Source organism: Nycticebus coucang, chromosome 20 (assembly GCF_027406575.1).
Source record: "Nycticebus coucang isolate mNycCou1 chromosome 20, mNycCou1.pri, whole genome shotgun sequence".
NCBI classification, from domain to species: Eukaryota; Metazoa; Chordata; class Mammalia; order Primates; family Lorisidae; genus Nycticebus; species Nycticebus coucang.
This window is the reverse complement of record NC_069799.1, coordinates 46613253-46901610: the sequence shown is the minus strand read 5'-3', so window position 1 is coordinate 46901610 and position 288358 is coordinate 46613253. Positions and strand designations below refer to the sequence as shown.

The 288358-nt window shown below is 40.8% G+C and overlaps 1 protein-coding gene, 1 long non-coding RNA gene and 2 pseudogenes across 10 annotated transcripts; 3 read left to right on the top strand and 1 right to left on the bottom strand.

The window, feature by feature from the left end:
• The window catches only part of LOC128572623 (RWD domain-containing protein 1-like), a 1173-nt pseudogene extending 77 nt beyond the window's left edge, over nucleotides 1-1096 (top strand).
• Nucleotides 1097-52078: 50982 nt separating this feature from the next.
• Nucleotides 52079-54373, top strand: LOC128572831 (heat shock protein HSP 90-beta-like; annotated as a pseudogene). Its single transcript, XR_008376259.1, has one exon. The product of XR_008376259.1 is annotated as a heat shock protein HSP 90-beta-like (transcript).
• An 81628-nt stretch (nucleotides 54374-136001) lies between these two features.
• Nucleotides 136002-155396, bottom strand: LOC128572346 (uncharacterized). The gene is made up of 3 exons (XR_008376181.1): nucleotides 155304-155396; nucleotides 137696-137808; nucleotides 136002-136879 (listed from the first exon to the last, which is right to left on the bottom strand). It is a non-coding gene; the product is annotated as an uncharacterized LOC128572346 (long non-coding RNA).
• Nucleotides 154943-260635, top strand: WAC (WW domain containing adaptor with coiled-coil). 8 transcript variants are annotated; one of them, XM_053572192.1, is made up of 14 exons: nucleotides 154943-155851; nucleotides 156866-156903; nucleotides 158383-158595; nucleotides 218362-218468; nucleotides 226180-226295; nucleotides 226827-226939; nucleotides 231209-231517; nucleotides 249968-250213; nucleotides 250901-251023; nucleotides 251994-252142; nucleotides 254675-254793; nucleotides 256335-256518; nucleotides 257557-257684; nucleotides 259179-260635. In XM_053572192.1, the coding sequence occupies exons 1-14, from the start codon at nucleotides 155313-155315 to the stop codon at nucleotides 259246-259248; spliced, it is 2454 nt and encodes an 817-aa protein (XP_053428167.1). In that variant the 5' UTR covers nucleotides 154943-155312; the 3' UTR covers nucleotides 259249-260635. The 8 variants fall into 8 exon arrangements, with proteins under 8 accessions (XP_053428167.1, XP_053428170.1, XP_053428166.1 ...); XM_053572191.1 differs by having other exon boundaries at nucleotides 154946-155851; nucleotides 256332-256518; XM_053572193.1 differs by having other exon boundaries at nucleotides 154947-155851; nucleotides 156866-156902; nucleotides 158400-158595; nucleotides 256332-256518.
• The last annotated feature ends 27723 nt before the right edge of the window (nucleotides 260636-288358 follow it).

Here is a 288358-nt window from a genome sequence, read left to right as displayed (position 1 = left end):
ACCCAGCTTCACTATTACTATGACATCTGAGGCTGGAGAAAAGGATGAAACTGTCTAGGTGACCCTTGAGTTTGCATACAGTGAAATAAAGCTCCCCTTTCTGAGATAACCTCCCAGGAAAATCTAGAAGAGAACGATATCTCAGACATTTTAAATTGATTATCGTTACGGGTTGAAGAAAGATCTTGGTGGGGTGATGATCTTTACTTTGGAGACAAACGAAAGGAAAGAAATGTAAGAAAAATGAAATGAAATAGTAGGTCAGATAAAAACTAGACGAGAGGAAGAAAAGAAACAAAGAGGAGAAGCAGCAGAAGAAGCTGAAAAGCAATTATCCCATGGCACTCCCATTACAATTGGGAATTTCTTAAACTGGAAGGCCAAGTTTGACGCAGAACTTTTGGAAACTAAAAAGAAACATGAAAGAAAAAGAACAAGTAGGGAAAAATAAATTAAGTGGGAAACAGGTACTTGAAATAGATCATAATCTTTTTTTCTTTTTTTATTAAATCGTAGCTGTCTACATTAATGCAATCATGGGGCACCATGCACTGGTTTTATATACAATTTGAAATATTTTCATCAGACTGGTTAACATAGGCTTCATGGCATTTTCCCAGTTAGTGTGTTAAGACATTTATATTCTACATATAGTAAGTTTCACATGTACCCTTGTAAGATGCACTGTAGGTGTGGTCCCACCAATCACCCTCCCTCCACCCATCCTCTCCCTCCCTCTCCCCTTTCTCCATATTCTTAGGTTATAATAGGTCTTAGTTTCATAGTAGGGCTGAGTACATTGGATACTTTTCCTTCCATTTTTGAGATACTTTGCTAAGAAGACTATGTTCCAACTCCATCCATGTAAACATGAAAGAGGTAAAGTCTCCATTTTTCTTTAAGGCTTCATAATATTCCATGATCTTGATCTGATATACAGTTCTTGGAGGATGCTGGAAACAATGTGGAAATAGACAAGTCTTTGTTCCAGGAAATGGATGACTTGGAGCTGGAAGATGATGAACTGATGGACTGTCCCCATCTGCAGAGAGATTTGACTGCCACAGCCTCTGTGGCCATGCTCAGGGGGGTTTGATTTTCCTTCCCTTTTTTCCTAAGCAAAAATAATTTTCAGGAGAATATCTTCTGATAGCTTTCATCATCAAACTCAATAATTTCCTTAAATTAATAATTTCCTTAATAATGACCTTAAAATTTCAAGAAAAAAAAATCAGAAAAGTTATCTGGGTGTTGGTAATACATACCTGTAGACAAAGAGGCAGACAGAAAATATCTGAAGAACAAAAACAAAAAAAGAGGAGTTGGGAAGAAAGATTCAGGATGGTGAAGAGAGAAGATTAGCTGAATAGATTTTGAGGACTCCATCCAAACACAGGATGTCATCAATTTGGTTGAGTTTCTAGACTCCACAGTTGGTAAACTATCTCTTATGGTTCCAATCAGCTCAATTAAAACGCCATCCAAAACTCTTTGCTTCCAGATTAGCAGCTTAATTTAGCCAATTACTCCACATCTTCCCAAGCCTACAGATGACAGCATTATCTTTGCTGATCCAACTGAAACTATCAGAAATGAAGGGAAACGTGCCCAGAAGCATGTATAATTTCTTTCAGATGTAGCCTGCTGGTTTTATCCATGAAACTACTCTTCTACTTCCCCAGTAAGGTAGTGTACTCTATAAAAAAAATGTGGCAAATTTATGAATGCATAGTTTGAAGGAAAAAGAACAAGGGAAATTGGGATGGCTCTGAGAGAGTAGCTCATGTCATTGACCACAGATTCAAGCCAGCTAGATCAAGTCTGATGAACTAAGCAAAAAAAAAAGAGGGGGAGGCTTAAAAAGTGGAGGTTCTTTCCAAAAGGCCAAAGAATAGATATAGTTGGAATAGGAAGTAAAGGGACTGGAGGGAGAAAGGCTTTGCTCAAAGAATACAAGATGTGAGAGGCAAAATACTTCCAGGGGGTGACAGGATGTCACGCTGGTCTAGCCCGTCTTCGTTCCTTCAAACAAGAGTAGCACACTCATACGAGTGTCTAGTGGTGCATAAAACCAGCTGCAGTGTTGGTCCTTCACTTTTTCCAAAACTGAACTCTTGATTCCCTCTCCAAGCCCACTCCTCCCCATCCCAGCACATGGTACCTCCATCTGCCTTGCCAGGTCATATCAGAAACCTAGTGGTCATCCTTCATTCCTCCCTCACCTCCCCATATTCAACCCATCAAGAACTGTTGATTCTTCTATCTCCACACCCATCACCCGACTCAGACGGCCACTGATCCCTCTGTTTCTCACTGTTGGCCACCTTCATCTGCTCTCTACATATCATCCAGAAAGATCGTTGAAGAATATAAATCACATCTCTGCATTTCCCTTCTTAATTCAATACCTTCCATGACACCTTATATAAAATTCATGCTTTTTAACTGCAATCAACAGAAACTTTCATACATGAAGGGAAAAGTGCCTGGAAGCATTTATAACTTCAGAGGTAGCCTGCTGGTTTTAGCCATGTCTATTTCCCCCATCTCAGCTCTCACAAGCATTTACCTTGTTGATCATGTTCTGCCTGCACCAAAATTCTGTGTACTGACACTAAGAAGGCAAGTTTTTTCTCCTCTAGCTGGGTAGCTTCATGGAAGATGCTGTGTCTTCTTGCTGTGATCTTCCCTACCCTCATCAAATGGCTAACCTGTTGTACTTCAGTTCTTAGCCTAAAACTCTGGTTCCTAGGAAGTACCTTTCCCAACCTCCTGTCTGAAGTTGATCCCTCTTGCCATTCTTCAACACAGAGCCCTGTTTATTAGGACAATCTGAAATTATGTATGTTGTACTTCTTTCAGGCTGGGCATGGTGGCTCACACCTGTAATCCCAGTACGTTGGGTGGCCTAGGTGGAAAGATCACTTGAGTCCAGGAGCTTATGACCAGGCTAAGCAACATAGGGAGATTTCATCTGTATAAAAAAAGGGGTGGGGGATTTAACCAGGCAGTGTGGCACATGCCTGTAGTCTCAGCTACCAAGGAAGCTGAGGCAGGAGTGCTTGAGCCCACAAGTTGGAGTCTGCAGTGAGATATGATTTTGCCTGCTGCACTCTATCCTGGCGGACAGTATGTGACCTTATCTAAAAAAAAGGAAAAAATCAAGGGCAGCAGAGTCATATCTACTTTGTCACTTTTTTCTTAGCTCACAGCATGTGCTCAACAAACATTTGATAAATGAATGAGTAAAGGGAAATGTCTTTAGATTCAGGGTCCATTAGGCTTTTGCCCACTTACCAGCTCAGTGATCCTTCATTGATTTTCCTCTTTTCTTTCTCCCAACTCTAATTTCACTGAGGGGAGGGGCCTCAGGCGAGGATAGTTAAAAGGGTAAATTCCTAGTGTAAAATGTAGGGGAAGGTCTTTAGGAACTATTTGAAATAACGTTAATACAAATCATGATATGGATTGTAAGGCAAGAAACCACATACCCAATATCTTAGCGCAATATTTAACCCCCCAATTATTGGCTCACCCATATGTTAGCCAGTCAGCCTGCAATGGAAATTATAAGACAAGCTAAAGATGGTACCCAGGAAAAGTAATTTTCAGTTTTTAGGGCTTTAAAAAATAATATCTTTAGATAGAAAATTAGAACAAATTTTATCCTCACATTCCACCTCTTGGCGTTGCTGAGGTCACAGGCACTAATTCCAGGTTTTAGACATTTAGAAATTATATGTTCTACCCTATATAAGGGAATATGTTGCCTTGACTCACTGTTAATTAAACAAGCATTTGCTTTGTTTATTCAGCTGTGGCCCTTGTGCAGGTTAGTCCATCAGTCCTCACCTTGCGTTCCCTTTCCAACCACCAGAAGACTTTAGGGAAGTTTTATTCTGGTAGAAATCCACACATCTTTGTTACATTAGCACCCCGTTTTAAGCAACTTAGATTGTACTTGAGATATATAGGTTGCCAAGTTTGTCAAATCTATGTGTGTTGTAAATTGCAAATGGCTTATCTTGAATACGATACTTCTATTTCCCTAAGGGCTGTCCCTACAATATTCCCCCCTTACTTCATGTAAGTGATTTAGGATACAACTGAATGTTGTATCACTTACGATTTTTTGAAGCATGGGAGTTTTAAAAGTTACTATTTTATATTTTAAAGATCATTAATTAAATTATTTTTAAAAGAAGTACAAAGCACAGTAAGTATACATATATATTTTTTTCTTTTTCTTTTGTTAAGACAGAGTCTCACTCTGTTACCCTCAGTGCCATAGTGTGATAGCTCACAGCAACCTCAAACTCCTAGGTTCAAGCGATCCTCCTGCCTCAGCCTCCCAAGTAGCTGGGACTACAGGCAGCCACCACCATGCTTGCTGGTTTTTCTATTTTTAGTAGAGACAGGGTCTTGCTTTTGCTCAGGCTGGTCTCAAACTCTTGAGCTCAAGCAATCTACCTGCCTCAGCCTCCCAAGTAGCTGGGACTACAGGTCCCCATCGTGATGCTGGGTTAGTTTTCCTGTTTTTAGTAGAGATGGGCCTAGAACACCTGGGCTCATGCAATCCACACCCCTCAGCCTCTAAGAGTGCCAGGATTACAGGCGTCAGCCACTGAGCCCAGCCTAGTATATTCCTTTTTCTACTTTTTTTATCAACATAATTTAAGTGTGCTGCAGAAGTTTAAGTATAGGTCCAAGTGTGCCGTGAGATAAAAAAGATCTAAATACTAATTTAGAATATTAATAGCATAAGTCTTTTAGAAATTATAGTTAGAAAACTTCAGGATAATATTGTTTGCATGTGTGGGTCAAATCAACATTTTTTGAGCACTTAAACTGTGTTGCATATTTTGCAATATTTTTCCATATTGAACCCTCAAACAGCTCTGCAAGGCAGGTACTATTTGCTTTTTTACAGAGGAAGAAACTAGGAAATAGAGACATTAAATACCAGGTCACATGTCCAACAGTTGACACGTACATCCAAGATTTGAACCCATTTGTGTTGGCTCCCAAACACAAAGTTTTTTTTTTTTTTGTCCCCAAAAAAAAAAAGAAGAAAGGAAGGAAGGAAAGAAAGAAAAAAAAGAAAAGAAAAGAAATAATTGACATAAGAATAAATTGATCTCGAAAAAAACAGAAGAGAACGTAATACTTGACCCCACCACTGCCTCTACACGCTCATCTGTCCACCACCACAACTGAATCCAGGATGGGATGATGGTGACGGTGTCTGTGGGAAGCTACTGTTTGGTCTCTTCTTTCTTTAGTTGCTAAGCAACATGTTGACCTCCTGGGTCCTCCCCATTAGCTTCAGTGTTTATACTCAGGTCTGTGGGATTGACATTTATTTGTTCTAACACAAACAGTTTTGTACCTTAGTAGATATACAAATGTACAAGGGTTAGAATGTGTCATGGAATTTTAATACTAATATTTTTCCTTTTGTGACCATCTATTCCTCCCGATCATTTCCCCTTTATGAATATAAATATTTTGTCTAAAATGTTAGAACCCTGGTGAAGAGGAAATATTTTAAAGGGAGAGAGAGTTTGGTTCAAGACTGAGTCCATATCTTTCCCTTCTCTCCCTTCCAAAATCCTATTGAAATGACATAGAATATATTGTAAAATTATATTAGTTACATTGTATACCTGTATCAAAACATCACATGCACCCTATAAAATTATGCAACTATTATATACTCCATAATTAAAAATTTTAAACATAAAAAAATGATATTAGTTACCTATTGTTGTATAGCAAATTATCCCCAAACCTGGGAGCTTAATTGAGCAAACATTTTTTTAAAATCTTATCATTTGTGTAAGTCAGAAATTAAGAAGTAGATTAGCTGAAAGTTTTCAGTTTAAGATCACTTATGAGGCCGAGTGAAATGGCTCATGCCTATAATCCTGGCGCTCTGGAGTGAGGCAGGTTGATTGCCTGAGCTCACATATTTGAGACCAGCCTGAGCCAGAGTGAGACCTGTCTCTAAAAATAGATGGGCATTATGGTGGGTGCCTGTAGTTCCAGCTACTTGGGAGGCTGAGGTGAGAGAATCACTTGAGCCCAAGAGTTTGAGGTGCTGTGAGCTATGACACCTCGGCATTCTACCGAGGGTGACAAAATGAGACTCTGTCTCAAAAAAAAAAAAAAAAATCACTTAAGTCATAATCAAGATGTAGGCAATCAACTGAAAATCAGACTAGGCCCTGAGAATTCACTGTCAAGTGCACCCCATGGCTGTTTTTAGGGGGCCTCATGAGGTTCCTGATTGTGTAGAACTTTCCTTAGGCTGCTTGAGTGTCCCCTTGCTATGGCACTTGTCTTCCCTTAGAGTGAGTGACCCCAGGGACAAAGGGCAAAGCAGTAGGCACACAGGTTTAGGCACACAGGTTTTTTTTTTTTTTTTTTTGTGGTTTTTTCTTTTTTTGGCCGGGGCTGGGTTTGAACCCGCCACCTCCGGCATATGGGACCGGCGCCCTACCTGCTGAGCCACAGGAGCCGCCCAGGCACACAGGTTTTTACTGACTAGCCTCAGAAATCCAATGCCATCATTTCGCCATCTTGCATTAATCACACAGACGACCTTGGGTACAGTGTGGAAGAGGACCCCAGAAGGATGTGTATACCAGGACAAGGAGAGTGTGGGGGGCGGGGTGCTGCCCTTGAGCCTGGCTACCCCAAAACACAAATCCCAAACAATATAGTAAAAGGGGGGAAAAAGTCATCAGAAGGTCAGAGATTTTGAAGACTTTTTGAATGGTAGAAAGCAAATAGAATTAAATCAAAATGAGAATCCTGTATATAAAACTGATGGATGTAGTCAGTTTAGCACTGAGAGGAAAACTTACCTTAATGTATTATCAGAAAGCCTAGAAGATAGCAAAAGATACGAACTAAATATTCAACCCTCAAATAATTATAAAGGCTACTACTAATTTCTGCTTCAATTTGAAGTCAGAGTTTTATTTTTTTATTCTTTTTTTTAGGTGCCACAAAATCCTTGTTATTTTATTGAAGATCACTTTAAATAGGGTAAAGTTAAGCACCGTGTTCACCTGTTGATTGCCTATGCATATTTCTTTTTCTGTTGTCAGTTTGCAAAATTTGTCCTTTTTTATTTATTTTTTTCTTCTTTTTTTATTTTTATTAAATCATAGCTGTGTACATTTGAAGTCAGAGTTTTAAAAAATACTCTTGAGCAATAAAACCAAAATCTGTATCTTTGTATGTTTTTTGAGGCAGAGACTCACTCTGCAGCCCCAGGCTTGAGTGCCATGCTGATTATGTTAGTTCACAGCATCTTCAAACTCTTGGGCTCGAGTGATCCTCTTGCCCCAGCCTCTGAGTAGCTGGGACTACAGGCGCCCGCCACAACGCCTGGCTAGTTTTTCCATTTTTAGTAGAGTTGGGGGTCTCCCTCTTGCTCAGGCTGATCTCAGAACTCCTGAGCTCAGGTAATCCATCCACCTGGGGCTCCCAGAGTGCTAGGGTTATAGGCATGAGCCACCACACTGGGCCCAAAATCTGTTTCTCTTAAAAGACCAGTAGAATTAGCAAACTTGTGAAAGTCTTATCAAAAACAAAAGAAAGGCCAGGTGGGAGGGCAGGAGTTCAAGACCAGCCTGAGCAAGAGTGAGAGCCCCCCTCCCCCCAGTAAAAATCGAAAAACTAGATAGGTGTGGTGGCACCCACCTGTGGTCCCAGCTACTCAGGAGCCTGAAGCAGGAAGATTGCTTGAGCCTAGGAATTTGAGGTTGCTGTGACCTGGGCTCAGCCCATGGTACTCTAGTCCAGGAGACAGAGCAAAATTCTGTCTCAAAATAAATGAATATAGAGAAAAAAGAGTTAGAACTAGGCAGGGGAAAGATATTTTAAAGTGATAAGAAGAACAATGTGTACTATTAAGCTGATGAATTTGAAAGTCTAGATGAAATGAATTACTTTTTAGAAAAATATGGCTAACCAAATTTATTTTAAAAGAAACAGAAACTCATTAACAAAATAAAACTAATAATCTCAGAAGTAATTGGGTAAATGGTAAAACAGAAAAATGCCTATAGGAAATAAGCACCACATTTAGGTCTGATAAAATTTACCAATACTTTCAGGAAGACTCATTCAGTTATTCAATAACTATTTATTGAACTCCTATTATGTTTTAGGTGCTGGGGATACAGCAGTCTGAAAAAAAGAGTCCCTGTTTGCAGAGATTCTTTATTTTACTTCAGTGAGCATAGTAACAGAGCTTCCTGATTTATTTTGCAAAGCAACCTAATCCTGATACCAAAACAAGAGAAGAATAATCTCATACAAAAAATGAGGGAGGGCAAGGCATGGTGGCTCACACCTGCAATCCCAAGTGGGAGGCTGAGGTGGGAGCATTGCTTGAGGCCACGTAGAAGACCTCATCTTTACAAAAATAAAAATAAATAGCCAGATTAGTGGTCCATGCCTATAGTTCTGGCTAAGGCTGAAGTGGGAGAATTGGCTGAGTCTAGATGTTTGAGGTTATAGTGAGCTATGTATGATCTTACCACTGCACTCTAGCCTGGCTACAGAGTGAGACTCTGCTTAAAAAAACATGCAGGAAAAAGGAAAGAAGTGAGACTCTGCTTTTTAAAACATGAAGGAAAAAGGAAGGAAGAGAGAGGGAAGGGAAGAGAAAAGAAATATATAATGGAATAATAACTAACCTCATTTATGATCTTAAATTCAAATGTCTTAAATAAATCATTAGGAAATTGAATCCTACAGTAAAATAATACCTTGTGATTGGAGGGTTGTTGCCTGTTTTTGTAAATAAAGTTTTATTGGAAAACACCACACAATTCATTTATGCTTTGTCTACATAGCTTTTTGCCCATTATTCACTCACTCTTCTGTTAGGTGCTTAGGGAAACTGTATTTGGAGGATCCATGAACGATGAGTCCCATACTCACATTTGTATCTTTCTCTTTCACAATGACTGAAAACATAGTCATGTGATTAAGTTGCTGTTGGTTCTCTAGGAAGGCTACTTCTTGAAACCTAGCTGACATGCTGTGAGGAAGTCCAAGCAGCCATGTGGAGAAATCTACACGAAAGAAAAGTCAGGGTTCTAGATGATAACCTCTTCTACACCCCAGCTGAAGACTAACTGTCAGCCGCAGGAGTGAAGACATTCTGGACCTTCCACCATCCATCCTAGTTCTTTATCCAACACTGTGTGAGCTAGAATTTCCTCCCCCTCCCATTGATCCATAAATCTTGAGCAATCATCAATGATTGTTTTAAGCCACAAAATTTGGTGATTGTTTGATATATAGCAATAGATAACTAAAACACTCCTAGTGTAACGTTTTTGATCCAGCAGGGTAGGTTGGGTCAGTGGGATCTTGGCCAATTAAAAGGAGAGTTTGTGAACACACATTTTCTATAGCGGACATCAGATAATAAACACAGTAGAGCCTCTGTAATTGACCACCCAAGGGACCGTAACAAACTGGTCAACATACAGAGGTGGTCAACATAATGAACTAGGCCTGCTATACTGATATGTACATGTGGTGCATGTCCGGTCTATGAAAATTAGGTCAACATAAGGAGGTAGCCAGTGTAGGGAAGTGGTCAACTAATGGAGGTTCTACTGTAGTTTAAGCTTTATTTTATTTATTTATTTATTTATTTTGAGACAGGGTCTCATTTTCTCAAGAAGCTGGGATGATAGGGACTTGCCACAACACCCAGCTATTTTTTTTTGGCCAGGACAGATTTGAACCCACCACCTCCGGTATATGGGGCCAGAGCCCTACTCCTTTGAACCACAGGTGTTGCCCATGCCCAGCTATTTTTTAGAGCCCGGATCTCGTTCTTACTCAGGCTGGTCTCGAACTTGTGAGCTCAAGCAATCCACCCACCTCAGCCTTCCAGAGTGCTAGAAGTACAGATAGGAGCCACTGCGCACGGCCAGCAGTGGCTGTTTGGATAAAATGGGCAGGAGACACCTCTCCAAGGAGAGGCCAGAGTGATGGGGAGGACACAGTCTCCATGAAACATCTCCAGGAAAAGTGTTCCATGCAGAGAAACCAGCAAGGATCAAACCTGGAAGAAGGAGGGAGCTGGCATGTCTAAAGAGCAGGACAGCAAGTGTAGCTGAGACAGGATGGGTGGAGCAGAGGATGGTGTGAGATGAAATTGGAGGGGAAGATGGGGTCTCAGCAGGCCCTTAGAGGCATTTTCCCCATTAAGTATAATGGAAGGCTGTTAGAGGATTTAGGGGTTTTTTTGTGCAAGGAATGACATAAACTTTATGTATATACATCATTTCTACGGTTACTAGGGAAAGAGAAAGAATGAATTTGGATGGCTTGGTGCTTGTGGCTCAAGCGGCTAAGGCACCAGCCACATACACCAGAGATGGTGGGTTTGAGTCCAGCCCGGGCCTGCCAAACAACAATGACAACTACAACCAAAAAATAGCCAGGCATTGTGGTGAGCACCTGTAGTCCCAGCTACGTGGGAGGCTGAGGCAAGAGAATCGCTTAAGCCCAGGAGCTGGAGGTTGCTGTGAGCTGTGACGCCATAGCACTCTGCCCAGGGTGACAGCTTGAGGCTCTGTCTCAAATAAAAAAAAGAAATTGGAAACAACTCAGAGGCTACTGTAGTGGTCCAGGTGAGAGGTGAAAGTGAGGTTTAGGGTAGGATAGGAAGTTATGTTAATGCTCAGCTGTGGTTGGATTGTGTGTGGGGGGGTGTTTTAAAAGGAGGGGGAAAAAGTGACTACTGATGGATTATGTTATGTAGGTGAGAGGAAAAAAATAATCCAATATGAGTTATAGGTTGTAGCACAAGGAACTAACAGTGCCATTAGCTAAGAAAGGAGTACTTGCAAAAACAGTGGACTTGGGGGAAGTGAGAATTGAAAGTGATATTGGTTTGTTTTTGTTTTTCTTGAGACTGGGTCTTGCTCTGTTGCCCAAGCTGGAGTGCAGTGGCATCATAGCTCACCACAGCCTCAAACTCCTGGGCTCAAGTAATCTTAATGCCTCAGTCACCTAAGTAGCTAGTACTACAGGTGGGCATCACCACATTCAGCTAATTTTAGCATTTTTTGTAGAAAAGGGGTCTCACTATGTTGCCCAGGCTGATCTTGAACTCCTGCCCTCAAGCGCTCCTCCTGCCTTAGCCTTCCAAAGTGCTGGGAATACAGGTGTGAGCCACTGTGCCCAGCTAACTTTGACTTTGTTAGGGTTGAGATGTTCAAGAGGTATCTAAGGGTATATAGGAGTACACATCTGAATACTCTAGACAGGAATTCTGAAATTGGAGAAGTCATCAGCAAATCAATTACACTCAAAGGCGCAGAAGTGGGTAGAGAAGACTGAGGACTGACCTCTAGGCGTGCCAGGACCTTCCACACATAGTGGCCAAAAGGAGCAAGTTTAGAAAACTAAAGAGAAACGGCCAGTAAGGTGGGAATGAGACCAGAAGATCATGAGACCCAGATGCCAGGAAGAGAAATGGAATGAAGGAGACATAGTTAATTCTGTAACAATAACGTACTGAAATGAGGGCAGAGAATTGCCAGGTAGATTTGGCACAAGGGAGGAAGGTCTCTGGTGCCTTGGGCAGTAATGGTCTCGGTGGTGTGGGATGGGGTGGGGACAAAAGCATTTATGGAATGGACTACACTAGGAATATAGACAAGTTTTTTAAGAAGTTTTGTTTAAGTGTGAGATTGTGCCAAGTGTTGCAAGGACTTTGGAATCCATATGTTCATAAATTTTTGGAAGGAAAACAGAGAATTGTAGAAAATGGAAGAACGGCTGTAGAAGTTTCCTACTAGTATGTAGGAAGGAAAGTATTCAAATGAAATTCCAGAACTCTAAGTAGTATCTACCAGAAACCCAGAGCCAACATCCTTTTTAATAATAAAATAGAAACATTAAAATAAGGATCAAATAGAGAATGTCAAGTATCACCACTGTTATTCCATGTTGTATTCGAACCCTAGCCAATGCAGTAGAGGCAAAAAATAAAGTTAGGTATAATATTTTATTATTTACATGTAAAATCAGTGAGTGGTATGATGATAAACCAGTTCTCTGAATGTGGTTCCCAGCATGAATGTTGGTTGCTGTTTTTGTTTACATATAAGTAAGATGAAAGTGAAACTACTTGTCCAAACTTCTTTTGTTGGTCAATGATGTGAGTGACTTCTTGGTTAAATGGAAAAATAGTTTTCAAATATTGCAAGAGTATTTCCTCAATTTTCTGTGTTAGTCACAAGATAATGACTCCAGATATGATATACACTAAAGTTTAATCTCTATTTTAGTCTGAAAAAATCCCTGAGGCTGCATATAAGAGGCTTTTTAGCTCATGGTTCTAAAGGCTGGGAAGTTCAAGGGCATGGCTGTGGCTTCTGGAGACGGCTTTTGTGCAGCATCACAGGGTGGTGGAAGAAGTCAGAGCAAAGGTTCTCAACCCGTGGATCTCAACCCACAGGAACTGTATTAAAGGATTGCGGCACTAGGGAGGTTCCACTGAGTCAGAGGGAAAGTGAACGTGTGTGGAAAGAGAGACACACCTGAAGGGTTTCCAGACTTTGTTTAATAACCCACTCTCTGGAGATCTAATCCATTCCCTAGAGAACTGACTTAGTGTGAGAACTCACTCATGACCCCAAGAATGGCACCAAGACACCCAAGAAGGACATCCAGCCCTATGATGGAGACACTCCCACTGAGTCCCACCCTCCAACACTGCTGCACTGGGGATCAAATCTCAACATGAGTTTTGGGGAGGACAAACTCAAATCATATCCAAACCATGGCAGTTTCCATTATTAGCCTTTTGTCAATGACTTTATTAAGTCTAGACAATTAACAAAACAATAAATCAAGACCTGATATGCAACATTTGTTGCTTTTCATAATGTAAATATAGTGCTCCTGTTGTGGAGGCTGTCAAGGCATTGAATGTGGAATCAGAAGAGACACACAGTAAAAAAATGTATAAAGAATTTCCAGGGAGGCTGAGGCAGGAGGACTGCTTGAGGCCAGGAATCCAAAACAAGTCTGAGTAACATACTAAGACCCTTCTCACAAGTCTACCAAAAATAAACAAACAAATCAATCAATAAATAAATAAATAAAAATAATTTCCAATCCCCAAAAACAATGGGGACAAATAACCTTGAGAACATAGATAATAGTAAAATGTAATAAAATAATTAGCATTTGATGAACTTTGAGCATATATCACCTTTATTTTTATGTAATCTATTTGATTGTAAGTTTACATAATGTAATTTTTAATAATGGCTATGTTTGACAACCATCCTATAAGATTCCTGAAAACAATTGAATGTTGTGAATTGGTGTAAGCCAGCTGTAAGGCATCATATAATCGTGTATCTAGAAAACCAAGGAGGATCAAGTGAAAAACTAACAGAAGCAAAAGAACATTCAGTTGACTCGGTTGGATATACAAAAAAATATAGAGTAAAAAACATAGATTCACAATAGCAACAAGAACAAGAAAATAATTCAGAAAAGCCTAATGCATAATATACGTATTAAGAGAAGCATCAAATTTTATTGATTCACTTTTTAAAAGACATGAATAAATGAAGAGATATATTATGTTCCTGCATAGAAGTAGCTAATGTTGTAAAGATATAAATTCTCTCCCAAAGTAATTCATATGTCAATCTCAATCAAAATTCTAATAGAATTCGATGTGGACATTGGCAAACTGATTGTGAAGTTTGCCAGGGAAGAACATGCCCATGGATAAATTTTGAAAAGACTTGCTCTCCTAAAAACAAAAACATTCTCAAAAACATTGATAATTACAATAGTGAGAGTCTGTCAGGCATGGTGGTTCACACTTTGGGAGGCTGAGCAGAAGGAACACTTGAAGCCAGGAGTTCAAGATTAGCCTGGGCAACAAAGCCAGACTCTGTATCTACAGAAAAAAAAAAAAAAAAGCAAAATTAACTAGACCTGGTGGCATGCATCTGTAGTCCCAGCTACTTGGGAGGCTGAGGAAGGAGGATGGCTCGAGCCCAGGAGTCTGAGGTTGCTGTAAACTATGATCATGCCACTGTACTCCAACCTGGGCAACAGAGTAAGACCCTGTCTCAAAAAAAGGGGTTGGGAGAGGAGAGGAAGAGAAAGATAGAGTAAGATAAAATAGTGAGTTTCTGCTGCAGGAACAATCAAATCTGTTGATGAGACAGAGGGAGCATTCACTTGTTACAGAAACGTTATAATAGATGTTAAAGGAGGCAATTCCTATCAGTGGGGAAAAATAAGGACAGCTCAAAGAATGAGTGTTAGGAGAATTGGTTTTCATTTGGAAAAAGCAATCAAACAATCATCCCTCATTAAAAATACATCCAACTATACACATCTGATTTGTGTTCTTTTGCCTACTTTCTAACAAAAATATTAAAACTTCCATTACCTCATGTCAAACAAAAAAAAAAAAAATTAATTCCAGATGCCTAACAACAATAAACATTCAAGGAAGAAATGATTTTAAGAAAGCACAGGAAGCTGTTTTGTAATCTGAGCATGGTGAAAGATTTCCTTATTAAGACACAAAACCCAGAAGCAATGAAGGAAGTAATCGATTCTTAAAAACAACTTTTGCATATGGCAAAAGAATCAATACTTCCGGGTAAAAAATGTTATAGATTAGGAAATATTTGCTGAAAATATTACAGTCAAGGGATATGTATTAACAATATATTGGGCGGCGCCTGTGGCTCAGTGAGTAGGGCGCCAGCCTCATATGCCGAGGGTGGCGGGTTCAAACCCAGCCCCGGCCAAACTGCAACCAAAAAATAGCCGGGTGTTGTGGCGGGTGCCGGTAGTCCCAGCTACTCGGGAGGCTGAGGCAAGAGAATCGCTGAAGCCCAGGAATTGGAGGTTGCTATGAGCTGTGTGAGGCCACGGCACTCTACCGAGGGCCATAAAGTGAGACTCTGTCTCTACAAAAGAACAAAAAAACAATATATTAAGAGATCTTAAAAATCAACAAGAAAAAAAATTGACCCCAATTATAAGAAAAATCTAAGCCATCTTTGTCCAATGAAAATATCATGTGAATCACATGTATAATTTAAACTTTTTTAGTAGCCATGTCAAAATCCTTTAAAGCAGTACTATCTTTTATTATTAAGACATGTAACTGATATAAAAATCTGAACAAAATATTTTACATTCTTTTTTTAGAATAAGTTGTGTGTGTGTGTGTGTGTGTGTTTAGAGAGGGTCTCACTACATTGCCCAGGTTGTTTCACACTCCTGGCGTCAAGCCATCCTCACTTCTTCACCTCCCAAAGTGCTGAAGTTATAGGCATGAGCCTGAATTTTCTATGTATTTTATACTAACAGCACAAGTGAATCTAGGCTACCTATATTTCAAGTGCTCACTTGCCATATTTGGGTAGTGGCTATCTTTGGTTTTTGTTGTTTGTTTTTTTTTGTTTGTTTTTTTTTTTAGACAGAGTCTCACTTTGTCACCCTTGGTAGGAGTGCCATAGCATCACAACTCACAGCAACCTCCAACTCTTGGGCTTAAGCAATTCTCTTGCCTCAGCCTCCCAAGTAGCTGGGACTACAGGCGCCTGCCACAACACTTGGCTATTTTTTTGTTGTTGCGGTTGTCATTGTTGTTGTAGCTGACCTGGGCCGGGTTTGAACCCGCCAGCCTGGGTGTATGTGGCTGGTGCCCTACTCACTGAGCTACAGGCACCACCCCTTTTACCTTTTGAGTTGTCTCCCCAAAAGGGCAGAGTCTTGGCAGGATAACTACACCAAGACTCACCATCTGTCATCAACTTGTGACTTCTGAACTAGCCCTTCCTGCACATGTTGCTCTGAACACAACCTACCCCACTACATGGAGCCACCTTCCTGAACCCCTTATAAAAACTCCTAAGCTGGGCGGTGCCTGTGACTCAAGGAGTAGGACACCGGCCCCATATACCAGAGGTGGCAGGTTCAAACCCAGTCCTGGCCAAAAACAAAAACAAACAAACAAAAAAAAAACTCTTAAGTTCAGTTGGTCAGGGAGACAGATTTGAGGCACTTCTCCCAGCTCCTGGGTAACATCATCTGCAATAAATTTCCTTTCTTCCTTGGCAATCTTCATTGTCTCAGTGGCTGGCTTTCTGTGGACCAAGGGCAGAATCCCCTGCGGGTTCAGTAACTGTAGCTTAAAGTGATCTTTTGAGAACCAAATTTTAGTCCCATTTCACTCACGGCAACAATTGAGATCAGCCAAGTTCATGCCATCACAGTTTAGGATAGGTACACAGGGCCAGGTGAGGGTCTTGAAGTGAGTCTTGGCAAACAAACTGTTGTGTAAAACGAGCTGTTTATCCAGGTGAACAGGTTACTGCCTCAGTTGTATTCAAGTGCAGAAATTTCCTGAAGCAACAGTGAAGTTACCAATTGGTTACAATCTTCTGGGGCATAGTCTTCCTGAATCCAACAAAAAAAAGATGCTGAATGGGGCATTTCCTTACTGGGTCTTTGAACTCAAATTCTGTCTCTCTCTCCTCCTAATAGTTGACACAGATGTTCTCAGTTCTAGACTGTTACTATAGCAGGTTGCAGTTCTTAGTAGTGAGCAGGAGACTGGAAGGTCTGCAGCCATTAAGACTTTCTTAACAGTGCAGCACTGAACTGCCCACTTCCAGATTTCTTGTTAAGTGGGGGGAAAAAAAAATGGTTAAGCCTGTGTAATTAGGTTTGTATTGCAGACAACAAAATCCTTTTCCCAATTCACATACTCTGTAAAGGACTAATTATTATATGTGAAGGAGCCTTAAGCTCAGAAAGGATTTTCTGAAAAGAGAGAAGTGAACACAGGCCAGGGCTGAAAGTTCTTCTAAACCAGGCATCCTCAAACTTTTTAAACAGGGAGCCAATTCACTGTCCCTCAGACTATTGGAGGGCCAGACTATAGTTTAAAAAAAAAAAAACTATGAACAAATTCCTATGCACACTGCACATATCTTATTTTGAAGTAAAAAACAAAACGGGAACAAATACAATTCACACCTCCGCATGTGGCCCGTGGGCTGTAGTTTGAGGACCCCTGTTCTAAACCATGCTAAGGACATTGGATTTTCTCTGGGGTGCAAGAGAGAGCCTCTTAAAAATTAGTCAAATAAAAAAAAAAGACATGATGGCTAGGCACTCATAGTTCAGTGGTTAGGGCACCGGCCACCTGCTAAACCCGCCAGGCCTGCTAAACAACAATGACGACAACAACAATAACAGCAAAATAGCCAGGCCTTGCAGCAGGCACCTGTAGTCCCAGCTACTTGGGAGGCTGAAGCAAGAGAATCTTTTAAGCCTAAGAGTTTGAGGTTGCTGCGAGCTGTGATGCCACAGCATTCTACCCAGGGCAACATAGTGAGACTCTGTCTGAAACAAACAAACAAAACAAAAAAAATGATATGATCAGATTTGTGTTTTGAACAATTCTGTTAGCATTTTAGAAAATAGATTCAAGGAAAGCTAGATCAGAATCAAGATGACCTACAGAGAGAACATTGCAAGGACCTGAAATAAATGCTGAGGGTCTGAACTGTAGTGATGGCTGTAAGGAGTCATTCATTCATTCCTCCATTCCATAAATATTTATTAAATTTCTACTATTAGGCACTGTGCTGGGCATTGGGGAGTCAGTAATAAATAAGCAAAATAGTCCCTGTGTGTTTATCATTCAGTGCATGTTGAAGCCCCAGTATATGCCAAAGGCTTCATGTGGCTCTGCGATCCTACAGGTCTTATATTTTCCTCTCCTCTATTTGCTGCTTTATATTGGATTGTGAATTGACTGGCCTCTTCTTAGAAACAGCTTTTTTCTTTTTTGGAAACAAAGTCCTGCTCTGTCTCTCAGACTGGAGCACAGGAGTGAGATCACAGCTCACTACAGTCTCAAACTTCCTGCCTCAGAGATGCTCCCACTTCAGCCTCCTGAGCAGCGGGAACCACAGGCGTGCACCACCACGCCCAGCTGATTTTTTTAATTTTTGGCAGAAATGAGGTCTTGTTCTGTTGCCCAGGCTGGTCATGAACTCTTGGCCTCAAGCGATCCTCCCACCACAGCCTCCCAAAACACTGGGATTATAGGCACGAACCACTGCTCATGGCCTTCTGCCCATTTTTCTAGCCTCAATGTAAACCTTTCCATTAATTTTGTGAGCAACCCATGACCTTCCAGTAAAGCCCCTTTCTGCTTAACTTAGTCAGAAATGGTTTCAGTAGCAGGCAAACAAGCACTGTCACAGCCATCTGTCTAATACTGAGTCCATCTCCGAAATACAACTCTGGTGTGTCCTCAGCTCCACCACCACCAAGACTGAGTTCACACTCCCCGCCCTGCCTCTCCCAGGAACCTCCCGAGCCATCACCCTCGTGTTATACCCCAGCCTTCACAAGAGCAAACTCGTTTTGCCACCTTCCTTGCTTTACCCTGGAAACTCCTCCTTGCTGCAGGATAAAATCCAAAACCTCTTTGGCATGGAGGTACGTGTTCTTGCGTAATCTGACATTATTCTAGCTCTCCAGTCTCCTTTCCCCCACTTACCTCATGAACTTCAATGTACGCTGAAATGCGTGGTCTCTGTCTGGCGCACACCCATCCCACCATCAGCTCCACCGCTCACCAGCACCATGACCTAGGAAAAGCTATTCGTCCTCTCTGAACCTCCGTTTTCCCCATGAAACGTGCGATAGCACTGATGTGGTGAGTCACTGGGTAGACTCAGATGTTAGATAATAATAGGCCCGAAATAGCACCTGGCACAAAGCAACAGGTGCAACTATCAGCCCCCTCTCTTTCTCTGTGGACACAAATGGGATCAAGTTTCACAGGGACCAATGAGGGGGCAGCTCATGTGACAGCCCTGAGGCCATGCCGGATGGAGGTCAAATACAGGGCAGTACACACATGGACCCCTGTCTGTGCCCTGGGCGTGTTCTACTTGTTTTGCCTGTGTTGTCTATTTGTTCTTTCAGACAACTAGGATCTTTGTTGACTTCTGAGATTAGTGTAGGGGAAGACTCTCTCGAGACTCCGCTGAAGGGGAAAACGCTGAATGATTTCAGAACACGAACAGGACTACAGAATAAAGAGATGTTCTTCCCTAGATCAGTGGAGTCCTTCATTACAGCTTTTGAATAAAATGACCCTTCGTAATTCTCTAGCTTTAGCTACAAAATTATTATATTCATGGCCTTGCTACCTGACTCCTTGCATTAAGGGTTTTTTTGTTCTGTTTTTTTATTGTTTGAGTCTCCACCCTGGAAACAGTTTTGTATGAGGTTAATTAGTACTTGATGTTCTAAGATGGACATTTAGGGAGATATATACTATGTGTATTTTTTTTAATATATTCATAGGCTCTCTGTACTCCAGGCAAAGCAAACCAGAAGAATGACATATTCTCATCCCACAGTTCTTCAAATTTGCCTTCCCTTCCTTTACCACGCATTGTTCATTCTCTTACTCAGTTGAGGTAACCCTGCAGTGTCATTTTTTTCTTTTCAGACAGAGTCTCACTCAGTCACCCTGGGTAGAGTGCTATGGCATGGTAACTCACAGCAACCTTAAACTTTTGGGCTCAAGAGATCCTCTTGCCTTGGCCTCCCAGGTAGCTGGGCCTGCAGCCTGCCACAATGCCTGCCTATTTGTTTTAGAGACAAAATCTCACTCTTGCTCAGGCTGATCTCAAACTCCTGAGCTCAAGTAATCCACCAGCCTCAGCCTCCCAGGGTGCTGGGATTACAGGCGTGAGCCACCACGCTGGGCCCATTCTGCAGTGTCATTTTACCTGCACAACTATGTAATTGCTAAACCACTTCACATCCCAGTAATAATAAAGAAACAGCCTTTGTCCTTGGCTTGCCCGCTGGTGCTGTGACCGAGTTCCACCGACAGTCTCCCTCTTTTCTTTCGGGAATTTTTTAGGTAGTACATTGCAATTGACTGACTCCTTAAGTTCTTCTTTAGTGCCTGACTCTCAGGGCCGTGTGAAATTGCCTGTTAGAATCATGCCCTATATTTTGTGGTTAAGATTTCTACAACTTATCTCATGGGAGTTTATTAGTAACAACAAGTTGTCCTTTGACAAGACCCATGATCTGTCCCATTTTTTAATTTTTTTCCCCTTGACATCTGTTGAATTCCTTTATCCGTGGGGAACCTTCCTGGAAGCGGCAGACTGCAGCGCAGTACTGTTTCCGTTGACCTTGGCCACTGCCTGTGAAGGTGCTCTCTTCCCCCATCCCTTCTCTTCCTCAGCATCTTTCCTCACCTCCTCACTCAGCCTGCACCTAATTCCCTACAGTCCACACACTGGACCCTCCCCAAGTTTCCAGATCTTTCTCCCTCTCCAGTCTCATCTCAATTCCTTTGCGTGTGGTCCTCTGGGAACAGATGGGAGCTCTTGTTCACACCACCCCATCTCTTGCCCAAATAGGCAGTGTATTTTCATTTTATAAAAATAGAATTTAAAAGAATGTGCTCAATACTGTTCTAACATGATACCACATTCCCTTTTTCTTTTTCTTTCTTTCTTTTTTTTTTTTTGAGTCAGGGTCTTGTTCTGTTGCCCCAGCTAGAGTACAGTGGGGTCTTCATAGCTCACAGCAAACTTGAACTCCTGGGCTCAAGCAATCCTCTTGCCTCAGCCTCCTAAGTAGCTGAGACTGTACACTCATGCCACCAAATTGGCTAATTTTTCCATTTCTTTAGAAAATAGAAACTCCTAAACTCAAGCAATCCTCCCACCTTGGCCTCCCAGAGGGCTAGGATTATAGGCATGAGCCACCATGCCCAGCAGGTGCCTTTATTCCTTTTAAATAAATACTTTAAATAATGTTCCTGCCATTATTTATGAGCCTGCAGGCTCTAACATAGGAAAATACTCAAAGGGTGTATGTCCTATATTGTTTTAACAAATTAGAGTATATCATCAGGGCACTTATTTTTCATCCTTTATTTTTATTATTCTAATCTTTCTCTTGCCTTTAAAAGTCATGAGCTAGAGATACTGAGCTCCGTCTGCCCATCTCATTGGAGACTGGGAGATTCCAAGAGAGAAAATGATGAAACACACCCAAACTCCACAGAAATGTGGTGTAGTACTACATAACTGCTCTCTCCTGTCACATGACAGGCCTTGTATTTTCAGGAGAGCTCTGCATTATTCCCATTTTATGGATAAGAAAACAGGGAGGGATTGTCCATAATTATCTAACTGGAAAAAGTAATCCTATATCTAGTCATCCTTGCATGATAAACTTCCCACTTGGAAACATGTGAAACTATAGTGAAAATATACTTAGAATGGGAAAAGATATTTGCATATTACACAATGGGAAAGGATATTTGCATATTTTGAATCAGACAAAAGCTTGATAATTAGGATCTACAGAGAACTCAAATTAATCAACATTAAAAAAGTCAACAATCCCTTATATGGATGGGCAAGAGAAATGAACAGAACTTTCTCGGATGAAGACACATGAATGTCTAACAGACATACGAAAAAATGTTCATCATCCCTAATCATCAACCCCCGCCCCCTCCCCCCCGAGATATCACCTAACCCCAGTGAGAATGGCCCACATCACAAAGTGCAGATGCTGGCATGGATGTGGAGAGAAGGGAACACTTTTACCCTGCTGGTGGGACTGCAAACTAATACAACCCTTTTGGAAGAAAGTATGGAGAATCCTCAAAGAACTCAAACCAGACCTCCCATTTGATCCTGCAATCCCATTACTGGGCATCTACCCAGAAGAAAAACAAATCCTTTTATCATAAGGACACTTGTACTAGACTGTTTACTGCAGCTCAATTTACAATTGCCAAAATGTGGAAACAGCCTAAATGCCCACCAACCTAGGAATGGATTAACAAGCTGTGGTATATGTATACCATGGAATACTATTCAGCCACTAAAAAAGATGGAGACTTTACATCTTTTGTGTTAACCTGGATGGAGTTGAAACACATTCTTGTTAGTGAAGCATCATAAGAATGGAGAAGCAAGAATACAATGTCTCAATTCTGATATGAGGACAATTGATCACCTAGTACGTGGTGGGGGATGGGGAAATGGGAGAGTGTAAACAAGGAAGGAGGGAGGGGTGTGGGGGGTCATGATATATGACACACCTCTTGGAGGCGGGACACAATTATAAGAGGGACTTTACCTAACAAATTTATCAGTGTAACCTGGTTCTCAACAATAATAAAAAAATAATAATATGAAATTTTAATTGCCCACGAACTTTATGCCAAAAAATAAATAAATAAATAAAAACAAGAAAAAAATAAAAGGAAAATGCATGTGGTCTAATTTTTCTCCAGTGTAAGCATTCCAATGCTACTTTTTAAGCTATTGGCAGTGGGACAGAATATCTGTTTATGCAGAAATGAAATAGTGTAAACTTCTAACCAAATATAAGGAAGACTTTGTGGTATATTCTTTAACTGTTGGACCTAAATATACTCAATTCCCACTTTTTTCTGAGTAGAAAAGGGAATCCCACTACAAGACATCCATTCCTACAAAACAGAAAGTCCCTAGTTAAATTATTAACATTAATAATGTGATGGGGCCGCACCTGTGGCTCAGTGAGTAGGGCGCTGGCCCCATATACCGAGGGTGGTGGGTTCAAACCCGCCCTGGCCAAACAGCTACCAAAAAATAGCCGAGTGTTGTGGCGGGCACCTGTAGTCCCGGCTACTCCCTCAGGAGGCTGAGACAAGAGAGTTGTCTAAGCCCAAGAGTTGGAGGTTGCTGTGAGCTGTGACACCACGGCACTCTACCGAGGGCAATAAAGTGAGACTCTGTCTCTACAAAAAAAAAAAAAAAAAAAAAAAATCATAATAAGGTGTTAATATTATACACTTAAGCATTTATTAGGTAATGAGTGGAATGACATGCTTTGCAGAACACACACATTAAAAATGGAAGGAAAATGAAGCGCAGGCTAGAAAAGGCTTCATTGATAAAATCAGTCACCAATGTTTTATTGAACCAATACTAGAAAAATCATTTCCACTGGTTAAAAAAAGCAGGGTCAGCTAGGCATGGTGGCTCAGGCCTATAATCTCAGCACTTTGGAAGGCCAAAGCAGGAGGATCTCTTAAGGCCAGGAGTTCAAAACAACCCTGAGTAACATAGAGAGACCCTGTCTATATAAAAAAAAATTTAAAAGATCACCAGAGTTACTATTCATACTAGTGTGTATTACACAGTATTTTCCTTTTCAGAATTACAAATGTTGCTTTGCCCTTCTCCCCCCAAAGTCCCATTAACATGGTTAATATCTTTTGTAAAAAGATATTTAATGTTCATTGGTTTATTACAAAATAATTCTCAATAAAACCAAAACTTAATCTGTATTAACAAAAATTTCTCCAACAATAACCATCACTATAGTTTGATTTATTATATATTCTTTTAAAATCTTCTATTTTGTTACTGAAGTAAAAAAAACCTGATAAATTTAAAAACGAAAACAAAGCACAATCTGAAAAAAGGATTAGTAGAATCGAATAGAATGAAAAAATAAACCCATATACACAGGGTCAATTGATTTTCTTTTCTTTTTTTTTTTTAGAGACAGAGTCTTACTTTGTCACCCTCGGTAGAGTGCTATGACATCACAGCTCACAGCAACCTCCAGCTCTTGAGCTTAGACGATTCTCCTGCCTCAGCCTCCCAAGTAGGTGGGACTACAGACACCCGCCACAACACTTGGCTGTTCTTTGTTGCAGTTTGGCTGGGGCCGTGTTGGAACCCGCCACCCTCAGTATATGGGGCTGTCACCCTACTCACTGAGCCACAGGCACTGCCTGTGGGGTCAATTGATTTTCAATAAAATACAATAGTAATTTAGCACAGAAAAGATAAGGTTTTGTTTTTTTCAACAAACGTGCAGAAATACTTGGATAGCCATATGCAAAATAAATAAATAAACTTTAACTTATACCTCATGCCATATGCAAAAAGTTCTTCAAAATGCATTATAGTCCTAAAACATAAAACTGTAAAACTTCTTTTTTTTTTTTTTGGCCAGGGCTGGGTTTGAACCCGCCACCTCTGGCATATGGGACCGGCACCCTACTCCTTGAGCCACCAGCGCCGCCCAAAACTGTAAAACTTCTAAAAGAAAAGTAGGAGAGGTGGCACCCGTGGCTCAAGGAGTAGGGCACCGGTCCCATACGCCAGAGGTGGCGGGTTCAAACCCAGCCCCAGCCAAAAAAAAAAAAGTAGGAGAAAATCTTTGTGACTTCAGTTTGCACAAAGATTTCTTACATATGATCCACAAAAGAAAAAACTGGTAAGTCGGACTTCATGAAGATTAAGAATTTATGGGCCGGGCGAGGTGACTCATGCCTGTAACCCCAGCACTCTGGCAGGCCAAGATGGGTGGATTGCCTGAGCCCACAGGTTCGAGACCAGCCTGAGCTAGAGTGAGACCTCATCTCAAAAAATGGCCAGGCGTTGTGGCAGACGCCTATAGTCCCAGCTACTCAGGAGGCTGAGGCAAGACAATCACTAGAGCCCAAGAGTTTGAGATTGCTGTGATCTACAACACCACAGCACTCTAGCATGGGTGACCAAGTGAGACTGTCTCCAAAAAAACAAACAAACAAAACAAGATCAAGAATTTATGCTCTTTGAAAGATACTCTTATGATAATAAAAAGACAAACCAGGCAGCGCCTGTGGCTCAGTGGGCAGGGTGCCGGCCCCATATACTGAGGGTGGCGGGTTCAAACCCAGCCCCGGCCAAACTGCAACAAAAAAATAGCCGGGCGTTGTGGCAGGTGTCTGTAGTCCCCGCTATTCAGGAGGCTGAGGCAAGGGAATCGCTTAAGCCCAGGAGTTGGAGGTTGCTGTGAGCTCTGTGACGCCATGGCCCTCTACCATGGGCGATAAAGTGAAACTCTGTCTCTACAAAAAAAAAAAGACAAACCATGAACTAGGAAAAAAATGTTTTCAAGTCACATATCTGACAAAGGGCTTATACCTAAAATATATGAGGAACTCTTAAAACGTAACCATAAGAAGATAAACAATCCAATTTTCCTTTTTCTTTTTCAAAAGGTCATGTTGATTTCAGAAACAATCTAATTTTAAAAAGAGGCAAAGGAGTTGGACAGACAGTTCACCAATGAAGATGCAGAATAGCAAGCAAGCACATGAAAAGATACTCAGCATCACTGATCACGGGTAAGATGCAAATTAAAACCACAACGTGATTCTACTACAAGCCCACTGGAAAGGCTGAAATTGAAGATGCCAATCATCCCAAGATGGAGGGGTTGGGGAGGGAGTAGAACGCCCTCATGTGCTGCCAGTAAGAACATAAAACATACAACTACGAGATACTCATACATAAATAAACGATACCATTTTTAAGATCCTAATGTAAAGAGGACAATGTGGAGACAATAAGAGAGGTTTTATCCTTAGTCCTTCCTTGGGTCCCTGTAAATGTTTTGGAAGACTCGATTGTTGCTATTACATGAATCAAACTGGCTTCATGTCTTTTCCCAATCTTGGGCTGTGGGACCTGAAACCCAGGGCTCTCCTACTGCTAACCATGGAAGACAGAAATTATGGAAGAAGAGTCTCAAGGAGAAAATAAGGAAAAAGAATAAAGAAGAGAGAAAAAAGACCAGAAAAGTGCTGAAGGAGAAAAAAATGAAACAAGTTGAGAAAAAATAGAAAAAAAAAAAAATGAAGAGGAAGGTAAAAGAGAGTAACAAAAGAATGTAAGAGAAATGGAAAGAAACTGCTTAGACGATTTAGGGGCCAAGAGAAAGCTTCCCTTCCACCCTCTGAAAGTTGGCTGGAAAATTAATTGACAATGGGCAGGTTAATAGGAGGAAAAAAACGCATGAATTTACTAACTTGTATAAGCCCTGGGCACTTGGAGGGGGCATGATTACCCAGTAACCAAATAAGATCCAAATACTTAGATGCCTTCTTCACAGCGAAGGTTAAGATTAGGGGAATTGTGACCATTCTGAGGGCTGGTAAATGATTTTTAGGAGGAATGAATGGGCCCAACTCTTGGACAATGATAAGCAAATTATTCTCTTTGGAAATTAAATGGGGCCAGAGAACAGACAATAGTTTGGGACAAAGTTCATCTGGGCTGCAGATGTGGTGTTTAATTTGTGGTGTCTTTCCTCTTGGCCAGGTAAGGTGGGTCACGCCTGTAATCCCAGCACTCAGGGAGGAGGAGGCAAGAAGATTCCTTGAGCTCAGGAATTCAAGAGCAGCCTGAGTAAGAGTGAGACCCCGCCACAACTAAAACAGAAAAAATTAGCGAGGCGTGGCAGATTCCTGCAGCCCCAGTTACTCAGGAGGCTGAGGCTGGAGGATGACTTGAGCCTCGGAGTTTGAGGTTGCAGTGAGCTATGATGACACCACTGCACTCTAGCTGGGGTGATGGAGTGAGATTCTGTCTCCAAACAAACGGTTTTATTCTTCTCTAGTCAATGAAATTTCAGGGAGGAGATCAAAGACAATGGTTTCCCTTTTGGGTGGCTCCAATTCTTAGATGGATTAGGGAATTTCAGAGAACAGCCTCATTCCATACCCTGGAGAGGTAAAGGACCAGACCAAGGTGAAGGGGTGTGAGGTTACCAGATAATGGGGTTTTGATGTGAGGAATGAAGAGGCTTGACACAGAGTCTGTGCTGGGGGATGGAGGAACTCTGGGAGAAGCCCTCACGAGCAAACCTCGGGTCCGTATTTATTATCATAAAACAGGAGAAGTAGACAAAACCTGCTTGTCCAATGTTAGCCCTGATTAGGGAGGACACAGGGGTCAGATAGAACATCTCCACCTTTGTTTTTGCAAAACCTCAGACCTTGAGCACAACCTCCCTTCCTACAGCATCTAGAGACCTTTCTGGAGAATCTTTACCATAACCATCAGGCTTGGTATTTCCCCAGCTGGCATGTACTTTCTCTTTGGAGGCCAGTTTTCTCATCTCCTGCACGTATACAAGTCACATGCCATTCTCGTGATTCTCCACATCTCTCAAGCTGGAAGCAAGTCTTATGCTAAAGATCAAGGCACAATTTTCCCTACACCTGGGGGAGTTGGAGGTCCTGGCGAGGTCACAGAAAGCTTGAGGCTGTCACGTTTTGGGGGTATTGTTTTCTGAGCCCCAGCACAGATAGAGTTGTTTACATGTAATTTGCCTCTATCTTTACAGCCTGGGGCATATATGATACAGTGGTTTTATTACTACAATTGTAAAAGTTAGAAATTGTTATGCAATTTTTGACACCAGCCTGGGTGGAGCAGTTGCTAATGGCTCCTGAGTTGTGGAGGGCACTGTCTGGTCCACCTTACAGAAACCCTCTGTAGAAGGACCATTTGTCAAGTTCAAAATTGCGTGAGGATTGGATGAGGCAGACGTGTGCCCTCCTGCCCTCGTCTCCGTTCCCCAGAGGCTTTTCCTTTCTGGAGGTCATGACCTATCTGTTCTCCGCAGAGATTTCCCTTTGGAGAGTCAAGCTTCTTGCCAAGTTATCTTTCAGCCAGAATCCACTTTCCTCTCATTTACAGGGAAAAGAGGAAGACAAAATCCCACCCGTCCTTTTCTGAGCTCATTATTTTCCATTTGACATTAACAAGCTTCCCACAATGAGGCCAAGTTGATTCCTGCAGATAATGAAATCCTTCTTTTGCTTCTCACGCTGCAATCCAAACTTCGTGGACTTCAGCCATGTAGGGTCAAGGGCCTTAGCATGGCTAAAAAGAAGGGATGCCACTGTGTTACTGAGATAAAGCAAATTTAAGCTCCTCTCCAAATTGATCTGCCCATCATAGACAGAGGAATTCATAGTGAAAAAAAATTTTTTTTTAGGGCAGAGTCTTATTTTGTCACGCTGTATAGAGAGTGTCCTGGCATCATCATAGCTCACAGCAACCTCAGGCTCTTGGGCTCAAAAGATCCTCTTGCCTCACGCTCTTGAGTAGTGAGGCACCCACCACAACCCTTGGCTAGTTGTTTTAGTTTTTAGTAGAGACAGGGTCTTGCTCTTGCTCAGGCTGGTCTCAAACTCCTGAGCTCAAGCAATCCACCTGCCTCAGCCTCCCAGAGTGCTGGGATCACAGGTGTGAGCCAACGCACCCGGCCTCACAGTGAAACTTTTAATATGCCCCCGGGGTATTTCTATAAGAATTTGTACTTTAAGTGTCTTCAAGTGGCTGACCAGCGTTTCAGAAGACGCACGGAAAATGTTCAGGAAATGTTTGGTGGCTCTGGATAAGGTGTCTGTCACCATCCTCTATTACACAGAGTGCTAAGCTCACAGGAAAAGGCACGCTGCTCTGAGATGTCAGTAGCCAGGAACACACACTGAATGGAGGCCCAGACCATATGGGTCTGTGCATGTGGTAATCATTAAAGTCTGCAGCTTACAAGGAGTGACTGACAGAGGAAATACACACAGTGAGAGTCTCAGTGGTACAAATTCCTCTGTAGACCTCCCGCCAGATGGGGATCTTTAAGTCAGAGGAACTAAGAAGCAGAGCTTCCTGGGCACATGTAGAAATGACTTTCAGTTAGGACAGTCAGGGGATGGGATGATTTGTCTACTCAGACACGTACTTAATGTCTGTACCTGTGCTACGGGAACTAGAATGACTTCTGCTTCTTTGGAAAAAAAGGGAGGTGGTGAGAGAGCTTTTGCATTCTGCACCACCCACTCAAGGGACTCCCAAGGAGGGGAGGAGATTGCAACAGAGAGTTCAGAGAGACAGGTCTGGGGCCAGCAAAGGAAAAAATCTTTGAGGGGTCCAGAGCAGCCATGAAAGCAGATTATTTTTTCAAGTATTGACTTGGGATCTTGAATGAAAAGTAAGAGATGAGTTTTCACATGATTGATGTAAACCATAAGCATTTTTCATTGATAAACGTAAGTTTGTACTTTAAGGAATTTATGGATTTGCAGGTGAAGGTGAACAGAGCCAAGAGTAAATATTTGATCTTGTCCAAGTTGATTTTAAGAAAAACGTTTCTTTTTGCTATATATACTTTGGACACGTCCCAAATGAGAGTGACGCTGGTAAGAAAGGGCCAAGACCAGCAGCAGTGGCTCATATCTGTAATCCTAGCTCTTTGGGAGGCCAAGGTGGGAGGACTGCTTGAGCCTAGGGGTTCAAGACAAGCCAGGGCAACACAGTGAGACCCAATCTCTACCAAAAAGGAGGAAAATTAGCAGCACATGGTGGTAGCTCATGCTGATAGTCCCACCGACTTGGGAGGCTGAAGCAGGAGGATCGCTTGAGCCCAGGAGTTTGAGGCTGCAGTGAGCTATGACTGTGTAACTGCCCTCCAGCCTAGGAGACAGAGCAAGACTCTATCTCTAAAAAGAAAAAAAATTAAAATATAAATAAATAAAAGAAAGTGGCCAGAACAAATCCTGAAGCAATATGCTGTTTATCCTCACCTTTGCCTACAGGCATGTCTGGGAAGTAAAACCACACTCCCCCGCCACACACACATATACACACCCAGGAAACACTCGAGTATCTTGATCACCCTTTTGTGGAAAGAAGAAAAGTCCATGCATTCAAGACACATTGAGTACCTACCCTTGTGTGTAGGCAATGGGCACTGGGAGTGCAGCAGCAAACGGAATGATGTTCTTTTTTTTTTTTTTTTTTTTGTAGAGACAGAGTCTCACTTTATGGCCCTCGGTAGAGTGCCGTGGCATCACACAGCTCACAGCAACCTCCAACTCCTGGGCTTAAGCGATTCTCTTGCCTCAGCCTCCCGAGCAGCTGGGACTACAGGCGCCCGCCATAACACCCGGCTATTTTTTTGTTGCAGTTTGGCCGGGGCTGGGTTTGAACCCACCACCCTCGGTATATGGGGCCGGCGCCTTACCGACTGAGCCACAGGCGCCGCCCACGAAATGATGTTCTTGGACTTATGGAGCTCTTATTCTGGTAGGGGAGATGAATAGTAAACAAATATATGCTCCGATGTTAGACAGTGAAAGAAATACAGTAAAATCTCTGTAAGTTCACCACTGAAGGGACTGTAACAAACAGGTCAGCATATGGAGGTGGTCAATAGAAGGAACTAGGCCTACTGTACTGATATGCACATATGGTGCAGGTCTAGTGTATGCAAATTAGGTCAGTTTAAGGAGGTGATCAGTGTAGGGCAGTGGTCAACTATGGTGGTTCTATTTTATAAGGAAAATTAAGCAAGAAAAGTAAGAGATTCAAGGATGGGGGTGATGCTGCTAATAGGATGATAAAGGAAAAGCCTTTCTCTTTGCATGGAAGGAAGAAAGGAAGGAAGGGAGGGAGGGGAAAAAAGAAGGAAGGAAGGAAAGAAGGAAGGGAGGGAAGAAGGGAAGGAGGGAAAGAAAAAGGGAGGAAGGGAGGGAGGAAGCCATATGCTGGGTAGAGGAAATAGGAAGTGCAAAGGCCCTGGGGTAGGAGCTAAATGCTTGAAGGACAGCAAGAAGGCAGGCAGGGCTGGAGTAGAGTTAGCAACCACGAGTTCATCTCATCTATATTCTTCCTTTCAAGCAAAGGAATTAAATGCCAAAGAAGTTAATTACCTAATTAATTGTAGCTTCTACCCAAAATGATAAATGGTAACAAACCTGAGTTCTCACCGTTGGTTCTTGGCAGAACCATCTTAAGTCTTCTAGGACTGCTGCTAGTCCATATGGTGCCTTTGGGCAAATTAGGAAAAAGTGTCCCTTTCTTCAGGCAAATGCTGCTCCCTGCCTCGGGAGCCCTGCTTGGCAGATGGTGCTTGGCCTGGATTTCAGCTCTTACTTGCCCCCTCAGCCAAGTACCCTTGGGAGGGGCCCAGCCTGCACAGGAAAACACAATGACCCACAACCAACAGGGTCTTCCCTATACCATAATATCCCCTCTGCTAATCACATAGCTATAGTTTCCCAGCCCAATGGTTTCAAGCTTGAACTCCAGGTTAATTCTGATCATATAGCTCATTTTGCACAGTTGTGCCCCACCATGGCCGCTGGACCCCTTCGGTCTATGTTGGAAGTGGTGGCCATGGGAAAGGAGAGTCTGCCTGATCACGTGTGAGGTGGGAGAGATGCCTTGGTTTCCCAATGCTGCCGTAAGAAATTACCACACACTTAGTGGCTTAAAACAACACAGGTTTATCGTCTTACAGTTTTGGGGGACAGAAGTCCCAAATTCCAGGTGTCAGTAGAGTTGCATTGTTGCCATTCTTCTGGAAGCGCTCTGGGAAAATTCATCCCCTCATCTTTTCCAGCTTCTAGAGGCCACCTGCATTCCTTCATTTGTAGCCACTTCCCCTGTGTTCTAAGGCAGCCGTGTCTCATCCTGAGATCTCTCTTTCTCAGGCCTCACACATACACAGACACCCCTCTGCCTCCATTGTGTCATCTCCTCTCTGACCTTGACTCTCTGTTTCCTTTTTGTAAGAGCCTATATGATGACATTGAGCATGCCCGGATAACCCAGAATAATCTCTCCTGAAGATCCTATGTTTCATCACATCTACAAAGCCCCTTTGTCATGGTAAGTGCCACGGCAGCTTCTGGGGACATCTTTGGAGTCATTGTTCTGGCCTACCACAAGATGGAATAAGAGGCTGGGTACAGGGGCTCACACCTGTAATCCCAGAGGCAGGAGGATTGCTTGAGGCTAGGAGTTTAAGAAGCCTAGGCAACATATGGAGATCCTATTGCTGTAAACAAATTTAAAAATTAGCTGGGCATGGTGGTGCACACCAGTACCCCCAGCTACTCAGGAGGCTGAGGCAGGAGGATCACCTGAACCCAGGAGTTCAAGGTTGCAACGAGCTGTGATTATGCCACTGCACTCTAGCCTGGGCAACAGAGTGAGACCCTGCCTCCAGAAAAAAAAAAAAAAATCTGATAAAGAACTGTACTCACTGAGAAGGCCCCCTGCTCAACACTCTTCCTGGCCTCAGAACTTTCTTAGAGATTCATTCCTGACCTCTTAAGGGCTTTCTGATTTTTGAAGAATTCAGTAATAAAATACTAATGCCGCTGGGAGGAATACCTGTGTTATGGCTAAAGATTTTAATGGGAGGAAAAAGATCCTGGAAAAATAATTAGAGAATGTAAGCAGGGATTTTGTGCACTACAGGCAAAAAGAAAAAAGAAAAAAGATCACTATTTCCCATTTTTTTCTAAGAGCTAACCTACCCCCTTAGAAAGTACACAGGGCTGGGAATGAAGAATCTTAAATTCTAGCCACTAACTAGTTGCCAACCCCAGAAATTGCATTTACTATCTTTGTGTGTCCTTTTCTTCACTGTGAACAGAATAATAACTGAACAGTAGGGTAATATATGGATGATATTTTAAAAACATGTGGACAAAAGCCCCTTAAAAAGTATAACAACTAGGTTAGCCGTATTCCTTTCATGAAGGTCTTTGATCACAGGGACTTTTTGAGGCAGGTGCCATCATTCCCTCCATTTAACAGGTGGGAAGACTTGTTCAGCTTGGAGGTAAAAGATCTTGTAGGTAAACCCAGAATCACAATGAAAGACTTGGGGCAGGACCCCCCCACTCTGCCCTGAGCAAAGACGACCCCAATCAACCGCAAGAGACAGCGCTTGATGCAAACAGCAAGAGGATTTTTATTCCAGCATGCATTCCAGTTGCGCAACTCGCAACTCTTTTAGGAGCCAAGGAGTCAAGCCCTGAACAGCAGGTTTTACAAGCTTATAAAGGCAAAAACCATAAAGTAGGGAGGGGCAGCAGACATAGCAGGGGCTATAGGGAGGGGTAGCAGACATAGCAGGGGCTTTAGGGAGGGGTAGCAGATATAGGGGCTTTTCCAGATAAGAAGAACTCTGGTTCATTACTCATCTGTCTTAAGACAAGATCAGCAGTTAAACATTTGCTTAGCTTTTTTCTTTCAGAACCAGTTACCGGTTATCTGCTTCAGCTCGGGGCTATTTCCTAGGACAGTTACAAAAGGTCACATTCTTATGGTAGGGGGCGAGGGGTGCTGCTACATATCTGGTCCCCCCCCTTTTTGGATTTGGTAGTACTTTCCTTCAACATAAATCCAGACTGCCTCTATTCCTATACAGTATTCCACCTGCAAAACCTGGTGGGAAAACTGCAAAGCAGCCCAAGATACAATACTGTGTATTGAGAACAGCATTTGGGTGAGGTCAGACCAAAACAGCAGAGAAAATAAAGCCAGGCTGGCCATATTTAACATTACAAAACAAGGCAATTACAAAGCAATTGAAGTCTGCAAAAGAAATAATTGTAGTTTAGGATTTGACATTATTAGCCATTTTTTTTTTTATCAGGCAACTCCGGATGTAAATTAGCAGAGCCCTCTCTTCCCTGGGTCCCCTGTCTCCGCTTGGGGCTCAGGGAAGACCCCTCCCCAAAGAGGCCACTTTCCTGGACACACAGTTCTTTTGTCTGTTACATTATTAAACATTCAACACAAGCCTCTAGAAAAAGAAGGAAAAAATACAATCTTGAAGACATCAGAAAGGAGTTAATATGATTTATGAATGAACAAATTAAAAACCAAGAAGGACCTCATTTAAATGAACAAATGAATTCAAACAGGGTTCTTTGAATAAGAAGATTTCCCCATTAAATAGACAAATCCCTGAGATTTAACCTCCCCCCAAAAAAGAAAGAAGAAAAATAGTAAGAAAAAGAAAAACCACAGAAAAGATTGGACAAATAAGAGATGGTTATAAACAATGTGATCTATATTTAAAAGTAGACAAATTAAATAAATAAATTAAAATAAATAAAAAGAACCACAGAAGAGATATGAAATTGGAACAGACGAAACAGGAATGTATTTCCCTGGCTTGGGTCCCATTCAATCCTCCTGTGATCATTCCAAAGAGAACACAGCTTCCATCTCTGCGCTTTGAACTGCTACCCTCAGCTTCCTCCCTTCCTCCATCCACCCTCTTCCCCAGCAGAGACCCCACCTTTCCCACTGCCCTTCCTGTAGGACCTCCCCGTTCCATGTGCCCCTCCCAAGCTGCCCTGGTTTCGGGTGGAACTCAGGCTCAATTCTAAACAAACGTCTCTACAAGTTCAAGTATTTTTAAAAGACAGTGTTAATCATGAACAAAACAGACCAAAGTCCCTGTTCTTTGATAATTTACATTTTTAGTGGTGGAAGGCTAATATTTATAAAGACAATAGAAACATATATGCATACATAAATATATAAAATACATAAATATATAATACAGAGGGTGCCCCCCAAATGTATACTCACTTTAAGACATTTTTAAACATTTTAAAATGGTAATACTCTGTATACACTGATAACACTTACTATCCTGTATGTATGGCACGTATCTCTCGTAATTGCAGAGTCAAACGTGACTTGAATGTGACAATTTGAATACAGTTTTTTTCCTTTCTTAAAATGTGCATGCATTTGGGGGGCACCCTCTGTCTATAATCCATAAATGCATAACCAGGTGGTGATAAGGCAGATGAAGAAAAGAAAAGCAGGCATTGGGCGGTGCCTGTGGCTCAGTCGGTAAGGCGCCGGCCCCATATACCGAGGGTGGCGGGTTCAAACCCGGCCCCGGCCAAACTGCAACCAAAAAATAGCCGGGCGTTGTGGTGGGTGCCTGTAGTCCCAGCTACTCGGGAGGCTGAGGCAAGAGAATCGCTTAAGCCCAGGAATTGGGGGTTGCTGTGAGCTGTGTGAGGCCACGGCACCCTACGGAGGGCCATAAAGTGACACTCTGTCTCTACAAAAAAAAAAAAAAAAAAAAAGCAGGCATTGTCCCTGCTACTGAATGGATGTCTGGCTGCCTGAATTGCTGTCAACAATTGCTAGATGGATTTTTGTCTGCATCTGGATTTTCCCAAGATCATCTGTCACACCTTGTTCTAATTATCTAGACTAAAAATAGTTAAAATGTAGGTGTAGTCATACACTGAATCCTCATAACCAGTGCATGAGGTAGATTTGTTGTTGTTGTTGTTGCACTTTTTGGCTGGGGCTGGGCTCAAACCCGCCACCCTGGGCATATGGGGCTGGCGCCCTACTCCTTGAGGCACAGGCGCCGCCCGGATATTAATATCATTGTCACATTTTGTTTTACAGCTGCAGAAGCTGAGACCTAGAAAGGAAAGAAATTTCTTAAGGTCTCACAGCTAGAAAGTGGCTGACGTGGGATTTGAACCCAGAGTGTCTGTCTCCAAAATTTATGCACTTTACCCACTACAGGTCTGTCTACATGCCTGCCCTAAATCATATTCTCATACATGGACCCCAACCAGCCTTCTCCCCAACTTCAAAATCAGTCTTCTCTAAAGTTGTTTAGAAGTGGTCATTCGATTTTTCCAAGCTCCACCTTCTCTCTCTGCCTGTATCCTATTCTTGGATCTTGTTAAGTCCTTTTACACTTCCAACTATGTAACCTTCTTTTACCTTTTAAAATAAGAAACAGGGTGCTATTGTGAAAATTAATATGCTTCCTTTTTTACCCTGCTTAGTACACGGATCTTTGCCCTACTTGTCCTTCTGGTGTCTGTAAATCTGGAAAGAGATCAGGATTGTTACCAAAGGAATGACAACATTTCCTAAAGGAGATTCATGATCATCCTCTGACATGAAAAGTAGGATTGCAAGCAAGCCCACCTCCATCCCTGCACTTAACCAAGGAGGCTCTGACGGATTAGCTCTCAAGGTTCTGCTGCTGTGCCGGGAAAACCTTCATCAACATAATATTTATCAGAGTTCCAGGGACAGAGCCAGGGAGGAGACTCTGGCAGTAGGGGACTGTGAGAAAAGGAGAGATGAGGGAGATAGAGCTGGAAGAATCTGGGTCCTCATGTTCCCTTCCCAAGATCTGTCCAGGGAGAGGTTAGGAGACCCTCCTGCCCACTGCCCACCTAGCACTCCAGGAGGCCATCACTCTGGTTACGCTGCACAGAGTGGGGCTCAGCCGCATCAACTGGTCTCATGACCAAACCCATCTTCCACTGCCTAAATTCTTCTTTCTTATTTCCTCTTCTGATTTTTTTTGCCTTTTCTTCCATCTTTTTTAGTCCTACTTCCTTCTTTCATTCTTCAAATGTGAGCTTTCTTCAAAGCTTTGAACACAACACTTCTCTTTCCTTTCGTGATCTCGTTTTTTCCTTATGATATTAACTGTTACGTTGAGGCAGACGTTCCCTAAATCCCGTGTATGTGGTATAACTTCTCTTCAGAACTTCCATATTGTATCTCCAAGCCCTGCTAGATAGTTCCACCCATTCTTTTGGCCTGTACCTTCAACTTGATACAATTAGACCTACATAAATGACTTGCCACTTCTCAAGCCATACTTGCTGCTGTCCAGTAAGTGTTAATAACATCACCATTCTTTGTGAATTTCCCTCCTTTCCATTTTCAGCAAAAATCTCCCAAATATCTCCCACACGATTATAATAACTTAGTATCCAGTTAAGTGTGAAAAGCCTGATTTCCTTAAGTACAAAGTTTGATAGTTGATATCGCTGACGTTTCACCTTGACTCTTCGTGTTTTATTTTTACTGTGAAGGTACATCTTTGTTCTTCAAAATGCACGTTTTGGCTTGGGATTATCTTTCAAAATTTTTTCAGAGCAATTTTTGTGAAACCACGGATAAGTCCAAAATTCATGATATTTTCAAATATGAGTTCTACTGTGGAACCAGAGCAGTACAGATAGCTGAAAATATCGATGAAGTGTTTGGGAAGAATGTGGCTAATGAACACCCAACACATAAAATAACTAAATGTATATGTGCCAGATGCCACAAACTTTCTATATTTTAACTCAGTTAATTCTCACCATAACCCTAGGAGATCATTACTATTATTACCACCGTTTTGTAGCTAAGGAAACTGAGGCATCGAAAGATTCCACTTCATCCACCTAGTAAATAAATGGTAGATGTAGCGATTTGAACTTGGGACACCCAGCTCCATGGTCTGTACTCTTAACCACAATACTCCACAGCTTTCCACTAGATCATAAAAGTACATTAAATGAAAAACTGATATAAAATCATATATATAACAATCACAAGTATGTAAAACACACAAGCAAAAAACAATCTAAATCACTGAGTATAGAAAAAAGACAGGAAGGAAATCAATGTGATTATACTGGTATAAGAATTGAGAGCAATTTTATTTCCTACCCTCAATGTTTTTTATTTTCTAAATTTCCTATTGGGAATATCATCTTTACAATGAAAAATAAACTAAAACGTTTTTACATTTCCTAAATGACTGCAATAAATTGCAACATGGAAAATGCAATTGGAAGACTACTTTTCTCTCTCCAACAACAACAAAATAATACCATACATATGTATCAAACATATGGGAATCCTTCATTCCATTTCACTTGCTTAGTTCTTGGCCACTGTGGTCTCCAGCGGCATACAGGCTCTTGTAAGTATAACCATTCTACATGCCAGATTAATCTATTAAAGGTCATGTTTTCTTTACATTACTTTTGTATTCAAGAGTGTTTTTGTCTTCCTGTTACTTATGTAATTTGATTCAAATTCTTTAGCCTGGCATTAAATTTGTCCACAGTCTGGCCCTAACCATCCTTGCAACCTTTTCTTCCATTTTTACACCATGTTTTTCCTATGATCCTATGAGCCTCAGGTCCTTTCCTCTGCCCTGCTCTTTCCTAGGTCTGGTAGAAATGCTGACCTGGCATTTTGCACAAGTCTGGCCTGATGTAAGCTGCACCCTACCCAGCCCTATTGACTTCTGCACTGAACTAACAACTTGATTTCGCAGTATAGCACTCTGTTTGTGGAAAAGGACCTCCTTGGGTTAATCTGACCCATACCTGAGGATGCTGGATTCTGGAGCTCATATGACTTGAACTTGCTAAGTGTCCACACTGACCCCAGACTCTACTACCTTGCACATTCTCTTCCAGACCTTGGGTCTTCCTGAGATTGGAAAATTTCTGCCAAACTATATCCTCCTCCATCTTTCCTGCCCCTTGAGTTTTTCATTAAGTTGTTCCTTTTGCTCAGGACGCTCCTGAGTATCCTATGAATACTTATAATGTTTCTGCCTCTTCCGAAAACTTTTTTTTTAGTGTAATAAAATATACAGGATGGACATAAAGTTTGTGTGCAATTTAAAATAGTTCAACATACTAAATTATACAGGAACTTTATGTCCACCCTATATATACCATAAAATTTACCATCACAATTTTTAAGTGTACAATTTCACAGCATTTAGTACATTCACAGTGTTGTACAACCATTGGAGTATTTATCTTCAGAACTTTTTCATCACCCCAAACAAAAACTCTATCCATTAAAAAATAACTCTCACTAGCCGGGCGTTGTGGCGGGCGCCTGTAGTCCCAGCTACTCGGGAGGCTGAGGCAAGAGAATCACTTAAGCCCAGGAGTTGGAGGTTGCTGTGAGCTGTGTGAGGCCACGGCACTCAACCGAGGGCCATAAAGTGAGACTCTGTCTCTACCAAAAAAAAAATTAAAAATAAATAAAAATAACTCTCGCCAGGTGCAGTGGCTCATGCCTGTAATCCTAGCACTCTGGGAGGCCAAGGTGGGTGGATCAGGTGAGCTCAAGAGTTCAAGACCAGCCTGAGCAAGAGTGAGCCCCCATCTGTACTAAAAACAGAAAAACTAGCTAGGCTCTATGGTGGTGGTGGGGCACCTGTAGTCCCAGCTACTCCAGAGGCTGAGGCAAGAGGATTGCTTGAGCCCAAGAGTTGTGGTTGTTGTGAGCTATGATGCCATAGCAGTCTACCTAGGACAACAGAGCGAGACTGTCTCAAAAAAGTAAAATAAAATAAAATATAAATAAATAAATAAAAATAAAAAACAACTCTCCCTTTCTCCCAGTCTCTGGTAACCTTCAATCTACTCTTGGTTTCTATAAATTTCGTATTTTAGGTATTTCAGATAAGTGACATCATATAATATTTGTCTTTTTGTGTCTGGCTATATTAGTCAGGATCTTCCAGAGAAACAGAATGTGTGTGTGTGTGTATACGGGAGATTTATTTTATTTATTTTTTTTTTGTAGAGACAGAGTCTCACTTTATGGCCCTCGGTTGAGTGCCGTGGCCTCACACAGCTCACAGCAACCTCCAACTCCTGGGCTCAAGCGATTCTCCTGCCTCAGCCTCCGAGTAGCTGGGACTACAGGCGCCCGCCACAACGCCCGGCTATTTTTTGGTTGCAGTTCGGCTGGGGCCGGGCTTGAACCTGTCACCCTCGGTATATGAGGCCGGCGCCTTACCGACTGAGCCACAGGCGCCGCCCTATACAGGAGATTTATTATGAGAAATTGGCTCAAGTGATCATCGAGCTGAGAAGTCAGTCATCTGTGAAGAGAACCAGGAAAAACAATCTGTAATTTCGATCCAAGTCTGAAAGCCCAAAAACCAAAGGAGCTGATAATACAAATCCCAGTGCAAGGACAAGCGAAGACCAAGGTCCCCTGGTGGCCTGAACAGTGCTTTTCACAGACTAGATGCCCAGCAAATAATTTATTAAACACATGATGAAGTTAATGAGTGAATATAAGAAACACAATCAGAATCCTTCTCACTTTTCTATCTTTTTATTGAAAGTAACTAATTTTTACTTGCTAATTTGCATAATTTTATTATTCAAAACACCCTCTCAGGAAGCTGTCAGCATGCCAAAAAAGAATGATACATTGTAATCAGCTAAATATTATCTAATTACTCTACTAGGTTGAAATAAGCCAATGTCTTTTGTCAAGAGGAAAAGCTACCCCCACATAAGTGTTTATTTCAAGGTTCTTAACTATGTAATCAGATATCTGATTTTTGGCATCCGTTGGTTTTAATTCTCATGCATCCTTCTGACAAGCCATCTCCACAAAGTTACTGAATTATGGAAAATGAAGACACCAGGGATTTATAGCATGGGATTCTAAACCTTGCCCAATCTCACTGTTGCTCAACAGAGTTTCGGATTTTGCAAAACAAGCGTTTCTCAGTAACACTTGACCACATAAGTTAAACATTTTTTAAAAGTTTGCCAGATAGCTAAGGGTGTGGAAGAAAGAGGAGACAAATCAATGGGTATTTATAACCAGACATGGACATTAGTCCCCATACACTTGAATTCTGTGATTCAGATTACGTATAATATAGTCTTTTGAGCTGTAAAAGTAACTGTGAACCCAAAAAGCAGTTCCAAAGATTTGAAAAGTGAAGGCAGAGATTTCTACTGGCATATCCAGCGCAGCCTTCACCAGACCGTCTTTACTGCAATGCTGTAATCATGTCATAAACACTGGGCCAAGACCAAACATTGACCACTGCCTTTCTCAACCAGCATATGGGACTGATACAGGACCACTTTTCTCTGGTGTCCAATGGCAGAGATACACCATATAAATTTGTGGTCCCCAACTCCCAGGCAGCAGACCGGTCCTGATTGGTGTCCTGTTGGGAACAAGGCTGCTCAGCAGGAGGTGAGTGGCAGAGGAGGGATCAAAGCTTCATCTGTCACTGTCGCCATCACCCCCAGATGGGACCATCTATCTGCAGGAAAACAAGTTCTTGGCTTCCACTGATTCCTCATCATGAGTCGTATAATTATTGCATTGTATATTACAATGTAATAAGAATAGAAAGGACGTGCAAGATAAATGTAATGCACTTGACTCGTCCCATCCTCCTACCCTCCCTTCGGTGGAAAAACTGTCTTCCCTGAAACCTGTGCCTAGTGCCAAAAAGGTGGGGGGACCGCTGAGATAAAGTGTTAGCCTGCCACCTGCCGGTTCCAGTTGATATTCATGGGAGAGAGAGGGTACAACAATACACAGGAACGTTTTTTCTCTCCCACGGATAATGTCCCAGAGGGGAAGACAGTAAAGTTGGGGAAGGGAGTAGATGGTCTCTAGAAGGACCATCTCTTGCTCTTGGCTGTATAATTCAGCCTCTGCATTCTAGAAAGATTCTTAAGTAAGCATTCTAATACTATTGAGGGGTTAACACATTCCTTAGAGAACTCAGAAAACAAACAATCCCGTGCTAGTTTCACAACGTGGTCAGAGTTTCCAGAGGAGGGGCTGTTGGGACTCAGAGGGTGTGAGTCGAACTATTGAAAATTACTTTGCCCTTTGGTTCAACCATGTTTTCATCTGATGCTCTTTTGTAAAACAGGATTAGCCGCAGGGGCACAAAGAGCTTTTCCAGCTGGAGTCCATTTGTGTGGCTGCCAAAAAGGAGGTTTGGGCAGTGAGGAGTCATTCTGTAGGACTCAGGGACAGATGTGCAGCCTGCGCTGTGCAGTGCAGTAGCCACCAGCCACAGGTGGCCGTCCCACATTTGAACAGTGGCCAGTCTGAATTGTCGTGTGCTGGAAGTGTAAAATACTCACTGGATTTCAAAGATTCAGTATAAAAAACTGAGTAAAACATCTTGCTAATTATTGATACTGATTATATATTAAAGTGATGATATTTTTGATGTATTGAATTAGATGAAATGTATTATTAAAAAATTTAGGCTCAGTGCTTATAGCACAGTGGTTACGGCGCCAGCCACATACACCCGGCCTGGGCCTGCTGAACAACCACAACTGCAACAAAAAAATAAAGAATAGCGGGGCGTTGTGGCGGGCCCCTATAGTCCCAGCTACTTGGGGGGCTGAGGCAAGAGAATCACTTGAGTCCAACAGTTTGAGGTTGCTATGAGCTGTGACACCATGGCACTCTACTGAGGTGACATAGTGAGACTGTCTCAAAAAAAAAAAAAATTATTCTGTCTTTTTAATTTTTGGTGTTTTTTTTTTTTGAGACAGGGTCTTGCTCTGTTGCCCAGGCTGGAGTGCAGTGTTATGACCCTAGCTCACTGCAAACTTGAAGTCCTAGACTCAAGTGATCCTCCTGCCGCAGCCTCCAGAGTAGTTAGGACTACGAGGGTGCACCACAACACCCAGCTAATTGTTTTTATTCTTTGTAGAGATGGGGTCTTGCTATGCTGCCCAGCCTGGTCTTAAACTTCTGGCTTCAAAAGATCCTCCCATCTTGTTCTTCAAAATACTAATATTACAGGCATGAGCCACTGTGCATAGCCTGTTTAAATTTTTTGGTGTAGCTACTAGAAAAATTTTAAATTGTATATGTGGTTTACATTTTTCTATTGCCCAATGCTGAGTTTGACAATGATGGCTAATGTTTACTAAGTGCTTACTGTGTACTAAAGGTTACCTAAGAGATGTACTATGCTAAAAGTTTTATGCACACTGGTTTTTCCTTTAATCTTTGTAATAGCATTATTAAAAATAGGTATTATTGGCCAGGTGTGGTGACTCATGCCTGTAATCCTAACACTCTGGAGGCCAAGAAAGGAGGATCCCTGAGGCCAGGAGTTGGAGACAAGCCTATGCAAGAGGGAGACTCCATTTCTACTAAAAATAGAAAAATTAGCCAGGTATGATGGTAGATGCTTGTAATTCTAGCTACTCAGGAGGCTGAAACAGGAAGATCGCTTGAGCCCAGGAGTTTGAGGTTGCTGTGAGCTAGGCTGACCACATGGCATTCTACCCAGGGCAATAGAGTGAGACTATGTCTCAAAAAATATATATATATATATGTATATAGTAATAATATAATTATTATTATTCCATTTTACAGGTCAGGAAACTGAGACTCAGAGAGAATGAGGAACAAGGCTGTGTAGTTAATGAGTGACTATGCCTGAACTTGAACCCAGATGCTTACAAGTACAAAATCAAGGCTCTCATCCACAAGGCAGACAATCTTCTAGCAGGGCTTTCTTTAGTCCTGCCTCTCTTGTCCCTTCCCTGTTCTGTTCTCTGGGTTTGCCATAAACCTTTTTTCTCTCTCTATGGGACCACCAGGCTGTAAATTGTATAGTCAGGTAAAAAGAGGCTTCTCTCCCTTACATATTTTCCTATGTCCATATTAAATAACAAATTTAGAGGTGGAATGGTATATAAAGGTAGAATTCTTTCCAACTACTTCTTCTAATTCTTGTCCATCTTGGCTTTCAGTGTCTTGAAGTATAAAATTTCTCAGACATCGTAAATCCTTAAGAAAGTACCCTAGGAGGTTTTAGACAGAAACAGATTTTCTAGATTTGCCCGTAATTTTTTTTTCAGCTTTTTGCAAAGAGGGAAATTTCTGTTTATACAAAAGCACTAAGTAAAATTTCAGTGAGCCTCAAATCCTTCTGTTATTTGTGTACTTGAAAGCCACACGTGCTCACAAACATATACACTGCATACACACACAAGCTCCTGTGCACACACACAAAGTCACTTGTAATCTTTTGTGCAAGGAAATGCATCTTTTTTATTTTTGTGAGGCACATCTTAAATTCTAAAACAAATAAGATCTGCGATTTCTGGAGTACTTATTCGAGAATAAATAAATGTGACCTCTCTTCCTTGTCTAATAACTTCCTGTTTTGTCTCATATTGTTTTGGTTCTCTCCAGTTGTGAAGTGCCCAGAAAGTTTCAGTAGTGTCTAGCAGAGAAAAATCTAAATAATTCATGACTATGAGAAAAAGCAAGACTTGTTGAATCACTTGTCTATGATTCAACACATCCATCTATCTATCCATCCATCCATCTCTCCATCCATCTATCTGTACATCCATTCACCTACCTATCCTTCCATCCATCCATCCCTCAATCCATCGATTCATCCATTCATACACCTCTATATCATCTATCCATCCATCCACCCACCACCTATCAATTTATCCATCCATTCATCCATCTATCCATCCATCCCTCAAGCCATTGATTCATCCATCCATAATTTATCTATCCATCCATCCACCACCTATTCCATTTATCCATCCATTCATCCATCTATCCATCCATCCCTCAAGCCATTGATTCATCCATCCATACACTTATCTATCCATCCATCCATCCACCCACCTATCCATTTATCCATCCATCCATCTGTTCATCCATCCATCCACCTATCCATCCAGCCACCTATCCATCCATCTATCCACCCACCTATCCATTTATCCATCCATCCATCTGTTCATCCATCCATCCACCTAGCCAGCCAGCCACCTGCCCATCCATCCATCCATCCATCCATCCATCCATCCATCCATCCCCTAATCCAGCCAGCCAGCCATCAAGTCAGCCACCTATCCGTGCATCCACCTCCCTCTCCTTCCCTCCCTCCACACCTCCCTCCCTCCCTTTCTCCATCCATCCATCCAGCCATCTACCCATACCAAGCACGGGGCATACAGATTCAACAGTAAACAAGCAGAACTCAACCCTGGCCTTCTGAAGCTCATGTTCTTGTGAAAAAAGCAAACAATACAAGAAGCAAATAAGCAACTAATGAATTGAAATGAGTCCCATGAACAAATGGAGTGCAGAGATAGAGGGTGACCTGCTTTAGATAAAGTCAGGAAAGGCTCCAGCTCTGTGGGGACTGGTGAGGGACATGGTCCAACAGTCCAGGCAGAAACAACCACAAGAGCAGCCATCCTGAGCTGTCAAGAGCATGTAGTTTTAGGAAACAGATAGTGGATATTGATGAAATACGGTGAGCAAAGGCAAGCATACAAGAGGCGTATGGTCTCGTGAGATCATCCAGGATTCCAGGCAGAGTAAGGAGTTTGGATTTTGCTCCATACTCAGTGGAAAGCTATTGAGAGATTCTAAATGGATGAGTGACACATTCAAATTTATTTGTAATATTCTTGAAAGACTACTCTCACTGCTGGGTGCAAAGTAGAGAAGAGGCGGGAGGCAAAATTAGAAGTGTGTCTTGTCACTGAGGATAACGTCACTGCTTGACATCACCGTTCTCCAGGTTGGTGCTGCTAACAGTTGTGAGTTTCACTTAGAATCCCCAAATGCCCTATTCTTTTTACAGGTTAAAACTTTTTTTTTTTTTTTTTTTTTGCTGTTTTGTTTTCTTTCTTGTTCTTTTTCCTTTTTCCTTTATGTCTGCATTTCTAAAAAAAATTTTTTTTTATTGTTGGGGCATTTCTAAAATTTTTAAGCTCCTTAAAATAATGTTCCTTTCCCCAGGGCATTCTAAACATCTGGGTATCATGTGTTACCCAAGCATAGCCCTGGTCCCAGGTGTGCCCAAAGCACCAAAGACCCCTAAAGTCTTAGGCCTCCATTCTGCTTGGAAACCTACAAAACACTCTCCATGGAACATTTCCAAGCTTCTTTACTTGTAAATGTTCTAGCTGGTCTGCACAGTTCTTTTCATAACAGTGAAATACCGTCTGTAGCTCTCCAACAAAAGACTCAGCCTACAGGAACGGGCCGGCTTCCCTGGACACTCCCTTGAGCACAGCCAGCTCACACAAGCCCTGACAATGGTTCTTTTTCTGCCCTGCTCAGCGTGATGACCTGGTCTACTGAGCTGCCTGCCGCTGGGGCTGGTTATCCTTGGATTAACGCTCCTCCACCACCTCTTAGGATGCACTAGTTCACTTGGCATCGGGCAGGGACACCGTTCTCAAGGAGTGAAAATCCCTCTTGTTCTGGAGATCCAGAACCACCCTTCCCAGCCCTAAGCCCTGCTCTGAGGCTGACTCGCGGCCACCGCGCACACATCATCGGCCTTCTGCCGAGTTTGGCCAATGAGGACCTCAACAGGTCAGCGGGAGGAGACTGAGCTCAGAGTTTTCATTCCCTGCACTTCCTCTCTGGAGGTCGCCCTGAGGGCTATAGCCCCTCCTGCCCCACGGCCCCTGTGTAAGACACCCCTCTAGTGGCCATCTCTGCCTCTGCACCCTCTTCCCCTTCAGGCTGAAGGGCAGTGGTGGGGCCCCTGCTGTTAACAGGTCCCAAGACCCCTCACTCCTCACCATCTTTGTCTCCTTAAAAAATGCTCCTTAAATCAGACCACTTTGAATGTGTCTCTTTTCTGCTAGGACCTTGACAGTTAAAATAGTCTCCTGGAGGGTCCTTCTGGCTCTGTCACTGTCAGCATACATAATGACATCTGACCTTAAGTAGAGAGTGACTAATGTCTCACCCCACCCCATTTTTTCCAGCTGCAGAGTCCTTCCCTTCCAGGCCACACCCCATAACTCCTAAGTCTTCAAGGCTGCTTAATTCATTTCCACTGAGTATTCTGCTATGCTACACAGACAGAGCCCCACCAAAAGGAAAATGAAGGAACCCCACCAACAACCAGAAGCCACACATGCTATTTATTATCTCTCCTTGACTATTAATGAGGACAAAAATTGGGGGGTGTATGCTAATCCCTAAAGCACAAGATATTTCTCTTTGAATGGTCATTCAAAGAGATGGAAATATGGTGAACATGTTGCCATTCAAGAATAATAATGGTAGTGAGTATTTATTGAGCGTGTACCATGAAGAAGGTGCTAATCTAAGAAGTTCCTGTGTATTAACTTCTTTACTCCTCACAACAACTTTGACGGGAACTATCATCATCCTCCTTTAATAGGCAAGAAAACCTAGATGTAGAGAGCTTACATAATTTATCCAAGGTTATACAGCTAGTAAGTGGCAGATCTGGCATTTGAACCAAGGCAACTTGGCTATAAAGTTGATTCTCTTAACTACAGTATTGCAAATAATTAAAGTCTGTTGTGAAATCTTAGTAAGAATCCTCCCTTCAGTGCTCACAACTGGCTTGTTTGGATAACCCTTATCAGGAAAATATTAGTAAGGAAAAAAATAAGATAAACACAGAAGCCTCTAGTAAGAGGGAAAAAGTGGACTACTTATGATGTTGACAACAAAATAAGAAATTTTAAAATACTTCAAATAATGTGGCATTAGAACATCAGATTTGGGCAAAAGACATACTTTAAATTATTCTGATAATTAATCTTAATAGAACAAATCTAGATTTGCAACGGGTTGTTGAGGAGGTTATTAAATATCTTTACAGTAATGGTTCTCAAACATTAGTATGACTATTGGGGGTTTTGAAAATCCCACATCAAACTTCTGAAAAGAAATGGGGCGTTATAGCAGGTAGAGTAATGGTCCCTTAAAGAAGTCCATGTCCTAATCCCCCAAACCTGTGAATATATTTTCTTATATGGCAAAAGGGACTTTATAGATGTAATTAAGTTAAAGATCTTGAGATGAAAAGATTGCCCTGCATTAATCTGAGTGGGCTCAAGGTAATTACAAGAGTCCTTATAGGTGAAAATGGGGGGACAGGAGGTCAGAGTCAGAGAGAAATGTGAGTGTGAAAACAGAAGCAGGGGTCGGAATGATGTAACCCCCAGCCATGGAATGCTGGAAGCTTCTAGAAGCTGGAAAAGGCAAGGAAATGGATTCTCTGGACTCTCAGGAAATCAGCCCTCCTCAACCCATGTTAGACTTCTGACCTCCAGAACTGCAATGTAATAAATTTGTGTTATGCCACTAAGTCTTATTTGTTATGGCAGCAATAGGAAACTAACACAGGGGTCAGTTCACAAGTCTGCATTTGTAACATATCCCCTGGGTGATTTTGTGGAGTTGGTCCTTGAGGAACATTGTCTTATAACAATTGTCTAGGTACAGGCCTCTAGTAACAGGATAAAAGAAGTGATTGGTGTTTCACCTAGTGTTTCCTCCTTAAAGTGAGTGATTTTAAAAATAGCTTATTTAAAGACACCTGCATTTGAACATTCATTGCAGCACAATTCACAATTACAAAAATGTTGAATCAACCTGAATGTCCATCAATTTATGAGTGGATTAACAAAATGTTGTATATGTATACCATGACAAAATACTCAGCCATGAGGAAGGATGAATTAATGCCTTTTGGAGCAGTATGGATATAACTGGAGGCCATTATCCTAAGTATCTAAAAACTGGCAAAACAAACACCACATGTACTCACTGTCAAGATGGAACTAACCCATGTACAGAGAGGGAAATAAAATTCAATGGAAATCAACCAGAGAGGAGGGGAGACAAAGGGCTGGGTGAAAATCTACCTAACAGGTACAATGAACATCTGGGAGATGACTCAAGCATTACAAAAGCAATCCATATAACTAAAAACATTTATACCCCCATAATAAAAATAAAAAAACAGGAGTTCTGACAATGAAGTTCAAGAACTTGCCACCATGTGCTTACCTTGGTAGCACTGTACAAACAACTTGGTAAGGTTTTATAACCTTGGTATGTCAGTGTCTCAGCTGTGTTCGTGTCTGTGTGTGGTGGTGTTTGGTGAGTGGTGTTCATTATTTCTGTTGCATATTTATTTATTTTTTTTTAAGTTTTTTGGCCAGGCCTGGGTTTGAACCCGCCACCTCTGGCATATGGGCCTGATGCCCTACTCCTTTGAGCCACAGGTGCCACCCTGCTGCATGTTTTTGTGTACTCTACAACAACAGCTCTGATGGTCATTGCAGAAAAAGAGCTCCAAAATTGCTTTGAAGGGTGGACTAGGTGCTGATGTCGGTTTTTAGCTTACCAAGGGAGTACCTTGGGGGTGACCACAGTGATATACAGTAATGAGATGTGCAGCACTTTTTCTAGGATGAGTTTGCAAACTTGATTGTCAGACCTTAATTACACACCTATATACATACACAATTTTTTTAATTTTTTGAATACTTGGTGTATTGTTTTATTTATTTTTAAAATATAACCCATTTATTTAGTATGTAGATCAGTCATTTACCATAATATTGTCATGAAAGTAAGTATAGTTATAGTAGAAAAGATATGGTGTAAGAGTCAGCCTGAACTAGGACTTCTGAGACGTGTAATCTTCTACAAGTTCCTTCACTTTTATGTACTTCAGTTATCCCACTTGTAAACTCTAGGATAATATCACCTCAAATATGTATATTTCAAAGAGTCTGGCATAGTGGCTGTCATTCTTTAATATAATTCATCTTATTAATAGATTAGGAACAAAGTTGCGCAATAATCTCTGTTCACACAGAAAGGGCATCTGAGAAAATACATCTGTTGTCTTTTTTTGTTTTTAATAAAAAGGTTAAGTTAGAAATTGATGGATAGTTTCTTAATAACAGCTGCTCAGGAAAATTGAAATTTCCTTCCATTGTCCATCTCTCCTTTCCTTTCTTCTTTCCAGTAATATAATGACAAAAACACTGATGATTCCATGTACGTCAGCCTTCAATATAATACCCTGTTTCCCCGAAAATAAGACAGTGTCTTATTTTAAGGTGTGCTCCCAAAGATGCGCTAGGTCTTATTTTCAGGGGACACCTTATCTTTCCTGTAAGTAGGTCTTATTTTTGGAGGATGTCTTATTTTCGGGGAAACAGGGTAGTACATTAAGACGAGATCTTTCCATTTTTGTTTCTACAGAGCCCCCAAGACAGTGATGATAACTACTTCCCCTTCCCAAAGTGAGGTGCCAGCCCATGAAGTCACAGCTTGCAAAGCAAATGTTTTAAAACCAGTTTTTCTACCCTTACCCCAGATCCCACCTCGAGGGTGTAACATATTTGCAGTTGGAGATTAAACAATATTTCCCTGGAGGGCGTGACTGATGTGTTATGAATGTACCTTCACCAGACGGGAAGCTTGATAACAGTCCCCTGCAGCTGCCGTCGGAAGTGTACTTCAAAAATAAATCTTGTACTGCGGACAGCTGGTTGAAAGCGCGGTGCAGGCTGGAGGAGGTGCTTTTGGGAAGTGATTGTGCTCCCTCTAGTGGGAGATCTAAGGAGAGCGTTTCCTATGGGCCAGACGCGGGCCTGGTCAGTACCGTAGGCGAGGACGTGTCCTGCAGGGGCCAGGATATCTCACTCAGCAAGAGGAGGCTGGAACTGTCCTCCCAGAAATCAGAAGCCTGGGAGGTGGTTTTGCTTGAATCTAGAAAACGGTTGGTAAGAGACGCCTGTTTAGGTGGGAAGGGCTCTTAAGGATCCAGGAATAAACTCACAGAATGGGTGTGAACAGGTGGTGTGGGGGAGGGGAATGGGGAGACTAAAATTGTTTTCAGATCCCATCCCTTGAGTCCTGCTTGTTCAACAGAATGACTTTTTTTTTTACTCAATGTAAGAGGAAATTTATATAACATCATTAACATTTTTCATAAAAATGTTGTATTTTGATAAGCCTGTTTTAAATTTCTGAAAAAATGAAGACTTTAATTCACCCCGTGAACCCTACTAAAATTATTTGTTCACATATATATGTAGATGTCTGTGTACATCTACATTTTATTTTATTTATTTATTTATTTTAAGACAGAGTCTTGCCGTCTTCCTGACCCAGGCTAGAGTGCAGTGGCATCATCATAGCTCATTGCAAGGCTCAACTGATCCTCCTGCCTTAGCACCCTGAGGGGCCAGGACTACAGGCATGTGCCACCATACCCGGAGAATGTTTTACTTTTTCTAGAGACTATGTCTTGCATAGGGTGGTCTTGAGATTCACATTTTTTTTTGTATACACATTCATAGATCCTTTTCCTTTTCTCAGAAGTAAACTGAGTGTTTTTTCTTCTAATTGTAAAAAAAAATTCACTAAGTGCAGAAAAAAGTCTGCACTGTATATAACATCATAAGAAAATAAGAAATAAGAAAATAAAAGATACCCTATCACCCCAACTCTCAGTGGTAAATACTGGTAACATCTTGCAACAGGTTCTTTTGGACTTTCAGATTCTAAATTTCTCTAACTTAGAAGAACGTGCTTGGAGATATTGCACATGGGTGTCCCTCTGAAAGAAGAACAATACATCTTGCAGGGGTGTCCACCATGCAAATTATTTGAGGATTTCTTTGCTTAACTTGGGCATCGGATTTCGTGAAAAATATGCACGGTCCTTTTTGTGTGCTCGTCAGCTTTTGTTAGTGTTTTGTGTATTGAATTTGTGGCCCCAAGACAACCCTTCTTCTTCCAATGGGCCACAGAAAAGAAAAAAGGTTGGACACCCCTGTAAGCACCCAGGATTTTAGTGCTCTCTGGCTGCCTCTGGGTGTTTCCCACAGTTGCAGGTTCATTATCTCACAAGTCTCTACACAGAGGCAGGTGGACTTTGGGCTCAAGCTATTTCCATTCAAATTGTGGCTCTTCCCTTCACTGCTTGTGTGAGTGTGGATAATAGCTATTTAACTTCTCATCTGCAAAATGAAAGTTATAATTACAACTATTTTATCGGGTTTGGGGAGCATACAATGAGATATGATAAATAATACAATTAACATGGTGTTTGGCATATAGTAAAGTCTTAATGAATGTTGGCTTTTATGACACCTGTCTTGACCTGTTGTCCCCTGCCTGCCTTATGAACTTCTGCAGGATAAATTTAATCCCTCTTCCGCATGAGGCTTTCAAGTATTTGTGCATTCTCTGGATGTGTTCAGATTTGTCAGTGTTCTTAAAATACAGCCACCCTAGTGGGACACAGTACTCAAGATGTGCTGAATGCTGAAAATCCCCGTAAACAGTTATTTACTCCCATGTGGAATCAGACAGACCTGGGATTAATACCAGGGTTCCTTTTAAATTTTCTCAGGCAAGTTAATTGCTATGGTCTGAATATTTGTGTCCTCCTGAAATTCATATACTTAATTATTACCCTCTCCCCACCAAGAGAATGCTGTTAGGAAGTGGGGTCTTTGGGAAGTGATTAGGTCATGAGGGTGGAACCTTCATGATTGGGATTAGTGCCCTTTTATAAGCTAGCACACCCCTTATGCCTGAGAAGGTACATTAGGGAGATTGCCCTCTATAAGGAGGAGGGGGTCCTCAAAAAATGTTGAATCTGCTGGCATCTTGGATTTGATCTTGGACTCCTCAGCTTCCAAGATAAGTTGTCTGAGCAATGAATTTCTATTGTTTATAAGCCACCATCTACTATGCTATTTTTTTGTAGTGTCCAAAATGGACAGAGACGTGCAATTTCTCCCTGGAGACTCAAAATATTGATTTTCGGAGTCATCCCTGCGTAGCTGTGGTGCTGTGTGCGAGTCTGATAGCCCCGACCCACCTGATTACTAGTACTTAATAGCTCTATTTCTTCAAGATCCTGAAGAAGTGCACCATGGAGAGGAGAAGGTGGAGACTTTTGCCTTTCAGGCAGAAATTGCCCAGTTTATGTCGCTCATCATCAATACTTTCTATTCCAACAAGGAAATCTTCCTTCGAGAGTTGATCTCTAATGCTTCTGATGCCTTGGACAAGATTCGTTACGAGAGCCTGACAGATCCTTCCAAGTTAGACAGTGGTAAAGAGTTAAAAATTGACATCATCCCTAACCCTCAGGAACGAACTCTGACCTTGGTGGACACAGGCATTGGTATGACCAAGGCTGATCTCATAAATAATTTGGGAACCATTGCCAAGTCTGGTACTAAAGCATTTATGGAGGCTCTTCAGGCTGGTGCAGATATCTCCATGATTGGGCTTTTATTCTGCCTACCTGGTGGCAGAGAAAGTGGTTGTGATCACAAAACACAACGATGATGAACAGTATGCCGGGGAATCTTCTGCTGGGGGTTCCTTCACTATGCGTGCTGATCATGGTGAGCCCATTGGCAGGGGCACCAAAGTGATCCTCCACCTTAAAGAAGACCAGACAGAGTATTTAGAAGAGAGGCGGGTCAAAGAAGTAGTGAAGAAGCACTCCCAGTTCATAGGCTATCCCATCACCCTTTATTTGGAGAAGGAACGAGAGAAGGAAATCAGCGACGATGAGGCAGAAGAAGAGAAAGGTGAGAAAGAAGAAGATAAAGATGATGAAGAGAAACCCAAGATCGAAGATGTGGGCTCAGATGAGGAGGATGACAGCAGTAAGGATAAGAAAAAGAAAACCAAGAAGATTAAGGAAAAATACATTGATGGGGAAGAATTAAACAAAACCAAGCCCATTTGGACCAGAAACCCTGATGACATCACCCAGGAGGAGTATGGAGAATTCTACAAGAGCCTCACCAATGACTGGGAAGACCACTTGGCAGTCAAGCACTTTTCTGTAGAAGGTCAGTTGGAATTCAGGGCATTGCTTTTCATCCCTCGTCGGGCTCCCTTTGACCTCTTTGAGAACAAAAAGAAAAAGAACAACATTAAACTATATGTCCGTCGTGTGTTCATCAGGGACAGCTGTGATGAGTTGATACCAGAGTATCTCAACTTCATCCGTGGTGTGGTTGACTCTGAGGATCTGCCCCTGAACATCTCCCGAGAAATGCTTCAGCAGAGCAAGCTTTTGAAAGTGATTCGTAAAAACATTGTTAAGAAGTGCCTTGAGCTCTTTTCTGAGTTGGCAGAAGACAAGGAGAACTATAAAAAATTCTATGAGGCATTCTCTAAAAATTTGAAGCTTGGAATACATGAGGACTCCACTAACCGGCGACGCCTGTCTGAGCTGCTGCGCTATCATACCTCCCAGTCTGGAGATGAGATGACTTCTCTGTCAGAGTATGTCTCTCGCATGAAGGAAACACAGAAGTCCATCTATTACATCACTGGTGAGAGCAAAGAGCAGGTGGCCAACTCTGCATTTGTGGAGCGAGTGCGGAAGCGGGGCTTTGAGGTGGTATATATGACTGAGCCCATTGATGAGTACTGCGTGCAGCAGCTCAAGGAGTTTGATGGGAAGACCCTGGTCTCAGTTACCAAGGAGGGCCTAGAGCTACCCGAGGATGAGGAAGAGAAGAAGAAAATGGAAGAGAGCAAGGCAAAGTTTGAGAACCTCTGCAAGCTCATGAAAGAAATCTTGGATAAGAAAGTTGAGAAGGTGACAATCTCCAATAGGCTTGTGTCTTCACCCTGCTGCATCGTGACCAGTACCTATGGCTGGACAGCCAACATGGAGCGGATCATGAAAGCCCAGGCGCTTCGGGACAACTCCACAATGGGCTCTATGATGGCCAAAAAACACCTGGAGATAAACCCTGACCACCCCATTGTGGAGATGCTGTGGCAGAAGGCTGAGGCGGACAAAAATGACAAGGCTGTCAAGGACCTGGTGGTGCTGCTGTTTGAAACTGCACTGCTCTCCTCTGGCTTCTCCCTTGAGGATCCCCAGACCCACTCCAACCGCATCTATGGCATGATCAAGCTAGGCCTAGGCATTGATGACGATGCAGTGACAGCAGAGGAACCCAGTACTGCTGTTCCCGATGAAATCCCACCCCTTGAAGGTGATGAGGATGCATCTCGATGGAAGAAGTAGATTAGGAGTTTATACTTAGAAACCTTTTGCCTCTGTATAGTGTTACCCATGATCCCCACAGCCTTTGAGTGGCCATGTCCCACTTGGCTTCCTCTGCTGATGTCTAGTTTTTTCTTTAATTGACTGTCCTTGGGTGTAAGGCAGGAAACTGGGGTCTCAAGCCCTATTCCCGCCCGAGTTTGACCAAGTGGATGTTGTGTATTGTTTTTTTATTTTGGAATTAAAGTATGCAGAATAAAGAAGATGCAGTTTTACAAAAAAAAAAAATGTTGTTTTTCTTTTTTTTCTGGGAACTGATACCATCTATCTCTCTCTCTCTTTGCAATTGGTTTGAAATCACATGAAACACTTTCCATCTATCTCTATTATTATTTTTTCTTTCCTTCCTTCTATTTTTTTTTAGACAGAGTCTCACTCTGTAGCCCTGGATAGAGTGCTCAGGTGTCATAGCTCAAATTCCTCAAATTCCTGGGTTCCTCTTGCTTCAACCTACTGAGTAGCTGGGACTACAGGTGCCCACCACAATGCCCAGCTACTTTTTCTATTTTTAGTACAGATGGGGCTCGCTGTTACTCAGGCTGGTCTCCAACTCATGAGCTCAAGCAATCCACCCACCTCGGCCTAGTATTACAAGCATGAGCCACGGCGCCTGGCCGAGGTAACATTTTTAAAATGTGTTCTATCAGGAATCTTAAATCTGAGTGGATGATAAAATTATATCAGGGCAATAATTCAAAACCACTCTCTTGGATATGCATGTCTTATCCAAGCCTAAGTAAAATGTTCTTCTTTAAGATAAGCTAATAACATTTTATAATATTTATATTTATAATTTTATATAATATTCAAAAAATGCATAGAGAATTTCCCTTTTGATTTTTTTCTATAAAATTTTCTTTAGGTGGCTCAGCACCTGTAGCTCAGCGACTAGGGTGCCAGCCACATACACCAGGGCTGGCAGGTTCGAGCCTGGGCCTGCCAAACAACAATGACAACTACAACAAAAAAATAGCTGGATGTTATGGCCAGCGGCTTGTGAGTCCCAGCTACTTGTAAGGTTGAGGAAAGAGAATCGCTTAAGCCCAAGAGTTTGAGGTTGCTGTGAGCTATGATGCTACGGCACTCTACCAAAGATTACAAAGTGAGACTCTGTCTCAAAAAAAAAAAAAAAAATTTCTTTAGGGGCTGCCCACCTGGGCCCCCTTCCTGTTGCTGGAGGTACTGTTCCCCTTCTTTCATTTTTCTATTTCTTTCTTTTTTTTTTTTTTTTGTAGAGACAGAGTCTCACTTTATTGCCCTTGGTAGAGTGCCATGGCATCACACAGCTCACAGCAACCTCCAACTCCTGGGCTTAAGTGATTCTCTTGCCTCAGCCTCCCGACTAGCTGGGACTACAGGCGCCCGCCACAACGCCCAGCTATTTTTTTGTTGCAGTTCAGCCGGGGCCGGGTTTGAACCCGCCACCCTCGGTATATGGGGCCGGCGCCTCACCGACTGAGCCACAGGCGCCGCCCTCATTTTTCTATTTCTTTATCTTTGTCCTTTCGCTTATAAATAAATAAATTAATTAATTTTCTTTAACTTTAGAGTATCTGCTGTCACTAAACCAGATCTAATATGAAATGTTACCTCTCGTACCCTGTTCCCCCGAAAATCAGACAGTGTCTTATTTTAAGGTGTGCTCCCAAAGATGCGCTAGGTCTTATTTTCAGGGGACGTCTTATCTTTCCTGTAAGTAGGTCTTATTTTTGGAGGATGTCTTATTTTCAGGGAAACAGGGTAGTACAGACTTATTAAAGTGAAAATAATCATGAAAAATTCAAATTCAAACTGTTAGCAGGTGTTCTGGCAAGGCCCCCTTTGAGTTAAGTGCCCACCCAATACAAAGATCAATTAGGATGCCACCTGTCCCACCTGTGTATTGTGAGGGTGGGTGGGTTGAATGGGGAAGGCATTTAATTAGGGAATAAGGCAGACTTTTCTAGAAGTTATCTGCCAGGAGAGCAGAGTGACTGGCACTTAACTCATATTTTCAACTGATTTGGACCAAGTTGACAGTTTTCAAGAGTGTAATAATTCCTGCAATGATCTAATTCCGGGGTCAATGTCACTCCGGACAGATATGTAATAGGAATAACATTTCATGTGGTTTTATTTATGTCATCATTTTCACCACTCCTCCTCCCAAGTTGTAAGTCAATACTAACACAGAGACAAGTGAAAGGCCATGTGTTTCCTTAAAAACTTTCTCAGAATTTGGGGTGAACAAAGCAAAATTTCTTAGTTCTTGGAAAAAAAAACAACAGAACAAAACTTCAGAGTTTGTTAGGAAACTTGCAAGATTCTTGGCTTCCGAATCACTGTCACAAAGCTGTACTGGGATGAGTCAAGGACAATTAAATCTGGAACATATGGATTAAATTCTGACTTGAATAAACATGGGTGTAAAGACCAAGGGGAGGAGAACTCGCCAAATGTGTTACCAAAACAAAACGCTTTCAAAATAACTTGAGACAGTCAACAGACCCCAAACACAGATGTGTTCGCTTATGTCTAAAAAAATGCCTTTGGCCTTCAGTGTCTTGATGTGTTAATTAGATTTCTGTTGAGTGCCTACAGCTAGCTAGGTACCTTAGAGAGCTCACCAAGTCTGAAGAAAGGGTTTCCCATTTGGAAACAGGACATGAAATGATTAGCATAATTCTCTTCCTAGTTTTCCACATCTATTTGAATAACAGTTTTTTAAATCTGCGAGGCCATGGGCATCGCTGTCAGCCCTGTTTCTGCAACCAATTTTTATGGCTTTAACCTACTGAATGGGAATAAACTTCCTGGAGAGGCTATACTTGGATCTGGTTTTAACCAGAGAAGCAGTGCATGTTGAGATGAGGCTGTGCCACGTGCAGGGAGGGAGGGCCAACACCAGTTTTCACACACTGGGTTTGTTGGCTTTTCGGTGCTGTGGCACAGTGTCCAGAAGAGCTAATTGACATGGAGCTTGTTAATTCCCTTTGAGTGAGAGGAGCCTCTGGAGATGACAGGGGCACTGAAATTAACATTCAGAGGAGAAGAGGGTTAGGCTCATCTTGGTGTGTATTGGAGAGATCCTGGAATTAGAGGAAGTGGTACTTTTGCCTTTCTTGTTAATATCCGAGAGGCCAGGTATTATAATACATTTCTCACTTTTTTCTCCAGCTTCCAGATGGTGGGCTCCTGGTTCTAGTTTTGATCCAGGCTTAATTGGTTTTTTGGACTCCATCCCTTGTGTTCTGGTTACTGCTGCCCTTTGCAGTTTGAGTTAGATGACATTGAGGGATTGCAGCATAAGAGACCCATCCGGCCAGGTGCGATGGCTCATGTCTGTAATCCTAGCACTCTGGGAGGCAGAGGCGGGTGGATTGATTGCGTTCAAGAGTTTGAAACCAACCTGGGCAGGAGTGAGATCGTCTCTACTAAAAATAGAAAATCCAGCCGGGTATTATGCGCACCTGTGTAGTCCCAGCTACTCCGGAGGCTGAGGCAAGAGGATCGTGTGAGCCCAAGAGTTTGAGGTTGCTGTGAGCTATGATGATGCCACGGGACTCTATCCAGGGTGACAGAGTGAGACTCTGTCTCAAAAAAAAAAAAAAAAAGTAAATAATAAAAAAAAAGAGAGAGCCCCACGAGATGGCAGAATGCTCATGTGGTCACCAAGTGTCAGGTCTTGCTTTCAGCCTTCCAGGGTCCAGACGCTCTATTTTTAGAGTGAACCAAATTCAAAATTTACAGGTGTCTAATCCAGGAAGAGAACTTACTGCCACTTCCTTTGTAAAGACGGGCATTCTGGTGTCATCTGACTCCTTTTGGATATCAAGATATGTAGGACATTAAATTATTTATTAGAGAGTTGTTTAGAGCAACAAGAGATAGATTTCCTTGGAGGTTATTTTATCCAGGATATGGCAAAGCTAAAGATGAGAGTAATTGGAAATACAGACATCCACCAGTTCCCCAGACCAGTCTTTCTCTTGGACAAATGAAAGTGACTTTCCCAGTGTCTTTGCTTTTAAGGAGGCCACGTGATTAGTGCTGACCAATGGAATGAGAGCAAAGGTGATGTGGGCAGCCTCTAGGCCCGGCCCCTGGACCGCCCACCCAGACCATTCTGTCTTCCCTTGTCTGCTGAGGGGACCCAGAGATCCCATGGTAGATTGGTGTTCGGAAAACCTGACTCCCTAAATGACCATGTGGGACCCACCTCTCACTCTCCATGGACAGCAAAGTGCGAGCAAAACCATTGTGAGGTGTTTAGTCTCTGAGATTCCAAGGGTGTTTTTTACAGCAGTTAATCTTTCCTAACTAATGCTGAAAATATCCGATAAACTCTACCAGCCACTTCCTTATGTGTAACCTCTGTGAAGATGGTGCAAACAATTTCCATTCTATGGAAAGGTAAAAACAAGGTGAAATCCAACTAAATCATTTCACTCTTCCTACAAAGAGCCAATTTCCCATTGATTTCCATTGATTTGACCAGGCTTTTTGCTTACTGAGACTAGCTCCTAGTCCCTCACTGGGTATTTTTTGCCATGGAATCATTTCAGCTCTCTGGTCTCTGGAGAATGGATCAGTTCTCCAGAAAACAGCTCAACCACAAAATATTTTCAGCTTTTTTTTTTTAATTAAAAATTTTTTTGAAATAGCTTCTTTTTAAAATATAAGTACAATACTGGTTTTTAAGGAATTGAAAATACAAGGTGTCCATAAAGTTCATGTGCAATTTAAAATAGTCTATTTTAAATATGTTTTACCATATATTTGTCTATTTTAAATTGCACCTGAACTTTATCGACACCCTGTATAAAAACACATAAAGAAAGTAAAAAGTATTTATGACTTCAAAATAATACTTAGTGAATATCCTTTTTTCCTTATATGTGCCGTGTGTAAATGGGTATATATGCAGATAAATATAGAAACATGTACACACATGTAACAACTGTGTATTATGTGTATGCGTGTGTATTTTTTTAAAAAGCAAAATAGGATCCCTTTCTACTTTCTCCTTTGTAGTTCGTTTCCCCACTGCTACTTCCCTGAACAATGCATTGTGAATACATAAATATCTTTCCTCATGCTGAACGGAGCTCTAAATCATACTTTTTCATGCCCACATAATATTTTATTATATGTACTTGTTATTTATTTAACAATTTAACATTTAGCTGCTCTTTCTTTTTTTGTCTATTACAAGCAACACTGCCTGAACGTTCTTTTTTTTTTTTTTGTAGAGACAGAGTCTCACTGTACCGCCCTCGGGTAGAGTGCCGTGGGGTCACACGGCTCACAGCAACCTCTTAACTCTTGGGCTTACGCGATTCTCTTGCCTCAGCCTCCCAAGCAGCTGGGACTACAGGCGCCCGCCACAATGCCCGGCTATTTTTTTGGTTGCAGTTTGGCCGGGGCTGGGTTTGAACCCGCCACCCTCGGCATATGGGGCTGGCGCCCTACTCACTGAGCCACAGGCGCCGCCCATGCCTGAACGTTCTTAAACATTCATCTTTGCATAATTATGGGATTATCTTCTAAGAATAAATTCCTACAAGTGAGAATGATACATGAATGGATATGCGTATTTTATATTTTGATAGATACTGCCAAACTACCCTGTATAAATGTGGCAATGTGTACTATCACCAATATTTTATGGTGCTGTTCATTTTACCATAGATTTGTCAACAATAGGTTTTTATCCAAAGTATTTATCATGGCAAATTGGATAGAGACAATGCTGTTCTGATTTGATTTGCATTTCTTTCCTCTTCTAGGAAATTCTCGTATTTTTGTTGGTAAATTTCCCATCCACATCCTTTGCCCACATGTCTGCTGCCTGTCTTGATATTTATACATTTGTATAATATGCATATACATATACAATATACATATATTATTATATTATTATATCATACTTATATAACATATATTATATATAGCAATATTAGTTATCTATCTTTTGACTCCAGAATATTTCAAATGTATTTCTTTTCATTTGTCCACTGGCCTGTTAATTCTGTATTAGGGTGACTGACAGAGGGAAGTTTTAAGATTCATGTATTATTTAGTCAAAGCTACTATTTGTTTTCTTTACAATTTCTTTTTTTTCATTTCTGAATTTTAAAAAACCTCAAAGGTAATGAATAATAGAGTGAACACGCATGGAAAAAAAATCCAAAATCAACTTGAGGAGGAATTCTATCAGAATATGAATCAAAACACAGAGAAATGATCAGAGAATTACCACTGAAAAGATAATACCAGCTGTGTTGGCTCACATCTGTAATCCCAGCACTTTGGGAGGCCAACATGAGAGTACTGCTTGAGGCCAGGAATTCTAGACCAGCCTGGGCAACATAGCAAGACCCTATTTCTCAGCAAAAAAATTTTTAAAAATTAGCAGGCATGGTAGTGGGAGCCTGTAGTCCCAGCTACTGGGGAGGCTGAGGCAGGAGGATTGCTTGAACCCAGTAGTTTGGGTTACTATATTACAGTATTGTTATGATTGTGCCACTGTACCCCAGCCTGGGCAACAGGAGACCCTGTCTGTTAAAATAAAAATAAAAATAATAATAATAATAAGATAAGAACATCTAGGGTATTCACAGGCTTGGATAGGGGAGGGGAAGCCAGGGCCAGGAATGAACCCCCAGTCTACCTACCCGTTGGCAGCTGGTCACAAGGCAGTTTGGGCTCACCAAGGACGAGCTGAGGGCAGGGGAGCGTCTCTGATCTCAGTGGGTAATACCCTCCCTGAGTATCTATCTCCTTCACTTGATCTTTTTTTTTTTTTGTAGAGACAGAGTCTCACTTTATGGCCCTCGGGTAGAGTGCCATGGCCTCACACAGCTCACAGCAACCTCCAACTCCTAGGCTTAAGCGATTCTCTTGCCTCAGCCTCCCGAGTAGCTGGGACTACAGGTGCCCTCCACAACGCCCAGCTATTTTTTGGCTGGGGCCGGGTTTGAACCCGCCACCCTCGGTATATGGGGCCGGCGCCTTACCGACTGAGCCACAGGCGCTGCCCGTCCTTCACTTGATGTTACAGGGAAAGGCCCAGCAAAGGCTAATCTTTTATCTCCATGGGCAGTGCAGTGTCCAGGGTAGAGGCGTGAAAGGTTTTTCCTGGCCCTGTTGCTTTATCCATATCATCCCCAGGGAACTGGGAGAGAAAGACAAAGTTATTGATGTCTTTGTAGAATCCATCATCCATTTTTGACCCTCCTTAATTTTACTTTCATTACCTTAAAATTCTGGAGGCATCTTTCTATCTGTTTCATTTTTTTAACTTACGGAAATGAGAAGTACAGATCAGTATAAACAGGCACCAAAGACTACTAGCATTTTAGGAACATCTATATTTTCTGGCTCCCCTCATCTGCCCTGTTCCTCCAGTTCCTCTCACTTTGAGGAGCAGAGAAGGTTAAAAAGTACAGATTAGAAAGGGAAATACAAAGGGAAGAAGGTGAAGAGAGCTGTGGGTGGCTTGTACCATGTCAGATATCAGGGCCAGAACAAGAGGAATCATCAAAAGCCATGCGAGGTCGTCTTTTCCTCTCGCATCTGCAACCCCTGCCCTCTCTGATGCCCCAGACCTCCTCGCAACCTTTGGTGCCAGTTGGGTGTGTTTTTCTGATGCTGAAGATGTATGAAAAGGGCGTGATGGGCAGGGTTCAGAGTTCAGAGAGAGAATTTGGATCTGTGCCTGGTCCCTTGGGAGTGTTCCTAAAGGAAAGATAGACTTGTCAGGGGCTCCCTGAGCCAATTGTGGCCTGGGAGTAGTTGGCCTTCACAGCCTTCTCTCTCTGTGTCTCTCTTTCCCCTAGTCTCTCACTTTCTATCTTCATCTCTATCTATCTCTTCTCTGTCTCTCTCCTTGTCTCTGATTTTCTCCCTCTCTCCATCTCTTTCTCCCTCTCTCTCCTTGTCTCTCATTTCCTATCGCCATCTCCCTCTGTCTCTTTCTCAATTTCCCTCTGTCTTTCTGTCTCTCTCCTTGTCTCTCACTTTCCATCTCCATCTTTCTCTGACTCTCTCTCCTCTTATCTCTCACTTCCTGACTCCATCTCCCTCAGTCTCTCACTTCCTATCTGTCTCCCTGTCTCTCACTTCCTGACTCCATCTCCCTCAGTCTCTCACTTCCTATCTGTCTCTCTGTATCTCACTTCCTGACTCCATCTCCCTCTGTCTCTCGCTTCCTGACTCTGTCTCCCTGTCTCTCACTTCCTGACTCCATCTCCCTCTGTCTCTCGCTTCCTGACTCTGTCTCCCTGTCTCTCACTTCCTGACTCCATCTCCCTCTGTCTCTCGCTTCCTGACTCTGTCTCCCTGTCTCTCACTTCCTGACTCCATCTCCCTCTGTCTCTCACTTCCTGTCTCTGTCTCCCTGTCTCTCACTTCCTGACTCCATCTCCCTCTGTCTCTCACTTCCTGTCTCTGTCTCCCTGTCTCTCACTTCCTGACTCCATCTCCCTCTGTCTCTCACTTCCTGACTCTGTCTCCCTGTCTCTCTCTTTCTCAGTCTCCCTCTGTCTCTCTTTCCCCTTGTCTCTCACTGTCTGTCTTCATCTCTCTTTCTATTTCTCTGTTTGTCTCCTTATCCCTCATTTTCTGTCTCTCTCCATCTCCCTGTGACTGTCTCTGTCTGTCTGTGTCTCTCCCTCCACCACTCTGGCATTCCAAACCTGCACACTTCCTGCACCATCTTGTTCTCAGCGAGCTGCTACCAAACCACCCTTAAGAATTCCTCTGGTCATAGCTTAAGAATATATTGCCTCATCAGAGGTACTTTCAGTGTTAAAAAAAAATATTCGTCAGAATCTATCAGTGAGACATGGTAAGCAATGGAACGTTCTTGTGCCCATAACTTCACACATCTTCACAGCTACTTTCTCTGAATTGAAAAAAAAATCTTGAACAGTCACTCCATGCAGTTTTATGTCCACTTCCATTGTTGCAAACAAAATTCATCCTTGTTAAATGACAAATATGCAAGTTCTTCTAAAGAAAGACTCCTGTCCAGGAATTGGGGCTTGGATAGTTAACACCCGAATATGAAGTACTGGTAGGGGTAAAGGACTTACCCTGGTTATGTTGGTGGGGAGAGGGGAAATAAATGTGGGCAAAAACTAGGAATTGTGGGAGCCTATAGATTCGGAAAAGCAGGACGCAGAAGATAATAGAGTTAGGAGAACCTGGGAGGTGAACTGGTGGAAGTTATGGGATCCACTTTGCAGAGGTAAAAACAAAACAAAAAACTTAAAAGGTCCTGAAGTGATCTCTCTGGGGAGAGTTCAAATGGATGGCTAGATCATACTTGCCTGAAGCCAAAGGCTCTGATCTTAGGAGGGAGCAGGAAAGGATGAACCACCCAAAGAGGTCATGATCAGAGCAGCAACCAATCATCGAAAAACTTCCACACCCCAAACAGTCACACTTACAGAAGAAGCCCGAACTTCTCCTTTTTCTTTTCTTTTCTTTTTTTTGAGACACAGTCTCATGATGTGGCCCTGAGTGGAGAGCTGTGGCATCACAGCTCACAGCAACCTCCAGCTCTTGGGCTTAAACAATTCTCTTGCCTTAGCCTCCCATGTAGCTGGGACTACAGGTGCCCGCCACAACGCCCGGCTATTTTTTGGTTGCAGTTGTTTAGTTGGCCTGGGCCGGGTTCAAACCCACCCACCCTCAGTGTATGTGGCTGACACCATAACCACTGTGCTACAGTTGCCAAGCCAGCCTGAACTTCTTAACACAGCTGGCTAGGGCCTTCATCATTTGGCTCCCAGTTTCCTTTCTCTCTCTCACTCACTGCACTCCAGCCACATCCAACCTATTCCAAGGCTTCTGGACCCAACCTGCAGTCATATCACACAGTCTTTGCATAATGAACTCTCTTCCCCAGAATGCTCTTCCGGCACTGGCTGCCTGAACTCCTGAGGATCCTTTAAGAGTTAACCAAAATATCTCACCCGTGACATGCCTCCCTGACTCTGATTCCACCTCTCCTATAGACATTATCATTCTGCTGTGGCTTGAAATACTAGGCGTGTAGATCTATTAATATTTATCACTCTCTTTGATAATGAGCTCCTTGACAGCAGAGAATTGTATTTTATCCTTGAGTATCCAGCCCCTGGCACAATGCCTAGAAAGCTGTGGATGTCAAGAAATCTTCCATAAATGAGGAGGGGAGGAGAAAAAGAAGATCCCCAGAAGAAGAACAGGGATATTTTATTCACATGATCTGATGAAAATTATCTTTTTAACTTCATAAAATGAACAGTCCTGCATATATTCTTATAGTTTGAGGCAGTGAAAGACAAAATTCTGGGAGAGAAATCTAAAAGAGACGAGGGGGCATTTGGCTTTGAATTGCAGGGACCACCGACCCACAAGGGAAATCTTTTCCTCTTTTCCGAGATGGTGACAGTGAGAAGTTATTTCCAAGAAGGATCGGCTGAGGGGGCAGCTCTTGGCTTTGAGGGGGAGGACACCTCCACTGTTGGCACCTGTGGTACAAACAGCATCGGGAGTCTGGGTGTGGCTTCCCTGTGAGTGACTTGCCCAAATGCCAAAGGCTTTCCCATAAAGGCAGGTGGGGCAGACTGTTCCCAGGAAGCAGACCAGCTCGCACGTAGCTGAGAAGTAGCCTGGCTCTGTGGTCACTAACTCTAGCTCTCAGTCACTCTCGACCAGAGAGGATTTTGCTCCTTCTCCCAAGGGATATTTGGGAACATAGGAAGATATTTTCTGGTTGTCACAGCTAGTGGGGAAGGACAGAGCTCCTAGCATCTAGTAGGTAGAAGCCAGAGATGATGCTAAATATTCTGCAATGCCTGGGATGGTCCCTCCTCCTCCCCAAGAATTCCAGCCTAAACTGTTCATTATATCCAGGTTGAGAAACCGCCGCTCTAAATGATGTCATGGGAGGTGTTACTCATTCTCAGAAACACCATGACTGGAAACATTCAGCTCTAAAACACTCCACCCAGTGACTTGGGATCGGCACACCCTGACGCATGTTTAGGCGTCTCAGCAGATTCTGGGGCAGGTGATGTGACCTCTCCAAATAGTCACAATGGCGGTCACCTCCCACTTTCCCCATTCACTCTCATTGGAGCCTTGCCTCATGCTCCACAGAGAAATTAGTGAGCAGCATCTCTCAGCTCTCTTCCTGATCCTCCCAGTTTCTTGCTCCAGCACCTGCTCTCGCCTCTGTGTTTTCTGTCTCCATGGCTAAGGGCTCCACCGTGGACTGGAGCCCATGCTCTCTGGACTCCTCCAAGATCTTGCTCTTCTAGCTATCCCCTCTGATGTCCAACCTCATCAGAATCTGAGGCTTCCTCCCTTAATCTGTAAATATACATAAGACTCTGCATCCTTTAAAAAAATTTAAAAGCAGAAAGTTTGAATTTTAATGAAATCCAGCTTATCAATTCTTACGTGGATTGTGTCTTTTGGTGTTAAGACTTCATCACCAAACCCAAGGTTATCCAGAGCTTCTCTTGTGTAATTGCCTAAAAACTTTACAGTTTTCTGTTTTACATTTAGGTCTGTAAGTCTTTTTGCATTAATTTTTGGGGAAAGTGGAAGTTCTGCGTCTAGATTCATTATTTGCATGTGGGTGTCCGGTTATTTCATTATCATTTATTTAAAAGACCATCTGTTCCGGCGGTGCCTATGGCTCAGTGAGTAGGGCTCCGGCCCCATATACCGAGGGTGGTGGGTTCAAACCCAGCCCCAGCTGAACTGCAACCAAAAAATAGCTGGGTGTTGTGGCGGATGCCTGAGGTCTCGCTACCTGGGAGGCTGAGGCAAGAGAATTGCCTAAGCCCAGGAACTGGAGGTTGCTGTGAGCTGTGTGACACCATGGCACTTTACCGAGGGTGATAAAGTGAGACTGTCTCTACAAAAAATAAAAAATAAAAAAGACCATCTTTTCTCCTTCATGATTGCCTTTGCTCTTTTGTCAAAGAAACTGTCCACTGTTAGGAGAGTGAAAAGATAAGCTGCAGGCTATTTTTTCCAGTCTATTTGCAAAAGATATTTCAGATAAAAGACTGTTATCCAAACTATACAATCTATACAAAGAACGTGTAAAATTCGACAATACAAACACCAACGACTTGATTTAAAAAATGAGTCATGGAAAAGCAAGTATCCAATGTAGTCAATACTAATATGAAGTCAGTAGATGAACTAATATATACCCACGCAAGAGAACAACTCAATGCAATCAAGGTGGGGGAGAGCAGGGAGGAGGGGCAATGTGCTCCCACCTAATGGGCACCATATAAGGGTATAGGGCACACCTGGAAGCCAGATGGAACTATGACAGGGACTTCACCTAACAAACGCAAACAGTGTAACCTAATCATTTGTACCCTTTATTAATCTGAAAGAAAAAAAGAAAAAAGTTAAATTTAAAGAAAAAGAAAATAAAAAATGGGTCAAAGCTCTATACAAAAACCTCACGAAAGAAGATACCCAAGATGGCAAATAAGCAGATGAAGAGGTTTCCCCACATCGTATGTCATCAGGGAAATGCAAACTAGAACAATAATGAGGTACACTACACACCTGTTAGAATGGCCAAAATGCGGAACACTGCCAGCACCAGAGGCTGGTGAACACCAGGAACTCTCAGTCACTGTTGCTGGGAGTGCAGAATGGTGGGGCCTCTTTGGAAGGCGGTGGGGCCTCTTTGGAAGGCGGTTTGGCAGCATCTTACAAAATTAAACAGACTCTTACTGTACAATCCAGCACCCAGACTCCCTGGTATCTACTCAAAGGAGCTGAAAACTTACGTCCACCCAAAAAATCGGCACCTAGATGTTTAGAGCAGCTTTATTCATAAGTTGTCAAAAGTTGGAAGCAACCGAGATGTCCTTTGGTAGGTAAATGGAGAAGGTGTGGTCCATTCAAGACGATAGAGTATTACTACTAACAAGAAATCAACCGTCAAACGATGAAAAGACGCAGAGGAAACTAAAGGCGTGTGACTAAGTTAAGTAAGTCAGTCCAAAATGCTACATACTGTATGATTCCAACTGCATGATGGTCTGGAAAAGGCACAACCATGGAGACAGTAAAGGTATCCAGGGTTGCCAGGAGTCGTGGGGGAGGGAGGAATGTATAGGGAGAGAAGAGAATTTATGGGCCAGTGAAATGACTCTGTGTGATACTATCACGGTGGATACCTGTCATTACACCTTTGTCCAAACTCATAACATGCACAACACAAAGTGTAAATTTTCATGTAAATGATGGACTTTAAATAGTAATGATGTGTCAATGGAAGATCATCAGGTGTGACAAAAATACCTCCCTGGGGGGATGTGGAGAGCTAGAGAGACTGCACGTGTCAGGCAGGGGTGGGTGGGAAATCTCTGTACCTTCCTCTCAGTTTTCCTGCAAACCTGAAACTGCTTTTTAAAATACAGTTTGGGGCAGCTCTTGTAGCTTGGTGGGCAGGGCACCAGCCACACACACCAAGGCTGGAGGGTTCGAACCCGGCCTGGGCCTGCTAAACAACAATGACAACTGCAACCAGAAAATAGCCAGGCGTTGTGGCGGGTGCCTGTAGTCCCAGCTACTCGGGAGGCTGAGGCAAGAGAATCGTTTAAGCCCAAGAGTTTGAGATTGCTGTGAGCTGGGATGCCATGACACTCTACCAAGTGTGACATAGTGAGACTGTCTCAACATAAATAACTAAAATAACAATACAGTCTTTATGGGACAGGCGTGGTGGCTCACGCCTGTAATCCTAGCACTCTGGGAGGCCTAAGAGGGTGGATTGCTTGCACTTATGAGTTTGAGACCAGCCTGAGCAAAGACAAGACCCCATCTCTACTAAACGGAGAAAAACTGAGGCAAGAGGATTACTTGAGTCGGAGTTGGAGGTTGCTGTGAGCTATGATGCCAGAGCACTCTACCCAGGGTGACAGCTTCAGACTCTGTCTCAAAAAAAACTAAATAAAGTATTTAAGACATTGGAGCTTTAATTTCTTCATCTATAAAATTAAAAGGAAATTAAAAAAATAATAAAAATATAAATGAAAAAATATAATCTAGGCTGGGTGCAGTGCCTAATCCTAATCTAGGATTGCATGCCTGTAATCCTAACACTCTGGGAGGCCAAGGTGGGAGGATCCCTTGAGCTCAGAAGTTGGAGAGTAGCCTGAGCAAGAGAGAGACCCCATATGTATTAAAAATAGAAAAATAAGCCAAGGGGCAGGGTACACACCAGTTACCTGTAGGGTAAGGCAGAAGGATCACTTGAGTCCAGGAGTTTGAAGTTGATGATGACATCACTGAACTCCATCAGCAAGACTCTGTCTCAAAAAAGTAAAATCATCATCATCATCATCATCATCATCATCATCATAAAATCTATTAAAAAAAAGATTAAAGAAAGTTTTCTTAATCCATCCCCTCTCAAGTCATAACCTTATCATCCGTTTAACACCAATTTATTGCATTTATCTGAACATATTCTCACTGTAAAAATTTCCAAAATATTTGAAAAAAGCTCAAATCTGCCTGCGATTACCCCTATACCAACCAGCAACACGGTAACCATTGTTGGTCAGTTTGGGTTTCCTTCTGGACCTTTTTTCTGTGTATTTATTCAGTTATATGATAGAGATTTGTTTTCTGACGGTTTTATTCTCTCATAAATGGTATTATCTTACGTGAATAGTGTTCCAGAACTTTTTCTTTCCCCACAAGTTGACTGTCTTATCTCAGTCCTATTCCCAGTCCTTTCTATGCTTTCCCCTAAATTGCAGGGGCTGGGTATCAGGAACGCATACATGGTATGACAATTAAGTTCATGAACTCGTCTAGGAAAAGTACCACATACCTCATTCATGAGCATCACTACCATCGTTTTTGAAGGACTCCCCTTGGGAAGCGAGGCACCAACTCCCGTGCCTGGTCCACCCTTCAAAACAACTTTGGAACTCTTTTTCTGGAATGGCCATCAGATCTGTTGTTGTGTGAGGCTGAACAATTAAGTTTGGGAACTCAGCCTGGGAAAAGGGCTTTGAAGGGCAGACTAGGCATTGTCATCAGTGGATAGCTTTCGAAAAGGAGTACTTGAAGGGGACTCTAGTGATATTCAGCAATGAATGAGGTATGTAGCACTTTTTCCAGGATGAGTTCATGAACTGAATTGTCCAACTTCATTCATTATAACTCGGGTATAATGAGCTACAAAGTCAAGAAACAGCTGATGCCTTTGCCATCTTGGTTCCTGCTGGTCTTAACTTGTTCTGTCACCACATCCTGTTTTTGGTCACCAAGGTGAGGGGCTTTTGGCTGTGTTAAGCAGGCGGTGAATGCCTGCCGGTTCCCTCTCTTCCTTTGACATGCACAGCCTCTGGATGCTCTGTGGAAAGCATTTTGCCTCCACTGGGACCCAGTAACACGCCAGGAGTTATTCTAGATAGGTAGAAAGCATTGTTTTCCTCCGGAGCCTGCCAGCAACTTCACATAGCATCTTTTTCCACCACTGTCCTTCCAGGACCTTCTACTTTGAATGGCCCAAAGGGCAGGGATGGTTGTAGTTCAGGCTGGATTTGCTGCAGAGCTATGTTGGCTGCAGATTCACTCAAAGCTGTCAGCCTTTCAGCTCACTCAGTATGTGACCCAGAGCCCCATGCCCAGATGTGGAATGATGTGAAAAGGGCTATAGTGCTAGTACTTTCTCCTTTGTGCTAAGAGATTCAAGATGCTGCAATCTGTCTTTTCATCTGGAAGGGATGTCCTGGTACAATCCAACCTCTGGACAACCAACACTTTTTTTTTTTTTTTTGAGAGTCTCACTCTGTTGCCTTGTGTAGAGTGCCATGGTGCCATCATAGCTTACAGCAACCTCAGTCTCTTGCACTCAAGCGGTCCTCTTGCCTCAGCCTCTTGACCATGGCCGGCTACTTTTTCTATTTTTAGTAGAGAAGGGGTCTCGCTCTTGCTCAGGCTGCTCTCCAACCCCTGAGCTCGAGCATCCACCTGCTTCCGCCTCCCAGAGTGCCAGGATTACAGGCGTGAGCCTCCGCGCCTGGCCACATCCCAAATCTTTACCAAATGGCAGGTGCATGAATCTTAGAGAAGATAGTCTCCTCCCTTACGGCGCCTGCGTGACCTGCCAAGGCCTCTTGCTGTCACTTCTTGCTGGTCCTGTCCAGTCAGCAGGAGTCCTCAGTGTAATAGATCAGTTTTCTGTTCTGCAGGATGACTGGGTGATCTGCATCTGTTCTGATGACATCGTGAGTTATCTAAAGAGATTATTTAAAATATCAGCTAGGATTAAATTCACCAAATAGGATCAACTTCAGTTTATTCCACCCCAGCTTTTTGCAGTTATTGAATAACAGGGAACAAGGATAAAAAGAGCATTACGGACAATGATAGAGCTACCTCTTTGTTTTAGATATCACCACACTTGATATCATTAACTCTAATTTTAGTTAATCAGCGGAGGGATAATGGTATCTTTGTTTTGGTTGCATTTCCTGATCATAAGGTTGATTATATTTTCACATGATTATTGGCCTCTGGAACTTCCTTTTCCCTGAATTCTTTGCCATTTTTTTTTTTTGTCTCCCTCAGTAGAGTACCATGCGTCATAGTTGACAGCAACCTCAGATTCCTGGCCTCAAGAGCTTCTTTGCCATTCTTAATTGGGTTGTATTTCTTTTTCCTATTAATTTGCTAATATTAAAATTAATTATACTAACATTATAATTATTAGAATAACATATAAATATATATTTATGTTAGCTAATATATTATGTCAATACTATATTGATATCTAATTCATTATATATAATATAATGCATATGTTATATACATATTACTGACATATGTATATGGATTATTTAATAACAATGATATATAATATCACTGTTACATTAATTGTAGTAATATTAACATGGGTAGAAATTGGTACTTTATTAATATAATCATAATATCTTGAATATAAATAATACATTAATGTAATTAATGTTATTATTATATTGATATGGAGAAATATAATGTATATTAATTGACCTGTTATATATGTTGCTAAACTTCTTTCATTAGAAGTTAATGTGCTCAGTGCCTGTAGCTCAGCGGTTAGGGCGCTGGCCACGTACACCAGGGCTGGAGGGTTTGAACCCAGCCCAAGCCCGCCAAACAACAATGACAACTACAACAAAAATAGCAAAGCATTGTGGCGGGCACCTGTAGTCCCAGCTACTTGGGAGGCTGAGGCAAGAGAATCGCTTAAGCCCAAGTGTTTGAGATTGCTGTGAGCTGTGACACCACGGCCCTCGGCACTGTACAGAAGGCAAAGAAAAAGTTTATGTTCATCGATTTTATTTACCTAACTCCTCAATATTTGAATAAACCCTTTATGATTTGGCTTTTGACTCTAGTCCCCTACTGAAACTTCTCTAATGTCCTAAATGGTGTTCAAAGGTAATTCTAAAGATTAGGTTTCAATCTTCATTTACCATAGGTGTAACATTTTGCATTTCCTGAAACTCTCTCTTTTTTTTTTTTAAGACAGTCTCCTTCTGTCACCCTGGGTAGAGTGCTGTGGCATCATAGCTCACAGCAACCTCAATCTTCTGGGCTTAAACAATCCTTCTGACTGAGCCTCCTGAGTAGCTGGGACTACAGGCACCCACCACCATGCCCAGATGTTTTTTTATTTATAATAGAAATGGGTTCTCACTCTAGCTCAGGCTGGTCTCAAACTCCTGAGCTCAGGCGATCCACCCAATTCCACCTCCCAGAGTGCTGGGATTACTGGCATGAGCCACCGCACCCGGCTGAAACTCTTTTCCTGGGCTTCCAGCACATGTTCTCTTGTTTTCTTCCTGTGTCTCTGACAGTTATTCAACAGCCTCTTCTTAAGCTCCATCTCCTTGGGCTGCCCCTGACTGTATCCTTCTAGGTTCTGCCTTCCATTCTGTCTTTTGCTGCTGTCCCTTTCCCTTGGTGATTCCATCGAATCCCAGTTGCTCATCCTGCCCAACAAGCAGGTGTCTTCAATGTGATCCCAGGTTTCAGCAACCACTGGCGCCAACCAGATCTATTTTGCATCCAAGACATGCTCCGTCAGCTCTGGTGTTTCATATCTGAGTCTTTCTGAACATCTCCGCTTCAATATCCCACAGGCATGCTCAAAATGGAAACCTCACCCTCTCACAGCCAATCTCCTGCTCCCACCGGCTTCATTTCTCACCTCCTTTTCATTCTTCAACCCACTGCAATCTGGCACCTTCCCCCAACAGCTCTAAAAATACACTTTTGGTAGAGTTGCTAGCGCTCTTCTTGTTACCAAATCCAATGTACACCTTCGTCATTTCTCATATTGCTTTCTTCTAGTTAATTTCCTCCTTCCTGAAACACTGCATTCCTTGTCTTTCTGACACCCAGGCTGTCCTAGTTTGGGTCTTAAATGTCTGGTAGCCTTTTCTTGGTATTATTTCTTGACTCATCCTCCTCGATCCAATCTTATACTGTAGGTTAAAGGCCTCAGTGTAGCCCTCCCGCCTTTCCTCACTGTTGACTGTCCACTTGCTACCCAATCCCATTTTCGGATACTTCGCTACACGCTATTTCTTCCTGTATCTTTCCAGCCCAGACCACTCCTCCCAGCTCCAGATTGGATTATATAACGGGATATTTCAACTTGGCTATTTCTCAGGTATTTTGAAATCAACCTACATATTCCCCGAGTCCCCCCACCCCCCACGGCCATCACACCTGTTTGTTACTTCTAGGACTGTCCAACAACCATCCTGTGTCCCACCCTGGAAACCTGGTAGTCATGCCTGACACTGTCTTCCTAGGTGGACTCACCTTGTCACATTCTTGACTTCTCCTAATCCTGCAGTCCCCAACCTCAAGGCCTTGGACCAGTAGCTGTCTGTGGCCTGTCTGTGGCTGCCCAGCAGGAGGTGAGCAGAGGTGAGTGAGCAAAGCTTCATCTGTGTGTATAGCAGCTCCCCATCACTCGCGTCACCACCCGAGCTCCTCCTATTACCTCAGTGGCAGCATTAGATTCTCATAGGAGTGTGAACCCCGTTGTGAATCGCACATTTGAGGGATCTAGGTTGCTGTGTGCTCCTTACAAGAATCTATGGACCATATAAAAATCGTCTTCCATGAAACTGGTCCCAGGTGCCAAAAAGATTGGGGACTGCTGTCCTAATCCATTCTTTACACCTCAGTTCTTTATGCAAACAAAACCCCCTTAATTTATGGTTGGTGTCATTAATGTGACCTCCACTGCTACGCAGCCCACCCTCCTGCTGCCCCAGCCTCTCCTTACACTCTCTCTTTAGCCTACTGAGGTCCTTTCAGTCCCTGACCCCATTCATTCTCCTCTGCTTTTCGGCTATCACTCATGGTGCTTACTGTGCCTGGAGTCCCCGCCACTCTGTCCCTGTCTACAAAGAACGTTTCCACTCCTTCAGAGCTCAGTTTAGAGGCCCTTTTCTCAAGGAAACCTACCACAGTTCTCACCAGCGTAGGCCTCACTAAGGTATACTCTCCTGGCACTCCCAATCTTTTCCTTAAACTCCTTTATCACAATGGTAATGAACTAATTAGTCAGCTTCAGTAAGCTTCTGCCAAATTCCTGCAAAACTCATGCTCTAACCACCCTGACTTCTTGCCATTTCCCAAAACACGCCTTACCCTTTTGTGTCTCTGTGTTTTGCAAAGGTTGTTCTCTTTGCTTGGAATGCATTTCCCTCCAAGTGCCTCTCATCCTTCAAAACCCATCTCAACAACCTCAACTATAATTTCCTATTTGAGCTATTTCTTTTTTCCCCTGGAAGAGATAGATACTTTCTTTCTCTGTTTCTATTCCATTTTTTGGAGGAGGAGGAGAGGAGAATAGGGTCTTGCTCTGTTGGCCAGGCTAGAGTGCAGTGGCAGAATCATAGTAGCTCTCTGCAACCTCCAACTCTTATGCTCAAGTGATCCCTCCTACCTCACCCTCCAGAGTTGCTGGGACTACAGGTGTGCACCACCACACCCAGCTAATTGTTCTCATTTTTTGTAGAGATGGGGTCTTGCTATATTGCCCAGGCTGGGCTCAAACTCGCAAGCTTAAGCCATCCTCCCACCTCAGCCTCCCAAAATGCTAGGATTTCAGGTATGAACTTTCGGGCTTGCTGCTGCTCTCTAATCACGTCTTTATTTACCTCATATCATGCTGGTAAAGCATCAACACTGTCGTAGTTGTAGTTACTAATTTACATGCTTATGGAGATGTTATGTAGTTACTAATTTACATGCTTATGGAGATGTTATGAAATTTATCATCACAACTGAAATCTGTGGGAAAGGAATGGTAGCTTTATTTTCCATGATAAAACTCAATAAATTGTTAAGTCACATATCCACATATAACAGAAAACACATAATATGTCTACTTCAAATCCCTTCTAGAGTGAAAGAGTCTCTTTTGGATAATTTGCAAGGCAATTGTAAGAGTCTATCCCTATTATCCTTCTGCTAATTTTGTCTCTGTGCATAATCCTAAGTTTCTGGGTGACTTCAGAAACATCTTAACATCAAAAGGAGGAGAGTCTGGACCAAGAGACTTCTCCAACTTTTGTTGGCCTCTGAAGAGGATGGGGCTGGGGGCACACACCTGGTTTTAGATATGGAGGGCTGGCATCAGTTCTGATATTCATGGGCCAGGCCATGGCCTCTGGTGAAATCACTGGGTCCACTCATCCTTCATCTCTTCCTTCACATCCCTGTCCCCTTCTCTCAGTATTTGTGTCTCCACTTCCCCAGGCTCAGGAAATCTGACTTGACCATTGCATAGGGCACAGGAGTCTTTGGCTGTGATTCCCAGCCCCCGGGCCTTGAACCAGTGCTGGTCTATGGCATGTTAGGACCTGGGCTGCACAGCAGGAGGTGAGTGGCAGGTGAGCAGGCAAGGGAAGCTTCATCTGTATTTACAGCTGCTCCTCACTGCTCACATCACTGCCTGAGCTCTGCCTCCTGTCACATCAGCAGCTGCATTAGATTCTCATAGGAGTATTAACTGAACTGTACACTACTCATGTGAGGGCCATGCTCCTTATGAGAGTCTAATGCCTGGTGATGTGAGGTGGAGCTGAGGTGCTGATGTAATGCCCTTGAATCATCCTGAAACCATTCCCCCTCCCTGGTCGTTCATGAAACTGGTCCCTAGTGCCAAAAAGGTGGGGACCACTGCTCTATGGTGTTGCTCTCCGGTCCATCTGCCTGGAAAACACCTTTGACCCATAGTCAATCCACTGCTCTGACACCCCTGCTCAAAGCGGGGCTTCCCTACAGGCTTGTCACCACCTTAAATGCAGAGCACAGAAACTTATCTCTGGAGGGTGGGAAGGTGGTTTTGAGGACACTTAACTTACACTCAACTTATTTTAATCCCTCCAAGTTTATCCCATTCAGTTCAGGAAGAACTATTATTTTCTACCCTCATTATAAAGTTGATTTTTAATAAAATCTATTATGTCCTCATCCTCTGGACTCTGAATCCTTGGTTTTCTAAAGCATGCACTTTCTCTCTCAACCAAGCGTACTTCTTGAAAAGCAAAAGCACTTGGCTTCCAGACTGATACCTTAGCTAAGGAGTTTAAAGATCTTATTTTGAAACTCAACACTGACTAATGATTGTTTTCTACTAGGCTGTATCCACCCTTCCCCTAGGGATAGTGCTTAATAGGAAGGCCTCGCTGCTTTTTCTTTAATCAGCAAAGGGATGGTAAAAGAATAGAAAAAAAAATGTAATATCAAAATTTTTTTCCTATCACGTTGCTTGTTTTCTTTTATTTCAAATTAATATGAAGGTACAGATGTTTAGGTTATATTGTTTTCACTTCTAAGATAACGTCCAAGTCACAGTTGAGTCCTTCACCCAGGAGGCGTGCTGAGCACCCTCACGTCGTGCACATTAGGTGAGACCCGCCAGTTGTCGTCTCTCCTCTTCCCTTCCTTCTCCCTCCTCCCCCCTCCCCCTTGCTAGACTATATTTGTGTTTCATCATTTGTGTAGTTTGTACGTTGGTTTCATATTAGTAGTGGTTGCATTGGATTTTTTTTTCCATTCTTGAGATACTTTACTAAGAAGAATGTGTTTCAACTCCATCCAGCTAAACACAAAAGAGTAAAGTCTCCATCTTTTCTTACGGCTGAATAGGACTCCATGGTGTACACATGCCACGGTTTGTTAATCCATTCATTGATTGATGGTCATTTGGGTTGCTTTGCTTGTTTTCCTCACAAAACCCTAAGCTGTCTGGTGACAGTACCATATATACAGAGCTACAATGCGTATGAAGGCATGGGGTTTGGGGTAGCAAAAATCAGTATCAAAGCTTTGATAAGGCCCCAGCTTATAAAGAGTTGTGGAAAACCTACATGTGACTCCCCAAAACTTTCTCCTTTGCCCTCTACTCTAGAGACTGGAAATTTTTTTAATTTCCTAGCTCCCTTTGCCACTCAAGTCAATGACATTATTTTGTCCTTTAGGTATGGAGTGAAAACTTATGGCTAAACATGTGAACAAGTTTTTGCTTTCTGAATAAAAGAGACAGACACAGCTAATAACAGACTTTCCCCCTTTTTCCTGCCTTCAGCAACTGGCTAAATCCCCATAATTTTCCCCCTGACCTGTGGATAAGGGCAGGTGTGGTAGGAAGGCCCAAGCAGAAGCCTCTGAGTACCTCCCCCTACTAAAAGAGTAAACTAAAAGCAGTAGCACATTCCTGAAGAATTGTAGGAATTGGCACCTTCTTCAAAGCTGAGAGATGGAGAGATGGTTATTCCTATTAAATCCTCATTAAATTCAGCTGCAGAGCTTTTGCAGAAGGGACACAGGTCTTAGAACATGAAAATGCATTATGCTAGGCCTAATTAGTAAGTGACTTAATTACATCTGCTCTTCTGCATGTGCTCTCTTTATTATAGCACAATAGCACAGGAACAGGTACCTGGCATGTTGACCGTAATCTGGAAATGCTTTTCTTTCTTTTTTTTCCCCCCTCTGACTCAATAAACAGAGAAGACCAGAATCTGTATGCTTTCAGCTGGCAGGGACAATGGGACACCTTCACTGTGCAGTCTCTTTTCTGCCCTGGCCTTATCCAAGGGAATATTTTGAAAACTTACTATTTTTGCCATCTATTCCTGTGGGCCCCAAGCCCCAGGCCACAGACTGGTCCCAGTCTGTTGTCTATAGGACCAAGCTATATAGCAGGAGTTGAGCAGTGCTCAAGCAAGTAAAGCATTATCTGTATTTACAGCTGCTCCACGTCGCTCTCTCCTCTGCCTGAGCTCCGCCTCCTGTCAGTGGCATTAGATTCTCATAGGAGCACGAATCCTACCGTAAACTGCACATGTGAGGGATCCAGGTTACAAGCCCTTATGAGAATCTAATGCCACCCTCCTCCTTAGTCTGTGGAAAAATGTTCTTCCACGAAATTGGTCCCTGGTGCCAAACAGGTTGGGGGATCTCTGATCTGCACAACATCCCACTTGTCCACTATTTTTTTTTATTGTTGGGGATTTATTGAGGATACAAAGAACCAGGTCACACTGATTACATTTGTTAGGTAACGTCCCTCTCATATTTGTGTCCCATCCCCAAGAGGTGTGTCACACCCCATGACTCCCCACCCCTGTTTGTTTTTGATGATATTTAATATGTATGAACTGAAATTAGGAAGTACTGTGGATGTCCAATTAAGACATGTGCCTACTAAAGTGTCAGAAGAGCATCTCATGAAAATATTGGCCTCCTACCACTAAGAAAGAATCACGACACTTGATGAGACCTTCTGAATCTTGGAGGCTTTCTATATCACATCTAGGTCTCTTTCTGCAGCACATATACTGAGTGAAGCAAAATATTGTTGGTTGACATTCTAGAGTCAACTTAGAGTAATTCCCAGAGTGAGAGACATCTTTATGGATGTCTACCTTTCCATGGAAAATAGGGTTAGAGCAAAGCTATGCTGTATGATATTATTAACAATTTCTGTTTTGAGAAACAACTTTTGGCTTGCTACTGGACCTGTGAGAAATTGAATGACTAATTATAGGACATGAGATGACTATGTGACTGAGCTACCATGACAAAATGGTTTTTATTATTATTTTGAGACAGATTCTCTCTTTGTGACCCTCGGTAGAGTGCCCTGGCATCATAGCTCACAGCAACCTCAAATTCTTGGGCTCAAGTTTCCACTTGTCTCAGCCTCCTGAGTAGCTTGGACTATAGGTGCCGACCACAACACCTGGCTAACTCTTCTATTTTTAATAGAGACAGGGTCTCACTCTTGCTCAGATTGGTCTCAAACTCCTGAGCTCAGGTGATCCACGTTAGCCTCCCAGAGTGCTAGGATTACAGGCCTGAGCCACCATGACAAGCTAAAATGATTATTTTATAATTCACTTCTCCATACTGTTGAGGTACCCAGAAGCACTCTATTATCAAGTAGAAGCTTCAGACACCTAACTCAGACTAACAGATCCTGTTCATGAATTGCATGAACAAGTGGCTTATATGCCCAGCAGACATACTCCTGTCCACTGCTACCGCAATCTCAAAACACTTACGACCCCATGGGGAGTTTACAAATATCCAGTGAACTGACGAGAAAAATCTGAACTTGGATTATATAGATGGGTCTGAATAATATGCTAGCACCAGCTGGAAAATCATGTCATGTCACAACTATAGGATTTAGGTATAGACTTTAACCATCAATATATGGTATTAGGTTTTCCAAAGCCAAAATATAGTTAGCCCCCCTCATTCATTGACTCTGTGTTTGCAAATTTACCTACTTGCTGAAATGCATTTGTAAGTCTGAATTCAATACTGATGTCATTTTCGTTATCGTTTTTTTTTTTTTTTTTTTTATTCTTTTTTGTTTTTAGAGACAGAGTCTCACTTTATGGCCCTCGGTAGAGTGCCGTGGCATCACGCAGCTCACAGCAACCTCCAACTCCTGGGCTTAAGCGATTCTCTTGCCTCAGCCTCCCGAGCAGCTGGGACTACAGGCACCCGCCACAACGCCCGGCTATTTTTTGGTTGCAGTTTGGCCGGGGCCGGGTTTGAACCCGTCACCCTCGGTATATGGGGCCGGCGCCTTACGCACTGAGCCACAGGCGCTGCCCTTCGTTATCGTTTGAAGACATGTGCTGACTGGTGAAAAATTTGAGTTGCCCTATGCTTGTGTTTTCAGCTCAGATTAAACAAGGCAATGTTCTGCCTTCTTGTTTCAGATGTTATAACATAAATCGGCATCATTTTTTTAAATTTAGTGCCATGTTTTCCACATTTCTGTGCATTTTGCTAGTGATTTTTTTGTTTTTGACAGCATCTTGCTCTGTTTACCAGGCTAGAGTACAGCGGTGTCATCATAGCTCACTGCAAACTCCTGGGTTCAAGGGATCCTCCTGCTTCACCCTCCTGAGTAGCTGGGACTACAGGTGTGCAACACATCTGGCTAATTTTTAAAAATGTTTTGTAAAGGTGGAGTCTCAGTTGTGGCTTAGACTACTGGGGAGAGAGAGAGGTTTATTATAAGGAATTGCTTCATGTAATTACAGAGGTTAAGAAGTCCAGACCCAAGAGAGCCAATGATATAACTCCAGTCTGAGTCCAAGACCCAGGGGAGGCAATGATGTAAGTTTCAGACCAAGTCCAAAGGCAAGAGAAGATCAATGTCTAAACTTGAAAACAGTGAGGCAGGAAGAGAGAATTCTTTTACTTACTCAGCTTTTTATTCTATTCAGGCCTTCAACAGAAGGAAGAAGGCAATCTGCTTTACTCAGTCTGATGATTCAAATGTTAATCACATCCAAAAACACCCTCACAGACAGTCCCAGAAATGGTGCTTAACCAAATATCTGGGCACCCTATGGCCCAGTCAAGTTGACATATAAAATTAATCATCACACTCAGATTCAGGAAAATCTTAAAACTCTTCTGTAGTGCTGGCCAGCTTACACATTTCAAAAGGCAATAGAGCATGAAAAATGTTAAATTTTTCAGGTGAGACAGGTTCTGCAGATCAGGAGGCTGCAGAAGAATTTTTAAAATAGCTGCCAAGGGTTATATAGGAAAAAGTTATGTACAAGAATAAATTTTCAGTGCCGTCAAGACTGCCTTGTTTTATGACATTGGCAAACAAACCTATATAACAAGAACAGTGTTTGAGTTAGCAAAAATGTTATGCCCAGAGGCTCACAGGAACTTAACCCTTTGGAGTGATAGTTCATTACTGGCCAACTTGGTGTTGGCAGCAACTTTATAGAAGATAACGATCAGGAATAATGATCAGAAAATCAAGGAATGGAAATGAGAGTAGCTCTTCCACCTTTATACCCATCAACATTTTTGTTACAATCTTTGTGATTCTGGGCTCTGCTAGTTTAGGAGTCAAATACCTAAGAAATGAATTTTTCTACCAGGGGATATGATGACCATCTCTCAAATATATATTTAAATACTTTTTTAAAGTAGTTACTGTTATTTATTTGTACTCTCTCTCTTCGTATGAGTGTGCATGTCTGTGTGTGTGTTTGTGTAAAGTGATGGGGTAAGAAGTTTATTAAACTCACAAGGTCATTTATACTGCTGATCACCACCATTCCTTTGTAATCTTCTCCAAATTGGTTCATGCCCATTACTCTGCTGAAAATACTGGGGTCAATTTCACCTGTGCCGTCCATATGGCCAACAAGCGTGTTTCTGATCTCACATTTCTCAAACTCTCATCAGCTTTTGACTTAGTCAACCACTATCCCCTTTTGAAACCCTTTTCTCTGCAATTCTGTATACCTTATCCTCATTTTACTTTTTCTCCTACTTTGCCTCGCCTTTGTTAAGGTCTCCTCCTCTACTTGGCAAAATTTGATCCTCCTCAAAACTTGGTCCTGGGCCTTTTTGCCACTAATATCCTCTGTGTCTAACTATTCTCATCCTTTCATATACAACTTATGTCACAACTCCTAAATGAATATCTTCAACCTAGCTCTCGCTCTCTCTCCCTTTCTCCAAAGTCACATATCCAGTGGCACACCTGACATCTCCACTTGGCTATGTCAAAGTCCATTTGTCCAGTACAGAACTCCAGATTGTCACCTCCCAGCTCTCATTTTATCTCCAATGCCATGATTTCAGCAAAGGGTAGTGCGTTCATCCAGGAACTTATTCAGCAATCTAGAAGTGGTTCTCGACTCTTCCCTGGTGCTCATTTCTTACCTCTGATTCAATCCTCCCCAGCAGTTTCTACCTCCAGACATATTTCAGTCCCATCTACCTCTCTCCATGTCTGCTTTCCTGGGTGCCCACCATGAAGTCGGTGGGAGTAGAACAAAGTCATAGGCACAGGGTCAGGCTTTCCTAATCCCAGAGTTGCGTCTGGAGGGAAAAGATAGCTTCTCTCTCCCGGCACTAACATAAAGTCCCAGAGCAGACCCAGCCAGGTTTGGCTTGTATGTCTGCTACTTGTTTTGACCCGGGGAATGTAGAGAATTCCAGACAAAGAAAAACAAGAACATCTGTGATGAGTGGAGGGTAGTGACAGGGGCTGTCACCTCCCCGTATGTGCTTGGCCATCTTGTGTGCATTTCTCGTGCAGACCAGGACACCTGATGTCATTGGCACGGAAATGAATCGTTATCGTAATGCCTAGGAGCTTTAAGCATTTCCCAGAATGGGTATTATATGGAACTTGTAAATAAAATGAAGCCTTTTACAGTTCTGAGAACACTGTTATACAGGGTGTCCATAACGTTTTCATGTAATTGAAAAAAATCGCACACAGACTTTATGGACACCCTGTATTTTGTTGAATTTGCAAGTCTGGTTATAAGAGGGAACTTTCAACCTCTGTATTCTTTTTCAATCTTTCAGGATGCTTTCAGCTCTGAGTTCCCCAGCTTGGCAGGGTTTCAGGATATGTATATTCACACACATTCTAATTCTTTAATTTATAATGCAGTACAATTATACCTATGAGCAATCCCAGCGTGGAGGAACAAAAGAGAAAGACATACAATAAAACGAAGTTAAACTGGGATTTTCTTCTAGTCCCTTGCCCTAGTCTAAACATCTACAGTCATGTAGATTAATCTAATCTATCAAAATTCACATCCCTTCTTTGAATGTTTGTATATCAGGGAGTTCAACCGGAATTACTGTCTCTAAAACAAAAACAAACAAGAAAAAATCTCACAAGGGTCAGAGAAGTATTTTTTCTAAACCATTCCTGCTCTTCTTTGAAAAAACAGCAGAGGGCGAACAAGATGGCAAATAAAACACGGTTGGCAAGGCTGGGGAGAGGATTTAATGTGCTTCCTGCTTCACAGCAGTCAAGTGGTAATTCCTAACCAAAGAGCATTTTAAAAAGAGGAAACATGGCCTTGGATGTGCATTTGACTTAACCTTGGTGTTTCCAAGTTAGTTCTTTAAGATTTTGCTCTGTACTAGAGAGTCCGTCCTTTACAGCCTGAACTGCTCATCTAGTGCTGCTGGACTGGCAAATTGAAACCAGTAGACCCTCAGGAAAGATTATAGGGGAAGGAATTTTATTCCAGTCAAGGGAGCCATGGCAGATTAGAATCCAAAACAGCTAAGCTCCCCATCAGCTCTGTCCCTGTCCTTTTATTAGACTCACAAGTAGACAAAGGAATTATCATATTATTTCTCACTGGAGGTGTCAAATCACGTGCCAGGTTTACAGAAGCAGAAGCAAGCGGCAAGTGTTAGTTTCAAGGACCTACGAAGCTAAGGTTTACAAATTCTTAAGGGCTGGGTTACTGTCGGGAGAACTTGCAGGTGTGACCTTGGGCTTCTCTGAGAAGCCTTTGTTTTCTTAGACTTTACTTTTTCTGGGTATCCTCCCTCACTAGGGACCAGTTTTTGGAAGGTAGGTACAAAGCAAATGTGCAGAGGAGAGGAGCGAACACATAACAACATATTTCTTATTCTAATAATAGAATGCTTGTAGCAACCAGAACGTAACTTACAGCACTTAAGTATTCACAATGTCCATCAAATTTAAAAGCAAGGCACAGAAAATTTATTTATTTTCATATACCCTCAATATGAAATAAAGACACACATAAGCATTATGGAGAGGAAAGATATAGATTTTATAAGCCTTGATGTTAGATAAAAGGTGATAACTTTCTATTAAAGTGTAAAAATATATAATGTACAGCCTCGGCTCCCTTGGGTTGCTTTTGGGCCTTTTGGGTAAAGTCCTCTTTATATTGTAATTCAGTATAACAAACATCAGTTATTAGATGGGCGAAATGTTTTCAAAATTATACCAGCTACTTCGGAGGCTGAGGCAAAAGAATCACTTAATCCCTAGAGTTTGAGGTTGCTGTGAGCTGTGAGGCCATGGCACTCTACCGAGGGTGACATAGTGAGACTTTATCTCAAAAAAAAAAAAAAGAAAAGAAAAAATTATAAAACCCACGTTGGGCAGAGTTCTGGTGAAATGAACCGTTTTATACACTCATGGTTGGAGAGTAAATTGGTACAATTTGGGGGAAACAATTAAGCAATATCTATCACAGTTTATGTGGACATCCTATGTGAGCCCTAATTCTTACTTCCATCTGTTGGGGCCTGTTCATGGACTCCACTTATGAGGACCTGGCCGGGTTTTTAGCTTTTCTAGCTGTGATCCAGACGCAGACCACTATATTATTATCTTGCTCAGGTACAATTATTCTTCGGTGCCTGAGGGCTATTTAGTAGAAGGGAGAGAGAGAGATAGTCTTTGGGGTTGAAGTAGTCTTAGAAGAAGAGATCTTAGCAATAGAAGTCTCTTAGCAATAGAAGTCTTTATTTTATTTTATTTTATTTTATTTACAGTTTTTGGCTGGGGCTGGGTTTGAACCCACCTCTAGCATATGGGCCCGGTGCCCTACTCCTTTGAGCCACAGGCACCGCCCAGCAATAGAAGTCTTTGTAGAGCTCAGTGATCTTCAGCAGAGAGACACCGTGCTGGTGTTCTGCAGGTAGGAGAAGCAACAGCGTCAGAGTGAGCAGGTCCATGATAGAATGTGCACGCTCCCAACCGCCTACTCCTGCTGCTACTTATAGAGATGATCTCATGGCTACTTGCACCACAGATGTAGAGACTGCCAATCACTGATACTCTCCTCTCAAGACCTCATGCCTGTTAGGCAAGCTAAATCCCTCCCCATGCCCTTGTCACAAAGGTGTTTCATTATTGAGCTACACAGGTGTTAGCTATAACGCTCACTCATAGCCATAGGCTATATGGGCTGCCTCATCCATCCTATAGAAACATTGGTAAAAAGTATTCGAAAATACGTGTATAAGAGAGACTGACTCTACCTAACAAATTCAAATATTGTGATTTGGTTATTTGTACCCTCACGTGAACCTGACATTTATTAAAAAAAAAAAAAAGATGGGACAATCTAACAGTCCCCCCTCCCTCTTATGATTCATATTTTCATGATAAGGGCTTAAATTTTAAGGACTTAGAGGTCAAATTACTTAGCTCTGTCACTTACTACCTTGAACAGTTTGGTTCTTTGAGGCTTAGTTTCCTCATCTATAAAATGAAGCTGATAATACTGCCTCCTCCATGAAGTTGTTACGAGGGTGCCTCCATTCGTATAAAACAGAACAGGACTGGTGTACGGTGGACATCAGTGTCAGCTATAACCTTCTCCCTTTAAATTTCCGTCCACGTTCATGTGCATGTGTATGTCACACAATCATAATGTCTATAGAATTTTGTATCCAGAAATTTTAATTTAAAGAAATTTGCACAAAAATTAAAAATCTATGTGTGTGTGAGAACATGCATTGCAGCGGTGTGTAATAGTTAGAAGTTTAAAAGAACTTTAAATTTTGCTAAAGAAATGACAGACTAGGGCATGGTTATGGTGCACAGGCCACAGGCCCCGATACTGTTCTAAATGCTTTATCTGCATTCATTCATTTAACCCTCGCAACGAGCATTTTATCACAACAGATTTTACAGATGGTGAAACTAAGACACAGGTGAAGTGATGTACCCACGTTCACACAGAACCTGAGTGGCAGAAATCAGCTCCCAACTTAAGCGCCCATGCTTTTAATTCCTACACTCTCCACACAACTGGAAATCAAAATTCCACTTCCAAATTATAAAAATGCTCAAAAGGTTTACTGGGATGTTGTAAACATAATGAGGAAAATTTGTATTTACTACGTAAAAAGATAGTTGTAATATAATGTTAAGATTCGAAAAGCAGTTTTCAAAAAACGTTGGTTTGTTTTTACGGACAGGGTCTCCCTCTGTCACTCAGGCTGGAGTGTCATAGCTCACAGCAACCTCAAACTTCTGGGCTCAAGGGATCCTCAAGTCCCTAACTACTCAGGGACTACAAGCGCGTACCACCACGCCTGGCTGATTTTTCTTTCTTTTTTCTTCATTTCAGAATATTAAAGAGACACAAGTACTTTTTTACCTTATATAATGCAAAAGTCAGGGCTTTGGGGGTACCCGCTACCAGAATAATGTTCATTGTACCAAACAGATGCCGACTCATTTTTTCTATTTTTTGTAGAGAAAGGGTCTAGAAATGTTGCCCAGGCTGGTCTCAAACTCAAATGATTCTCCTCCTTGGCCTTCCAAAGTGCTGAGATTCCAGGCATGAGCCACCACACCTGGCCCTAACAAGCAGTTTTTTAAACAATATATGTGCACATAGTATAATTCCATAAAAACTATCTACGTATCAAAATATAACCTGCTACGTCATTAGAAGTGGTTTCCTCTGGGGCAAGAGATTTATGGAGAAAAAGATGAACATGTACACTTTTTAGTATACACACGTATACATATTTCAAATTTGTTACAAGCACAAATTCCTTATATAAAGATTTTTAAGCCAAAATGAAAGCTTAGTGTTATAGCACCTCCACACAAGGACACCCAAGTCAGAGCTCCCCCTTGGGAGCTATAAAGTCACTGAAAATGATGGATCTGGAAGATCAAAGGCAGCAAAAGCTAGTTTTCCATGGAATTGTAGTTGATCACCTACACATTTTTACTGACTCTCATAGCCAGATTCAAGTTACTTATTGGCCTAAGGGTCCATTGAATCAACCAATTTTATATAAAAAGTTGATTACGCACCAGATATTGGGGGTGTAGACAGTTGGCTGAAAAATGCAACCAATGTAATCACAATCTAATGGAACAAACTTACTCATAGTGCTTGATTCTCAAATGTCATGGAATTCCTTCATTAATATAAATTTGAAAGAGTCTACACACATACAACAAGAATTTTGTTTTCTTTTTCTTCCATTAAAGTGGCCACCACATTATTAAGATGGCCCTTGTGTCATTAATGAGGCCATTGCAGGGGCAACAACTGCCATTTTGTAAAAACTTCATTTTCTTTCCCTTTTTTTTTTTTTGAGACAGAGTCTTACTTTGTTGCCCCCAGTAGAGTGCTCTGGCATCACAGCTCACAGCAACCTCCAACTCTTGGGCTCAAATGACTGTCTTGCCTCAGCCTCCTGAGTAGCTGGACTACAGGTGCCTGCCACAATGCCTGCCTATTTTTAGAGATGGGAGTCTTGCTCTAGCTCAGGCTGGTCTTGAACTTGTGAGTTTAGGCGATCTGCCCACCTCATCCTCCCAAAGTGCTAGGATTACAGGTGTGAACCACTGCACCCAGCAAAACTTCATTTTTTTATAACATCACTGGTAGCTTTCATAAACTGACCAGTCATGGCCCATACTTGGCCCACACAGTAGAGGTCACTTGCAGAGTGGAGTGTCTCCAGCAAGCCAAAGATCTGGTCTGCCTTTCCCTTGAGTAGCCTTCTAAATAGTCTTTATTTCTGATTATGTGATATGTTTTGAAGTAAATTGTTTCTCTTTCCCGTTCCATACATTTACCTCTTATTTTTTAGCCATATCTTCATTTTCACTCAAAACTTTCCTTCAATCTGGTTTTATCTTACCTTCTCCCCAAATCTCATCTAACAACAACTCAGGAAAGTAAGGCAAAGGAAACCAACGTGAACGGGCCTCAACACTGCGAGATACATCCTATGTCTCTAGTTTTCCCAGTGAAAGAATTCTAGATTCATAGAAGTTAAAGGCTAGCCTCAGGGCGGCGCCTGTGGCTCAAGGAGAAGGGCGCCAGTCCCATATGCTGGAGGTGGTGGGTTCAAACCCAGCCCTGGCCAAAAAAAAAAAATAAATAAAGGTTAGCCTCAGTTTGTGCCACTTGTAAATGATAGAGCTGGAGTGTGGTGTTTGTCTGACTCCAAAGTCTACACTCTTTCCAATAATCCACATTTCCTCAAAACAATGTATATATATTTCTCATGTTTATATTACTTGCTATTCAGATCTTTCCATAGTAGATGCTTAGAATTTAAAAAGCAATAAAGTCCTCTGTGCAAATGTTAATTTAACCCCACTGCCTTTTCTCTAGACTTGTGTTTAGGGTCCCAACAGAAAGCTGAGGAGTTTTCCAAACTTGAGGATTTTTCTCCGTCGGTTGATTCCATTCCAAGAAGATAGCATCTGTGTTACAGGATGAGTTCTAAAGCAAGGAGATTAAAGAAAGACCAGAGGTAGCAGTGGTTGCCAAAGGAGCAGGCAGGAGGGATGGAGAAACCTTGGTCCTCTCCGTGGAATCTAAAGTTCCTGAAACTCTCATTAGGGTCAACTTTCCATTTCCTTGGAATGCCGAGGACTTTCAACCTGTTGGTAGAACTCTGTTCATCTCAGGAAAGGAAGACCCATCAACATCCTTAGCCAGATGTGACAATAAATTCAGAAGAAAGGCAATGTTCCGAGGCTAACACTTACTCCAAATAGCTTTATTTGCCTGAGGTTAGCCAGGAAAACAGAGGGTCAAGAAAGAAGTAATATGTTCCCCCAATTTAATAAGTGTATAGAGACATTCTTATTGGAAAGCAACGAATAGCCTTCGAAAAATGCAAAATGCTCAGTGAAATCCTCCTGCTTTTCAAGTTCTAGATTAAACACTCATGACTTCATTCAATATAAACAAAAAATTGTTGTTTGTGGCTTTAGTGTTATTGATAAACTAATGGATCACCAAGTCTCTGCTTGGAATGGGAGCTTGACCAAGACCTCACAGCAAAAGTCAGTGACAAGACTAGATTTTTTTTTTTATTCTAAGACATCATGTTTTCTCTGTATTTTCCTTAAAAATAACTTCTATTGCTCTTGCTGCTGTTAATCTCTAAGTGATGAATGTCCATTTGAGAAGACATTGAAAAATATCAAATAGAATAAAGGCAAATAAAATAGTTCGATTTTAATATTATTACCTGCAATTAACCACTCCATATATATATTTTTTGAGACAGAGTCTCACTATGTCACCCTCAATAAAGTGCTGTAGCATCACAGCTCACAGCAACCTCTAATTCTTGGGCTTAAGTGATCCTCTTGCCTCAGCCTCCCAAGAAGCTGGGACTACAGGTGCCTGTCACAATGCCCAGCTATTTTGTTGTTGTTCTTGTTGTAATCATCATTGTTGTTTAGCTGGCCCAGGCTATGTAGCTGGCACCCTAAGCACTGTCCTATGGGCGCCCAGACGACCACTCCATGTTTTGCCATCATCTTTCTAGGCCAGTGTAAATATAATGTAAACTTTGATTTGCTTTTTCAAAATTGGGATTATGCTAAGCATACTATTTAATGTGTGCCTTTTTCACTTAATTTGCTTTAAACATTTTCTCATGTGATTATTAAGTACTCTCCTCCGATATCAAAATAATTCATCACCGGGAAAAATGGAGAAATAAAACAAAATGTTTACTATTGACCATAAGGCTCAAGTGAACTGATAATGTCCATTTCACCAGCCTTGGGTACAAGATGAAGTCAAATAATCTCTTACAAGTCTGTTCAAGTTTCTCTGAAACCCCATCTCACCAGCTGAGGAATTTTTTTCCCCTCTGGGGTCTTTTCCTCTCATTATAATTTGAAGAACCCCAGAAACGCTTCAGGCAAGAGATGGATTTCAGCTACCAATGCCTCAAGTGGAAAACAGCAGAAAGCTGCTGTAGCACACCCCCAAATTTCTATGGCTTCACACGACACGAGGTTAATTCCTTTTCTTGTTTATTTCAGATGGGTATGAGAGCGCAAACCGTTAGGTCACACTGTCTGCCTGTGTTAGCCAACGTGCCCCTCCCCCAGGACGTGTGCCGTGTACCCTTACACTGTGCACATTAGCTGAGTACACACCATCCCCCATTCCCCTCTCCCCCTTCTTCCCTCTTTGCCCTTCCCTCCTTCCTTCTCCCCTTTCCTCTTCCTCTCTTCCCCTCAACTTGAATTAAATTGAGTTTTTCTCTTGTGTGGGCATGTATTTGTTCATCTACTGGTTTCATATTAGTACTGAGTACATTGGATGCTTACTTTTCCATTCCTGTGATACTTCACTAAAGAGAATGTTCTCCAACTCTATCCAGGTTAATACGAAAGATGTAAGGTCTCCATCTTTTTTTTTTGTTTTTTTTTGTAGAGACAGAGTCTCACTTTATGGCCCTGGGTAGAGTGCCGTGGCGTCACACGGCTCACAGCAACCTCCAACTCCTGGGCTTAAGCGATTCTCTTGCCTCAGCCTCCCGAGTAGCTGGGACTATAGGCACCCGCCACAACGCCCGGCTAAGGTCTCCATCTTTTTTAATGGCTGAATAGTATTCCATGGTATTTTTGGGGTTGGTGGACACTTGGGTTGATTCTACATCTTGGTGATTGTGAATTGAGCTGCAATAAGCAATCTCGTGCAATCTAGTCCTTACGAAGAAGGTTGATTCTTACTCCCTTAAGAGTTCACACCTGGGGGAGCAGGAGGTAAGGAGCAGCTGTGGATTTGGTCTCCGTAAGTATCAGCATTCAGCCAGCCAAAAGGGAAAACACACCGGGGGCTGCCGCTACATTCCACTAACAGAAGCCAGGGATGCCCCCATTCCTCATTGCCAGGCAGGCTGGGAACTGTGGTCTGACTGTGTACCCAGGAAAAAGAGAACATGAACTTTGGTGAGCATGATCAGTCTATTCCACTTTTGACACCAGATACAGGCAGTCCTGACAGAGAATTTTTTGACTTATGATTTATGTTTTTTTGTTTGTTTTTTACTGTATGAGGGTGCTAAAGCAATACACATTCAGGGGAAACCATCCTTTGGAGTACCCGGATGACCATTCCGGTTTTCATTTTGTGTACAGGATTTAATAGAGTACATGAGATATTAGACATCTTCTTGTAAAACAGGCTTTGTGTAAGGTGGTGTTGCCGAACCGTAGGCTAGTTTTCATAAGCCAAGGCGAAGAGTAAACAAACCAAAGTGGGAATGGTAGGGAATGAGAAAATAAGACACACAGAGACCAAGATCACACAAGAGATAAAAGTGGGGCCGGGAGGTCTGGCAGAGCTGACGGCTGCAGCCAGCACCAAGCCTTGTGAACAGCCTTATAAACAGCAAGCTTTTTTACTTTAGTCACTGATTAATTTGTCAGATTCACAGGTTTTGAGCATCCATTTACTACCTAAAAATATTTTTTCCTTCCAAACTTTGCTGGCATCTCTCTGACTTAAGCCCTTAATACCCCTTGCTTGAAAGGAAACTATTGAGATTGGACTGTTTTAATTAGCTTTCGTGCTGGTCTCCTTGACTTCTGCATACCATGGCGGGATTAATTTGATTAGCATACATTCTGATAATGGCATTCCCCTGCTCAATGGGTTTCAGTGTTTCCCTACCGTTTGTAGCATGAAGTTCACGTTTTGCAACTTGACATTCAAAGCTTTGTACAGTTGGAATTGATGTGCCATGGTAGCATCATCCCTACTGCTTCCCCATCTGTGGACTAAACTCTGGTTAAGAGTATTGTTCTCGGCCGGGAGCGGTGGCCATGCCTGTAATTCTAGCACTCTGAGAGGCCAAGGCAGGTGGACCCTTTGAGCTTCAGAATTCAAGACCAGCTTGAGCAAGAGTTAGACCCCATCTCTAATAAAAATGGAAAAAGTAGCCAAGCATGGTGGTGAGGGCCTGTAGCTCCACATACTCATGAGGCTGAGGCAAGGGGATTGCTTGAGCCCAGGAGTCTGAGGTTGCTTTGAGCTAGGCTGATGCCACGGCACTCTACCCAGGGTGACAGAGAGAGATGACTCTGGAATGAAGGGAGGAAGGAAGGAGAGAGAGAAAGAGAAAGAAAAAAGGGAAGGAAGGGAGAGAGGGAGGGAGAAAAGAAAGAAAGATTAAAAAAATTAGCCAGGCATTGTAGTTGAGGCCTATAGTCCCAGCTACTCAGGAGGCTGAGGCAGGAGGATTGCCCAGAGATTGAGGTTGCTATGAGCTAGGCTGATGCCAGGGCACTCTAGATTGGGCAATAGAGTGAGCCTCTGTCTCAAAAAAAAGGAAAGGAAAGGAAAGGAAAAGGGCACTGTTCTTCTTGTTCTTGTCTCTTGCTCCCTGATAGCTCGCTCCTATTACACTGTCCCACCCCTGTGCCTTTGCTGTTCCACCTCCCCCGAGACCGCCCCCACCCTCTGACTCTAAGGGCCAGCAGTGTTAACATCACCTAGGAGCTTGTTAGAAATGGCACGTCCAAGACCCACTGAATCAGAATCTGCACTTTAATAAGATCCCCAGAGATGGTTCATCTACGCATATTTCTCTTCTATTTTACAAGCCCAACTACGAACCTAGTAAATGTATGTAATAGCTTGCGTATTATGGGATAACCCACCCTGTTCCTCTCTCCCTGTTAAAATTCTACCCCTGCCTACAGGCCTGTCTCAAACAATAATGCCTCGTCCAGATGCCTCTGCCTACTAGAGCTGAAAATAATTTCTTCATTCTCGGAATTCTCATAGCTGCTTTCCGAGTTCCCTGAATTTCCTGCAGCTGAATTCTTCACCTGCTCGCAGAGATCAGCCCGCGCTTCCTTCCATATCACCAGTGACCCGTCTTGTCTCCTCCCACACTCAGTTTCCTTGAGGGTAGGACTGTCCACAGGAAATACCCAACACATATCCGGAAATAGATTCTAGGGTTCAAAATATGAAATAAAACCAAAAGAAAAAATGGCGTAGAAATGACATTATATATATTAGCCACTCTAGTTCAGGGCCCAAGCAAGGCTGGTGGGAATTTTTCAGAGACTGCAGGTATGTTTGAGGTCTGAAAAAAACTAGCAATAAAACTGTAAATATAAAATGAATAAGTTTAGGCCGGGCATGGTGGCTCATGACTGTCATCTTAGCACTCTGGGAGGCTGAAGCAAGTGGATTGCTTGAGCTCAGGAGTTTCAGACCAGTCAAACAAGAGTGAGATCCCTGTCTCCACTAAAAATAGAAAAAGTGAGCAAGAGGATCGCTTGAGCCCAAGAGTTGGAGGTTGCTGTGAGCCATGATGATGCCACAGCACTCTAACCAGGGTGACAGAGTGAGACTGTCAAAAAAAAAAAGAATAAGTTTAAATATTAAAAACCATAATATCCCAAATTTCTTTTTTTTCTTTTCTTTTTTTGTTTTGAGACAGAGCCTCAAGCTGGGTAGAGTGCTGTGGCATCACAGCTCACAGCAACCTCTTACTACTGGGCTCAAGCGATTCTCCTGCCTCTCCTCCCCCTAACCCCCCAAGTAGCTGGGACTACAGGCGCCCACCACAACACTTGGCTATTTTTTTATTTTTTTGGTTGCAGCCATCATTGTTGTTTGGCGGGCCCAGGCTGGATTTGAACCTGCCAGCTCAGGTATATGTGGTTGGCGCCTTAACCGCTTGACCCACAGGTGCCGAGCCAATATATCCCAAATTTCTTCATTGTTAAATTTAGTGTTCAGAATAATCTCATTCTTACGAAAACAATGTTTATAGATTTTCTTCTCTAGCGTGAACAATGATTTGCAAGGATTCTCTAGCGTGAACAATGATTGCCAGAAATCAGTGCAGTAAAACAAACACACACAAATGCAGATGATGTTGAAGGGTCACCTCACTTTAACATATAAGATGAGGTAAGGATTTCAAAAGAGTGCCTGGGCTTACGAAGGCTTGGAAATGGCTCTGGATGCAAGTCTCAGCCCGCGCTGGTGGGAGCATAAACTGCTGTGAACATCCTAGAAGCAATTATAAGAGGGCCCAAGGGCAGGGCATTACAAATGCTAAAACCCTTTAACCCAGTGGTATTCCTTCTAGTACTCAATTTTATGGAAATATTGGGAGATGTGTCCTCTGTAGTTATCAATTCTCCTTATTTGCATACTATCCTACATTTTTTTTTAGAGACAAAGTCTCACTTTATCGCCCTTGGTAGAGTGCTAAGGCAGCACAGCTCACAGCAACCTCCAACTCCTGGGCTTAGGCAATTCTCTTGCCTCAGCCTCCCGAGCAGCTGGGACTACAGGTGTTCACCAGAATGCCCAGCTATTTTTTTGTCACAGTTTGGCTGGGGCCGGGTTTGAACCCACCACCCTGGGTATATTGGGCCAGCACCCTACCCACTGAGCCACAGGCGCTTCCTGCATGCTATTCTACATTAAAAAAATTTCTTATACTAATGCTCATGCACTTGATAATAAGAAATGCCTTGCAAGAAAATATTAACTATTTTTTTTTTTTTTTTTGTAGAGACAGAGTCTCACTTTATGGCCCTCGGTAGAGTGCCATGGCATCACACAGCTCACAGCAACCTCCAACTCCTGGGCTTAAGCGATTCTCTTGCCTCAGCCTCCCGAGTAGCTGGGACTACAGGCGCCCGCCACAACGCCCAGCTATTTTTTTTTTTTTTTTTTTTTGGTTGCAGTTCAGCCAGGGCCGGGTTTGAACCCGCCACCCTCGGTATATGGGGCTGGCGCCTTACCAACTGAACCACAGACGCTGTCCCCATATTAACTATTTTTTTAAAAGACAATGAAGAGGTTTTTGTTTGTTTGTTTGTTTTGTTTATTTTGAGACAGATTCTCACTATGTGGCCCTAGTAGAGTGCTGTGGCGTCACAGCTCACAGCAACCTCAAACTCTTGGGCTCCAGTGATTCTCTTGCCGCAGCCTCCCAAGTAGCTGGGATCACAGGCATCCGCCACAACGCCTGGCTATTTTGTTGTTGTTGTTGCAGTTGTTGTTATTGTTTAACTGGCCCGAGCTGGGTTCGAACCCACCAGCCTCAGTGCATGTGGCCAGTGCCATGAACCACTGTGCTACAGGTGCTGAGTCAAAAGACAATGAAGAGGAAGAGGAAAGAAAAGGAAGATATAAAGGGACGAGGAAAGGCGGCTCCTGTAGCTCAGTTGTTAGGGCGTCGGCCACATACACCCAGGCTGGCAGGTTCGAACCCTGCCCGGGCCAGCTAAACAACAATGACAAGTGCAACCCCCTAAAACAAACAAACAAAAAAAATAGTCAGGCGTTGTGGCGGGCACCTGTAGTCCCAGCTACTTGGGAGGCTGAGGCAAGAGAATTGCTTGAGCCCAAGAGTTTGAGGCTGCTGCGAGCTGTGACGCCACAGCACTCTACCCCAGGGTGACATAGTGAGAGTCTGTCTCAGAAAAAAGAAAAAAAAAATTTATTCTTCTAAAAAATGTACCTTTGGGCATCTCTTTTAAACAACAAACATTGATAAGCAGAGACTGAGTTTACATAATTCCTCTTATACTTTACTTTGCAAAACAGGGTGGTCAGTTAAATGTTTAGAATTATTTTACATAATGAAAAATTTGACATGGAAATAGGTAAGAAAAATCTGTCTTTTTATATTGGACTACTATCATCCTTAAAACACAAAATAATTACACATGGGATTAGAAGACAGACAGAATCACAAAAATATGTGTTTGAACAATTTACTTTAATCTGAAAAAAAAAGACTTCACTCTCTAGGGAACAGGGAGTGGTGATGAGAATGGCCAGAAGGCTCACACTGGCTCTTGATCAGCTTTCCCTGCAAAGCAGCCAGGGAAGAGATTTCCAGACTGTACCGGGGGTCTGTATTTACTAGCTTTGGAAAACCAAGACATATATAGCATTTTTAAATCAAAGGAATGTTGAAGGCTCATTTATGAAAACAAAGAATTTAGGACTTGGAAATGAACATTTCAAAAGAATCATTGTATTCAACTATACTTTTCAATATGGAATGAATTAACTCCATTCTAGCAGAACTATTATAAATATGTATATACAGAAGGTGCCAAAAATATGCAGGCGTTTTAAGAGATGTTATCTCTGTATCACTTTTTTTTTTTGAGACAGAGTCTCACTATGTCGCCCTCGGTAGAGTGCTATGGCATCACAGCTCACGGCAACCTCAAACTCTTGGGCTTAAATTATTCTCTTGCCTCAGCCTCCCCAGTAGGTAGAACTACAGGCTCTCGCCACAACACACGGCAATGTTTTTTTGTTGTTGTAGTTGTGATTGTTGTTTGGCAGGCCCGGGTTGGATTCAAACCCACCAGCCCCAGTGTATGTGGCTGGTGCCCTAACCACTGAGCTATAGGCGCCACGCCAGTATCACGTTTTTTTTAATGTATCGCTTTTTGAATTGAAAACACTGTTCCTGGTCAAGTGAACCTAGACATGCTACCCACATCTATTTTACCTGCAATTCATACACTTTTGGGGCAATGATAGATTTTACTTCTAACAAGGATCTCTTAAAATGTGTGTACACTTTTCGGCACCCCCTGGTATATAGTTATTTGAAAGAACACTGTGCTTTTAAAGAACATTCACATTTATGTGAACAATATCATTCAATAGCGGGCATAAAATCTCATCCCTACTGAAATATTATAGAAGAATTAATTTTATACCTGTTTTCACAATTGTGGTTCACTACTAGACAGCTCCTTTTGTCAATATAACAACATTGGCCTTTTGAATTCAAAAGCATGAAGTGCTCTAGATTGAAAGGGGACAGTGTCCTCAAACACAATCATACACCCCATGACAACATTTCAGTCAATGATACATTGAATGTGTGATAGTCGTACCCCATAACATTATAATGTCATATTTTTACTGTACCTTTTCTATGTTTAGATGTGTGCAGATAAACAAATACTTACAAATGTGTTACATTTATTTACAGTATTTAGTACAGTAACATGTTGTATATGTTTTTAACCTACAAGCAGTAGGCTGTTCCATAGAGCATAGATGTGCCATAGGCTATACCTGTGCTCCCCAACCCTGGGGCAGCAGGCACACACTGGTCCATGGCCTGTTAGGAACTGGGCCACACAACAAGAGGTGAGTGGTGGGCAAGTGAGCAAAGCTTCATCTGTATTTACAGCCGTTCCCCATCACTCGCATCACTGCCTGAGCTCTGCCTCTTGTCAGAAAGTAGGGACAGTAGATTCTCATAGAAGCATGACCCCTGCTGTAAACAGTACATGCAAGGCATCTAGGTTGCACACTCCTTATGAGAATCTAATGCCTGATAAGATAAGGTGGAGATATAATGTGCTTGAATCATCCCAAAACAGCTCCTCCTCCCACGCCCAGTTCATGGAAAAATTATCTTCCATGAAACTGGTCCCTGGTGCCAAAAACATTGGGGATGACTGTGCTATCCCATCTAGTTTTGTGTAAGTATGCACTATGATGGTGGTCCAGTGATGAAATAGCCTAATGATACATTTCTCAGAAAGTGTCCCCGTCCTTAAGCAATGTATGACTGTACATACTTTCTCTAGTGGGTTCCAAGATCTCTTTTAATTCGTTATATAACATTTATGCTCCAATAGCAAGAGAATGGAACTTTATCTCAAAAGATGTGACTCAGCTTGAGTTGTCCACATTCCAAATGGTAAATAAAAACTTTGTTTCACAACTTTGCTCTTTGTATTTAAAATAAAACAAGCTAAATACACTAAAAAAAGAATCACCTACTTGAGGTTTTCAACAGAGGAAGCCTAGGCAAGCAGGAAGTGAAAAGATATAAAAACTCAGGACTCCAATGCACAATATAAACTTGGTTTGCTTTCTTTTGTTTTGTTTTGGCGTGATTACGCCTACCTTATTCTTTTTCAAAATTGTTTTACATTTTTGTTTATGTATTTATTTTTATTTATTTATATTGTTCTAGTTCCTTTGACTTTACATATAAATTTTAGAGTAATCTTGTCTATATCTACCAAAAAATATATTTCTAGGATTTTAATAGGCATTGCATTAAACCCATAGATTAATGTGGGGAAGAATTGACATCTTCACTAGGTTGAATCTTCTGACCCCTGATCTCAACATAAGGAGGATGCTGAAGACATGTATACACGTTTGAAGCAATGTTATCTATGTATTACTTTTTGAAGTTGAATTGAATTACTGTAGTCATGTGTAGTACGATATTTGCTCAAACGTGGTGTTAGTCAAAATGCAGGCATCACTGTGGGACAGGCAGGACAGTATAAAAAAAAAAAAAGTGAAAGCACAGTTGTTGTTCCAGGAGTGCAAGCCAGTTTTGAAGTGTATGTGAAATTCGAGAACGTGGTGGAAATACAGGGCAATGGAGGTGTGAGCTTGCAGCAGAACCTCCAACGTCCTTAACAATTGCACACATTCGTGCTAAGTCTGAGACACACGTACCGTGTGTGATGTGCACAAGGGAGCTCTGGGAAATCCTGCACAAGTCCTGATTCTGTTTTGGTGTTGGAACAGTTCACACACTAACCATAGAAGTCTACCTAACAGCATCCACATGAGACAGGAGTTACAAAACAAGTATGTATCACATTCTTAAAACAGCAAAATGGGGCTCAGCGCCTGTAGCTCAACGGCTAGGGCGCCAGCCACATACACTGGAGCTGGTGGGTTCAAACCCAGCCTGGGCCTGCCAAGCAACAACGACAACTACAACCAAAAAACAGCCAGGCGTTGTGGTAGGTGCCTGTAGTCCCAGCTACTTGGGAGGCTGAGGCAAGAGACTCGCTTAAGCCCCAGAGTTGGAAGTTGCTGTGAGCTGTGACGCCATGGCACTCTACCAAGGCTGACATACTGAGACTCTATCTCAAAAAACAAAAACAAAACAGCAAAATGGAAAGTTTTCCTTCCGAGATCATTACATGCACTGAGACGTGAAAGGTCCCCTAGATGAGAATTCGACGGGATGCTGGAGAGGATGAAGAGTTGCGGTTGGGTTTCCCTCCTTTCTCCTCACTTAGCATCCCTTGACTGCTACCTTGGTGGACCTGTGATAATCTGGTGTACTGTAGAAAACCAGCCACCCCGGCAGGACTTAGGGAAGAAATTGAAATGACACGTGTACTGATACAAGTGGACACTTTGGTCAAAGTCTCAAGCAGGAGTTTTCCATCAACAAAAGTATCTGTCCCCAGCACTTGGTGTTGTGTCTATTCTTCAGTTGAGCCTTTCTAATAGACATGTAGTGATAACTCTTTGTATTTTTTCCCCAGAAGATCGGTTGAATGGATATTTTTTAATGTGCAAATGAAAACATAATATGAGATGGGCCCTTTTAAATTTGTAAGTGGCAGTGCAGTCCTGCTAACGGTAAGCACACTCTTGCACGACAAATTTCTAGAACTTTTTCATCCTGTGTGACTGAAACTCTATAACCATTGAATAGAAATTTCCTATTTCCTCTCCCATCAGTCCCCGGCAACCACCATTCTAGAGGATGTCCCAAAAGTCCCCATACACAGGACAATGGGAAAATGTAGCTGAATGCCCCTTTACTTACAAAATATTCATTACAAAATTTTGCAAAGAGGTAGATGAAGGCCGAGTGTCGATGGCTCACACCTGTAATTCTAGCACGCTGGGAGGCTAAGACAGGTGGATTGCTTGAGCTCAAGGGTTCAAGACCCTGTCTCTACTAAAAAGAGAAAATGTGAGGCAAGAGGATCACTGGAGCCCAAGAGTTTGAGGTTTCTGTGAGCTTGACACCACGGCACTCTACCCAAGGCAACAGCTTGAGAAAAAGTAAAAAATAAAAATAAAAAAAACAAAGAGGTGGACGACAGGTAGAGAATATTTTGTAAATATCTTGCCTCGATGAGATTGAATATTTTAGATACCTAATGTAAATAGAATCAGGCAATTATTTATCTTTCTGTCACTAGCTTATTTCACTTAGCATAACATCCACCAGGTTCATCCATGTTATACCGTATGAAGGATTTCCTTCTTTTGTAAGGTGGAGTAATATTCCATTTTATGTATGTATATAATGTGTATGTACACCTTGCTATGTGATATATACATTTAGTTTATCCATTCACCCATTGATAGACATTTAGGCTGTTCTGAATAAGAGGGAACATAGATTTCCTGCAAGATTTCTGTTTTCAGACTCGGTGCCCGTAGCTCCGCGGTTAGTGGGTTGGCCACCTACACTGAGGCTGGCAGATTCAAACCAGGCCAGGGCCTGCTAAATAATAATGACAACTGCAACAACAGCAACAAAAATAGCCACGTGTTGTAGTGGGTGCCTGTAGTTTCAGCTACTTGGGAGGCTGAGGCAAGAGATCTCTTCAGCCCAAGAGTTCAAGGTGGCTGTGAGCTGTGACGCCAAGGGTGACATAATGAGACTGTCGTAAGAAAAAAAAAAAAAAGAAGATTCTGTTTTCAATTCTTTCGCATAAATACCCAGAAGTGGAATTGCTGGATCATGTGGTGGTTCAATACTTAAATTTTTTGAGAGACTTGCATAATGTTTTTCATAGCAGCTACATTTTACACCTCCACCAATTATGCAAAGGGTTGCAGTTTCTCCTTATCCTCACCAACATTTGTTATTTTCAAGACACACACACACACACACACACACATATATATATACCTTTCTAACAGATGTGAGGTGATAGCTCATTGTGGTTCTGGTTTCCACGTCCCTGATTATTAGTGATGTTTGAGCATCTTTTTATATATCTGTTGGCCATTTGAATATCTTCTTTGAAGAAATGCCTATTCAAATCTTTTTAAAAAAAAATCAGATTATTTATTGCTTACTCTATTGACTTATAGGAGGTCCTTAAATATTTGGATCATTAGTACCTTATGAGAGTCATGGTTTACAGACACGTCCGTCCTCCCATTCCGTATGTGTGTTTTCACTCTTTTGCTCCTTTAGGACCCAGAAGCTTTTTTAGTTTGATGTAGTTCCACTTGCTTGCTTTTGCTTTTGTTGTCTGTGTTTTAGTGTTGTATCTAAGAAATTATTGTGAACACGATGTTATGAAGCTTTCCCTCATGTCTTCTTCTAGGAGTTTTTCTTTTTTTGTTTCTTTAGGGGGTGGGGGAGACAGAGTCTCACTGTGTCGCCTTTGGTAGAGTGCCATGGCGTCACAGCTCACAGCAACCTCAAACTCTTGGGCTTAATCAATTCTCTTGCCTCAGCCTCCCAAGTAGCTGAGAGTACAGGCACCTGCCACAATGCCTGGCTATTTTTTTTATTATAATTGTCATTGATGTTTAGCAGGCCTGGGCTGGGTTCAAACCTGCCAGCCTGGGTGTATGTGGCTATCAACATAACCACTGTGCTATAGGTGCCGAGCCATTCTTCTAGGAGTTTCATTGTTTCAGATTTTTCATTTAAATCTGTACTCTATTTTGAATTGATTTTTGTATATGGTCTAAGATAACAGTCCAATTCTATTCTTTCATTGTGGATAGACAACTTCCCCAGCACCATTTGCTGAAGGAAGTATTTTTTCTACTGTGTAGTTTTATCACCTTTATTGAAGATCATTTGACCATAGATATAACTACATGAGTTTATATCTGGGCTCTATGCTATTCCATTGGCCTAAATGGATTAGATGTTCAGTCTGTTTGAAAAGTAAAGATAATAGGACCCAATAACATTTTGGATATTCAGTATAAGAGAAAAGGACGAATGACAGAGGACTCCTAGGATCTCGGCCAGTTCCACTCAGTGCCTGACAGTGCCATTGAGCAGAATGAGGAAACTGGGGGAGGAGCCAGCTACCAGGTGGCAGGTTGATTACATTGGCCCTCTTCCAGCAGGGAGCGGGCAGTGATTTGTTCCCTTTGGAACGGGCCCTTTTCCGGATTTGGAATTGGGTTCCTTGGCTGTGTCACACTGCTGCCAGTACTTTCTCTGTGCTCTTGCTAGATGGCTTATACTCTGCACAGTCTCCCACATGACTTCTGGCCAAGGAATTATCGTACAAAGAAAAAGTAAGCCAATGGGCTAATGCCCATGGGATTCCCTAATCTTGTCATGGTATCCCCTGTCCACGAGCAGGTGGCTCACGAGGACAGAGGAATGGTCTACTGGCAGTCGGCTTCTGTGCCAGCTGGAGAGACCCCTTGTGGGGAGGCAACATATTCTGTAGCCAAGAATCCACTTGACCGGGAATCTAAGCAGTGGAAGTGGCGATGCAGAAAGAAGACTTCTTAAAATTATGTCTACTGACTTACCCAAAACCATTTGCCTCCTTTACTCGAGATCCTGTTGGGGATATTTTCTCCGGGGAGGAGAACTGTTGTCATCTAGAGACATGACCTTCCAAACATGACTGACTGGTTGGGTCCATGTCTTGGCAATAAACTGTGGGAGTGCAGATATCTCTCTGACGTATTGGTTTCGTTTCTTTTGAAGATATATTGAGTGGTGGGATTGCTGGATCATATGGTAGTTCTACTTTGAATTTTTGCAGGAACCTCCATACCATTCTCCATAATGGCTGTACTAATTTATATTCCTGCCAATAGTGTGTAAATGATCTCCTTTCTCCCATCTTCAACAGCATTTGTTATTTTTTTGTCTTTCTGATAGTAGCCCATCTAATGACAAGTAGATAAAGAAAATGTGGCATGCATATATACAGAGGGTGGCAAAAAGTATACACATTTTAATTAATTATAGTACTCACTATATACCAATAACAAAATATACAGGCCACGTTGAGCATCTTTTGTAATTGCACAAGTCAAATTGGACTTGAGTATTACAAATTTAATACAGTTTTTCCTTCCTTAAAATGTGTATACTTTTTTTGGCACCCTCTATGTACAATGGAATACTATTTGGCCATAAAAAGGAATGAAATTCTGTCATTTGTGGCAACATGGGCCACCTGGAGGACATTATGTTAAGTGAAATAAGTGCAGAAAGAGAAAAACAGCATGATCTCACTTGTGTGATCTTTATTTTTATTTTATTTATTTATTTATTTTGTAGAGACAGAGTCTCACTGTACCGCCCTCGGTAGAGTGCCGTGGCGGTGTCTGGCTTACGCAATTCTCCTGCCTCAGCCTCCCGAGCAGCTGGGACTACAGGCCCCCGCCACAACGCCCAGCTATTTTTGTGTTGCAGTTTGGCCGGGGCTGGGTTTGAACCCGCCACCCTCGGCATATGGGGCCGGCGCCCTACTCACTGAGCCACAGGTGCCGCCAGAGTCTCATAATCCTACGTACCCTTATAGAGGGTAGCCTTAAAGTTCTCATGCAATTTAAAATAGGGTGCAACTTAAAATTGCACACCAACTGTATTGCCTTCCTGTATTAATCCAAAAAAATTTAAAGTACATAATTGTGTAAAAATCTAACTATGTGTACTTAATAATTTTTTTAAAAAACCCGTTTCTTAATTTAAAAAATATGTACAATTTTTCTGTAATTATAAATTAAAATTTCCTTTAAAAATGACCGATATTCAAGAAATATTGTGCCAGATTTGCTTTTACTCGGAGCAGTAAAAAAATATGATGTTCTAGCACCTGTTTCTTGCAGAGCTCTTCACCCTCACCGTGTGTAACACATATTTCTGTCCCTCGGAGACTTCCGTTTACATCCGGAAGTCTTCCAAGCTTAACCTTCTGTGAGTGCTTAAGTCAAGCCTTCCTGCTGCCATTTCTTCCTGCCCAGACCCTCACTCCTGTTTGATATCTACTGCCCATGGGGCTGCTGGAAGGGGGCCATCTGCTACCCTGGCAGAGGCTCTGTCAACAGCCGTACAACAGCACATGTCAGGGCACAGAGAGGTGCTGGATCCACCCTCACATTGTCTCCTGGGCCCATTGTAGCTCTGCATTCTACAGGGCTCCCAAATTATCTCCCAAAGGCACGCATTTCCATTTTTTGCCTTTGCTTTTTGCCTTCAGACAACAACCAAAATGCTAATAAAACCCTTTTTCTGGCCTGACACAGTGGTTCACACCTGGTAAGCCCAGCACTTTGGGAGGCTGAGGCAGGAGGATCTCTTGAAGCCAGGACGTCAAAACCAGCCAGCCAGAGCAACATAGTGAGTCCCTGTCTCAACAAAAAATTCAAACACTAGCCTACATGGTGGCCCACACCCAGCTAGCTACTCAAGAAGCTGAGGCAGGGGGGTTTCTAAGCATAGAGTTTCGAAGCTGCAGTGAGCTGTGATAAAGCAATTGCACTCAGTCTGGGAAACAGAGTGAGACCCCACCTCTTAAAAAAAAAAAAAGAAAGAAAACAAGAAAAACGCATTTCCACAGGAACTTGCTTTGTCTTCATTCACACAGAGCCAAGGCTCCCGCCCCTCACACCACAGATCAAGAGAAACATCACTGGCTGGGATTCACACACCGTGACTCAGTCCATCTGCCTTCGACTTATTTGGTGACTTCCCAGTTTCTACAAGAATGATATGATTTGAGTATCATGGGGTCTATCCTAGCAAACTTCCCAACACAAACACAGCGGGTGCAAATCACTCAGGCCTTAAATTCAGATGTATAAGAAATGAAACCTTTAATTTTTTTATGACAGCGATTTTGCCACCAACTGGCACCACTCACTACCTCCTCTTAGGTGGTGACAATTAAACCTTAGCCAATAATTCTGGTCAGTCTTGGCCAGTGTTATGGTTTCTCTCAGCAGTTTGGGTTTTTTTCACTTGCCCTCCCTGGGGTTGCATCTAAACTCTTTTTCTTTTTTTCTTGAGATAGAATCTCACTTTTGCCCTTGGTAGAGTGCTGTGGCATCATAGCTCACAGCAACCTCACACTCTTGGACTCAAGAGAGCCTCTCTCTTCCCTCAGCCTCCCAAATAGCTGGGACCACAGGCACCCACCTCAACACCCGGCTATTTTTAGATAGGGCTTTGCTTGCACTCTTGCTCAGGCTGGTCTCGAACTCCTGAGCTCAAGCAATCCACTGGCTTCACAGGTGTGAACCACCACACTCGCCTGCATCTAAACTCTTTGTAATGGGGGTGTGATTTGTTCCAGCTGTAAGAAGAGGTGTGTGATCCCTGGGGCTGTCCTCACAGCCCTCCTCTGAGGCATGCCCTGTCCTCCGGGACAGCTACTAGCTGGCTAACAGCACCCTCTTGCCACCCCCTAGCTCTCTGTGCTGCGTGTACACTGTTCTTAGCCACACAGGGAGGTCCTCGGCTTCCGCCTGTGCCTCAGGGGTGCACAGGGACTTGTGGATCTGCCCCAGGGACTTGGAGCTTCCCAGGCCCTTGGGCCTGGATCCCTGTGGGGGCTGTCTCTTCTCCGTAGCTCCCAAGCCTTTGCCTGGGAGGCTCCCAAGGTCTCTCCAGGCTCATCCCTCTCTCCCTCCTACCTGGCAGTTAATGTTGGTGATCTGGAGCGTGATACTACAAGTGGCTTCCCCTCCGCAAAGGGAGTATGTCAGGCAGGTCGGCCCCTCGCTGTGCAGGCCCAGCCCTGCCTTCTCCTCCTCCTCCTTTCCCTCTGGGCCTTAGCTGTCTGGCAAGACAGGGAAAGGTGCGGACTAGCTGAGCCCAGGCTCTGGAAGCTTGCGGAAGTGTCCCACACCCACCTTAGCTTCTGTGAGACCGTCCACTGCCAAATGTGCTGCTTCCCACCAACAAAGTCAGCAGAGGAGGCACAGAAGGCATTTGCTTTTCTGGAAGCTTTTAGACGTTGTCTGCAAAGCACAACAAAAAAAGTCTCATCCCTTTTGGAATGGGAAGTTCTTTTTCCCTCTGGCCCGTGGCAACGGGGATGCTTCTCCAAAGCTCTGTAGCTTGGATATGGCTTGAGGAATTCACGGCAGATTAAGGCCTGGGATCCCTGTCCCGGGTAGTGAAGGCTGGGGTCCCTGAATGAAGCTGCACCCTACAAAGCTTTTCCCCTTCTAGGACAAAGTTTAGCTCCCTTAGAAATTCACAGGTGGCCAGATACATTGGCTCACGCCTGTAATCCTAGCACTCTAGGAGGCTGAGGAGGGTGGATTGCCTGAGCCCACAGGTTAGAGACCAGTCTGAGCAAGAGCGAGACCCCATCTCTAAAAATAGCTGGGCGAATAAATAAATAAAATATGTATATACAGAGTTATGTCGCTTAATGCAGAATCTCTTTTCCCCAGGCTGTGTCTAACTCCTGGAACTTTTGCAGGTTCTAGGGAGCAGGATGGGCTTCTGGCCTGTGGGAGGCCGAAGCAATCCCAGATGGTCTTAGGTCAGCAGCTTATCCAGATCTTGCATGTGGAACGGACCCTCCAGAGCACCCAGATTAGAGCTGGGATCCAGTTCCCACCTCCCAAGGAGTGAGGCAGCAGACAGCTCCTCTGTGAGAAGGCATATTTCTTGGTGAGGGCAGGGGGGATTCCAAGAGGGGAGTATAAGTTATTCCAAGTGGTAGGATAAGTTCCTAGAATCCGAAGCAATGTGTTTTTCATTAGTGGTCACTTATTCCCACCCCATGGCCCTTTTACCAGGCAGAGCAGACTGCAAGGCGTCCAACCCAGGAAAGGGTTATTACATCAGAAAATCAAAGGAAATGGCTTTTGAAGCGTCACACATCTGGGGGTTTTGGTATCAAAAGCCCAGCCTTGAAATAGTCATGGCATTCATTTCGTGCCATAAACACTAGGATGGAAGGAATATGAGGTGCTGGTTAGAAGGTGGGTTTTGTGAGCAGAAATGAGATACACATTCCCAGGGGTGAAAGAGAGGCGTGCTAAGAAGGCAACAGATAAGCCAGATTCTGTGTGGGTAGAGTGACCACAGGGTTACTGTCTGAACTGGGGCGTCTCTGAAAGTGAAAGGGGCTGCTCTTCATAACTGTGCCGTGGCCACAGGCCCACGAGCCGGGACTGGCCCAGGCAGACCGGCACTAATGCATGTTCACCCTAATGTTGGTTTCCCTTCCATGGTCTCTGCGCCCGGCCTGGGGCCAAGTAGAGGAAGGGGGGTTTCTAGAAATCGTAGATCTGCTTGAAGAATCTTACAGGGTTGCTTGGGCTCAGGAGTTTGAGACCAGCCTGATTAAGAGTGAGACCCCATCTCTACCAAAAATAGAAAAAACTAGCTGGGCATGATGGTGGGTGCCTGTAGTCCCAGCCACTCGGGAGGCTGAGGCAAGAGGACTGCTCAAGTCCAGGAGTTCAAGGTTGCTGTGAGCTGTGATGCCATAGCATTCTACCCAGGGCAATGGAGTGAGACTTTGTCTCCAAAAAAAAAATAAAAAGAAAAGAAAATAGTGACTAATTCTCACACAAATTGGATTTAATTTTGACCAAATGACATTACTTGAAAAGAAAAGAAAAAGAAAATAATGACTAATTCTCACACAAATTAGATTTAATTTTGACCAAATGACATTACTTGAACATTAATTTTTAATTAAACTTGTTAATATGTTGTTTAGGATATTGCATCCTCATTTATGAGTGAAATATGTTTATAATTTCCCTTTATAATAATATATTTTTTCCAATTTTAATATCAGGTATATCCAGATGCAGTTGAATGATTTTGAAGTATTTCTTCTTTTTCTATTGTCTATAAGATTTGGCATGATTTGTTTTTTGAAATTATCTTCTATTTTTATTTATAAATATTAGTTGTCTATTTTTTTAGACTTTGGGAAAAAAAATAAGAAGAAGTTAACTGATGACTCCATGCTGAACCTCAGAGTCAAAGCATTCTATAATAGACACACTCTTATTTGACAATGTGAATGTTACTTTTTTGGCATTATTATTATTATTGCTCAATATTTCATTGCAGCAATTGTCTGATTTCTTTTCTGAATGTATTTATCTTCGTTCATTTTTTACGAGGTTTTTGTTTCTAGTCCTTATCTTAAACATTGTTACTGTTATTAAACTTTAAGCCTTTTAAATTTTGTGAAGGCAAAAAGTGGAAACCCAATAAACACATGTATATATAGAGAGAAAATAAATAAATAAGAAGAGTAGGTTAGAGGGGAGCTCCTGTCCCTTCATTCTTATGACAAGTCCAGGGCGTGACAAAGCTCCCAGGGTCAGCTCAGTGCCTGTAGCTCAGCGGCTAGGGGGCTGGCCACATACACTGGAGTTGGCAGGTTTGAACCCGGCCTAGGCCTGCCAAACAGCAATGACAACTAATTTACAAACAACAAAAAAATAGCTGGGCATTGTGTCAGATGCTTCTAGTTCCAGCTATTTGGAAGGCTGAGGCAAGAGAATCGCTTAAGCTTAAGAGTTTGAGGTTGCTGTGAGCTGTGACGCCACGGTACTCTACTAAGGGCAACAAAGTGAGACCCTGTCTCAAAAAAGACAAAAACCTCCCAGGGTCCCCTCGATCAGCAATCAGCTCGGGGACAGGGTGTGACTGCAAAGCCTGGCTGCACATAGCAGGCGGAAAAAGCCTGATACAGTTCCCTGCACACCAACCTGTCATGTGAGTCTGGCCAAAGGTTTTCTCTGCCTCCAAGAGGTGAGCGGAGGCCGAGAAAGAGCCAAGCCTGGCGAAGCCATGCAGCCAGGACACGTGCTGCCTAAGAGCCCAGATGGGACAGCATGTGCCACCGCAGGGGCCCCTGAGAGCACATAACAGCAAGATGGAACCAAGCCCATCCTCACCACCCCCCAAGCACCCTTGCTGGGGGGCGCAAAGCGAGTAACCACAGTAACCGAGTGACACCTGGGATTCCCTGAGAACCCCTAATTTAACTGAGGCTTCATTTCAGGTGCCAGGCAGGTGGGAACTTTACACGGAAGCGAAATCATTATGAAGAGGGTAATATATCTTACACATGAGAGTGGGTGCCCTGATATTCACATCCATTTTGCAATGGAACAGTTAGAGTTTCTAGTTTTAGAGGCATGTCACTTTTTTTTTTGAGACAGAGTCTCACTATGTCGCCCTTGCTAGAGTGCCTTGGCATCATAGCTCACAGCAACCTCAAACTCTTGGACTTAAGCAATTCTCTTGCCTTAGTCTTCCAAGTAGCTGGGACTACAGGTGCCTACCACAACGCCTGCCTATTTTTGTTGTTGTTGTTGTTGTCATTGTTGTTTAGCAGGCCTCAGGCCAGGCTCAAACCCACCACTGCACTAACCACTGAGCTACGGGTGCACAGCCTAGAGGCATATCACTTTTATTTTTTTATTGTTTATTTATTTATTTATTTATTTTTGAGACAGACTCTCACTATGTCACCCTTAGTAGAGTGCTGTGACATTTCACTATGTCACTCTTAGTAGAGTTACTCACAGCAACCTCAAACTCTTGGGCTCAAGTGATTCTCTTGCCTCAGCCTCCCAAGTAGCTGGGACTACAGGCGCCCGCCACAACGTCCAGCTATTTTTTTGTTGCAGTTGTCATTGCTGTTTGGCAGGCCCCGGGCTGAGTTTGAACCCACCAGCTCTGGTGTATGTGGCTGGCACCCTCGCCGCTGAGCTACAGGCACCAAGCCAGCATACCACTTTTAAATAAAATTATTGCATTGGTGGCTAGAACCCACCATAGCCTACACAAGAAAAGGTCAGGACTTCAGGGGAAGTATTTTGACAGTATGTAAAAAAACAAGAAGCAAGAATGCACTTAAGATTCAGCCCAGAATTTTATTTCTCAGCATCTGCCTTAGAGAAATCATTGCACATGTAGAGTAAAAGGGAAGTCCAAGGATTTCCAGAGTTATGTTGTTTATGATAGCAAAAAGTTGGAAATACCCTAAATGTCAATCAAGGGGAGGTGGGTGGTTAAATAAACAGCTGCATTGCCATCCTGCAGAATGCCAGGCAGCATGTTTAAAAAATGTAAGCGTAGTCTGGGTACAATGGCTCATAGCTGTAATCCAAGCACTCCAGGAGGCTGAAGCAGAGGAAGGCGGGATCATTTAAGGCCAGGAATTTGAGACCAGCCTGATCAACATAGCAAGACCCTGTCTCTACAAAAAGTAGAAAATTAGCCAGGTGTGTGGCAGACACTTATAGTCCCAGCTACTCAGGAAGTGGAGACAGAAGGATTGCTTGAGTCCAGGAATTCAAGGCTACCATACCTGTGAATGCCATTGTACTCCAGCATGGGCAACACAGTGAGACCCCATCTCAATTTTTTTAAAAAAGATATATTTAGTAGGGAACGTATGGTTTTTAAATATGTGAAGGTGCACAGTTTTCTGCACCCCTGAAAGGTGGCTTTGTCTCATATGTGCTCCTTGAAGTATGAGAACCTAAGACTAGAAAATTCCATTCTTGGCTATAAGCGAGACTCGGGGGTTAATTCCTCCCTGCTTACAAACAGCAGAGACGCAGGGGTTAATTCTTCCCTGCTAGCTGAAAAGGCCTTGAGAAATGTTTCCCTGAGGTCCCCGCCAAGTCGTAGCTGGAGATTTAGCACCTGTCTGAGGCTGAACTGTTGCTCTTCATTCCCTAACTTCAAATTACACAAAAGTTTCATTTCACCTGTTAGGGAGGTGGGTGAACAGAAACAGACAGCCTGGTGTCCTTGTAGTTTATCTTTAAGTTATATGCTCCAGAATTAGAAATGATGTGTATGTGCTTTGCAACATTTATGCTGAGGAGAACTTTTTTATGGCAGAGTCAATTAATGCTTTTGTTCTTTTTTCTTACTTATTCTTATCTGATGAGTTTGGGTATATAATACAGTGTACAATTGCTGTAGGCCTGAGTGAGCCTCAGTCTTCCCTTAATAAATCATTCCACCTGCAGTGATATCTCTGTGTTGTTGATTGGGCTGGTGGACAGCAACAAATATGCTTTTTGTTGTTGTTGTTGCAGTTGTCATTGCTGTTTAGCTGGCCCGGGCCGGGTTCGAACCCACCATCCTTGGTGCATGTGGCCGGCGCCTTAACCACTGTGCTACAGGCGCCACCAAAGAATGTTTGGATTTTATAATAAACAATACTGGCATAATTGGCTGCCCTTCGGTAAACATAAAATTGAACCCCCCCTTTTCACACTATATATATAAAATAAGTTTTACATGTATGAACGACTAAAACATAAGCATTAAAACGCTAAAAGAAAATTTCGAGAATATTTATATAACTTTTGAAAAGGCCAACATATCTGACTATATAAGAACTTGACACAAACATCTATCAAGGGAGGAAAACCATAAAGAAATCATGAGACAATTAATACACCGTCAGGTGCATGGGGTAGAATAATGGCTATTGTGGCCACACTACTGGATAAAAAAGGACCAAAGAGTTGCTAGATGTTGGGAAGTTTTTGAGTTAATGTTATCCCAACTTCATGCCAACCTGAATTGGCATGGTGAGGGCCAAAATCTCACCCTTAGTGTGGAACAGTGGTTAGGAGGGAAGATGAAGTTCAGTGTGAAAGGCAAGAGGCTCATACCAGTTATGAGTGTGATGCAAGGCCCCAGTCTAGCATAGGAATGGTGCAGACCCCCTCCTTTCCTCTCCGCACTTGAGAACGGGAGAAGGTAGGCCGGACGTGGTGGCACATGCTTGTAATCCTAGCTCTCTGGGAGGCCGCAGCGTGTGAATTGACTGAGCTCGGGGGTTCAAGATCAGCCTGAGCAAGAGCAAGTTCCCATCTCTAAAAAAAACAGCTGGGCATTGTGGCGGGTTCCTGTAGTCCCAGTTACTTGGGAGGCTGAGGCAAGAGAATCACATGAGCCCAAAAGTTGAAGGTTGTTGTGAGCTATGACATCATGGCACTCTACTGAGAGTGACAAAGTGAGACTCTGTCATAAAAAAGAAAAGAAAAGAAAGGGAGAAGGTGAGCTGAGGTGACCCAGAGGGTCATTTTATCCACCAGACAGATCAGTTGACCTCTCTTGGGGTAGAGTTGGCGAAGGGACACAGACGACAGTCCAGGCTGTTCTTACTCCTTTTGATGGACTGAACCACCAGGAGTGGGGAGGATGAGTTCTCAGCCAAAAACCAAAGGAAAAAATAAGAAAAAAAAAAAAATTCACATTGCTATGTAACTTAAAATGAAGTGATTGAATACTTTCTAAAAAAAAAAAAAAAGCAAAACAAAGGAAAAACCTAGGAAAGAATATGAACAGGAAATTTACCTCATGTGAGAAGAAGGTTACAAAGGAAGAGAAGAGGGAGAAAACTCTTTCCCCTGGGTGTTTATATGGCCAGAGACAATAATATAGAAGGTACTTCCCAGGGACAGATTTTGAAAAGCAGGAGAGTTTGCTTTCTTCTTCATGGACTTGTGCATTGTTTAATTTACTATGTACAGTGCCTTAATCTGAGAGCGAGAAAGGGAGAGAAAATGTCAGAGAATCTCAGAAAGTGAAACAGTCATAGCATTTCTTTTCTAGACAGAAAAGAGTGTTAATGACCAATGCAAATGCTATGGAGAGGTGACGTTCAGAACTGAACCATACTTTCAATTTGGAACCCGGGAGGTTCTTATGGCCAACAACAAGAGTATTTGAAGCATCATGGTGGCCCCAGTTCTTATAATGGTCAGGAGACACAGATCTAATGAGTGAACAGTGAACATGGTGCTTTCAAGGAATTTGCCTGCAGAAAGGAAACATAGATGGCAGCTTAAGGGAAGCCAAAGGTTATGAACAGAATTTGTTTTGTGACTGCAGCGATGTGAGAAGGTTAATAAATCCCTCTGTCATCTCTCTCTCTGCATATGGCCTATTCATTCTTTCTTTCTTTCCCTAACTAGTAACAGGGACTGTGTGGCAGAGGATAAGTATTTGGTGAGTCACTGTCCACGGAATATCTGGGGAAAAACAAGGAGGGTCGAGGTTCTAGGTATCTTAAGGAGATAGAAGACAGTGTCATGGGCTTCGTGACTTTATTGGATTCGTCAACTATGAGCATCTCCTCTATATCCTTGGTACTGGGCCAATCACACCCAGAAGCACATTTCTTCCTAACCTAAGAGATTTAGGACTACAGAAACCCAGTGGAGAATATGGAGGCTGTGCTCCAGGGTTGACATCCTGGAATTCACGATGTGGAAGTGAGGCCATTCTGGGTGACAACGCTAAGTATCTCTTGATTAATGATCAGAATTGCGCGAGTCAAATCAGGAAAGGAAGGATGTGCTAGGCTGAGGTGAGGGCAGGAACTGTGGCAAGGGGACAAGTACAGTGTAGCCGAGCAGGGAGGAGAGATGTGGGAGGGGAAGGCAGGAGAGACAGTGCTCCTTGTACTGGTTAAAGACATAAGATTTGATTCACCCCTGGATTGAAAAGCAGACGCCCTTTCTCTCTGAAACTCGAGAAACTTACTTAACCTCCAAGACAGTGGTTTCTCAACTGGGGGGTGTTTCCCTCCTCCTCAAGGAATATTTGGCAATGACTAGAGACAGTTTCGGTGTCCCAACTGAATGTGGGGAGAGTGAGGTGCGACTGACGTCTGGAGCTAGAGGCCAGGGAGGGTGATAAATGTCCCGCCAAGCACAGGACTGCGCGGTACCCAAGGATTGTCCAGTCCCAACTGTCAATAGTGAAAGGCTGAGAAACTGCTCTAAGACTTGTCTGTAAAACAGGGGTTAATAATAACAACTTTGTAGAGGTCTATGAGAGTTAAGTGATTTAATGTATACAAAGCACTTGCCACATAGTACATAAGATTAAGATAAGAAAAAGAGGAGATGATGAGACGTAGGGTAAAGGGAACAAAAATAACATCTGCACAGAAGGAATAAGTTCTAGTATCTGACAGCACAGGAGGGAAATTATAGTTAACAATAATTTCTACTTCAAATACCTAAAAGCAAAAAATCGTAATGCTCCCAACACAGAGAACAGATAAATATGTGAGGTGGTGGGTATTGCAATTGCCCTGATTGGATCATGACACATGCATGCGTGTGCCAAAGCCTCCCATATATGCCAAAATATATGTACAACTGGTAACCTTCTACTCTCTGCTTCTATGATATCAATCTTTTTTTTGAGATTCCACATATGAAGGAAGTCATGCAGTCTTTGTCTTTCTGTGTATCTGGCTTGTTTTGCTTAACATAATGTCCTCCAGGTCCATCCGTGTTGTCAGAAACAGCAGGATTTCATTCTTTGTTGTGGCTGAACAGTATTCCATTGTGTATACACACTGCATCGTCTTTATCACGTGTACATATGCCGTACTTTATTTATCTGTTATCCATTCATCCACTTAGGGGCACGTGGGTTGATTCCATACTTTGGCTATTGTGAATACTGTTGCAATAAACATGGAAGTGCTGGAGTCTCTTCTTTTGCTTGCTCCGTCGCCCTGAGGTTGAGTGTCACGGCATCATAGCTCACAGCAACCTCAACTCCTGCGCTTGAGCGATCCCGTTGCCTCAGCCTCCCAAGTAGCTGGGTCTACAGATGCCCATCAGAACACCCAGCCAGTTTTTCTACTTTTGGTACAGATGGGGTCTCACTCTTGCTCAGGCTGGTCTCGAACTCCTGAGCTTAGGCAATCCACATGCCTCGGCCTCCCAAAGTGCTAGGATTACAGGCGTGAGTCACCGTACCCAGCCTGCTGATATCTCTTCTATATACGGCTTCCATTTCCTCCGCACCGATGCCGCGTAGCAGAATTTCTGGATTGTGCGGTAACTCTAGTTTTCATTTTTTGAGGAGCCACCATACTGTTTTCCATAGTGGCTGTACAAGTTACAGTTCTACCAACAATACATAAGTGTTCCCTTTCCTCCATAACCTCATTTTCTTTTGTCTTTTTGATGATAGTCAAAAAGGAGGGAGGTAATACCTCACTGTGGTTTCGATTTGCATTTCCCTGATAATTAGTGATGTTGAGCATTTTTTTCCGAGTTCTTTCTGCCTGTCTCCTCTGCCATCTTTGGTAGCCTCATCTCCAAACGCATTCTCCTTATGGCCACAGGGTGGCTGCCAGTATCACTAAGGCTATCAGTCCCCTCTGTATAGCCCCTACCACAGAATATGCCCTTAGTCTTCCAGTCTAATTGCATCAATTTGTGGCAATAACAGTTTAACCAATAACAGTCACCAGGGCAATGCTGTTCCTTGATGAGCTGGGCCTGATCAGTGTGCAGAGAACTGGCATGGGGCCAGCTTGTTCTGAAGTGCGTGGTCATGGGGAGGAGACATGGGCCCCAAACCCGGTAGGAATTCTGTTGGGAAAGCGGGAAGGAGGATCTGTGGTCAGACAAGCAACCAACAGTGTTCCTTTCTGTACTCCCCTGTGGCCCCCCAACAGGGCTATGGCCTTTCCCATATACTGATTTAAAAAATATTCACAGCTTCCTAAATGTACACACCCCCTTCCTACAGGGAGACCACCAGGAGTCTCTTCTAAGTACTGCAAACATCCCAGATCTTGGAGATCAGCAGGGCTCTCCCTTCTTTCATTTTGAATCTTATGACTCTTTCTAATTTGCTTAAGCATAGAAGCAACCTTCTGAAATTAAATTCCAAAGAGAACGCTTCCTTTGTCTTATGTGTTTTAAGCTCCTCTCCTCTTTGTTTGGTTTTGAGGGGCAGGAGGCAGAATTATGGCACGGTCCTCACGTTTCATTTCTTCTCACTTCATCATTTTGAAACTCTGGCCCTTCTACACAGGCTGCTATTCACCCCTCGTGATATTTTGCTTATCTCTGTTTACCTGAGCACACCCTGCCCCTTCCCTGTGGAGTGAGAGCTGCAGCTGGCATCAGCTTCACTTATATCCGTTGGTTTCTAAGCTGTCTGAGAAAGAAGAGGAGGGAAGAGTTTCTCTGAGCAAAGCTGGAAATGATTTTTACATTCATTTTATTTCTGATGGGGAAACGCTTGAGTAGGGACCTTATCAGATAAATAGAGCGCCTACCCTGTCCCAAGGATGGGTGGCGGGTCTGGGTTTGTCTCTCTGCCCTCTCTGACTGATCAGCTGTGGTGCTAGAGCCCAGCCCAGCAGAGGGTGAACGTCTTTTCTCCTGTGGCCACGTGCTCTTTCCTCCACCCAGCTGGCTGTGTTGGCAGCTGCCTGGCCCTCAGAGACAACTGCTCCTAGAAGCTTATTTCTGGATTCTGTCCCATCACTGTAGCCTTGGGCTGAAGTTTGGATTTATGGGGGCAGGGGCCCCAAGTAGAACATTCCAGAACTTTTCTCTTGCCAACTCAGGCCCCTATTTCCTGTCCCTCCAAAGTGAGATTAGTGGGATTTCTTTCTTTCTTTCTTTTATTTTTTTCTGCAGAAATGAAGCCTCTTCTTGCCACACTGCAGCTTGCTCCCAAAAAGGGAGTTGTGGACCGGTTCCCAGAATGTTATTTAGGCTTAATTGTTTTTTTATTTGGATGTATCGGATGTTTTTTGTGTTTGGATTTCTTGAAGTCCGTGGTATGAGGTTGGGAAAATTTCCTAGATTCAGTGTTGGCTGATGTTTTTCTCTGGTGTATTTTGTTTTCTTCCTTCCTGTCCGTGTTCGAAGGCGATTTTGTAAACCTGTTAAAACATCGCTGCCTCTGCCGGAGGTTCCAATACCACTTTTGATGGTGACACAGCATTCATCACATCCATCCAGAGCCAACCCGTTCCCAACTGGCGTGCATTTAGGTTATTTCCAATTTTTCATCATTATACAAATGCTGCCAAAACTTTGAACATAAATATTTGCCCACATCTCTGAGTATTTCTTTAGCAAATTATCACACCTTCCATGATAGGCAACTCAACAGTGCCTTACCCCTTCTCAGCCCTGTCTTAGTTTCTCAGCTAGGTGGTTCTAAATAAAACTATCAGAAAGCCCTTGGCCATATTGTGGAATCTTTCCAAAATGTTCTCTTTCCACCAGACCATGTGTTGACCCAGATAAATCAATTCCTCCATCTAGCAAACATGGCTGGTCCACCAGGGATGTTTGGTGCCCTCATTTCCCTTTGTTCTCTGCACCCACTCATGACCCTCATCCCCTCCACAGCTTCTTCCTCGCCCTCATTTTCAGATGCTTCTCTCCACACACTTCTGAGGTTTTGGAATCCATGTCTGCCAACAGTGTTCAACTTGTGGAAATCAACGTGATAAAAATATCAATAACAACCATCTGTTCTTGGTTCAGTGCTCATAGCTCAGTGGTTAGGGCTCCGACCACATACCCTAGGGCTGGCAGGTTCAAACCTGGCCCAGGCCTGCTAGACAACAATGATAACTACAACGAAAAAATAGCAGCACCTAAGTCATGGAAAAAGCCCAAGTGCCCATCGATCCACGAATGGATTAATAAATTGTGATATATGTACACCATGGAATATTATGCAGCCTTAAAGAAAGATGGAGACTTTACCCCTTTCATGTTTACATGGATGGAGCTGGAACATATTCTTCTTAGTAAAGTGTCTCAAGAATGGAAGAAAAAATATCCAATGTACTCAGCCCTACTATGAAACTAACTTATGGCTTTCACATGAAAGCTATAACCCAGTTATAACCTAAGAACAGGGGGAAGGGGGAAAGGGAGGGGAGGGAGGGGGGAGGATGGGCAGAGGGAGGGTGATTGGTGGGATTACACCTGTGGTGCATCTTACAAGGGTACATGTGAAACTTAGTAAATGTAGAATATAAATGTCTTAACACAATAACGAAGAAAATGCCAGGAAGGCTATGTTAACCAGTGTGATGAAAATGTGCCAAATGGTATATAAAACAGTGTATGGTGCCCCATGATCGCATTAACGTACACAGCTATCATTTAATAAAAAAAAAAAAAAAAACAGCAGGGCATTGTGGTGGGTGCCTGTAGTCCCAGCTACACGGAGGCTAAGGTGAGAGAATCACTTAAGTCCAAGAGTTTGAGGTTGCTGTGAGCTATGACAGCACAGCACTCTACTGAGGGCAACATAGTGAGACTCTGACTCAAACAAACAAATGAACAAACGAAAAATCTGTTCTTAGCACCCTACCCTACTCATCAAAATAAAATATCACATATATGCTTGCTGAAGCCCTGATGCTTCACTGTCAGAGGCAGAAACCAGTAATCTTGTGTTTGTCAAGCCTGTGGACCACCTGCATGGAGATCCTCACAGGTGCTTGTCAGGATTTAAATTTCTGATCTGCACTTCAGACTTACCATGTTAAAATCTTACATGGATAGACGCCAGCCCTCTAATGACCCTGGTACTCATTAAAATGTACAAACTTCTATAATTACAAGCATCTTGAATCAAAGCTCGATTCTGCATAAGTTTACACTGCAACTCCCTTCCCATCATGTCATTTAATAAAAATTCCATTGAGCTTGTTTCGAAATAGACAGCAATTCTGAGACAGTCTACATATAACAGGTTCTTTTCTAAATAACATGGTGTGGTGGAAATGATGAGAATCCTCATATCTGGTACCCCTTCCTTTTGTAGCTCTTTGCTGTTAGGTTAGGGTTGGGTGATTGGGTCTGGCCCTGGGGCTATAAGATTTAGTTTGGGGGAACCTTCACACTGTGCCCCACTGTGATGCTCTTAGAGTTGTGTGCTGAACTGATGGGGTCACAAGACAGTGGAATCAATGTCAGCTTGAGTCTTTTATGCTCTGTGGACCAAACCTCCTGCCAAACTTCAATGGATGTACACCATGTACAAGAAATGTCATGGAAAATTTAAGGATAATTGTCATTGCAGCATAACCTAGTCTTATTCCGACTAATAAACTGAAATCTGTATTTTTGGTTCATGCATCAGTGTACCTGAGTGTCTCAGGTTAATTGAAAGTATACAGTTTTATACATTTCAGCTTCCCATTAGAATATTGGCCTCCTAAAATCAGCTCTTATCTTTGTAACTAATTTTACTATATTTGAATTTGTGCAAATGAGAGGCAAAACTTCCTGTGAGTGAAAGAAGGGTATCAAAAGACTTAATGACTTGCAAAAAGTAATTGAGGTAAAAATGAGTCAGTTACTGGTTGAGCTGGAGAAAGAATCCAGAACTTGCCTTGATGCCTGGTTTGATAAAAATTCACTCTTTTCTTATTCAAATCCCTACCATTAACTATGATAGGAAACCTCAAATCACTCTTAAATCCAAAAGCCATATGTATTTGAAACAACGTAGCTTGCTATATCATTTACTGCTAAGTCAGAATCTCTTTTTAATTTTTCTTTCTTTCTTTTTTTTTTTTTTGGAGACAGAGTTTCACTTTATTGCCCCCCAGTAGAGTTCTGCGGCTTCACAATTCACAGCAACCTCAAACTCTTGGGCTCAAGGGATTCTCTTGCCTCAGCCTCCCAAGTAGCTGGGACTACAGGTAACCACCACAATACCTAGCTATTTTTGGAAATAGGATCTCACTCTGGCTCAGGCTGGTCTTAAACTCCTGCCCTCAAGCAATCCTCCTACTTTGGTCTCCCAAAATTCTAGAATTACAGGCGTGAACCACTCTGCCCATCCTAAAATTCTTTCTATAAAACAGAAGAAAATCTTCTGATTTCAACAATGTAGCCTGAATCTCATCAGAGGTTTATCAGCCCCTCTAAATTTCTTATTTACCCAACAAGACAGAAAAGAATTTGAACTCAGATTCCAATGTCTCTTTATACGCTCATGCCAACTATTTTTCCATTGTTTACACACAAAGCCCCTACTTGATTCCAGTCAAACTAAAATCCTGGCAGTGATACATACACTATTTATTATTCAGTGCTCAAAACCAAAGATTACAAATAAGATAAAAAGTAAAAATATTCTTCTGTAAATATAAACAACACACAAAATCTTTCATTTTAATAATGTTCTAATATGTATCTCTGCAAAACTCAACACTTAAAGAAAACTTTGAAGGGAATCATTAATACATTCTCTCCTTCTGACATAAAAGGAATAGTTTGTCATGGTTTTGAAGTGGTTCTGCCTCATTCCTCTTTCATTGTGAGTTTGACACAGATCATTCCAGAACGTCAGAATTGATATCATTCCAGATATCAATCTACTTTTGATATCTCTCCTTCAAAATGGCATTAGAACTATTCGGCCATAAAAAAAAGATGGAGTCTTTACATTTCTTGTACTAACTTGGATGGAGCTGGAGTATGTTCTACTTAGTAAAGTATCACAAGAATGGAAAAGCAAGGCTGGGTGCGGTGGCTAACACCTGTAATCCTAGCACTCTGGGAGGTTGAGGCAGGTGGATCGCTTGAACTCACAAGTTCAAGACCAGCCTGAGCAAGAGTGAGACCCTGTCTCTAAAAATAGCCTGGTGCTGTGGTAGGTGCCTGTAGTCCCAGCTACTTGGGAGGCTGAGGCAAGAGGATCGCTTGAAACCATGAGTTTGAGGTTGATGTGAGATATGACACCACAACATTCTACTGAGGGTGACAAAGTGAGATTCTGTCTCCAAAAAAGGAAAAGCAAGTGTCCAACATACTCTGTACTAATATGAAACTAGTAGATGAACAAACACATACACACGAGAAAAACACAATTAAATTCAAGTTGGGGAAAGGGGGAAGGAGGGGGAGAAGGGAGGAGAGAAGGATCTTAGTGTGCTATCACTTAACAAGCACAACGTAAGGGTATAGGGCACACCTCCTGGGTGAGGGGCACAACTACAACTTGGATTTTACCTAACAAACGCAAACAATCTAACATAATCATCCGTACTCTCATTCTAAGCTGAAATAAATTTTTTTTAATGGCATTAAAAGAACATTTGGGGGAGGGATTACTAATTATTGAGAGTCGTACCCCATAAAAAGGGAGCTGAGTTTAGGGTCAGCTGGATAGAGTGGAAGGAGGAAAAAGAGGAAATTACAGTTCCAGAAAAATGACTCTTATCTTGGTCCATATATTCAGGTCTTCACAAAAGGGCAGTAAGTAAGAATTAGGTATGAGAAAGGGGAAAGATTTGTTTGGTTGACACTTCAGGGCAGATGTGAGCTTGGAAGAGGGTCAGTGCAGGCATAATGTCACGGCTATCTCAGTCCCAGCTAGAAAGTGAACTTTTCTTCTGCCCTGGGGTGGAGTTGGGGAGGATCATCTGAGAGGACATCCAGAAAAGTCAGAACAATGGAGGCGACTTAGAGAAGCATGGAGGTGGTTATAAACTTCCTTCTTTACTCTTCTTTCTCTGAGTGCAATGTTCAGAGCTTTCCGAATAGCCTCAGATCAGCCCCGAGGTGCAGAGGCTTCTGCCTACACCATGGAGGAGAGCTCTCCACAGGTCCCTGTGACTTCTCCACTCTCAGGTTCACTATTTTGGTGCACTCTTCTTGCAAAAGGCCACGCTGACTGTAGTGAACACTGTAATACGCTGCCCAGAACCCCCTGCAGGAGTGGAGGTCTCAGTCCCACAGCTGTGGGAGGCTGCCAGGGGGCAGCTCTCGGTCGCTAGTCTCCTTGGGAATTGCCTGTGCAGAAAAGAAGTGCTTCACCCAAGGTCGTTCACCCTTCCCAAACCCGATGATCAACTGACCTAGCCTCTTACACCCTGGGACAGCTCTGAAGGGCCTCCCAGTTTCAGAACTGTCAGTGGGGCTCACTGGAGCTTTTGTCAAGACTTCATCACATTGGCCAGGTGCAGTGGCTCACCTCTGTAACCCCAGCACTTTAGAAGGCCAAGATGGAAGGCTCATTTGAGCCCACAAGTCCAAGATCAGCCTGGGCATCATAGTTAGACTCTGTTGCTACAAAAAAAATATTAAAGGCTTGGCACAGTCTTTACAGCTCCAGCCACATACACCAAAGTTGGCAGGTTTGAACCTGGCCCGGGCCAGCTAACCAACAATGACAACTGCAACAAAAAATAGCTGGGCATTGTGGTGGGCGCTTCTAGTCCCAGCTACTTGGGAGGCTGAGGCAAGAGAATCACTTGAGCCCAAGAGTTTGAGGTTGCTGTGAGCTATGATACCACAGCACTCTAAAAAAAAAAACTAAATTAAAAATTGGCCAGGCATGGCTGCACATGCCTGTAATGCCAACTACTTGGGAGGCTGAGGCAGGAAGGTCACCTGAGTTCAGGAGTTTGAGGTTGCAGGGAGCTATGCTGCAACTAGAGGGTGGTAGCCTGGGCAACAGAGCAAGACCCTATCTTAAAAAGAAAAAGACTGGGCAGCGCCTGTGGCTCAAAGGAGTAGGGTGCTGGCCCCATATGCCAGAGGTGGCAGGTTCAAATCCAGCCCCGGCCAAAAACTGCAAATAATAATAATAATAATAATGACAATAAAAGGAAAGGAAATTTAAAAAAGAAAAAGAAAAAGACAGCCCAGGCACAGTGGCTCATGCCTGTAATCCCAGCACTTAGGAAGCTGAGGTGGGTGGATTGCCTGAACTCACAGGTTCGAGACCAGTCTGAGCCAGAGCAAGATCCCATCTCCAAAAATAGCCAGGCCTTGTGTCGGATGCCTATGGTCCTGGTGACTTGGGGGGCTGAGGCAAGAGGATCACTTGAATCCAAGAGTTTGAGGTTGCTGTGAGCTGTGATGCCACAGCACTCTTACAAGGGTGACCAAGTGAAACTCTGTCTCAAAAGAAAAAAAACGAGACTTCATCACAGCCCAACTTCTTCTTTGGCCTAATCCTCTCTTTCTTTGTCCCCTTCTTTCCTGAAATCAGGTCCAGGAGCACTCCTTTATAAATGTGTTGCCCACCAGACACCATCTCAGAGTCTGCTTCCTGGGGAGACCCACCCTTAACATTACTATTTGCTTTACTATGCTGAAAACAACTGCACATATTTTCAGAATTTTATTTGTGTAGCAAACTGTATAGAATTTTATTTGTATAGCTATGGTACCATTTCTTTAAGAGAGTCCTGATAGTTGATTGTTATCAATATTGAGCTAACATTATAAGACGAATGATTAAACTGCTAATTATTGTTGACTTTTATTCTGAAAGTGACAACCTTTAAAAATTGCTGGCTTAGGAATACAGTACAGAAACTGTGAAGTTGATCACCCAAGGGACTGTAACAAGCAGGTCAATATACAGAGGTGGTCAACATAAGGAACTAGGCCTACTATACTGACATGTACATGTGGTGCCTGTCCAGTCTATGAAAATTAGGTCAACTTCAGGAGGTGGTCAATGGAGGGAGGTGGTCAGTTACGGAGGTTCTACTGTCTAGGAACCTCTGAGTCCAGGGAGTTATGTCAGTCTGTACAAGTCTTGTACTTTACCCTGTACAAGTCTGTCATGTGCCAAGGAAGATGTGATGTCAAGGGCCATCTGAGCCCCGATTTATTGCTCCCTTAATTTTTAAGCTTTCAGTTGTCACTTTGGTTAACTCCTACTTCCTCCTCCACCCGCAGGGGAGTGGGAAAAATTATGCATGAGGAAACTTTGCTCAAGGAACACCTTCTTGCTGCCCACATTCCTCCAAGGAAGACAAGAGAAAAAACCTCCAGACCCCCAAGTACTTATGCCTGTAAGGAACCAGAGGGAGGAGGAGAAATTGTGCAATTACTCAGCAGTGAAGTTAACCTTTGATGACAGAACCATTGATGACCATAAGAAATTGGTCCCAGTAGAGAAAGGGCAGGAGGACAAGTGAGGGAGGGAGAGGGACGGAATTTTGAGAGAGAAATGATCAGAGCAAAATATACATACTAGCAGGAAGTCCCTGATATACAGAAATCTCAGTAGAAAATTGCCTGTAATTTATGTGTAACTCTTTTGATAAAGAGTTCTTCTTCTGTTGTCTCCTGAAGGAGATATAACTATAGGCATGTCGAATAGCAAGCAAACAACAACAACAAAAAACCAAAAAGCAAGAAAGAAGGTGCAGATTTTTTTTTTTTAAGTTTATCTTTTGCTCATTAGTTTCCCCAGAAAACAACTGTTTAAAATTGAGAAATAGCTATGACTCTTCTGTAATGCAGTCTGGGGAAAGAAAAAAGAAGAGGAAGGAAAGAAAATTCAATATGTGTTACCAAAAAGCCTGTGTAGGGTTAGCTTAAACTGGAAACGGTTTTGAGAATTTGCTCTCTCCTGGAAAGGAAAAAAAAAAAAAAGGTAGGAAAGAATAACAGATGAATACCCCCAAGAGAGGAAAAAAGTGGCATTCTTATGAGACATAGGAAAATTTAAGCTATTTAAGAGAACTTATTAAGAGCGTGTATATTAGTACATTACTTTGAGAATAAGTGGGAAATGTTCCTTATTCTCTACTATAAATTGCATGGAATTTTAAGGGAATTAGTAAAACAACAGGGAGATGCTGCTGAAAGCCTCCTATGCCTCTGATCAGACCTCTGACCACCCCGTTCCGTTATGTGAGTAAGAGGGTCCACCCTGGGATATAAAGTACAGACAGCTCACAAAAGAATCCATGAACAACCAATCCCCTGCTCTCTGTATACCTCCTAGCAATTCAACAAATATCCAGATTACATATTTTGTCACAAGTTTTGTATTTAGTGTGGTTGTAAACTTCAAAGGTAATCGTGTAGGGATTCATCTTTGATTCAAAATCATTAAAGGTAAAATAATCTTTCTAAAAGAATCTTAACCCAATGGGTTTGTATGGAATATTTCATACATATACTAATCGATTTATAAGTATTGTATTCACTGTAGGAAACCAACTCAGATCCCACGTTCCCCAAGAAAAAGCAGATCAGTGCGAAGCACACATGACCATGGAAGGGTGGACACTCTGGGCCTTCTACGTCAGTCTTGCTTTAATTTCATGCACTGGAGTAGTCTGTGACAAGTACTTGAGCCGAGTAATTTGTGTCTTTTAGAAAATCTTGGGTGGCGCCCGTAGCTCAATGTGTAGGGCACTGCACACATACACCGACGCTGGTGGGTTCAAACCCAGCCCAGGCCTGCTAAACAACAGTGACAACTGCAACAACAACAAAATAGCTGGGCATTGTGGTGGGCGCCTGTAGTCCCAGCTACTTGGGAGGCTGAGGCAAGGGAATCATTAAGCCCAAGAGTTGGAGGCTGCTGTGAGCCCAAGAGTTGGAAGTTGTTGTGAGCTGTGACGCCACAGCACTCTACCCAGGCTGACAGCTTGAGACTCTGTATCCAAAAAAAAAAAGAGAGAAAGAAAAGAAAAGAAAATCTTTATGCCTATTATGTCTACTTTGTTGACTGATTCCCTTTGTTGTGCAGAAGCTTTTCAGTGTGATGTGATCCCATTTGTCCAATTTTGCTTTGATTGACTGTGCTCTGGGGGTATCACTCAAGAAGTCCTTGCGCAGACAGTGTCCTGAAGCAACTTCTCCAATGTTTTCTTTTAATAGTTTCATACTTTCAGGTCTTAGATATAAGTCTTTAATCAATTTTGATTTGATTGTTGTATGTGGTGAAGCACAAGGATCCAGTTTCATTCTTCTGCATATGGATATCCAGTTTTCCCAGTGCCATTTATTGAAGAGACTGTCCTTTCCTCACTGTATGTTCTTGGGAACTTTGGTGAAGATGAATTCACTATAGTGTGTGGATTTATTTCTAGGCTCTCTATTCTGTTCCATTGGTCTGTGTGTCTGTTTTCATGTCAATATCATGTTGAGGAAGGAGGAAATAAATCTTATACTTCTTCTTTTCTTTTTTTTTTTTCTTTTTTGAGACAGAGTCTCACTATGTCACCCTTGGTAGAGTGCTGTAGAGTCACAGCTCACAGCAACCTCAAACTCTTGGGCTTAAGCGATTCTCTTGCCTCAGCCTCCCCAGTAGCTGGGACTACAGGCACCTGCCACAATGCCCGGCTATTTTTCTGTTGCAGATGTCATTGTTGTTTAGCAAGCCTATGGCCGTGTTCAAACCTGCCTGCCTCTGTGTATGTGGCTGGCACCCTAACCACTGAGCTACAGGTGCCAAGCCAAATCTTGTACTTCTTAGTGATCCTGAGAAAGCAGCAGGCAGCTACAGAAGAACTCCTCCTCTAAAGATAAGGATAAACTTAACACTGAGCTGAAACAACCTTAAAAAGCAAAAGAAAAGAACAACTCTGTAACTAATAACAATACCCTAGTTTCTAATATCTGTAGCTATGTTCAGGCATGATGGCTCAGCACTCTGCAGGCTGAGACAGGCGGATTGCCTGAGCTCACAAGTTCAAGACCAGCCTGAGCAAAATAGAGACCCCCGTCTCTGTTACAATAGAAAAACTGAGGCAAGAGGATCACTGGAGCCCAAGAGTTTGAGGTTGCTATGAGCTATGACACCACGGCACTCTACCCAGGGTGACGGAGTGTGACTCTGTCTCAAAGAAAAGAGAACATCTGTAGCCATAACTTCGTAGTGATAACTGAACTGAAGAAAAAAACTGTTCCCCGGAACTCAGCATTTCACGCCTTGAGGCACCTGAGTTCTGGCCCTGCAATTAAAGGTTCCTTCCTCTACATTGTTGGTGTAAGTGACTGTCTGTTTTAATTAGTCATTTTCCTGTGACTATGTGACTTTTGGTTGCAGCTTTGTTGAAGTCAGATAAGGTGGTTCTTCCAATTCTGTTCTTTTTGCCTAGGATGGCTTTGGCTATTCTGGGTTTGTGGTTCCACATAAATTTTAGGATTTTTTTTTATTTCTGTGAAGAATGTCACTGATTTTTTTTCTTTTTTTGAGACAGGGTCTCACTTTGTCACCCCTGGTAGAGTGCTATGGTGTCATAGCTCACAGCATCCCCGAGTAGCTGGGACTATAGGCCCTGGCCACAACACCTGGCTTTAGAGATGGGGTCTCACTCTTGCTCAGGCTGGTCTTGAACTTGTGGCTAAAGTGATCCACCCACTTCAGCCTCCCAGAGTGCTAGGATTACAGATGTGAGCCTCTGCATCTGGCCTGATTTTTTTTTTTTTTTAAACAGAGTCTCACTCTATCGCCCTGTGTAGAGTGCTGTGGCATCGTCATAGCTCAAAGCAAACTCGGATGCCTGGCTCAGCTTTGGGGTCTCGCTCTAACTCAGGCTGGTCTAGAACTACTGAACTTGAGCAATCCACCTGCCTTGGCCTCCCAAAGTGCTAGGATTACAGGCATGAGCCACTGCACAGGACTTGTCATTGATATTTTGATGGGAGTTATATTGAATCTGTAGATACTTTGAGTAGTATGACATCTTAACACTATTGATTCTTCCAATTCATGGGTATAAAATATCTTTTCATTTTTTGTGTGTGTCCTCTTCAACTTCTTTCACTAATGTTTTATCATTTTCATCATAGAGATCTTTCACTTCTTTAGTTAAGTTTATTCCTAAGTATTTTATTTTATCTGTAGCTCTTGGAAATGGGACTTCTTTCTTGGTTTCTTTTTCAAATTGTTCACTGTTGACATATAAAAAGGCTACTGACTTTTGTATGCTCATTTTGTATCCTGCAACTTTACTGAATTTGTTTATCAGTTCTAATAGGTTTTTTGTTTGTTTGTTTATTTTGGTCCAAACCAAAACCTGGTCTTCAGTTTTCTCTGGATAAGAGATCATATTGTCCACCGGGTACAGTGGCTCAGGCCTGTAACTTTCCCACTCTGGGAGGCCAAGGTGAGTGGATTGCTGAGCTCAGGAGTTTGAGACAAGTAAGTGTGAGACCTTATCTCTTTCTTCAATTTTCTACTAAAAATAGAAAAATTACCTGGACATTGTTGCAGGCACCTGTAGTCCCAGCTACTTGGGAGGCTGAGGCAAGAAGATTGCTTGAACCCAAGAGTTCGAGGTTGCTGTGAGCTATAATGCCATGGCACTCTAGACTCGGGTAATAGAGTGAGACTCTGTCTCAAAAAAAGAGAGAGAGAGAAAAAGAGATATCACATTGTCTATAAAGAAGAATAATTTGGCTTCTTCCTTTCCAATTTGAATGCCCTTTCTTTCTTTGTCTTGTCTGATTGCTGTAGCTAGAACTTCCAGTACTATGATGAATAACAGTGATGAAAGAGGGCATCATTGTTTTTTTCCAGATCTTAGAGGAAAGGCTTTCAGTTTTTCCCCACTCAGTATGATATACACCAGCTGTGAGTCTGTCATAAAAAATGCATTCTTTAAGTTACACCTAAAATGGGCAGCACCTGTGGCTCAGTGACTAGTGCTCCGGCCGCATATACCAAGGGTGGCGGGTTCAAACCGGGCCACGGCCAAACTGCAACAAAAAAATAGCCAGGTGTTGTGGCAGGCGCCTATAGTCCCAGCTACTTGGGAGGCTGAGGCAAGATAATTGCCTAAGCCCAGGAGTTGGAGGTTGCTGTGAGCTGTGATGCTACAGCACTCTACCAAGGGCAACAAAGTGAAACTCTGTCTCTAAAAAAAAAAAAAAAAAATTACACCTAAGATGATCTATTTTTATTTTTCCTTAAGTCTTAGTCCTGATACAGTTTACTACCCCACCCCTTGTATTAGCTCATCTACTGCCTTCATGTTAGAATTGAGTACATTGGATTTTTGCTTCTCCATTCTTGTGATGCTTTACTAAGAAGAATGTGTTCCACTTCCATCCAGGTTAATAGAAAAGATGGAAAGTTTCCATTTTAATGGCTGCATAATATTCCATGATATACATATGCCACAAATTGTTAATCCACTCCCAGGTTGGTGGGAATTTAGGTTGTTGCCACATTTTGGCAATTGTAAATTGAGCTATGATAAACAGTCTAGTGCAAATGTCCTTATTAGATAAAAGGATTTTTTTTCCTTCTGGGTAGATGCCTAGTAATGAGATTGCAGGATCAAATGGGAGGTCTAATTTGAGTTATTTCAGGATTCTGCATACTTCCTTCCACAAAGATTGTATTAGTTTTCAGTCCCCCCAGCAGTGTAAAAGTTTTCCCTTCTTTTCACAACCATGCCAGCATCTGCAGTTTTGCAACTCTGTGATGTGGGCCATGCTCACTGAGTTAGGGGATATCTCAGGGTAGTTCTGATTTACATTTCTCTGACAATTAGGGATGATGAGCATTTTTTCATATGTTTGTTAGCCAGTTGTCTGTCTTTTTAGAGAAGGTTGTATTCATGTCTCTTGCCTAGTGATATATGGGATGCAAAAATTCACAGTCAAATCCTAGCCCATAGATTACAGCTGCACATTTAAAAATCATTCATCACGATCAAGTAGGTTTCATCCCAGCAATGCAAGGCTGGTTTAACAATTGCAAGTCCATAAATGCTATTCACCACATCAACAGAAGCAAAAACAAAGACCATATTATCCTCTCAATAGATGCAGAAGAAGCATTCAATAAAATTTATCATCCTCTTCTAATTAGAACACTTAAGAATAGAGACATAGGTGGCACATTTCTTAAACTGACTGAAGACATCTATGACAAATTCAGCTAATATTATACTGAATGGAGTAAAACTGAAAGCTTTCCCACCAAGAACTGGAACCAGACAAAGTTGTCCTCTATTGCCACTCTACTATTCAACATAGTGCTGGAAGTTCTTGCCATACAATCAGGCAAGAAAAGGAAAATAAAGGGCATCCAAATGGGGACAGAGGAGGTCAAACTCTCGCTCTTTGTTGACGATATGATCTTATACTTAGAGAACCCCAAAGACTCAACTACAAGACTCCTGGAAGTCATCAAAAAATATAGTAATGTCTCAGGATATAAAATCAATGTCCACAAATCAGTAGCCTTTGTATATGCTAATAACAGCCAAGACGAGAAGTTAATCAAAGATACAATTCCCTTCACAGTAGCCTCAAAAAGAAAAAATGAAATACCTCGGAATATACCTAACAAAAGAGGTAAAGAACCTCTACAAAGAAAATTCCAAAACCCTAAGAAAAGAAATAGCAGAAGATATTAACAAATGGGAGAACATATCCTGCTCATGGCTGGAGAGAATCAACATTGTCAAAATGTCTATACTTCCCAAAGCAATCTACTGATTCGATGTAATCCCCATTAAAATACCATCATCATACTTTCATGATTTAGAAAAAATAATTCTTTGTTTTGTATGGAACCAGAACAAACCCTGTATAGCCAAGGCAAGTCTGAGTAATAAAAACAAAACCGGAAGTATCTCCCTACTAGGCTTTCAGCTATATTACAAAGCCATAGTGATCAAAACAGTATGGTATTGCCACGAAAAATAGAGACATTGACATTTGGAACTGAATAGAAAACCATGAGATGAAACTATTATCTTACAGTCACCTGATCTTTGATAAACCAAACAAGAACATGCACAGGGGCAAAGAATCCCTATTCAATAAATAGAGTTGGGAGAACTGGATAACCACAGGGAAAAGACTGAACCTTACCACTTCCCACTTACAAAAATTAATTCAAGATGGGCTGTGCGCAGTGGCTCACACCTGTAATCCCAGCTTGAGGATAGCGTAAGCTCCTGAGTTTAAGACAAGCCTGAGCAAAATCAAGACCCTGTCTCTACTAAAAATAGAAAAATTGAGGCAAGAGGATCACTTGAGTCCAAGAGTTGGAGGTTGCTGTGAGCTACGATGCCACAGTACCCAGGGCAACAGCCTGAGATTCTGACTCAAAAAAAAAAAAATTGATTCAAGATGGATAAAAGATTTAAACCTAAGGCATGAAACAATAAAAATCCTCAAAGAAAGTTTGGGGAATAAACTTGAAGATATTGGCCTGGGGAAAGATTTTATGAAGAAGACTTCCTGGCAATTGCAACAACAAGAAAAATAAACAAACAGGACTTAATAAAACTGAAAAGCTTCTTCTGTACAGCTAAGGAAACAACAACCAAAGCAAATAGACAACCTTCAGAATGGGAAAAATATTTGCATATTATGAATCAGACAAAAGCTTGATAATTAGGATCTACTAAGAACTCAAATTAATAAACTGATGCAGTAATTTCTTTCTTCTTCTTTTTTATTTTTTAGAGACAGAGTCTCACTTTGTCACCCTTGGTAGAGTGCCGTGGCTTCACAGCTTACAGCAACCTTCACCTCTTGGGCTTAGGCGATTCTCTTGCCTCAGCCTCCCAAGTAGCTGGGACCACAGGCACCTGCCACAATGTTCAGCTATTTTTTGTTGCAGTTTGGCTGGGGCTGGGTTTGAACCCGCCACCCTCGGTATACGGGGCCAGCACCCTACTCACTGAGCCACAGGCACTGCCCAAGTAATTTCTTTTTAAAAAGTTTCAATGATTGGCTTGGCGTCTGTAGCACGGCGCCAGCCACATGCACCGAGGTTGCTGGGTTTGAGCCTGGCCTGGGCCAGCTAAACAATGACAACTGCAACAACAACAAAAAAATAGATGGGCATTGTGGCAGGCGCCTGTAGTCCCAGCTACTTGGGAGGCTGAGGCAAGAGAATTGCTTAAGCCCAAGAGTTAGAGGTTGCTGTGAGCTGTGACGCTACAGCACTCTACTGAGGGTGACATAGTGAGACTCTGTCTCAAAAGAAAAAAAAAATGTTTCTATGATTGCTATTTGTGACAGACAAAAATTTGATTTACAAAACAGAGCAAAACTTGGCCATAATTGAGACACACTGTTTTTCTGTTTGTTTTTTGTTGTTGTTTTGTTTTTTGTTTTATTGAGACAGAGTTCAAGCTGTTGCCCTGGGTAGAATGCCACTGTGTCATCACAGGTCACAGCAACATCAAACTCTTGGGCTCATGCGATCCTCTTGCCTCAGTTTTTTTTTTTTTTTTTTAGTAGAAATGGGGTCTCATTCTTGCTCAGGCTGGTCTTGAACTCGTGAGCTCAAGCAATCCACCCACCTTGGCCTCCCAAAGTGCTAGGATTACAGGCATGAGCCCCCGCACCCAGCCGAGACAAGCTGTTAATAAAGACAGGCAGTTAACAAGGTGACTGCTAAAGAAAAAGAAAAGAAATACGTCTTTTTAGAAAACAGGAGGTAGAAAGATTTTATTATAACCTATTTGTGTTCTATCTACCTCTTCCTGCTTTTAAATTTATCAAAATCTTAGTGTTATATACAAAAATGTAGGAGGATAGTAATCCTAGACTTTGCTTATTTGTCTAATACAGCTATTCATTTTCTAAGTAAACTATAATTTAGGGGCTATATGGACTTTTCAAGATTTCAGTAACCAGTGATTATGTTGCTGCAAGTTGTCGGTCAAGAGGAATCATCCCTTAAGCTCATCAAAGAAAAATCTGAAAACCAAAAAGCAGAACCTTCAATTCCGTTTTAGCTGAATGTGGGAGTGAATGTGATAAATGGTCACAGGCAACCCCTAGGGCTGGGTGAGCTGCTGGTTTGCTTGACTCCCCTTGGAGTTGGAAAAGTGTTGGGTACTGAAGAAGAAAATGGAAGAGACAGGTTCCTGGTCACTATTGTGTCCTGTCAACCAGGCTCTGCCCAAGGCCACTCATGTGTCCGTGCTAGCACCAAACCTTTCTGAAGCTCTGGGTTTGAGGATGCAAGGAGGCTATATTCCTGACTGGTAGGGATTGGTTCTCTTGGCATTCTGGGGTCTCAATTCCTACATCCATGGAATTGGCTTGGAGTAGTGTTTGTTTCTGGATACAGAGAGATGACTCACTGGGGCTGGTTCAAGCAATGGTGAAGGGAAGGGAAGGATGCTGAGGGATGCAAGTAATTGAAGGGAGTCACGTTGCAGGAGGAAGCTGCTAGAGGCTTGCACTCATGTTTCTAACTATATTCTCCCCCATAAAGTGAGACTCTGTCTCTACAAAAAACAAACAAACAAACAAAAAAAAACCCTAACTATATTCTCCCTTGTTTTTCCTCTGGACTGTGTCATCCTCCCTTCTTTCTTTCTTTTTTTTTTTGTTCTGAGACAGAGTGTCACTATGTCACCCTCGGTAGAGTGCCATAGCATCACAGCTCACAGCAACCTCAGACTCTTGGGCTTAAACGATTCTCTTGCCTCAGCCTCCCAAGTAGCTGGGACTACAGGCACCTGCCACAACGCCCAGCAATTTTTTGTTGCAATTCAATTGTCATTGTTGTTTAGCAGGCCCGGGCGGGGTTCGAACCCTCCAGCCTCGGTGTATGTGGCCGGCGCCCTACCCACTGAGCTACCGGCACCGAGCCTCAATTTCTTGTTTCCTTTTTTGCCCCTCCTTTAGTGTAATCAATCATATTCTTTTGAAAGACTTACCTTTACTCAGTTTTTGGTCTGATGAACATCAGGATAGAAAAAGTAGTAATTAAGAGAGAAGTGGCGTTTTTAAACTAATATGTTAATTATGGATTCAAAACTCAGAAATTGGACCAAAACATTTGACTTTTTAATTTCCTTTCCTAAAAGTTAATACACAAAGAACCTGTGTTGATTGCCGGTCAGATGTGGGAAGGCTAATTATAGCAGGGGCGGTTATTATTGTTTGGTTGTTTTATTTTTTTTCCTGGAGAACCTTCTATCACGTGTAATTTGAGGAAGGAGTGGCTGCCTTCCCTGTGGGAAGCTGAGGGTGTAGGGTGAGTGAGTAACAGGGACAGGGGGTGTTGAGGATATGATTTAGGCTTGGTCAATCAAATCCTCTTGGGACTTGGAATTTAAAATCAATCAAGCACAGTTATAAAAACGCAAGTTGACAAAAGGTTGTTATGCGTCGTGAAGTTTGCTGAGAACTCGTTCACTTCCTGACCCTTAAGAGCAACTTGGTTCTTGTACTTTGTCCAAGCTCAGTCCCTCCAGCTTTCCAGGAATTCTGCGGCTCTTCCAATAAATTATATTTGGTAAATAGCCAGAGTTAATTCATGTTGTTTGCAACAACAACTACAGCAAATCCTAACTGAAGTAAATATTGCTACTTGAGACTTCCCTACAAAAATAAAAAACACAATACAATATCCTGGTGACATTTGCCCCATACGTTCTGTGATGGCAACTCTGCAGTGCTCTCTGGAGTGGGTAAGTGGATCATTAATTCCTCTTGGTACTATATAGAAATAGCCAATATTTTGGATCAATTTTATATTTAAAATAAAAATGTAGAAATTTCAGAAAAAAATTAGAAACTTTAAAAACAGAAATGGTCTCACCAGCTAAAATGTAACTACTGTAAAAATCATTTGCAAAATTATTTCCAACTTGGTGCGAGCAAATACTTATGTCTATTTATCTTAGTTTCCTATCTAAAATTTCAGGTAGAATTTTTTTTCACTTTACTTCTTTGCCACTTGGACTTTTTCTATTTCTAGCCAGTTCTGTATGCAACAGATCTTTATCAATGTTGCAGTCTGTCAATTCAACCACAGAAATTTCTATATTATCTGTTAAACCCTGACATTTGGTTTGTTCAGTTTGCATGAGGAAAAACATCATAAATATGCTCAGGCTTTTTTTTTTTTTTTTTGAGACAGAGTCTCACCATGTCACCCACGGCACCCACAGTGTGGTGGCATTATAGCTCACAGCAACCTCTAACTCTTGGGCTTAAGTGATTCTCTTGCCTCAGCCTCCCAAGTAGCTGGGACTACAGGCATCCACTACAACGCCCAGCTATTTTTTTTTCTGTAGTTGTCATTGTTGTTTGGCAGGCCTGGGCTGGGTTGAAACCCACCAGCTCTGGTATATGTGGCTGGTGCCCTAGCTGCTGAGTTACAGGTGCCGAGCCTATGCTCAGGCTTTTAATCTGATTCATAGTGGGTGAGAATCACCTAAACTCTCCAATTTGATAGGGAGATACTGAAATTGAATGGTTCCTGGATTCAAATTCTCATTCCTTACTTCTGGCTGCGTGAACTGAGACACTTTATGTGATCTTTATGCTTCCTAGATTCTCTATTTGCACCAAGGGCATAAGAATATCTGCCTTCAAGGGCAATGTGAAGAATAAAGATAAGACATGAGAAATGCTTAGCACAAAGCTAGGGCAGTGGTTCACGTGTGCAATCCTAGCACTCTGGGAGGCTGAGGCCAGTGGATTGCCTGAGCTTAGGAGTTCTAGACCAGCCTGAGCAAGAATGAGACCCCCGTCTCTAAAAATAGCTGGGCTTTGTGGTGGGCCTGCTGTCCTAGCTACTCAGGAGATTGAGGTAAGAGGATCACTTGAGCCCAAGAGTTTGAGGTTGCCGTGAGCTATGATGCCACAGCACTCAGTCCCAGGATGACAGAGTGAGACTCTGTCTCCAAAAAAAAAAAAGAAGAAAAATGCTTAGCACAGTGACTAAGCCATCCATCTGTGCAGAGCACCATCCATGTGTAGTAGGCAGTCAACTCTAAGATGGTAGAGTTGTGAGATGAAAGAAACTCAGGTCCCAGAATTGAAGGACAGCCATCAGGGACAGACACCTCACTCATGCTGAATTATAAAGTGATGGAGGAATAAATCTTTGTTGTTGTTGTTGTTTTTTTGAATTGTGCTTTCAATTGTCTTAGTTTTGAAGTTTTTTTTTATTTTCTTATTTTTTTTAAAAATTTATTTATTGAGACAAAGTCTCACTTTGTGGCCCTTGGTAGAGTGCTATGGCTTCATAGCTCACAGCAACCTCCAACTCTTGGGCTTAAGCGATTCTCTTGCCTCAGCCTTTCAAGTAGCTGGGACTACAGACATCTGTCACAATGCCCGGTTTTCTTTTTTTGGTAGAGACGGGGTCTCACTCTGGCTCAGGCTGGTCTCAAACTCCTGAGCTCAGTCTCCCAAAGTGCTAGGATTACAGGGGAGAACCAGAATTAATCTTTTTTGTGTCAATTCACTGAGAGTCGGGTCTGTCTGCTAAGGCAGCTAGCCTCATTTAATCTAACTAATACATCCCCTCTACTGATACGTAACCCGAAATAACTTGGAATAATCTAGACTATGCCCATATTAAATCAAACACGTATATTAGCAATAACAGGTTTGTAAAGTACTTGTTTAAAGTTCTTTCACATGTCTTACTGTATTTTTACAGATTTGTGAGATAGGAGGGCAGGGATTATTATACTTCTTTTATAGATAGAATGAAGTAAAGTTCAAAAAATATATGTCTTATCCAAGCACGCAAGTGAAGTCCAGACTTTTTTTTACTATGTTATATTTCTTATGGAAAGATGTTTTAGATTAGAACCTACTGCAAGTTTTAAAATGTGATCTATCCATACATTTACTCTTTGTTCTCTGAAAGATTTGAGGTGGTTATATTTCAACCACATTCCGTGTATTAATGGACTTGGCTAGAGTAGATGCTATACATAGAAAGCCTAATAACTAGGGAATTGTCCTTAAAACAGTTAAAACCACTGGATGGCTTCAACTAAAACAGCACAGGTATTTGATAAAATATTTATTAATCAAGTTAATACATTTTTGATTGTAACTCATGAACAATAATATAAATTTTGCTGGGTTTTGTTTGTTTGTTTTCTTGAGACAGAGTCTTTGTCACCCTGCGTAGAGTGCCATGACATTATAGCTCACAGCCCTCAAACTCTTGGGCTCAAGTGACTCTCTTGCCGCAGCCTCCCCAATAGCTGGGACTATAGGCACCTGCCACAGTGCCGGGCTATTTTTAAAGATGGGGTTCTCACTCTTGCTTAGGCTGGTCTCGAGCTCGTGAGCTCAGGGAATCCACTCGCCTTGGCCTCCCAAAGTGCTAGGATTACAGGCATGAGCCACCATGGCTGGCCTTCAATAATATAAATTTTGTATTTTTCATTTTTTTCTCAAAACAAACTATTGTTTTCAAAGCATGTGAAAGGTGTATTTTTAAAGGAAACCACAAATTTCAGTTTTTAATCCTTTATTATCATGAGATATATAATATAGAAAAGAACACAAATATACATACAGTTTAATTGATAATTACAAGGCAAAAATATGCAGTTACCATCCAGGTCAAGAAATAAAACATAACCAGCACTCCATAAGCAATCCACTATAAGGCAAAATTCACTTATTATTTACTAATTTAACACTTAATCTTTTGAATTCATCAGAACACAAATTACCCATTATGCTGATTGTTTCACAATTCTATTGGACACAGAACTGAAAATGAATTTGTTTTTTGTTTTGTCTTTTTAACCAACTTTGAATTTGCTTTAGATACCCTATTCCCACTTGTCTAGACCTGCTATTCCTTCAAAGGAAGTAAACATCAGATTCGAGGTACTGATGTCCTCAGAAAGAAATTGGAATGAGCTATGTTATTATTATTTACTCTGGGAACATCAGATTTGAATTACTTCGTGAAATGGGTACCACATTTCATGGAGGTGGTACAATTAGCCCAAGCTAATTGGCGCACATATGGTGTATTTTCAAAAGGAGATCATTTCTTTCCATATTTGAGAGTTCATCAATTTGAATTAAGTTTAGCTATGAGTAACAGACAATCCAAAATTGCAGGGGCTTACCAAAATAGCAGACCATTTTCTCTCTCACATAAAAGAGCTGGAGGGAGTCTCACCAAAGCTGACATGCCTTCCCGTGGTGCCAGGAAACCAGGTTCCTATCCCTGGCTCTATCTTTCTCAGCACATGGCTTCTACTTCAGAGTCCAAGGCTGTTCATGCTCCAGGTATTAAATTCACATTGCAGCCTAGAGGAAGGAGAAAAGTAGAAGAGCCCTTTCCCTTTAAGGACATCACCTGGAAATTCCACGCAACTCCTGTTTACATCTTGGTCAGACACGGCCACCTCAACCTACAAAGGAAGTGGTTGGAAATTTAAGCTTCTTTTGGATCGAGATGGGCTCACCAAAAAGCAAGGATTCTATGAAGAAAGAAAAGGAGAAAAGACACTGAGAGAAAGCTTCTTTGTGATGGAGCTTTTATATTTGTGGTTTTCCACCGGTAAATTCATTCACTGTATAAACAGGTCACTCATCATCCGAACGTGCAAGGAACCAGAAACACGTTGAACATTTATTTTACCGTTCTGCAAATGAAATTTATTTTTTAAATGTTGATTGAAGGTGCTTATCTTTTTGATATAGCTGTTGGATATTCCTTTTTCTAAAAGTACTTTGTGATGAAAACCAGATGGGAAAAGACATTTTAAAAGAAAGGAATTCAGTCCGACCGCACAGTTGCATTCCACCTGGCAAACAGACAACACTAATATGAATTTGGAGCCCTGCCAGTGGAGTCACATGTCCCTGCTGGGCTGGGCTGCAAGGACACGCTTCTGTCTCTACATGCCAAGCATGGGCCCTGTAGCATGCTCTTCAAGTAATTGCATAAAAGGTGGGCTTAAAAGAATATTCCCTCAGAAGTCACATCACCCCCAAAGGATAATGAAGTTTGATTAATTAAAAAAAATCGGACATTTCCATGAGTGGACTTATCATAATATATCCTCAAACACTACATGAAAAACTAGGTGTAGCTCTGTGCCCATAGCTCAGAGGTTAGGGCGCTGGCCACATACACCGAAGCTGGCAGGTTCGAACCCAGCCTGGGCCTGCTAAACAACAATGACAATTATAACAAAAAAATAGCCGGGCATTGTGATGGGCACCTGTAGTCCCAGCTACTTGGCAGGCTGAGGTGAGAGAATCACTGAAGCCCAAGAGTTTGAGGTTGCTGAGAGCTGTGACACCATGGCACTCTACTGAGGATGACATAGTGAGACTCTGTCTCAAAAAAAGAAAGAAAGAAAGAGAAACTGGGTGCTGGGTAATTCTGTCCTCAATTGGATTAAACTGTAGGCCATATGACCTCCTTGATCTATCTGGCAGGAATTCAGACTATGAACAAAAGACCTGAATATGCACTTTGGGAAGGTTTTGTGAGTGATTCCTATGATGATCCGATGGAGCGTAAGAGTCTATAAAAACAGAGTGTTGATAGACATAAGATTGTTACCTGCAGAATCTATAGAAACTGTAATTTTTAACAGGAGACAAGTGCAGAAAATATTAGAAATATCTAAGATTCGACATGACACTCTATAAGCAAATTTTGCTTTAGCAAAGATTTCTAAGTTAAGTCAAAATGTAACAGGTACAATCTCTCTAAAATTTAGGGGACTGAAAGGGCCCCAAGAAACCACTTGCAAGCTTTCTGTCTGTTTTGATTCAAAGGCAGATACCAGATAACAGCTAATGGGTGATTCAGACGACTTGGAGGCAGTGATAAGCAATTTGAAGTGGAGGACATGCATGGAGCCCACCTAGTGACAGTTTTCTGTCAAAATCCCAGGACTAAGAATATTCTTGTATTCATTCGTTTGTATTTTCCCTGAGATCTAGTCCTCCTGCTCATATACCGGGGCTGAGGAAGTTGCATGGTGCCCTGTCTAGAACAAAGTTTTCCTTAATGGATGTGACATTTGGGGACAGAAAGACAGCATATGAGACAAAAGTGCATAAGTACCAAGAGAAACCACACTCAGGATGAAAGATTAAAGAGAAGCTTCCATTTCTAAACTCTTTCTTAGAAATGTTGCTATTTTATGCAGCTCATAATATATATATATATATTTAATTAGCTCACAAGAAAAGAGTGAATTCAGTAACTTGATAAAAGGTAGATAAAATCATGAAAAATTTTCAAAATGAGAATACACTTTTCTATTAAAAAAAAAGTTGCTTGACATTATCTTAAGGTTTTGTATAGGACAGGTACTGTTTGGCAAAAAGAAATTTGCAGAGGAAAGTCTATACTGCAAAATGCTCTGGATAAACCAGGAATTAGAATAGGTGGGGCCTGAGCAACTGTTATTGTAGCCCTACAACTCCCTGGCCAACGGGGTTGCATCACACATTAGTGGGAGAACCGGTGCTTCTGTTTTGGCGTAACTCCCTGGGCCAGCAGGGAGTTGACTCCAGCCTGCTCTATCATAATATTACCACAATTATTGCAAAAGGGACCCAGAATAATATGCTGTCATTCTAAATTTTTAATCTGCAGGTAAAGGGACATATATGCATGACAGCCATACCATGCGCATGACATTGATGTTGTGGTTTTGTGGGCAGGAATTGGTTAATACCTTGGGCTCATCTGTGCTCTACTGTTTGTTTATTAATTTCAGTAATGAGATGTAAGTATTACAACTCAGGTTGCATTTTAAGTTATATGGATAACAGTTCCTAACATAGTATTTTTTTTTTTTTGCAGTTTTTGGCTGGGGCTGGGTTTGAACCCGCCACCTCCGGCATATGGGGCTGGCGCTCTACTTCTTTGAGCCACAGGCGCCGCCCTAACATAGTATTTTTAAAAATTAGGGTAAAAAATACAGAATGTAAAATGTGCCATGAAAGTCATTTTTAAGGGGCTGAGTACAGTGGCTCACATCTGTAATCCTAGCACTCTGGAAGGCCGAGGCAGGTGGATTGCCTGAGCTCACAGGTTGAAGACCAGCCTGAGCAAGAGCAAGACCTCGTCTCTGAAAGTAGCCAGGCATTGTGGATGGCACCTATATAGTTCCAGCTACTTTTGGAGGCTGAGGCAAGAGGATCACTTGTGCCCAAGAGTTTGAGGTTGCTGTGAGCTGTGATGCCATATCACTCTACTGAGGGTGACAAAGGAAGACTCTGTCTCAAAAAAAAAAATTATAAAATCACTTTTAAGTGAACCATTCTGTGGCATTAAGTATATTCACATTATTTACATTGTTAAACAACCATCGCACCATCCATTATAGAAATTTATTCCTCATATCAAATTAAAACTCTGTACCCATTAAATAAGAATTCCTCATTCTCCTCACCACCACCTCCAGCCTCTGGCAATTACCATTCTTTCTGTCTTTATGAATTTGACTACTTTAGGTACCTTGCAGAAGTGGAATCATACAATATATGTCTTTTGTGATTGGATTTCAGGTTGAGTAATGTCTTCAAGTTTCATCCATGTGGTAGCTTGTGTCAGAATTTCCTTCCTTATTAAGGCTGAATAATATTCCATTATTAAGTGTATGCTACATTTCATTTGTACATTTGTCCATCAATAGACACTGAGGCTGTTTCTACCGTTTGGCTTTTGTGGATAATGCTGCTTTGAACGCCGGGGTACAAATATCTGCTCTAGTTCCTGCTTTGGGGTGGTATATAACCAAAAATGGAATTGTTGGATCATATGGTAATTCTATTTTTAATTTTTTGAGGAACTACTAAACTGTTTTTCTTTCTTCTTCTTTTTTTTTTTTTTTTTTGAGACAAAGTCTCACTATATTGCCCTCAGTAGACCACAGCTCACAGCAGCCTCCAACTCTCGGGCTTAAGCAATTCTCTTGCCTCAGCGTCCCAGGTAGCTGGGACTACAGGTGCCTGCCACAACGCCCAGCTATTTTCTTTCTTTTTATTTTTATTTATTTATTTATTTATTTTGTGAGATAGAGCATCAAGCTGTTGCCCTGGGTAGAGTGCTGTTGAATCACAGCTCACAGCAACCTCCAACTCTTGGGCTTAAGCAATTCTCTTGCCTCAGCCTCCCAAGTAGCTGGGACTACAGGTGCCCACCACATGCCCAGCTATTTTTGTTGTTGTTGTTGTTGTTGTTGTTGCAGTTATCATTTTTCTTTTTTTTTTAAGCTGGTCCGAGCCTGGTTCGATCCTGCCAGCCTCAGTATATGAGGCCAGCATCCTACCCACTGAGGTATGGGCACCGCCTATTTTGTTGTTGTTGTTGCAGTTGTCATTGTTGTTTAGCAGGCCCAGGCTGAGTTTGAACCTGCCAGCCTCAGTGTATGTGGCTGGCGCCTAACAATTGAGCTATAGGCGCCGATCCCCAAACTGTTTTTCAAAGGAGTTGCGCAGTTTTATATACCCACCATCAGTGCACCATCAGGGTTCTAGTTTCTCCACATCTTTGCTAACATTGCTATTTTTTGCTTTATTTTTGTTTTGTATTAGCCATCCTAAGGAGTGTGAAGTGGTATCTCATTGTGATTTTGACTTGCGTGCCTCTAATGATTAGTGACATCGATCCTAGTTTTATGTGCTTATCGCCCTTTGTGTTCTTCTTTGGGCAAATGACTATTCAAGTCTTTTGCCCATTTTTAAATTGAGGGTTTTTGTTGTTGTTGTTGTTGATTTATAAAGAGTTCTTTGTATTCTGAATATCAATCCCTTTTCAAATATATGACCTCACAGTGTTCTGAGGGGGAATTAAGTCTGCAGTGATGGCTAAGCAGCAGTAGAAGAGACTTAGACACAAGTTTTGTGTAAAGGAAAGAAACATACTCATAATCAGGTCTTCCTGGGGGAAGGGACAGGTAGAGACTAGAGACTCCTCCACAGACGCCAAAGTTGAGGGTTTTAACCTTGCTTCCCCCTTTGCTTTTTATGCCCCTTAGTGGGGGTCTGGGATTACCTCCAGTTGTGCCCTATTTTTCTCAGACAACAACATCAAAGACCTACCCTAGGGAAATTAAAAATTTTCTTTAGAGCAATGGGTCTCAAAATTCTCTTGTGGAACAAGTTTTGCCACATTTGCATATCTCACATTTTTCTTTTCTTTAAATCAACTCAGCTTTGAACGTTACATTTATTTTAAGACGAAACTTTAATGTCAGTATCATAAAGGGAAAACCAGAATCTGGTGTCCTTCCAGGAGCAGATTACAAACATCAGTTACTCCTTTGTCATCCGGGCCATGCCTTGCTGTTGGCCCCAGATAAGCACACCCTCTCCTTGGGTGGAGGGCCCAGGTACTTCTCCCAGCACCCTGGGGTAGGGCAAGTTATTGAACAGAGGTTCTGCTCAACAGACACCTCCCACCTTGAACAGGTTTGTGCTCAAGGAGTAGAGAGGGGCTGATCGTGGCAAGTACCATCTCCAATGTTTGTACATGCCATGCTTTGGGAAACATTGCTCTAGCCTAGAGAATACTTCTTGAGGTTTTATTCTTGGGGGAAAAGCCACAGGTTCCCACAGGGACTGCTCTGTGGATACATGTATGAGGGAACTGGAGAGGAGGATGGAGGCCTCCCTGAGCCGCCCGTCAGTTGTCTGAAGGTAATTGTTTAATGTTGTAGTTCTCAGACTTGGTGGTTTCAGGGCCCATTTTACATCCTTAGTAATTACTGAGGAGTCTAAAGAGCTTTTGTTTACATGGATTTTATGTACTGAGACTTACTATGCTAGAAATTAAGACTGAAAAGATCTAAAAATATTTATGAATTCATTTAAAATAGCAATAAACTCATTACACGTCAATAATGTTTTTGTTTTATTCTGTTGGAGAAAGACTTTATTTTCTGTTGCAGAGAGAGAAGGTGCGATCTTCTTAGTGGAGCACTTGGAGGAAGTATGTTCCAGATAAAATCATGAAAGAAAGAAAAGCACAGAGCTGTGAAAGCAATGTAGAGAAAGGCTGGAGCACTGGGTGTCGAGAAAAAAGACTGTAAATCACAAAGAAAAGAAAATCCCTGCAAAGAAGCTTGTACTTCATGTGTTAAGCCATGGAAGCCATTGCAGTGTGTTGATATGAGGAGAGAGCGAAAACAATTAGTTTAACAAATATTCTTCTCTGGGAATTCTTCCTTACATATAAAATCCTTCCCATGAGGCCAGGTGTGGTGGCTCACGCCTGTAATCCTAGCACTCTGGGAGGCTGAGGCAGGTGGATTGCTTGAGCTCAGGAGTTTGAGATCAGCTTGAGCAAGAGCAAGACCCCATTTCTACCAAAAATAGGAAAGCTAGCTGGGCATTGTGGCAGGTGCCTATAGCAAGGCTGAGGCAAGGGGATCGCTTGAACCCAAGAGTTTGAGGTTGCAGTGAACTATGACATTGTGGCACTCTACCCAGGGCAACAGAGTGAGACCCTGTCTCAAAAAAAAAAAACAAACAAACACACAAAAAACTTCCCATAAGCTATAAATTAACTATCATTAAGTTCTTAATACAGGTGGCATTTATTCTCTGGCCAATAAGCACTTTTGGGAGTAATGGAAATTCAAAATGGTATGATTTATTATCATCAAAGAAACCCACTGAATTATTATTTTTGAGACAGAGTCTCACACTGTTGCCCTAGGTAAAGTACCGTGGTTTCATAGCTCACAGCAACCTCTAACACTTGGGTTCAAGTGATCCTCTTGCCTTAGTTTCTCTATTTTTAGTAGAAACGGGTCTGGCTTTTTGCTCAGGCTGGTCTCGAACTTGTGAGCTCAAGCAATCCACCCACCTCAGCCTCTCACGATTAAGGCGTGAGCCACTGAGCCTAGCCCACTGAATATTTTTCATTAACCATCCCTTACTTATATCCTAGTGGTTTTAATCTTTTTTTTTAACATTTAAAAAAATGGGCTTCATTTTTATTTATTTATTTTTTTAAGACAGAGCCTCAAGCTGTTGCCCTGGGTAGAGTGCTGTGGCATCATAGGTCACAGCAACCTTCAACTCCAGGGCTCCTGCCTCCTCCTCCCAAGTAGCTAGGACTACAGGCACCAGCCATAACGCCTGGCTATGTTTTGGTTGCAGCCGTCATTGTTGTTTGGCGGGCCTAGGCTGTATTTGAACCCACCAGCTCAGGTGTATGTGGCTGGCGCCTTAGCCGCTTCAGCCATAGGCGCCAAGCCTTCATTTTTATTTTTAATTTCAGATTAATATGAGGGTATAAATGATGAGGTTACATTGTTTACATTTCTAAGATAAAGTCCAAGTTGTAGTTGAACTTAAAGGAAAATATACCATATACATGTACATTGTACCTGTTTGAGCGTAACCTCCTCCCCAACATTAGGATTATGGTTGAAATTCAATTACATTTATATATAAGAAGTTTCTTTACAACGTTAAGTTATTCTATCCAGGAAATTAAATGGCATTCAATTTAGTCAAATTGCTTTATGTTCTTCAGTAAAATTTTAAGATGTTCTCAATATAAGTCTTGACTCTTCTATTAAAACATATTCATGGGTATTAAATGGAATACCGTATAAAAATCTGTGATTATTAACCTCAATTAGAATAAAACTGTAAGGCATATAGAAGCCTATGATTTTGATTTTTCTTCTGTGCAATATTTGTGTTTTGCTTTATCTTGAAAAATAGAAGTTAAGGTACTACTCAAGGTTTACTTAATAAACAAAATGCACCCAGAATTAAAGATAATTTTGTATTGGCTAATATGGGTCAGCTGATTATCTACTCCCCTGTTCTGATTCATTAAATTTGTATCCCTAAGCAAGATAAAATGTTTGGGTATACAGTAGACTATATTCCTCTACCTGGGTCTTGGAAAATCATTAAGAAATAAGCTTCCTGAGTCTAATGCAAGATTCTCCAGTGATCACATGTATTAAATCACTTGGTGGGCTTGTTAAAACAGAATTTGCATTTCTAACAAGTTCCCGAGTGCAGGGGATGCTGCTAATCCAGTGACTGTACATTGAGAACCACGGCTGTAACGTAATAACTCCAGGAGAGGAAGTCCAGTAGCTTTGCTCAGAGACGGATGCAGGAGGTGGCGGCAGGGAAAGCAACGTCAGTAGGAGCTCTGACCACAGTAACAATTATTATGTTTGGCATTGTATTCCTTTAAAGCTATGATTTTTTTCTCTAGCTTTAGGTTTGATTCACATCCCATACACACTTTTACATGAAGTATTCTAGTTTTTCAATTTGGATACAAGTTGTAATCTTTAATTTGACTTCTGCTATGATCCAATAATTATTTCCTCATGTTTTAAAAAACTGGCAAGTTTTTTTGATTCGCTCATTTGTTCATTCACTCCACAATTATTTAGTGAGCATCAACTATGAGCCACATCCTTGGGATATACCGGAGAGCAAAAGGTGCTGATTTCTACCCTCATAAAGCTTACTTTTAGGGGCAGGTGATAGACAATAAACATAATACAAAAAGGATGGGTTAACTTAAGTGAGATGAAGATGACTGCTGAACAGGTTTAGGGTTGAAGATCAGTTTGGTTTTTAGATGTTTTGGTTTTGAGAAGTTTATTTGACATTCCTGCAGAGATGTTGAGTAGATACAGGTATCTGGATTTCAGGAAAGAATCAAGGCTACCTCTAAATTTGGGAGTTGTCAGCAAATAGACAGTTTAAAAAGCCATGAAACTGGATAAGATCCCTAAGATATATATAGATAAAGAAAGGCAGTCAGCCCTGGGGCCCTCCAAGGTCTGGGAGAAGTATCAGACCAGTACATAAAATTGTTCTTAAACTTTAAAACATCCCCTGCAAGGCCATAGAAACACAACTGATTTCTGTATGTTTACCTGTATCCTGTGACACTGCAGTATTAGCTCTAATATTGTTTGTGGATTCCAGTTGGTTATGGGACATAATCCTTTTAATATGCTTCTGGATTCACTATTGTGGAGGATATTCGGATGTATATGGATATCGTTCTGTAGTTTTATTTCCCTGTGATGTCTTTGTCTGGTTTTGGTACTAGGATATTGTTGGCATCATAAAATGAATTAAGAAGTTTTCCTTCTTCCTCTGTTTTTGTAAGAGTTTGAGAAGCATTGGCATTTTTAATTTATTTTTATTTTATTTCATTTTATTTTTTGAGACAGTTTCACTTTGTCACCCTCAATAGAGTGCTGTAACATCATAGCTCACAGCAATCTCACACTCTTGGGCTCAGCCTCCAGAGTAGCTGGGACTGCAGGTGCCTGCCACAATGCCTGGCTATTTTTAGAGATGGGAGTCTTGCTTTTTTTTTTTTTTTTTTTCGAGTCAGAGTTTTAAGCCGTTGCCCTGGAGTTGGAACAACCTCCAACTCTTTGGCTCAAGTGGTCCTCTTGCCTCAGTTTTTCTATTTTTAGTAGAGACAGGGTCTCACTTTTGCTCAGGCTGGTCTCAAGTAATTCACCCAAGTCGGCCTTCCAGAGTGCTAGGATTACAGGTATGAGCCATTGAGCCCAGCCTGATTGGCACTTTTAACAAAGTTTGATGTCACCAGTGCAGCCATATAGTCTTGAGCTTTTCTTTCTTCATAGTTTAATTAGTGATTCATTTTTTTACTACTACTATTATTATAGGTTTAGCTACTTATTGAGTCAGTTTTGATAGTTCATGTCCTTCTAAAAATTCATCCATTTCATCTAGGTTATCTAATTTGTTGGCATACAATTGTTAATTCAGATGTTGAAATTTAACAACCAATGTGATGGTATTAAGAGACGGGACCCTTAAGAGATGATTAGATAATGAGGGTTCCTCCCCTCAGGAATGGAATTAGGCACTTATAAAAGGGCCTTATGAGGAACGTTGTCCCTTTTTGCCTTTCTGTGTTCCATCATCTGAGGACACAACATTCCTCCCCTCCAGATGCAGCATTAAGTGTCCTATTGGAAGCACAGCAGCCCTCACCAGACAACCACACCTGCCGGTGCCTTGATCTTGGACTTCTTAGCCTCCAAAACTGCAAATTTCTGCTCCTTATAAATTAATCTGTCTTAGGTATTCTGTTACGGCAGCACAAACAAATTAAGACTCCACCCTTTCACTTTTAACCCATTTGTGTTTTGGTTCTAAAGTGAGTCTTGTACACAGAACCTAGTTAGAGCCTGTAGCTCAAAGGAGTGGTCAATGGAGGTCGTGGGTTCAAACCCAGCCCTGGCCAAAAACTGCATATACTGGAGGTGGTGGGTTGAAACCCAGCCTTGGCCAAAAACTGCATATACCAGAGGTGGTGGGTTCAAACCCGGTCCTAGCCAAAAACTGCCAAAAGAAAAAAAGAAAAGAAAAGAAAATCTGTTCTGGCAGTCTCTCTGCCTGTTAATTGGAGTTTACAGCATTACATTCAATGTTATTAGTAATGAGAAAGGAGAGTTGTCATTTTAAATTTGCTTTCTCTATGTCTTACCTGTTTTGTCACTCAATTCCTCCACTATTGCCTTCTTTTATGTTAGATATAATAGATATTTTTGATCTTGCATTTTGATTCTCTTCTCATAATTTTTAGTTATTTTCTTAGTAGCTGCCCAAGGAATTATAATTATCGCTTTACTTATAACAATCTATTTCAGATAAATAACAATTTAGTTTCAATAATATACAAAATTCTTGCTCCTATAACTCCATCCTTTCCCTCTTATCACAAATTATGTCTTTATACATTGTTTGCCCACTGACATAGATTTATTCGTAATTATTGTTTTCTTGTACTTATCTTTAAAATGATAAAGGAGAGAAGTTACTAGCCATATAGTAATACTGACTTTCCTATCAACCTACATAGTTACCTTTACCAGTTATTTTACTTTCTTCATTAGATTTGAGTTATTGTCTAGTGTCCTTTCACTAAAGGCTGAGGAACTCCCTTTGGCATTTCTTCTAGAGAAGGTCTACTAGTGACACACTCTCTGAGTTATTTATTGCTGAATGTGTTAATTTCTCTTTCACTTTTGAAGGATAGCTTTGCAGGATATAGAATTCTTGGTTGACAGGTTTTTCCTCAGCACTTTGAATATGTCAACTCACTGCCTCCTGGTCTCCATGGTTTTTAATAAGTCACCTGTTAATCTTACTGAGGATCCTTTATATGTGAGGAGTCACTTCTCTCAGGATTCTCTGTCACTGACTTTTGATAGTTTAACTATAATGTGTCTTGGTGTGGGGTTTTTTTTTTTTTTTTGAGTTTATCCTATTTAGGGTTCATCTTTAACATCCAGATTTCATGTATTTCCTAATAATTGGGAAGTTTTTGACCATTATTTCTTCAAACATTTTTTTTTCTGCTCCTTTCTCTGTTCCTTCTCCTTCTGGGATTCCCATTATGAGAATATTGGTATGCTTGATGGAGCCCCCCAGGTTTCTTAGGCTCTGTTCATTTTTCTTTTTTCTCTTTCCTTTCTGTTCCTCAGATTGGATAATCTTAATTACCTGTTTTGAATTTTGTTGATTCTTTCTTCTGACTTCTCAAGTTTGCTGCTAAATCTCTCTCGTGAATCTTTAGTTTCAGTAATAATATTTTCAACTCCATCATTTCTATTTGGTTTCTTTTTATAATTTCAATCTCTTTACAGATATTCTCTATTTGGTGAGACATTTAGACAACTAAATTCTCCTGATTTCCTTTAGTTGTTCATGGTTTCATTTAGCTCTTCTAGCATTTCTAAAAGAGTTGGTAACAAGTATTTGGCTAGTATGTCCAATATCTATGCTTCTTCAGGGGCCATTTCTATTAATTTTTTTATTCTTTGTATATACTTAGTTTTCCTGCTTACTTCAAAATTCTTTGCTAAAAACACCACATTCTAAGGCCAGGTGTGGTGCTCATGTCTCTAATCCCAGCACTCTGGGAGGCCAAGATGTGTGGATTGCTTGAGCTCAGGAGTTCAAGACTAGCCTGAGCAAATGTGAGACCCCATCTCTAAAAAGTAGCCAGGCGTTGTGGAGGCACCTGTAGTCCCAGCTAGCAGGGAGGCTGAGGCAAGAGGATAACTTGAGCCCAAGAGTTTCAGGGTGCTGTGAGCTACAACACTATGGCACTCTACTGAGGGTGACAAAGTGAGGCTCTATCTCAAAAAAAAAAAAAAAAAGAACCAATAAAAGCACAACATTCTGAATTTATAATATGATGTCTGTAAACTGGATTCTCTTTTCTCCTCATAGCTTATTGTTGCTACTTGTCGTGGTTGCTATTGTTACTAACTTTTCTGAACTTTTACAAGTCTGTATTCCTTGTAGTGTGTGGCCACTTGTGTCTCTGTTTTGTTAGCTTAATGGTCAGCTAGTGATTCAACAGATTTCCTTAAATGCCTGGAACTCAGACAAAAAGAAAAGAACTCCTAGTCTTTGCCAGGGGTTCTGTGTAGTTGTTGTGGCATACCTTTAACATTTAGCTGGGCAACTTACAATTCTACCTTAGCTTTTAGTTCCTATTTGAGTAGAGGCTGAAGGCTAGTCAGAAGTAAGAGTTTAGAGCAGGGGTCCTCAAAACTTTTTAAACAGGGGTCCAATTCACTGTCCCTCAGACCGTTGGAGGGCCGGACTATAGTTAAAAAAAAAACAAAACTATGAACAAATTCCTATGCACACTGCACATATCTTATTTTGAAGTAAAAAACAAAATGGGAACAAATACAATTCACACCGCTTCATGTGGCTCACGGCCGCAGTTTGAGGACGCCTGGCTTAGAGACTTCTCAGGTCTTCTCTGAACATTTGCACTACCCTGGGTGTGCATATGGCCTTCTGGATTCCCAGGAATATGTAAGAACTTTTAAAGTCTTTATTCCCCCAAAGTAAATTACTTCCCAGTTTTTCCTCCCAGGCTTTTTAGCGTGTATATTGTTTGCCTCAACGGTTCATCTTGCCCCAGATGGCAGATACTAATAAACTTGCCTTTAAATGTTTTTGACAGGCTTGGTGCTCATAGCTCAGTGGTTAGGGCACCAGCCACATACACTGAGGCAGGAAGGTGGAGTAGTAGGGCACTGCACGTGCCAGGCACTGCTAAATTATTTACACAGTTTCCTGGTGTTTTTGTTTTTTTGGCCAGGGCTGAGTTTGAACCTGCCAACTCTGGCATATGGGGCAGGCGCCCTACTCCTTTGAGCCACAGGCACGGCCCTATTTACACAGTTTCAATTACACTTCATAAACAGCACTGTACCTTACAAGGCAAGTTTAGAGATAAGGAAGCATAATCCCTTGGACTTGAGCAATTTGCTCAACGTTACACTGCCAGTCAGTTAATGATGCCTGAGCTCTACATTGTACTATTCTGATTCTAAAACACATGCTGGGCGGAGCATGTGGCTCAGCTAGTAGGACACCGGCCCCAAATACGGAGGTTGGTGGGTTCAAACCCAGCCCCGGCCAAACTGCAACAAGAAAATAGCTGGGCATTGTGGCAGATGCCTGTAGTCCCAGCTACTCGGGAGGCTGAGACAAAGGAATCACATAAGCCCAGGAGTTGGAGGTTGCTGTGAGCTGTGACACCATACCAAGGGCAATAAAGTGAAACTCTGTCTCTTAAAAAAAACAAACACTAAAACACATGCTTTTAGTCACTGTACAATCCTGAGTTAGAGAGGAAGGTAATGACAGAGGAAAAAAAGAGAACTGAAAAGAGGTTAAGTGAAAACTTCTGGGAATATATCTTTTTTTATTTAGTGCTTTAAAAACTGCATTTTACAGTCTTTTTCACAACTAGAGGATTGAGGATTTCATTTTTTGTTTCTTCATCAATAGGATCACATTAAAATCGTGGTCACGTGTAGCCTATGAGCTGATAGTTCTTTCCTTTTGTTGATTGACATGTGTTATATCTACTGATTGAATCACGGGTCTTGTGCTCATTTGCAAACTTGATTCTTCTCTTTAGACAGTAATGCAAATAAATGCTTAAGCTTTGCTGCATATGCAACTTTAGGTAGTTTTCAAATGTTATCCATTACAATATTTTACCTGTATTAGAAATAATCCAGCTTCTGCACATTTTATCTGTGAAGCATTGGGCTTATAATTCTTTCATTCATTTGGAAAACAGGCAGAAATAGAACCATATGTCTTTTCTGCTTGAGAATTCAACATTTTGCTATTTTCTTTGTGTATGTTTTTGTAGGCACATATCCTTTCATTTAACAAATGTTTACAATATGTTACATGAAGCTTTCGTTCTAGCAGAAGATAACTAATGAACAAAATATACAGCACATGGTTTAAGAACAATAAAGTAGGGTACGGGAGAATGAATAGAGCTCCATTATATAGAGTTCTCAGGAAAGATCTAACAAGGTGAGATTTAAGTAGAGACCCTGAAGAAGCGATAGTATGAGCCTCCCAGAGAATCCCAGACAGAGGGATAATATTGCTTTGTTTTTTTTTTTGGTTTTTTTTTGGCTGGGGCTAGGTTTGAACCCGCCACCTCCGGCATATGGGACCGGCACCCTACTCCTTGAGCCACAGGTGCCGCCCCAGAGGGATAATATTGCAAGCCCTGAGGCAGAGACAGTCTCGGTGTGCTGGAGCAACAGGGAGCAGAGTAAGTAAAAAGTCACTGGGTAAGAAGTCAGCGGTAACATGGACGGGTTCGTTCACATGGGCCCTTGGCTTTTCTTCTGAGATGGGAAGCCTCCGGTGGGTTTTTAAGATCGTAATGATACTATATGACTTTTAAAGGAATTACTCTACTAGATGAGACAGCAGACAATGTGGAAGCAGGGGGAGAAGCTGAAGATCAGCTGGAAGGCCTCCGCCACGGTCCTAGTGTAAGATCATGGTGGCTTGGATACAGGGCCTCTGACAGAGGTGGGGAACAGATGAGATTCTGAATATATTTTGAAGATAATGTTAGCAACATTTGCTGAGAGTCCATGGGAGGTAAGAAAGCCTCAAAGATGATTCCAAAGTTCTTAACCTCAACCAGAGGTTAGAAAGTCATTTTCTCAAAACAAACGAACACAAAGAAACAAAAAACAGGCTTGGCGCCTGTAGCTCAGTAGTTAGGGCGCCAGCCACATACATCCTGCCTGGGTCTGCTAAAAAAAACAATGACAACTACAACAACAACAAAAAAATAGCTGGGTATTGTGGTGGGTGCCTGCAGTCCCAACTACTCAGGAGGTTAGCAAAAGAATTGCTGAAGCCCAAGAGTTTGAGGTTGCTGTGAGCTGTGACGCCACAGTACTCTACTGGGCAACACAGTGAGGCTCTGCCTCAAAAAAAAAAAAAAGTCAATTCGTAAGATTGGGAAGAACTTGGCAGGACTTGTTTAGGGGAAAAAGACTAGGAGTTTAGTTTTGAGCCAGGGATAGTGGCTCATGCCTGTAATCCTGGCATTTTGGGAGGTTGAGGTGGTTAAATTGCTTGAGGCTAGGAGTTGAGACTAGTCTGGGCAATATTGTGAGACCTTGTGGGTGGGGGGAAGCCAGTATGGTGGTGTGTGCCTATAATCCCAGCTATCTGGGAGGCTGAGGCAGGAGGATTGCTTGAGCTCAGGAGTTGGTAGCTTCAACAAACTATGACTACACCACTGCCCTCCATCCTGGGTGAAAGAGCAAGATCGGCTTAATAGGGAGTTTAATTTTATTTTTGTCACTTCGTCACCCTGGGTAGACAGCAACCTCAACCCCACAAAGTGCTAGGATTCCAGGTGTGAGCCACCATGCCAGCCTGGGGGTTTAGTTTTAGATACAGGCAGTACTATACAGAGTAAGGGATTAAGTGTGAGTCTAGGTTTTGAGGAAAGGTATGGGCTAGAGATTTAAAGGTGAGTTTCATTCAGCTGAAGATGTGAATGGGATTGCCTAGGCTAGAGAGAGAGCAGAACAAATTGTAAGATTTGAAGCTTGGGGAACTCCAGCATTAAAGGCTGGAAAAGGAGGAGGAATCAGCAATGAGACTGAGGAACAGGCATTTAGGAAAGAAGAGAAGATAATGGAACCTTAGTTGGTAAGATAAAGGGCATCAAGAAGAGAGTCATCAGCTATGTCAAAAGCTGCTGCCAAGTAGAGTGAGGCGAAGACTGAGAAAGAAAAATCAGATGTAAGAACATGGAGGCTACTGACTTGATCTTGAGCAGGTTCAGGAATGTGGGAATAAGGTCTGATTCTATGGGTTTGAGAGTTGAAGTGGAGAGGAAATTCTTCTGTACAGGAGAGCAGATCAGAGATCAGTGAGGTAGTATTTAGAGGGAGATACAGGTCAAAGAGTTTTATCTTTTTTAAGACAGTAGTTAGTATAGCATATTTATAAGTTGATGGAAGTGATCCACTTAAGAGGGAAAAAATTCCTAAGAAAAGCAGACAATTCTAAGACTAAAATGCGACTCAATGCAAAAAGTGACTTTGGTCTTAGGAACTTTGACAGTTTATCCATAGTTACTGCCATGTTGCAATGTATTTACCTGCAGACAGGCTGATAGGTGGGAAACTGTTATGTTTTCCTGTATTTGTTTTTTTTTTTTTTTAAAGACAGTCTCACTTTGTCCCCTTGGTAGAGTGCTGTGGCATCACAGCTCATAGCAACCTCCAGCTCTTGGACTTATGCAATTCTCTTGCCTCAGCCGCCCGAGTAGCTGGGACTTCAGGCGCTCGCCACAACACCCAGCTATTTTTTGTTGCAGTTTGGCCAAGGCCGGGTTCAAACCCACCATCCTAGGTATATGGGGCTGGTGCCCTACTCACTGAACCACAGGTGCCACCCATTTTTTCCCCCTGTATTTTCTTAAAGAGATAACAAGATAAGGACCTACAAGTGAGGAGATTTTGGCATGTTTAGAAGATATAAAACAGCTGGTTAAAAGGACAGGCTAAATGGATTAGGAAAACATGGCTTGAAGAGGCGAGTAACAGAAGGAACTCACTCCAGAGTTAGGGTGATGGTCTTTTTCTCCAGCCAAGTTCAATTGCTCTGCAGCAGGTGTATGGTGAATTACCCAGCCTTGTGATTTAGGCAGGTAATACAAAGGCGGTGAAGAAGAATTTGAGATGAGGGTATTTGCAAAGGAGGATTTATTTAAGCTAGGCAATGAATGTATTTTTTTTGTAATGGGTATAACATTTAGATGGTCCTTTAGTAAACACAGTTGCTTATTATTTGTGGTAGTTACGTTCAATAATTGTCACTGCGAACACTTAACTACACTTAGGGTAAATACAGAGTTAAGTTCTGAGCATCAGGTGACATTTTTGTCAAATGATCACATCCCTACATAACCTTATTCTGTGTGCGTTTCTGTTTGAAGCTACTTTAACATATATTGCCAATTCCTTTAATATGGCCAAAAGCACTAATGACAAGCCTGAATAAAACAATCTAGCACGTTTTCTCCTTAATGCATGTCCCAAGCTTCTGTTAGGAATACTAGACAGCACTTTACCAATACTTGTGTGTGGAGGGGAGGGAGAAGGCAATACCAAAAGCAAAACCACTGATATAAAAAAAACCACAAATACAACGCCCCCCCCAACCCAACAAACAAACCACTCACATGGTACTAATACACCGTGAAAAAGTTAACAATATGAGAGTTGAAATAAGGGAGAGTTGCCATATTAACGTCTTCTGGAAAGGTAGGTGTGCCAGGCAAGCTGTCCATGAATGGTGCAGCATATCGATTTTAGGGCTACAAATAAATTTTAGTGAGTAGGTGAATTTGAAAATGTGGAATCCTTGAACAATGAGGATCGGACTGTACATTGCCTGGAGCTATTTCTCCTACAGCTTGGTCCACTCTGTCTTTTGATGGAATGGTATGTATCAATTTCAGCAGATTATCTGGTTAAACAAGAAATTAGTAACTTCGCTGCTGCCAGTTGAGAAAAATACAAAAAGATACATAGAAGCTTTTTCTTATCTATCTTGCAACGTATTTGCTACAAGTGTTAGATACTGTACTTAAGACAAATTTTTTGTGTGTATGTGTGCGTGTTGTTTCATCCACTGGCAGTTTTTTTTTTTTTTTTTTTGGTTACAGCTTTAGTCGACTTTATTATTACATTTGGCAGGTGGATGTGATGAATAAGGCTATGTAATTTGTATTTTTTCAATCAGCTGTGATTTCAGTCCTCTCCTTCCAGTCATTTCACATCTACATTCAGCCTAGCAACAACGTTACAATGTTACTTGTTGGATAACAACTGTTACTTTTTGGTATCTTTTTTGGGGGGGAGGTCTTGTTTCTTTTGATTTTGATTTTACCTACAAACGTCGTACATTTACGTCTACCACGGTCCTTCTCATTAAACTAATGTAGTCTTACAAAGAGTTCAGAACAGGAAGTAAAACAAAACCAGCTGAATACCACCACCTTCGAGTTAAAGCTTTCTGGAATCCTTGACATTTCCCTTTCCAATGTGCCTGTAGAAGAACACAAAATCAAATTTGCGGCAATTTCATAGGGCGCACCCCAGACCTTTATTCAGAATCAGAACCTCCAAATAAAAATTTCCTTCGTCAAAAAACTTGAGCGAGGAAGAGGAAATAGATGGGGAGGGAGATAAAGGAGACGGTGGGAAAGGCACAGCTGGGTATGGAAAAAATGCTGAAAAGGAGGAGGGTGAGGCGGTTTAACAATTATCCCAAGCAGCCCATGCCCCCAAATCCCCAGGCTCAAGGGCTGTTTGGGTTCCAGGATCTCAATCCAGGAATCTCGCCACTGGAGCGGCCCGGCGCACCCCTTTCCCGCACTCAGCACAGCGCCCTAGATCCTTCCCCTGCGCCGTCCCTGGGCAGGAGAGGCGGGGGTGGGACTTACGTCTAATGCCGCCCCGCGTGCTCGCAGCAGCCCCTGCCCAGCTCCGCACGGTCGCGCGCGCCGCGTCCGACGGAGGCAGCGGCCCGGGCCTGGTTCCGGTTTCCAGGAGCGGGCGGGAGGGCGCAGGGCCACGCTCTCCACTCCCCCGAGCGCGGCTTCCGCGGCTGCCTGCCCGATCCGCTCTCCGGGAAGCGTCAGCCTGTTGCCCACCCCGGGGGCGGGGGCCGTGCCCGAGCGCCCGCCGAAGGGCACCCCTCCCGCCGCGCCTCTGGGCGCACGCGCAGCCGCCGCAGCCTCCCTTATTTAGTCCGCGATGGCTTCCCTCGCGCCCCACCGTCCTCCTCCCGAAGGCGGCTCCCTCCCCGCGCAGCCCGGAGCTCCTGGGACCAGCCTCGAGCAGGCTCCCGAGCAGGACAATCCCTAAAGTGGAGTGGCGGTGGCTGGACTTGCGCGAGAGAAAAAGCAGCGGTAACCAGAAAGGGCTGACGGGTCTCGAGGAGGCGAACCAGGCCTCCGAGGAAAGGGAAGGCCGGAGCGAGCCGAGGTTTGCCGAAGGCGGCGTTCTAGAGCCGCGCGGGGCGGGGAGGGAGGCAGAGGGTGGGAGAGGAGGGGCGCGGCGGAAACTGCCGAGGCCTCCCGAAGGCGGCAGCGTCTGAGTTGCCCGGATGTAGTTGGTGGAGCGGCAGCGGCGGCACCAGCGGCGGCGGTGGTGGCGGCGGCGGGAGGAGGAGGAGGCGGCGGAGGAGAAGGACCAGGCGGCGGCGGCGGCGGCGTAGGGGGGAGGAGGAGAGGAGGTGGCGGAACGGGAGGCGGCGAAGGCGGAGGAGGCAGTCGCTCACCGCGGGGCCGAGCCGGACTCGTCTTCTTGCTCCCCCTCCCCCCGGTTCGCGCTGCCGCCGTGTAGTTGGCGCCGCTGCCCCGGCTGAGAGTGAGCGTGGTGTAGACGGAGGGAGATGGCCCGGGAGCGCCGGCGCCAGTAACGGGGAGGTGCTGAGAGTCGCCGAGGGCTCGCCGGGCCCTGGTGCCGGCGCTGCCGCCCGCCCGCCGCCGCCACCGCCTGCGCGCCCGCCCGCCCGCCTCTCGCGGCCGCTCTCCCCCCTCCCCGACACACACTCACAGGCCGGGCATTGATGGTAATGTATGCGAGGAAACAGCAGAGACTCAGTGATGGGTAAATTGTCTTTTCGTTTCGGGCCGGGCCGCAGCGGGGGCCGGGGGCGGGGGGCGGCGGCGGCAGCGCGGGGGGGGCTGTTCCTCCTTATCTGGAGCTGGCCGGGCCGCCATTTTTGTTGTTAACCCTGATCCGGATCGGCTTGGGGAGGAGCGGCGGCCGCGCGAGCGGGCGAGGCCGGAGTGCGGGCGGAGGGGAGCAGGGGGCCGGGTGCGCCGCGTTTCGCCCTCCTTCGCCCTCCGGGGAGCTCCGGGAGCGCGCCGTGTGCGTGCGGGACCCGCGCCGGTACGCTGGGGAGGACTCCCGCGGGGAGGGGTTGGCGGGGGGGACCCGTTTCCTCCACCCCTCGCAGTGTCTCATGTCGCCGTTTCTCTTCCTGTTTTTCAGCTGTCACGACCGGAGGGGGGACTCGCAGCCTTACCAGGTACCAGCCGAAGCCGGGGTGGAGGGATTGGAAGGGGCCGGAGGGGGAAGGGAGGGACTGCTACTCGAGCGCAGGCTTCAGAAGTCGGTGCAGGCCCTTTGGTGCAACAAATTCAAAACTAGGACGGCAGGTCCCCTTAAAATTTTGTTTGGCCCCATTAGCGTTCTCCGACAAGGTTTAGTATCTTATTTGAACAGGTGAGTGGAGGAAGTTCAGTTAAAAATTAAAAATAAAAACAAAATCATTTGCAGCCAGGAAGACCTAACTTGATTATTTGGGGAGGAAGGAATCATGGGATGAAGTGGTAGGTGACTTGGGAGGTGTACTCATTTATTTACTGTATTGGGGGAACTGGAAATTAACGTAAAAGTATTAAAATTAGGTGAAGGGTGTGAGAGAAATAGTTAAGTGGTTTACAACTTTCAAGTGGGTTGTAAACTACTGTTCTTTCCTATTTTAAGTGTTTTTGGTGTAAATAATTACCTTAGAAGTAGAAGATACTGCTTTTTTTCTGTAAGAATTGAGATCTTGGGGTATTTGAATAATTCATTCTAATGTAGGTGGTTCTAGGTAGGGCAGGTTCATTTTTGTTACTGCAGTTGCATGTGAAGTTTTTCAAAATTATGGTAGATGTGGTCCCAGTTTTCAGGAGGGAAACCTCATAAATGGTAACTTATCAGGTGCACTGAAGCAAACACTTCCTACATTTTGGCCTCTTAAAGGATAAGAGGTCAAGTTTCTAACCTAATAGTTTTGTTCAGAGTTGAAGTTGAAAACACTAGGTCCCCTGATGATGTCTGTTGCATTTTAATGTCAAAAATTAAACCTTATTTAATCTTCCCAGCAAAACTGCTTTTACACATTGTAAAAGATTGTTGTATCATGGTTATTGTAAGATATTTAGAATAAAACTAAACCATTAATTTGAGCATGTTTCACTCTACTTAATTGGAAATAACTGCTCATATCAGTTTTTAGTGGCTAGTATTTTCATACTTTAGAATTGTTTCCCGCGCCTGCAAAAGTAGGTAAGTTATGTCTGAAGTGCTTTGAGTCATATAATTGGGGAAACTGATGTCTTTTTTGGTAGTTTTGTAGACATACATAGATTTATTTAAACATATGCCTGTGCCTATCAGTTGTAGAGCAGAAATTGATTACAGTAGTACTGAGTTTGTAGTTTTATCTTGACTAAACTTTCAAAAAGGAATTTCACATATTCCCAGAAAAATTTTATGCAGAATCGATAAGCCACTGTGGTTTAAAAATGGAGTGGGGTTTTTTCTTTTCTTTTTTTAAATTTGGTATTAAGATTTGTATTAAGGGTTTTATGGTACACTTAAGCACCAGGTCTTTCAGATTTCAAAATGGAAATTTTAATTTTATTAATTTTATAAAGCTTAATGAAGTTATTACGCCAACATTTATGCTTAGATTGGGGAATTTAGTTTAAAATTTCAATTCTTTCTCTGTTTTTGGGGGGGTGATGTTTTACAGGCACTTAAGTATTCATCGAAGAGTCACCCCAGTAGTGGTGATCACAGACATGAAAAGATGCGAGACGCAGCAGATCCTTCACCACCAAATAAAATGTTGCGGAGATCTGATAGTCCTGAAAACAAATACAGTGACAGCACAGGTCACAGTAAGGCCAAAAATGTGCATACTCACAGAGTTAGAGAGAGGGATGGTGGTGAGTAGCTTTCTTACTGAAACTTTCACATACATTTGACAATAGCTTTATATAAAACAATAAGCAGCAGTAATATTTCCAGCTTGAGGGTGTTACTGTGTGGTTGTGTCAAAGTATTTCATTTCAGTCGATTTTTTGACTGATAAGCAAGTTAACCAAAAAAATAAGATGCTGACTACAGCATTTAAAAAGTGGACATTAGTGTCTGATAATAACAATGCATTTATGAATATAAGCTGCAAATGCTTTATTAATGATTTTCCAAGAACTTAACTAACCTTTTTCAAGGAAAGACTTCAGTTTATTAGGTTTGCGATCTTTGTTGCTGTTCCGTTTATTTAAGGAGCTCAGATAACGTTTCCTAGTTATAATAATTGTCAGTTATGAAATAAACTTAGTAGGTTTTTCAAGATAGGTCCAAAATTTAAGAAACTATTATTTAGAAAATTCATTTTTGGTTTTTTAACATTTTAAATTTTGTTTTCTATATTTTTCAAAGTCTTATTAATGTAACTTCCATGCCTGTTTATTGCAACTTTTTAAATTTAGCCTTATTAATTCTGCACAGTGCCGAAAATCTTCCACTTGCTACTTTGTCCTCAAGCTTTTTGAACTGAGAGACTGAGAAATGTAAATAAAACTCTCAGAAACTATATTCAGATTTAATTTGCCCCAAGTTTACCAAAATAAGATTTCTTAACTAAAGCATGCATTAAGGAACAAAGCAATTTCAGTGAGGTAATTAAGTCATCTCTATGTATTTTCCCACTTACGGAGCTTACATTGTTTAAGTAGATAAATGTATTTGAGATGAACATGAAATATTAGGTGAAAGCTTCTAGAAAAAGAGTACCTTGTAGATTCTCTCCCCCCAACCCCCTATTGGCAACTTATCAATACTTTGCTTACCCACATCCTCTGGTCTTTTTTGTTTTTTGCTTCCTGGGATAGAAATCAGCTGTACTCAGTGTGAATGAATATTGGGAAACATTGACCTCTGCATAATTACTGGCTTCAGGAAAATAATGGTCAGAAGATTGCATTGGAATTAAATAATTTGGATGGTTATTAGGTGGATGGAAAATAGTTCTCTGAGTATAGCTATAGCTCTGTGCTACTTATGCAGAAAACCCACATTTTTGATCATCATTAACAGTAGCAGGTGTTTTTTCATTATTAGTATTAGAAGTTCTTTGCTTGCAAAATTACTTAAGCTGTCAGGGTTTTAGGATTTGTCGGTAAGTTTTCCATAATGTTACATACAGCCTGAGATGATACTACTTATCAACCATTCTTCTGTAGTTGACATTTCAATATACCATACTATGTTTTGAAAATTTTGGTGATTATGACAAAATAGGATATGGCATCTCCTCTCCCTGTGGGTATGCACTCAGGTTCTTAGTGACTATGATCCAGTTTATCCCCAAATCCAGAAATCAGTTTAGGTACTCAAAAAAAAATCTAATGTAAATGCTTTCATCCATTTACACTGAACCATGCCCAGTCATTTCTTTTACAGTAAGTTCATACCAAGAATACTGTTTATTCATTCAACAAACACTGGGCATTCGCTTTATGCCAGAATTGTGATACTCCTGGAAGATGTAGTCCTCACCTGGAAGTGTTCTTAAAGGCTTTGATTCTTGAGAGCTAGTGATGTTTTAGCTGCTTTTTTCTTTGCTTTTTTTTTCCACTTTTTTTTTTTTTTTTTCGTTTTCTTTCCAGTATGAACTCCAGGTACTCGTTGACTTTTAGTTTCCTTTTTATTTGTATCTTTGCTGATATTCTTCAGCTCCATTTGTAAGCTTATTAATGTTAACCAACTAGAAAACAGAAAGTGGGGCCTAACTTAGCAAAGGAATAGATCAGAAAAATAAGTTTGCTCTTTTCTTCTGGTGCCTTTTTAGGAGTACTGTAAGTCCATTCCTGGATGTATGATCTCTAATACACATGTAGCTGGCCATCATATTCTTTAGTACTATGAAGGAATAGTAAGGTCTTAGAATATTGTATTCTAGAGTTCAGAGTACATCTTTGAGGTTAATTTATTCTTTTGAAAGTGTAAAATGGTGATTCTTATTTCATATTGAGATTTAATCATAGTTTGACTTCAGTTGTACATTGTTTTTTGCTAATGTTTAAGTAGATAAACGAGTTAAACTCAGTTGAAACTGAGTTAAAAAATGTATATGATTTTATTACAAACAAGAATTCCCATAGGTTTTTATCTTTAAATATGAATTCAAATATATATAACTCAAATTCAAAACCATTATCAAAAATCAAATGCAAGTGAGTTGGATTATCTGTACTCCATGTGTATAAGTAAAACTTAACAGGTTACTATATCTCTGAACTACTTAAAATTTTATGTTTTTTTATTTTCGGGTTTTTAAAAAAACTATTGACTTAGTAATGAAAGAGCCTATATGCTGTGATTTGTAACTTGTATTTTATAAAGTAGTTTAAACAAATGTAGAACTCAATGTTTTCCGGCTCAGTACCTGTAGCTCCCTGAGTGGGGTGCCAGCCATGTGCGCCAAGGCTGGTGGGTTCGAGCCTGGCCTGGGCCTGCTGGACAACAGTGATAACTTCCCCCAGGAAATGGCCAGGCATGTGGTGGGTGCCTGTAGTCCCAAGCTGCTTGGGAGGGTGAGGCAGGAGAATCGCTTAAGCCCGAAGAGTTTGAGGTTGCTGTGAGCTGTGACGCCATGGCCCTGTACCGAGGGCGACATAGTAAAACTTTCCCCAAAGGAAAAAAAAAAAAAAACGTTTTTCTCAAGATCAGATTTTATTGTCATCACAGCATATTTTTTTCAGTAACTACTACATTTCTTTCTCGGCATATGGATTTCCTTGAAAAATTATAGTTCAGAAGTAATGTGTGAAAGGACTTGAAGATTATAAAAAAAAAGTTAGAAAGCAGGGATTGAGAAGGATTGTTTTTCACTTCTAAAAATCTTAATGTTAGTTAAAATAAGACTTAACTGCAGCATAGCGTAATTTAAAGAGGTATAGATTTTATCCTTTAGAATTTATTAAGGGAATATAGATTTCTTTTTGTACATCAAGGGAGGTTTTAGTGAGGGTATAACTTAATAGCTTTTTTAACTTGGAATACTCTGATCTATCTGTAAATATATATAATTTGTTTAAAAGTTACTAAAAGCACAAATCTTATTTTTGGAGAAATTTGGAAATACATTTTCATCTCCTAATTTTCAAACAAAGGTTACTTAACATTTTGAAGGATTATTCAGTGGGGGTCATTTGGGAATAGCCTTTTCATAGTTTTTATGTAACTTAGTAATGTTTTTATCTTTCACATTGAACAAATAGTTGTATAAGATGGCCTTATGGTTATATATATTCCTTTACGTTTTGAATAAATGAAATATATTTTGCATTAGTAATATTAGTACTATAAAGAACTGTCTTATTTGATACTCATGCTGACATTAGAAAGTGGATGGAACAGATACCCTGTTTCCCCAAAAATAAGACAGTGTCTTATTACTGAAAGTGGAAGGCAAGTCTTTTTGCATGAAATTTGATCTCTACCTTCGAATTGTACTCCGAAGTGTAACTGCTTGGTACTTGAAATACAACCTTGTGGTCCTAGCTACTGCTTTGTCTTAACCTGGATTCTGCAAGACCTGGTTGAGTGAGGTCCTTGCTGCTTTTTTGGTTCATACATTATTTCCCCACACAGTAGCCAGGGTGATCAATTTGAAATGCTAGTGAGGTCACATCACTCAGGCTTACAGCTTTCCAGTGACTCCATGTTTCTTATCAAGGCCTTTTATGAGGTCTGATGATTTAAGTTGCTAAACTCAACCTAGAAAAGGTACTACATACCTCATTGCTGAATATTATTAAGATCACCTTCAAAGTACTCCTGTTGGGAAGCTGTGCACTGACACCAGTGCCCAGTCCACCTTCAAAGCACTTTTGGAACTTTTTCTGGAATGGCTGTTGTCAAACTTGTCATTGTGTTACACTTGATGTCCTGAATGTCGTTAAAATGTTTTTTTTTTTTTTTTATGGTAAAGAAAAAGTCATTCGGGGCCAGGCCAGGTGCGTAGGGAGGATGTTCCCATGCAGTTATTTGTTTACTGGCTAGCAACTCTCTCACAGACAGTGCTGTGTAAGCTGGTGCATTGTCATGATGGTGAGAGCCACGAGATGTTGGCTAAGATTTTCAGTGACGATTTTCCTGACGGTTCCACTGTTGATGTTTACTCATTCTGCTGTGCTTCTTACTTGACAAAGTTTAATCTGTTTGGATACTGTTGTTTTCTTCATGGCATTATCCCCATGAACTTGGACTAACATGTCCTTGATATCACTTCCACTCTTGCAAACTTTAACAAGAAATTTGTGCATGTTTGTTTGTTGCTCTAATTTGAGCTCTGATGTTTCCACAGCACACAAAAACACACAATAGCACCACTGAGCAAGACACCACCATGCATTGATACAAACACAGTGTGAGACACTGATACACCAAAGTTATGAAGCCTCATGGAGTTGTTTGTACAGTATTGCCGGTGTAAGTGCACAGTGGCAAGTTTGTAGACTTGTCATATCTTGTATATTTCCTGTGTAATGTGAAGTCAGGGTATTTTTTTAGCTGCTTCTATCACTCTTCCTCTTACTTGCTGTTCTGTTCATGCTTGGGGAAGAAGTTTGTTTTTGTCTCCAGGTTTCTGCACATAACGCTCTTTCTCCACGTTCTGATGCACTCTACTTCAGTAATGTGTCTGCTTAAATGTCAGTTTCTCACAGAGGCCTTCCCTGACCTTTGTGACAACTCTGAAAGTCCCATCATTATCTAGCCTTTCCTCTGCTTGTTCTTTCCTTGTACTCAGTGTGACCTGATGTTACTTATAGTCATTCTGCTATAATATGATGTGTGTCTCTAAAAGTCACCAAGCTGTGCAAAATTGCACCATAGAGGATATATGGGAAAATGGAGTTAAGAGCACTGTACCCAAAAACATTGTTAGTGGCACATTAAAAAAAAGTAAGAAGCTAACAAAAGCATAGCACAGTTTTTTTACATATTAAGTGATTAAAGGATATATTAACACCACAATAAATGATACAATCTCAGCAAACACCTGATGTCTTAAGGCAGTGTGCATCCATTAGAAGAGTTGCAGCTTATGAATTGCTGTGACATTATGGAGGATCAGAAAGAAAGTTGTAGCACCAAATGTGGACGTATCTAACTCAAAATGCGAATGATGAATTGAAATAGCTGGTAAATGTTTGAAGTGTGTATCTGTGAATTCCTGTGCAGCTTGGTACACTGAGTGCAGCTAATGTTTCTCACAAGTGAAAGTGCACATAATTAGGAAATTTGTTATTGTTCCCTGATACTAGTAGCTTTTAAAGACATTTGTGTTTATCAAAACAAATCTTACAGCAGAACTGTTTGTGTTTTAGTTTTCGTTTGCCCTTTGTGGAATATAAGCTCCTCCAGAACAAGTAGTGTGTTTTTATCCGCCTTGTATTCCTGTTGCCTTGAGCAGTGCCTTTCCTCTTGCAGCATTTCAACAAGTGTGTAGATAAAAGAACGTCCTGATGGTCATAATTTAAACGGAATGAAATTGCAGTTTTCTGGAATAGTGCTTTCACAAACTTGAATGTGTACACTAATCACCTGGGTATGTTGTTGAAATGCATGTTCTGGTTCAGAAGGTCTGAAGTGATGCCCAAAGATCTTCCAGGTGATGCTATGCTATTGGCTTCACCTGAGCAATAAGATTATACAGCAGTACTGTCTAGTGCTGTGAAATTATAATATTAGCCACAAAGGGAAACCATATGTGTACTTCCCTTGAACCCTTATTTTAAAAATGTAAAAATGAAGTTAAATTGATTTTAGTGGGCCAGGCGCTGTGGCTTAGGCCTATAATCCCAGCAGTCTGGGAGGCCAGCACGGTGAATCGCTTGAGCTCACGAGTTGGAGACCAGCCTGAGCAAGAGTGAGACCCCCATCTCACACAAATAAAAATAGCTGGGGGTTGTGGCAAGCATCTGTAGTCTCAGCTACTTGGGAGGCTGAGGCAAGAGCCCAAGAGTTTGAGGTTGCTGTGAGCTATGATGTCACAGTACTCTACCCAGGGTGACAAAGTGAGACTTTATCTCCAAAAAAAGTCAAAACATTATGTCAGCATGTAATTGATACTTTAAAAACTGTTAATAAGGTATTTTAAGTTCTTTTTTGTACAAAGTTTTTGAAATGTATTTTCTTTTACATTTATTGCATGTTTCATTTTGGATTTGCTGCCTTTGTGTATGATTGCCCATTGCTTGGTGGTGGCTACTGAGGTGGACAGTCCAGTTCTGGACGTGGTGATTTACCCTATTGGTCCAGCTAGCTTTACATACATTCTTATTTTCCTTAAGAAATTTCTATGCTGGCTTGGTGCCCGTAACTCAGTGAGTAGGGTGCTGGCCACATACACCAAGGCTAGCAGGTTCGAACCCGGCTGGGGCCTGATGAACAATAAGGACAACTGCAACCACAAAATAGCTGGGCGTTGTGGTGGGCACCTGTAGTCCCAGCTACTTGGGAGGCTGAGGCTAGAGAATAGCTTAAGCCCAAGAGATGGAGGTTGCTGTGAGCTGTTATGCCGTGGCACTCTACTGAGGGCAACATAATGAGCCTCTGTCTAAAAAAAAAAAAAAAAAAGATTTTTATGCCTCATTTCTGAAATACCATATTTATATAAAATGTAATTAATGGGTCTTTTGTTAGCACATACTCATTGTGGACGAACCAGGAGAAGCAGAGAACAGGGAGAAAAATAAAAGTTGCCTCAAATCCTACCATTTAAACACTATAGTTTCATAGGAGATGTTTTATGCCATTAAATAAGATTCTATAGTCTTATGATTTTAATAAAATTTCACATGGTGCTGTTCTTTTTTCGACCTTTATTTAATACTTGCATAATGGATTAGGTGGATGGTTGGTATTGACAGCATTAATCTGAGTGGACTGACCAGGAGTACATTTCAGTTAGTGCTGAGGGACTAAATGAACATAGTGATCTTCAGCTACAGTGTGGTTAAGTTCAGGTGATCATTGGTAGGTGACCTTAAGCATGCTACCTAATTTCTGAGTTTTTGTGTCTGCTGACTTAGGAATCTTGTGGAGTTAAATGACTATACACAATTATAAAACACTTAAGTACCTGGCCAGTGACAGTAAATTACTAGGCTCACTATCTTTTCTCGGAATAACTAAAATGCAGTGTCATATCAGCAGTTCTAGGTCTCAGGCTACTGCTTCCTTCCCTTAGAGTTGGGAAGGAAAATGCAGGATGGTTTGGCAAAAGTGCTACATGAAGGGGGTCCACGAGGACATTATAACTTGGTGCTTCTCCACATCCAAGGGTTTGCAGTAGATGTAAGGTGTGTTTTGTTTTGTTTGGGGACAGTGCCTCAAGCTGTCGCCATGGGTAGAGTGCTGTGGCATCACAGCTCACGGCAACCTCAAACTCTGGGGCTTAAGCGATTCTCTTGCCTCAGCTTCCCAAGTAGCTGGGACTACAGGTGTCTGCCACAATGCTTGGCTAGATGCCAGGGTTAAAAAACAAAAATCTTAAAACATTTAGAGTAATTGTTCCCAAATTTGGCTGATTGTTTAGGATCACCTGAGAAACTTTTAAAGCTACAGCTTCTTTTATTCTATCCAAATTACCCCAAATCAAAGCAATAGGCGATGGAGCTTAGGAAACTGAAATTTAAAATAGTGGTTTAATTTAGCTATTTCCAGACTGCAGTCTAGGGAGAGTATACACAGGAGGAGGAGGAACTCTTGATCTAGACATTTAAGGAAAGTGAGTTTTATCATTAGGAGTCTGGGCATTACGATGGTTATTTGCCAAATCGTGTATTAAGTATTTTCTTGTTTCAAAGAATTTCTTCTGTCATCTTCCTGAATTCACAGATAGTATTATGATTTGTATATAATTGCACATTGATTAAATTATCTTTTGTCAAGGACATCTAATGCCCAGCAGTAGCGAAGTTTCTAGCTGGTATTAGTAAATGGACAGGACAGTGAGATGTATTTGAATAGTATCTGGAGCCACTGGTGTTACTTCACATGAAAGTGTCTCAGGTATTACATATTCACACCCTCTCCCCCAAATCATTAAGCTGTCATGGGACAATTTAGTGGTATTCTTCATTTGGCTTTGTCTCACTTTGAAAAACAGCCTTCAGATAAGTTTGTATAGTATGCTAGGCTGACTTTAGGTGTTAGCAATTTTCTTAGATTTAGCCTTGCCAGTATTTGTACTTTAAAAGAAATTTACTCTTGTAAACCTTAGCACTCTGGGAGGCTGAGGTGGTGGATTGCTTGAGTTCAGGAGTTTGAGACCAGCATGAGCAAGAGTGAGACCTCATCTCTACTTTAAAAAAAAAAAAAACCAAAAACCTAGTTGGGCATTGTGGTGGGCACCCGTAGTACCAGCTACTGGGGATGCTGAGACAAGAGGAGGATAACTTGAGCCTAGGAGTTTGAGGTTGCTGTGAGCTGTGACACCATGTGTTCTGTCCAGGGCAACAGAATGAGCCTGTCAGAGAGAAAGAGAAAGAAAGAAATCTAGGATGTGTGTGGTTGATGTAGTTAGATAATGCTGATCTTTTTGTTTAGTCTTTGATTACTTCTCAAAGTTTGCATGTCAGTATGCCATAAGAGCATGACCTAATATTGGTAGGTTCTGAAGGATTCTGACCTGTTCTGTATAGGTCTACAGACCTGAACAGGTTTATTCTGAATTTTTTGGTAGGCAGAAAAGCAATACTACTAGTAAAATGTTACTCTGGAATATTTGGGCTAGGATGAGGGGAAGGATCTTGGTAAAATATTTGTGCATTTAATAATTGACTTGTGAAGAGTAATTTTGTAGACTCCTCCAGTTTCATAGAAGTGTGTGCCTGTTGCTCATGAAAAGATTTATTGTAATGGGAAAAAGCTGGGAAAGTTGGAACAGTGTGATAGGCTGCTAGAAGCATGATTTTCTGATGCTTTCAGCCTTTTCTGTGGTGTGTGCTGTGGGTTGGTGTTTCTGTTCCTGCTGCTTTTGGTTCCTTATCTTTCTTCCAGAGTATTCAGATTTAATATGGTAGGTACAGATATCTCTGAATCTTGGTTATCAGAACATTTGGATTAAAGGATATTAAGGCATATCATTCACAAGTGGTACTTTGTAAAACTGTAAGATCTTAATTTTATATTTTTCTGCAATTACGAGGTTTCCTTTTTTAATGTAACCGTTGAATGCCACCAGTGTTGATCGTTTTGGAAGAGTGGAATAAAGTACTTGGGCCCTCCAAATCTCATTTAACTTGATTTGGGCTGTTTTATTTATTATTTAAACAAGTACATTGTTTAAACTTTCTGCTTTGTTCTAAACCTGCTTTGAAATATCTAGCAGTGTTTTGAAATATCTAAATCAGTTTTGTAAATCGCTATTACTGTATTTTTTTGTTAAATTCTAATGTTACTGGCTTTTTGGAATTAGTTTTTTTCTTGGTACTTTGTTAATTACTGTAAATATTTTTGTACGTTTGAAAATACGTTTTCTGCTTGGTACAAAGATCTAACAGTAATGTAAGCTCTTTATGTAATACAAATCTTTTTTTTTTCTTTTTCTTTTTTTTTTTTTTGAGACAGTCTCGCTTTGTTGCCTTCCATAGAGTGCAGTGGTGTTGTAGCTCACAGCAACCTCAGACTCTTGCTTTGACGTGATCCTCTTGCCTCAGCCTCCCAATTAGCTGGGACTACAGGCACCCACCACAATGCCTGGCTATTTTATTTAATGTTTTAAAGAGACGGGGTCTCAGCTCTAGCTCAGACTGATCTTGAACTGGTGAGCTCAGGCAATCCACCCGCTTCCACCTCCCAGAGTGCCAGGATTACTGGCATGAGCCACCATGCCCAGCTGTATTATTATTATTTTTTTTAATTTCCCATTTTAGGTGGCGTAATCTTGCAATGTAGTTGATTTCATTTCTCATTTTAACAGCATTTTTTTGCTTTGTGTTCTTTGTGTTTGCATAAAGATTTATAACTTTGAATGAATAAAAATCTGAGACTTCATGCAAGTTAAAAAATGTCATTTTGTTTTCATATGTGAAGAAATGACCTTTGGGGCTCAGCACCTGGGGCTCAAATGGCTAGGGCACCAGCCACATACACCTGAGCTAGCGGGTTCGAATCCAGCCCGGGCCTGCCAAACAACAATGATGGCTGCAACCAAAAGGTAGCCAGGCGTGGCAGTCGCCTGTAATCCCAGCTACTTGGGAGGCAGAGGCAGGAGAATCGCTTGCGCCCAGGAGTTGGAGGTTGCTGTGATGCCACAGTACTCAACCCAGGGTGACAGCTTGAGGCTCTGTCTTTAAAAAAAATAATAATGATAACCTTTGGCTACATTAAATAGCATTTATCCTTGGAATTTTTTTTTCTTGAATATAATCCAAACTGATTACCATTCACTGTTTCAGATGAGAAGTCTGATGCCAGACCTAGTTCTTGTTTATAGGTAGAGATCCATTGGCATATATAGCTCCTACTTTCCCACCCCCCAGCTTTGAGGAGTTGTTAGCGTTCTTTTTTTACTTTATCTTTATTCACTCATCTCTTTGTAAGTGTAATTCTTTTATTCATTACTTCTGTTTTAGTGCCTTTTAGTCTGGCCATAGGCCTTACGTTGTTAATTGTTTCTGACTTTTCTCTTTTTGGAGCACCTGTTAGATTTCTTGGGTTTTGTTCTACTTAACCTTTTGCCTGGTAAATAGCAGGTATGTTACTTGAATACTTCTGATGGAAAAAATTATGCTGTACTCTGGGGGAAAATCCCTTTGCATGTTCTTTTAGCATACTAATATTAAAAGCAGTGTTTGTTATTATCTGCCTATTGTTTTATTTTAGATGCTCTTATTTTAATTTTATTATAGCTTCTTTTAACTGTGACTGTTTCACTAGAAATACTTTGAGAATTTTAACTATGTTTTCATTTTTTCCACGTCAGATATTTTCTCAGAAGGTCTTTTGTTTGAGTTTGGTGCATCTCATCCTTGTTACTGGGTTCCTCAGATGTCCAGTAGATTGTGTCGTTAGGTGTTTACTATTTTAGCTGTCCAGTGTGGCGGCTCAAGCCACATGCTGCTTTGAGTATTTAAAGTATGGCTAGTGCAACTAAGAAATTTGATTTTTGAATGTTACTTAATTTCAGGTTAGCCCATTGCCGTTAGGCTTCTTACTGTTGAGATTTTTTTCTTTTGCAGAATAATTTCCTGGTTATCAGGGTGGGTGCAGTGGCTCATGCCTGTAATCCAAGCACTCCGGGAGGCCAAGGCAGGTGGATTGCCTGAGCTCATGGGTTTGAGACCAGACTGAGCCAAGAGCAAGACTCTGTCTCTAAAAATAGCCAGGTGTTGTGGTGGGCGCCTGTAGCCTCAACTGCTTTGGGAGGCTGAGGCAAGAGAATTGCTTAAGCCCAAGAATTTGAGGTTGCTATGAGCTATGATGCCAGGGCACTCTACCCCGGGTGGTGACAAAGTGAGACTCTCTTTTTTATATATATATTTTTTTTTTTTTTGTAGAGACAGAGTCTCACTTTATGGCCCTCGGTAGAGTGCCGTGGCGTCACACAGCTCACAGCAACCTCCAACTCCTGGGCTGAAGCGATTCTCTTGCCTCAGTCTCCCGAGTAGCTGGGACAACAGGCGCCCGCCACAACGCCCGGCTATTTTTTTGGTTTGCAGTTCAGCAGGGGCCGGGTTTGAACCCGCCACCCTCGGTATATGGGGCCGGCGCCTTACCGACTGAGCCACAGGCGCTGCCCAAAAAGTGAGACTCTCTTAACCAAGAATTTTTTTTTTTTATCAACTCCAGTGAAAAATCCTTCAGTCATTTCAATCCTTTGAAATGACTTTTCCCTACTATTGGTAGCTTTTTGCTTTTTCATGGTGTCGGCATTCCTTTCTGTGCTTCTGTTTTGATCTCATTCTTGAGTTCTGAGTGTAATTGTCCTGCCACTGAAAAAGTTCTCCTGAGTTGTTCTGTGCTTGCTACTGTCCTTGTTGGGGTAGAGCTATCTGTATTCAGGCTTCTGGATCTACTATTACTCTAGGACTTTCAGGCCCACATACTCTCCTTGATATTCCGTCTAATCTTCATAAAATCTATTCCTAACATGAGTATTTCCTGTCCTGATTAATGCTTGGAAAGTCATCCTTAATTCCTTTTTTTTTTTTTTTGCAGTTTCTGGCCAGGGCTGGTTTTGAACCCACCACCTCCGGCATATGGGGCCGGTGCCCTACTCCTTTGAGCCACAGGCGCCACCTCTTAATTCCTTTTTTCTTTTCTCCTGTTTGTGTGGGTTGGGAAGCACTAGACCTCATTGCCGTTTTCTCAACTGTTGTAGTATTCTATTAACAGATCTGTTGTCTTGTTCTATATCTATTCTTATTGGAGTAAAAATTTTAGACTATGAATTTAAACATGTTCCCTTCATTAAGCTCTGAAGCCTGAATTTTACAGGTCTTCGTTAATATTGTATTGATGACCCTAATTGCTCATTCTTCCTCATACGCTTCTCAGGGAATCTTCCCAGCTAGTGTACATAGAAGGCAGTGAAATGAAAAGAAAGCACTGGCTCAGTGCCTATAGCTCAACAGCTAGGGCGCCAGCCACATACACTACAACTGGAGGGTTCGCACCCAGCCCGGGCCTGCCAAACAACAAGGATGGTGGCAACCAAAAAGTAGCTGGGTGTTCTGGCGGGCGCCTATAGTCCCAGCTACTTGGGAGGCAGAGGCAGGAGAATCGCTTGAGCCCAGGAGTTGGAGGTTGCTGTGAGCTGTGATGTCACAGCGCTCAAACAAGGGTGACGTAGTGAGACTGTCTCAAAAAAAAAAGAAAGCACTATTATGTTCATGCCAAAAAACTGGCATTTCAAACTAGATGCCTTTCTGCTTGTAAATATAGCTAGAAAATTTAGTCTGAAATCTTCTGAGTCACCATTGCTAGAAGTTCAAATTTCTCTCTTCTTAACCACCTTCTCTTTTCTTCCTAATCCAGTCATGTAAAACTACTACCCAGTCAGTCCTAAGAACATCTTTTTTTATGTTATCCCATTGTGTTTTCACAGCCAAGACTGTCCTCTGCTCCCCCTCCATCTTTCTTTCCATGGCAAACTTCTTACTCGTTGACGATCGCAGTTCTTTATTGTATGAAGCCTCGAGCCTGTTTTCTGTTAACAGCTTTTTCGTGGTGATTTGTAATTATTTAAATACGTAGTTTGTGTGCCACGCTGTGATCTCCTAGCAGGCAGAGATTGTTTTTATTTTATTGATGCTCAGTAAGTGTCAAATTAATATTGTATATATACATATTTGACATATTCAGAAATAGATGAGTGGCAGTAACCTTTAACTGGTTTCACTTAAAAAAGGTTTTTTATGTGCATTTCAGATAAGAGTAACATAAAAATTTATAAATATTACAGCAGCAATTTCTAGAATTCCTAGCAGGGGTGTCCAGTTCTTTTTTTTTCCCCTCTGCCACACATTGGAAGAATAAGCGTTGTCTTGGGCTGCATGTTAAATACTTAACAAGCTAATTAGGAAAAAGAAGGTCCGTGCTTTTCGTGATAACACCACAGAGAAGAAAAAGAAGTCCTCACTGAAGTGGCATGTTGCCCATGGGCCACAGGTTGGACATCGCTGCTTGGGGTTCGATTGAAGTTGATTTTGTACTAATTGTGCAGGAAGCAAAAAATAGTTCATTTGGATTTCCAGGAAAATGTATAAACTATTAGCTTATAAACTTTAAAAACGGTGTGTGTAACGGTACTGATTCTATATCATTATCCTTTAAGGGTCCTTGCTTGTTGCTTTATTATAATCCCACAAAATATATTTGTGTATAACTTGAATAATACTGCATAGTTGAGATTTTTTGCTAACATCTTAACGTTCGTTTCCTAAATCACCTCTTCTCAAACTCTCAGGTTCATGCACACTAACAAAGGAGATTTTATGGTTGGCCTTCTGTGATATATTAGATACATAATAGGGAATTTTTTTGGTGATGGTAGAGGATAATGGTCTGTTTTCCAAGTAGTAGACTGTATTTGAATATTCAGTAAGCTTTTTCAAGTCACTTACTATATACAGCATATTCCTAGAAATTCTCACATGCTGGTGCTCCATTTCTTTTACCCTTGAGAATTGCTGCTGTAATTGTTTTGAACTAGTGATTCATTGTGTTGTGATTTTTATCTCTAAAATGACTGTTAAGAAAGTCATTTTGTAATGGGGGACAAAAGGAATATAGCTATTATATGTGGTATACTTTTCGCTATCAAACTTAATTTGGCAGTAAAACTGCCTTTTGCATGTGAATCCTTTGAAAGCATATATAAGGCAGCGGTTCTCCACCTGTGGGTCGTGACCCACAGAAACTGTATTAAAGGGCCACGACATTAGGAAGGTTGAGAACTGCTGATATAAGGTATTCCAATCCAGCGATGCCTTAGTTGTAAAAATTCTTTGGGGTTGAATTCATTTTGTTGAAAAGCCAAGGGCCATGTGGCACATCAGTCTTGATTTTTCTTCAATCCCATCTTATTTTTGATAAGGGAACAATGAAGCTAGCTTGCCTTCTACCTCACCAGCATTTTTGCTGAATTAATCATTGGTGGTGGTTTGTTTTTTGAGACAGTCTTTCACTCTGTCGCCCTGGCTAGAGTACCCCTGGCATCATAATTCATAGCACCCTCAAACTCTTGGGCTCAAGAGATCCTTTTGCCTCAGGCATCCACCACTAAGCCTAGATAGTTTTTCTGTTTTTAGTAGCGATGGAGTCTCACTCTTGCTCAGGCTGGTCTGGAAGGCCTGAACTCAAGTAGTCTGCCTACCTTGGCCTCCCAGAGTGCTAGGATTACAGGCAGGAAGCCACTCTGCCCTGGCCAATCATTGTTTTTAATAGTTAAACCCCATCCTCAGAGGTTAAAGAATTAGCTTAGCATATTTGTTGGAATATGCTGCAGGGTCTGCATGGATTGTTGAAGAAGAGTGGAAATACTTTGAGAATTGGCATCATTTTAGACTTCTAAAGGTGAATACTTTATGGTTTCTATCTAGTATATATATTGTAATGTTTACTTTTTAAAAAAATCGGGTATTTGTGACCTTTGTAATTTTTCCCATTTAGCATTCATTCTTAAAGATATGTGTGATTTTTAAAAAACCATCTTCTGCCTTAAAAAAGCATGAATTTATTTTTGTAGAAGCTAGGGTGGTGTGTCATAGTATGGTTTTCTACTGCTTGGGCTCAGAATTAATGAAAGTCAGGAGGAGAATTTTGGGCTTGTTGGTCAGAGTGGTCCTTATCACATTGCCATGCTAAAAGAAAATATTTTTTTCCTTGGGCCTAGAGTATTTTTATTAGGTCAAGATAGGTCTAGAGACATGTGAGTTATATATGCTTCATGAGTCCCTGGGCTCAAAACTAGTGAAATGCAGCTCACATGGCAGTTAATGTATTTTTTGACTTAGTCCTGTTTCTTCTTTATGACACGTTAGATATTATTGTTGGTGATAAAAGGCAAGGGAGCATAAAGCAACTCTTTTGTGTGATGTAACTTCAGAAGACCACCTATTGGTTGGCTTTTGGGTTGTTAATGTAAATGTTAAAAGCATCATGTTAAGGAACAACTACCAAATAAAATTTAAAACTTAGAAAATGTTGAATCATATAGCCAGAACTCTTTGAATACTTAGTGGATCCTAATGTCTTTTTTTTTTTTTTTTTGAGACAGAGCCTTAAGCTGTCACCCTAGCTCAAAGCAACCTGAAACTTAAGCGATTCTCCTGCCTTAGCCTCCCAAGTATTTGGGACTATAGGTACCCGCCACAATGCCAGGCTATTTTTTGGTTGTAGTTGTCATTATTATTTGGCGAGCCTGGGCTGGATTCAAACCTGTCAGCTCTGGTGTGTGTGGCTGGTGCCTTAGCTGCTTCAACTACAGGCACCAAGCCTCTAATGTCTTAAGAGCAAGTTTCTTTCTGTCTTTGGACATAATGTGTCATTTGGAATTGCACGCTGTTAGAGTTTGATAGATAACTTGATAACAAGAATTAAAGTGAGGAAATAGGAAGTGGAGGCTCAGCGCCTGTAGCACAGTGGTTATGGTGCCAGCCACAAACCTTGAGGCTGGCGGGTTCAAACCCAGCCCAGGCCACCTAAACAACAATGAGGACAACCTCAACAAAAAATAGCTGGGTGTTCTGAGAGGTGCTTGTAGTCTCAGCTATTTGGGAGGCTGAGGCAAGAGAATTGCTAAAGCCCAAGAGTTGGAGGTTGCTGTGAGCTGTGATTCCACAGCACTCTACTGAGGGTGACAAAGTGAGACTGGGTCTCAAAAAGGAAAAAAAAAATAGGAAGTGGAAAGAGCACTGGGCTAGACTTGATATCTGGATGTGGTTTTGTTAGTTACTAGCATTTTGGCCCTGAGAAAAATGTGTAACTTCGTGGCTGTTACTTTTTTTTCATCCTTGCTAAAGAATAGGGTTGAATAGGTCTTTTGGACGCTACTGATTTGAGTATGTACAGGAGAACCTTCTGATTTTTGTACTTTTAATTTCTGCTTTCACATATTTGCTGTGTGTTCTGTTAGCCTGTGGTAATTAAAGCACTCCCCCTGCCAGAAGTACAGTTTTGTGGACACTTTTAGAATACATATTTCCCACAAATGTTTATTCAGTGTTTTCATCAGTATATAGCAGGGGTCCTCAAACTGTGACCCGTGGGTCACGTGAGGTGGTGTGATTGTATTTGTTCCCGTTTTGTTTTTTTACTTGAAAATAAGATATGTGCAGTGTGCATAGGAATTTGTTCATAGTATTTTGTTTTTAAACTATAGTCCGGCCCTCCAAGGGCTGAGGGACAGTGAATTGGCCCCCTGTTAAAAAAGTTTGACAACGCCTGGTATATAGAGAAGGGTAGAACAGCGAAATAGTTCTTCGAATTTAATAAATTTATAGTTGAGAAATAAGGCTGAAAAATTTCCAGAGTTATGAACTTTATAGTTTTTATTGTATGTACTTGTATATACTGTTTTGTTTTTTTTTACAAGTCAGTTTTGTTTATATAGAAGTGGTGTATTTTTTAACCTTTTCAGTACAACTTCCACCTTTATTAAGTTTCAAATTGCCTGCTAAATGCAGTATTCATTTTCTGCTTTAAGTCAGGAAATGATCAGTGTTGATTCTTGAAATATTGGAGATTAAACCTTTTAAACTTTGTCTATTGGTAAAGTACAGTTTCTATTTTTGGTGGGTTTATTTTTAAAAAAGTGAAAAACACTAATTTTGTATTCCAGAAATTCGTTTTCATGCTTTTTGTTTAAATGTTTGGCTATTTTCTAGTTTTTACTTTAGATAAGACTTAGAGTATTATAGAATAAAAGCATTATATACTTTTATACTGCCATTTAAAATTGAGAAGAGAGTTGTTGCTACTTTAACTTTAAAAGCATAAAGTTTGTTTTATGTTTAAAATGGTAAGTATCAGTAGTCATACATTTTGGCCCTCCATGTCCATAGATTCTGCATCCATGGTTTCACCAGGCAGATTGAAAATATCGAGGTGAAAACAACACAACAAAAACAAACAAAAAATAATATTGAGGAAAAAATGTGGGTGGTTGCGCCTGTATTGAATATGCACAGACTCTTATCCTTGTCATTACTCCTTAAGTAATACAGGATAACAACTATGTACATAGCATTTACATTGTATTACAAGTAATCCAGAGATGATTTAAAGAATACAAATGTATATAGGTGTATGCAAACACTACATACTTTTATATAAGGGGTTTGAGCATCTGGGGATTTTTTCCCCACATTTAGGGTCTTGGATCAGTCTTTCACAGATAGCGAGAAAGGACTGCCCCTAAATTTGATGTTTTATTTATTTTTTGTGACAATGGATTTTTAAAAGCATAAATATATCAAATATTTACAAAAATGTTTGTAAAACAAGTTGTATATTCAGTAGCTGTGGAATAGAAGGAGCACTGATATTGAAACTTAATGGTTACATGAAATTAAGTTCTTTGCTACTTTGGTTTCCTTTGCTTAGTTTACCTCTTGGCTCTCTAAATGTCATTATCCTCCCTTATTCCCATATCCAGAAATAGCTTATGAACTTGCTCACTTTTTCTAGCTTGGACAATGATTCTCTTTTAGCCTGAATTAAGGAAGTAGCATACTGTGTCTCTTTCTCCTCCCCATTTATCCTCATACTGCATCTAGAATTATCTTTTAAGAAGAGCACATTTGCTCATTCTTTATGTGAAAGTATTGCAATGTAAAGTATAGACATTGTAGTGAGTAGCTAGCAACATCTACTTTTCTAGCCCTTCTATATGATTTCAGTTCTTTGAAGATGGTAAGAGTTCTGTTATAGGTTCTGCACAAATGCTGTTTCCTTCTCCTAGAATATTCTCTCTCTTCCAGTCCCTTTTGCTTAGTCAAGTGCTTCTTGTTTTTCAGAGTTGTATTTGAAAGTTACTACCCAACTCTTAGGTTAGTAAGCACATCCATCCGTTGCTACCTGTAACAGTTTATTTATGGTGATTGTATTGAATGTCTGAAACTGAACTGCTTGTTTTCTCCTTCCAGACCTGCTTTTTTGCAGTCTTCTGCATTTTGTTAAATAGAAATTACAGTCTCCCTATTCCCAGGCCAACACTCTTGAGTCTTCTTCCTAACCAGTCTTTCTGCTAAGTTCCAACTTATTCTGTTCTTTATGCAGCAATCAGATCAAGTTAACATGTCTGTTCAGAAGTCTATCAAATGTCCTTACAAGTGGCCCACAAGGCCCTATACCTTAGTTACATCCCTCCCCTTTTCTGACCTCATAGTTCTGGATTTTACTCTTCATTTAGTGGAGTTTAGCCACACTGACATTGTAGTTTTTTCAGGATTTCAGGCACTTTCCTGCCTTGTGTTCAAGGAAAAATTACTCAATGATACTTGTTAAAGCACATTAAGGAATAATTTATTCAGGACTGTCATCAAAGGTATAAAGAACACTGCAATGGGGTTTTTGTAGTAAGGGAGCGAGGTCAGTCTCTGAATATAGCAGGACTTTGTAGCTAAGCAGTGTGGGGCTCACTGAATAGAAAATTACTAAGAGGAACCATTAGGGATAATGGAGATTCCGGTTAGACAGATTGCTATGGTGTGAACATGACTTCCAAATTTCTATGTTGATGGTATTTGGAGGTGAGACCTTTGGGAGGATTACATTTAGGATTAAAATTATTTGGGTCGAGCCTCCATAATGGTACTGGTGGCTTTATAAGAAGAGGAAGAGAGACATGTACAGACATACTCTTGCCATCTGTTGATCAGTGTCATGCTCTTAGACTATCCAGCTTCTACAACCGTAAGTTACCCAGTCCTAGTGCTTGGTCATAGCAACAGAAAACCAAGATACCGACCTAACAGGTTTCTTGCTAAAGACAGGCTGGAGGGATCACACATCACCTGGGGGATGGTGGAGGATGAGAAACCTGATCAGATATCAGGGAGGGGCAGTTCTTGCTAAAGTGACATAGCAGGGTTCTTCGTTAAAGCTAGACATTATTATTATTATTATTTTTTAGAGACAGAGTCTCACTTTGTTGCCCTCCATAGAGTGCTGTGATGTCACAGCTCACAGCAGCCTCCAGCTCTTGGGCTTAGGTGATTTCATTTGCCTCAGCCTCCCGAGTAGCTGGGACCATAGGCACCTGCAATAACGCCTGGCTATTTTTTTGTTGTAGTTGTCATTGTCGTTTGCCAGGCCTGGGCTGGGTTTGAACCTGCTAGCTCCTGTGTATGTGGCTGGTGCCCTAGCCGCTGAGCTACAGATGCTGAGCCTTTGCCTTGTAATTCTTATTTAACCCTTGCATCTAGCCAGGTGTTGTGGTGCCTTGTAATTGTTAATGAAATTTTGTCACTTGGGGGTTAAGAGACAAGTGAGAATACCTTTTCTTCCAAACCACAGAAGCATACGATATTATTGTAAGGATTTCTCTGCTTCCTAGGGAAATAACCTTTTATATCATAGTTCCTTGGTTGGATCAAATTTTTTTAGAGGTTTGTAGCAGTAATTGGTTTACATTAATGTTTAGTTTTTATCCTGCATGTAAATGGACTATTATGGGTTAAGGAATGCTGTGTTTTTGCTCCTAGGAATCTTTGGTTAAGTAAAAACTTTGCTACTTTTATTTCATTTAATGTATACAAATTTTAGGTGGAGAGTGTTCTTAACATTTGCTACTGTGGTTTCTATACTGATTGCATTCCTGAAAAGTTAAGACTTTTTTTGCTAAAAACTTTTAATTTTATTAGAATAATCACTGCTTTTTTTTCCACCTTGTTTCACAAGATTTGATTGTAACAGCTATAGTTTTTTTATTTTAAAATACTCAGTTGACAAAGCTTAAATATATTTGAAGTATACAGTATCATCATGATTTGATATACATGTATTATGTAACTATTAAACACATTCATTACCACCTATGCTTTGTTTCCTAACACTTATTCATCTTATAACTGGAAGTTTGTATCATTTGACCAACATTCTCCCATGTCTGACACACCCCCTCCCCCCTGCATTCTTTCCCCAGCAGCTGGCATTCTCTCTACTTCTGTGATTTGACTCTTAGGTTCCATGCATAAGTAACATAGGACAGGCATACCTTGGAAATATGTGGGGTTTGGTTTCAGACTACTGCGATAGAGAACGTATTGATACAAATCTGGTCAAGCAGAGTTTTTTTTTGTTTTCTAGTTGATTAAGTGTTCAATAGCATTATGTCTGATGAAACTATATACATATCTTAATTTAAATACTTCAGTGCTGAGCTCTGAGACTTCAGTGAGTTATAACCTTTTGCTATTTGGGAGGGTCTTGCCTCAGTGTTGATAGCTGCTGACTGATCAGAGTGGTAGTAAGTGAAGATTGTGGCTGTAGCAATTTCTTAAAATTAGATGACGATGAAGTTGGCTATATTGATTGGTTCTTCCTTTCTTGAAAGATTTCTCTGTAGCATACACTACTGTTTGATAGTGTCTTACTCATCGTATTTAAAATTAGAGTCAGTTTTTTCAAAGCCAGTTGTTCCTTTATTAACTAAATTTATTTAATATTCTAAATCCTTTGTTGTCATTTAAGTCATGTTCTAACATTTTTACCAAGAGTAGATGCCATCTTAAGAAACCACTTTGGCCAGGAGGATGCACTCTGGGAGGCTCAAGGGGGATGGATTGCCCTCAACTCACAAGTTCAAGACTAGCCTTAGCAAGAGCGAGACTCCATCTTTAAAAATAGCTAGGTGTTGTGGTGGGTGCCTTTAGTCCCTGCTACTTGAGAGGCTGAGGCACGAGAATTGCTTGAGCCCAAGAGTTTGAGGTTGTTGTGAGATATGATGCCATGGCCCTATACCGAGGGGGACAAAGTGAGACCCTGTCTCAAAAAAGAAAAAAAAAGAAACCATTTTGTTTATCCGTAAGAAACAACTCCTCATCCATTAAAGTTCTCTCATAAGATTGTAGCATTTTTTTTTTCTTGCAATTTTAGGCTTTACTTCTAGTTCTCTTGCTGTTTCTGCCACATCTACAGGTGCTTCGTCCAGTTGTTACAGACTCTACTTTGGAGGAATCATACTACGTGTGACAGCTGTAGCCTTACAGAATACCTTTCTTAAATAACAAGACTTGAAAATTGAAATGACTACTTGATCCATGGGTTGGAGAAGGGGTATTGTGTTAGCAGGCAGGAAAACCACATAGTCTACTGTACCTCTCCTTTAGAGCTTTTGGGTGACCAGGTGGATTGCCAGTGACTGGTGATACTGTGAAAAGGAATTATTTATTTATTTATTTATTTAGAGACAGTCTGACTTGGTCACCCTCGATAGAGTGCTATGGCGTCACATCTCACAGCAACTTCCAGCTCTTGGACTTAGGCAATTCTCCTGCCTCGGCCTCCTGAGTAGGTGGGACTATAGGTTCTTGCCACAACGCCTGGCTATCGTTTTGCTGCTGTTTGGCCTGGGCTGGGTTTGAACCCACCACCGTCAGCATATAGGGCCTGCGCCCTACTCACTGAGCCACAGGTGCTGCCCCCATGCAAAGGAATTTTTTATTCTGAACAGTACTCTCAACACTGGGTTTAAATACTCAGTAAACTGTGCAGTAAACAGATGTGTCATCATCCAAAAATGTCATACTTTATTACTGTAGCTTTTCATACAGTTTGAAATAGGTAGATACCTCCTGTGTGCGGGCATGTGCCTGTGTGTGTATGTATACAAAGTCATCCAGACTTTGTTCTATTTATAGAGCACAAGCAAAGCAGAGTTTGCACAATTAATTCTTTTTTTTTATTTTTTATGTTTTTATTAAATCATAGCTGTGTACACTAGTATGATCATGGGGCACCATACACTTGGTTCATAGACCGTTTGACACATTTTCATCACGCTAGTTAACATAGCTTTCGTGGCATTTTCTTAGTTATTTTGCTAAGACCTTTACATTCCACATTTACTAGGATTCACATATTCCCTTGTAAGATGCACCGCAGGTGTAATCCTATTAATCCCCCTCCCTCCACCTACCTCCCCCCTCCCTCCCCTCCCTTTCCCCCTTCTCCCTATTCTTAGGTTGTAATTGGGTTATAGCTTTCATGTGAAGGTCCTACATTAGTTTCATAACAAGGGTGAGTACACTGAGCCACAGGTGCTCAGTGTACTTTTTCTTCCATTCTTGAGACACTTTACTAAGAAGAATATGTTCCAGCTCCATCCATGTAAACATGAAAGAGGTAAAGTCTCCATCTTTTTTTAAGGCTGCATAATATTCCATGGTGTACATATACCGCGATTTATTAATCCATTCGTGGATTGATGGGCACTTGGGCTTCTTCCATGACTTAGCAATTATGAATAGGTCTGCAATAAACATTCTGATACAAATATCTTTGTTATGATGTGATTTTTGGTCTTCTGGGTATATGCCCAGTAGAGGGATTACAGGATTGAATGACAGATCTATTTTTAGATCTCTAAGTGTTCTCCATATCTCTTTCCAAAAGGAATGTATTAATTTGCATTCCCACCAGCAGTGCAAAAGTGTATTCCCTTTTCTCCACATCCACGCCAACATTTCTGGTCTTGGGATTTTGTGATGTAGGTTAGTCTCACTGGAGTTAGATGATATCTCAAAGTAGTTTTGATTTGCATTTCTCTGATGATTAAAGATGATGAGCATTTTTTCTTATGTCTGAAGGCCGTGCGCCTGTCTTCTTCAGAGAAGTTTCTCTTCAAGTCCTTTGCCCAGCCTTGCACAATTAATTCTTAAGGGCCCTAGGATGTTTGGAATGGTAAATAAATGAGCATTGGCTTGATCTTAAAGTTACGAACTGCATTTGCTCCCCAAAAGAATCATTCTCTCTTTTGAAGCTCTGAAGCTAGGCATTGGCTCCTCTTAGCCATGAATGCCCTGAATAGCATCTTCTTCCAATGCATAGTATCATGTCTTTATTGAAAATCTGTTTTATAGTGTAGCCATTTTTATCAATCATCCTAATTAGATCTCTGCCACTTCTACATGAGCATTTGTTGCTTCATCTTGCACTTTTATGTTACAGGGACAGTTTCTGTTCATGAACCAATCTGTGCTAGCATCCAACTTTTCTGCAGCTTCCTTACCTCTGTCTTCACAGAATTGAAGAGTTAGGGCCTTGTTCTGGATTTGGCTTAAGGGAATGTTCTGGCTTGTTTGATCTTTTGTTCAGAATAAAACATTCTTCCTATCAGCAATAAGGTTGTTTGGCTTTCCTACAATTTGTGTGTTCACCGCACTAGCACTTTCAGTTTCTTTCAAGAAATTTTCCTCTGCATTTACAACTGGCTATTTGCCCCAAGAGGCCCATCTCACCTTTTTTTGTTTTGCATTCCTTCCTCTCTAATCTTGTTTCCAGCTTTTGCTTTAAAAGTGAGAGGTATGCAGCTCTTCCTTTTACAGTAATATTCAGAACCCTCCTAGGGTTAATAATTGGCCAAATTTTAATATTTTTGTGTCTCAGGGAGAGATAGGAATAGTCATTGGAGCAGTTAGAATGTACATAACATGTATTAAGATCAGCAATCAATTTGGAAGGTTTTTGGTGCCCCAAAACAATTTACAGTAGTAACACCAAAGGTCACTCATCAGAATACCAAACAGATTATGGTTATAATAGATAACAGTACTAATGAAAAAGTTTGAAATACTGAATTGCCAAATGTGACACAGACACAAAGCTGGAAAAATGATGCAGTAGACTTGGCTGGACACAGGATTGCCATGAACCTTTAATGTGTTAAAAACAACCAAAACCCACCAAACAATAGTATCTATGACAGGGGTCCTCAGACTGCGGCCAGTGGGCCACAAGAAACGGTGTGAATTGTATTTGTTCCCGTTTTGTTTTTTACTTCAAAATAAGATGTGCAGTGTGCATAGGAATTTGTTCATAGTTTTTTTTTTTTTTTTTAACTATAGTCTGGCCCTCCAACGGTCTGAGGGACAATGAATTGGCCTGGCCCCCTGTTGAAAAAGTTTGACGCCCGATCTATGAGGTGTGGTAAAATAAAATGTGATGAAATGAGGTTATGCCTGTATTGTCTTTCTGTCTCTGCTGCTTTTCACTTAGCTTAACCTTCTCCAAGTTCTCCAGATTTGTCCATTTTTTTGTTTGTTTGTTTTTTGCAGTTTTTGGCCGGGGCTGGGTTTTAACCCGCCACCTCTGGCACGGGGGGCTGGTGCCCTATTCCTTTGAGCCATAGGTGCCACCCAGATTTGTCCATGTTGCTGCAAGTGGCAAGATCTTGGTTTTCTTGTGGTTGAACAATATTTGGTTGTATACTTGTTCATCTGCCTATGGATGCTTAGATTGCTTTTAGATCTTGGCTATTGTGAGTACTGCTGCAGATACCAATCTTGAGATACTGATCTCATTTCCTTTGTAGATATGTACAGAAATGGGGTCATTGGATTATATGGTGATTCTGTTTATAATTTTTGGAGGAATGTCCATACTGTTCTCTATAATGGCTACAACAGTTTATATTCCCATTGACATTGCAAAAGGATTCCATTTTTTCCATATCCTTATCAAAACTTAACCATGTTTTTTCCGGAATGGCCATCTTAACAGATGTGAGATAATTATGGTTTTGATTTGCATTTGTCTGGTGATTAGTGATGCAGAGCACCTTATGCCTGTTGGACAATTGTATTTTGTCTTTAAAAAAAATTCAGGTTCTTTTTATTGGATTATTTGGGTTTTTTTTTTTTTTTTTTTTTTTGTGGTTTTTGGCCGGGGCTGGGTTTGAACCCACCACCTCCAGCATATGGGACCGGCGCCCTACTCCTTGAGCCACAGGCGCCGCCCGGATTATTTGGTTTTTTGCTGTTAGTGAGTTCCCTTGTGTGTGTATGTATACAAGTATATATATAATTTTTTGAGACAAGGCCTTGTTCTCTTTTCTGGGCTTGGAATGTAGTGGTGCAATTGTAGCTTGCTGCAACAATGAATACTTGGTTTCAGCAGTCCTTTGGCCCCAACCTCCCAGGTAGCTGGGACTGTAGGTGTGCACCATTTTTTTTCCCCTTTATTTTCATTCCCCTCTTTTCTTTTTCTTTCTCCTTCCCTTCCTCCCTCCTTTCTTTCTTTTCCTTTTCTTTCTTTTTCTTCTTTCTAGACAGGGTCTTGCTTTTTACCCAGGCTAGTCTCAAATTCTTGGCCTCAAGTGATCTTTTCACATTGGCCTCCTAAAATGCTGGGATTACAGGTGTGAGCCATGGCACCCAGACCCTTATCTATTTTTTGATACTAACCTCTTTTCAGATGTATGGTTTACAAATATTTTCTCCCATTTTTTAGGTTGTCTTGTCATTTTGTTGATTGCTGCTTTTATTGCATAGGAGCTTTTTATTACTAGTTTGATGCAGTCACTTATTTTTGCTTTTGTTACCTGTACTTTTGGTGTCATAGTCAAAAATAATCATGAAGACTAATACAAGGAACTTTTCTGCCACTTTTCTTCTAGAAGTTTTTATCATTTCAGACTTTATATTGTAAAGTTTTAATGCATTTCAACTTAATTTTTGTATATGGCATAAAACAAAAATCCAGCTTTATTCTGGATGTGGATAGTTTTCTTAGTACTATTTATTGAAGAGCCTTTTTATTCCCCATTGTGTATTCTTGGGACCTCATGGAAAATGAGTTGGTGCTCTTTTCTGCTCCATTATCTCGTGTCTGTTTTTATGCCAATGTCATATTTATTACTGTAGCTTTTAATAGTTTTAAATAGGGAGTGTGATACCTCCAGCTTTGTAGTTTTTTCTCAAAATTGCTTGACTATTCAGGGTTTTTTGTTGTTTCATACTAATTTTAAGATTGTTCTATTTTTATGAAAAATACCATTGAAATTGATAAAAGTAAAGATTAAGTTGAAATGGTCTTTTTTTTCCTAATTAAAAAAAAAATAGGTGGTTATATCCTGACTCAGGTTCTTACGCCAGGTTTTAGGAATAATGTTGGGAACTATTACTACTGTACGGTGTCGTCATTAGCTGTGTAAGGGATGTGGAATATCAGAAAGTAAAGGAATAGCTTTCAAGTGATGCAGGAATTTGGAAAGAATTCTTAGATGTTAAACAGATGTTAAAATACATTTATGGTCACTTAATTTTTTGAGAAACTTTTACTGGGTAATCTTTTTGGTCTACCTACCTCTTATGAAATTTCTATAAGCAAGCTAAGTCTTTAAGATAAAATTTTGTGTGTGAAATTATTTCTCTGCATTTTTTTTTCCTGCTGCCACTTGACTTTGTTCTATAATGTTATGTTAAAAGGTAAACTTGGGCATGTTGATTTATTTCAGCAAATAGTGATTTATGACCTGACCATAGCAGTTTAAGGGCTCTGCCTGAGGTGGTTGAAGGAAAAGCTTCTATCCAGTCAGTGTAGAAGCACAGCAGAGAAATTATTTGATTTGTCAAAGCTTGAGCAGTTGTCTTATTTGGACTTCCCTTCCTTTGTGGGAAGTTCAAGACAATATAACTAATAACCATTTGTCTACCTGTGATTGGCTGAGCTTAAGTTTTATTTTCCTTATTAAAGGGTAAAATTTTAGAGTAATGGCTCTGATTTATTGTTTTTTGTTTGTTTTGAGATAGTCTCACTTTGTCATCCCTGGTTAAAGTGCTTTGGTGTCATAGCTCACAGCAACCTCAAACTCCTGGGGTCAAGTGATCCTCTTGTCTCTGCCTCCCAAGTAGCCGGGACTACAGGCGCCTGTCTCAGTGCTTGGCTATTTTTAGAGATGGGGTCAGGCTCTCTTCAGGCTGGCCTTAAACTCCTGAGCTCAGGCAGTCCATCTGCTTCTATCTCCTTGAATGCTAGGATTATAGGTGTGAGCCATTGCCCTGCCTGATTAAATTATTTTAATAGTTATCCCTTGAGCTCAGAAGTTCCAGATCAGCTTGAGCAAGAGCGAGACCCCATCTCTACTAAAAATACAAAAATTAAATAGGTGTGGCGGTTGCCTGTTAGTCCTAGAGGAGGCTGAGGCAGGTGGATAACTTGAACTCAGGAGTGTGAAGTTGCTATGGGTTAGGCTGGCACTCTGGCCTGGGGCAGCAGACAAACAACAAAAGAGTTATGTGTAGCAATCTACTTGTATACATTGTTGAAGAAATACTTTTGTGTAAGGGAACCAACCTGGGTATGTTTAGAATTTAAACGTTTTCACCTTGTTCCTCATTATTGTAGTTTGTTGTGTCAGAGACTAAAATCATTGATGTTAATGAAAGCAAGTAAAATAATAGTGGTTAGCTTCAGAGTGAATCAGTGAAATCTGGTGCACTAAAGAAATTCAAGGAATTCGAAGGTGGGCTGTCCTGGACTTTAGATGCAATGTAAAGAGTGAACATAATTTTTGTACACAGTAGGTTTTTTTAGTTGATACAATTGGCAGGCACCTAGAAGTTAAATGGTCGTTTAGATACTATTGAAAAGTTGGAAGATTTCGAAAATCCTTGAATGAAGGGTGTATAGTAGTACATCTTGTGCAAATCAACCCAGCTAAGTTTGTTAATGTAACAAATGAAATGTGTATGATAAAACTTAAGGGGCGGGAGTATTTCCCCTAGAGATACTGATGAAGCACACACAAATATGTTGAGCATCCTACTGCATACCAAGTACTGTGGGTATTGTAGACAAGTAGACAGTAAAGCCCCTTTAGAGAGAAATAGGGAGAATCCTTAAAGATCTCAAATTAGATCTCCCATTTGACTTCATAGTCCCTCTACTAAGCATCTACCCAGAAGAAGAAAAATAATTTTACCATAAGGACATTTGCACTAGATTATTTATTGCAGCTCAATTTATAATCACCAGGACATGGAAATAACCTAAATGCCCATCAGCTTAGTAATGGATTAATAAATTGTGGTACATGCGTGCCATGGAATACTATTCAGCCATAAAAAAATGGAGACTTCACCTCTTTTGTAATATCCTGTATGGAGTTTGAAACACATACTTCTTAGTAGAGTATCACAAGAATGGAGGAACAAGAATCCAACGTCCTCAATACTAATATGAAGCCAGCAGATGATCCATTGTGTGCCTAAATGGAAGAGAAACTCATTTCAATTCAAGCTGTGGGGAGGGGTGGCCAGAGAGGCAGGGTGAGGTTAGGGTGTTCTCACTGAATGGGCGAGGGGTGGGGTTGGCACACCTTTTATGTGTGGGATGTTACCACAAGACGAACTCTGCCTAACAAAATCAAATATATTGACCCGGTTGCTTGTACCCTCACATTAACCTGAAATAAATTTACTTAAAATTATTATAATTTTTGAGACAGAGTATCTCACTTTGCCGCCTTTGGTGGAGTGCTGTGGTGTTACATCCCACAGGAACCTCAAACTTAGGCTTAAGAGATTGCCTCAGCCTCCCAAGTAACTGGGACTACAGGTGCCTGCTGCAGTGTGGCTGGTTGTTTTTTTTTTTTTGTTTGTTTTTTTGACAGTCTCAGTCTGTTGCCCTGGGTAGGGCGCTGTTGCGTCATAGCTCACAGCAACCTCAAACTCCTGGGCTGAAGCGATTCTCTTGCCTCAGCCTCCCAAGTAGCTGGGACTACAGATGCCTGCCACAACTTCCGGCTATTTTTTGGTTGTAGTTGTCATTGTTTGGTAGGCCTGGGCTGGATTTGAACCCGCCAGCTCCGGTATGTGTGGCTGGCACCCTAATCGCCGAGCTACAGGTGCTGAACCTTTTTTTTTTTTTTTTTAAAGGAGATGAGGTCTCACTCTGGCTCTGGCTCAGGCAATCCACCTGCCTTGATCTCACAGAGTGCTGGGATTACAGGCATGAGCCATCGTGCCCTGCCAAATTTACTTAAAAAAAAAAAAAGACCTTTGCCCTCAAGAAACTTAGTATTTTTTTTTTTTTTTTTTAAAGGAAACGTGGTGTCCTTTTGGGAGCGATAGTAATAAACTATTAATATGTGCGGTGAAGGAGATAAGTGCTGCCTTGTAGAAAAATAAAGCTGAGTGAGAGAAATAGGGTATGCTTGGGAAACGGTAGCTATTCTGTATAGCAGTGGTTCTCAACCTGTGTGTCGCGACCCCTTTGTAACAATGAAAATACAGCCTGCATATCAGATGTTTCCATTAACATTCATAATAGCAAAATTACAGTTAAGAAGTAGCAACAAAAATAATTTTATGGTTGGGGGTCACCACAAAATGAGGAAGTGGAATTAAAGTGTCGCAGCATTAGGAAGGTTGAGAGCCACTGCTATATAGAAATGAGGAAGCTGGGTGTATGGATATGGGAGTGAGCAAGTATGTTCTGGGCAGAGAACAGTAAATGTGAAGGCATTCTGGTGATTGTGTGTTTTGTGTGTTTGAACAAGAAGATAGCCACCAGTGTTTTTGGTAGAGCTCAGAGGCAATTAGGGCCCGATCATGTAGGGCCTCGTGTAGGCCTTTGGCTAAGATTTAGGGTTTTCCTTTGTATAGGATCTTTGGAGGTCAGTGAGTGACTTAATCTACTTGAATAAAAGGAGCAAACAGAAAAGCTGGGAGATTGCTTTGTAGATGATTGAGTTGATTTTTGTAAGGCACATTATTAAAGTCAAAAGTGAGATACAGTGGTGACTTAGATTAGGGTGATTGCAATCGCCCTCTTAGATTAGAAGTGGTGTGATGCTGATATATTTTGAAAGAATCAACTGATGAACTAGAAGTTAAGAATGAAGTTTTTGGCTTAAGCAATTGTAAGTTGGAATTTTCATTTATTGAAATGGAGAGACTGTATAACAGTGTTTGTGGTGTGAAGAGAATCTGGAGTATTGCTTTTTGGGTTGTCTTATGTCCGAGATTCTGGGTGTGATTTCATCCACAAATCTTGGATTTCTAAAAAATGGCTTTCAGAACCACTTTTTTCAAAATATCTTAGCCTATTTTTTAAAAATCTGAAATGATAGAGGTCAGAGTTACAAGACAGTAATGCAAGGTGATCTGTTACAGTGCTCCACAACTGTGTACTCTACCCAGTTTAAGATACAAAATACTACAAAGGAAGGAAACTCCTGTGTATTACGCATTAATCATGCTACCCTGTGACCCCTCCTTTCCCAGTTGTCCTGACTTTTGGTGTTTGTCATTCCCTTAAATTAGACATTTTTTTGTTTATTGAAAATGCATTTTTAGATTTCCCTTGACAAAATTTTAACCCAAGGTGGAAAATTTTTTAAATGATTTTTTGAAAAAGATTTACAACAAATTACATTAAGGGGTGTTTGTGTGTATTTTAATGGAATTTTGACCCTAGTGAAGAGAATGATTATGGAACTTTTCAATTTTTTTCATTAGGTGGGATGAAAGACTGATACGGACTTTACCAGTGATATAGATGTAGGTTATTGTAGGTTCTTCATCTATATACAAACAGTCTTTGGGAGAGAAGGGTAAAGATGAGAGTCAGGGGATAGAGAAGCAAGAACCTGATTACCGTGTGTGAAATGTTGCAAGCAATTGAGATGAGTTCTTTTTTCTAATGATTTCCTAAGTGTTTTTTCCAGTTCCTTAAGGGCAATGACATTATTTGAAAATACGATTCAAATTTTAATTTTCTTAATACAGATAGGTCCGTGAATGTCTGACACTTTTAAAACATGAGTTTTGGTCTGGTACTTATTGTCTTTGCACACAGGAAGTACTGAATAATAGGGTGATTGAATGAGTAAATGTCAGTTTCTGAATTCAGATGTACTTTAAGAACATTTAGGAGATAAAGGTAGTAAAGATTGTTGTGTTGACAGTATTTAGGCATTTCATTATATTCATTATTTGAGGATGTTTCAACTAGTTATGTTTTGGCTATCCTTTTAGCAAATGACAGATATTGTATAAATAGTAGTACGTTAATCACAGCATGATACAATGAAAATAACAAAGTGTTAGGGCAAGCACTCTAACCTGTGTTACATTTTCCACTTAACAAGTCCGTGGCCTGGTTTATTTATTTATTTATTTGTTTTTTAAATATTTTTTTGGGAGGCAGAGTCTCACTGTCATCCCGGCTAGAGTGTAGTAATGCAATTATAACTCATGCAACCTCAAATTTTTGGGGCTCAAGCTATCTTCTGAAGTAAGTGGGACTATCTATATAGGGCATGCCCCACAATACCAAGCTGTTTCTATAAAAATTTTTACAATTTTTGTTGCCCAGGCTGGTCTTGAACTCCTGGCCTCAAGCCATCCTCTCACCTTGGCGTCCCAGTGTGCTGGGTTACTGTCAGGAACCACTACTCTCAGCCTCGTTTTTAAAAAATGTTTTGTCTTTTGAAGTGTGAAAATATTTTTACTATCCTTGTCAGAGAATTCCTTGAATAAATTAAACAATGTGTCTAAGTCTGTAACAAAGACCAGCATGTACAATTTGTTTATAACTTTTTTTGTTTTATGCTACAAGTAAACAAATTTATTTAGATTTTGGCACAAAGAACTATATTAGTATTTCAGCATTATTCTTTTCAAGTAACTTGATTCTTGTTTAGTGATACCTAATACTCTCGTCTTTCCTTAATTTTCACTAATAGTCAAGTACAGCTAATTATGTTCTAGGACAGTGGTTCTCAATTGTCCTAATGCTGCGACCTTTTAATACAGTTCAGTCCTCATGTTGTGGTGACTCCTAACCATAAAATTTTTGTTGCTACTTCATAACTGTAATTTTGCTACTGTTATGAATCGTAATGTAAATATCTGATATGCAGGATGTATTTTCATTGTTACAAAGGGGTCGTGACCCACAGGCTGAGAATCACTGTTCTAGGAGATAGAACAAGTGAGGTTTTAGAATAAAAACAATGGGGGAAGTGAAATGTGGCATTACTTATTAGCTGCAGCAAAATTCTTTCCTTGTTAATAATTTACTTTAAAAAAATTTGTTGAAGTTTAACTTTTTTAATAGTATGTTTAATATCCACTAATGAAATGGATTTGGGAATTATTTTTTTCTGCAGACAGTCTCACTTTGTCATCCTGGATAGAATTCAGTGTTGTCGTCACAGCTCACAGTAACCTCAAACTCCTGGACTCGAGATCCTCTTGTCTCAGCCTCCCAAGTAGCTGGGACTACTGGCATCAGCCACGACTGGCTATTTTTCTATTTTTAGTAGAGATAGGATTTCTCTCTTGCTCAGGTTGGTCTTGATCTCCTGAGCTCAGGCAGTCCATGGGCCTCAGCCTCCCATAGTGCTAGGATTACAGGCACGAGCCACTCGGCTGACCTGCATTTGGCCATTTTACAGTATATTTGGATCTCAAGTATTTATGATCTTTTGGTTCTGCAGTAGTTTTCAAATTTATAGCAATTTAATGATAGCAACAGGATACTTAGTATGCTGTATTTTTATTTTTTTTTAACTTTTATTTATACAGAGTCTCACTTTGTTGCTCTTGGTTGAGTGCTGTGGCATCACAGCAACCTCTAATTTTTGGACTTCAGTGATTCTCTTGCCTCAGCCTCCCAAGTAGCCAGGACTACAGGCGCCCGCCACAAGGCCCAGCTGTTTTTTGGTTGCAGTTGTCGTTTGGCAGGCCCGGGCTGCATTCGAACCCGCCAGCTCTGGTGTATGTGGCCGGCGCTCTTAGCTGCTGAGCTACAGGTGCTGAGCCAGTATGCTGTATTTTAAAAGAGAATTACAGTGAAACATTTCAGGAGAGGCTTATTTTCTGAAATGCATCAGATGCAGAAGTAAAAGAAACATTGAACAAGAACAATGGGAAAGGAAAGTGTCCTGTGGAGTTCACTGACACAAGTTGACTGGTAACTGGTTATAGGTGGACGGCAAGATGATTTTTTTGAAGGAAATGTTGTTGTCACTGGTGTTTTGGAGATGGAGTGGGAAGACTGAGAGATGAGCTGAGAAGTTTAGCTGACTTAGTAGGAATGATGAAACACATCAGTGGAGTCAGAGGAGTGTTAATGGGGATAGTGGGAAGCAGTGACCAAAGAGCAAGTCTAGGAAGAATTAACTTTATGGTTAGGGGCAGTGAGAGAACAAACCATACCACTTGTTAATAGGCCCAAGAAGAGAGTAACAGTCACACTTGGGTTTAAATGTTAGCTGTTTGTTTTTAGCGAGTTAACTTTTAAAAAATTACTATTTGCGATGGTTATAGATTTACCTGCAATTGTAAAAAATGATAGATCACAACAGTAACATCTTGCCTAACTATAGTATGCTCTTCACAACCTCAGCATTGACATCAATACAATCTACTGACCCTGTTCAGATTTCACCAGATGTATATGCATTGGATGTGTATTTAATTCCACGCAGTTTTATTGCATGGGTAGATTAATGTGACCGCTGATAACATTTAAAGCACATTTATCAAGAGTGCTTTTATGCAGCTCTTTGTAGTACAGCTATGTTCTCTTCCACCCTTCTCAAACCCCCAGCAACCACTAAGCTGTTCTCAATCTGTATAATTTTATCATTTCAAGAATGTTATGTATGTTATGTATGTCTTTTAGCTGGCTTTTTTCATTCATCATTTCTTGAGAACCATTCAAGTCATTGTGTTCTCGTTTTATTGCTGACTGTCCTATAGTATGCCATAGTATGGATGTACTACAATTTGTTTTTATACACTGTTGGAGGAAATGTGGATTGTTCCTGGTTTTTGCGGTCAGCAACATAGCTCTTGTGACATTTATGTACAGAGTCTTCTGGAAACGTAATTTTTCTTGTCTCTGTGACAAATTCCCAATAGTGCAATTGCTAGATTACATAGTAAGTTAGCTGCTGAACTTTTTAATGACAGTTAATATGCAGGAAAATCTTCACTGTCATCAATTATCAGACCATGTTATTATAAATTGTCACGGTTGCCAGAATTTTGTCTTCATATGTTGTCCATGCTCTAGGTATATTCTATGGGTCATTATATGCATACCTGAATTTTTTTAAGGAAAGGAGCTTATTGGATGCTAAAGGTTTTAATATTTCTATCTAATATAGATAATAAATATACCAAATTTGGTTTTCATTTTGCTCATAAAATAATATAAGCAAGCCTTCTTGGATAACCTGTCCTTTAATATTTGGTCAATACATACTGTGGAACAAATACACTATTCAGTATATTTAAGATTTATTTTTAACCTATCAAACTGTGGAGCTCCGTTATTTTTAGAGGTACATTTGCTTCCTCTCTCTCTCTCTCTCTCTATATATATATATATATATTTTTTTTTTTTTTTTCTTGCAGTTTTTGGCCGGGGCTGGGTTTGAACCCGCCACTGCCAGCGTAGGCGCCCTGCTCCTTTGAGCCACAGGTGCCGCCCTTCACTACATATTTTTAGACATTTAAAAAGGGGTATTCAAAGAGTAGTGCACAATCCAGAATCTGTTGTTTGTAGCAAAGTTTTATACCTACTTGTGCTGCCATTTAAAGAAAAAAAAAAAAAACATTGGATGTTATTCAACCTACCTTTGAAAATTTAAGAGACTTAAAGAGTTGAAGTATATGTTGTAGCTATAGCAGACTTACTACAGTTCCTAAACCTGGCTGGCTGGCTATCAGAATCACCTGGGATGTTAACCCTTTAAAGATTTTTTTTTTAATTGTTAAATCATAGCTGTGTACATTAGTGCAATCAAGGGGTACAATGTGCTGGTTTCATATACAACCTGAAATATTCTTATCAAACTGTTCAATGTAGCCTTCATGGCATTTTCTTAGTTATTGTATGTAGACATTTGTATTCTGCCTTTAGTAAGTTTCGCCTGCACCTATTCTAAGATGCACCATAGGTGTGGCCCCACCCATCACCCTCCCTTCCCCTTCCTTGGCCCTCTCCTCATACTCTTGTGCTATAGTTGGGTTATAACCTTCATGTGAAAGCTATAATTTAGCTTCGTAGTAGGGCTGAGTACATTGGATACTTTTTCTTCCATTCCTGAGGTACTTTGCTAAGAAGAAAATGTTCCAGCTGCATCCATGTAAACATGAAAGAGGTAAAGTCTCCATTTTTTTCTTTAAGGCTGCATAATATTCCATAGTATACATGTACCACAATTTGCTAGTCCATTCGTGGGTCGTTGGGCACTTGGGCTTCTTCCATGACTTAGCGATTATGAATTGGGCTGCAATAAACATTCTGCTACAGATGTCTTTGTTATATTGTGATTTTTGGTCTTCTGGGTATAAAGGTATAAACCTAGTAAAGGAATTATAGGATCGAATGGCAGGTCTATTTTTAGGTCTCTTAAGTATTCTCAAGACATCCTTCCAGAAGGAACGTATCAGTGTGCATTCCCACCAGCAGTGTAGAAGTGTGTCCTTTTCTCCACATCCACGCCAACATCTCTGCTTTTGGGATTTTGTTATGTGGGCTGCTCTTAACTGGGGTTAGGTGATAATCTCAAAGTAGTTTTGATTTTCATTTCTCTGATGATTAAGGATGATGAGCTTTTTTTCATGTGTTTGTAGATCGTGAGTCTGTCTTCTTTAGAGAAGTTTCTCTTCAAGTCCCTTGCCCACCCTAAGATGGGATCACGTGTTCTTTTCTTGCTAATACATTTGAGTTCTCTGTGGATTCTGGCTATTAGACCTTTATCGGAGGTATAACCTGCAAATATTTTCTCCCATTCTGAGGGCTGTCTGCTTGCTTTACTCACTGCTCTTGGCTGTGCAGAAGCTTTTTAGTTTGATCAGGTCCCAGTAGTGTATTTTTGATACTGCTTCAATTGCCTGGGGAGTCCTCATAAAATATTCACCCAGGCCGATTCCTTAGAGAGTTTTCCCTGCACTTGAAGTATTTTTATAGTCTCATGTCTTAAGTTTATTTTTTTATGTTTTTGTGGATTTATTTTTTTTTAATTGTTAAATCATAGCTGTGTACATTAGTGCAATCGCCTGTACCCATTCTAAGATGCACCATAGATGTGGCCCCACCCATTACCCTCCCTCCACCAAAACCTCCCCCCTCCCTTCCCCTTCCTTGGCCCTTTCCTCATAGTCTTGTGCTATAGTTGGGTTATAGTCTTCATGTGAAAGCTATAATTTAGCTTCATAGTAGGGCTGAGTACATTGGATACTTTTTATTCCATTCCTGAGATACTTTGCTAAGAAGAATATGTTCCAGCTCCATCCATGTAAACATGAAAGAGGTAAAGTCTCCATCTTTCTTTAAGGCTGCATAGTATTCCATGGTGTACATGTACCACAATTTGCTAGTCCATTCGTGGGTCGATGGGCACTTGGGCTTCTTCCATGACTTAGCAATTATGAATTGGGCTGCAATAAACATTCTGGTACAGATGTCTTTGTTATATTGTGACTTTTGGTCTTCTGGGTATAAACCTGGTAAAGGAATTATAGGATTGAATGGCAGGTCTATTTTTAGGTCTCTTAAGTATTCTCCAAACATCCTTCCAGAAGGAACGTGTTAGTGGGCATTCCCACCAGCAGTGTAGAAGTGTGCCCTTTCCTCCACATCCATGCCAACATTTCTGGTTTTGGGATTTTATTATGTGGGCTACTCTTACTGGGGTTAGATGATATCTCAGAGTAGTTTTGATTTGCGTTTCTCTGATGATTAAGGATGATGAGCTTTTCTTCTGTGTTTGTAGATTTTGTGTCCGTCTTCTTTAGAGAAGTTTCTCTTTAAGTCCCTTGCCCTGAAATGGGGTCATGTGTTCTTTTCTTGCTAATAAATTTGAATTCTCTGTGGATTCTGGTTATTAGACCTTTATCAGAGGTATAACCTGCAAATATTTTCTCCCATTCTGAGGGCTGTCTGCTTGCTTTACTCACTATGATCTTAGCTGTGCAGAAGCTTTTTAGTTTGATCAGGTCCCAGTAGTGTATTTTTGATACTGCTTCAATTGCCTGGGAAGTCGTCCTCATAAAATACTCACCCAGGCCGATTCCTTCAACAGTTTTCCCTGCACTTTCTTCAAGTATTTTTATAGTTTCATGTCTTAGTTTAAATCTTTTATCCAGTGAGAGTCTATCTTAAAGGTGAAAGGTGTGGGTCCAGTTTCAATCTTCTACAGGTTGCCAGCCAGTTTACCCAGCATCCATGTCTTAAGTTTAAATCTTTTATCCAGTGAGAGTCTATCTTAGTTAATGGTGAAAGGTGTGGGTCCAGTTTTAGTCTTCTACAGGTTGCCAGCCAGTTTACCCAGCACCCATGTCTTAAGTTTAAATCTTTTATCCAGTGAGAGTCTTAGTTAATGGTGAAAGGTGTGGGTCCAGTTTCAGTCTTCTATAGGTTGCTAGCCAGTTCACCCAGCATCATTTGTTAAATAGGGAATCTTTTCCCCACTGGATGTTTTTAATTGGCTTGTCAAAGATCAAATAACGGTAAGTAGCTGGATTCATCTCTTGGTTCTCTATTCTGTTCCAGACATCTACTTCTCTGTTTTTGTGCCAATACCATGCTGTTTTGATCACTGTCGATTTATAGTACAGTCTGAGGTCTGGCAGCTTGATTCCTCCTGCTGTGTTTTTATTGCTGAGTAATAAAAGATCTTTAAAATATGACAATGGAGCTTTAATAGGAATTGCATTAAAATTATATATATAATATATATTATATATATTGCTTTGGGTAGTATGGACATTTTAACAAGGTTGATTCTTCCCAGCCATGAGCATTGTACGTTTTTTCCATTCGTTAACACTTTCAGCTATTTCTTTTCTTAAAGTTTCATAGTTCTCTTCGTGTAGAGATCTTTCACGTCCTTTGTTAGATATACTCCCAAATAATTTCATCTTCTTTGGGACTACTGTGAAAGGATATTGTCCTTGACTTTTTTCGGCTTGGTTATTGTTGGTATATATAAAGGCTACAGATTTATGGTTGTTGATTTTGTAGCCTGAGACATTGCTGTATTCCTTGATCACTTCTAAAAGTTTTATAGTAGAATCCCTAGTGTTTTCCAGATGTACAATCATATCATCTGCGAAGAGTGAAAGTTTGATCTCTTCTGACCCTATGTGGATACCCTTGATCTCCTTTTCTTCCCTAATTGCAATGGCTAAAACTTCCATTACAATGTTAAAGAGCAATGGAGACAATGGGCAACCTTGCCTGGTTCCTGATCTAAGTGGAAATGATTTCGGTTTAACTCCATTCAATACAATACTGGCTGTGGGTTTGCTGTAGATGGCCTCTATCAGTTTAAGAAATGTCCCTTCTATACCAATTTTCTTAAGTGTTTTGATCATGAAGGGATGCTGGATATTATCAAAAGCTTTTTCTGCATCAATTGAAAGAATCATATGGTCTTTGTTTTTTAGTTTGTTTATGTGATGAATTACATTTATAGATTTATTTATGTATATTGAACCAGCCTTGAGACCCTGGGATAAATCCCACTTGGTCTGGTGTATAATTTTTTTGATGTGTTGTTGGATTCTGTTTGTTAGGATCTTATTGAGTATTTTAGGATCTTATTGAGTATTTTAGCATCAATGTTCATTACTGATATTGGTCTATAGTTTTCTTGTTGGGTCTTTCCCTGGTTTGGGAATCAAGGTGATGTTTGCTTCGTAGAATGTGTTGGGTAATATTCCTTCTTTTTCTGTATTTTGGAAGAGGTTTAATAATATAGGTACTAGTTCTTTAAAGGTTTGGTAGAATTCGGACGTAAACCCATCTGGTCCTGGGCTTTTCTTTTTAGGGAGATTTTGTATAGTTGATGCTATTTCAGAACTTGATATAGGCCTGTTCAACATTTCCACTTCATTCTGTCTAAGTCTTGGTAGGTGGCATACTTCCAGGTATTGGTCGATTTCTTTCAGATTTTCATATTTCTGAGAGTAGAGTTTCTTGTCGTATTCATTAAGGATTTTTTGAATTTCTGAGGGGTCTTGTTATTTCATTGTTACCATTTCTGATTGATGAAATTAGAGATTGTACTCTTTTTTTTTTTTTTTTTTCCTGGTTAGGTTGCCCAAAGGTTTATCTATTTTATTGATCTTTTAAAAAAACCAACTTTTGGATTTATTGATCTGTTGTATAATTCTTTTGTGTTCAAGTTCATTTAATTCTGTTCTGATTTTGGTTATTTCTTTTCTTCTGGGTTTGGGGTTGGAGTGTTCTTTCTTCTCCAGTTGCTTGAGATGTCGCATTAAGTTATTAACTTCCTCTCTTTCTGTTTTCTTGAGGAAGGCTTGCAGTGCTATAAATTTCCCTGTTAGGACTGCCTTTGCAGTATCGCAGAGGTTCTGGTAATTCGTGTCTTGATTGTTGTTTTGTTCCAAAAATTTGGTAATTTCCTTCTTAATCTCGCCTATAACCCATCTGTCCTTCAGCATAAGGTTGTTTAGCTTCCATGTTTTCGTATGGGTATGCAGGTTCCTTTGTTCATTGAGATGAACTTTTATTCCATGATGGTCTGAGAAGATGCAAGGAATAATTTCTATTTTTTAAATTTGCTGAGGTTAGATTTGTGGCCTTGGATGTGGTCTATTTTGGAGTATGTTCCGTGGGCTGATGAGAAGAATGTGTAATCAGTTTTGTTGGGATGAAATGTTCTGTAGATGTCTGTTAAGTCCAGATGTTGAGTGGTTAAGTTTAAATCTAAAATTTCTTTGCTTAGCTTATTTTTGGAGGATCTATCCAGCACTGCTAAAGGGGTGTTAAAATCTCCAACTACTATGGAACTGGAGAAAATCACGTTGCTTATGTCTATTAGAGTTTCTCTTATAAATTGAGGTGCGTTCTGGTTGGGTGCATAAATATTAATAATTGAAATCTCATATTAAGTATTACCTTTAACAAATATGAAGTGTCTATCCTTATCCTTCCTTATTTCGGTTGGTTTAAAGCCTGTTGCGTCTGTGAATAGGATTGCAACGCCTGCTTTTTTCTGCCTTCCATTTGCCTGGAGTATAGATAACCATCCCTTCACCTTGAGTCTATATTTGTCTTTTAATGTAAGATGCAATTCTTGTATGCAGCAGATACCTGGCTTGAGTTTTTGTATCTAGTCAGCCAAACTGTGCCTCTTTAGAGGACAATTTAAACCATTCACATTAATTGAGAATATTGATAAGCCTTTCGAGAGTCCGGTGGACATTTTTAATCCTGTTGTGACTGTGGAAGTTGGAATTTGATCAAAATTTTGTGGGTGGGTTTACTTTTGTGGTGGAGGATTACACTGGTCTTTATGGAGGATAGGTCTGAGACTATCCTGGAGAGCTGGTTTAGTTATGGCAAATTTCTTCAACATGTGAATGTCATTGAAGTATTTAATTTCTCATCATAAATGAAACTCAGTTTAGCTGGGTACAGGATCTTTGTTTTAGGAGATTAAAAGTCGACCATCCTCTTCTAGCTTAAAAGGTTTCAGCAGAGAGATCTGCATTTATTCTAATATTCTTGCTTTTATAGGTGATGGTTTTCTTTTGGCTGCTTTCAGAATTTTCTCCTTCATATTAACTTTAGTGAAATTGATTATGATGTGTCTGGGGGATGTCTTACTTGGGTTGAGTTGCGCTGGCGTTCTGAAACTGTCTGCTATGTGAATTTCAAAATCTTCTCGGCATGTCTGGAATGTTCTCCTTCATAATCTCATGGAGAAGAGACTGTGCCTTGTGAAGCCACTTCGCTGCTTTCGGGGATCCGTATAAGATGAGTATTGGTTTTCTTCGAATTATCCCAGAGCTCTCTGAGAGAGTGATCTGTTTTTGCCCACCATTTCTCTTCCTCTTTGAGAGTTTGGGAGCGTTTGAAAGCTTTGTCTTCAATGTCAGAAATCCTTTCTTCTGCTTGCTCCATTCTGTTACTGAGGGATTCTACTGTGTTTCTCAGATCTTTGATGGCTGCAACTATTTGTCTCAATGTGTCAAAACCTTTGATCATTTGGTCTTTGAATTCGTTGAATTCTTGAGATATCTTTTGGGTTACTGCTTGGAATTCTAATTCGATCTTATTTGCTATCCATATTCTGAATTCGATTTCTGACATCTCAGCTATTTGTTTGTGTATGGGATCTTGTGCTGTGTCTGCCCTATTGATCCTTGGGGGAGTTGATCTACTCTGATTATTCATATTGCCAGATTTTTTCTGTTGATTTCACCTCTTGATTGTTTTTCACTTTTGCCTCTGGCCGTCTTCAGAGTTGGGGAGGTGTCTCTCCAAGATTAGAGCGCAGTGGTATCACTCTATTGTTGCTGTATCTTTGTAGGGAGTGACCCTGTGTAGTTCCTCTGTGGCTGCCCCAGCCAGGGAGTTCTAGTTGTGGAAGCTGCTCCAGAGTGTGACACACCCGGGGATCAAGCAACAGGGCGGGAGGTGGTGCGCATGGTTCTGGGAGTGCCTGGTGCCCAGTGACTGGCACAGAGAGCCCAAGGCTTCAGCAGTCTCTGGCCAGGAGAAGGGTTCTGCGCAGAGGCAGGGAGGGCTCTGGAGGGCACGCAGCTACCAGAGTCCCTGGCCAGACGAGTGGGCCAGGGTGGAGGCAGGGAGGGTACAGGAGGGAGGACGCAGGGTTGCACGGCTCCCGCAGTTCCTGGTCAGGGCATGCAGAGGCCTGGCAGGTGTGGGTCATGGTTTGGGCGTCGTTGCGCAGCTCTTATGGATGTCCAGGCGGCGCCAAGCCCATGAGTTTGAGGTTGCTATGAGCTGTGATGCCACGGCGCTCTACCCAGGGCAACAGCCTGAGGCTCCAGTGTGCCAAAACTGGTCTCACTCTGCCCCTGAGGGTTAGGCTGTAAGGCAGCTCAATCCCTGCCTTTAGGCTGCTCAGTCACTAGGTTGTAGCTCCCACCCATCCTTGCTCTGGGATCCTGAGGGCAGAGCTAGCTGGAGCAGTTCTCTCACAATGGCTCCCTGCTGTTCACAGCAGAACACTATTAGCTCCGTCTGGCTCAGTGGCTCAGTCTGGGGCCCTAGACATGTCCAAAGTTCTCCACACTCCTTTTCAAGCTCTCCCCAAGTTAGTTGAACTGAGTGCCAAGTCCAAAAACACCCAAACAGTTCACAGGTAACTCCTTACTGGTTTGCAGTCTCACTGCTGCTTGTATTTAGGGCTGCCGGCGGGATTAGGTCCATTGAACACACGCAACCACTTGCCTGTGTTCCAGTGTTTTTGTCCTCCTCTTGGAGTCCAGAAGTCCCTTGCTGACTCCCTTATCCTCAAAGGGATGATTTTAGGCAGATCCCACCAGCCAGAGATGCCTGGAGTCTTATCTCCCCAGAGTCACCGAGCCCTGTTGCAGGGAAGCTGTTACTCGGCTGCCATCTTGGATTGTTCTAAAGATTATTTTTATTTTATTTTATTTTTGAGACAGAGTCTCACTATGTTGCCCTCAATATAGTGCTGTGGTGTCACAACTCACAGCATTCTCCAACTCCTGGGCTCAAGGGATCCTCTTGTCTTGGTCTCATGGGTAGCTGAAACTACAGAGTAGCTAGGACTTCAGGTGTTGGTTACTCTTTGGAAACAGAGCCTTGGTCTTCTTGGGCTGGTTTCGAACTCCTGATCTCCAGCAGTCCTCCCATCTGGGCCTCCCAGAGTGCTAGGATTACTGGTGTGAGTCACCGTGCCCTCTTTAAAGATTGTTAAAAGTGATAGGGGACTAGGAATCTTAATGTTTGGAAAGCATCTCAGTTTCTTTATTTTATTTTATTTTATTTTTTTGAGACAGAGATTCACTTTATCGCCCTCAGTAGAGTGTTGTGGCGTCAGACAACTTGCAGAAACCTCCAGTTCCTGGGCTTTGGTGATTCTCTTGCCTCAGCTTGCCAAGTAGCTGGGACTACAGGCACCCACCATAATGCACAATGCTCCGCTATTTTATTATTTCTATTTTTTGTTGTTGCAGTTTGGCCGGGGCCAGGTTTGAACCTGCCACCCCGGTGGTATATGGGGCCCACTGAGCCTCAGGTGCCCCCCTCAGTTCTTTTGATACATAGTTATGTTTGGAAAATTTTAAAAAAGGTCCTGAGAGAATTAATTTGGTATTCTGTTGTTTATTCTATTTATTCTTTTCTTTTATTCTAGTATTTATTATTAATAGCTTTGGCATATAGTAAATTTTCAATCAATTAAATATTTGTTAAATGAGTATGTGTGTGTGCATCACATGCCTGTGCATGCTAGGGGTGAGTCGAGCAAATGTTGGTGGCAGCTGTTCATAAAACACAATGCAACAAATGAAAAGCTTAAAGAATGTATTTTGAGTAAATTCACATTTACTGTATTATGTAAATCATTTGGCACAAAAACAAAGTAACAGTTATCCAGAATAAGCACATGGCAATCTCAGATAGTAAGTAAATGAGTTTAGTTGGATTCATTGTGGGCTGTTAGTCCTCAAAGTACAGCTATTCCTTTTGCAAATTTGTTGTTTTGATTTTTTTCTTAACCATTGTCAGTGTTCCATAGTTCCCTTTGCCTCTAGTTTTGAATGCTTTGATTCTTGGATTCTTTTTTTTTTTTTTTTTTTTTTTGAGACAGAGTCTCACTTTATGGCCCTCGGTAGAGTGCCATGGCATCACACAGCTCACAGCAACCTCCAACTCCTGGGCTTAAGTGATTCTCCTGCCTCAGCCTCCCGAGTAGCTGGGACTACAGGTGCCTGCCACAACGCCCGGCTATTGATTCTTGGATTCTTGAGAATGTTTTCCTATGGCTTTTTATCATGAATGATGACATCCTGGATTGAAAAATAATTATGTTTGTCACATCCGTCTTTTTCTTTTGGTGCAGATATTGCTTTGTCTTCTGGCATTTAGTGTTTATGTGGAAAAGTGTGAAGTTAGCCTGGTTTTGTTTTATAAGTGCTGTGTGCTTGGATGCTTTTAGAATTCTTTATGGGTAAGGCTCAGCAGCTTCATCAGGACATGAGGATGTATGTCAGTTTTTATTGGGTCTGCACTACTTTTTCCTGGTATGTGGTAGTCTCTTTCAGTCTGCACTGTTGGATTTTCCTTTATTTCAGGGAAGTTTTGTTTCATTATCCCTTTGCATGTCCTCCTTGTTGAAGGACCGTGCATGTGTTGGGTTTAGCATTCACGTCTGGCATCTTATCCCTAGGTGCTTTCATGTTCGTCCTTTCTCTCTAATGTACTTTGTGTTATTTCTGTTCTAATTTAGTTCCTTATGGTTGACAATGCTTTTAGCAGTGTTGACTTTTTCTAATGTGCTTTTCATTTCATTTTTCTCTTAAGTACTTACTACTTCTTTCCTGCCTTCCCCCTTTTGCATCATCCTTTTTTGTTTTATTTCGTTTCATGGGATTTATGTCGTCTTTATTCTTGCGGTAGAACGAAATTTGTCTATCTGGGTTTGCTGAAATTTCTTTCAAAGTGTTTTTTTTTTTTTTTTAAGCTGTTTTGTTGTATAGCTTCACTTTGGTCTCTACAGGTTTTGTGTGGGACGTTTCTGTGTATCTTGAGTAAAGTCATTCTTTAGGGGCGCGATGTGCATGTATTTTTGATTCTGCTGTTCTGAATACTATTTACCTAAAACCTTAAAATTTGGTGGCGTATACTTAATACAGATCAGGGATAGAGATAATAAAGTGGGAGGTTTTGGTTTCTCTAAACTCAGACTGTATTTGATGAATTCTCTTTTCAGGGATCTTATCTGGAGGTCCAGGCAAAGGTGTTTATAGTGACAGTGTTCTCCTTTGATCCGGAAGTTCTCTACTTCATTGACACCCCAAAAGGCCCCCGCCCTTCTTTTTCCTTAAGTTTTCAAAATATTAGACTTAATACTTTCCTGTACTTTAGTGTGGAATAATTGTCTCTTAAAAGCATTTGTGGGGCAGTGCCTGTGGCTCAATGAGCAGGGTGCCAGCCCCATATGCCGATCGATGGTGGTGGGTTCAAACCCAGCCCTGGCCAAACTGCAACAAAAAAATAGCTGGGTGTTGTGGCAGGCACCTGTAGTGCTAGCTACTTGGGAGGCTGAGGCAAGAGAATCACCTAAACCCAGGAGTTGGAGGTTGCTGTGAGCTGTGATTTTTATGGCACTCTACCACAGGTGATAAAGTGAGACTCTGTCTCTTTAAAAAAAAAAAAAAAAAAGCATTTGTGAGCGCTGGTTTGTTGGGTTGGGATTATTCCCTTACTGGATCAGATTACGTTTTCTTTTTGACTTTTTAATTTTGGTAGATGTTATTGAGGACAAATATAGACAATTGTCATCATTCTGGAAGTCTATTTTTAATGTAAATTTCGGTATCAATTGCACAGATGCATTTAGTTATTTGTAAAAAATATTCCAGTCATTGCACTAATTTCTTAAAAACTCAATTTGGAAATAATTCTGTTAAGATATCTTTTATAGGATTCTTTCATATTAGGTATTGCCGATTTGTTTTTATATGGGTTGGGAATTTACAAACCCAGAAAAACAATAAATAGATAACATGAATGTCCCTGTGATTATATACAATATATGCTTGTACTTAAGGAGTGTTTTCCTTAAAAATGATGTAGAAGTGGTGCCTGTAGCTCAGTGGGTAGGGTGCCAGCCACATACACCAAGGCTGGCAGGTTCAAACCTGGCCAGGGCCAGCTAAAACAACAGTGACAACTGCAACAACAGTTAACAAAAATAGCTGGGCATTGTGGCGGATGCCTGTAGTTCCAGCTCCTTGGGAAGCTAAAGCAAGAGAATCGCTTGGGCCCAAGAGGTTGCTGTGAGCTATGGCACCATGGTGCTCTATCTAAGGCAATAGCTTGAGACTTTTGTCTCAAAAGGTTTAAATTGATGAATGAGGATGTTTCTGGATGTAGTAACAAAGTGGTATAATTCTAACTTTGGGTGCAATGTGTACATGTAGGAAAAAGCCTGTGGTGATAGTTATCTAAATGTTTTACTTCACATTTATTTTTAGAAAATCAGACAAAATAGTATTATCACGTTTTAAGAAATAATGGGAAAAATAGTTACTAAGAATGCTATTCTTGGTATTTAAAAGTATTGCCTATTCTTTGTACCCTCAATGCATCTAAAATAACACAAAAAATAAAAGTATTGCCTGGTAATAAATACACATTGTGTAAAAATCATCCCTATTGCAAGTTTGCCTTTTTCATTTTAAGGAAATATTAATCTATTCCCACGGTTATTTTTATCAAGTACTCTGTTGATAGCATATTTTAAAAAAACTAACATTTAAGGGCTGTGCCTGTGTCTCAGTGGGTAGGGCACCGGCGCCATATATCAAGGGGGTAGGTTTGAGCCCAGCCCCAGCCAAACTGCAACAAAAAATAGCCGGGCGTTGTCGCGGGCGCCTGTAGTCCCAGCTATGCAGGAGGCTGAGGCAAGAGAATTGCCTAAGCCCAGGAGTTGGAGGTTGCTGTGAGCTGTGACATTATGGCACTCTACTGAGGGCAATAAAATGAGACTCTGTCTCCAAAAAAAAAAACCTAACATTTAAGAATTTATGTGCAGGCAAGACTTTGTATTCAACCTTTGTGCCTTCCTGGTCTGGTCTAAGAGTGAATTCTCTCTCTTTTTTTTTTTTTTTTTTAAGAGACAGAGTGTCACTTTATCGCCCTCGGTAGAATGCTGTGGCAGTGGCATCACAGCTCATAGCAACCTCAAACTCCTGGGCTTGGGCGATTCTCTTGCCTCAGCCTACTGAGTAGCTGGGACTATAGGCACCTGCCACAAAGCTTGGCTATTTTTGTTGCAGTTTGGCTGGAACCTGCCACCCTTGGTATATGGGGCCACTGCCATACCCAGTGAGCCACAGAAGCCACCTGTGAATTCTTTTAATTCTTACTCTGTGGTCATTGTTATCTGTGACAGGATTTTGTAGTTGGTTACATTTATAATTAAATCTATTTCTGAAACATTATATTACAGAAATTATTTAATCCTTGAATGTGTGAAACGATTCCTCGATAAACCTATATGATCTGGCTGGGCACCTGTGGTTCAAGTGGCTAAGGCGCCAGCCACATACACTTGAGCTGGCGGGTTCAAATCCAGCCCAGGCCCACCAAACAACAATGATGATTGCAACCAAAAAATAGCTGGGTGAGCCCCTGCAGTAATTTGATGCCCCTGCATCAAAATTTGATGTAAAGTTTCTTTTTTCCAATAAAGACTAAACATTGCATTGGCTCCTCCAAATAAATAAATAAATAAATAAATAAGCCGGTGTTGTTGTGGGCCCCTGTAGTCCCAGCTACTTGGAAGGCGGAGGCAGGAGAACTGCTTGAGCCCAGAAGTTGGAGGTTGCTGTGAGCTGTGATGCTACGGCACTCTACCCAGGGCTACAGCATGAGGCTTTGTCTCAAAAGATCAATAAATAAATAAATAAATTCGTACAGTCTAAGTCTGGCTACAGCTGTGATCAGACATGAAGAGGGAGGCTGGTGGGAAAGACAGAATAGATTGAGACTGAAGGGAGATAATGTCTGAAACATGTCATAAAATTGGTAGGTAGATTAGGCATCACCAGCAAATGTGATCTGTTCAGGCTTTCCCTCCACTAATCATTCTGAGCTTCTGTTTTTCAAGTACAGGAAGTACTTTAGTAAGTAATATTTGCATCTGCTCACTGTATAAAATTGTATGCATCATGGCAAATGTTTACTTTCTCTTTAATTAAAAAAAAGTTTTACAGGTCAAGAACACCTAGGCACAAAGTGTCTCTTAGATTATTAATAGCTGCATTCAAAAATGCAGCCCTAGTTTCCTCAACACAAAAAGCAAGATGACTTAGCGGAAACAGATGGAGTTTTAGAATATCGTTTTGTGTGCATGTGTCCACATGTCTTATCTAAAATACAGGAGCTGCATTTTCCTGTCAAACTTTTACTCATCGTTTTCTAAACTCTCATCTTGTGCTTTCCTGCTTTTAAGCTGTTGTCATATCATTTGAAGTTTATTCTCAACTTCATTTTAGTTAGTTGAAATCTCTTGTGTTAGTTGGTAATTTCTCTTAATGTAACTGAGCATTTAGTTGTGTGAGACATAGGAGGGCATAACAGATACTTGGAGATTTCTTTTTGTTCATTTTTACCCCTTCTCAGATTGATAAGTTTGTACCACGTGGCTTCCGTAGTTAAAATCCGCTACTTCTTGCTTAATTGTTAGCATCAGGAGATAAAACTTTTTGAGATAACCCACAGGCATGCCGGTACCTGCCTTTGTTTCTTCTTGTTTACTGTAACTCCTAAAGGCATCAATTTGAGAATGGATATTTAGCTTTCAGCAATCTTGCCTTTTAGAATGTTACAGTTTGATAAATTTTTCTAAAATTGTCTTTTTTTCATACCTTTATTTTCTGTTGACGCATGCTTTTCTTCCTTAGATAGGCCACTTGGCTTCTTATGTTTTTTTATTATTTAATCATGTCAGATATTGTCTAATTATACTCCATAAATACAGCTATTAGGGGCTTGGCGCCCCTAGTTCAGTGAATAAGGTGTTGGCCACATACACCGAGGCCGGTGGGTTCCATCTTGGTCCGGGCCTGCTAAAACAACAATGACAACTGCAACCAAACAATAGCTGGGCATTGTGGTGGGCACCTGTAGTCCCAGCTATTTGGGAGGCTGAGGCAGGAGAATCACTTAAGCCCAAGAGTTTGAGGTTACTGTGAGCTTTGATGCCACAGCACTCTACTGAGGGCACCATAGTAAAAGTCTGTCTCCAAAAAAAAAAAAAGCTATTATGGAGGGTACTATGTTATGATGGGGGCTCACTTTAAATTGAGTGATTAGGAGGTCTTTCCTGTGGATGTAGCATTTAAGTTGAGACCTGAAATTTGACCAAGAAATAGGCAATAGTGGGATGTGGAGGAGAAGAGATAGAATGCATGAAGGGCCTAAAAAAGCCTTACTCTAAAATCTTAAACTAATCCATTTAGTGAAAAATGGTAAGGGGGTCAATAAAAAGTTAATAACAGTAATAGTAAGTATAGCATTTCAGACTTTGCAGTGTCTGTTGGCAGTCTTACTTGCTCACTGCCAAGCATTATCTTCTCTGCCACATGAAGATGACCCACTACAAGGTAGAGGCAAAATCTGGACCGAAACCTAAGTTGCCTGATTGAGTACTCTTTTTAGTAAATGAGCGTCTCTCAATCTGGTTAGCCCCAACTATCCTTAAAGGAATATTTTACATGGTAAGGAATATTTTACGTGGTAGTGTTAAAAATCAAGAGGCAATTTACATGCCATACACTTATCACCACCACTACCACACCTATTAGCAGTCATTTATTTTTCCCTTCAACCTGTAGTTCTCCCAACTACTCATCTGCTTTCTGTCTATAGATTCTTTTTCTCTGAGTATTTTGTATAAATGGATTACACATAGTATGTGGTCTTTTGTGACTGGCTTCTTTAACTTAGCATAATGTTTTTGAGGTTCTTTCGTGTTACATAGTGTATCAATACCTGATTCTTTGTCTCCCAGCTTAAAGGTTCTTTACCTCGTTAATTCTTGAAGCATATAAAGTACATGTAAGTTTTCTATAAGAGACTGTCATTATAGCTCACTCTTGTTTTTATATAGCCATGCAGCATTTTCTATTCAAAGTATCCCATAGTATTAGGGATTGAGAGATGAGGAGTTAGGGCTTGTTTCCACATAAAAGATACAGTAGATAATGTTTTATTTTTAAAACATACATATTTTATTGATGTGTAATTCACACACCATACGATTCAGCCATTTAATGATTCATTGATTTTTTTTTTCCCTAAATATATTCATGGTTGTACAACAGTCACCAAATTAATTTTAGGACATTTTTATCATTCAAAAATAAAGCCTTTAGCTATTACCCTTTAATCCCCCATTCACCCTTAGCTCTAGGAAACCATTAATATACTTTGTCTCAACAGATTTGCCTATTCCGGATGCTCATCTGGTCTTTAGTGACTTGGTTATTTTATTTAGCATAATAGTTTCAAGGTTCATTGATATTTTGCATGTATTTGTTTCTCAATTTTCTTTCTTTCTTTTTTTATTTTATTTTATTATTTTTTGAGACTGTCTCACTTTCGCTCTAGAGTGTCGTGGCCCCCCAATCTCCCCTGGTAGGGTGCTGTGGTTTCATGGCTCAGCAGCCTCAGACTCTTGGGCTCAAAGGATTCTCTTGCCTCAGCCTCCCAAGTAGCTGGGAATATAGGCGCCTGCTGCAGCCTCCCAGAGTACTAGGATTACAGGCGTGAGCCACCACGCCTGGCCCTGAATGTATTTATTTCTTTTTGTTGTTAAATAATAATATTTGTATGGTTATACCAAATAAATCAGTTGATAGCCATTTGCTTTGTTTCCATTTTTTGACTATTAAGAATAATGTGCTATGGACATTTGTGTAAGTGTTCATGTGGACCTATGCTTTCATTTCTCTCTCTCTCTTTTTTTTTTTTTTTTTTTTTTTTTTTGAGACAGAGTCTCACTTTCGCCCTAGAGTGCCGTGACCTCATAGCTTATAGCAACCTCACACTCCTGGACGCAAGTGATTCTCTTGCCTCATAGGGGAACTATAGGTGTTCACAACACCCAGCTATTTTTAGAGACAGTCTTGGTCTTGCTCAGGCTAGTCTTGAATTCTGAACTCAAGCAGTCCACTTGCCTCAGCTTCCCAGAGTGCTGGCATTACAGATGTGAGCCACTGTACCCGGCCGTTGATTTCTCTTGTAAATATACGTAGTGGAATGGCTGGACCCATATGTTATATAACTCTGTGTTTAACACTTTCAGGAACTTTAAAACTTGTTTTCTAAAGCAGCTGAAGTATTTTACATTCCCACCAGCAGCGCATTTCTTTACTTTCTCACCAACACTTATTGTCCATATTTTTGACTGTTGTTATCCTAGGGGGTGTGAAGTGGTATCTCCACATAAAGATCTTCAAATGCAGGTTTGATTTGTAGTTCTCCAATTTCTAATGTTACTAGTTTTTCTTTCTTTTCTTTTTTTTTTTTTTTTTTGTAGGAAGTCTTTGAAATCTATGTATTTTCTTTAAAAAATTTTACAGTATGTTTTAAGCTATACAACATGATGTGATGGGATACATATAGACAGTAAAATGGTTACCAGAGTAAAGCAAATTATTGTATACATTATCTCTATAGTTAACTTTTTTTTTTTTTTTTTGGTGTCGAGAGCAGCTAAAGTCTACCTATTTTGTGGCAATCCCAAATATAGGATAATTTTTTTTTTTTTGTAGAGACAAAGTCTCACTGTACCGCCCTCGGTAGAGTGCCGTGGCGTCACACGGCTCACAGCAACCTCTAACTCTTGGGCTTACGTGATTCTCTTGCCTCAGCCTCCCGAGCAGCTGGGACTACAGGCGCCCGCCACAACGCCCGGCTATTTTTTGGTTGCAGTTTGGCCGGGGCTGGGTTTGAACCCGCCACCCTCGCCATATGGGGCTGGCGCCCTACTCACTGAGCCACAGGCGCCGCCCCAATATAGGATAATTTTATTAACTATAGCTTCATGTTGTACATTAGATCTCTAGACCTGTTTATCCTATATATGTATGCTACTTTCTAACCTCTGACTTATATTTGCCCCACCACCACCCTTTTTATTCCTACTGATTTTATTTTTTAAAGATTACATGTATAAATGAGATCATGCAGTATTTTTCTTTCTGTTTATTTCACTTAGCTTATGCCCTCCAGGTTCGCCAATGCTGTGGCAAATGGAGGGTCTCCTTTTTTAAAGCCACGTAATATATACAGACCACAGCTGCTTTACTTATTAATCCATTGTCAGACAGTTAGGTTGTTTTCCATGTCTTGGCTCTGCTTTATTAGTTTTTCATTTGCTTCTTGGCTGTTTGTATTTCATCTTTTGAAAAACGTTTGCTCAGATCTTTTGGTTCATTTTTAATTGGATTATCTTTCTGAATAGTAGAACTAGATAAGTGTTTTATCAAATAAACACATGATCTACAAACATATTTTCCCATTCTGTGGATCATTTCCTCACTTTTGATACGGTATCCTTTCAAGCACAAAAGTTCTAAATTTTGATGTTCAGTTTATTTTTTATTTTTTTGCTTACAGTTTTGGTGATGATTTATGTGTATGTTTTCTTCAAAGAATTTTATATTTTAAGGTCTTTATGTAGGTCTGTGATTCATTTTTTAATTCATTTGTGCATAAGATATGAGGAAAGGGTTCAAGTCAACTTTATTTTTTTGCAGGTGCTTCCTCCCCTTTTTAAACGCAGTCAAGTGCTCCATATTGATGTTTTGTCAAGGATGGACTGCATATTCAAGGGTGGCCCTGTAAGATTATAAAACTGTAGTATTAACTGTACCTTTTCTCTGTTTACGTTTGTTTAGATATACAGACATTTAACATTGTGTTACTAGTTGCTTATAGTAGTCAGTTTTGCACTGTAGGATTGCACTGTAGGATTGTACGTAGCATAGGATCAGTAGGCTGTACCCTTTGTGTAAGTACACTCTGTGATGTTTGTACAGCAACGAAATGGCCTAACGGCACCTTTCTCTAAATGTGTCTCCATTTTTAAGGGAAGCATGATGTATTTGGGGGTTGTGAAATCCTCCTAATAATATATTGCTACCTACACATGTGAGAGGTATGGGTAGCTCCAAAGGAAATAATGTGATATGTATATAATTTCCGTAGACTAGTTTGGCTTAGGTATATACATTTAAAATACCAAAGTATGGCAGTAGTGAGGTTTTTGTTTTTTTGGGACAGAGTCTTGCTCTGTCACCCAGGCTGGACTGCAGGGGCCGTCATAGGTCACTGTGCCTCAGACTCCAGGCCATTCTTCTGCTTCAGCCTCCCCAGTAGCTAGGATTACACTGGTGGGCCACCATGCCTGGCTGATTAAAAAAAATTTTTATTTAATTTTTTTTTTTTTTTGTAGAGACAGAGTCTCACTGTACCGCCCTCGGGTAGAGTGCCGTGGCGTCACACGGCTCACAGCAACCTCTAACTCTTGGGCTTACGCGATTCTCTTGCCTCAGCCTCCCAAGCAGCTGGGACTACAGGCACCCGCCACAACGCCCGGCTATTTTTTGGTTGCAGTTTGGCCGGGGCTGGGTTTGAACCCGGCACCCTCGGCATATGGGGCTGGCGCCCTACTCACTGAGCCACAGGCGCCGCCCTATTTAATTTTTTTTAAAAGAGACAAGATCTCACTTGGTTGCTCAGACTAGTCTTAAACTTTTGGCTTCAGGCTGTCCTACTGCCTAGGACTCCCAAAGTGTTGGGATTATAGATGTGAGCCACCTTGCCTGGTGGCAGTACTATTGTTAAAACAAGTTTTATTAGTGAAATTCGGGAATCTGCTTGATATCATTTGTGACTAATACAAAGGTAGATGTATTATATGACATTATTGTCAAATGGTAAGACTTTCTTTCAAGTTTTGAGTATTTTGGGAAACATCACAGACAAAATTATACACAGTGCAGTACATTGCTGGAAACTAGCGTACTGTGTCAAGCACGGTTGAGTTCTAGATTCTTAATTGTAAGCAGATTCTTTCAGGCTCTGGGCAGTTGTTTGAGAAGTGTTCTATGCATGGTAGGGATCTCTGGCCTCCTTTCACTAAATGTCGGGGTACCTTCATCTAGAGCAGGGCTGTTCAGTGAGTCAGATGTGCAATTGTAAACACCAGGGGAACCAAAGAAGTGTACATAAATTCTAAGAGATCTTGTTGGTCTCATTGATGATTATGAATTGTAGGTAAAATGGATGTATGCAGCATGTTTAGGCACATGTGACGAGTAACAGTACCTTTAGTTCAACTTCTAAAAATAATACATAGATAACATCGCTTAAAATGTGTTGTATGTATTTTGGGCACTCTGTATATTAGCTGCCAACACCTGGAATTATTTTTAGTTATATGTACTATTTAACCAATCATATCTAACATTTTTCTGCATGTAATCAATATGAAAAATACTAGTGTGATATATAGCGTTATTTTTCTACTGTCCTTGAATCCAGTGTGTATTTTACACATACAGCAACTCTCAATTCAGACTAGCCATGTTTTAAGTGCTCAATAGCTATGTGTGGCCAGTGGGTATCACTGGATAACAGATCTAAAGGGAATAACTCTTCAGCTGTCAGATACAAGCCCATGTTGACACGTGTTCCAGTGTTTCCCTTTCTCCCAAGAGACCTGGTTAGCTGCAGGATTTGCTTTTCACTACCAGTTAGCTGGTAATATTGGCAATTTGCAGAATGACGTCAGTATAAAATGAAGTGTGTTGGTTTATGTGTAAAATTTTTTTTTCTAGGCAAGGAGTATCAGAATAGCAGAAACAGGGTTATAACCACCTTCAAATAGAAAGGAAAAAGCCCTCAACCGGCTGCTTCACAGGCAAGATTCCTAAGGAAAATTCAAGTTTGCTTCCCTAGCCTTGCATGGCTCTGGTCTGTGGCAAGTTGCACTTTCTCATGTGTCCGTTTTTTATTGTAGCCTCAGTACGCAGAACTTCACTTCCTTCTCTGTGTCCTCAGCCTCAGCAGGCTGCATTTCTGTCTTAATGTTTTTGCATTTTTATTGTCCCCTGAAACAATCTATAACCATGTTGAAATGCTTGCCTTGTGCTATTGAAGTTTTTATTAGTGCTCTGTTTATAAAGTTACATAAATTTTGAGTGGATTGTTCCTACTCTATTTTTCCCATAACACTATTTCGGTATGCAGTTTTAACAGAACTCAAGGTTTTTCAAGGAAAACATTTATCTTACAGCACCAACACCCATTACAGATGTATGTGGCTTTCTTGGTGGAATCCTTCCTTTTAAACGCTTATGGCCTCTGGGGTAGAGTGATAAGAGGACTGAAGAGGGTGGAAGGCAGTACAACAATGAGAGTAAAAGGAATAAGATCCTTGGGAAAGGACTAGAAAACACTAAGGAGTCTAGAGTTCAGTCATCTGTAAGAGAAGAGGGTATGATCATCATTGCATTTGACTTTGTAAACCAGTTTTTCATGAAGTGTAGCTTGTGCTAACCACACTGGAGTTATCTTGGGAGTTATCAAAAATTCAAGTCTTGAGTCCCATCCCATATATTATCAATTAGAAATCTATATTTCTTAATACACTAAAATTTGATATCCACTACTGAGCTTTATTTAGTCCTCCCTGCTACCAGCTATTGTTTGAAAGCAGTGTGTATGAAGGAAGGTATCCTTGAAATCTTTGATTTATTGTACAAGTATACCTAATTCCTTTAGTGTCTTTATTTGTATGAGGCACTAAGACTTCTGAGGACCTGGTAGTGACTTCTGGTGGTGGTTCTGAGTAAGGACACAAATATCATCATTTATCCATTTCATATCTACCTTTGGTTAAGCAATGGAAGGGAGAATTTCACCTTTTAAGACAGAGCACATAAGCATGCTAGACCATGTAAGCAGCTTTGCTTCATTGGGTCACACATGGATAGAACTATCTCTCACCAACACATACATTATCTTCCTTGAGTACTCATTGGATTTGGGATTGAAATTCTGGGTTCAGATTTTTTTGTTTGGTTTTGTTCTTCTTTGGGTATGTTACTATCCAGAAATCACTTATTTTTTCTCATGCAGCCTTAGGCTCTGAATTACAATAGAAATATAAAACTTGTATTTTTATCCCAAAACATGCAAATTTATTATGGGATCAAATACAAAAATTTCTGTGAGAATTTGACATAAAATAAGAGATTTCAAAGGAATTTTGTGGTGTAGCGTTTCTTTCAGGTATAACTTTGAAAAATCTTAACTCCCAACATTATACCAACTATTGAGGGTGTGCACAATCACTTGGCTCTTTGAGTGTTACTTTAGTCTGGGAAGGATTATATGGAGAAATTAAAAAGGAAATACCACAAAAATGGCTATGTGTAGGTTATAGCTTTTAATATAAGAAAATTAATTTTGTTTAGCTAATTATGTATTCAGGGGCAAGTCTGCCCTACCTTTTGTTCTTAAGAGCATCCCCTATGCTTTCTATAAAATCTCTTTTACTTGTATTTGGATTCTGAAATTGGTTTAAGAATGTTAGTTTAGACTTTTACTAAAATATCTTAATCTTGGGCCTTGGGCCTCACCTTTTTTTAAAGTTAAGTTTCATTTTTTGTTAAGCAGTCTCGATAAATGTGTTCCATAGAATGTGGAATCTGGCCCCTATCCAGAAAGCTTCTGTCTCTGAAATTGAGCCCCCTCTCAACATCTTGTTCAGTTTTTTCTTTACTCTACTTTAGAGAAATCTTAGAGTAGTGTGCTTTGATGATATAATCATCTGATATCATCTGATTATTATGCCATGCCTTCTGAAAACACATACACTAGACCTGAAAGGTAACTAATAACATCTATCAGGCTGCTTTAGCTTATTATGATGTTATTAGAGAAGACATACTATTTCTTTAGCAGTAAGAGCTTAATTAATAGGAATAACTGTCAATATTTGAATTTTCATTGATTTTTAGGAATAGAGGTCATTAGTTATTTTTAGGAATAACCAAGGTAGGATGAAATTCCTGGACCTTAAGCCTAAATAGAGGTCATTAGACCTCATTTGTAATATACCTTATGTTCATGGAGTACTCTATGTATCGTGTCTTTCAACAAACCTTTAATGTGGCACTTTGCATAGATTTAAGCATAGACCATTTTTTTTAAGAATGTATGCAGGTAAGCATCAGAGTATGTCATCTAAGTTGGCTTACTCTGGGGTTCATTTCAGTCAGAAGATTGTCCTTTCCTTCATTATTGTGGACGTATTTGTGGAAGTTTCTGTAGAAATGAGTAGGTCAGGTTCTGTGGTTTAGTTGTATTTAAACACTGTCAACCTGATTGTTTTTTTTTGGGGGGGGGTGTATTTTGTGTTAGTCTGAAAAATGGAAATTTCAGCAGTAGAGACCTAAGATTGTTTTTTGTTTTTGTCTTTGTTATTGAATGTTTGGGTTTTAAGACCATCTCCAGGTTCGAAGATTCTCAGGACCCATCCAATCTGTAGTCACTATCATGGCTATGACTTACTGCAGTGAAGAGGTACAAATCATAATCAGCAAAGAAAAAAGGCTCTGGGATAGGGAAAGTCTTCTGCTAGTCACACAGGATGCACTTTATTCCTTCAACAGCAAATGATGGCACAGTGGTGAAATGTTGTCTGTCAAGGAAGCACATTGGACCTTTCATACCCAAGGAGTTTATTGGATTTGGTTAGCCAGAATTTTAGACTCCCAGTAGGAAAGCAGATGTTTGCACAAACCTATGTTGTATGTACAGGTTGCTTAAGTGCAGTGAGCAACTCTTACCAGTTGGGGTTGTGGGAACCTTTCTGAAATCCAGGTTCCCTGATGTATGCCAAGGGTCAACTGTGTGCAAGTCTTCCTAAGGATAACAGTCTCTAGGATGCTGGATAAACTTTTCTGAGTTTATTTTTGACTGATTTCTTTCTGGTTATTCTTACAGCATTTATTAAAGGATATATTACAAAAGGGTTTCAGGGTGTTTTAGATACCATATCAAGATAAAATTAAGTATGTGATGAAGAAACCATGAGACATCTGAAGTGTCAAACTTCTTGGGAAGTCTCTTGAATACACTGACCTGCGTGTATTTAACCATTGTACTTGAGTAATTCTTGTTTCTTTTATGACATTACTAGCCTTCTTGAGTCTTTGAATCTGGTTGTAGCTTCCATTATAAGCAAACTCTTAGCCAAGGTTAAATCTTGGTCATTGCCTTTTCTCTTAACTTCTTCCATGAGCTCTTGGAATTATAATATAAACAAGGCAAAGAGTCGCCTACCTTGAACCTTTAATAGAAAAAAAGCTTCTAAATCCACATCTACTTATATTCTGCCTTCTAAATTTCTACTTCACACGTCTGCTCATCTGTTGACCTCTTGGATATCTAAAACCACATTATCCTCTGTCTCAGTTCACCTTTTCCCTTAGCTATTTAGTTGTTCTTAATGATTGAAATAATTGATACTTACTCATTCCCAGCTTGTGATACTAATTCCTGGACCACTGTACCATTTTTGTTACTTTCCACACTTTCAGTTTTTCAGCATAATAGTATCACCTCTCTATACCATTACCATCTCATTAAAAAAAAAACCCACACAGTTGAATTATGTTACTTTGTTGCTTAAAAAAACCCCAAGGACATGGATTGATAATGAAATACTAACATTAGATGTGTGGTAAATCTCTTTGAATCCATTAAAGTGTTTTTGCAAGCCTGCATTTTTACACTTTGGTTTTTCTTAAAAACAAACGAGGAACTGTCATCCCTGATGGTCTTTGAGGTGTACAGATTATTCATAAGATTCAAGAGTTACTTCTAAGCAATTTTTAGAGTTTGACCTGTTAAAAAGAGACTCTTGCTTTCAAAATGTAAAGGTGATACCAAGTCCCTTCCTGGAGACCTAAGTTTTTGAAAACGTTGATGCTGTTTTACTTAAAAAAAAATTAGCAAGTAGGAAGACACTATCTTAAGAAATTGAAATATAATTGCCAAAACATGTAATAGAAATTTTGGTTCTTACAGCATTTGAATTTTTGTGGCTTTTTCTCTTTGTACATTGTGCTTCTGTTTTTCCCCCAATAAAACTTTGCTTTATAGGGCGGCACCCGTAGCTCAGTGGGTACAGCGCTGGCCACATTCACTGAGGCTGGAGGGTTTGAACCCAGCCAGGGCCTGCTACAACAATGACAACTACAGCAACAATAACAAAAATAGCCATGTGTTGTCGTGGGCGCCTGTAGTCCCAGCTACTTGTGAGGCTTGAGGCAAGAGAATCACTTGAGCCCCAGAGTTTGAGGTTGCTATGAGTTGTGATGCCACAGCACTCTACCTAGGGTGACGCTTGAAACTCTTGTCTCTAAAAAAAAGCAAAAAACTTTGCTTTCTAAGACATACCAGAAGTTGCTAGAAATAATAATTGATTTTGTTCATCAAATTACAAACAACGTTGTTCCATCGCATATCAGGATGGTATGAATATATGGTTCTGATGCTTATGTAAAACGTTGAATGTAGGGATATTTGGTGATCGCTAGTATGATAGAAACCAGTTTAAACGTGAAATGAGTAATTTACTTTGTTCTTTATTTTTTAAGGGACCAGTTACTCTCCACAAGAAAATTCACATAACCACAGTGCTCTTCATAGTTCAAATTCACATTCTTCTAATCCAAGCAATAATCCAAGCAAAACTTCAGATGCAGTAAGTATTATAAACATGCCAGTCTAGATTTCTTTAGGATTGATTGCAAAAGAAAATCCACTGGCATGTCTTATTCAATCTATTGCCTTTTTTTATTTTAAAATGTTTCAATCACAGTTGACCTTTTCTTAATAGTATTTATTTAGTACTATAACAATCCTATTTTAGCCTAATGAGTCAAACTTACTAGTGGAACTGAGCGTAGTGAGAAGATACCATCTTGGTAATTTTTTCAGCATTCCTATACAAAGCAAAATCTTAACACTTGTGATATGTGGGATATAAAGAACTTAAGACTGAAGCTTCTGTAAAGTGGCTTAAATTAAGCTTGCTTTCTTTTCATAGTATATAAATTCCTTATACGTATGTAGCACATATTTCAGTATCTGCTATGTTTTGTATACCCCTGTCAGATACTAAGTGTAAAAGATCTCTGTCCCCAAGAGCATGAAATCCAATGAGAGGTTTTAAATATTTTCAATAGTTTAGGTTAATGAAATAATTGTTATTTAATTTGAATTTGTTAAAGTCACAGATTGAAATGAAATTGTGAATTCATTCAGCAAAATGTAATAAGGTTTTGATTTACATGCTAGCTTGTATTTATATGAGGAGGATGTAAAGTTCGCGCGCAATTTACTATTTAAAATTGCGCGCGAACTTTATGTCCACCTTGTATAGAGAACTAAGATAACGTGGACCACCTTAAAGGAGCTTTGTGGTGGAGACTGAAAAGTTAAAGAAGTCTGAACTTTGTATAACATACAGAGGAATAGCGCTTACAAAGATGTAGAAGTGTGAAATAGCATAGCATATTTAGAGAACTGTTAGGAGAAAAATGACAAGAGCTAAGGGTACAGAGAATACAGAGGGCCCAGATCAGAAAAGCTTGTATAATGAAAAATATAATCAGTAAAGTAACATATTTGTAATTTTAAAAATTAGGTATCAGTGTAGGAAATACATTATAGGAAAGAAGAAGAGTTAGAAGGCTATTGGTGTGGGTTGAATCCAACAGATTTTTGCCTTGGATATTTGGGTAATGATCATACCTTTTCATGAAAAGACCTTCAAGTTTTATTTATTTTATGTTGTCTGGTCGAAGCAATGTGGATAGTACATTTCCATAGAAAACTGGGACGTTAATTATAATATTTGGATAAAACTAGATGTAGAATAATTTTAAATAATTAGGGTTCATTTAGAAAAACAAATCATACTAGCCATTTTAACAGAATTTAATATGGAATTAGGTAAGTAGAGCTTTCATGTATTGACTAAAGGGAAATGCAAAGAAGGAACCCTGAGGTTCCTGATATTATGACAGTCATTGTTCCGGGCCATGAAGCAACAGGAAGAATTTGGGGTTATCTGGACTTAGTATCTTGGGGGAGGATCTCCACAGAGGTGGTGGTAGTCCTTTTTTCTTTCTTTTTTTAGACAGTGTTTCACTTTGTCACCCTTTTGAGGGTATGGTGAAGCTGTTCTGGTAGGGTGGTGGAAAGCTGGACACTGGAAACAACTGTGGCTGCTAGGTTTTTCCATTCTGCTGCCTTTCCATCATCTTCTAGTGCTTCTAACAGGAAGCTGGCTAAATAGAGGGTAATTTGGGTGTCACAGTCCTAGTATCCCAACTGAAGGACTGTGGAAAGTGGGGTTGGGCCTGAGAATACAGCTTGATAAATTTTCACAGGTACTATTGGATTCGTCATTTTCTATGAGATGTATGTGGAGGATTTTAGAACGAAACCACTCTTTTTGCAGAAAAACTAATTTACAAAGTAACACTAACCTAAAGTTCTTTTATCACTGACAGTTCAGATTTGCTATTTGTTTTTAGGATTGTGACAGCTCATGTGGACATAGTTTTAGTGTTATTAAAAAAAAAAGTAGGGAAAACAAATTACAGTATTCGCATTTTTGAGAAATGTATTAATCTAGTGAAATCAGCAAGAATAAATAATCAGTGTCAGGTATGCTTGAAAGATTCAAACCATAGGGATGTCAGGGAGTTTTAATTAGATGAGTGGAAGCTAGAGACTGTTAACTAGAATATATTAAAATGCTATGTGTTTTCTTTAGAATCAAGTTCCCTCTTCTGTAGATTTCAACTGTAGGTACATTATTAACCTCCACATAAGGCCTTTCACATTACATAATATACCCAGCAGGCATAACACAAAATTGCATTTACAAACTAAGTCACTTCTGATGGAAGTTTTTGAGTGATCAGTAAAACATAATCCTCCAGTATTTTCATAATGGAAGAATACTGATTAGAAATATTAGGTTACCCAGGTTAATGCATTGTTTTAACCCAGGGTAAAAGATGCAATAGCTAAAAAAGAAAAATTGAGTATTCCATCTCTTTAAGGATTTTAAGTTTTAAATCTGTCTTTAAAAATCAGTAACTACTGATTTAATCTACACAGACATTTTGTTGTATATGTGGGTGACTTATTAACTATTTAAAATCAACTTGAAATTATTTTTTTCAGGATTAGATTAAGATATTAACATGTAATGTGGTTCCTTGCTAAGTAAGTCCAATGACAGACTTCATTGTGATATGTTTAGCACAGAGCTTGGCTAATGGTAAATAATTTAGAAAAGCTTTTGAATGCCTCCTTCCTAATAAAAATCATGATGGAACTTACAGACATGTAGACTGCTGTAAATTAATTATGTATATTTGAATTTTTTTTTTAAGTGAGTTTTGGATTTCTTTATTTAGAAAAAAATTTGTTTGTTCCTATTTAAAAGCACTAAATATCTTACCTTCTGAGTATTCTGAGTCAATCTTAATTTGCTGGGAAGTGCTTAAATTCAGTCTGCGTTTGTATTCGTATTCCAGTTTCTCTTGTTAACACTTAAGTATCCTCTGCATATTTTGGAAGTTTGAGTCTCATTGATATTTATCACATTAAGAATTTTAAGTGAGAGTAAAAAAAAAAAAAGAATTTTAAGTGAGAAAATACTTTATTCATTTAAAATACTAATTCAAAACCCATTACATTTTAATATACATAATGTCTTTATGAAAAGTAACTATTTTCTAAAACAAAGTTAGACATTGAACACATTTTTAATGCCCAACTTAGAAGACACCTAAAATTTAACGTCTTCTTTTTCATTCAGTCTTTTATGATGTCGGATGTTTTGTTTAGCCTCTGGGGTAAACTGCATTGTGTGCTTATGATAGAAAAAGGAAGAAAAAAACAAAATCATCTCAGTGTTATTCTGAAAATAATTCGATCTTGTGAAAGGATCTCGGGGTTTCCAAAGGTTTCCTGGATAACATTTGGAGGACTGCTTCTATTAGAACAGAGGTGGCTACCATCTCAAGCCTAATTTAGGAAAAAAGTTAAAATCTTTGTAGGCATTTGTTTAAACTTAGTTCTCAATCTTGGTATTCTCTTTGTAATATCAAATTTGCCATTGCATATCAGCATTTTAAAAATTATCCCTTAACTTGAAGGATTTTCCTTTTTTAAATCTCCAGAGGATGGTGGTGAGGTGGAGAAGATAAGGTTGGGTAATTTAATGGTATGTGATTATAACGATGGCCCTGGAACGTATTTTAAATGTAAGATATTAGCTTGCAGGAACCTAGGATTTCATAGACAAAATCAGTTAGTGTGGTAGGCCATGCTCTTCAGGTTTCTGTCTGTGAACTTCTGTCTTGGAGGTTGTGCCAAGAGGTAAATTAACTGTTCTTTTCAACACTGTTTAGTTGAAACCAACCAACCAATCTGATTGGTTCTTTTTTAAAATCTTTCTGGTCTTTTTGTTCGTTCTTTTTCGTTTCTTTCTTTCCTTTCAGAAGTGGGTCACTCTGTCACCCAGGCTGCTAGGGTTACAGATGTGAGCCACCGTGCCAGCTTTAAAATTTTTTTTTTCTTAAACCAAGACTTGAGGTGAAAGAAGCAGCATGTTTAAATATTTTAATGCAAACTCTTTTATTTCCTTCAGGATGGGTTGGTTTATCTCCATCATTGTGTTGAAGAGCACTGGTTTAGACCATACTAACTTATTCTAGTGTCCTCTCTCTGCTACTGTCAATCTTACTCTATTTCTCTGAGTAATCTAGAAATTTCTATACCCTCTTGGCAAGCAAACCAAGCCTTCTGGATAACGTCCATAGACAAGATCATTTTCAGAGTAATTTAGGTACAGGGAGGGGTGGGTGATGAAGAACTTTCTGAATTTGTCCTTTTGTAGTTGGATTCCTAAGGCTTGGTTATAGCTTGATTCTGGAAGCTTAGAGGGATTGGGACTTCATTCTCCACTGTTTTAGAGGTTTGGAGGCGTGAGACTACTTTACTTTTGTGATCTGTGGACAACTTGTAAGTTCTCTCAGCTTGTTACCTAATCGATGAAGCTGGAGAAGAGCAAGGTGGTGAATAAAATTTATTTCCTCTTGAAAATTGTGCCACTCTACACTGTGGCGAACCCAGGATAGGCTACCATAAGTACAGTATGTTACTTCATTTTATTTTTCTCAAGTGGCTTAATTTAATCTTAAAATAGATTTTTAATATTTTAATGGACACACAATTATACATATTATATGGGTAAACAAAATGTGTGTAGTGTTTAAATCAGGGTAATTATCAGGTTGGTGCAAAAGTGTAATTTTTCCATTGTTGAAATTTGCCATTTGATACTGGAATACATTCTTAAATAAATGTGATTATGTTATACGTTATTTTAATGTGCATTTTTCGTTTTCTTCTGACTTAATACTTGCAATTTATATTTATTTTGGATTATAGAAATATTAGTTAGACAAAAAGAAAATTGGAGCAATTTTCTTACTCAAGTTCAAAATGGGTCGTAAAGCACCGGAGACAACTTTACATCATCAAGAGTGCCCGTAGCACAGTTATGGCGCAAGCCACATACATCAACGCTGGCAGTTGGAACCCAGCCCAGGCCAGCTAAACAATTATGACAACTGCTACAGAAACTAGCCAGGCTTTGTGGCGGGCGACTATAGTCCCGTCTACTTGGGAGGCTGAAGCAAGAGAATTGCTAGAGCCTAAGAGTTTGAGGTTGCTGGGAGCTGAGACTCTGTCTCAAAAAAAAAAAAAAGTGTATTTGGGCCAGCAACTGCTGATGAATGTACAGTGCAGTGGTGGTTCAAGAAGTTTTGCAAAGGAGATGAGAGCCTTGAAGATGAGGAGCATAAGTGGCTGGCTGTTGGAAGTTGATACCACCAACTGAGAGTAAACTACTCGATAAGTTGCTAAAGAAGTCAGTGTCGACCATTCTACAGTTGTTTGGCATTTAAAGCAAATTGGAAAAGTGGGAAACCTTGAAAAGTGGATGTCTCTTGAGCTTAACGAAAATGAGAGCAATCATCATCTTACTCTACCCAACAATAATGAACCATTTCTTGATCAGATTGTGATGTGCTAGGAAAAGTGGATTTCATACAAGTTGGCAATGACCAGCCAAACTTGCACTTAAATAAAAAAGTCGTGGTCTGCCACTGGTCTGATATACTACAGCTTAATGAATTCCAGTGTAACCATTACGTTTGAGACGTCTGCTCAGTAAATCCATAAGCTGCACGGAAAACTGCAATACCTGCATCGTGCATTGGTTAACAGGCCCCAGTTCTTCTCCACAACAATTCCTGATTGCATGTCATACAACCAACACTTCAAAAGTTGAACCAATTGAGCTACCTGAAGTTTTGCCTCATCTGCTGTATTCACTTGACCTTTTGTCAACTGACTACCACTTCAACCATCTTCACAATTTTTTTTCAGGGAAAAAGCTTCCACAACCTGCAGGATACAGAAAATGCTTTCCAAGGGTTATTGAATCCCGAAGCAGGGATTTTTACACTACAGGAAGAAACAAACTTAACTTCTCATTGGCAACAGTGTGTTGATTGTAATGGTTTCTATTTTGATTAATAGAGATGTATTTGAGCCTTGTTACGATTTAAAATTCATGGTCTAAAACCACACCAGCCTAATAGCACATCTATTACCTTAAACATTTATTATTTCTTTGTGTTGGGAACACTTAAATCCTCCCCTAGCTATTTGAAAAAATATAGTAAGTCATATTTTATATATTTTATTTACAGTAGAATCTCTTCATTTAACTTAAACTCATGTGAGCATGGTGGGAGGCTGAGGCAGGAGGATTGCTCGAGCTCAGAAGTTGGAGACCAGCCTGTCTCTACTAAAAATAGAAAAAACTAGCCAGGCATTGTGGGCACCTGTGGTCCTGGCCACTCTGGAGGCTAAGACAAGAGGATTGCCTGAGGCCACAAATTTGAGGTTGCTATGAGCTATGATGCCATGGTACCCCACCGTCCCCAAATCCCCCCAAACCTTAAGCTCCCTTGAAATAATAGTAAAAAATTCAACTAGTATATTTGAGATTTTATCAGATTTGCTGGGGCTCTGCAGGCACATAAGTATTCCATTTTTTGAGATCAGTTTTGTGAAAACTGGACTTTTTACGTTTTCTGATTTCAGTATGATATAAAATAAAAATAGCTGTTGAGAGACAATTTTTGAAAGATCAGTTTTAGTGATGGGAAAATGAGTGGTATTAGTCATCCTATATATTATATGGGACAAAATTCTACTTAATATTGTATTTCAAATTAATATGAGGGTACGAAATGTTTAGGTTACATTGTGTTCAATTATAAGGTAAAGTTCAAGTTGTAGTTGAGCCTAGGGGGCGTGCTGAACACCTTCACATTGTGCACATTAGGTGAGATCCTACCAATTGCCCTCCCTCCTCCACCCTCCTCCCTCTCTCCTTTCCCCTCCCCCTTGCTGAATTCTATTTGTATTTTATCATTGGTGTGGGCATGTAGTTATTTATATATTGGTTGAGTACATTGGATTTTTTTTTTCCATTCTTAGTTACTTTACTAAGAAGAAGGTGTTTCAACTTATAGTCATACCTTTTAATTAGTTTTTACAATTTTAAATGTTTTGGTGCCTTTTCACTAAGTAAATATGGGCAAGCTGTTTACTGCTATGAAGAATTATGCTTTAGAAAATTTAGAACTGATGAACTGTCATTTTATCAGTCAGTTGAGAGTAGGCTCCCTACTGTGTGTTAGTAGATTTCAGCAATTAAAATAATAGGGAGGTGGAGTTTTTTTGTGCGGGGGGTGGGGGGTGGGGGTGGGGGGGGACAGTCTCAAGGTGTCACCCTGGGTAGAGTACTGTAGTGTCTCAGCTCACAGCAAACTCAAATGCTTGGGCGTAAGCAATTCTGTTGCCTCAGCCTCCCAAGTAGCTGGGACTGTAGGTATCCGCCACAACCCCTGGCTATTTTTTTTGTTGTAGTTGTCATTGTTGTTTGGCGGGCCCGAGCTGGATTTGAACCCACCAGCTCTGGTGTGTGTGGCAGGCGCCCAGCCAGGTAAGAGGGAGTTATTGTAACACATTCTAAAGTAAAGACATTAATGTCATGTTTTTCTTTGTCTAATAAGCTAATATTAATCTGTATAATGGTGATCTTTTGTAAGGTTTCTGTTACCTTTTAAGGCCTTCATAGACAAAGGTCTTATAAAATACATACAGAGATAATTACATTTATATCAGGACATTTTTATCTGGTAACTCTTTCCCCAAATGTATACTTTGAAAGGCATTGGTATTCTTTATTTCATATCAAGTGATAACATAGTAGTAACGGTTTCTAATTAAAAAAATTTTTTTTTAAGCCTTATGATTCTGCAGATGACTGGTCAGAGCATATTAGCTCTTCTGGGAAAAAATACTACTACAATTGTCGAACAGAAGTTTCACAGTGGGAAAAACCAAAAGAGTGGCTTGAAAGGTACTTGCTTTTAATCTAATTTCTCTATCTTGATTCTATAGGTTAACAAAGCATCATTCTTTTTTTTCTTTTTATAGTGATACCTGTCACTTTCCTTTTTAATGACAATGGTTGGGCCATTGTCTGTTTACTATAATTTCTTTTTTTAAAAAATCTAGGAAAGCTGTTCAAAAGGGAGTTGAACAGTTTTATTAAATAAAATACTTATTTCTTTATGCGTCTTTTATAACTTATGATTGACATTTGTATAATTTTTTAGAACAGTAAGGTAATTTCTTTTAAATATCTAGAATTAATATTGCAGAGTTTGGGTTATAGTGTTAGTGATATAAATAATTACATATAGTTTTGCCATCAGTGAGAAATATTAGTGTTATGTTTGCTACATCTCATTTCCTATATCAGTGAAATTATATTATGACCATGTTTAATTCTTTTATTTTCCACATGTTAATGCTTTTGGCCATAGCTATTATTATGGGGACTCATTCTCTTAATGTAATTTTTATGAGTTTGTTTTATTATTTACAGAGAACAGAGACAAAAAGAAGCAAACAAGATGGCAGTTAATAGCTTCCCAAAAGATAGGGATTACAGAAGAGAGGTGATGCAAGCAACAGCCACTAGTGGGTTTACCAGTGGAAGTAAGTGTTAATTTTTTTTCTTTGAAACAGTATAATGTTTAATTTGTTCCTATTCATTACTTTTCAAATCCATCTGCATCATCGTCTGTATACATAATTTAAAATAAGCAGAAATTTATTTAAGAGTTTGTTTTGTGTTGAATCTTTGCCCCATCTCCATGTCATTTGCTGAAAAGGGAAAGGATGTCCAGTGGAATAGTACACATTGTGTATTTCTCACTACCTATATGTCTGTAATGAAGTTGTATACAGTACAATTTCATGCTTTGGATTGGCTGGGGTTTTTGTTTCTGTTTTTGTTTTACAGGGACCTGTTGTACCCTATTAAACTGGACACAAAACTCTTTGGGTTTCACTCTAGTAATTGAATCACACAGGTGTACACAGATTGTGACAAAATATCTACTGGTTTTTTTTTTTATGATATTGGTGAATTATTTGTTTATCCTTACATTTGGAAACTAATTTCACCCTGATCATTAGATCTGTGTAACAACTCTGTATTGAATTTCCATAAAATTATTAAAATGCCTACTAGACAACTTCTAAGGTGCTTTTACTCTATAAATCCAGCTATGGGTGTATCTTAACTATTCTTTTAGGGCCAAAATTTGTGCAAGTGGGTCATCATACATTTGTTCTTTAATTCATTCTTTGAATTTAAAGTTTTACTAAAGGTATTCTATTCCTAGTGGCCTTGTTGCACAGAGTAAAATTAAAATACCACATGAAGTTTTCAGATTCTTTATTAAATTCTGAAATTTTGATAAGAGTTTTAAGATGATTATTTTGTGGGAATTCTTAGACTTAAGTGCTTTTTGAGTCTTGCTGTGTAAAGCAAAACAAAAAGCAGAGGATGTATTAGTCTCAGCATAGGATTATTGATTTTTTTCAGTGGAAAAAAATATTGAAGATGAAACTAACATAGTTCTTCAGAATCAAATGTAAAGTATTATGGTTTTAAATGATCTGTTAGGGAAATTATACTTAATTCTTAGAAACTGATTTAAAGTGTTAAAGTTATTAAATTAAAGAACATTGTATTTTGGGACAGAAGGCTTGGAGTTAAGACCCATTTCACTGCCTTAAGTGACTGACTTTTGGCAAAAAAATTAAAAATGAGACAAAAGAAGGTTTTCTTCTTGAAGTAAATAAGTAGCACCCAGTTCGTGAGCCCCCTGAACAAATGAGGGTGGGGGGTTATGCATAGAGGAATGATAGATAGGCATGAAAATAACTTTTTAGTGAATAAAGTTGGAGGTGGCATTGTGTGTCTGCTAACCAGGGCCCCATAACAGATGACAGGCAGCACTGGATTGGCCCAGCTGCTATACTTAACTGGCTGATGATTCCCTAAGAGGAAAAAGTAAAAAGCCTATCATGTCTACTTTATTCTCTCTAAAATAACCTGTTCTTTCAGTTGATTTTCCATTGGGGTGGAGTAAATGATGGTGTCTGCGTGGGGGTGGGGGGAGGGCAGTTAGAAATTTGATAGAAAAATGGGAAATAAAAATATTCTGTGCTTTTTAATTGTTTGAATCTGTATTATCTGTCTTTCAAAGTTTTTTTAAATTTAGTTATGATTTCCAAAGATAGGCATATTTCTTAAAAACTAGAAGAGTGGTAAAAATTTTTAATCCCATGACCTAGGAACATTTTGGAACATACACTTTTATGTGCATATAAATGTATAGAAATTACATATGTGCGTTTTACACTAAAAATGACATGGTATATTACTGTTTTTAACTTGCCCTTTTGTTTATTAAAATATCATCAATATGTTTCCATGTAAGTTTATAATTTTACATTTGTTATGTTGATTGTATTGATATAATACCCTATCTGTGGATACTTGAGTGATTTTCAGTCTTTTCCTACTGTAAACAAGATTATGATTCACATCTTTTCCATGTATCCGATTACTACTTAAATTCCTAGATGTGCAAATGATGAGTCATTGTCTATGGTTAAGTTGAATTGTAGTCTGTATCATACTTTTTTTTTTTTTTTTGAGTTTTTAAGTAATGTTTGAAAAGGGATCTTAGCTGTGTTGCCTTTTTTTTTTTTGAATTGGTTGAATGAGCTATATTTGGTGGGAGTGACAAAGTGTGAAAGCCATTTAGATGTTTAACTTTGTCTATCCAGAAAATGTTGGCAGATTTTTTTTTTTCCATGTGTGTCGCATATTGGTGTTTGTATCTGGTGAGGCTTAAAGCTTGTTCCTAACTACCAATAAAAGCAGTGTAGGCTGTGGGAAAGGGAAAGGTTGGGAAGAGTTTTTCATACAAAGGGAGAAAATAAGAAAATAGATTTCAGTTGAATTTTTGGGGCACTGTATTAAGTATTTTCAAAATATTAAGAAACTTCAGCAAATGTTCTTTGTAACTTGATGTTGAAAATTTGAATTTGCTAAATCCTACTGGATTATTTTTAATATCTCCGATCTTTAATTCTCTAAGTTTAGAGAAACCTTACTTGAGAATTCTTAACCATGGCACTTAAAACTTGGGTCAAGTAATTCTTTATTGTGTTGTCGATTGTTGAGCATTATTATCTGGCCTCTACCCAAATGATGCCAGTTAGCACACCTCCCTTCTAGTCCTGACAAGGGAAAAGGTCCTCTGGGAGTGTGTGTACATAGTCATTGCTTTAACTTGGTGCTGTCTAGAGTTGCAGCTGTCACTTACTCTGTTCCTGTAATGCTGCTGCCTTTTAAAAAAATTTAGTTACCGTCTTTAATTTTTATCTGAATACATTTCGACTACAGCCATATAGACCTGAAAGAATTTTGTTGGTCAAGGAAATAATTCTAGGTAATCAAGTGATAGGTTTGGACATGGTATTATCTCTGTTACATCTCTACTTAAAGGTTTCTATGGCAGTATCCCCTTTGTAGGAAGAGGCTCTGGAATAAATTTAGAAGTTTTATGTCCATACAAGTTGATAGTTTACTGATGTATTAACATCAGTTGTTTGTATTCTGGTTTTTTCCTCATTTTTCTAAAGTAGTATACTGTACAGTTTATAAAACTGCATTTTATACATTAAGTCATTGTCAACAGACCTCGTGTAATAAGGACTGAAATATTTTGGCAGTACCCTGCAACCTTTTGCTGTGATACAATAACATGTAGTATTTGTTTATTGACAACTCTAAAATTACTTATAGTTTGAGTATAATTCCTTCTTTTTGCTGTCTTGCTCTTTAGAATTGAAGGAGCTTTGAATTGAAAAAAAAAAAAAAACAACCATGTTCAGTAAAGAGGGTATCTTTTTCTTTTTGTAAAATTATTATGAATCATATGCTTGAATCTTAGGCGATTTCACTACTTGGAGGTTACTTTAATTCTTTAGTTACTCATTGGAATATTGTAGTGTAGGTTAGAGCCTTTTAGATAAATATAAACTTAAAATTATTGAAAATTTTCTTTTGGTACTGTTTTGTGGAAACATACTGCTAGCACATAAATTGTTGAAAGAGTTTAAATTTCTGAGTTTAAAATATTTTTGTGGCTTTAAATTGAAAGAGGATCTGTTTTTAATATACCTGATATGTAGATTATTCTGACTGTGCTGTGAATATAGGACTCCTGTTTTGTGCTAGTATTGTGCATCATGATTTTATTACTAATGTTGGTATTGTAGGATTATTGAAAATAACTATGAATTGGTTTACTTAATGAGCAGTTCTTCATAAGTTCAACCATTTTAAAATGATTTTATTATTTAAGTTTTAGCATAAACTACTTTAGACCCCACTAATTAGCTACCTTAGTATTCAGAAAACTCAGCCTAATAAATCTAGTCTTCCTTTGCAGTTGAACCACTGTGAATAATTCATTCAACTAACAGAACCTATGATTCATATTTTGAAAGAATGGAGCATTTTTTTTCTATTTTTAAAGCCTTCACGAATTTTTTGAGTAGAATGTTTTCACTCCATATATTGACTTTTTGTTTGTTTTTGTTTTTGTTTGAACTACAGGGTGATTCTAAGGAATCCTAAAAAACTTGTGCACTCCTGGAAATCTTCATTATAGATAAATGTTTATAAATGAGTGAAGACTCCTACCCTTCCAGTATTTGGATATTTATATGCCAGTGGTAAAACTGCAGACACTAACTGGCCTTGCAGTTTTATAAAAAGATACATAAGTACAAATATGTTGGTAAATTAGCTGATGTTGAAGACAGGATTCTAACGTAATCTTTTTTCTTCCCCCTTCCGTCATTCCAACATCTCTTTTTTCGAACTGTGAACTAAAGTGGAAGACAAGCATTCCAGTGATGCCAGTAGTTTGCTCCCACAGAATATTTTGTCTCAAACAAGCAGACACAATGACAGAGACTACAGACTGCCAAGAGCAGAGACTCACAGTAGCTCTACGCCAGTACAGCACCCCATCAAACCAGTGGTTCATCCAACTGCTACCCCAAGCACTGTTCCTTCTAGTCCATTTACGCTACAGTCTGATCACCAGCCAAAGAAATCATTTGATGCTAATGGAGCATCTTCTTTATCAAAACTGCCTACACCCACATCTTCTCTCCCTGCACAGAAAACAGAAAGAAAAGGTATGCCATTATTACTAGATGCTGCACGTTGAATTATAGTGTTTTGTAAGTCTTTTAGAATGTTACTGTGTAGCTTTAAGTCTAGAGTTAGCAATTTAGCTAACTCTAGCATGCTAACTTCAGCAAGTTAGCATTTAGCTTTTTCTTTTAATCAGCAAGCCTCAACTGTTTTTTTTTTTTTGCGTTTGACACTGAAGTCAAGTGCTTAATAGTGATGGTTTATATAACTTGTCAGAGTCAAATGACTGTCCCTTCATATTTGTATATATAATTCTCTGCTTTTGTGATAATTGTCTTGATAGTCTAGAAATTGTCTCAGTGTGCTCTTAATTAAAATTTCATATGAGTAGAGACATTTTAAAACTTATTTCTATATAAAACGCAATTATTGGTTTCACTTTATGATTAGAGAACTAAGTTGTGGGCCACAAGATAAGGAGTGCTAGTGTCGGAATTGGACCTTAAGTCTAAGGATTAGAAGTTAATTGCAACCCCAATTTTGTTTTTCCAGTACAGTGTTAATAATTTATACTATGTTTGAAAAGTTAGAGAAAAACTATGAGAACAAACTACTTGGGAGGTAATACACAACATACGCAGTGTGATGAGAAGTATATTTGCATGGACCATTCACAGTCCCATGCTTCTACTTGACTATTCACAATCCCAAAGTTTTACTTGATAGTGTGTTTTAAGAAACTAAGGAAATAATCTGACCCATGAGCAGACCGTGAGTAAATGATGAGGAATTTTTAAATGTACAAGTATAGGAGATGGTGATAAGTCTTTAGGCTAATCTATTGCTTCATTTCATTCACATTGATTTAATATGTTAACAAAGGGTTCAAATAGGGGGGCGGCGCCTGTGGCTCAAAGGGATAGGGCGCCAGTCCCATATGCTGGAGGTGGTGGGTTCAAACCCAGCCTCAGCCAAAAACAAAGGGTTCAAATAATTTGATTTCTTTTTCTTCTGGTTTCCTCTTTCCTTTTATGCATACATGTTATTCGGATGTCCCTTGTACTATAGCAGTTGTGTTATATATGACTAAACCATAGATTTTTACCATACAGTGCATAATAAACAGATTAATGCTTGTTCCAAATGTCAAATTCCTTAATAATAGTTTGTACCAAATTCATACGTACATGTCAGATTTACCCTGTTGCAGAATTAAACTTGGCAAAGAAGATTCTTCAGAGATGTAGTCAGAATTAATGTAGTAGTCAATGTATTTTCCCTGGCATGTTATTGATTTTTAGTTCCTATAATTTTATTTGACAATTTAGTCACAGAAAATTTTATTTAAAAAGCTCTGGTCAGTTTAAAGAAAAATCCTATGATCTTTTAAAAGTTTTATCCCGTTTCACTTGTGTACATGTAACACTTTTACCTATTTTTTGAAATTTTTTCTTGTAATATACACTCCTTTGATTTCCTAGTTTTGTTCTCTTCCTGTTCCTTAAACATCAGTATCTTTAAAACCTTTCCCCTGTGTTTTGTTCTTTTTCCTGGTTGTCATGTCCTCTTCCTTGTTAGTTATTCGGATCTTCAGTTGTAGTTCACACTCACCTCCTCCTGTAAGTTGTTGGTATTTGTTTTATTTCTTCAGATACAGTGTGCCCTCTATTTCTCTCTTTTCCTCTAGTTTATTCTTAGATACTCAGTAATTGACAGTACTGTCCCTTGTTCTCCAACATTATCATTTCTCTGCCTTCTCCCTGACTCCAGGCTATACCCATTGACAAATCTTGGACTCTTTCCCCTATCACTCATTTGTGTATATGCTTTCTGTTGTTAATGTCACTGCCATTGCTGAAAATCAGGACATTGCTCTTGAAGTCACCTTGTGATTACTTTATGGTCCACTTATGGTAGCATCCTTAAAAAGTTTAGATTGGATTGTGTCACTTTTTTGCCTAAAAACATCTCATGGTTTTCCATTATCCAAAGGATGAAGTCGGTATTTATTAGTAAGATTATAGCAAGCATTTGGCAGTCTGGTTGCAGTCTGTTTTACTAGCTTGTAGCTTGATCTGTAGCCATTTCGCTTTTAACTCCCTATGATCTATCTTTTGCAAACTTGGGACATTTTTCAGGACATACTATGTTCTTTCTTCCATTCTTGGCCTGTTGAACTCGGTACTTTTTTATTAAGACCTACCTCTACCGTCCTTGGGTTATCACTTAACCCCTCCCAATCTGTTTCCTAAACACTTTGTACTTTTGTCTATTACAGAAATTACCACATTTTAATTAGGGTTAGACATTATGTTTTAATGAATTTTGTACTTTGTTCATCTTCTGCCCTCTCCCTTCATGCTTCACGCACTATTCCTGACAAACTTAGCATAATTGAAAATTAACTGCATATACCAGGTTTGGTGCCGTATAAACTTTAAAAGAACATTCCACAGCTTTAACACATCGTGAGTATTAGAGGCGTCTTCTCTAGAACTCACATTCATCCCCCAGAATCATATGTAATAAAAGACACGACAAGTCTGTCAGTTTGGACAGTGCTAATTCAGAATTACCAATAAACCAGAGGTGATTGAATTTAAATTCCACCTATGTGTTTGCTCATCACAAGCTTTATATAAAAATGTCATATATAGTGACTTTAAACTTCCTCAATATAGGAAAAAACTGCTTTATCTTGAATTGTCTGTTTATGTAGGGAAAATTGTGCAGTCTTTCCTTTGCCTGTTAATTGAAGACAACTTTACTTCTTTAAATAGTGTAACAGTTTTGATATTTTCAGGTTGTTTTCTAATTATTTTAAAATTGTGGATATCCATTTATTTGAAATTGTTTTCCCCCTTGATTAAAGATATCTATGTTATTTAAGCTTTTTGTTGACTCTTCTCAATAACATAGTGATTTTCCTTGTTTGGATTCTGCTTAATAATTTATATCAAGGAGTTTGTTCAAATCAGATTGCTCTGTTGGTCTTGAGTGCTAATAGTACAGGTAAACTGTATTTAAAGATATCAGTGGTAGGATGCTGTGACAAAGGGCAGGGTCTTTGACTTCCCAACCACTGCTTTGTCCTTAGTGCTTGACAAATATTAGGCAGTTCTCTTGTATGTTTTGTGGGTTGGGTACATAGCTACAAGAATGGTAATAAATGTATTTGATGGTTTGGGAAGCACCTGCATTGGTCATGGTTTAAAAAATGTATTTGGAGAAAAAGATGAGTGTATGCATTGTACATGTAATGAAAGGATGCTAGCATAGATTTAGATCTGTTTGATGCTAGTGTGTCACTTGCGAACCTGAACTCAGTCTGTGTTTGTTTGAGGGGAAAAGTGGGAAAAGAGGAAAAGTGGCAAAACTCTTCTGCGGAGAATAACCATGGTGTTACATAGGGTGAAACAAAAGCCAGGTGCTCCAATTTAGGTCTGTGTTTATTGTGGTAAAATTTGGGTAACTTGTTGGTAAGATGACTTAGGAAAACCATGTGACACTGAAACTCTGATACATTTAAATATATAAACTGATTATCAGTTGATATTCCTGTGACTATTGTAAATTGGGTCTAACTCCCCTGTTCCTTACAGATTTGTGGAATGACAAAATAGGAGATGTGGCTCCTGTTCTTTGCTGTGACTAAGAGCTAGTGTCAGGGTTTAATGGCCTTAATTAGCAAGTTCCTCATTTAGTAACTTAAGACCCACGATTTATTAGCATAGATAAATTTGAAAACAGAACAGAGTAGCCACAGAAGCAGGATTTATTAAGTAACTCAAGCTAGCTTTTAAGGTTTAGCATGTCTAAATAGTCACATTAGTTATATGCTGGTTCCATAATGGGAGGAGATGGGAAGATCAGTCATGCTAATCAGTACATAAAGTGAGACAGTCACTTAGAATAAAATTCCTGTTGTGGTATCTGTAGGCTAAGTGACATTTGACTGGACCTAACGACGTCAGTACGTGTTAAGGCTGTTCTTTTGTAGCTGACATTTAAAGGTCATTCATTGGCTGCAGTAGGCCAACTTCTGCACTCTTTTTAGGATTACCGAATATTGACCATGGAGTTATTCAAATATTTATTGAGTAACTGTATACATTGGAGAAGAAATTTATTCTTAGCAAATTGAACTGAATTTAGCCAACTTTTAAAAGGTGGCATTTTGAACAGTGGGGCAGGAGACCGTAATCAAAAGAACATTAGAAATAATATAACTTGAGAATATGGAAGACCTTAAGATTCAAAATTATATGAATAGGCAATTACACAAGAGAAATTTAAAATTGCCAGCCTTCCCTTACATACAAAAGTTAGCTGAAAAAGGATTGAAAACCTAAATTAAAGAGCTAAAACTCTTTAAAATTCTTAAAAGAAAACAGGAAATCTTTTTTGTTTGTGTTTTTTTTTAATATTAATTTTTTTAATTTTTTTCTTATTGTTGGGGATTCATTGAGGGTATAAGAAATCAGGTTACACTGATTGCATTTGTTAGGTAAAGTCCCTCTTACAATTGTGTCTTGCCCCCCAAAGGTGTGGCACACACCAAGGCCCCACCCCCTCCCTCCTTCCCTCTCTGCACTCTTCTTTCCCCACCCCTCCCTCCTTTCTCTTTCTGCTCTCCCCTTTCCTCACCCCCACTGCATTCTTAATTGTCATTAATTGTTCTTGTATCAAAATTGAGTACACAGGATTCATGCTCCATTCTCGTGATGCTTTACTAAGAATAATGTCTTCACTTCCATCCAGGTTAATACAAAGGCTGTAAAGTCTCCATTTTTTTTAATGGCTGAATAGTATTCCATGGTATACATATACCACAGCTTGTTAATCCATTCCTGGGTTGGCGGGCATTTAGGCTGTTTCCATATTTTGGCGATTGTAAATTGAGCTGCGATAAAGAGTCTAGTGCAAGTGTCCTTATGATAAAAGGATTTTTTTCCTTCTGGGTAGATGCCCAGTAATGGGATTCCAGAACCAAATGGGAGGCCTAGCTTGAGTTCTTTGAGGGTTCTCCGTAGTTCCTTCCAAAAAGGTTGTTTTAGTTTGCAGGCCCACCAGCAGTGTAAAAGTATTCCCTTCTCTCCAGATCCACGCCAGCATCTGCAGTTTTGAGATTTTGTGATGTGGGCCATTCTTGCTGGGGTTAGATGTTATCTCAGGGTGGTTTTGATTTGCATTTCTCTGATAGGGATGATGAGCATTTGTTGTTAGCCATTCGTCTGTCTTCCTTAGAGAAGGTTCTGTTCATGTCTCTTGCTCATTGAAATATGGGATTGGTGGCTTTTTTCATGCAGTTTGAGTTCTCTATAGATCCTAGTTATCAAGCTTTTGTCTGATTCAAATTATGCAAATTATCCTTCCCTGTTGTATAGGTTGTCTATTTACTTTGGTTGTTATCTCCTTAGCTATATAGAAGCTTTTCGGTTTAAGTCCCATTTGTTTATTTTTGTTGTTGTTGCAGTTGCCACCACTATTTTCTTCATGAAATCTTTTCCCCAGGCCAATGTCTTCCAGTGTTTTTCCTATGCTTTCTTTGAGGATTTTTATTGTTTCATGCCTTAAATTTAAGTCCTTTATCCGCCTTGAATCAATTTTTGTGAGTGGAGAAAGGTGTGGGTCCAGTTTCAGTCTTTTACATGTAGACATCCAGTTCTCCCAGTGCCATTTATTGAATAGGGAGTCTTTCCCCCAAGGTATGTTCTTGTTTGGTTTATCGAAGATTAGGTGGTTGTAAGATGTTAGTTTCATTACCTGGGTTTCTATTCGATTCCAAAGGTCTATGTCTCTATTTTTGTGCCAGTACCATGCTGTCTTGACCACTATGGCTTTGTAGTACAGCCTAAAATCTGGTATGCTGATGCCCCCAGCTTTATTTTTATGACTAAGAACTGCCTTAGCTATACGGGGCTTTTTCTGGTTCCATACAAAATGCAGAATCATTTTTTCCAAATGTTGAAAGTATGATGTTGGTATTTTAATAGGAATGTCATTGAATAGGTCGATTGCTTTGAGAAGTATAGACAGTTTAACAGTGTTGATTCTTCCTAGCCATGAGCATGGTATGTTCTTCCATTTGTTAATATCCTCTGCTATTTCCTTTCTGAGGATTTCATAATTTTCTTTATAGAGGTCCTTCACCTCCTTGGTTAGGTATATTCCTAGGTATTTCATTTTCTTTGAAGCTATGCTGAAGCTTTCTTTGAGTTGTGTCCTTAATTAGCCTCTCATCTTGACTGTTATTGCTATATACAAAGGCAACTGATTTGTGGACATTGATTTTTATATCCTGAGAAATTACTGTATTTTTTGATGACTTTCAGGAGTCTTGTGGTTGAGTCTTTGGGGTTCTCTAAGTATAAGATCATGTCATCAGCAAAGAGGGAGAGTTTGACCTCCTCTGCTCCCATTTGGATTCCCTTTATTTCCTTGTCTTGCCGAATTGTATTGGCTAGAACTTCCAGCACTATGTTGAATAGTAATGGTGACAGAGGACAACCTTGTCTGGTTCCGGTTCTAAGAGGAAAAGCTTTCAGTTTTACTCCATTGAGTAAAATACTAGCTGTGGATTTGTCATAGATAGCTTCAGTCGGTTTTAGAAATGTGCCACCTATGCCTGTACTCTTCAGTGTTCTAATTAGAAAAGGATGCTGGATTTTATTGAATGCTTTTTCTGCATCTATTGAGAGGATCATGTGGTCTTTATTTTTGCCTCTGTTAATGTGGTGGATAACGTTTATGTAGTTGTGTATGTTAAACCAGCCTTGCATCCCTGGGATAAAACCTACTTGGTCATGATATATAACTTTATTGATGATAAGCTGTAATCTATTGGCTAGGATTTTGTTGAGAATTTTTACATCTATATTCATTAATGAAATTAGTGTGAAATTCTCCTTTTTAGTTGGGTCTTTTCCTGGTTTTGGTATCGGTGATGTTTGCTTCATAGAACGTGTTGGGGAAGATTCCTTCCATCCTTAATTTTTTGGAATAATTTCTACAGTACGGAAATAAGCTCTTCCTTGAAGGTTTGATAGAATTCTGGTGTGAAGCCATCTAGACCAGGGCATTTTTTTGGTTGGAAGCTTTTTTATTGTTTCTTTAATCTCAGTGCACAAAATTGGTCTGTTCAGAAGCTCTATTTCTTCAGGCTAAGTCTAGGCAGAGGATGTGATTCCAAATATTTATCCATTACCTTCACATTGTCAAATTTCTGGGCATAGAGTTTTCTGGTGGTATTCACAGATGATCTTTTGTATATCTGTGGCATCAGTTGTTATTTCCCATTTATCATTTCTGATTGAGGTTACTAGAGATTTTACTTTTCTATTCCTCGTTAGTCTGGCCAATGGTTTATCTGTTTTATTTATTTTTTCAGAAAACCAACTCCTTGTTTCATTAATTTTCTGAATGGTTCTTTTGTTTTCAATTTCATTGATCTCTGATTTAATTTTGGATATTTATTTTCTTTTACTGGGTTTAGGCTAAGATTGTTCTTTTTCCAGTTCCATAAGACGGCTTGTGAGTTTGTTGATGCACTCTCTGTTTTTTGAATGTAGGCTTCTAAATAAAGAAGATAAATAAATTTTCCTCTCAGGACTGCTTTTCCAGTATCCCATAGGTTTTGGTAGCTTGTGTTGTCATTGTTGTTATGCTCAAGGAAGTTAATGATTTCCTCTTCTGTTTCTTTCTATACCCGTGTCATTCAACAGAAGGTTGTTTAATTTCCATGCCTTTGTGTGGGGTTGAACGTTTTTGTTAGAGTTGAGTTCCACCTTTAGTGCCTTGTGATCTGAGAAGATACAAGGTAAAATTTCAATTCTTTTGATTTTGTTGAGGTTTGTTTTGTGGCTTAGGATATGATCAATTTTAGAGAATGTTCATGTGGCGATGAGAAGAATGTATATTCTTTGTCTTTGGGATGAAGTGTTCTATATGCGTCTATCAAGCACAGTTTGTTTTAGGGTCTCATATAAGTCCCTTAAATCTTTGTTTAATTTCTTTTTAGAGGATCTGGCCATCTCTGTAAGAGGAGTGTTGAAGTCCACTGTTATTATGGTATTATAGGATATCATTGGTCAGACTGACTGAGGTCTGTTTCAAGAATCTGGGAGCGGGCGGCGCCTGTGGCTCAGTCGGTAAGGTGCCGGCCCCATATACCGAGGGTTGCTGGTTCAAACCCGGCCCCGGCTGAACTGCAACCACAAAAAAAAAAAAAAAAAAAAAAAAAATAGCCGGGCGTTGTGGCGGGTGCCTGTAGTCCCAGCTACTCGGGAGGCTGAGGCAAGAGAATCGCTTAAGCCCAGGAGCTAGAGGTTGCTGTGAGCTGTGTGAGGCCACGGCACTCTACCGAGGGCCATACAGTGAGACTCTGTCTCTACAAAAAAAAAAAAAAAAAAAAAAAAAAAAAAAAGAATCTGGGAGCATTTAAATTGGGTGCATAAATATTTAGAATTGAAACATCATCTTAATGTATTTTTCCCTTGACCACTATAAAGTGACCATCTTTGTCTTTCTTGACTTTAGTTGCTTTAAATCCTCATGTATCTGAAAATAAGTTTGCAACTCCTCTTTTCTTCTGAATTCTGTTTGCCTGAAAAATTGTCTTCCAACCCTTAACTCGGAGTTTTAATTTGTCTTTTGAAGCTAGGTGTGTTTCCTGCAGACAGTAAAAGGATGGCTTGTGTTTTTTAATCCAGTCAGCCAATCTATGCCTCTTCATTGGGGAATTCAAGCCATTAACATTTATTGAGATAATTGATAAGTGTGGTAGTGTTCTGTTCATCTTATTTTGTGAGATTCCATTGCTTAGTTTTATCTTTTGCATCAGTGTGGAAGTTAGGTTCTGTCCTTTAATTTCTGAGTTGTTACCATGCTGTTGGTCCATTGTGATGGTCAGTGTGTAGAGCAGGTTGAAGTATTTCCTGTAGAGCTGGTCTTGTGACGAATTTCTTGAATGTTTGTATATCAGTAAATGATTTGATTTCTCTGTCAATTTTAAAGCTTAGCTTAGCAGGATATAGAATTCTGGCCTGGAAATTGTTCGGTTTAAGGAGAGTAAAGGTAGATGACCATTGTCTTCTTGCTTGGAAAGTTTCATTAGAGAAGTCTGCAGTCTCCCTGATAGATTAGTCCCTGTAAGTCAACTGGCGCTTACTCCTGGCAGCTTGCAGAATCTTTTCTTTTGTCTTGACTTTGGACAGGTTCATCACAATGTGTCTTGGAGAATCTCGGTTAGAGTTGAGACCACCTGGGGTCTGACATCCCTCTGAAAGGAGTATGTCAGAATCTTTGGTATTTGGGAAATTTTTATGTATAATACTCTCTAGTATGGTTTCCATTCCCCTGGGGCATTCTTCCCCTTCTGGATACCTGTAACTCGCATTTTCGAATGCTTCATAAAGTCCCATAATTCTGTCAGTAAACCTTCTGCGTTCTCTCTCTTTTCTGCCTCTTTAACTATCTGAGTTATCTCAAGAGCTTTGTCCTCTACCTCTCAGATTCTTTCTTCTGCATGGTCTAACCTGTTGCTGATACTTTCCATTGCATCTTTAAGTTCCCTGATTGACTGCTTCATTTCCTTCAGCTCTGCTAAATCCTTTCTATATTCTTCATATAGTTCATCTCTTATTTGATTCTGTTTTTGGATTCCCTTTTGGTTATTTTCAACTTTAGCTTCATTGTTTCCATCATTTACTTCCTTGTTTTAATCATGTGTATTCTAAATTCCCTTTCTGTCGTGGCTAACGTTTCTTCATAGGTGGAATCCTCTGTAGTAGCTACCTCTCAGTCCCGGGGTTGGGAGTGGGAAGGTTGCTGTGGACTGGTTTTTCACGTTGCCTGGATTTTTCTGCTGATTATTCCTCATGAGTGATTTCTTTTATCTGTTTCCTTGCCCTGATTTTCCTTTCACTTCCTCTTGCTCTTTAAGTTGCTGTGCCTCTGGACTAGGGTTTTGATGAGTCCTTTTGGTACAAGACCAGAAGGATGAGAAGGTTGAAGAGCAAGAAGGGAAAAGAGAAAGAAGAGGGGGTGGGTAAAAGGGAGTATTGACAAAAAGAAGAGAGGCACAGAAAGAGAGAGACAGAGCAATATAGGTATACAGTAGGGTACTTTGACCCAACCTTAAACACCCCCAACCTCTGGGGGGTACCAGGTTTGGTGGTTTCCTTGAGGTCAGCAGCTCTTTGCTAGTTTGTTCAGACACAGTACCCCACCTTCACCAAGTAAAGAGGAAAGATGAAAAATACTATAAATCAAACCAAAACAAGCAAACAGAAAACTTTACAGGATAAAATTGGGGGAGGGGGGACTAAATAATAAGGGGAGAAACACTAGCAAAAATGAAGTTCTAATTGTTGGAAAAGGCAACAATGGGAAATTATATTTAAACTAGAAAAATAAAGAAAGGAAAAAAGAAAAATCTATAACGGAAATGTTGAAATTAAAAAGCAAAACAAACACTACCACCCTCCATCCCCCAAACAAAGGAGTATATATATATCTTGCTGAATATTGTCTGGGCAACAGGTGATCTTCTGGAGTATGAGATGTTGATCACAATGCTGATATGGCTGTAGAAGATGGAGACTGGAGGCATGTGCTGATTTCTCAAGCCCTGCAATGTGGAGAACCTAAATCTCTCCTCAGCCCACTTAAAAGGCACTTCAGACTGCTAACCTTGGTTAAGCAGAAGCTTTCCCAGGAATGCACTTGTGTCTGGGATCTCTGCTGAAGCAGCTATTCACTTACCCGCTGTGCCAAAACTGGTCTCACTCTATGCCCCTGAGGGCTAAGGCTGTAAGGTGCCTCACTCCCTGCCTTCAGGTTGCTCAGTCAATAGATTACTTGCTCCCACCTGATACTTGCTGTGCAACCCCGAGGGTGGAGCTTGCCAGGGCAGTTCTCCCACATTGGCTCTGTGCGGCCCACAGCCAAACACTATTGGCTCCGTCTGGCTCAGCAGCTCAGTCTGGGACCCTAGACAATGCTTAAAGTCCTTCGCACTCTTGCCCAAGTTCTCCCAAGGTAGTTCAACTGAGTGCCAAGTCCAAAAAAACCAAAACAGCTCACAGGTAAGGCCTTTCCAGTTTGCAATCTCACTGCTGCTCTATTTACAGCTGCCAGCGGGATTAGACCGAACAAACACATGCAACCACTTGCCAGTTTCCACTGCTTTTGTCGTCCTCATGGGGTCCAGAAGTCTCTCGATGACTCCCTGTGTCCTCAAAGGGATGTTTATGGGCAGATTCCACCAACCAGAGATGCCCGGAGTATTGTCTCCCCAGACTCTCCATGCCCAGTTGCAAGGAAGCTGTTATCTTGGTCCTCCCCTGAAGAATATAAATGTATTTCTTGCCGTTGTAGTGTCTAAGGTTTGAGGGGTTGAATCTGGTGAAAGCCTTCCTGGTGGGGACCCTCTGAAGAATCCTGTGGTGGCATAAAGTATCATATGGTAAGGGGCTGACTGTGCTCAGAAAACAGGAAATCTTAATGATGTATTTGACAGTGATTTCTTGGATACAACACCAAAAAGCATAGGTGACAACATTTAAAAATACAGTGGACTTCATCGGTATCAAAAACTTTTGTAAAACCAAAGAAATAAAAATACAGCTCCTAGAATGAGAGAAAATATTTAGGCGATAAAGGATTAATATCCAGAATAAAGATAATCTGATTAAATGGCCAATAAGCACATGAAAAGGTGCCTAATATTACTAGTTATTAGGGAAATGCAAATCAAAAACCAGTGAAATATCATTTCATACCCATTAGGGTGACTATTTTAAAAAAAATAGAAGGAAATAACGGGTAAGTTTTTGAGTATGTGGAGAAGTTAGTATCTTCCTACATTGCTGGTAGGAATATAAAATGTGCAGCTACTGTTGAATGCAGTTTGGCATTTCCTCAAAAGGTTAAATGTAGAATTATCTGTAGGATTTAGCAGATACACTCCTTTATATATATCCTCAAAGGTCCCGAAAGGGAGGAACTCAGTTATTTATGTACCAGTGTCTTAGAAGTTTACAAAGGACGAAAATGTTAGGTAGAAACAATCAAGTGTCTGTCAACAAATGAAATCACAAGATGTAATACATATACGTGCAATAAAATATTCAGCCTTCAAAAGGAATGAAATTCTATACATGCTACAACATGGATGGACCTTAAGAACTTCCACTAAGTGAAATAAGCCAGATACTGAAGGACAGATACTGTATGATTGCACATGTATGAGATACTTAGAATAGGCAAATCCACAGAAATAGAAAGTAGAATAAGGGTTACCAGGAGCTGTTGAGTGAGAGGGAGGTAGATGGGGAGTTACTATTTAATGGGTACGCAGTGTCTGTTTGGTAAGTCGAAAAAGTTCTGGAGATGGATGGATGGTGGTGATAGTTACACAAAAATTTATATATTATTATTATTTTAGACATAGTGTCTACTAACAGCACAAGTGAATCCAGGCTACCTACATTTCAAGTGCTCACTAGCCATATTTGGGTAGTGGCTATCTTCGTTTTTTGTTTTTGTTTTGAGACAGTCTTAAGCTATGGCCCTCAGTAGAATGCCATTGTGTCACAACTCACAGCAACCTACAACTCTTGGGCTTACGCTATTCTCTTGCCTCAGCCTCCCAAGTAGCTGGGACTACAGGTACTGGCCACAAGGCCCGGGTATTTTTTGGTTGCAGTTGTCATTGTTGTTTAGCTGGCCCAGGCTGGGATCGAACCTACCAGCCTTGGTGTATGTGGTTGGTGCTGTAACCAATGTGCTACCGGGCAAGCCAAACGTGAATGTATTTAATAACATTGCATTATGCACTAAAATGATAACTGTTATGTTATCTATATTTTTTCAGGATAAAAACCATGCAAGGGAAAGATTGCCAAGTACATACTGAAAGTTAAGATTAAAATGAGACCAATTTTCACTCTTGATTAGTGACAACAATGTGGTAGTGTGTAAGTTGATGCTACTATGGAGGTCAATTTTGCAAAATCTGTTATCTTTTTGTATGTATTAGCATGACAAGTTGCAAAAAATATGTTGTCTTTTTTATGAAACATCAGCATATTTACGTTCCTGAGTACATAGAAGTTGTTCTAGAATATATGGTTAAAAGTAGTCATAATTCTAAAATGAAAGTCACAGTAATGTTATAATAGATACTGTCACCTAGCTACCTTAAATTTTTTTCTATTACTCTAGCATACTTTCTCTCTGTGACCTCTCTGTCTCCCATTTAACACCAGTACTACAGAATAGAAAGAGCAGGCCGCCTTTGATGTGGCCATAGTGTGAGTTTCACATGTTCCTATGTCCTGTTCATTATAACAGCAGCTGCAAAAACACCCTAAGAAATTTATGATTAGAATTGCAGTTATTACCAGTGTCTTACTAGATTACTATATAGTGAGACATACCATAAAAATGTAGGTCAGAAATTTTGACTTTGGTTTATGCTCTCTAGAGTAGTGTGAAAGGGTATCTATAATTAGAAAAGTTGAGTGAAAATAATTTAAACCTTTAAAAGATAGGTTATAGAAAAAAAAGAAGATAGGTTATAGTAACAGATTTCTTAAGTCTAGTCTTTGGTAGATTACTCCCCCTTCTGCCAAAAATGGGTAATACAAGTGAATTATAATAAAGCATAAGAATTATAAAACATAAGGGGGGAAAGAAAGGTTTTATTTATCTCTTAAATATACACATTTTAAAATCAAAGGATGGCATGCTTATGGAGCATGTCAAAGAATTAGAGATGCACGTATCATAGGAAATGTGCAGTGGGAGAGTGAGGTAGAGTTTGAAATAGCTTAGGAGGAGATCAGTAAATATTTTAAAAAGATCATAGGCATACATACAAAGTGAAAAATCTGGAACTTAATACTGGATACCATTCCATTACCAACGACTCATTATGAAAGAACGTTAGAGGTAACCTAGATTTCTCGAATGTTTTGAGAAAGTTTGCATTGAAGGAATGAGAGTAGGGCTAAATACTCTTTTAAGAACAGAAGAACCAATTGAAATGACTCCATAATATAAACCACTGCCTTCTTTCTCTTATGTAAATTCATTCTTTGTCTTAAACTATGTGCAAAGGTCCAGATTTTTTATTTATGTTCAGTTTGATAAAAATCCATTAGCCTCACATTCTGATAAATCAGATTCCAGCTTAAAAGATTTCAGACAAATTAAGTATAAATTAAAATGTGCTATTGATTGGTATATACAAAGTACAAGATTATTTACTTCTTCCAAATAGTAGTTTTGTTGCCTTTATGGGTGTAAAAAGTGGTTGAGTATTTTTAAAAGATGTGATTTAAAATCAGGCCAAGTTAAGTTTGTCTCTGAAGTATATAGTACTACTTCACTTTATGAGTATAGCATAAAATGAGAGCTATTTGTTGTGGTCTTTGACAGTTACATTGATAGAGATCTGAAGCTATCTCCCTAGTGTCATCAGTTTTGAGGCCAGTCAGAGAGATTGGCCTAGAAGTAGAGAGTGTCCATACACATGCACTTTAGCATTGTGGAATCCAGTCATCTGTTGGCATCCAGTTAACAAATGTATGTTGGTGCCAAGTCCTGTTTTGCATCAGGCTGCAAAGATAAATACAACAAAATTCCTCTCCTGAAGGAGAAGGTAATAAATATTATTATGTAATAGAAGATGCTGGATAATCTGATAAATCTGTGAACAAAGAGGACTAGCACTCAGCCAACACCTCAAATGTAAAACTATTACCTTTTCTGTTATCTTAAGGATAAAACTAAAAAGCTACATCTTATTTACATTGTATGTTTGTATAATTATTAAGCTGAGTCAGTTATTAGTTTCCAATTATATGTAGATTTAAGCACACAATATAAGAAACACTTAAATCTGTAATATACTCTAGAAGGGCATTCATCTGAATGCTTCTGGAAGGGTAGGTGGAGCTGGTAAGAAAAATAGTGTAATTATAGTATGCTGAAGATACACCCAAAAGATTCAGCTTTCCTGTCATTGATCTGTCATTACTCCACTTAATTCTCCGTGTTGTGCCATATTTTTAAATTTTGTCTTGCTCATCTTTTTCAAAGTTTTTAAAGTTAAAAGGAACTTTGGATATTCTCTAGTCTTTATTTTTTTTCATAACCAGCAAGATGCCAGAATTACATAAAGAGCTTTTGACTTTCACAACTTCATTAGCTCTGGAATGGAGCGCAATATATCTATCTATCTATATATCTATATCTATCTATCTATATCTATATATATATAGAGAGAGATTTTTTTTTTTTTAAACTTTAAAGGTGATCCTGATAGGCAGACTTCCTTTTAATAGAGAAATTCTGGCCTGGGAGATGTCACTTGCCTAACAGTTTCATAAGTAGGATCAACCGAGTTCCACACTAATCTATTCTCTGTCACGAAACTGTAAAAAAAAAAGTAGAAATTAAGGATGTTTAGTTATTTTTTTTCTTTATGGCGGCATTGTGTATTGGTTTCCTATTTTGGGGTGTTTCCTTTGCTTGGCTTGAAGGGTGCCACTGGAGGATTTTTAAGCCCATCTGTCAATTTTTTCAATACTATGAATAGATTTTGGCAGCAGCAAAATATAATTGAAAACATCCTTGTACCTCTTTTGCCAATTCAGTACTTCTGCTTGTTACTAAAGGCAGGAGAAACCCCCCAGAAATTACAGAATAGGAAGATAATTTTAGAGAGGTATAAATACCAATTTAATTGTATGTGCACTAAGTAAAAATGTAGAACATTACTTAAGATGCCCTGAAGTTATGTGACAGTACCTTTAAAAGTGATATACTAGACCTCCATCTCTACAAAAAAAAAAAAAAATTAAAAAGTAGCCTGGCATGGTAGCATGCAGCCATTGTCCCAACTGTTGGAGAGCCTGAAGCAGGAGGATGGCTTTGGGCCCAGGAGTTCAAGGCTTCAGTGAGCTGTAATTGTGACACTGACTCCTCCAGCCTAGGTAACAGTGAGACTTTGTCTCATATTTTTATTTCATTTATTTATTTATTTTTTGAGACAGAGTCTCACTGTGTCGCCCCTGGTAGAGTGCAGTGGCATCATAGCTCACAGCAACCTCAAACTCTTGGGCTTAAGTGATTCTCTTGCCTCAGCCTCCCAAGTAGCTGGGACTACAGGCACCCGCCACAACACCCAGGTTATTGTTGTTTGGCAAGCTCGGACCGGGTCAAACCCACCGGCTGGCCGGCGCCCTAGCTGCTGAGCTATAGGCACTGAGCCTGTCTCATATTTTTAAAAGGGAAGAGGAATGTGATTTGGTGAAAACTGCTAATGAAGTCTGTAATTGATTGCCCCACAACATGTAATAATTAACAGGAGAATTTTCACAAGGAAAGAATTTGTTTTACTCAGGTTTCTTTATACTTGTTAATGAATCCAGAATAATAGGCTGAAAATAACGGGCAGTCAGTATCCCAGACTCAAGGAGCCCTCCTTAAAAGTAATCTTAAGCCTTCTGAGCTGCTCACGGTTAATCAGCACACCCTTTTACTCAGAACAGGGACAAGAACCACACTTGCTAGTGTTTTGACCATATAAGTGGTGGTGTGACAAGACTGCGAAAGAAGTAAGCTTGCCAGTAATGTATATACAGTGTTGAAAATCTTAAGGAAATGGTTATGGATGAGAAATTAAAGCTTCTTTAGAAAGAGGTTCATATTTAATCTTTGGACCAATATTATACAAAAACATACATGAACATCTTGAGTAGTCTAGTCAGAATGTTGTTACCAAAAGGTCTTTTTCTAATATTTTTTTCTTCCGTTAAAGTCACATATTAATAAAATTCCATGGAATGAAACATGAGTTTGTGCTTACTTTATTGTTGGTGGTCATTTAGATTATTTCCAGTTTCGTGCTAGAATAAAGCAAGCACAGTGCTCCTATGATAATTGTTGAATGTTTCTTCTCATGTACATATTACCAGTTTCTCTAAGGGTATGTACGTCAAGGGAGTAGTACTGCCTCATGAAGTGTTTGTGTCTTCACTTTCTTCGTAATGCTAAATTACTTTCCATGTGGTTGTATTGATTTATTCTGCACTAAAAATGTAGGGCAGTGTTCAGATTATTATTACTTGCCAACATTTGGTATTGTCAGACTTAAATATTTTTGCCAATGTGAGTGTAAAATGCATCTTAATCCATCTTGCTTTATATTACGTTTTCCTGATTATGAATGAAAGGTTGAGATCTTTTCTTGCATTCCTTAGCCATTCAGGTTTCTTCTGTGAAATCTCTTACGTCTTCTGTGCATTTTTCTATTGGATAGCTTGTATTTTATTTATAGAAGTTCTTTAAAATATTCTTGTTACTGATACTTTGGATATAGTTCTGCTTTTTGTAACATTAGAAATCTTCTTGACATCAAAGATGCCTTCCTATGTTTTCTTCTAACAGTTATAAAGATTTAAATATATACAAAAATTCAATCTAAATTGGTTTTGTTTTAAATGTAAGTGATTATATATCTGGCAGGGAAGGTCCTGCTAGCTTTGTTTTTCTTCAGGACTTATATTAGTTTATCAGGGCCAAGTACCGTGACAGTTAATAATCCTAGCCCTTTGGGAGGCCAGGAGTTTGAGACTAGCCCAGACAAGAAAAGAAGTCCCCCTTCTCTACGTTAAAATGAACAAAGTAACATTTTAAAAAATGTTATTAGTACTTTGATTACAATTACATCGGATCTATATAAATTTGAAACAGCCACTTTAAAATAAATTCCATGCATATTTTATACATTTTCTATTTCTAAATTCTATGAGGTGGGATGGTGGGTTTTTTTTTTTTTAACTATTTAAAGGGTCCTTTTAGTGCAGATCTTTAAATGAAATATAGATAGCTCATTGCTGTATTTATTTACAAAAGGAAAGTAGTCCTAAAACTCAGTATTAAATATAAATTCAGAATAAGAGTCTCTTATTATTCATTCATCACATCCTCAACTTGTTTGGGGGGCGGAGGGGGGGCGCCTTTGTGCCTATCCTGATTTGTATTAAGGCTGTTGTATTTAGGTTGGTTTTTACTGCACTTACAATGTTCTTCACCTTTTTGAGACAGAAAGTCCTGTAGAATTGCATTGTCCCCTTATCCTAATGGGAACTTATTTGAATGTTTGGTTAAAATAATAGAGTTCCAGACAGCATAACTAATAGGTATCACATCAAACACGTGTATGGTTTATTATGTTTTATGACTGTAAGGAAGTTATGCAATCTTCCAGTTTTGTTGCCTGTGAAATAGGGGTATAAAAATGCCTGCTTCCTTATTCTAGTCAGTCAAAAACTTAGCACTTTCTGTGTGATCCCTTGTAAGAGTTAATGAGATTAAATGTTCTGTACCTGACACATATAAGATAACTTCTTTGACGTTTTGTTCCGGTTCCTCTGTTCAAGTAATTTTTTCAGCCTTATTATCTTCTTTTTATTTAGAATCTACATCAGGAGACAAATCTGTATCGCATTCTTGCACAACTCCTTCTACATCTTCTGCCTCTGGACTGAATCCCACATCTGCACCACCCACATCTGCTTCAGCAGTCCCTGTTTCTCCTGTTCCACAATCACCAATACCTCCATTACTTCAGGACCCAAATCTTCTTAGACAATTGCTTCCTGCTTTGCAAGCCACGCTACAGCTTAATAATTCTAATGTGGACATATCTAAAATAAATGAAGGTAAATTTTCATAGTAACAATTGTTCAGAATGCATTTGCATTGTACATAATTATATAATTAAAATACTCAGCTTATGAATAGTCTTTGTTTGCTTTTGAAATTTGGGGTTTATATTCCTCAGGGCTTAAGATCATTAGTAGTATAATAAGTTATTTCTGTTTGTTTTTCAGGACTTGCTATGTATTTGGTAGTTACTTGAAGGAAGCCATTGTGTGTGCTTAATGTGTATGGTGAAAGCTATTTCCAGATATTTGTATGGGCATAAACAAGTATTTAAAATATTAAAAATACACTAATTCCTAGAAGAGTAGGAATTTAGTTACTTAGAATACTTGAAAAAAATTTGAGAGAGTAGGTAGGTACTGAATAAAGTTTTGCAGTTTTTCTGATTAATTGCATCCTTGAATTTCAGCCTTTCGGATTTTATACTAAAGTGTTTAGGCAGTTACCTTGAAGAAGTCTGAATAAAAGTGGATATGGTTTTAATTTGAAAGCTGTTAAGGTGTTAAAAAAGTTCATTTTTCTCTGGCTCAGATCTTTTTTAATCTTTAGATTCCTTGTATTACTTCTGTCTTCTGGGTTCTTAAGGCTAGTTAGAAACATGTCAGTTTTTCTGGGGTCTCTTTGGTACTAATGCCACATATGCGTCTGTTTTTATTTAAATTTAGGAAATAATATGTTTTTAGTTCTTACAGCCGCTGTGACACAAGCCTCACTGCAGTCTATAATTCATAAGTTTCTTACCGCTGGACCATCTGCGTTCAACATAACATCTCTGATTTCTCAGACTGCTCAGCTCTCTACACAAGGTATTCATACTCTTTGATATCTCTAGAATAATAGCTTAATGTTGGAAAAAATCAGTGGTGGTTTTTTTTAGTTTCTTTTTTGTTTGGGGTTTTTTTTGCAGTTTTTGGCTGGGGCTAGGTTTGAACCCACCACCTCCTGTGTATGGGGCCCGCGTCCTACTCCTTTGAGCCACAGGTGCCGCCCGTTCTTTTCTTTAAGAGTTTGGCTATACTAATTTTTATGTTTGGTTTTGCAATACTAGTGTATACTTGCTGTATTTTTATTTCCTTATTAGATGAAGCAAGTTTTGATGTTTATTTTAATGTATTGCTTTCAAATCTATAATAACGTATATAATTAGTGTTTAAGTTGTTTATAAGGTATTTTAGTCCAAAGCTGAAAGTAAACTATGATATACCTTCTGTCTTTGTGAAATGTTGCATGTATTGGAAGAGTTGAAGTTTAGATCAGGTTGATGTTAGATAGTTTTTGACTAGAAAATGTAGAAGTGCTCAGTTACTACTTTGAATTAGATATTCCTCTTCGTGAAGTATCCAAATGGGGGAGAAATATACTTAGGAGCACATGGGAAGTGAACTTTTTCGGAAAGGTGAAAATCTTAACAGGAATGCCTTGTCTGGAATGGAAGTATAATGATACAAAGTCTTGTATAATTCTCTGGTTAGCCTCACAAGCAGGAGACTTCAGGGGTACCTCTGCTTATATGTAGAATAAGAAGAAATAAGGATATTGAGGAGGTCTTCATGGAATAGGTTCAAGGCGTAGAGTTTCCTTTTCCAGTCTGAAAAAGAGTGTGCTTAACCGCCTAACACATAGCTGAGTCATCAAGGGGGTCTTATTCTGACTTACTTGGGTACGTGTTCTCTGAGGGTGTAAGGGCATGTAGACTAATGCAGAAATCTTCACTACATATATTATGAAGGTTTATAGAATTTTTGCTTTTGAAAGTAATTGTTTTGTTCTTTACAGCCCAGCCATCTAATCAGTCTCCAATGTCTTTAACATCTGATGCATCATCCCCAAGATCCTATGTGTCTCCAAGAATAAGCACACCTCAAACTAACACAGTCCCTATCAAGCCTTTGATTAGTACTCCTCCTGTTTCATCACAGCCAAAGGTATGTCTCCTTTGAGGGAAATTTGGAAGCTGAACTACTTTTGGGAAGTTAATGTTTTAGAATCTGTGTTGTAGAAAAAGTCCTCTAGAATGCAGGAATTATGAAGTGAATGACAGTTGAGTGGTAGTTGATGTAGGTTAGAATTTCTCAGTTCACTGAATTACAGGTAAAGAGGGGACTTAAATCTGGGCAACTTCTATACACCATTCAGGCCCATTCCCTATTGGCTTTGGGATTTGTGATACAAAGTGCGAGATAAAAGATACATACTGAGTTAGTCTTAATATTTATGAAATTTTCAGACTCTAAAAGACATGAGAGAATGTCTTCCAACAATTTTTTTATACTTTTATTTAAAATGAGTCAGTTTCTAAGCGCAGAGCTGTCTGGGTATTATATTTGACTTGCACACGAGAGTCATTTCATTTACCTCATTTAATAGTAAGGGAATTAAACTTTCATTTAAATCTGTTCTTGTAGAGTAGAACCAGAATTTGGAATCTAGGTGTTAGTGAGTATAGAACTCATTTTACCAAGCTGTACTGCATGTTTCTTCAAGCAAAATCTTACATTGGTGGCTCCTTAGAACACAGAAAATGGCTGGTCTGTTCTTACTCACTCATGAACAGGACCTTAGAATGCTATAGTGAAAAGTTGTATCACGTCATTTTGAGTCTTGGCCAGAATTCACGAGTAAATGCCAATTGTATTCATACTTCACTTTTGTACATACCACTAGGAAAATGTTGAAAGGTTTAGAATGTTTTAAGTCGTGACTTTTTTTTTTTTTTTTAATTCTTAATGATGTTAGGGATAAATTCTTTTTAGTGGTTGGGAAACAATAGCTGTTTCAAACATTTTGATGCTAACGAGTTCTTTATTCAAACAGTATCTTAACCAGAAGCCAAAAAATAAAAATGCATTAAGACATACAGCTTGAAGGTAGTACTAATTAACTTCAGGTGTTCTTGTTCATCCCTTACGTACCGTGGCCATTGATCTGTGAGAGTTTTAGGATCAGTCTAGATTTATATTTATTTTTAATTTCGAGTTATTTTACTTTATTATCGTTTGCCTGTACTTTGGAGGAAGAATTAAAACATGAATTTCAGCACCAAAAGAGACCTTATTTTGAGAGCTCAGAACTTATCTTCAGGGTGGTATTTTTAAGTTTACTATAGATAGTGGCTAAAAGTGAAATAAGTGGTAGTATAGTAATTTTACAGTAAAAAGCCTTTGTCTCATTTTAAAAATTAATTGGACATGAGCTTATGTAGAACTTACTAAAGTTCTTTTAAAAAGACTTTGGACTAGAATTGAGAGGTAATACTGAAGTAGAAAGACTTTCCAGCTATGTTTGGGGGAATCAGTAGTCATCTAAAACAAACCAAAAAAATCTAGCAGCTAGAGGATGTGACTTGATCACAAAAGGCTTTTATTTCTCTTTGTGGCTTAAGTTGGAGCTTACATTTAAACTTAGGTTTGTCTTCTCTGTGGCACCTGGATATAAATAGTGTATGTATCCCTCTTGGTCTTACCTCTGTATGAAAGCATCTTTGGAAAAAGTCTCAAGTTGAATTTGTGTAGTTCATAGCTCATTCTCTGTGAGACCAATGTATATATTTTCTCCCTATGTGGTTGAAGTCTGAGCATCAGTATGATATGGTAACAGATATTTACTTTTACTGGTAGAAAATTAACAAATCGGAAGGGAGAATTTCTTTCTTTCTGTTTTTTTTTTTTTTTTTTTTTTTTTTTTTGGCCGGGGCTGGGTTTGAACCCACCACCTCCGGCATATGGGACTGGCGCCCTACTCCTTGAGCCACAGGCGCCGCCCGAGAATTTATTTCTTACGCTGTGCTAGGAATGTAATTTTATAGCGTTGGGTTATTTAACAAAGAAATTAGATTTAAAATTTCAAAATGTAACTGTCTTCTAGACTTTGGGAAGTCCTTTGATCTCACTTTTTAAAAACTAGATTTTACATCATTTAAAATTATTGACTGGATCTTACAGGGAAAGGTGTGTATAGGATTTGAGGGCCTAGACAATAATTTACCCAATTAAATATGTTTGTGTCACAAGTACTATTAATCTGTCTCCAAAAAAAAAAAAAAAAGTCTCACTTTGTTACCCTTGGTAGAGTGCCATGGTGTTACATCTCACAGCAACCTCAGACTCCTGGGCTCAAGCGATCCTCTCGCCTCAGCCTTCTGAGTAGCTGGGACTATAGGCGCTTGCCACAATGGCTGGCTATTTTTCAGAGATAGGGTCTTACTCTTTCATCAGTCTGGTCTTGAACTCTTCAGCTCAAGCAATCCACCCACCTTGGCCTCCGAGAGTGCTAGAATTATAGGTGGGAGCCACCTTGCCTGGCCTGTGTAATCTTACAAAACAGGACAGCCCTGTTAATCACTGGAGAGTAAAAATAATAGGAAAGTTTCACTGATACCAGGACTTTGGCTTTTCTCTAGTTTCCGTGCTATTTATCTATGTAATAGAAGCCCATCTCATCAGATTTTGACATTTCAGGTTACTACTCCAGTAGTTAAGCAAGGACCAGTGTCACAGTCGGCCTCGCAGCAGCCTGTAACTGCTGACAAGCAGCAAGGTCATGAGCCTCTCTCTCCTCGAAGTCTTCAGCGCTCAAGGTAAATTGAGATCATGTATTGAGATAAACGTTATTTTCTTTACTGTGGCATACTGTGTTGGTTGAATATTATATGTTTGATAGGACTTAATTTTGGAATCCATGTATAGCCTAACATAGTCCATGTGTTATATGAAGATTTTATATACAAGTATATAATGGTCTCTAGTAGTGAAGCCTGGTTTATTTTTTGAAGAAAGTGATTCTTTTCCTCAATTTTACTTAGGTGGAATAAGTTGGGAATAAATATACTTGTACAAAAGGGGTGCACATGGTTTTACAATACTTTGTTAGAATTACATCACTTTTTAACCTCCTCATATCAGTTTTGATTTGAGTATATTGATGAAGCCAAAAACCTCACATTGAAAACTTGGGCCTATGTTTCCCAACTGGTATATGTCAAGCTCTCCCAATAGCTTCAACTCTGACCATAAATGGATTACTACTTAGATGGTTAAATAGTGCTGTATTATGTTATCACTTTTCTTTATTTTAACAATACAACTTTAAATGAAATTTGTTGAATGAATGGTTTTCATTTGATTTATTTTCCTATTTTTATTTCATACTGTGAGGTGGCAAAATAATTCAACTGTTGTTTTTATTGTTGTTTTCTAAACAAGCATTTCAGAACTTATACATCCAAATGAGAGTTGTTCCCTTCAAAATAATCACCTTGGGAAGCTGTCTACTTACTCCAGCAATGTTGCCATTGCTCAGAACATTTTTGGGAAATTCTTCTTTTAAATTGTCTTTAGAGGCTGCAGTATTATTTTAAATATCCTCAGTGATGAAAACTCTTCATCCTTTGGGAGATTTAGTTTTTGGAAATAACTGAAATTCATTCAAAGCCAAGTCTGGTGAAGCAGGTAGGAAATCAACTTGGGTGATTAAATTTTTTGGTTCTCACCATCATATCCCCAAACCCTCGCCCAAACCATTCAGTTTTAAAGCAGGTAAACAATCTCAGAGTGTTAACTTTTTTGGTCTTGTTTTGCCACTGTGCCCATTGAGTGCTGTCCAATAAAGTGCCTGTGCTTTACTTCACAGTGTTTTACCCTCTGATTCAGCAGAACACTTTGTTCTGATGTTGAATAGTCAAAGATAATGTCCGTCCCCCCCCCCCCCGCCTTATCTAGATGTCTATGAAGATACAGTCTTCAAATGTATCTACAACTGTTAAAATGTGACCACTTCTTATTTATATTCTTATTGGTGTTTGTGGTGTACAAAGTCAACAGAACAGGTTCTGCTGTCAAATTTGTAGAGTGTGGTTGTTTTACATTGACCCTGACAGTAGTGTTAAGGGTTCTTCCCCTCCCCCTCCATATGTATTGAGAAATACATGATATAAATATGCTTTGGATCCTTAATTCTAGTTGGTGTTAAAATAACATTTTTCTTAAAATTAGACTCTGTCTCAAAACAATTTTTGGATATCTTTTAAATTAAAGCAGGTATTAACAGGCAATTTCTAGGATACCCAGAAACTACTTTTAAACATTACTACACATTCAGTTCTGTTTTCTCTTCTAGTAGCCAGAGAAGTCCATCACCTGGTCCAAATCATACTTCTAGTAGTAATGCATCAAATGCAACCGTTGTACCACAGAATTCATCTGCCCGACCTGCGTGTTCGTTAACCCCTACGCTAGCAGCACACTTCAATGAAAATCTCATAAAACATGTTCAAGGATGGCCTGCAGATCATGCAGAGAAGCAGGTATGTTACTTGATTCACAACCCCTGCTTCACATTTGGGTGACAGGCAAAAGAGGACTTCGTTCAAGTTTTAGAAAAGCTAGTCTGGACCACTTTAAATTCAAACTGTATTTTAAAATAACTAGTTTCTAATTTGATTATCTGTAGTCATTTTATAAAATATTTGATATGTACTTATAAAGTAGTTTTTAACTTTCTGTGGTTTCGCAAAGTATTCCTTTTTAGTAGAGGTAGGGTCTCATGTAAGTCAGGTTGGCCCCGAACTTCTGGCCTCAAGTGATTCTTGTCAGCTTCCCAAAGTGCTGGGGAAAACATTTTAATGTTACCATAGCTACTATTACCAAGTACTCAACATTTAGCTCTGTGCTAAGTGTCTTATATTTATTTTTTCTGCTACTTAAAAAAATTGCCAAGCAGTGCAGATAATGGATTTTCCTCATTTTACCAAGGGGGCTTTTGCCACTCAACCATTCTGATAGTTTCAGAATCTATTAGAACTATTAACCTAATACGACTCTCCCTCTAGACCAGCAGCTAGAAGTTAGGTGACTTTTTTTTCTTAGGGATGCTCCCATCCCTGAGATCTTAGGACATGCCATTTGTCTCTCCCTTCTGTCAGGTAATCACCTGGGCTATTGTGGAAGTATCCGGAGAATGTGTTTTATATATATATATATCATCACACAGGAGTATATAGTAAGGCTCTTCTATCAATATTGTCCCTCAATTGCAAGAATAACAATCTCTTTGGCTGACCTCCAATCTTAGCAGTCCTTTCCTGGTGCTATTCTCTGGAGATTGGAAATGCTCTTTTTTAAGGAAACCAAATGGGGAGATCTTAAAATACATACTTTACACCATCAGAGACATTTTCTTAAAATCATTTTTCTCCTGAGATTCACTAGCATTTTGTGTCTTTAAAGGAAAGGAATTATCTAATCTTGCTATAAAGTTCTACTTAGAAAATTAATGCTTTAGTTTGTGTATGTTAATATTATTTCTAATATATTTTGTATGATCATTTTCTTTTTAATTATAGGCATCAAGATTACGTGAAGAAGCCCATAACATGGGAAGTGTTCACATGTCAGAAATTTGTACCGAATTAAAAAATTTAAGATCTTTAGTCCGAGTATGTGAAATTCAAGCAACTTTGCGAGAGCAAAGGTAAGTTTTTCACTGAAATAAATACTTCTTAGAATTATGTATCTTAACTCAAAGAACACAAAATTGTTTATGAAATTTAAAGTTCTCGGATATATATATTGTTCTGTAATTGTATTTTCATTCTGTAGTATTTCTGATGAGTGAAAAGTCATATAGATTTTATTTTAATGTATGGTAAATGTTTCATTAAGCTTCTTCCCTTACAACTTCCATAACTTCCCTTATACCTCCATAAGTTCCAAAAATACATTTTTTAAAAAGTGAAATATTGACAGCAAGTGATCATAAATGTTCCTGTCGAATGGAGGTCAGCATTTTTTTACTTGAAATTTCAAATTACTGTTTATAATGTCCTTGTATCACCAATTGATTCCTTAGAAATTACAAAAAGAATTTATATATAGCAAGTTTAGTGATACATATTACACCTGTTACCTTGATTTTTTTTTTTTTTTACCTAGATTCTTGTCTCATATTTCTTAATATTTCATTCAAGTAGAATATCAAAGTCACAAAATAGCATAAGGTTTTTTAATGCATAATTAAGAGTGAGGACAAACTTTCTTCTTTTTTTTTTTTTTTTGTTGCAGTTTGGCCGGGGCTGGGTTTGAACCCGCCACCCTCGGCATATGGGGCCGGCGCCCTAGTCACTGAGCCACAGGCGCCGCCCGAGGACAAACTTTCAATAGCTTCATGTCCTGTCTATAAGTTACTGGGTTAAAGGTTGAATTATTCTTGTCGTGAAATCATAAATATTTGATAAATACCAAATGGGAATTCATAGTAAACTATGGAAAAGTGAATTTTTGTTTTTGTTTTTGTTTTTTTTCAAGTACTGTAGTCTCCGAAAGTCTTATTGAATATCAACTGTAATTCTTTTATTACAGGATTTCTCTGAAACTTGTTCTAATGTATATAAAACTTCACTTTGGATTAATAGATCATTGACTTTTAGGGAATGACACTATTCATTATTGTATCTTAGGAAAACAGTATATATATAGTCAAATATCAAGCCAGTACGTGATGTTGAAATCACAAATATAGGCAGTAAATATCAGTGGTTCACAGAAAAGAGGGGTCAAAAAGGAAGCATTCTGTGAAGTTAATGGGAATCTAGTTACCTGTAGAATTTGTGTGTGTGTGTGTGTGTTTTGTTTTTTTTTTTTTCAATATATGGTATATCATTTGAACTTTTATTTGGTTCCATTTTTATGTTCCTTCATCTTCATTGACAATTGCTCTTCTAAATGATTATCACCCTACACTAGTCACAAACTTACTGGATTAGTGAGCCAGAAAACATGCAGTATAGGTTTATCTCGTGGTTAAATCAATCATTATGTTCAAAGTAATTATTGAGAAATTGTAACCATTTTTGATTAGTCTTAATTAGTTAATTACTCATTAAGATACTTCTTTAATTAAAGGCTTGGTTTTTCTGTTAACATTTATATGTACACACAGATTCTAATGTCAGCTTTTATTTTTCAGGATACTATTTTTGAGACAACAAATTAAGGAACTCGAAAAGCTAAAAAATCAGAATTCCTTCATGGTGTGAAGATGTGAATAATTGCACATGGTTTTGAGTACAGGAACTGTAAATCTATTGCCCAATCTTAACATTTTTTGAGCTGCATTTAAGTAGACTTTGGACCGTTAAGCTGGGCAAAGAAAATGACAAGGGGACGGGGGTCTGTGAGAGTCAATTCAGGGGAAAGATACAAGATTGATTTGTAAAACCCTTGAAATGTAGATTTCTTGTAGATGTATTCTTCACGTTGTAAATATGTTTTGTAGAGTGAAGCCATGGGAAGCCATGTGTAACAGAGCTTAGACATCCAAAACTAATCAATGCTGAGGTGGCTAAATACCTAGCCTTTTACATGTAAACCTGTCTGCAAAATTAGCTTTTTTAAAAAAATTTTTGGGGGGTTAATTTATCATTCAGAAATCTTGCATTTTCAAAAATTCAGTGCAAGCGCCAGGCGATCTGTGTCTAAGGATACAATTTTGAACCATATGGGCAGTGTATAAAATATCATGAAACAACTGTTTCCACACTTGCACCTGATCAAGAGCAGTGCTTCTCCATTTGTTTTGCAGAGAAATGTTTTTCATTTCCCGTGTGTTCCATTTCCCTCTGAAATCCTTGATCTGATTTTATCCATTTTTTAAAGCTCCTCTTTTTCTCCTTTCTTACGGCACTGTTGCTATGGCACTTTTCTATAACCTTTTCATTCCTGTGTACAGTAGCTTAAAATTGCAGTGATTAAGCATAACCCACTTGTTTGTATAAATTATTGAAATCCATTTGCACCCTGTAAGAATGGACTTAAAAATACTGCTGGGCATGTGTGCTGAAAGTACATCGATTGCTCAAATATAAGGAAATGGCCCAATGAACATGGTTGTGGGAGGGGAAAGCGGAAACAAAGCTAGTCAGATGTGAATTGTATCTGTTGTAATAAACATGTTAAAACAAACAAAAATTGTTATTTTTCTTTTCCTTCGGTCAGTGCATATTAGAATTTGAACTACCTTGGGGATTCTTTATCAGAACTATTCTTGTTGAGTATTTATACTTAATTGAATTAATTCCTTAAGGGGAGATTTTGTTTAAAACATAATAACAGGAAATTGTGTACAAGATATTTAATGAAATATGAAATTCAACAAGAATGATTAAGTCACTTCCCAAGTGGTTGTCATTTGTTAAACCCTGGTTTACCTGTCTTGCTATTATGACATTTCATTTTGAAGGATGTTTGTGTTGTAGCTAACTGTTCAAGTCTGGTGCTGACTGCTGTTTTTAGCCATCACAAAACGCTAAATTTGTGTAATTGGAGCTTCCTGCTGTTACCTGGAAATGGTAGGAAAGCTCAGCTTTGTATATTGTTTCCTAAAGTATATTAAAATAAAAAAAGAAACTATTGCTACTATAAAAATTACTTTGACTTTTTTTTCTTTCCTAAATTATCAGTCACATGTCTGAGCTTAACACTGCCAATATCCAAACCATAAGGGATTCCATATGGAAAAAAATCCCCTCCCCTCCAAAAAGTCTTTTGACTAAAAAATTTTGACATTCATTTGTAGGGTTCCCCCCACCTTTGTTGAGGCAGATAGGTGCTTCCAATATGGGCAGCACCAAGGGCTCGATTTGATGTTAGACATCAACATCAATTTTACTACATTCTGGGACACTAAAATTTCAAAATTGCACTAGGGCTTTAAGTATCTTTAAAGTATAGAATTTAGGGCGGCACCTGTGGCTCAGCGGGTAGGGCGCCGGCCCCATATGCCGAGGGTGGCGGGTTCAAACCCAGCCCCGGCCAAACTGCAACAAAAAAAAATAGCCGGGCGTTGTGGCAGGCGCCTGTAGTCCCAGCTGCTCGGGAGGCTGAGGCAAGAGAATCACGTAAGCCCAAGGATTTGGAGGTTGCTGTGAGCTGTGTGAAGCCACGGCACTCTACCGAGGGCAATAAGGTGAGACTCTGTCTCTACAAAAAAAAAAAGTATAAAATTTAATGCTCAGACTTCCCAAATTTTAAAAGTAAACTGTAAGAAATAGTATTGTTGGTATTTTCTAAAATGCAAAAATGCTGCAGTGTAAATGAGAGTAATTAAAATCTATACTGGAAGTGATTTTTTTCTTAATGTTTTTTTATATGTAAGAAAAGATAAATGTCATGCATTATTATCACCATGAAATGTTCATTCCTATGAGATTGTTAACAATTGTTGGACTGAATTAGTGCATGTAAATGAAGCCCCAAAGAGCTGTGATAAGCCAACACCCTTAAACTGTATCTTTTCTAGAAAGAAGTGAGCTTTTTCTGATGTGTAATAGTCAAGTATTTACTGATCAAATGGCAATTTGTGATTTAGGCAGATTTAAATTTGATTTGCTAATAACTTACTGTTCTACATTGCTCTGTTCCTTTGTTTTTAAAAAAAAATGTTTCCATCGTTAAATCAGTCACAGATATTCAGAAGATGCCTAACTTGAAATTTCTTAGTGAATTTTTAAACAGAAGAAAATTAAAATTTTTGTGGAAATATTTTGTAATATTTGATCCACTTAATGATTCTATAGTAAAATAATTTCAGTATTACACTTTAATACAGACTGCTACTTAAGGTAACTAGGGAATATCTGTTAAAATAGGCATAATATCATGGCAGTCCTTACCTGGTTGGCCTATTGCCGTACATGGCATTTGAACATGTATTTTGGTTCAGATTATTTAAAGATAGAAATACCTGAATAGCCCCTAGGGAACTTTAGCGTTTTTGTGTTCTGTTTTTCTGTTTCAAAAAGATAACTCTACATTCCAACCGTAAAAACCGGTACTATAAATATGAAGGTGAATCTGTTAGAAATTACTGTTGAAGAATCAGCTTCCCCACCTTTCTTTCCTCCATTTTCTTATTAATCTAACTTAATTTTAAGACGTAGACTAAAATCCCATATTTTAAGCACACTGAAAATTCACCTCTATGTTCCAACCCCTTTTGAAAACATGCCCCCTTTTTTTTTAAGAGACAGAGTCTCACTTTGTCACCCTCGGTAGAGTGCTGTGGTGTCATAGTGCACAGCAACCTCCAGCTCTTGGGCTTAGGTGATTATTTTGCCACAGCCTCCCGAGTAGCTGGGACCACAGGCGCCAGCCACAATGCCCGGTTATTTTTTTGTTGCAGTTTGGCTGGGGCCGAGTTTGAACCTGCCACCCCTGGTATATGGGGCCAGTGCCCTGTTCACTGAGCCACAGGTGCCGCCCAACATGCTGCTTTTAATAGCCCAAGTGAGTGGTTTTATTTTTCTTAAGAATCTTGCACGTTTCACAACTGTAAAATCTTGGGGAGGAGGGACTTAAAAATTGGCAAAAAATTGTTATCCCACTTCAAAAATAGTTTTCTTGTTCTGTTGAAACGCAACCTTAGCTTTAAGAGACTGTCTCAAGGAGGGCAGGGGCAAGAAGTAATCCACCCGTCCACCGTAACTGGTCGTTCAGGACTCAGCACCACTGTATTTATATGTTGGATTTGAATACACAGATTTCTTTTCGATACCTGTCAATTAATGGCTATATTCTTGTATTTGTATGGGAGTGTACAAAGTGACACTAAAAAGTAATAAATATGTTTTGAATATAGTGTGCAATTATTTCAGAACAGCGTTTTGAAACAGTTGTAGAAGGTACAATTTGCTTTTGAGTAAGGATGTTTAAAAATCACTGCTAAAATCTTAATAGCAGTTGGTGTGTTTCAGTAGCCTGTAATTTTTTTTCATTCATTCTTTCATATTTTATTCATGAAACATATTTACTGTATACCTAGCATAGTTCAGCCACTATGTCAAACACTGGTGAGTAGCGGTGAATTAAAAAAATGTGGACTGTTCTTTTTCTAATGCAAAAAAAAGACTGAAACTCAGGAAATGTAAATTGATGTAGATGTATAGAAACAAATGCATACGTAAATGCTTGACTACAAATCAAAGCCATCTTTCTATAGGATAATGTGCGAAAGCTTGGTTGAAGAAATTATATTTAAGATAAAAACGAATAGATGTGGAGAAGCCAGCTAAGTGAAAACCTAGGATATCAGTATTCCTGGAATACCGAAATAGCAGATAACCATGGCTCTTAATTGGTAATGAATTTTTTACATCAGAGGAACTAGGAAAAGAATGGTGTGCCCAGACAACAAAGGTAACAAATATTTAAGACAATAATAGACAGGTTGCAGTCAAATAGCACATTGAGACATTTTTGCAAATGAATATAATTTATCCTAAGAGCACTGATAGATAATTTGAGAAGAGAAATGACATCTTACTTAAAAGTTTAGTATCACTCTTGTTGCTTTGGGAACAAAGAGGAAATGGGAAAGGAAAGGGGGAAGGTCAGTTAGGAAGAGAGAGAGTATGTGTGGAAAGGTAACGGATAACGTTAGGTTAAGAGGACTGGCGATGAAGTAAATAAAGACTGCAGATAAATTGTGAGATAAAAATTTACAAAAGAGATAATGATAAACAGGAAGAATAAAAATTGATTTTCTAATGTAATCTGTAAAAAAAGATTTCTAATGTAAGCATTTTGGTGAAAGTAGTAGCCTGTAATTTCTTAATCATACTATTTTAATGAAAATTCAGGCTTAAAGTTGGAATTTTTTATATCTTGTTTTAATTTGCTTATGCTCTTCTTTTCTTGACCCCTGAACTTTGGGAGTACCCTAATGTGCAGTCTGCCTAGGTGTTCTCATCCAGGCTCTTGGTTTTAAAAAATCCCATTCATACTATTCAGCCATTAAAAAAATGGAGACTTTACATCCTTCGTATTAACCTGGATGGAAGTGGAAGACATTATTCTTAGTAAAGCATCACAAGAATGGAGAAGCATGAATCCAATGTACTCAATTTTGATATGAGGACAATTAATGACAATTAAGGTTATGGGGGGGAAACAGAGGGATGGAGGGAGGGGGTGGGGCCTTAGTGTGTGTCACACTTTGTGGGGGCAAGACATGATTGCAAGAGGGACTTTACCTAACAATTGCACATTTGTAGCCTGGCTTATTGTACCCTCAGTGAATCCCCAACAATAAAAAAAAAGAAAATCCCATTCATGTGTCACTTAATAGTGAAAATACCTCCGGTCTTGCTTGACCTCAGTTTTCAATATGTCAGCTTAGATACTTGCCGTAAGCAGGCATGTGCTCTAAAAATGAAATCATGATTGCACTTCAGATGTCAGTCTCTGGTGTTCCATTAGTAATTAACACCATCTTTTCCCCATTTGTTCAAAACCCAAGTAAAGTCATCCTTTATTTTTTTCTGACGTCCCACATTTAATCCATCAAGGCCCAGAAGCTCTGCCTTCAAGAATGTACTTTGGATCTAAGAGCGGCTTGCTTACCTGAAGGTGTACCACTCCAGTCCAAGCCACAGTGGTCTTTGAACCAACCCCCTGGTAGCCTTCTGCTTCTGCTTCGGCTCCTGGACCCCTCCATCCTCACACATACACATTCTGTTCTCCATACAGCCACCAGAGAGATCTGTAGACACCAAGTTATTCTGTCCCTAATTCTCTAGTGCTGCTACATATTTAAGCCCCTGGGTACCACCACAGTCATCATCCACCAGTCTCGCTCACCACACTTAACTCCCTGGGTTTTTTTTTTTTTTTACATTTTTCTCTGGTTGGAAAACTTGTTAGAAATCTGCACAGCTTACTGCCATCAGTTTTGTTTTGTTTTGTTTTGTAGACAGAGTCTCACTGTACCGCCCTCGGGTAGAGTGCCGTGGCGTCACACAGCTCACAGCAACCTCTAACTCCTGGGCTTAAGCGATTCTCTTGCCTCAGCCTCCCAAGTAGCTGGGACCACAGGCGCCCGCCACAACGCCCGGCTATTTTTCTGTTGCAGTTTGGCCGGGGCTGGGTCCGAACCCGCCACCCTCAGCAAACGGGGCCGGTGCCCTACTCACTGAGCCACAGGCGCCGCCCTGCCATCAGTTTTTTTAAAGGTCACCTCAGAGAGGCCTTTCTCTCAGCCCATCTGAAAAGAGCACCCTCCATCACTCTTCACTCACGTTTTCTTCAAAAGAGCAGGAGTCTCTGGTGACCTTTCCTGTCCTCAAAAGTGTCTCTGTGGCAGATTGGGCTCCCCAGGAGGAGCAATCTCCTAATCCAGAGTTCCCTGGGGTCACCTCCCAGGTCAATTCAAATCCTCCTGGGGAGCCCAATCTGCCACGGAGACACTTCTGAGGACAGGAAAGGTCACCAGAGACTCCTGCTCTTTTGAAGAAAACGTGAGTGAAGAGTGATGGAGGGTGCTCTTTTCAGATGGGCTGAGAGAAAGGCCTCTCTGAGGTGACCTTTAAGAAAACTGATGGCAGGGCGGTATGTAGTAAATACTCAGAAGGGCCTGTTGAGTGAATTGTGAATGCTAAGAGCTTTGGACAGAAACAACTTTGGAAAATTTACAGAAGTCACTGAATGCTTTTTCTTGGAGTTTTGATTTTGGAAAAGGAGCAGAAAAAACTCCAAACCTATTGTGTCAGCATTACGAACTGTCCTCTAAGCAAGAGTAATCAACCGAACCAGTTATACGGCCTCTTGTGAACAGGTTTTAGGAGTGAATAAGCCAATGAGGAAAGAATGATATGCTACTTCCAGTGCTAACTTTGCGAAATGAACCAGTAGGAACTGGCTTCTAAAGGGCAGGATTGAGTGAGACCCGGAGCTTGGTTGGAGATTATCCTGGTTTCACATTGTTGTACTGACAAGCCAATCTTTGGTTTAGATGATGCCTTGACACCCAGCCGCTTCTTTTTAGGACAGAAACTAGACCACGAATGGGGAGCCTTTTCATGTTGGGAGGCTGCATTAATTTAGCTATAATCAAGAAACTTCAGTTAGATAAAAATGTACATTATTTTGTAAAAATCTATGTACCTAATATAAAAACTATTTTAAATTTAACCTTTTAATGACTTTGTTGTGTCTGCTTTTGTTGGAAAATATTTGAATATTTGGTTGCAGCATGGAGGTCCACAGTTTCAACTGATCCTTGATGGTATAAGTCATTTGTTACCTTAAGGGCGTCTTGGTTTGGGTTAGGTACGGAATGTAGCAGTAAGTGGTTGAAAAGTGTGAAAGCGTTTTTTCCAGTGTTGCTGAAGAGGGTGGGTATTCTGTATTTTTCCATATGTCAATTGGATCTTTCTCAGCATCAAACAGTGTCTTTGAAGTGTCATCTCCTGAGCGCTCAGTCAGTTTCATCTCTGGTTCTTCTGGCGCCTTGGTGATGTCAACTAGATGAGACTGAAATGCTAATTTGAGTGTGATGCCATGATAATTCTCCAGTTAATAGGTCTGTAACAGCTGCATAATCTTCAAGTGATTAACATGCCATCCTGCTCATCAATGACCTTTACTAACTGGGGAAAATATCTGAAATTTACTTCTGAAGAGTGTTTTGAAGAACATCTTTTCTTGAAATGCATAGGGTGTTTTTTTTTTTTTTTTGCTACTTATCTATATTATATAGACTTAGTTTTACGTACCTAGCAAAGAAATACTCAAGTTTTTTTGTTTTGACGTAATATCACACAAAAATGCATTCCTATAGAAATCTTTCAATAATTCACATTGCTGATTCTTTTCTTCATAAACTTCGCACAGTGCTAAAATTTTGGCTAACACCTGTCCCTGCTGCAGCCTGTGCACTTTTGAAAGGGCAAATCCACACCAAATACCTCATTGTCCAACATCAGCATGTTACAAAACTGTTGCTTTTGCATGAACATATTTAAGGAGACTTACAACTTGTTGCAAAGTGTCACTTAAAATAGTATCTTTAGCGTAGAGATTTTCTGATGGAAGGTACAGTGAAGAGAAGTGAAAGCATCCAGATCTGTTGATGATACTTTTGTTATCTGTGCAATAAACGTTCATATCCTCCTGTCATGGAAGGTGCACTATCCGTCCATACATACCCTTTTAAATTTACCAAAGTCAGTCCAACTTCAGGACATTTATCTTGAAATTTGTTGAAGATACCTATTCTCCATGTTCTAGTTGCAAGAGTGCCCAAAGTGTAGCAAAGAAAATCTTCTGTTACCACCCGAATGAAGTATAAAACCTGTGCAGAGTTAGTAGTATCAGTGGATTCATCCACTGTGAATGAATAATAATATTTTTCCAGCTCAGCGCCTGTAGCTCAAGTGGCTAAGGCACCAGCCACACCAGAGCTAGCGGGTTTGGCCCGGGCCTGCCAAACAATGACAACTACAATGAAAAGGCCGGGCGTTGTGGCGGGCGCCTGTTGTCCCAGCTACTCAGGAGGCTGAGGCAAGGGAATCGCTTAAGCCCAGGAGTTGGAGGTTGCTGTGAGCTGTGACACCATGGCACTCTACCCAGTACAATAGCCTGAGGCTCTGTCTCAAAAAAAACAAACAAAAAAAAAAAACATTATTTTCCTTTTGAGTATTGAATGAAGTTGTTCTGTTAGGCAGAAGGCTAATTCGTGCTGCCGATGGGTTACAGTTCTTGAAATAGGGCAGTTGTTTTTACTTTGAAACGTTATCAGAGTCTAAGCATCCTACAAGTTGGACGATGCATTCTTTCAGAATTTCTAGGTCACTCACTGGCTTCCCTTTTTTCTTTCGAGTGTATAAGCTACTTTATAAGGTGCTTCGTGACATTATTTCCAGGTCTTATTGCTGCTTAAAAGAATGTCTTTGCTTTTGCTCTTCATCTTTTAATTTCGGCAATATGATCTTCTGTGCCTCTGCCTCTGGTTTAAAATGTTTGTGGTCCATAATGAGTTGGATGGGCATTGAACTTTTTTTTTTTTTTTTTTTTTTTTTGCAGTTTTTGGTTGGGGCTGGGTTTGAACCTGCGACCTCCAGCATATGGGGCCGGCGTGTCGTATTTTGAGCCAGAGGCTTCACCTGGCCATTGAACTTCTTTAATGTTAATATTGCTGTATCACAAAGCAAGCAAATCATCTTATCTTCAGCAGAAACAAGATAATATTGAAATTCCCAATCATTTAAAAATGCTTACTTCCTTTAGCATTCTCTTGGTCTTTGATGTGATGGGCTGTTAAACAGATAGAATTAAAAGATACTGTCGAATTGCTCAACTATGCAAAAATCCAACTTCAAACAGAAACATAGTGCACCACTGTAAAAAGCTGATAGCAACAGACTGGTGTACTCAACCCCCATGAGCTCTTGCTACCCAGCTTCATGTAGTTGTGGGGGGAGTTAGGACTAATCAGGATTAGCCTTTACAGCTAACTAATGTTCTAATTGTGCCAGTCAACCTGGGAGGATTATTTTATTGAAACTTATTTTATTCTTTAGTATTTTAAATACATTCATTTTTAAAGTAGAAATATGAAAAATGAACAAAAATGTATAAATAAAAGGATTCTGTAAAATTTATATTCAGTGAAAGGGCTGTGCACTGTTCACCTAGAGGGCCACATGTGGACTTAAGGCAGCAGGTTCCCCACCCCTGAACTAGACATTCTTGGGTCACCTTCTGAGTTGTCACTAATAGACGTAATACACCCACCCATTCTATAAGAAAATGGCGGAGGTGTGAGAGTTGCCTGCCTTTGCAATGTGTGAGAAGGTTATGCTAGGACAGCCACTTGATGCCAGTGTGTGTACCCTATAAATGGTCATCGTCCTTCTTTAAGATGCCTGCTGCTGGCTTGGCACCCATAGCACAGTGGTTATGGTGCCTGCCACATACACCGAGGCTGGCAGGTTCGAACCCAGCCTGGGCCAGCTAAACAACAAGGACATCTGCAACAGAAAAATAGCCGGGCGTTGTGGCGGGTGCCTGTAGTCCCAGCTACTTGGGAGGCTGAGGCAAGAGAATCATTTAAGCCCAAGAGTTTGAGGTTGCTGTGAGCTGTCATGCCACAGCACTCTACCCAGGGCGACGTAGTGAGACTCCGTCTCAAACAAAAAAAAAAGCCTGCTATTATCTAATTTGGCCAGCAAATATGGGTGTGTTAGAATAAGCTGTTCTAAGTGTTTTTAGGTAGTTACAGGGTTTTTGTCTTGGGTGAGAACAGCAGAATGTAAGGATGATGACTTTGGTCACTTTTGTGTATTATATATTCCCATCCCCTACAAGAGTCACATGTTGGGGTCTGGACAGATCTTCAAGTCAGCAAACCTCTTAGATTTCACTTTTTCCTACCACATTTTAATGCCTTGACATTTTTTCATCTGTGTGAGCTAAAACTTTAAGGCAATAAGCAAAATATTACCATGGTTGCTTGGTGAGAGCTCAACTTTAAAAATTTTACAATTTACAATGTATTAGATGCTCTTCCAAATGCTTTGCACGTATGCACTTATTTCATCTTCACAGTACCTTTACCTTCGTTTTACAAATAAGGAAACTGAGGCACAGACCTGTGGTGGTCTGCCTAAGGTCACAAAGCTAGGCATTCATAGTTCACAGTAGATACTGTCGAAAGTTTTTCAAGATGGTTGAACAAATTTACTCTCTCACCACCAGTGTCATCCTAATTTAAAAATAAAATGTTAATGCAGTTCCAGGTTACATTTCTCTGTATCTGTTTCACAAGCACAAGAGTTCACAAGCTTTACTGTCTATAATGGTGATAAGTTAGAAATGCTCAACATCATTAATCATCGAGGAAGCGCAAATCAAAACCACGGTGAAATACATGTCACCCAGTTAGTATGGCTTGTATCAATAAAATAAAAAATACTGCATGCCAGCAAGGATATGGAGAAAAGGAACTCTTACACACTGATGATAGGAATGTAAATTGGTGCAGCCACTGTGGAGAAGGCTATGGAAGTTCCTAAGAAAACCAGGTAGATACTCCAAGGAAAGGAAATCAGTGTATCAAAGAGCTATCTGCCCCCTCATGTTTATGGCAGCATTATTCACCATAGCCAAAAGGTGGGATCAACCTAAGAGTCTTAATGTATGAATAAAGAAATTGTGTGTATATACAAGGGAATATTATATAGACACAGTAAAATCCTGTCATTCTCAGCAATAGGAATGAGACTGGAGGACTCGTACTCCACGAAACAAGCCAGGAATAGAAAAGATATAATACCACGTGTTCTCACACCTAGGCAGGACCTTAAAGAGTTGATGTCATAGAGGTAGAGAGTAGAATAGTGGTTAGTAGAGGCTGGGAAGGGTAGCAGGGAAGGAAGGAAGCACAGGGAGAGGCTGGTTAAAGAATGACATTGAGGAAATGCCAGCTATCCTGATTTGATCACTATATTGTATTAGTGAAGCATCACTATGTACGCCATAAATATGTACAATAATATGTCAACTAAAATACTAAAAACCAAATGCACAAACGTAAATAATTCTAAACATACTCATTGTGAAGAGTTTATAGAAGTTAAAGTAAAATACTGAAAATGGAATTGCAGGAGAATGTAGCAGATGAAATATGACCTGATGCTCAACAAAAGTTTTTGAAGAGCCAAAAATGTCTCTTCACAAACATCAAAACAATGAGAGCTGGGTACAGTGACTCACACCTGTAATCCTTAGCACTCTGGGAGGCCAAGGCAAGTGGGTTGCTTGAGCTCAGAAGTTTGAGCTCAGCCAGAGCAAGAGTGAGATTTCATCTCAAAAAAAAAAAAAATAGGGCCACGCCCGTGGCTCAAAGGAATAGGGTGCCAGCCCCATATGCCGGAGGTGGCGGGTTCAAACCCAGCCCCGGCCAAAAAAAAAAAAAAAAAAACTGGATTGTGGTGGGCACCTGTAGTCCCACCTACTCAGTAGGCTGAGGCAAGATCTCTGAAGCCCAAGAGACTGAGGTTGCCGTGAGCCATGATGACACCACAGCACTCTACCCAGGGTGATGGAGTGAGACTCTGTCTCCAAAAAAAAAGTAAACATACAAAACAAATTCAGAATTCAACACATATTGTACAATAAGTCCTAGAAATAATTGATGTAAAGAGAATAAAACAAGGTAATAAATTAGAGAATTAGAGACTGACAAAGAAGTGGGGACAAGGCATTTCAGATTATATAGTGAGGACGAGCCTCCCTGAAGGCAGGACCTCCGAGTGAAACCTAAGGGACGAAAACTGCCAGGCTATGAAGCTTGTGAAGCTCAACATTACATTATGTGTAATGACAAAACACTTTGAGTTGTCCAGCAAATGTAAGAGCCAGAAGGAATGACTAGACTACTACTAATACTGTTATTTTCAATACTTTTGGGAAATCCGAGCCCATGCAATTAGACAGGAAAAAGAAATGAAGGAGCTCTAAATACATGAAAAAAGGATGGGAAATTGTGATTATGTTCATGATGTCTTCCTGGAAAACAAAAAGGAAATTATTAAAGAAAAGAGAATAATACACGAAGACAAATCACAAGTTTAATGTGGAAAAATCAATAGCCTTGTTATGTAGAAGATAAAATAGAAGTGAGGATTTAATTACTTACAGCAATAAAGTTAAGACATCAATAGGACAGGGTCTTTGTGAAAAAAAGAAAACTTTAGAGTTTATATAGAATACAGCTTAAATGGGAAAGACACATATTCTTGACAAGAAAAACTATTTCTGAAAGTATCAAAATTCTCAATGTATTCAATATATATATAGTTCCAATAAAATAGCAACAAGATATTTGGGGAGAATTTGGCAGAATGACACTCACGTTCATCTGGAAAAACACAGGAACAGATTATGAGAAAAATTCTCTTCTAAAAGGCTAATGGGAACTCTTAGACAAGATAGCATGAGAAAAAAATAAATTTTTAAACGGCTAACAGGGGCAGCATCTGTGGCTCAAGGAGTAGGGCACTGGCCCCATATGCTGGAAGTGGGGGGTTCAAACCTGGCCCTGGCCAAAAAAAAAAAAAAACCTCCAAAAATAAATAAATAAATGAAAATCTGCATTGCTTTATAAAAAATAAAAAAAAAAGTCTAACGGGAAATACCTAAAACATATTACTATAATGTTTTATGTACTCTAAATATTAGTACTACATAAAACGTACAACTTATATAACTAGTAGGTAATGTAACAACATAATAGGCAGTCCAGAAAAACTGAAAACAAAAATACGAATTTAGAATATGATAAAGGTACCATTTCAAATTGGTGTCAAAATAGTTAATGTTTACAAATGGGGGAAACTGACAAGCAGTTTTGAAAGTTATAAATCTGGGGCAGCGCCTGTGGTTCAGTGAGTAGGGCGCCAGCCCCATATGCCGAGGTTGGCGGGTTCAAACCCAGCCCCGGCCAAACTGCAACAAAAAAATAACCGGGCGTTGTGGCGGGCGCCTCTAGTCCCAGCTGCTCTGGAGGCTGAGGCAAGAGAATCGCGTAAGCGCAAGAGTTAGAGGTTGCTGTGAGCCGTGTGACGCCATGGTACTCTACCCAGGGCAGTAAAGTGAGAGTCTGTCTCTACAAAAAAAAAAAAAAAGTTATAAATCTGGATCTCAGTCTTGCTTGTTATAGTAAGTTCTAGATGAGAATTAAACATTTAAATGTTAAATATGTAAATATAAAATAGCAGCAGACATCATGGATGCATTTATTTATGATCTTGGATGGGGAAGGCATTTCCAAGTCAGATACAAAACCTGGATGCCATAAAGTAAAGATAAACTGCTTTTTCTGCATAGGAGCTAAAAGCTTCCCTATTGAGGGAGAAATGCCCCAATTTAAAATTCTTTAATAGGCCAGGCACAGTGGCTCCTGCTTGTAATCCTAGCACTCTGGGAGGCCGAGGCAGGTAGATTGCCTGAGCTCATGAGTTAGAGACCAGCTGAGCAAGAGCGAGACCCGGTCTCTAAAAATAGCCCAGCGTTGTGGCGGGTGTCCCTAGTCCCAGCTACTTGGGAGACTGAGGCAAGAGGATCGCTTAAACCCAAGAGTTTGAGGTTGTTGTGAGCTGTCACAGCAACTCTACAGAGGATGACAAAGTGAGACTCTGTCTCAAAAAACAACAAAAACAAAAAACAATTCCTTAATAAATTCAGCCTACCTAAAACAAACTGGAGAAAAATTGCAATGCATGAAAGATGGGAGAGGTCCTCAAAAACAATACCTATAGATCTGAAAGAGGAAAAGAGACAATTGAATAGAAAATGACAAAAGGGCATGAACAGTCCCCAGAATAAGAAATATAAATAGCTTATGAAATCTGTCAGGATATGGCACTGTTTACTGGGCCATTTACAGTAACATACTTAACCTTTGAACTATGCCTATATTCTTCCCTCACGCGTCTCAGTGACACGACTTTTTATTTTCAAAAGTATCATAGAAAAGTTTCAGAATGAGCACCTGCTCTCTCTCTCTCTCCTCTCTTTTGACCAAAGCGTATGAAAGCGAGTCACATACTTGGTGGGACTTGTCCCCACATGCTCTAGTGTGACTCTCTCAAGAACTAGTACATCACCGTAATCCACAAGAACAAACCGATACAATTTGATGAGATTTGGGGGCAAAGACAATTAGAGAACGTTTTCGTATGTGGAGGTCAAAGCAGGGTAGGTTTGGTATTCCGCTGTTAAGAGGGCTTTTAGAATCGCTCTTTACAAGCGTTCTTGAAGGTTTTACAAGAAGCGTGTTCTTCTGCAGTCAGAAAAGAAAAATGTTTTTAAAGCAGCCACCCAGACCGCTGGGTTTCAGCAGTGTGCGTGGCCACCGGGCTCTTCGCGGGCCTTCAGACACCAGGTGGCAGTGTTGAGCCACATTCAGCAAGAAATGTGCTTCCAGCGCGGGAAGCCAGGCAAGAAACCAGGGACGGAAGGAGAGGAGAGTGGTTGCAATTTCACGCAGGTTTGGATCCTTTGGAGTGCTAATTTTGTGCAAGGAAGATCCTTGGCTGGTTTGGGCCTTTTTTTTTTTTTTTTTTTGGCTGCAGGTTTATCATGTGGTGATTAAGTCACAGAGTCAGAGTTTTCAGAGCTGGAACAGATCCTCCCAGCTGCCATTCTGAAGACCGCACGGACACCCCGCTTAGGTGCGCACTTACGGATGAGCAGCGCCAACGGTCAGGGCTCCTCAAACTGCGCCCGCGGGCCACATGTGGCGGTGTGATCGTATTTGTTCCCGTTTTGTTTTTTTACTTCAAAATAAGATATGTGCAGTGTGCATAGGAATTTGTTCATAGTTGTTTTTTTAAAACTATAGGCCTGCCCTCCAACGGTCTGAGGGACAGTGAACTGGCCCCCTGTTTAAAAAGTTTAAGGACCCCTGGCCAGGACACAGAAGGGGAGCAAAGGAGTAAGTTGTTCAGTGAGGTGGAAAGTGGGCTGCTGTAGGAAGCTATCTGAACCCCTCTGAAAAAATCCAAAGGTTTGTAGCCAGAGGGACTGCCTTCCCCCTCACTCTCCTCCAGTCTTGGCACCTGAACTGTCGCTTTGGAGGAGGAAGCAGCCAGGGCTGAGGGGAAATAGAAGAAGGGTCGCTGGGGAAGTGTAGTCCATCTGCTGAGCTCGCCACTGGCAAGTGGGTGACACAGGGCCAGTAGTGCTGGTGACCCATTTATGCAGGAAGGTGTCAGCCGGAGGCCCACAGCAGACTGGGCCTCTGAAGTGGGCTGGGTTTGTGGGCAGGGAGACCAAGGCTTAGCTCAACAATGATAAACCCCTTGGCAGTGCCTAGTAGCGCACGAGCGTTCTGGCTGGCTGGGAACTCAGCAGAGCTGAGGGCAGGGATCTCTTTTCAACAGGGTCTGGATTGGAAAGCAGAGAAACTAAGGCAGCCTGGGGCCACGAAAGGATTGAGGACTAGCTGAAACTCAGCTGGCACACAGGACCTGGTCTTTTTCCACTTGCTACGTTTACAGCACAGAGTAAGGTGAGATTCAGCTCCACTTCATTCATCTCCAAGTCATCAGCCAAGACAGTCCGTGAAATGGAATTCAGATAAACCTGAGTTTAAATCTCAGCTCTGCTGATTGCTAGCCCTGAGAACGTGCACAGATCAGCTCTCAGAGTGCAAGATTTCTCATCTGTCACTCTTGTGTGACAGATGAGATTGTGTGACTTTCCTTGAATGGTGGTTGTGAAAATTAAATGAGATAATATATGTGAAACCCCTAGCCCAGTGTTTGGCACATAAAAGGTGCTCAATAAATGGTATTTATGATTATCTATTAGAATATGGTGGTAAAACAGGCATTAATAAGACAGTGGAGTTGGCAAGAAATCAAAAAAGGGAGAAAAAGCCGGGTGCAGTGGCTCATGTCTGTAATCCTAGTGCTCTGGAAGGCTGAGGCAGGTGGACTGCCTGAGCTTGCAGGTTCGAGACCCCCCATCTCTAAAAATAGCCAGGCGTTAAGTTGGGCACCTGTAGTCCCAGCTACTTGGGAGGCTGAAGCAAGAGGATTGTTTGAGCCCAAGAGTTGGAGGTTGCTGTGAGCTGTGATGATGCCATGGCACCCTTTTTTGATTTGTCTGAAGGTGACAAAGTGAGAGTCTGTCTCAAAAAAAAAAAAAAAAAAAAAGGTGGGGGTGGGGGGGAAGACACCAAAAAAGTAACTGAGGCTCTTTGTAAGAGCTGCTTAACTCTGATCTTTGCTATTTTACTCTGATCCCAGAGAAGAGCAAAAAGAAGAATTTGCATGGGAGAAACCAATCCAGGAAGTGAAACAGCAAAAGACAGAGGCTAGTTAGCGGGGGGAGCTCCAAGGAGTGAAAAGGTGCTGCTCCTCCTTTGCAGAACTATTAGTGGCTACTGTGTACAGAAAACTTGGGAACTTTTCATTTTTAACCTTAAGAAGAAGAAAGTTGAAAAATCTTCCCGAGAGAAAAGACAAGGTAAGTTGATTTAGCAGTTGACACCAGAGAGGGCGTATGTGGGGTGTGTGGGTGGGTGTCTTTGCATGGTATCTTGTTTTGTGCCTCCTACAATTAGAAAGCATGATGAACATTAACATGATGAACTTGACCTTTCTCACGTGAAGGTGGCTACCAAGCAAGCTGGACATGCCGTGTTAAGGGTAATGAATCTCAAAAATGCGGAGTCACCTTGTCATGGCAAATATAGCCATGCTTTTTGGGCTGAAAAGGCAGGTAATAAAGTTCAACCATTTATCAAATACCTACCATCTATTAGGTAATCGCACAGAATAATGTATATAACAAATGCAATAGCCCCATGGCTAGTGGTCATTCACCTGTGCAAGCAGGAGTTGGGAAGTTGGAAGAGAAACCAGATCTTTGAACCAAAACAACTTGTTTTGCTGCTGTAGGATTTCTCCGATATTATTAAGCCAGATTGACAAGATGGCATGAGCTGGTAGGATAAGTTTCATCTCAGATGTGCAATAATCTCTGAGACCCAGACCTACCTATGAATTAGCAGGAAAAGTATTTTCACAAGAGACTCAAGGAGTCACAAGGGAGGATCGTAGTAGGGTGGCTTCAATGCCTACACAACAGGTGTGATTTCTATTGGTAAACACAGACATGCTCACTTTGAGGGGGCAGAGGCAAGGCGGTAGGATTGTTTGAGGTCAGAAGTTTAAGACCAGCCTGGACAACATAGTGAGACCCCCAGCTCTACAGAAAACTGTTTTTAAAAAATTAGCTGAGAGCCAGGTGCAGTGGCTCACACCTGTTATCCTAGAACTCTGGGAGGCTGAGGCAGGTGCATTGCTTGAGCTCAGGAGTTTGAGAGCAGCCTGAGCAAGAGAGAGACCCTGTCTCTAAAAATACCCAGGCGTTGTGGCTAGTGCATGTAGTCCCAGCTACTCGGGAGGCTGAGGCAAGAGGATCACTTGAGCCTAGGAGTTTGAGGTCTCCACTGTCTCCCTCTACCCAGGGAGACAGAGTCTTACTCTATCTCCAAAAACAATAAAATAAAATAAAATAAAAAATTAGCTGGGCATGGTGGCACGTGCCTATAGTCTTAGCTACTGTGGAGGCTGAGGCAGGAGGATTGCTTGAGCCCAGGCGTGTAAGGCTGCAGTGAGCTAAGACTCCAGGGAAAGCACACATAGGAGAATAGGATGGAGGCTGTCGAGCTGGGGCGGACAGGACACAGCTGGTCTGAGCGGTTTAGGTCCTGCCTGACCTTCACCCCCTCTCTCCCATTCTTACTGTTTTGTAAATTTAGCTCCCCCCCTAAAGATGCCTATCTTGAGTAGTTTAGGTGGATTGATTTAGGAAAAATAACTTTTACATAAGCATGTTGTTTATTGTTTATGAGTCATGTCTGCAGATTACTGTTTAAGATCAGGGTTAACATGGTCTTCACTTTGAACTTTTATGTATAAAACTATAATGTTAGCAATGGAAGAACTGAACAGTGTTGGAGAGGCTACTCTACTCTCACTGTTCTCTGGAATCCCAGCCTTCTGACAAATAAATTTAGGGTGGACTTATCCCCACCTCCACATATTGTCTGACGGTGACAGGTGGCTGGACACTCTTCGTCCAGTCACAGCACCACTGCATGCAGGGTGGGGCAACAGAGTGAAAGTGTTTCTCTAAAAAAGAAGAGAGAGAGAGATTCTATTTTGCTTCTTCCTCAATCGTTCAACAAATAGTAATTAAGCCTCTACTCATGTGTCAGAAACTGTCTTGGGTACTTGGAATACATCAAAGACCTCTCCCCCATGGCACACACAAGTTCACATGGGGACTTGGACATCACAGATAAGTAAATTATTGTGAGATAGGTTAGAAGGCATTAAGTTATACAGAAAAGGTGAAGCAGGGTAAGGAAACCCAGATGCGTCAGTGGCCAGCAGCACTGTCATTTGAATAGAGTGGTCAGGGTAGAAGTCGGTGAGAGGGGACCAAGAAGCCAAGACTTGAGGGAGGCAAGTGAGTTGGTGGTTTCTGGGAAGGGTGTTAAGACTGCTGATGCCAAGGTCGCCAGGCTAGAGCAGGCCTCGTGGGCGGGGGGAGACAGGTGAAAGGCAAGGATGGTGTGGGGCCTTGCACAGTAAGACTTTGACTTCACCCTTCACCCTGGGCCCGTGGGAGGGTTTTGGTCACAGCAGTGACACAATCTGACTCGCATTTGGAGGGCTGTGTGTTGAGACAAGCCACAGGGAGGAGAGAGGCAGGGGAGAGGCAGGGCTGGCCTCAGGAAGCTGCGCAGTAATCCTGGTGCAGATGTGGTGGCTGGGACCTGGGGGAGGTGGCAGCTGAGTGATGAGAGGCAGCGTCTGGCCCTGGGGTGGGGGGGTGGGGGTGCGGTTTCCAAGGCAGCTGGATGTATCTGTTGCAGGGCGTGAGAGAAAGACAGGAGTTGAGATGACACCCAGGGTTTTGGAAGAATCAAGTTGGCAGAATCAATGAGGAAGGCGGGGAGATTGCCCAGTTCTGCACAGGACATGCCACCTAAAAACTGTCCTTTCCCTATTTCCTATCAGCTGCAAAGGCAGAACGTTGAGTCCGTAAGCGTTCAGGCTCTAGTCAGTGGCCCAGGAGTGGGGAAGGGGAGCGCATGCTCTAAAGGCACCTTCTCCCAGGCCGTGGGGGCTGTGGGGGTTTAGGGTGAGGTACGGGGTGGGGGGATTTCGGGGCTGTTGGAGCAGTTCATGTGCTTGCTTCTGCCTAAGTCTCATGGCCACCAAATAGCAGTAACTTCCTCCAGGACAGGGTATCTTAGTATTCTAATGATATGCTGATGAGCTAAACACGGGTAACTGGAGGTGCCTGCTCTGGTCTGCTCTGGCCAGTGCAGCTGTGGACTTCCTCGGCCATCCAGCAGGGGGTCATGTGGCTGTGTCCTCTGGGCCATCTGGTGACCTTTTTTTTAGACAAAAAGACTAAAGAAAAGCTGTTAAACTTTTTTTTGGGGGGGAGACAGAGTCTTGCTGTGGCATCATCATATCACAGCAACCTCAGACTCCTGAGCTCAAGGGATCCTCCTGCCTCAGCCTCCTGAGTAGCTGGGACTACAGGTGCCTGCCATAACACCCAGCAACTTTTTTCTATTTTTAGTAGAGACAGGATCTGGCTCCTGCTCAGGCTGATCTTAAACTCCTGAGCTCAAGGGATCCTCCCACAATGGCTTCCCAGAGTGCTAAGATTACAGGCGTGAGCCACTAGGTGTGCCCGGCCAAATACAAACTTCTTCCTGGCCCCTTTCCTGGTTTCAAGTCCTCAAGAATATTGTAAAGCTCTTATGCCCTACATTCTTGGCGGGAGACATGGAATTAGAATTAATTATTGAAAACTAAACTTCTTTTCTGCTTGCCCTAATCTGCCTTAAAACTCTTCAGGAATCAGCTTAGACACACACACTATTAACACCGCATTTTAGTTCTCAGACACACTTGGTTATTTTGGAAATTGTCTATGTTCATATACTGTTGGAAAGCTGAGGGGCTTCTTAATTGGATATGTGGACATCAAGAAAGGAGAGAAAGGGGCGACACCTGTGGCTCAGTTGGTAAGGCGCCGGCCCCATATACCTAGGGTGGCAGGTTCAAACCCGGCCCCAGCTGAACTGCAACCAAAAAATAGCTGAGCGTTGTGGCAGGCGCCTGTAGTCCCAGCTACTCAGGAGGCTGAGGCAAGAGAATCGCTTGAGCCCAGGAGTTGGAGTTTGCTGTGAGCTGTGTGATGCCATGGCACTCTACCGAGGGCCATAAAGTGAGACTCTGTCTCTACAAAAAAAAACTTTAAAAAAAGAAAGGAGAGAAAGGCATTTGGCTTCAGGCTGATTAACACTGTTCAGGTATGCTTTGGGTAGATTTAGTTGGCCTTGTGCTACTAGAAGTAAAGAATGTATTTTCTTTTTACTGGGTTTTATTGCATTAGATCATGTTGTTTTAACCCAAGAACCTCAGGAAGTGCAGAGTAAATTGGAACATTCAATCAAATTAAATAAAAAAAAAAAGGCATGGTTAAACCGAGTTATAGTTGGTCATGCCACAGATGTAAAGTTCAAGTTGACATTTCAGCCGGACCTCATAATGTTGGTGAGGAACTCATGGCAGGAAGGAGGAACTGAGAGAGGATCAGGCGATGAAACTCGTGATAACCTAATTCCTTTGTGTTTATTCATTTTCTTGTGTGTTCAAGGGTCAGTCCTGGGTAGGACAGTGAATGCCCATATGTTTTTCCAGACAGACCATTTGTTTGGTGGGTCTCATGCTGGGGGACAGAAATGCGTTAGGGGCAATTGCTACCTGGGGCCAGAGGTCTGCAGGCAGGGAAGCATTATGTCCGATCATCAGAAGCCAGTGGGAGCCCCAAATGAGTGTGATCACTGAAGAAGAGGCCTACCCCCTGGCTAGGCAGCCAGATCTAAGTAAGAAGGGAGTTAAGATGAATCAGGAAGAATTCAAGCCAGGAAGATATCAAAAGAGAATCCACTTGACTGCTGTGGAAGGCTCTCAGTTGGTTTGCTAAAAAGTCACTCTGTCATCTCATTTAGGACTGTGGCAAAGTCTGGTTTCTGCCCCCACCCCTGGGGCTAATGCTGTTTGTGTCCTGTCTGTACCTGATACAGCCTCTGTTTTTTCCCTGCTTGGCTGCTGCTACCCTTCCAGGTCTTTCTCTGTCTAGCTGGTGCTCGAGACTGACTAGCTAACTTTCACATAGACCAGAGGGGCTGAGGCCACAATCTCTCCTTAGATTCTTATCGCAGGGAAAGTGCAGGCAGAGTTTTTTTGTTTGTTTGTTTTGTTTTTGAGACAGAGCCTCAAGCTGTCGCCCTGGGTAGAGTGCTGTGGCATCACAGCTCACAGCAACCTCCAACTCCTGGGCTTAAGTGATTCTCCTGCCTCCGTCTCCCAAGTAGCTGGGACTACAGGCGCCCACCACAACGCCTGGCTATTTTTTGGTTGCAGCCATCATTGTTGTTTGCCGGGATGGGGCTGGATTAGAACCCACCAGCTCAGATGTATGTGGCTGGTGCCTTAGCCACTTGAGCCATAGGCGCCGAGCTGGGCAGGCAGAATTTTAATTGTAAGACCAGAAAGCCCAGCTCCCTGAGTAGCTTGTGTCCTGGGAGACTCCCACTGGTCAGAACTGAGCCCCTCCACACACCACTTCCCATGTCGCCTGTGAGGGACACAGGACCCAGCCATGGGGAGAGAATCTCAGGATGAATGAACAGGTTTTTAAATCTCTCTTTCAAAAGTGGGTATTCTGAGAGTCAATGTTTCACAGTACAAGTACGGGTAAAGGCATTCCAAATAGTCTGTTTAAGGTGATCGGTGATGTGTGTGTGCGTGTGTGCATGTGTGTGCGTGTGTGCGTGTCCATGTGCGTGTATGTGTGTGCGTGTGCATGCGTGTGTGCGTGTATGTGTGCGTGAGCGTGTGCGTGTGTGCATGTGCATGAGTGTGCATGCGTGTGCACGCATGTGTGGGTGTGCGCGTGTATGTGTGTGTGTGTGCATGCGTGTGTGTGTGCGTGTGCGTGTGTGCGTATGTGTGTGTGTGTGCGTGTATGTGTGTGCGTGTGCGTGTGTATGTGTTCTTTTATCCCAATAAACAAGCCTGAATTCCCTTTACCCACACCGGAGTGTTCAAGATGGAAGGCAGCAACAGCAGGTCCTTATGGGCCCCAGGGGGATGGTAGAGACTGATCCTGACACATCACTCAAGTTAACAGCATCGGGAAGTTCATAATAGTTGCCGCTGAAGGGGAAAGTACAGGGGAGACTGCCCTCATTCTATCCTTTGCAGCCATCACTTTCTATCGACTGCCAAAAATCTCTAAGGACTTACTGTTAATTGTGTTAGCTGCAGACAGAAAGGAACCAAGAAAGTGATCAGAGATGTGAACAATCAAAAGCGGGAGCCAAGTGTCAAAATTCATCTTTGAACAATCCTCCCCAAGGAGGCCTTGGTACACTGGCAGAAAAAATTTTCAAGGCCACCAATGAGGATAACTGAAATGCAGGGCGAATTAATTCACTGTTTACTAGACTGTTTCAAGGTAATGTTCCCATGGGGGAGCAAGGGCTTCCGGTTCAGGTTACCATTGGGTTTGACAACTGAACCAGAGAAAAATGGATTTCTGAACAACATGGCTTTGCATGTGTTAAAATGATCCCTAATAAGCACTCGAAGTAGTAATTATTTGCTTGAAAACAACACCGCAATAACACAGAAGCAGAGATTGAAGATGGAGAACACAGAAGATTCAAAAAGCCTAGGTGAGTCCTAGGGCCCCAGTCCACTACTGTGCAGCTGTGCAATGGTCATCAAGGACCTTATGACTAGGGGCTGCAGTTTTATCCTTCAAGAATGAAGATATCTTCTCTATCCCTAACACAGGATTGTTATCAAATGAAGTAAAGCAAATCTCTCTCAAGATGGCAAAGCACTCCATATTAGTTATCATTGTACACCTCCCTGAGACTGACTACAGAACAGGGGTTATTTCAAAATTTGTGTGCAAGTACCAGCTTAGGTGTCTGTCTGTAGGAGCCTTCTTGTTGCTGGCAGAGTTGGTTTGCAACTTCCTGGTGTGTCTTGTGGGCACAAGAGGATACCTGGAACCTCCTGTATCGCACTAGGCCAAAGGTTCTCAAAGTGTGGTCCGCAGTCAGCAGCATGAACATCACTCCGGAAATTAAAAGCAATGCAGATCGTCAGGCTCTGCTGACACTAAATCTAAAGTTCTGGGGGTGGGACCCATTAATCTGTCTTCACAAGCCTTCCAGAGGATTCTGATGGATGCTGCTGTTCGAGAACAACTGAACGAGGTCTTTGGAGCCTCTGAGAGACCAGGAGCAAAGGCGCCACGTTAATGGCCCTTTATGCCCCCTGCACAGCATGCAATCAGCACCAAAGGGCCTGAGAATTCTAAAGCCAGGAGGGACTCCAGAAGCCATTCTCAGGTCGGTTTATTTGGTAGCTGGAGATTCTGCAACCCAAGGGACTGAGCGAGGTCTGACCCAAAGCCAGGCTGAGAGCTGGTGTTGCTGTGACTGTGAGTCCAGTGCCCTCCCTGCTGTGTCCACTGCCTCTCTCGTATCCAGAACCCCAAGGCCATGCAGCTGCTACTTAAAGAAGGCGGTAGAGCTAAGAGACGTTGGGGTGGAGAAGCCGGGTGTAGACAGACCCACTTGTAACCCTGCAGACAGAACTCCAGGGCAAGTGATGGTTCCTACCCTTGTTCTTGGTCTGAAAGGTGAGGTTAACTCCAGGTTCCCAGTGATTGGTGTGTCTTCCACCCCTGGTCTTAGAAATGGAACCAGGCGTGGATCCCAGGACCCCCAGGAGAGATCCTGCTTGGAGGGAAGGCTGGGATTCCTGGTTCCTCCTGTTTATGAAGCGAATGAGAGCTGAGGCTCAGCTTTAGGAATTTCCCACAGAGCAGTTTCCCACAAGGGAAGGTCGAGCTCTGAACTGAACAAAGCAGCTAGTGAAATCAAGCACCAGGCAAACTGTCCCTGCCACCTCTCTCAGCTGGGTGGTTCCCTCAACGGAAAGCTGAAATCCAAGAATGACCTGAAACTCCATTCCAAAAATCCTTCCTTTATTTAGGAAGCTCCATGGAGCTGAGTGAGGTGTGGGAGTGGCAGTGATCAAATCAGCTCACAAACAGCCCCTTTTCTCAGCTCTGAGACGCCCTCTTCTCCCTTTTCTGCTCTTCTGTCTTCTTTTTGCCTGTGAACGCGATGACCCTTCCTGGCTGTCCAGGCTTTGAGATGGAAGGTCAGAGTTTCAGCACAGTGGGTGTGGCCCTGAGCGCCATTCAACTGATCTCAGTTTCCTCAGCTGTGAAGTCACAGTTGCATGTGATCATTTCTGTCATTTAATTTAAAGAGTGACTGATGTGGTCTCACACAATTCTCAGCACGCAGATGAACTATCTGATTAACTTGACCGGTATAGACTGGCAACTAATGTAGAGCTGGAGGCTGAATTTTCCTAGGAGCCCCTTGGCTTTGATCTCGATGCTGGATGCTGGATGCTGGATAAGCATCAGATGTTCATGTTAGCACAACGCTGCCATGCTCAGTTAGGGAGAAAAAAAATCAGTCGCCCATCATATGGTGTGATATGGATCAGGAAAGATCAGGAAAGAGGGAATCTTTGCTTAATTCATTTGTCTGGAGGCTTCCTGTTTGTTTGCTTGTTAAAGTCAAAGTCAGTCAAAACATTTGTGGATTTGTGGAAACAGTGCGCATGTTTAGATCTTAGAGATTAGGGGCAAAGACTTGAGGTGGTTCTGCTCACTTAGCACATTTCCACTGAAAAATATGAAAGACCAGCCTGCTGTGGTGGGGCACGCCTCTAATCCCAGCACTTTGAGAGGTCAACGTGGGAGGATGGGTTGAGGCCAGGAGTCCGAGACCCCCCGGACAACGTAATGAGACTGTATCTTTATAAAAAACTTAAAAATTAGCAGGGCATGGTGGTCCATGCCTGTAGTTCTAGCTGCTTGGGAGGCTGAAGAAGGAATATCACTTGAGGCCAAGAGTTTGAGGCTGCCGTGAGCTATGATCGGTCATTGCACTCTGGACTGGACAATAGAGCCAGATTCTGTTCCTAAAAAAAAACTAAAACCAAAAACAAAAAAAAAAACCCCTCAAACCTGCAAAATATGGGGGGGAAAAAAAAAAAAGGAGTGAACCACAGTCACTCAGAATATAAACTCACTCTTTCTGGTGAGTCTCACACACACACACACATACACGCACACACTCAGGCAAGGATGTTTTATGGAGAACAATGACCACTGTTACCCTCCATTGTATGCACAGACCCAATGATGGTAACACCGCCTCCTCTCTGTCTTATGCCAAAGAAAATTTTGCCCATTCTTGCATGAAACCCTAAAAATATTCTGAGAACAAGGTTCACACTCGTCACTTACTGACGTCATTGCATGACATCGAGACAGTCATTAAAATAGAGTCTAAATATTCCCTAGGATGACCTTGCTTCTGGTATCAACAGTAAACAGCAGCTTCCCCATCTTCCCAGCCGGGCGCTGCTTCCCTCTCACCACAAGAGGGCGCGAGAGACACGCGATAGCGCCTTTCTCTGCCAGCCGGAGAGCACGCTCTGAGCTCCCCCAGGAGAACTGAGTTCCTAGGCTGACATACGAATGCATTTTAGTCTCTGGAAAATAGAAATGATAATAGATACCAAAATTTCAGTATTGTCCGAAGAAAGGATTAGGGGTATTTGGGGAAGGGGTGTTGGGGGGAGGGTTGTTTGTTTGTTTTCCCCCCAACCTTTCAGAGCATGAAACATGATTATTCTCCAGAGAATGTGCACATTATTTTAAACGACTTGAACGGATGCGCGTGGAAGAATCCAAACATGTGGAGCAGAAGCCCTATTCTTAGCGCTGCTACACTTGCTACTGGGCCATGTGCTGTGCAGGACATGTGGGGGAGGGGACAGGAGAGGACAGTGTTTTCAAGAGAAGAAAAGCCACCAGAATGGGTTATGTGCCATGTTTTTGTTCCTGGACCCAGAGCGTCCAGTTCTCAGAGCACCTTAATACGTACTCATCCCGGAAGGACGTGTTCGCAAAAGCTGGAAATATAAACTACACCCTGTGAGAGATATCCGACCTACTTGGGTCTTCCCCTTTCTCCTCTCTCCCGCTTCCCTCCTTTCTCTGCCTTATTTATTTATTTTTTGGGTCTGCAATTGTGATAGGATAGGAAATGACTTATGAGGGAGGCTGGCAGAGCCTGCCAAACAGAATTTGCCTTTATTCCCACAGAAAGTTAAATCTGTCCCGCTGTTGACTGAAAAAAAAAAAAAAAGGACATGTGTCACTATTCAGACACTAGTCAGAAAAGACAGCTAGGAAGTGCCTGTGGGCCACTTGCAGTCCAGGTCTGGGAGAATCTTTATCAGTTTGAAATGGGTCTCACATGTGCATAAGATCCTAATTACGGCTGTCTGCTGTGGGCTATCTGCCCTTTGCAGTCCAACCTATAATTACCTGTGACCCAGGCCTTCTAGGTTAGGAAGATCTGGGTCCCTGGCCTGTGACTGGGCCACCACATGTTTTTTTTGTGTGTGTGTGCATTAGAAAAATTGGAGTGCCTCTCCAGAAAGTGCAGCCAGCTCCAGAGAGCACGGATAGCCCTGAGCTGGGAGCTGTACATCTGTACTGGCTGCTCCTCAAAGCTTGACATCTGCAGTCTTGGACAGCTCAAGAAGCCCGAGTTGTCACTTACGTCCTTACACCTTTTTTTTTTTTATTGTTGAGGATTCATTGAGGGTACAATAAGCCAGGTTAGACTGATTGCAATTGTTAGGTAAAGTCCCTCTTGCAATCATGTCTTGCCCCCATAAAGTGTGACACACACCAAGGCCCCACCCCCTCCCTCCGTCCCTCTTTCTCCTTCCCCCCCATAACCTTAGTTGTCATTAATTGTCCTCATATCAAAATTGAGTACATAGGATTCATGCTTCTCCATTCTTGTGATGCTTTACTAAGAATGTCCTTACTCCTTAAATGACATTCGTGCCCAGCATTTTCCCTGCGTTTGGAAAATTACCCAGAGTTATCATCTCTGATATTAAAGGAAATGATAACTAGAAGCTGTAGCTGTCATCACCGGTCTCCAACCTTTTTGGCACCAGGGACTGGTTTCATGGAAGACATTTTTTCTTTTCTTTTGAGACAGAATCTCATTTTATCGCCCTCGGTAGAGTGCTGTGACGTCACACAGCTCACAGCAACCTCCAATTCCTGGACTTAAGTGATTCTTTTGCCTCAGCCTCCCAAGTAGCTGGGACCACAGGTGCCCGCCACAACGCCCAGCTGTTTTTTTTGTTTTGCAGTTTGACCGGGGCCGGGTCTGGGTATATGGGGCCGGCGCCCTACCCACTGACCCACAGGCGCCGCTCGAAGACATTTTTTCCAAGGATGGGGGTAAGGAGGGGGGTTTTGATATGAGTCTGCAAGCAGTTGAATTATTATGGTCTCTGGGCAGTCAAACCTCTCTGCTAATGACAATCTGTATTTACAGCCACTCCGCAGAGCGAGCATCACTCGCTCAGCTCCACCATCAGGCCTTGGATTCTGGTAAGGTGCGTGCTCTGCAGGTCCCTCGCATGCGCAGTTTACAGGACGGTTCACGCTCCTATGAGAAGCTAACGCCTGGGTGATCCGACAGGGGGAGGAGCTGGGGCGATGCGCGTGATGGGGAGCGGCTGTAAATACAGACAGACCAAGACTTGCTGGCTCCCTACACCCCCACCTCCTGCCCTGCTGTCGGGTTCTTAACAGGCCCAGTTGCAGCCCAGGGGGTGGGGACCACAGGCTGTTTTGACAGCACCATGGCATCGAAAGGATCACCTGGTCCACCAGTTGGTCCACGTGTCCCTCGCCGGATCCAGGGACCCCCTGGCCGCTCCACCGCCGTTTGGCGCAGCTCTGCGGACCGGCCTAGGAGCCTCACTTCCCGTCACCTGCCACAGCCCCAGAATTTCAGCTGCTTCTCTGTATTTTCCGAGTGTTTTACAGCGAGGCATTACTTTTATAATCAGAAAATGAAACAAAACAACAACAAACAATTTTTAAAGGCAGTTTCGTTTGAAACTGTAGGGTGCCAGTGAGGAAATCCATGTTCCATCACTCCTGACTCCTTAAAGTCAGATGACTCAGAGACAGACCCCATTTTGGTCGGAATCTGAACAGTAATAAAGCCCTTTCCTACCCGGTCCACCACATTCATTTACTCCCCTGTTCCCCAGGGGCTTATTTTTAAGACTTCCGTTTAAATTCCTGAGTTAAGGGGGACATAGGGAAGGGTTACCGGGCAAGACGGAGAACCACAGCCTGATTGGGCCCGGGTTGCCCGGGGGCGGAAATCTGTCCAGACCAGAGGCGTTGGTGCCCTGGTTTTAGTTGGAGATAAGTTGGTGTCGCCCAGTCAGTCATCGGAGAGGGCGGCAGTGGGGGAGGCAGAGAGCGGCTGGGACCGCGGGCCGAGCGCGCCGCGCGCACCTGAACTTGAGCTGGCCTGGGCCCTCCGGGCGCCAAGGAGCCAGAACCTCGCGGTGCGGGGAAGGGACCCCTGAGGTCCCCGAGGGCGTGGACCCGGCTGTGGAGAAGGACCGGGCGCGTCTGGGTTGGGGCTGAATGATGTAAAACAGAGCGCAGCTCCTTGGCGCCTCGGCACCATTACCTTCAATTAGAGTAATTGGTGCCTTTCTGCTGCGCTCACTTCCCCTGGAGGGATCTCTCGCTCCC

Excerpts from the sequence above, each read along its gene's own strand:
- WAC (XM_053572191.1), top strand. The coding sequence starts at position 155,313 with ATGCCGCCCCGCGTGCTCGCAGCAGCCCCTGCCCAGCTCCGCACGGTC. Across the intron at positions 218,469-226,179 it reads CAAGCAAAACTTCAGATGCA|CCTTATGATTCTGCAGATGA; the intron begins GTAAGTATTATA and ends TTTTTTTTTAAG. Across the intron at positions 254,794-256,331 it reads CGAAGTCTTCAGCGCTCAAG|TAGCCAGAGAAGTCCATCAC; the intron begins GTAAATTGAGAT and ends TTTCTCTTCTAG.